The sequence below is a fragment of the Lytechinus variegatus genome, chromosome 6, assembly GCF_018143015.1.
Source record: "Lytechinus variegatus isolate NC3 chromosome 6, Lvar_3.0, whole genome shotgun sequence".
NCBI lineage: Eukaryota > Metazoa > Echinodermata > Echinoidea > Temnopleuroida > Toxopneustidae > Lytechinus > Lytechinus variegatus.
The window spans coordinates 45,724,587-46,010,177 of record NC_054745.1 but is presented as its reverse complement, the minus strand read 5'-3'; the positions used below and the strand labels follow the sequence as shown (position 1 = coordinate 46,010,177).

General features: G+C 35.8%; 14 protein-coding genes across 18 annotated transcripts; 8 read left to right on the top strand and 6 right to left on the bottom strand.

Annotated features, from left to right (window-relative positions):
• Positions 1–6,595: 6,595 nt before the first annotated feature.
• LOC121417536 (60S ribosomal protein L15-like) lies at positions 6,596–13,099 on the bottom strand. Its single transcript, XM_041611262.1, has 5 exons — positions 13,000–13,099; positions 10,272–10,468; positions 9,362–9,582; positions 7,943–8,051; positions 6,596–6,996 (listed from the first exon to the last, which is right to left on the bottom strand). Exons 2-5 carry the CDS (start codon positions 10,441–10,443, stop codon positions 6,884–6,886), a joined length of 615 nt encoding a protein of 204 aa, XP_041467196.1. The 5' UTR covers positions 10,444–10,468; positions 13,000–13,099; the 3' UTR covers positions 6,596–6,883.
• Positions 13,100–13,289: 190 nt separating this feature from the next.
• LOC121417534 (molybdate-anion transporter-like) lies at positions 13,290–25,713 on the top strand. Its single transcript, XM_041611259.1, has 2 exons — positions 13,290–13,634; positions 24,223–25,713. The coding sequence occupies exon 2, from the start codon at positions 24,295–24,297 to the stop codon at positions 25,651–25,653; it is 1,359 nt and encodes a 452-aa protein (XP_041467193.1). The 5' UTR covers positions 13,290–13,634; positions 24,223–24,294; the 3' UTR covers positions 25,654–25,713.
• Positions 15,347–21,582, top strand: LOC121417907. The gene is made up of 2 exons (XM_041611641.1): positions 15,347–16,194; positions 16,576–21,582. Exon 2 carries the CDS (start codon positions 17,269–17,271, stop codon positions 21,580–21,582), a length of 4,314 nt encoding a protein of 1,437 aa, XP_041467575.1. The 5' UTR covers positions 15,347–16,194; positions 16,576–17,268.
• A 7,394-nt stretch (positions 25,714–33,107) lies between the features above and the next one.
• On the bottom strand, positions 33,108–58,906 carry LOC121417533 (ATP-dependent RNA helicase DDX51-like). Its single transcript, XM_041611258.1, has 14 exons — positions 58,784–58,906; positions 51,969–52,764; positions 49,547–49,697; positions 47,591–47,736; positions 46,656–46,834; positions 45,870–45,978; positions 44,908–45,062; positions 41,010–41,031; positions 39,826–40,053; positions 38,360–38,475; positions 37,370–37,486; positions 35,195–35,360; positions 33,739–33,873; positions 33,108–33,463 (listed from the first exon to the last, which is right to left on the bottom strand). The coding sequence occupies exons 1-14, from the start codon at positions 58,804–58,806 to the stop codon at positions 33,440–33,442; spliced, it is 2,367 nt and encodes a 788-aa protein (XP_041467192.1). The 5' UTR covers positions 58,807–58,906; the 3' UTR covers positions 33,108–33,439.
• A 4-nt stretch (positions 58,907–58,910) lies between these two features.
• Positions 58,911–62,188, top strand: LOC121417535 (protein adenylyltransferase FICD-like). Its single transcript, XM_041611260.1, has 3 exons — positions 58,911–59,275; positions 60,054–60,288; positions 60,697–62,188. The coding sequence occupies exons 1-3, from the start codon at positions 59,005–59,007 to the stop codon at positions 61,520–61,522; spliced, it is 1,332 nt and encodes a 443-aa protein (XP_041467194.1). The 5' UTR covers positions 58,911–59,004; the 3' UTR covers positions 61,523–62,188.
• Positions 62,189–72,506: 10,318 nt separating this feature from the next.
• On the top strand, positions 72,507–81,293 carry LOC121417532 (transcription initiation factor TFIID subunit 8-like). Its single transcript, XM_041611257.1, has 6 exons — positions 72,507–72,590; positions 74,018–74,167; positions 75,986–76,147; positions 77,636–77,760; positions 78,357–78,504; positions 79,818–81,293. Exons 2-6 carry the CDS (start codon positions 74,026–74,028, stop codon positions 80,099–80,101), a joined length of 861 nt encoding a protein of 286 aa, XP_041467191.1. The 5' UTR covers positions 72,507–72,590; positions 74,018–74,025; the 3' UTR covers positions 80,102–81,293.
• Positions 81,294–88,598: 7,305 nt separating this feature from the next.
• Positions 88,599–101,174, bottom strand: LOC121417531 (transmembrane emp24 domain-containing protein 5-like). Its single transcript, XM_041611256.1, has 5 exons — positions 100,942–101,174; positions 94,729–94,826; positions 92,802–92,871; positions 91,583–91,702; positions 88,599–89,020 (listed from the first exon to the last, which is right to left on the bottom strand). The coding sequence occupies exons 1-5, from the start codon at positions 101,101–101,103 to the stop codon at positions 88,802–88,804; spliced, it is 669 nt and encodes a 222-aa protein (XP_041467190.1). The 5' UTR covers positions 101,104–101,174; the 3' UTR covers positions 88,599–88,801.
• A 14,498-nt stretch (positions 101,175–115,672) lies between these two features.
• On the top strand, positions 115,673–119,817 carry LOC121416693. Its single transcript, XM_041610163.1, has 4 exons — positions 115,673–115,796; positions 117,013–117,355; positions 118,145–118,294; positions 119,571–119,817. Exons 1-4 carry the CDS (start codon positions 115,694–115,696, stop codon positions 119,635–119,637), a joined length of 663 nt encoding a protein of 220 aa, XP_041466097.1. The 5' UTR covers positions 115,673–115,693; the 3' UTR covers positions 119,638–119,817.
• Positions 119,818–127,326: 7,509 nt separating this feature from the next.
• On the bottom strand, positions 127,327–141,114 carry LOC121417530 (zinc finger protein 729-like). Of its 2 annotated transcripts, XM_041611255.1 has the most exons (7): positions 141,016–141,114; positions 139,033–139,156; positions 138,307–138,462; positions 136,700–136,816; positions 135,114–135,446; positions 134,643–135,071; positions 127,327–131,882 (listed from the first exon to the last, which is right to left on the bottom strand). In XM_041611255.1, exons 2-7 carry the CDS (start codon positions 139,148–139,150, stop codon positions 128,419–128,421), a joined length of 4,617 nt encoding a protein of 1,538 aa, XP_041467189.1. In that variant the 5' UTR covers positions 139,151–139,156; positions 141,016–141,114; the 3' UTR covers positions 127,327–128,418. The 2 variants fall into 2 exon arrangements, with proteins under 2 accessions (XP_041467189.1, XP_041467188.1); XM_041611254.1 differs by having other exon boundaries at positions 134,643–135,446.
• A 17,477-nt stretch (positions 141,115–158,591) lies between these two features.
• Positions 158,592–173,415, top strand: LOC121417529 (forkhead box protein A1-like). The gene is made up of 5 exons (XM_041611252.1): positions 158,592–159,949; positions 164,735–164,777; positions 167,276–167,474; positions 168,910–169,175; positions 170,172–173,415. The coding sequence occupies exons 1-5, from the start codon at positions 159,012–159,014 to the stop codon at positions 170,400–170,402; spliced, it is 1,677 nt and encodes a 558-aa protein (XP_041467186.1). The 5' UTR covers positions 158,592–159,011; the 3' UTR covers positions 170,403–173,415.
• A 2,957-nt stretch (positions 173,416–176,372) lies between these two features.
• LOC121417528 (leucine-rich repeat-containing protein 72-like) lies at positions 176,373–188,156 on the bottom strand. Its single transcript, XM_041611251.1, has 6 exons — positions 188,042–188,156; positions 185,492–185,698; positions 184,793–184,931; positions 180,040–180,129; positions 178,060–178,255; positions 176,373–177,300 (listed from the first exon to the last, which is right to left on the bottom strand). Exons 1-6 carry the CDS (start codon positions 188,084–188,086, stop codon positions 177,129–177,131), a joined length of 849 nt encoding a protein of 282 aa, XP_041467185.1. The 5' UTR covers positions 188,087–188,156; the 3' UTR covers positions 176,373–177,128.
• Positions 188,157–192,389: 4,233 nt separating this feature from the next.
• On the top strand, positions 192,390–227,883 carry LOC121417527 (PAX-interacting protein 1-like). 2 transcript variants are annotated; one of them, XM_041611250.1, is made up of 19 exons: positions 192,390–192,582; positions 204,698–204,835; positions 205,319–205,426; positions 206,136–206,249; positions 207,225–207,926; positions 209,735–209,852; positions 210,508–210,599; positions 211,279–211,374; positions 212,248–212,388; positions 213,552–213,673; positions 217,010–217,194; positions 218,070–218,113; positions 219,330–219,427; positions 219,994–220,111; positions 222,023–222,191; positions 222,966–223,066; positions 225,334–225,544; positions 226,315–226,375; positions 227,354–227,883. In XM_041611250.1, the coding sequence occupies exons 1-19, from the start codon at positions 192,487–192,489 to the stop codon at positions 227,376–227,378; spliced, it is 2,739 nt and encodes a 912-aa protein (XP_041467184.1). In that variant the 5' UTR covers positions 192,390–192,486; the 3' UTR covers positions 227,379–227,883. The 2 variants fall into 2 exon arrangements, with proteins under 2 accessions (XP_041467184.1, XP_041467183.1); XM_041611249.1 differs by having other exon boundaries at positions 209,732–209,852.
• Positions 227,884–240,713: 12,830 nt separating this feature from the next.
• On the top strand, positions 240,714–260,793 carry LOC121417526. Of its 3 annotated transcripts, none has more exons than XR_005970373.1 (13): positions 240,714–241,048; positions 241,947–242,101; positions 244,140–244,227; positions 248,576–248,718; positions 249,178–249,367; positions 250,696–250,914; positions 251,357–251,427; positions 252,127–252,323; positions 253,037–254,125; positions 255,018–255,304; positions 255,754–255,907; positions 257,570–257,725; positions 260,420–260,793. XR_005970373.1 is itself a non-coding variant. In XM_041611248.1 (12 exons), the coding sequence occupies exons 2-12, from the start codon at positions 241,972–241,974 to the stop codon at positions 257,669–257,671; spliced, it is 2,670 nt and encodes an 889-aa protein (XP_041467182.1). In that variant the 5' UTR covers positions 240,714–241,048; positions 241,947–241,971; the 3' UTR covers positions 257,672–257,770. The 3 variants fall into 3 exon arrangements, 1 of the variants encoding a protein (XP_041467182.1); XR_005970374.1 differs by having other exon boundaries at positions 240,714–241,075; XM_041611248.1 differs by lacking the exon at positions 260,420–260,793 and having other exon boundaries at positions 257,570–257,770.
• A 10,420-nt stretch (positions 260,794–271,213) lies between these two features.
• LOC121416692 lies at positions 271,214–273,779 on the bottom strand. Its single transcript, XM_041610162.1, has 2 exons — positions 273,693–273,779; positions 271,214–273,177 (listed from the first exon to the last, which is right to left on the bottom strand). Exon 2 carries the CDS (start codon positions 273,157–273,159, stop codon positions 271,351–271,353), a length of 1,809 nt encoding a protein of 602 aa, XP_041466096.1. The 5' UTR covers positions 273,160–273,177; positions 273,693–273,779; the 3' UTR covers positions 271,214–271,350.
• Between the last annotated feature and the right edge of the window lie 11,812 nt (positions 273,780–285,591).

Here is a 285,591-nt window from a genome sequence, read left to right as displayed (position 1 = left end):
GGCTCATTAGGGGAAAACATATTTATGTTTCTGATATGATATCATTGGGAATGGCTCATTAGGGGAAAACATATTTATGTTTCTTATATGATATCATTGGGAATGGCTCATTAGGGGAAAACATATTGATGTTTCTTATATGATATCATTGGGAATGGCTCATTAGGGGAAAACATATTGATGTTTCTGATATGATGTCATTGGGAATGGCTCATTAGGGGAAAACATATTTATGTTTCTGATATGATATCATTGGGAATGGCTCATTAGGGGAAAACATCAATATGTTTCTGATATGATATCATTGGGAATGGCTCATTAGGGGAAAACATATTGATGTTTCTTATATGATATCATTGGGAATGGCTCATTAGGGGAAAACATATTGATGTTTCTTATATGATATCATTGGGAATGGCTCATTAGGGGAAAACATATTGATGTTTCTGATATGATGTCATTGGGAATGGCTCATTAGGGGAAAACATATTGATGTTTCTTATATGATATCATTGGGAATGGCTCATTAGGGGAAAACATATTGATGTTTCTTATATGATATCATTGGGAATGGCTCATTAGGGGAAAACATATTTATGTTTCTGATATGATGTCATTGGGAATGGCTCATTAGGGGAAAACATATCGATGTTTCCGATATGATGTCATTAGGAATGGCTCATTAGGGGAAAACATATTGATGTTTCTTATATGATATCATTAGGAATGGCTCATTAGGGGAAAACATATTGATGTTTCTTATATGATATCATTGGGAATGGCTCATTAGGGGAAAACATATTGATGTTTCTGATATGATATCATTGGGAATGGCTCATTAGGGGAAAACATATTTATGTTTCTTATATGATATCATTGGGAATGGCTCATTAGGGGAAAACATATTTATGTTTCTTATATGATATCATTGGGAATGGCTCATTAGGGGAAAACATATTTATGTTTCTTATATGATATCATTGGGAATGGCTCATTAGGGGAAAACATATTTATGTTTCTTATATGATATCATTGGGAATGGCTCATTAGGGGAAAACATTTAATATTCAGGGGCTATTTTTCACTACCTACTACAACATTGGATAATCTTTAACATTGAAGTGAATGGGATTTTCCAGGGCTATTTGAAGCATTTCAGGCCCCCCAGCCACGGTGTAATTTGTTTCCCTTCATTACACACCATGTGATGAGCTCTATAAGTGAATAGAGGTTGACTACTAGCTTCAATAATGTTTACTGCACCTATGAATGTTTTGTGTGCCTATGAATGTTTTTATTAGAAATATGGCGTCTACGAATGCTGTGGATCATCATTAGCACATGTCAATAACAAAGTGGCTCTAGACCCTCAACTCATTTTTTTCCAGAAACAAGATGGCAGAAGATCAGTGAAAATGAGATAAGACAAACTTATCAGTTTATTATTTACATTATGACCAGGTATGTTTAATTGATTGCCTCAATAACTAAGAAGTTACAGGAAAATGAAATTAACATTTTAAACACACCTATCGAGGTCAAAGAAGCATAATGCATGAATGTACTCAATAGCAGTGAAGAAAAGAATTAGCATATGGTTTAATCCCATCTCATTTTCATTGGTTGTTTCTTTTGCCATTTTGTGACTTTGGATTTCAGAACCAATTTATTTGAGGGGCTACAGCCTCTTGTGATTAAACCAATCTCTTAATTATTGACATGTGCTTAGTAAAGATTGAGTGAAGCTACATGTAGCCTGTGTCAAAATTTTGTTTATTTTGACTGAGTGAAATGTGTGTAGTGTGCTTGTGAAGTTTGATAAGTTTCTTTTGTAACCCAGTTTAGTATATGCTGAAATGTCACAATTCATGCCCAAAGTTTGTGGAAAGGCCCATCATGTATATGCAGGCTTATTCACTAATTGCTAAAGTACATGTAGGCTGTAAAAATGTGTTTATCATCAAATGATCAAATACTGAAATAGTACAACTAATTCATTCAGTCCATGGGACCATGTAGTTGGGCTTGAATTCTCCTGGGGAGCATTTCATGAAAGGACTTGTCGGACGTTTTAGCCGACAAGTCCTATTTTATCCGACAGTTACCATAGTAATAGTACCTCTCAGCCAATCAACATCAGAGAAAGATGTCAGATATGACAACTTGTTGGATGAAAATGTTGATGAAACACTACCCAGATCCCCTCATCTTTCGTGAGTGAACAAAACATTTGCAAATTATTTGCTCTGATTCTTAGATGTGTCAACGAATTTCTCTCTGTTCCTGAAACTCTTCTACATCGCTACCAAAATGTCCTTTTATGGTATTGACAATATTCCAATATAACAGGAAATTTCTGATGTAATGTTTATTGATAATGTGCTCATTGATCATATTCTCAGTGAGGTCATTTATAATAGTCTTCTTTAAGGTTCAAGACTTCTTGGTCAAGTTAACTCTACATAAACAAGAAATGTCAGCCCTGATTAAAGAAGACATAGGCCATGCATGCATGTGAAGTGAATAGGGTAATTTGATATATTCTTGTTGTACCAATGTTTGATGATTTTTTGCTGTAATGTTCGGCATGGAAATATGAAATTTGCTGCAATTATCTAAATTTTTATCCTGCCAATTATGTTAACTATTGCTAAATGAGATATTGTGTGTCAGATTCAGCATTCAAAATGATGAATCATTATTTTGTTTGAAATCATGTATTTTATCAAGATGATATCATAAAATGATTTGTTTTGATGTCAATAATAAAGCAGTTGACAATACACTATTATTTAGTTCCATTTTGTTTGTTATACATGTATTCCAGTGTTTTCAGGAAAAAAAAACAAATACACCAGCCCCTATTCCCAAATTAAGTTCCAAAATGTTATTCCTTTGATTAAATTCAAATTAACAATTTATTGATCTGCATTCAATTGCAACTAAACTTTTGTGGAATGCCACTCCACACTATATCTTGAGACTTGCTTGAATGAAGGAGGGGAGAGGTAACACCTCTTAGAAACACTGCCCAGTGATTCATCATCCCCCTATATTTGTTGGGTATGCAAGGTCATTCAAGGCAAGATTTTCCAGTAGAAACAAAATATTGGGTCTACTGTAAGGATCAAATTTTAGCTGAAATTGTTCCAAAGGAGCAGTGTTTACATGCCCTAAATCTGTGAACTTATTTAGCAATAAACAAGAGTTCTTGTATAGTGTGTATCAGATTATGATTGTAACGTCTCTATGCGCTTCCAAATGACTTTGATAATATTACCCCAGTTTTAGCTTGGGGCTGTAACTATTTACAGCAAAAAAAATGTGTTTACATTTCAAGAAATCTTTTCCTTCCACCTGCTACATCACCTGGGTCAGTTTTTATTTTATTTTCCTAAAAACTTTATTGGAACATTGCATGACCTTGCATTTTTTGGTAGAAACCCATTGGCCAGTAACCCTCCCGGTATTCACAAGGGAGGTGTAGTTACAGCATGGTCTAATTTTTTTAAAACCTAATGTTAAAACTATTTGACCATCTTTTCTGAAATGATCTGAGGTTTAGACCATGGTCTAAAACTTAGCCTGGGCTAACTCAATCAAACCATGGTCCAAGTTTTATCTCAGGCTAACTAAACCTTTGTTATTACAAGCCATGGGTTGTACTGAAATAAGAATATGATGTAGGATACAAACTAGTGAAAGTCAGAGATAGGGGCGTAACTGGGACCAAGGGGGGGGGGGGGATTTCTCTGTCATATCATGGAACAGGCAATGGCATCATAAGGCAAAATTTTTGAGGTGGCGATATGGTGTATCGGGCAAATAAATGTAAATGTGAGCGAGCAAAAATGTTGATATTTTTATTGGAAAAATCATATTTTGTGATAGATTTTGACATGTTAAAAAGATATATTTCACCCTTCTCTCTCTCTTTTGTACGCCAAGGTGAACAGGATATTTGTTATGATTGTGCCCATTAGGGCAAACCTCTATATGCTCGAGGGGCCCAGTATGGCGCTTGTGGCAAGATGTAGCTTAATATAAGTTATGAGCGAGATAAAAAAAATCACCTTTTCATGAGAATCTAACATGATAGATTTTTATGTGATCTTCAGAAAATGAAATTCAAATTTTGTGACTTTTCCATCATAGCAAATATGTCATATATTTTTTTCAGTCGTCTCATTTCACTGCCTTCTTTATTTTCTTTTATTTCCCCTTGGCTGTGGAACCATCTCCCGTACACTAGTGCTTTGATGCAAAGTTTAATGCAGGATGAGTCCATATAGGGGCCCGTTATAAAGCCCTTTAACCCTAAGAAGACTAAGAAGACATTTTTCGCAATAAATCCACCTCTCAAAGTTTTTTTACCGCATCGCTCGCTGACTTTTTACTTTCAAGTCTCGCGCAACTTTTGAGACCAAAATTGCGACCTCGGGTATGCAGTTCCAAAATTATGCAACATTTCGTAAGTGCATGCAGACCCAAAATTACTCAAAAACGTGAATTGTGTACAAATCCAATGCAAATAGTATTTTTAGCCTTAATTAATAAAATGTATCATTTTTTTCCCTTTTACTGCTTAAAATAAATTTATTTTATTTTGTTTATGTGTTAAGTCCCCAACAATTTCCATTGAAAAAACAAAAAGTAAAAAAACAAAGAAATACATAAGAAATGTAGAAAAAAATAGAATGCATAAGAAAATGTGATGTTGAAATTTTCAAAAAATAAATTAAATCAGATGCCTATCTAGAGTATGTGAAACAAAAATTAGCATTCTAGGGGCATTATTTTATTAATTAGAGCAAACATGACTTTACGCATATATTAGCATAATTAATGAGCAATGAGATGTTTTGCAGAATTTGATATGGTTTTGTAGATGCCATGGGTATTACGCGCGTGCCAATTTTCGTTGCGATCGACGGCCGAGATAAGGAAATTACGCCACGGCTGGATTCGAACCCACGACCCTCTGTTTCAAAGTCAGAACACTTATCCGCTGAGCCACAACGCTCCACACATCATAAGGGGGGCTAATTCAGCCAGTCTTCTTAGGCGTTGAAATAGCCCAGTCTATTTAGGGTTAAACTTTACTGATGACGAGCCCCCACTGCACGGATCTTGACTCTTGGACAGAACCCCCAGTAGCTTTGAAGATTTAGCAAGGTTATGATAGACTTTCTCAAAACATTACCATCCATCTTTGTTCCCAATCGTTATATTCCATCCTCGTAACCTCTCATATTTTCCTTGCTCAAAACTTGATCTTCTGTTTGTTTTTAAAATGTTTTTGATATTGTGATTCATTTTCTCTGTAATTTACCTCTGTTGCCCTACAAGTAATTTTTATTAGTTTATGACCTGGGCTTATTTCCTTTTAATATTATATAGACACCTATGTTCCTTTGTTTGATTTTGAATAAAGTGATGATTAAAAAAAATAGAAATTCACTTCTTAGCAATCTCACACACACCGTTGTTCATATGTCATTCTTCTGTTGTAAATAAACAATACACATTGACTTTATATATGTGATAATAGAGTACCACCAAAGTGTGACATCAATTTTCACTTTTTGCATAACAGCAGCATTTTTATACCATAAATTTTGGAAGAGCACGTTGAAAAACCAAAATTGCTTCTCTGGGGCCTTAAATACATGTATGACCTTGTGAATTAGCCCTATTTAAGTCAATGGGTGATTTCAAGTACGGTGTTGAGAGCGTTAAGAGTCCGCTGAACCGAGCTGAGTTCAGAGGAACGATACCGGTTGCGTTTATCAATAGCACATGACGTCACGCCTCTGCGCTGCTAAATCATCTTAACTTCACACGAGAAGTCTCGACGACAAAACTGAAATCGGAGAGAAATGCATTAAATTCTCATCTACAGAATACCAATGCTTTAATTAATTCAACAGTGAACATTATTCTTCATCAAAATATGTAAAGCTCAAATAATTTGAACTCATCTTAACTGTAAAAGCTAATTTTACGGGGATGTTTCATCGTGTTCGCCGCATTTTCATGAGCTTGAGATTGCCAACACCAACACCGAACTTGAAATCATGATTTTCCCAATCCCTGGGGGTTGGTGTTGGTGAAATTGCACATAGATCGTCAACACCAGCCGCAGTGCTAGGTTTAGCAGACGATATTCAACACCATTCTTCCAACACGATCTGCCGGAAATATGTCATATTTTTCGAGGTCAATCCCAACACCAGCCTGATTTCAAGTACGGTGTTGTGGCTGGTGTTGTCATAACACCAACACCAGATTTCAACACCATACTTGAAATCACCCAATGTATTATTGGCCTGGTTCTAAATATTAGGAACCAGGCCAATAATATTTCACTTTCATATTTTTGTCAAATTTTCTAAAGAAATACTCAATATTTTTAATGATTAGCAGCTCTAGGGCTGATCTCATAAAGGGATACAACTACAATGGGCTCAGCAGCCAATCAGTCAAGGATTCCATGGAAGTTACAATAGTTAGAAGTCTTTATGACCCCTCTTCAAGTTTAATGGTATAAATTTGGCTTGATCAACACAGACAATGATGACACTAAAAGAGTATATACCATGATTCATGTATTTTATTGGGGCTGTACCAGTATGAACTTATCAAAACCAAGAGTTCTATCATTGTCAGTTTTGGTAAGTCCTCTGTTTATACCACGGGTTCTTATGATGAGCAAAGATCTCTTTGTGAGTCGCGAATCCAGTGACTGAGGTCCAGAAACAACCTGATCTGCATGATGGGTAATACATTGATGTCTTGATGTAATAATAAATCCAGGGTGTGATTGAGAGACTTGTAGACAAAGTTCAGATAACTTTTGAAATGAGTTTGAAGAGGAAGGTGTCTAACGATATCTTCTGAGACGGAGAAGGTTTCTTCGTTTCCAGGAAGCCCTCCTGGAACCACCAGATGTCTGCTTGTAGAGATGACCTTTGCCAAGACCACGACTCTTCTTGCCTGGGTGAAACAAAATGACATAGAAAATTGTAATCAGACAATGACAAAGTTTGTTCTTAGATGAGAAGGGAAAATGAAACTTGTTTTTCAATGAATTCTTAATATCACAGGGTTCCCAGCATCAAAACAGTATTCCCTGATGAAATCTGAAAATTATATAATTATTTCAACTTGTTTCCAGTTTGTTTTCTATGTTGTTGCAGAGAACTATTTGTTATATAACACTATGGATCTATCGAAACTGGGTTAAAAAACAAACTGATTAAGATTTTATAAGGACACTTTATACATTCCACTCAGTCCAAATGAACAATATATTTACACAGGCTAGCTATCATGAACTTTACTAAGCCCGTGTCAATAATTAAGTGATTGGTTCAATCACAAAGAGACCCTCACATCAGAATCCAAAGTCGCAAAATACCAATCAAAATCAGATATAATTGAACAAACCTCCCAGTTTATTACAAATGCAATTCACAGTGATTGGCTTGATCACATAGGAGCTACAGTAAGTTGAAATCAAAGTTTTAAATGACTGGAACAATCCTTTAGCCACGCACAGATCCCTTTGGTGTCCTGGTAAGCGGGCAAATAATCTGAACATGTTGCTATCTGCATGTGGCTGAGATACGCAAACGGTGTGCAGATTATCCCCCGCTTACTGGGAGATCCCCAGGGGGTTTGCGTCTGGCTGTGTGATTGTTCCTGTTGTTAATTTGATGTACCTTGTTATGTCACAGACATGATTGAAGTCTGAAATCTTAATAGTCTATGTAGCCAGTTCAAGATAAATTAAACATGAAATGTGTCAATATCCATCATGAGATGATGATCATGGCACAGTAAAGACAAGAAAGAGAGGTAAGAAGTTTGTTTACTAGAAAGCTTGTTTGAACAACCAGGCTTTTCTTTTGACAGTGCAAAGACAGTAGGTAAAACTTACTTGCAGATGTAAGTCCACGGCATTCACGATGCTTGTGAACAGACTTGGTAATCCATTGTGTGTCTGGGTTACGTCTGATAGCTTTGTGCATTGGATCAACAAGAATCACCTGTATAAATAAATGAAGATAATCAATATCATCTTAGGGTAAGCAAACTATGTATGAGTACTGTGTGTTATCTTAAAATATACATTTTGATATCAATACACAGAATAAATTACCTTACAATTCTATTTGTAAAGAGAAAGTAAATTGTATTGAAAGGACAATGTTCACTTGCTAGGTAACAGTGCTCAGAATGTAGCATTATGGGTAAGCAACCTGGCCAGATGTGCATAGTTTAAGAAGGCTGTCAAAGGGCAAACTTTAACATTTTTTCAATGTTCAACCCCTATTATTCTCCATTCTTCATACTCTTCATGATCTTATTCAAGTCATAATCATTTCAGGTACTCACTTATCAAAGCATTAAAACTTTTCATAAAAACTATAAAAACATAGACAAATAAATTCAAGATGGTCAAAAATGTTGGGGGTCGATGTACAAACCACATATTATGGTCAATAATAGAAATCAATATGAAAAGAAAATAAGGACAGCTGTCATAACTGAAATTTGCAAGTATATGATCTCTGCATCATGAAAAAAAGTTCAGTAGATTGCAATGCTATGATACACCATTATAAAGTAAATTTATTTTTTTTTTGAGGGGGGGGGACAAGGTTCAGTAAGTTAGGGACAAGGTTCAGTAAGTTTGAGAAGCATCTACAGGGGTCATTTCAGAAAAATAAAATCTAGCTTTATATAATCCTACTGAAAATAATTTATTTTCTTGGATACAAGGCGGATGCTTTGAAAATTATTCCCTACTATGATAATAAAAAGCCTGTTATCCATTCTCAGAAGTCACAACTGGTAAAGTCCAAGACGGTTCATTCCAAGTACATCAAGAAATATTGAGTTTATCCAACAAGGATTTTGTTAATGTTTTTCAGCCCTGTTTATCTTTAATGGCTTCAATATAATTTAATCAAAAGCAGCACATTTTTCTCCTTAATCATCTTGGCTTTGGTGCAACAGGCTCCGATGAAGACAGTGGGGTTCTTTTATTTGGCAACCAGTCAACTTGATCATTTTTGCAATATGTAGCCCAGCGTAGTCTCTTGACTTTGTAACTGTTAGTAGGTTGCAGGTTCAAATCCTAGCCATGGTATGTATTTCTTCAGCCAAGAACTTGGTCCATATCATGCTGAACTCAACCCATGTGAGGTACCCAGCAGGATTAATTCATTTAAAGAACCTAGCAAATTTGGCAGCTGGAGCTAAAGCCATGGTTATATTGAATAGGCAACTATGTAATTGGTGCCTTATAAATGCTTATAGTGGGTTATGTGCAAGAGGGTCCAGATAAAGATACCTCAAAGTACTTGTAGGTAGAGTCTTCACAGATCCAGTAGCTATTGAGAACTCGTAGAGCACCACATCTACGACCAACACGTTCCTCAGCAGTAGACTGAAGAGACTTCTGGTATTTGAGCTGGTTCACTCCCTGGTTGGTTGGCTTGCCATAGGTGGCGCCCTTTGGCACAGGCCTCTTGCGTCCTCCGCGACGAAGACGAATGCGATAGATCACGTAACCTACAAGGCAAGAAATTCATTAAACTTCTGAAACAAGGTAGATATCAGTGGCTCTGTAGAATGAAATAACGCTTGAGGTCAATTCAAAACATTTCAAGGTCTAAAACCTCAGTCAACATTTTCCTATGGTGCCTGTATAGCAAGTAAAAAACAGCCACCTGTATGTACAGTGGTACAAAAAATGTTAAAATTGCTGTTTTTGACTCACCATATGGTCACCATAGGAGAATTATAATAACGGAGATCTTAAATCTGAATTAGTCTTGTTCTCAAATTGGCAAGAATTAATAATGCCTTCATTCCACATTTCTAAGTAAAATAACTTAGTGATTGACAATACTAGATTATAATTAAAAGCTGTGAATTTTCATTTTCAATAAGGTTATTATTTTGCAAACTTAGAAAGTAACAATTAGTTCAATTCAGGAATGGAAAAATACTTACTGCACTACCAGAGATATAATTATATTTCATAGCTCTTTATTATTTGATATGAAAAATCTTGCAATTCATTTTGGCTCATTCATCTTGGCTTATGTAAACCCAAAGCATATAGTTCATTTTCACTTTCTAGGGCTATTCACAAACTATTGCCAAACACAGCAACATAAGACAAGCTTTATCATGACAGTCAACCTTCATTTTAGTGCTCATTTCAATGGAGAAATGAACCCTACCCCCTGACTGACCTTGTTTAGCTCTGTATCCCATACTACGAGCCTTGTCAGGTCTCATTGGTCTTGTAGCTCTGTGAATAGCAGAGAGTTGACGAAGCTGCCATGTCCTTACACGGATGAGAAACCTCATGACATCACTCTGTTTCTTGCGCCATACTTCTTGCATATACTTGTAAGCCCCCATGGTGTATTATATTCAGAGAGTGGACCTGCCAATCAAAGACAAAAAAATCAATTCACTTTGACAAAAAACACACACAAATTGTTAACAAAGTCTTAACTTCTTTGAGATTCATTTAGCACTGAGGTTAAAGGTATTTTCTAACTATACGAGCAGCCGATTTAAAAATTCTCAAACCAAGATGAAGCATGTGTACAGTGCATGTATACATTAGAAAAAATAATGGACACGGAGTGAAATATGGCCGGGTAAGAGTAAAGATTCTAAGAAGTTAAGTCATTTTTCTTTGATATGGTCTCCCAAACTGGACACTGTCTCTGAAATTGGATACCCAAATTCTTTACAAAAGTCTCTGAGTCTGATATGGAGACAGTCTCCCATTGGTTGTGTGCCTCTAGGCCTACTGGTAGTGTAGCAGCGCCAGAGATGCCAAGTAAAAAAAAATGTTATGCATGAGATTTTCATGACTCGGCGTCTCTGCGCGCGCGCGGTCAGTACTTACACTCGTACGTTGCGAAAAGGAGCATGCGCGCATGAGATATGGGCTTCAACATGATATCGATCCGTACTACAAAACCATGCGATGCACGCACGCGATTAACACACGCGATCCATCGTATCACGTACTAGCTGTGCGCTGACTGCACTCTCGATTCGTCTCACGTGCCGGGCTAGACGCGAAGGCGGTCGGCCAGTCGTATAATCTAGCGAATAATGCTACTTTTTCTCTTTTTTTCTGTTGGGTCCCGATGCGTGAGAAAAATGGGTGCCATGCGTGAGATCGTAAGACCCTGAATGCATGAGTCTCACGCACAATGCGTGAGACTTGGTAGCTCTGCTGCGCAGTAGTGAAGTGGAGTGGAGCCTGCACGAACTTCACTTGATTGATCATTGATGTTGTACAGTAGAGGCGCTGGTCAGAAAATTGGGATTGTCCCAATTTACAGGGACTGTCTCTGTTTATAAGGATTTTTTCACACAAGAAATCTAGGAATGTTCATTCACCTGTCAAGTGCCGACACCAATCAAGTGTGCTAGTCAATGTAAACATATCAGGTTTCATAACAAGATTATTGGAAGACTGTAAGTCATGAAAAATAGACGGTGAACTGGAGGGAATTGAGGTCACTGAATCTATTTTTAGCACTCTCAATTTCCGTAATTGCTGTCTTTGTCCCATAGGGGGAAGTGAAAAAAAAAACGTCCCCATAAACAAGGACAGTCTCAATTTATCAAGACATGATTTGTCTTGGTTTATGAGGATATCCTTGTTTTCTGGGACAATCCCAATTTTTGGACCAGCGCCCCTACTGTTGTAGGCCTACTAGATCTTGCTATGCCTCTTTGCCTTGGCAAATTGCAAAGCAACAAAAAAGATCAATCAATTCAAAGAACAAATGGCAAATTTTCGAAACTATAGACTGGCAAAGCGAAAGTAAAAATAGATCTGTTCAATACACCAGACGGTGGACTGTACTGTTTCCAGGGGCAGAAGTTACACAAACAATTCAATTGTTCTGCCGTGGCTCTGAGTCTGAATGAACACCCGTTTCATAATACGGTGGGGATTCCAAGGTTATTTTAGTGCAACTAGGGTCTTACGTTAGACCATTACCTCTTATTACCTCTTATTACCGGATCTACTGGAAAAATGCAATTAATTATGCAGTCGTGTTTCCAGGTCTATCACTGTTGCTATCTTCATCTAACTATTAAAATAATGTGTGCCTGTGTGCTGTGCTAGACTAGAGTTACTATTCCCATGGGTGAGCATATTGCACTGCAGACCAAAACTTGTCTAACTGTGACTTGAATCTGTTCAACGTTGATGCAGTAACTATCTCTGCCGGCAAGGAGTTCCAGTCATTTACAACTCTGGCACTGAAAGTATTTTTTCTAACATCCAGTCTGCTTCTCCTCACATACAATTTGCATAGATGTCCACGTGTCGTCTGAGTTGATGCAGATGTGAAGAACATGTCCTTGTTCAAATCATCAATGCCATTGATGATCTTGTACGTCTGTATCATATCCCCTCTTCGCATTCTGTACTGAATGGAAGGTAACTTCAAGGAACGAAGCCTTCTACTGTATTCTTGATCTTTCAATGATGGCACCAACTTGGTCGCACGTCGCTGAACTTTTTCAATGGCTTTAAGGTCACAGACATAGGCTTGGGTGCCAAATAGCATTTCCATACAGGGTTAAACCATAGTTGCACATAACTAATCTTTTAATGTTCTATTAAAACCTTGAAATGGGTGTTCATTCAGAACCACGGCAGAACAATTGTGTATGCATGGAGCACGTAGTGCACTGACGTACGGTACATTATACCTGGTACTTATAGCATGAGCACAGCACAGGCAGGCTTGAAATAAATCGAATCCAAACAGGGTTACCAAATAACATCATGTAATTCAGCTTTAAAATGCAAAATACATAAATACGATTCAGTTTATTATAATCTTGTACTATCATTATACAATCATATCGATATCTTTAGTTTTCATTGAAGGATTGCGAAAATTTATGCAGATTTCATCTCCCGTTTCTCACCGATTTTAGACCCCTCTACTGATGTTTCGAAAGAGGCCGTAAGAGGGCGTACTTAGTCTCGAAGAAAATCGCAAAAATATAAACTCCAGTGATATTTGCAAGTAGATATCTGATTTCAATGAATTTCTCTCAATAAAATTCAAATAAAAATATTTACTTATTATGATGAGTGTATATGTTAAAAATGTCCAAGATTTTTTGGTATATGGTAATGAAAAATCAAGGTTGGAATTCGAACTCTTTTCAGTGTTTTGACAAATGTCTCAAATTTTAGACTAAGGTTAGTTTAGTCTAGCTAGCAGCGCAATTAAAACTACGAATTTACGTGGCATAATTTACGTTGTTAAACTTGTTATGTTACAATTTTGTTAAGCTTTATCAAATAACAAGTTCATCTATATTGTCATTCCATAAATACAACTCTCGTAGATGTACGACTTTGGGCGTTTAGCTGTAGGATTCATTTAGGGAAGACGATTTACCAGGATCCGGATTTGACTCGAAATCACCAAGTCCAAGGCACAGCTGCAGGACTTGACCGGACCTCGAAAAGACAGGATCGGAAGACTGTCGGCGGGGCCGGGGCCGCCTCGTTGGCTTGGTGCTGCATGCTGCCGGCATAGTCCAGCTCCATGGTAGGTAGTCTGCGCACCTAACAATTTGATTGAAGATTTAACATGAATTACCATTTCTTTCACAAGTTCTCTTATATAATAATGTTCCTTATAAAGTGTGCCAAATATCTCATAAAAATTTGAAAGAAATAAGATTGTCTTTATATTCTTGCCATTTGTTGGAAAAAACCTCGAGTCAGGCTGTCATTAATTTTACTAGAGATTGGAAAAAAAATTGTACCCTATATCTGCGCACCATTCACTTTGCACACGATTTGGGGATTTTGATGAGAAAGGCTGCATTTTTAGGCCGCGCCGGCTTCACATGAAATGCCCAAAATTCATTATTTTCCACCATTTTGAGTCAGATTTTTTAATATCTGTTAAAGTGTCTGTGTTCGTTGTGTAGGCTATCTTTTAGTACATTACTATCGCGCAGATAGCATGTGGGCAGACAAGGGGGACAGATCAGACTTGGGGGAACTTTCCATACTTATTCTTGAGGACTCCATGATGATGTTTATTTAAATATTTTGACATATACTTCTTCATCATGGAGTCTTGACACTCTTCCCATTGACGCATAATGAGACTGACCAAAACAAATATGGATTTCCCTAGGAAATCCATCTTTTAAGATAAAAATCACATACATTGTAAATGGTGGTGATTTTATTTATTTTCACACCTTCCTACGCCTAATGCGTAAGAAGGTGTCAAAAATTGGTTAATAGAAATTTTAATAATTGAAGATTTCTTATACCAGATTGATCTTGTGTAGATCCCTCGATCTGTTTGTCAACAAAGCAAATACAAAAGGTCTGACAATAAGCGATGTTGCAAAATGCCATTTTGAAGAACAATCATAGATGAAAATTAGTATTTAACAAACACTAATATTTAATACGTGAATACGAATATTTTATTATTATAATAATTATTTAAAATCATGTATTATGCTGACCTAGAGGCTAGACTGTTTGAGCCTCTTTGGGGAAACATGTCACATTCATTGATAGAAAATCAACTTAGCTGCCAGAAAATGTGAAGATGTCTCTACAGTATATTGTGCTCTCAAAATATGGAAAGGAAATTTGAGGCCAACTGATCTATTTATTGACTTTTTGGACACGTCTATTTTCATCAAGATCTAAGAAATCAGACAGTATAATGAAGTGTTTGATGAGATTGAAAAATCTTTCGGTCTCCCTAATTTAAAGGTCATATCCACTCCAGAAAAGTGTTGATTTGAATCAATAGAGAAAGATCGAACAGGCATGCATTACGCTGAAAATTTCATCAAAATCTGACTGACCTCTCTTACAATACTATTTGTACAGGATCTCTCTGCTGATCTCCGAAGCTAGTGGAGGAAGATTAAAGGGGAATCCAACCCAAATAAAAACTGTTTTTATAAGGAAAAGAAAAATCAGACAAGTTGATAGGTGAAAGTTTGAACAATATTGGACAAACAACAAGAAAGTTATGAATTTTTAAAAGTTGTAAATATTGGTAATCACTATACCCATGGAGACTTCAAATTGGCCAAATATGGGATGTCATAGTGATGTAAGGCAAGGACTACTCTTCCATGTACATGTACTCCAATACATATTATGGCTAAAATGTCATTTTTCCCAAAAGTTTTATTTCAAATTATATTTTTCTTTCATGAGGACATACTACAATATACTACCTGGATTATATTTAGATTACTGCCCCAGGGGAATGTGTCAAGATATGACTGTATTTATTGTATGTATCATGTGATAATGAGTTTATAATTGTGTAATTATAACTGTGTATTAATTATAAGACTGTTCATATTATGTGTTATATGAAATGTTATTACTGCAAATGTTATGTATTTGATTATTTCTATATGTATCATCTATGTTATTGTATGTTCTATAATGTAGTAGTAAACATTCCAATGTTATGAATGAAATTCATAAGAAGGAAATAGAAAGCTTCCGGTGGAAGGTTTTCCCAGTAATTATGACGATGGTCAAACGTCATACAGGTACCACTTGTGAGTCAGGTTTTCTTAGCATTTATCCCTGAATAGGAAGCCTCATGACCATAAAAGGAGAAAGGCCCAACATCAATGGGGTAAAACGTAAACATTTACCGTTAGACGGGTCAGACACTTTCCAAGAAGAATCAGAGTTCTGTTTCTGACCATTTCCGGTGGTAGAGGGTAAATAGCTCTTAACCAATCGAATGCAAGGGACAGAATGAGTGACCCAGCATTAGCCAATGATATTTAGAGGGGCGTATACTTCAGAAAACTTTCCAAGAATATCAGAGTTCCAAACTCTTGACCATTAGGTCTATGGGATGAAATTATTATAAATTTAGCTAAAATTTGATTCTAAATCAGAAGCTGCTGTAATTCAACAGAGATACTACTTGTTAGAGATACTGCACAAAAGTATTACAAGTTTTCATCAGAATACTATATTCAGCTCTCGGTGAATACAACAAGGTGTTGTTAAGGACAACCTGATAGTCCGGGTCTTGGGATTCCACATTGGCAAAATTGGAATCGTTATAAATCAGTAAACACCAACGAGAAGTTGTGAGTACACACTATTTTAATATTATAGCATTGTTAAAGTTATGCATTGTTATTGTATAATGTAAAGGATATAATATCATTCTGAGTTTACTGTACTGAATATTGTTGTGATACCTTTCCATGTTACTACATGTGTATTACATACCTATGTTTAATTATTATGTAAAGAATATTGTGTTAGTATCATTTACAATGTTGATTAATAATTATCATCATGTACTATAAGAAAGTGATGGATGTGAGGAAACATACTTTTGGAAAAGAATATATTCTAAATAAGATGTTTAACCTGTCAAGAAGATTTAACTTGATATATCTATAAATATTTGGGGTTTTGAACAAATCACTAGAAGTGGGTTATATTTATATCTAATTTGACAGGGTGTTTAGATTTATGATCTGTAACTGGAGTTAAAGAGACGGGGACGGAATCATTGGTCTAGGTCTATATCCAGGAGACAGGAGCTGACGTCAGACAGATAGTCATCGTCAGGGAACTCAAGTGTGAAACCAAGAATCAAAGAAGAAGAAGAAGAATAAGCTAAGCATCGTCATTATCATTGAATTGTAGAAACTGTTAATATTTCATATGTTTATACTTCGTTCATAATCTGTAACCCTTGTTAGAGTAGTTTGTTGTAATAAAGGTTTTCATAAACCTAATTACTGGTGTGAATTGGTATTCTGTTTAACAAGTTTATAAGAGTCTGTGGGGTGGAATAACACTGCAGTTAAAACGATCCCATCACAAGGTGGATCAAGTTCAAATTGAAAGTAGACCCTGTGACATTTGGTGGAGAACCCGCGGGCAGTGTTTTAATCCACTAGTAATTAATTACTAAAAACAAGGAGTGTTTTGAACCTCTTTACAAATTCCCAAAACAGACTTATAACTTGTGACAGGAAACCAAAGCAAACTTTGCAAGTTCCAGCTATTATAGTGTTGACAGAATTATACCACTTCCAGCCAGACCATACTAATTCATTGAAGGTTAACAGTGGTTGCCATAACAACCGGTTTCAACTTTGTGTAGTAGTAGTATTGAGGAGGGAGTTTAACACTAGTAGGGAATCATGGAATTCTCTCAATACATGGAGCTGGGTAAGGAGGCAGGTTTGTCTGGCAAAGAATTGATAGACTTTGCCAAAGAAATGGAGAGTAAACAAAGGGATGAGAGACAAAAGGAAAGGGAGGAGAGACAAAAGGATAGGGAACATCAAATGGAACTAAAAGAATTAGAGCTAAAGCTAGCTAGTCAAAAGGTTCAAGATGTTAAAACAAGTTCTCATCCAGGTAGGGATAATTTGAATATCAAACTTCCCTTGTTCAATGAAAAGACTGATGATATGGATTCTTTTCTTAGACGATTTGAAAGGTACGCTAGAAGTTTAAATTGGGAAGAGTCCCAATGGGCTTTGCCCCTTAGTACTTTATTAACTGGCAAAGCGTTAGAGGTATATTCCAGGATGCCTGATGAAGAGGCATGTGAATATGACACTCTGAAGGCAGCATTGCTGCGACGTTATGATTTAACAGCAGAAGGTTTTAGGAGTAAATTTAGGTTTTCGCGGGTAGAATCCGGTGAAACTTATACACAGTTCGGAGACAGACTAAAAAGGTATTTGCATAGGTGGGTTGAGCTGTCAAGTATGACAGAAAACTTTGAGGGCTTAGTAGAGCTCATGACTGTAGATCAAATCTACGCAGGCTGTGGAAAAGAAATGAAACAATTTCTGAAGGAAAGGCGTCCCGAGGGATTGGGGGATTTGACAAAACTTGCCGAGCAATATTGCGAGGCCCATCCTAACATGAAAGAAAACAAGGCTAAGGACTCAAGCTCCAAGCGCCCAGTAAATGGACAGGCGACCTCTGGAGAGCAGAGGAAGGGGCATAAATCTGGGTCAAGTGGATGTTTTATATGTGGGAAAGGGGGGCACTTAGCAAAAGCTTGCCCAAGTGCAGCAAGGTCAAATTTCAAGAAAGGGGCGGCCTTAGAGGAAATACCCTCAAACTCAGAGGAGAAGGGGGGTGCCTGCAAAGAAATGAATACAGTCATGTACTCAGAAGCTCGGCAACCAGGCTCTTATGTAAAATTGTCTAGTGGGGACGAGTTGCCCTTACTAGAGGCTGGGGGAGTCTCGGGGACTGTGAAGGATGAAATGCCTGTCGTTCAAGGCAAGGTAGGGGGACACATTGTCTCTGTACTTAGGGATAGTGGATGTAGTACGACGATTGTAAAATCCAAGTATGTAAGGCCAGATCAGTACCTGAATATTAAGAAGAGGGTAGCCTTAATCGATAGGACGATAAGGGAATTCCCTGTTGCTAGGATATGGGTGGATACTCCTTACTATATTGGGCAGTTAGATGCGTTAGTACTAGAGAACCCACTATATGAGTTAATACTCGGTAACGTCACCGGGGTGAGGAAACACACCGACCCTGACCCTGATTGGACGTTAGAGTTAGACGATGATGATTTCGAAGCCGAAATCGACATCGATTCGGAAATCCCATCCGAGGGAGGCGCAGTAGAGACGCGGGGTCAAAAAGCACAGAAATTAAAGCCACTAAAGCCATTACCGACTGCCAAAGCACTTTCTCTTGCTACGAGCAAGGCTGATTTTCAGCACGCGCAAAAGGAGGACGAGACACTTGGTAAGTATTGGAAAGCGGCAGAAACAGGGGCTCTGTCTATTACTGGAAAGGGTAATGAGACGCGCTTTTTGGTAAAACGCGGACTATTGTATCGAGAATTTAGAGCTGCCAAGCAAACTCAAGGCGGGCCGATTACTCAACTTTGTGTACCCAAGGGATTTAGGGAAGGAGTTATGGCACTAGCCCATGATGGTATCATGGCTGGTCACCTTAAGGTACAAAAAACTCTTGATCGCCTACAGCAAAGTTTTTGCTGGCCGCGCATGGCAGAAGATGTGCGCTGCTATTGTATCTCGTGCGACATTTGTCAGAGGACAATAAAGAAAGGAAGTGTTAGTCGCGTGCCACTCGAGAGCACACCCCTCATTGACACTCCCTTTAAGCGCGTGGCCATTGACCTCGTAGGGCCATTGGATCCGAAGACTGACAGAGGGAATCGCTATATTTTGACATTAGTTGACTATGCGACGCGATATCCTGAGGCAATACCATTGCCTAATATTGAGACCGAGCGGATTGCCGAAGCTCTTCTCGAGATTTTCAGTAGGCTAGGCCTACCGGATGAAATTCTCACCGATAGAGGGAGCCAGTTTACGAGTGGGCTTATGAAGGAGTTAGGGCGGTTGCTGTCCGTCAAACAGTTAACCACAACTCCTTACCACCCAATGTGCAATGGGCTGGTAGAGCGCTTTAATGGGACGCTTAAGACGATGCTTAAGCGCATGTGCGCAGAGCGACCCAAAGATTGGGACCGATACATTCCAGCGCTACTATTTGCATACAGGGAGGTACCGCAAGCTAGCCTCAGCTTCAGCCCATTTGAACTTCTATATGGTAGAACCGTGCGTGGGCCTCTCTCCCTAATTAAGACTATCTGGGAAGAAGAGGATGCGTCTGAGGAAGTTAAGACAACGTATGAATATGTTGTAGATCTGCGCTCAAGAATGGAAGAAACTTGCAAGCTTGCGCAGGAAGAGCTGAAACGCGCATCAGCTCGTTATAAGAAGTATTATGATACCACAGCTAGAGATAGGAAGTTTGCCGTGGGGGATAAGGTCCTTATTCTCAGACCCACAAGCGCAAGCAAACTACTGATGCAATGGCAAGGTCCGTATGAGATCAAGCAGAAGGTAGGCCGATGCGATGTCCGTATCGAAGTTAATGGTAGGCTAAAAACCTACCATGTTAACCTCCTGAAGAAATACATTGACCGAAGCGACGTAAGCGATCTCAACCAAGCCGCATCAATCTCTGTGGTCGAAGAAGAACATGACCATGATAGGCCATGTATTGGATTTCCTGCTCTAATCCAGACCGAGGATCTCCAACATGTGGTAATCAGTGACAAGCTGACCGACACACAAGGTGCACAGGCTAGACAGGTATTAGCCCAATTTGACGCACAACTGACAGATGTGCCAGGGAGAACTAATACTATGCAGTGCACAGTCAAACTGACAAGTAATGACCCAGTGGTAAGCAAACCATACCCACTACCTCAGTCAACACGCGAAGCAGTCAAGTCTGAGATAACTGATATGCTCCGACTAGGTGTGATTGAGAAGTCGGAATCGCGTTTCGCTTCACCAATCGTCTTGGTGAAGAAGAAAGACGGCACAAACAGATTCTGCGTCGACTACAGGAAACTGAACGCAGTAACAGTTTTCGACCCGGAGCCGGTGCCTAACGCGGATGACTTATTGTCAAATCTAGCAAAAGGGCGCTACTTCTCGAAGCTAGATCTGAGCAAGGGGTATTGGCAGATACCAATGGCAGCAGAAGACAAAGAGAAGACTGCTTTTGTAACTTCTGAGGGGCTATTTCACTTCACTGTGTTACCTTTCGGAATGGTTAACGCACCAGCTACATTCTCACGTCTTATGCGACGGGTTCTATCTGGGCTAGACGGGGTAGTCAATTACATTGACGACATCTTAGTTTATTCAGAAACCTGGGAGGGTCATGTCAGGACATTGGTCCAAGTGTTCACAAGACTTGCCGAGGCTGGACTGACAGCAAAACCGAGTAAGTGTCAGATTGGATTCCAATCTTTGGACTTCCTGGGACATGTTGTCGGGGAAGGCACACTCAGGCCTGATCCAGCAAAACTGGATCAAATTTTGCATGCAACTCCTCCGACTACCAAGAAGGAGGTACGCGCATTCTTAGGTTTGGCAGGCTATTATCGGAAGTTCATCCCAAACTTTGCGACAATCGCGGCGCCACTGACCGATCTCACAAAGAAAAACGGGCCAAATAAAGTGGAATGGGGTCCAATTGAAGAGCGAGCGTTCCAAACACTAAAGTCACGTCTGACTTCATCACCGATCTTGCATCTCCCAAATCAAGATGAGCCATACATATTGGCAACGGATGCTTCAGATGTAGGCATAGGGGCCGTTCTGATGCAGCGCGTAGGGGAAGAAAAATTTCCAATCGCATACGCGAGTAGAAAACTGTCCGACACGGAAAGACGCTATGCGGTAATCGAAAGGGAATGTCTTGCGATTGCTTGGGCAGTGAAAAAATTCAATGTCTACCTCTATGGCACTGAATTTGAATTAGAAGTAGATCACAGACCACTGATGTACTTAGCACAAGCGAAATTGCAAAATAGTAGAATTCTGAGGTGGGCTCTCGCGCTTCAGTCATATCGTTACCATGTGACTGCAGTAAGGGGAATAGATAATGTAGGGGCTGATTTTCTTAGCCGTTGCCCTGAACAATAGGCAGGGGTATCCACTCATATTTTAATAGAGTAATAATTTGGTATCTAATATGTATAGATCACATATCTACATGATCATACAATGTTGTAGATAGTGCTACTATCTTAAAATGGGGGGTGGTGTCAAGATATGACTGTATTTATTGTATGTATCATGTGATAATGAGTTTATAATTGTGTAATTATAACTGTGTATTAATTATAAGACTGTTCATATTATGTGTTATATGAAATGTTATTACTGCAAATGTTATGTATTTGATTATTTCTATATGTATCATCTATGTTATTGTATGTTCTATAATGTAGTAGTAAACATTCCAATGTTATGAATGAAATTCATAAGAAGGAAATAGAAAGCTTCCGGTGGAAGGTTTTCCCAGTAATTATGACGATGGTCAAACGTCATACAGGTACCACTTGTGAGTCAGGTTTTCTTAGCATTTATCCCTGAATAGGAAGCCTCATGACCATAAAAGGAGAAAGGCCCAACATCAATGGGGTAAAACGTAAACATTTACCGTTAGACGGGTCAGACACTTTCCAAGAAGAATCAGAGTTCTGTTTCTGACCATTTCCGGTGGTAGAGGGTAAATAGCTCTTAACCAATCGAATGCAAGGGACAGAATGAGTGACCCAGCATTAGCCAATGATATTTAGAGGGGCGTATACTTCAGAAAACTTTCCAAGAATATCAGAGTTCCAAACTCTTGACCATTAGGTCTATGGGATGAAATTATTATAAATTTAGCTAAAATTTGATTCTAAATCAGAAGCTGCTGTAATTCAACAGAGATACTACTTGTTAGAGATACTGCACAAAAGTATTACAAGTTTTCATCAGAATACTATATTCAGCTCTCGGTGAATACAACAAGGTGTTGTTAAGGACAACCTGATAGTCCGGGTCTTGGGATTCCACATTGGCAAAATTGGAATCGTTATAAATCAGTAAACACCAACGAGAAGTTGTGAGTACACACTATTTTAATATTATAGCATTGTTAAAGTTATGCATTGTTATTGTATAATGTAAAGGATATAATATCATTCTGAGTTTACTGTACTGAATATTGTTGTGATACCTTTCCATGTTACTACATGTGTATTACATACCTATGTTTAATTATTATGTAAAGAATATTGTGTTAGTATCATTTACAATGTTGATTAATAATTATCATCATCTACTATAAGAAAGTGATGGATGTGAGGAAACATACTTTTGGAAAAGAATATATTCTAAATAAGATGTTTAACCTGTCAAGAAGATTTAACTTGATATATCTATAAATGTTTGGGGTTTTGAACAAATCACTAGAAGTGGGTTATATTTATATCTAATTTGACAGGGTGTTTAGATTTATGATCTGTAACTGGAGTTAAAGAGACGGGGACGGAATCATTGGTCTAGGTCTATATCCAGGAGACAGGAGCTGACGTCAGACAGATAGTCATCGTCAGGGAACTCAAGTGTGAAACCAAGAATCAAAGAAGAAGAAGAAGAATAAGCTAAGCATCGTCATTATCATTGAATTGTAGAAACTGTTAATATTTCATATGTTTATACTTCGTTCATAATCTGTAACCCTTGTTAGAGTAGTTTGTTGTAATAAAGGTTTTCATAAACCTAATTACTGGTGTGAATTGGTATTCTGTTTAACAAGTTTATAAGAGTCTGTGGGGTGGAATAACACTGCAGTTAAAACGATCCCATCACAAGGTGGATCAAGTTCAAATTGAAAGTAGACCCTGTGACAGAATGGGTACTTAGGAGAAAACCACAAATCCCTGATAATAAAGTACATGGCCTATGGGAAAGTTGTCCTTGCCCCTTATTTACTTACACAGTTGCCAATTTGAAATCTACATAGTATTAGTGATCTCAATTTTAAAGCAGCTATAACTTTCTCATTGCTTGTCCAATTTCTTTCAAACTTTCACCATTCTGTTTAATTTATTTTTCTCCTTCCCAACATAACATTTTATGGCCAAGGCTGGATTCCCCTTAAAGAAGAAAATAACAAAGATGACATTGAAAGTTTTTTGCTTATTTTTCAAAAAACAGAATGCACTGTTCAGTGACATGCAAATGAGAGAGTATATGTGTTGACAGCCTAACTCACATTTCCTTTGTTTGTTATTGTTTCAATTATAAAATATTTCATTTTTATTCAGAATTGACAATAAGGATCAATTTGACCGAACCATAAAATATTAAAACAGTGGTAATACCACATTTTCAGGGAGGAATAAAACTTAATTTCATGTACAATAGGGAGAAAATTTCACATTTCATGTGATAAAATACAAAAGAAATAGAGTGAGTGATGTCATCAGTCTTCTCATTTGCATAACAGCTAGGATGAGAATAACTGTTTTGTGAAATTATTGAAAACATTAAGATGTCATCACTTTCTGATATTGATGAAACTTTCAGTGTTAGTATGCTTGTTGGATCTTTCTCTTTTTATTCAAATCAACTTTATGTTGGAGTCGACTTGTCCTTTTAAAGTTTTTCTCTCTTTTAATTTGTACTGTATATTGTATATCTTAGAATTTTCAAACAACATAAACATCACATTGTGAATACATACCTGATACCATCACATGTTTTCTCAATTTCTTTCATCTCTCACAGTATGTTAATCGGGATAATCATCAGATGCGGAAACACAGATTCTATCATTGACTGTAAGAGCGACTGATAATCATGCCTCTGGTGGCAGGTTTGATCTACACTGTGTATGGGACCTTCGCTGGTCTTGTGACAGCATGTGTGCTGCTGACATTAATTTCCAAGAGGCTGAGCGGTCAGCAGCATAGCACTGGTAACAATCCAACATTTGTTCAATTCCAGAGGAAATATTTTTTGGCCTACTTCCTTGCCCTTGCTGCTGATTGGCTTCAAGGACCGTATCTTTATAAACTATACAGTTACTATGGTTTTCTTGAGTCACAGATTACTGTACTTTATGTCTGTGGATTTGCTGCAAGTGTAGTCTTTGGGAGTCTCACGAGCACCTTGGCTGATCGATTTGGTCGCAAGAAATTGTGTATAACCTTCTGTATAGTGTACTCTGTATCATGTTTCATGAAGCTTTCAAGAAGCTATGGACTTCTTATCATTGGTAGGATTCTTGGAGGAGTGTCAACATCTCTTCTGTTCACAGCGTTTGAGGCATGGTATGCGCATGAACACCTTGAAACGCATGACTTCCCAAAGGAGTGGCTTTCTGTTACCTTCTCAAAGGCAACTGTGTGGAATGGAGCTCTTGCTGTTGGTGCAGGAATTGTCGCAAACATCATCGCTGGGCCGTTTGGCTGGGGCCCAGTCTCGCCATTTCTTCTAGCCATCCCTCTTCTCGTTGCTTCGGGACTGATCGTGGCTACTTCATGGAAGGAGAATTACAGCGAGCAACGTGTCAACTGCTCTAAAACCTGCGGTGAAGGAATGCGACACATCGTCAGTAGCCGACGGATGATGCTAATTGGTGCAATGCAATCACTCTATGAGAGTGTCATGTATATCTTCATCTTTATTTGGACACCAGTCCTTGATCCCTATCAACTTCCGCTAGGTCTTATCTTTTCTAATTTCATGTTGTGTATCATGATCGGATCATCTCTCTATCAAATCCTCACCAGCTTCAGACATTCTCCTGTAGTTCTAGTCAATGCAGCTATCATTATAGCACTCGTATCAACTCTTATTTGTGTAGGTTCTACTAAACCTCTTCAGGAGCATCCAACAGTTTCCTACTTTGCCTTCCTCCTGCTAGAGCTGGCTTGTGGGATCTATTTCCCTGCGATGGGTTTCCTTCGAGGCAAGATCCTTCCTGAGTCCCATCGAGCTGGAATAATGAACTGGTTCCGTGTTCCACTCAACTTAATAGCATGTATTGGTCTCATGGTACTTCATGATGAACCTACTAAGGCTGGTACTAGACATATCTTTATTATCTGTTCAGCATTATTAGGTGTTGCTCTGTGTTGTGGAGTGCAGTTTGGTTCAATTACAAAGAATGACTCAACTCTTACAGAGGATGGTGAAAGTAGTGATATCGCATAGAGAGGCATTGAACTTTGTTATTCCATTTTGTGTTTTCTAAATTACTAATAAAGGGAAAACCTAAGCAAAAAGTTATTTTTATCAGAAGAAAAAAAATCAGACAAGTACATGGGTGAAACTGAAAGTGTTGACAAAATCGGACAAACTTCGAGAAAGTCATGAATCTTTAAAAGTTGTAAAAATCAGCTGCATTTGGTGATGTCATAGTGATAAAGGCAAGGACTGCTCTCCTATATACTCCATAAAATTGTTATATTGTCGGGGAGGGGGGTTAAATTTCATTTAAAAAATTAAAACTATATGTTCATTACGATATAAAGCATACTACATCAGTTATATTTGGATTACTTCCACAAGGGAATATGTACTTGAAAGAAAACCACAAATCCTTTATAAGTACATGGCCTATGACTATTGAATAGTTGTCATTCACACTTGTTGTAATTTACTTACCCAGTTGCCAATTTGAAAGTTACATAGTTTTAGGATCTCAATTTTAAAAAAGTCATAACTTTCTTTATCCAATTTTTTTTCTCAATCTTTCACCATTCTCTTTTTCCTATCCTTTTCCATAAAACATTTAATGAGATTGGATTCTCCTTTCAGTATGATATGAAGTATTTTTAAAAATTAAACATCCTAAAATCTATTTAAATAGCTAACAATAAGCATAAGTTATATCTGAGTTGGCTTTAGCATTGATATAAAAATAAATTTTAAGATTGATGAAACACTCCTTTCTCATTCCTGCACTTTAATATCATGAAATTATAAAAGGAAGTATTTATGTGTACCCATTTGTATGTAGTATTTTAAAATCTATTTTTGAAATTTGCTTGTATATTTGCAGTTTTTTGTATATATCTAAAGGTCTAAAGGAATTGTTGTTGGGCTAGTCCCATGAGTATATTTGATGCACTTAATAAGATATCACCATCATTATTATTATACCCCTGCCAAATAAAGTTTGAAGGGGTAGGAATCAGTGTACAGTTGGGCTGGCGGTGGGTCAATTGCAAATCTTGCGCATCAAACTACTTCCTCAGTTTTTAACCAATTCTCATGATATTTGGTACAGGTATTGGTGTTGCGGTAAAGATGTGCAAGGCACATTTGTCATATGTGTCAGAAATTGTGTTGCCATGGTAACAGTATATACATGTAATGGCAAAAATGAAGTAAAAATCTAGCAGTTCAACCTACATGTACTTCCTCAATCTTAACCAATTCTCATGAAATTTGGCACACACATTGTTCTTGAGGTAAAGATGTGCAAGACATATATAATGTGTGTGTCAGAAGTTATGTTGCCATGGTAATTACATTTTATATTATATGGCGAAAATCTTGTGGTATAAATTGCTTCATCAATTTCCACCAATTCTCAAGAAATTTTGCTGACGCATTGATTTCAAGGTAAAGATGTCCGAGACGCATATTTTTTGTGTGTCGGAAATCAAGTTGCCATGGTAACAACATATTGTATGCCCCAAATGAGGTAAAAATCTTGTTTTTCATACTTCATCAAACAATTCTCATGAAATTTGGTTCACACATTGGTCTCGAGGTAAAGATGTGCAGGGCATATATTTCCACATGTTCAAAATCGTGTTGCCATGGTAACAAGTATGTAAAAAAATAGGCAAAATCTTGAAGTTTGAACTACTTCATCTGTTTTTAACCAATTCTCATGATATTTTGCTCACATATTTTTCTTGGGGTAATACCAGGCAAGACATTTTTTCCATGTATTGGAAACTGTTCAAGTCAAGTTCAAGGTTTTTATTCATATCAAACATACCACATTTTCAACAATATCAACAACTCAGTACAAACTGTTATGGTAATGGCAGGGGTATTAATCACCATCAGTGATGGTTCTAGTTTCTTCTGATTCTTGTAACTGTAAAATTTGTGGAAAGAAACAGGAGTATAATATGAGTGACCTAATAAAAAAATAAACTGAATATTTGTTCTTTTTTAGTTTATTGAACTCGATAACTAACCCTAAACCTATTTTTTTTTACAAGAAGGAAGATATCATCTGGATTATTTGGTCTCTGTGATATACCTGTCCGGGGGGGGGGGGGGGGCACTCACATATATTGGTGGTACAGGGATGAGCCACTTTGATGAGCCACTTTGATGACCCTTTTCAGACCTAATTTTTAGTTCTCTAAGTACCTTACTCCTGTAAAGCGTGAGCACGGCATGCGAGAGATGTATGTACGGCTTTGCAACTCCTTACATAACTAGTAGCCACTCCATGCATGGCTAGCGCATGCACAGTACTATGGTGCAACGTACCTACAGTGCCGCGATCCTGTTCCGCCGACCGTTTTTCACACCACGCAGTAAATATTTAGTCTCTTAGACCCTCATTTCAGAGTTTTGTGAGGCACACCCCCGTCAAAATATCAATTGAGTGCCCCCCCCCCCCCCGGTACCCTTACATGTAAATGTAAAAAGTTCATAATCTGGGCAAGTTATATTTTTTTGTGTGTTCTGGTTTGTTCGTATATCTTTGTCTGATGCTTTCTTCTTGGTTTACTGTTCAAATGATGAAAGGTATACTGGTGAAATAGTAGTTATATTTTTAAGGCCTTTTGATGTACATGTAAGCTTTGATATGTGGGTTATTCTTTTGGGTTAGGGTCACAATGTGTACAAGATGTTCATGTATCATCAAGTATTTATTTCACAAAAATTGGACCGAGCCCGATGGATGAACCATGTAAATACACTGTATACAGCTGTTTTGATGTAGTCAGATCATAACTTACCATTATAATTTTTCTCTTAAAAGGTAACATATTGAAGGGATCTGGACCCCCCCCCCCCCCATGGCTACAAGTTGTTTTGCATTATAGATTGCCTTTTTCAGAGCGCTGTTTGAGACAGTGTTTTCTTGTACATGTAGACAGGATTAATTCTAAAGGATGTTGATTTGATACCTTAAGTCTTAGATTAAATAAGTCTGTCATTTAGAACAAGTAACTTTTTGCAAAGCCCTACAAGGTCAATATATTATCTCACATTATTTGTTAATGGATTAATAAAACATATAAAGTTTCCATGTATGTTTTAGATTTTTCAATACTCCATGAATATTTTTACTAATCAAATATCATGAAGCTTTTACTTCTTCAGAATTATCAGTGCTTTCAGCTGGTTTCTTACTTCAGACCACATGAATTGGTCTACATCCACAATACGTCCCCAAGTCATGAAGATCAAACCTTACAAGTCAGAAATATAGTGTGCATTATATTGCTAAACATGATTAATATATAGTATGAATAAATACAAATAACATCACATTCTTGTTTGTATGTTATTTTGTTCTCGTGTCAAAGCAGCTTTTAACTTAATACTGTACATTAGATTTCTGTAGCTCCATTTTCCATTTTGAGTAAGGGTTCATTGTAAAGATCATGGTCTGATTACTGCATTCTGTGGGAGTCTAGCCTATATTCCAGGCTGTTGGTTTATTTTCTGTTATGAGTCTGATGTGGGAAGGCCTGTTACATCAAGACTACAAAATATGCTCTGGTCTGAATCATTGATAAAACTATAATGACTTAATTATTAAGAATGGTTGCATCAGACAGTGGCGGACCCAGAGAGATAAAGCATTTGAGGAGCACAGTGTCAAGTTGTTCACAAACAACACAGTGCCCCTCCAAACATTGTCTCCTCTGGGTCACGATCCGCCAGTGGCATCAGACATAGCAGTGAAGACAAACTTAGATGCAGCCTCCATCTAGTAGGTTGTTCATGAATCACGGTTTCAAAGTCATTGGCCCATATTCTGAACTTTGGAACACTCGTGTCTAAAGTTGGGGTTTAACTTGATAACCAATTGTAACCTATGTAATAGGTGTTTCTAACAGTACACATTTAATTTGTCAGATCATTTGACACTGGAATCGTTCTGAACTGACTGGAATTCATTAGTTTTAATAAAGTAAACTAATTTTGACATGTTTGGCTTCCCGTTAACACAGAGTTAACACATAGCCTAAGTTAATCACAATACTCATTTGTATTTGAAAACATGTACCAGTATCATAGGTATCAGATTGCCCATAGAAGATAAACCCTGAGAATTATTAACAAGAAAATTATTCCTCAAATGCAATCCCCCCTCAAAAAATGAAAGAGAATATAATTCTCATTCATTTGTTTTCAACCTCAATATTTTCTGTCTCTACTTCATATCCAACAGTCGTACATTCTTCCTCATTCATTCCTTTTTAAACCTCTTGTCTCCCACTCTGTCTGTCATTCTTGTTAATCAGAAAATTGATCTATTGCTACAACTCATCACATGGTCTATTTTCATTTAGACCAATGTCATTACTTCAATCAATATTTCGTTTAACAACCAGGTGGTCCAATAATCATTTGGTCAAACAATCACTTCGTCTATGACCATTTTGTTTCATAACCAGTTGGTCTAATACCTATTTTCTTTTCGTTCATTTCCAGTCCAAGACCACATGGTATAGAACTAAAAAGCTATTGGACCAACTAGTTATAAGACGAATTGGTGATTGAACGAAATGGGAATTAGACCATGTGGATAGTGGACAAACTGATGGTAGACCAATAAATAAACGAGTTGGTAATTGGTTTTAGACCAATTGAAAACAAACCATTCACTCCATCCAACCACTGTCTTTCACTATCTCTCTTAATCCTCACTCATTCATACACTCTCACATTCAATCTTCTCTCTCTCTCTCTCTCTGCCTTCACTCAATTCTTTCTCTCTATGCCCATGCAACCTAGTCTGCTGGGCAAACCCTTCACTCGAAATAAGGGTCTGAATGTGCAGCCTACTCATGCCTTGTGTACTGAAGGCTCTACAGCAAGTTTTGTATGTGCTAGTCTTTGCGTGGAGGCACACTTGTTGATCAAAGTTCCAATCAGGGTCTGTGCCTGCAGACTACATGCAACCCTAGTCTAGTTCTAGATGATTTCACTTCTATTCTGTATTGTATTGTACTATCCCATGCATACGTCCAAGCTGAGTGAGCGCGCAAATCCAAGAACCTGTCCGCCACCAAAAAAATTTGGGCGGACCGGTTCTCGGACTTATGCGCTCACTCGACTTAAGACGTACGCACAGGATAGTATAGTGAGTGATTGTATTACCGACCGGTCTTGTATTACTGAACGCGCGCATCATATGCGTCAGAAAACAATCAAATACGCTCAAACCTTTGCAACTTCCTTCCAAAGGGAACTTAAATAGAAAAATGATGAAAAATTATCAAAAACACAATTTCGAAGTCTTTATATCCTCAAAACAATAAAATATGGTCAAAATAGCTCATGAGTGACTTTGTTGTTTTCCCAACTTTTCCCATAGAAAACACACGTTCGGTAATACGATACCTTTTCAAGTGACCAAAATATTTCACTTGCGAAGAGGGTTCCGATTGGAAGCTAATGTCGTAAAAATGAAAAACAATTTCGGCAAAATTTCTGCATATTTATATTTTGTAGGTATTTGTGTATTTATGGTGAAAGTTTGGTGAATTTTATTGGAATAATGTGTTTGATATGATCAAATTCATGAAAAGTGTTCGGTAATACGATCCACTACCATACTACATGACAGAGAATAAAGTAAATTGATATAGTCTAGAAATAGACTAATGCAAACCTGAACCAGTTCTATGCACCTTGCTTAAAGTTTTATAATCTGTATCATTCTTTTGACCGGGCGGCATTTCAGTCCTCTATAAAAAAAAACTTTTTATGTACAGTACATCATAATGGCAGCAACTGATTGGCTGAGCACAGTTTGCTCTTTATTACAAGTTTTCTGAAATACAGTCCAGTCTATTTCTCATTTGGTATAGAATCAGAACCCGTAATATAACCTGTTTCATTGGCTTTGTACATGAATTCAGACCAATCAAATACAAACAGAATATATTTACACGGATCAAGCATTCAGTCTTGAAATTAGTATGTTTTTTGCCCAAGCATCTATTTTCAGAGTATTGTGAACTTTTTTTATTGTCTGTTTAAACAAGCTAAACCCTATAGGTCCTTATACAAGAGAAGTGACCAAAATATGGAGAAGAAAAATCATACCTTTGCTTTTCTTTAATTAATCATAATATTAATCAAAATATTTTTCAGAACTGTCCAACAGTAACTTAATCTCCTTGACACGTTATAGATTAAAAGAAAAATATGACTGGGGGAATGGTGACTTATTGTAAGCTTCATTTTGTTTTTTTCTTTTAAATATATGTATTAATTTTTAAAGGTCAAGTCCACCCCAGATAAATGTTGATTTAAATCAATAGAGAAAAATCAGACAAGCACAATGCTGAAAATTTCATCAAAATCGGATGTAAAATAAGAGTTATGACATTTCAAAGTTTCGCTTATTTTCAACAAAATAGTTATATGAACGAGCCAGTTACATCCAAATGAGAGAGTCGATGATGTCACTCACTATTTATTTTGTTTATTGTTTGAATTATACAATATTTCAATTTTAAAGAATTTGACAATTAGGACCTCCTTGCCTGAAGCACAAAATGTTAAAATAATGGAATTCTATGTGTTCAGGGGGGAATGAAACTTCATTTCACATGACAATGACGAGAAAATAAAAATATTTCATATAATAAAATACAAAAGAAATAGTGAGTGATGTCATCAACTCTCTCATTTGGATGTAACTGGCTCGTTCAAGATGTTGTTGGGGTGGACTTGTCCTTTAATATACAGTCCAACCTCACTTATCTGGACATGTTGGGACAAGCACCAAACCGGACCTGGGAGACCCAATATTAAATACACAGAGCTGCCTCCCTTATGGTAGCTACATGTAATCTATTGTAGTGGGCGTACATAGACAGTATTCACTGCAGTGTAATTATAGACACTTTTTTACAGAAATTAAATCAATTGTTGCCAAAAGTCTTGGATAATTTATCTGATGAAATGATTGAGATATACATCAAGCATACCTTCAGCACTTAGAAACAATGCGTATTAAGCACTTTATAAATGTTATTATTATTATTTGAAAGAAAAAGAATGACCAGATGAAACTAAGTTTTAAAATTGGATCATCATGGCGAGCATCACAGGCTCAGTTTCGCAAAGCCAGCCATTGTTATGACTGTAGGTTCAAACATGATAGATGGCGCTGTCCGTATCAAGGCCGAGCGCTAGCCAGTGAGACGTGTTGTTTTTTCTAAAAAAAAAAAAAAAAAGAGAATGTGATAAAATGGTTGCGCTGCACCCTGGTTTACCGGATAATTATCCTGTCTATAAAGTTTGTTATATGAATGTGGTTGCAGGTAGACTATATTGGACAAAGTATGTAATCAAAGTGATTATGCGAAAGAATTTTGAGTTTAGATTGAAATCTCAATTCTACATGTACTAGATTGAAAAAAAAAAATCTTAGCAAGTGTGAGTCTGGATAATAGAGAGATCCGGATAAGGGGAGGCCGGACTGTATCTTAAAATGATTCTTCTTCTTCAATCCCATCAAATAAATACAGATGTATAATAAAGAACAGCTGAAATATTTGAGTTGACCACTTTCATGTAATTTCCTATCATTTTTGGTAATTACCAAACCTATATGGTATTTCAAACCTTCCCAATTACTTTAAAGCAGGTTTGTGTAACCTCAACTTATTGTAACCTAGTGCTAATTTAGAGGAGAAAATATCACTTTCCAGTCATTGGAAGTTATATCCTCTGCAAGATGTATTTCCATTGTCCTTTCCAAGTCTTGATATCATAGTTGATGTGCCTTTTCTTCCTGTAGAAAGAAAAAAAAAGGATAAAGGTTGAAATTGAATAATAATTATCAATACTCATACTACACCATAAGACCCAAAGTGCTGATAATGAATTAATGAAATGGAATCATACAATGTTTAAAACTACAAACTACAAATAGAGATGGATATTTCATACTTTTCTGAAAATTGCTAGTGATGGAGAAGTGGTGTTCATTCTACTTACAATGTACACTGTCAAGGGGGAAGGGGGGAGGTCAAGAATTATAAAAAATAGATGATTTTTTATACATACTCTGAGTAGGGTGGATAGCTTGGAAAGTGCTTCACTGTAAGATGGTGTGAGAGCTTCAAGATGATTGGATGATACTGTGTGTCGTTGGATGCCATCCTTCCCAGCATTCCTCAGCATGTGTTTAAATTCGTTGACCTTTAGGATAAATTACATGAGTGAAAGCAACATTGTATGTGATGATTGTGATGATAAATCATGTTGCTGTGGCAATGATTTTTCTCAAAACAGAGAAAACTCATCAGTCAGACCGCAGGTCCCTATGCTAATGAGCAAAATGGCCACATTCATCCAAATCATATCGTGGCTGAATCCTCTTCCTTAAAAAATCTTGTGATTCGTGAGATTTTCTTTCTCTAAGAATTTACCTGTTTGAACCTCAAGTTAAATGAAATATTATTGCACCATCAGATAGAGTAAATGTTATTCTTTCATATTGGTCATTTATCTTGTACACAATATTTTGATAAATAAGTAAATTTCTGGCCTGAAAAACTCAAAACTGAATTTTCTTCCTCTGTTTTGTTTTGCAAATTGTGTAAAACTTTTTATTTTGAGCCTCAATGATATATATCAACATAAAGCTGAACTTCTGTACTTTCTCACAATGCCAATCTTGATATGCGGCACCTATCGGGTCAAGATCACACTTTTCCCACCAAGGTACAAGACGAGATTTCTGAAATTTTGTACTTGCATGAAATCCAGAGTTCTGATTGGCTGGATAAGGTTCACAGAACAACAGGCGCAGGGTATTTGAGGAGATTACCACATGGTAAGTGTGACCTTCCTGTGAACCCAGGCACCGTTGGAATTTGCCATTGTGTGGTCTCTTTGACCAATCAGAGTGCAGTATTCTTGTTTTCAAGCTGCTTTATGTACTTGGCCAATGAAGTGTGATCTTGACCCGATTAAACCAATTCTTATTTTGAAACCTATACCATTTTAAAGCATACATATTCAGCTTTATCATGATCTAAAAATCATTTGGGCTCAAATAAAAATAAAGTGTGAAAATAGCAGTTTTGTCAGGTGAAAATAATTATTTTGTAGCATATTTTAGATCAACATTTTAACCTAAATTACAAAATCTTTGAACAAATTCAAACACATGACCTGAAAGAATGATTTTTCTTCTTTACAATGATACAAAATTCATGAAACTCGATGCAGAATTAGAGCAGCAATGACCGAATGAAAAGAGGCATTTTGGTCCGCATCAAGCTCATTAAATATGCAAAACATGAATATCATGAATATCACTTGGATGAAAGAAGCCACTTTCTTGGGACCTGCCATCTGACTGTCATTGTCATAAACCAAATGATGCTGCTAATATGACTATCATCACCATCAGCATAATAATCGCCATCATCGTCACCACCATCATCATCATCACCATCTTCATCATCACTATCATCTTCTTCATCATCATCATCACCATGCAACCATAACTTACTTCCTTTTTCCTGACAAATGAGAAGGCAGTGCCCCCTCTTCCAGCCCTAGCTGTTCGTCCAACCCTGTGTATGTATGTCTTAAGGTGAGGTGGCAGATCATATGAGATTACACATCTAACATTCTCAATGTCCATTCCTCGAGCCATTGCATCAGAACAGATCAGGCTGAAATGATTTAATAATGAATCATTTTTGTACAGTGCAAAATACATAGGCAAAATTGCATTCTCTAAGCGCTTTTTGTAAGTGGAGACGGAGTGGAGAACACTGGGTTCCTAATTGTTCCTCTTTTCCTGTATTCCTGGGTTGGTATTCTGGAACACTGTCATAACTTTTGTCATAAATTTTGTCATTTCTCTCCGAGATGTGACACCGCTATGATTGTCACAAATTGGTATTCTGAACATTGTCTTTTCCCTGTCATATCTTTCAAAGTTCCCGCCCATCTTTTCGAAAGCAAACCAATCAAAATCATTGTTAGTTCACAGTGGGAGCCCTTCTAGCCAATAGGAAGGCCCCGTGACAGGTAGGGCATATCCCCAATACAGTTGCTGGCATCGCGCAACTACGCGAATATTGATGTGCTCAATTACAATGAGAGACAGGGAACTGTGAAGGATTTTAGACAAGTAGAGAAAGAAGGAAAACAGAGAAAAAAAAGGAATTTATATGTAAGGCCTAACTAATTGTTAGGCCCTACATATGAAAAAATAAATTTGAAAATTGTCACGGATGATGAGTGAAACTAATACCATAATCTAATCTAAACAATATATGCTTGACATTCAGTCGGCAGGGTATCGGGATACTTGGTGATATAAGTTATGACAAAATTTATGACTGCTACCCCCCTGTCATGTCATAACTTTTGTCATATCTTTTGCTTGTATAAAAGGATTACATGCATTTAAAGCCGCGTATCTTTCGTGCATGCTAAAGACGAAATTTATGACAATGTTTGTGACAAAAGTAATGACATCCACCAGAATACCAATTTTGTCATATCTCTGAGAAAAGATAAATGGAGAAAAGACAATGTTCAGAATATCGCCCCTGGGTTCTAGAAATGCAGAGTTTTAGTCCAAAGAATATATTTGATAAGCTGGAAGATGAGTAAGAGGACATATATTTTATTTTTCAGACTTTGCATGTTAGACTGAAAGTCTAGTATAATGAAATTCATTATTAAATGTAGGTGTAGATAGGCTTTACTAAGCAAATAATTATCACCTGAAATTAAGAGGTGATTAAAGGATTTAGATTCCGCATCAAGAACCACTATAAACAAAGAAACCGATATCAATACATCTCTAAGAAGAATTTTGATTAAAAAAATTCAAGGTTTCCTTTGAAAAAAAAAAGCCCCATTATGCTTTTTTAAAGCTAAATTACAGTAGCTGCAGTTAGACACTGATTTCGTGAGAAAGTCTGTAAAACCGAGGTTAAGTAATACTATATCATCGTCGATCTATATCTGGTACAGATACATAAACTGCACTTTGTGAGATCATAAAATCTGAGCTGAATAACAATCACATTTAAGATTGCCAACACAGATAGGGACATGTGGGACAGAGTATATTATATTGCTGGAATAAAGACCTGACGGAAGTGCCCAAATCCGCGCTTAATTTGCTTATTTCTCAGCAATTACACAATTTCTTCCAGAATTCTTTGGCACATATTTCTTATTCATATAAACAGACACTTGGGTGGTCATTATATTGGATTCTGTAAAAAGTCATTTTGAGATCGTTACCACAACTGGCATTTATCTTTAAATGTAATGCATATGCAATCTGTGCACAAGTATCCAAAATCTTGCTCCTGTAAGATTTAATGTGACATCACAGTGGAATTTTACTATAACTACAAAACAAATGAGGGGCAACGCACTTTTATTTTGTGCAAAGTTTCACTGCTGGCACATATGTACACTGGGCGCGCAAATCTAGATCTTGCACGATTGTCACTGCAGGTGATGGAACAAAGAAATTGAGTGGCAATGACCTCTTCATTTTGTGTGTATTCAAACTAATTCATAACACATTATAACCCTCTGGACAAAAGTTTCATCACTGTGAGTGATGATTGATGGGAAAACTATCCTTTATCACATGACTGATTTCTGACCAATCCTATAGCAACATTCTGCGGGATATAATGATACTTACATCTGTATTTTACCAGCTTTGAATTGTTTGAGGATGTTTTGTCTTTGAGCTTGACTGAGATTAGATGAGAATTCTGCTACATCAACACCACCCATCAACTTCAAGAGAAGATATAACCTGAAAAAAATAATTAATATAATTCTTTTCTTCTTCCATCACAAAGCATAGTCAATCCTCTACCTTCTAAATATTTGTATCATCAATATCCCAACCTCCAAGCTGTACTAAACCCAATGATGCAGGTAAAGGTAAAACTGTCAACCGATGTCCAAGATACAACATTGAAATATCGCTGTACTTGTTTAGGGGTTCAATTCAGGGAATACTTGCCAAGAGTATCGTCTTGTTTCCAATTAAGGATAGGGTTTCACATGCCAATACTTGTTTAAGGGAGCATTTTCAGAATATAGAAAATACGTGTTTAGGGTGCTTTTTAAGATCTCATGGTCGCGCATGATATCCATTCGTGAATGGAAGTGCCCCCCCCCCAGATCTGTCTCCAAACTACCCCCCCCCCTCACAAATCATCCATGATCTCTATTGCTGAGTCTTTTATTACATCCAAGTTCAAGCAAACCACAAAGTGAGATACAGTCCTAAAAAAACAAAGAGGGTTAGAATGCCTAAATCAGTGGGGCAGTAAAGTCAACAGAAATTACTCTCAAGAAGTTGACATGAGGTTTCTTGTTCATTTACTATGTTGATTTAACACTAATAATCCCGGGTATTTTAGTCTCCCTACTTTCTGAACGAGGGGGGCGGGCTGGGGTGTTTTAGATATCAGTTGTAGATGTCATAGTCTCAAAAACACTAATGATGAAAGAAAAGGACAAAATATAAGTGGTTGCATAGCTACATTTTAAAGATGTATTGTCACATTATTTTCTATGAATTCTAATAATTAAATATGATAAAGCGCAATGCCCCGATGTTATAAGGTTAAAGAGTGCACCTATTTTCAGAAATATCTAAATGACATACAATGCTCACCTATGAGTTGTCTGAACACTATTTGTGAAACAGAGTACTTGCTTGAAGTAAAGATTGATGAGGAAATGCTTCAGAACCAATGGCTTCTCACCCGCTGTACACTGGACATAGTATTCCTAGTATATCAATTAAAAAATTAAACAGTTTTACTTAAGGTAATAATTTCACAAGACAAAAAAAGAAAATTGAACATTACACAACAAGCCTGCAACTAGATGACAATAAACTTTAAACCACACTGCAGGAATGATATCAAGTTTATCATTGATATATGAATGTTGATTTCAATAATTCACTTCCTTATAACAACATCAATACAGTTTACTATCACTTATACACTACTCAACAAGCCTAGGACCAGAATAAGATGTCGATTCAGCTTGGGGTGTGCTCCATTTTGATTTTTCAACAACACAATAATGATTCAAAACACAAAATTTTACAAAAAAGAGAAATAAAAATAAACAAAGGGTGTTGTCAAGGTCTTCCATTCTCAGTCATAAAACTGAACATCTTTCTGATCAAAATTTGCAGAAAATTTTCAAGATGGAAAAGGTAAGCTCTTAAGAACAATCAGCATCAAGAATGTAACAAAATACGATACTGAACACAATTAAGTTCCCAAGAATGACTGTGTTCGCAGTGGAACCCTACACAAGGTTGCGCCAGAGTTGACCTTGTGATGAGAGCGGAGAATTCAACGGCGATCAGCTTCGTGTTTTAGATCATGAACGGTGCACTGCTGGCGCGTTTGTGTTCTGTGTTTTGTAATTGCATTTTGAATCATGATTCATGTTGCTGTTTACACTTGAAAATCAAAATTAAACACACACTTATAATACTTTTTAAAAGTTTGTAGGTCAATAAAAATTTAGTTGTAGTTATCCTCTATTCAGACTGAAACTAAAATCTTTACAAAAAATGAAGATTGGTCCCTATTTCAGTCTTTATATTTTGACATTTGTATATTTTACATCTGATTTTGATAAAAATTTCCTTGGGGGTGCTGCGAGTATTATTCTCCATAGGCAGCACACCAAGGTATTCTGGAAGATGTGTAAATATGTAACCAAAATGACCTTCATTTCGTAGTGAAACTTTTTTTTTCTTGATTTCAAAATTTCTCGGGCATGATTGGATCTCCATTTTGTAGAGAAAACCTTTTTTCTTTTTTTTTTTGCTTTTCAAATTGACTTCAGCGCCCCAACTCAAAAAATCCTTCCAAGGGACCTGGAAATACAAATGTCACAAGGAAATTCTCAAATGTTTCATGAAAATGTTCATATGGAATTTTTTACAAAGTATCAGAGAAAGTGTAAACGACATCTAAAACTCTAGCATAAAAAATAGCTTTTTAGAACTTTCTGGTAACAACTGTGCTGTGGGTATTCAAGTTGTAAATATGATACAGTATTTGGTAAAATATCTATGCAAGCAAATCCTCTAGGCAATGTAGAAATACATACCGATAAACCAACAGGAGTTGTATACTTTCCAACAAAGTCACTTCTTCCTTCATCTATATCCTCTCCTTCCTCATCTAATCTATCCTTCTCTCTATCCAGATTCAATCCTGATGTGGGTGTGGCCTTACTACTGGTTGCCGTGGTGATAAGATGAGGTTGGAATAATCTTAGCTGTGTTAATTTCTCAGGGTTCTGAGAGAGAGTAGCTGAGAAAAGCAGCTTTTGAAGCTGTATAAAAAAACATTAATGACTGGATTTTAAAATGTTTTTCTACAGAATACAAAGTAAAATGATAAAATGGTGATAAAATCAAATGGTTGACTGAATCCTATCACATAACTTGTCAATAGGTTAGATTAGGAAAATCTGCTAATGACTGGTACCCATAACTAGTTCTTTTGACTGTTAATGGTTTTTGAATAACAAGGATCCCCAATATGATACTCATTATTTTGCTTGGACACTAGACTTATTACAAACGCTGAAAGTAGGAAAGTTCTTTGTAGATGGTATGAAGTAAAAAGAGCTCTCAGCCAGTGTAGCTGAATATATTCATATAAAAGCTGTGACTGTTGCGATGGGTAAGAATTTTAACAATACCATACTTCATCCTGCTACTACTCAAACCATCGCTACTCAAGCAATATTCAGCTCATCTCATCTGGTTTAGTCCTTTCCAGGACATTTATCACTTTCTTTCTGCCTGTATTTCCTTCCCTTCTTCACATTACGCATGGTTAACCATAACCCTTCTCCACATTATAAACTCCACCATGTATAACCTACAAAGATCATCTAATACCAGACTAATGACAAAAAGTTATGACTTTTTAAAAGTTGTAAAAAGATTTAATCACTATACTTATATAGACTTCAAATTGGCTGTATTAATATAGTCATATCATAGTGATGTAAGGTAGGGACTACTCTTCCATTTACTCCAATACACAAAGTTGCTATTATCACTTTAGAAATTATAATTGAACTCCTTTCAGAAGGACATAAGACAATATGTAGTCCATTTTTACATTTTGATTACTGCCCCAGGGGAATATGTATGTACGATTAAAAAGCAAAAAATATATGGTTCTTTCATGTGTACGGATCAAGTCGATTTTCTCTCAAGATTTAAAACTTGTCAAGCCTTAATTTACTGTACGAGCAAGATACTCTGTGGTACTTACCGGTAGTTGATATGCTGATGACCTGAAGGGGGAAAAAAGAGAATAGCAAAAGGACAAATTAAAACATGAAAGCTTCAACAATTGTGTTCAGCAAAATGCTGAACACTCCTCGACTAGTCAAACCTTTTATGATTATTTTTTCAGAGATTGGTGAAGAAATTAAATAAGGATATGAATTTTAAAAAATATTGTCACCAAAGACTTTGTAAATGAACCAATAAAGAAACAAACTTCTTTATTAAAGGGGAATCCAACCTTGGCCATAAAATGTTATGTTGGGAAGGAGAAAAATAAATTAAACAGAATGGTGAAAGTTTGAAAGAAATTGGCCAAGCAGTAAGAAAGTTATAGCTACTTTAAAATTGAAATCACTAATACTATGTAGATTCCAAATTGGCAACTGGGTAATTAAATTATGACAAGGGGCAAGGACAACTTTCCCATAGGCCATGTACTTTATTATCAGGGATTTGTGGTTTTCTCCTAAGTACCCATTCCCCCAGGGCAGTAATCTAAATATAACCCAGGTAGTATATTGTTTTATGTCCTCATGAAAGAAAAATATAATTTGAAATAAAACTTTTGGGAAAAATGACATTTTAGCCATAATATGTATTGGAGTCCATGGAAGAGTAGTCCTTGCCTTACATCACTATGATATCACATATGCGGCCAATTTGAAGTCTCCATGGGTAAAGTGATCACCAATATTTACAACTTTTAAAAATTCATAACTTTCTTGTTGTTTGTCCAATATTGTTCAAACCTTCACCTATCAACTTGTCTGATTTTTCTTTTTCTTATAAAAACAAGTTTTTATTTGGGTTGGATTCCCCTTTAATATCAAAATCACATACCGGTAATGTAATATACAAAACATTTAGTCCTTAAACTGGTTATGTTACATAATGACACATGAGCATGATCGGTTAAGGGTTCGCATTGAGGTGAAAATTTTTTTTTAAGGTACTTTTATCAAATTTGCTTTTAAAATGATCTTTGATATCTCAGGTTTCAAAAAACTAAGTTTCATGAAGATTGATGATTCCGAAAGTACCGGAATAGTCCATTTTATTCATGGGGGTGCTGCTACCTCTCATCACGGACGGACATTTCTACTCAAATTAAATTCACTCTAGTTTTATTGTTTTTAAAGTTACTCTAATTTGGTTTGGATGTTCTTGCACTCTGAACATTTCTCTATTATCAGACATAATATAGTAGAACAAAAATATTGGGAACTAATTTTTTTTGGTAGGTGTTAACATTTCCATTTTGAAATTTCCGTCCGTGATGGAAAAAAAGATGAAAAGTTTTTTTATTCTTTATTAGAGTAGAAATAAAAAATAAAAAGGTTTAGAGGTATCTCTCTAAACACTGTACATTATTTTATTTGAACATGGCTAAAATCCATACATTTTATCCATATCATAAACTCAGTCAAAAATGATCACGGACGGACATTAATTTGATCACGGACGGACAAAGTTAATTCACTCAAATTCATTTCACTCTAGTTTTATTGTTTTCAAAGTTACTCCAATTTTTTTTAATGGTCTTGCACTCTGAACATTAATCTATCATCAAACATAAATTAGTAGGAAAAAAATATGGAAGTAAACTTTCCTTGTAGATGTTAACATTTCCGTCCGTCCGTGATGAAATTAATGTCCGTCCGTGATCATTTTTATTAGGATAATGTCTATGGATTCAGCTTTTTATTCTTTATCAGAATAGAAACAGAAATAAAAGTGTGTAGAAGTATTTCACTGGACACTGTTCATCATTTTATTTGAACATAGCTAAAATCCATACATTTTATGCATACAATAAATCAATCAAAAATGATCACGGACGGACATTAATTTCATCATGGACGGAATAGTGAAATACTTGTGGAAAGATTCATATGCAAATGAGAAACTTTGCTGAGCAGATTATGAGTTTAATTTTAGCTTCTAATTGCAGTGAAAAATGGCTCTGAGAATTATTCAGAACTCAAATGGAATAAGCCTACAACTCTTCACAATTTTTTGTGATATCTTTGTTTGGCCGTTATTGGGGCTATATTGTTGTCAGGAAAATTGTTAAGCATTATTGGAATGCAGATAGAGTTGAAAAGCTACATGTACATGTATATGCCAAAAAAGCGGGAAACAAAGTATGGCAAGAACACGTCCAAAGCTGTAGATTTCATCAATTCAAGCTTGCAGAAAGTGATGGAGAAGAAGTAGAATGCAATGCATAATCTGATAAGCAGAAAAATCAATTTTTCCATGTACAAACTTATGGATTCACAATGCTTCTAACAGAACATAGGTTTGTGAAAATTACATGAATACCTTTTTTCGAAGTCCATTTTGGAGCTAATTTTAAGCAAATCGCTTATCTGGTAAACTGTGAAAATGCATAAAGCTTGCACTGCAGTGTTTAGAAGTTAAGCTTTGGATTTGAATATCAATTTCAATTTTGGATTCGGTCAGGGCCTAAATACATGAGGGCTGTTGATGTTATGGGGTGTCTCCGCTTTAATGCAAAAGATGGATTTAAAGAGAGCCCCTGACAAGTGTTGATCCAACAAACAAGCATAAGGATCAGTGACCTGTTAATCTTTTAGATTTAGTTTTTGGACCTTAAAAAACATCTTTGCTCTTGGAAAATTAATGCCTAAAATCATCATGATCATAAAAATACTTGTATCAACATGATCAATAATCAACTAGCTGTTGATTTTGAACCTACTTGTATTCTACACTTTAAAAAGACAATAGGGGAAGGCGGGGTAAGTTGTGACACTTTTTGCATTTTGCACGTTAGAATTGATATGACTAGTAATATTGTAGAAATAAGTACCTTACCTTTAAATTTGATTCTTGGGAAATATTTTTCACCTATATATAACTTTCTACCCCCACGCTGAATGTCATTGTGACCTTTGAAAAAAAGGATGTCAAATTGCTCAACTTGCCCCATCTGTGGGGTAAGTTGTGCCATCGTCTGGGGTAAGTTGAGCCACAAAAACTATGTAAAAAATGTATGCGGGAAGAACCAGGATGTCAATTTTTCATTTAAAGTCTTTTCACTTGCTAATTCTCTATGAATACTAACATCTTCTAAAAGTAAAAGGACTGTCATGTGAATTTGCTCCTTTCTGCCTGCATATCAATGGCTTTTTACGTTTTTTATTTTTTTTTGTTATACATGTACATCACTTATTCTTTACGTTCGATTTTGACAAGAAATGTGTTAAGAGCAATCGTATGTCTAGATTATACTGTGCGTCTAGCATAGAAATCAAGTTGCTACATCTTAAATCAAGTTGCAGCAACTTGATTGTGCAACTAATACTGTTTAATATTATTAAAATATGTACAAATCATCAAAACAATTGCATTTGTTTACCAAAAAAAGTACTAAGAACTTTTTACAGAGTACTTCCATTGTATTTTAATTGTGTCCGTCCGTGATGTCCGTCCATGATGTCCGTCCGTGATGGAAAATATTTGCAATTCTCTCGGAAGTTTGATATTGGTTAAGAATTCAATATGCTGAACATAGAAGCTAACATACCCGAGTGTTAGGTGCATTAACAATAATTGGTCCATGTAAAGCTGTTTAGATAGAAACAATAAAAATGTACAAAAATTCTAAAAACCACATTTCTATCTTGTCCGTCCGTGATATGGCACATTTAGTGGATACCTGTGTTTGTAGGTAACCATGGCAACAAACTTTTTCAATCATTCAGCATACTATGTCCTACCCTTCACTATAAAACACAAAGGAACCTTGTTCATCTTATTCCTAATTTGTTACAAGCCTTCAAAACTTTCAAAATCTATCAAATGTCCGTCCGTGATGAACCGATCATGCTCACATTGCAAATAAAAAGAGTTACCTCCTGACTGTCAATGGACCAGGCCGTTGTCTAATTGAAGTGAATGATGGTGGGGCTATTCCATTATCAGACTGAGGGGTGTAAGCTGATTTTTCAACTTGAGCAATCCAATCTTGTGAGATATGTTCCATTAACCGATCTGCTTCATCAATCACCTTTAGATATCAAAATATGCAGTCATCAATATTTCTCCACAATACAAGGTAATATATGTGATAATAAATAGTGGTGATGGGAGGGGATAGATGGAGAACCTACAAACAATGAAATTACATGTGGAGGTTATTGGTCTTTTCTATATTGTTTTTACAAATAATTAATCAATTGACTAAAAAGAGTCTTTAATTTCCATAACCATTAGAAAAGAACAATCTGGTTCCAGTAGGCAATGAGTTAACTGGAGGGAGGGGGGAGGGGCTCCAAAGCTCACTTCTTAATGCTTTACACAAGCTTTAATTGCAAAACAAATTTGCTACATGAAACGACTTTCTTCAAGAATGTACCACCCATATTTTTAGATCAAATTCAAGACACAAGTGCATGCAATTTTAATTTTGAAGTTATGCTTAATCAAATAAACACCCTGGACCCAAATGGTTTAAAAATCATTTAGTGTAAAATCATGATACAAGTTTTTTAAAGTGAAAATTCATCAATGGATGATTATATCACATAGTTTCCCCCTACTTTTATATGTATAGTGCACTGGGTTCTTAACGTGCAAAGGTGTTGACTCTCCTCTACACGGGGCCTCCATTTAACATCCTATCCGAGGAACGGAGTGTTTTCCATTGTAACATAGCCTGCATCTGTGAAACATGGGAGAGACGTTTACACACAACGCACTGGCTTCAGTCATCCGCCCGGGGTGGACTTGAACCCATGATCTTTGGGTCAACAGGCAGACACGTTACCGACTGAGCCAACAACGCTCTCAATGAAGGAGAGGAAGGGGTACTAACCAGAAAGCGAAGATGATGAAGATTGAATCCAACAGTCTTACAGAGATTATCAACAAGTCTTCCAGGTGTTGCTATGACGATATCAGCAAGGGAATGAAATTCTCCATCACTAAAAATGAACCAAACATACTGAAACATAGAACAGAGTTCAAGACTTCAACTCTCACCTTCAAAGGTAAATATGTTTAATCCTTATTGTTACAGTCTAAAATAAATGCTTTAAAATACAAAATAAATTGGCTGGAAAAAAGGAAATCATCCGATAGGCATTAGCCATAAAGGTATGTTGATTTAGTCTGCTCTTATCTTCAATTGACAGGGAGCAGAACAAAAATTTAAAATAGGTTATTATGTGACCAGATAGTACAACCAGATACCATTATATTGCTTATTTTTGTTTATCACTTTCTTAAAATGGGCAGACATGGTTTTAATAACATACATGACCTTAATATTTACTAGTCAGTTTTTAGTGCAATAAAAGTAAATGGTCCATAGTTGAAACAGTACTTTAATAATTCACTGACTCCCTACAATGCTGGGTACAGAGCAGATTCAATAAATCTCAATGTTCTCTAATAGGGTAGTGAGTTATAGAGTGCTGAAGAGTAGTGAAAGACTACATGAAAGTTTTACATTTATTTCTATTATTCATGCCTACGTTGGGTTTGTATTTGTATTTGAAATGTTGAATATTTTTTATTTATGGTTGTGTATGTTCCAGTCAAGGCTAGATTTGTGTTTAGAGATAATAAAATAATACATTGAATCTAATAATTGACATACATCTCTTTTACAAGTCCACTCTGTTCCTGAGAGAATTTCTTAATTCCTCCAATCAGAACAGGTCTAAGGGGTGTGGCCTTGCAGAGCGAGCTGACAATCTTATAAACCTGGGTGGCAAGGTCACGTGTTGGGAGAACGATGAGAGCTCGCACTTGACAAACTACTCTATCAATCAGAGCCTACATTAGAGAGAAGATTAGAAAATATCAGTGCTGAACAAGTTACCTACTAACGTGAGAAAATAACTTCTTTTTTCCCTAAACCTGTAGAATTAATTGTAAGTTTACTTTATGTTCTGATATAGACAGTTCATCTGTGTGACACAAACAAATGAAAATATATAAGGCCAAACATACATGTAATTAATCATTAATTGGATTTATTTTCCCCCTGACCCCAATGGCATAGTTTGATGGTCTAGCAAGCTTCTTTGCAAATGATTCAAATTATAATAATAATAATAATGAAACGTTTTTGTAGAGTGCAAAATACATAAGCAAAGTTGCATGTCTCTAAGCGCTTTTTACAAAAGGAGTGGAGATGGGGGGAGAACACTGGGTTCTTACATTAATTGTTTACAAAATGGTGAATACATGTGTTTTCAAGCTATTTCTAAACTTTTCGTATGGTTGTATATTTCTAAGATATTCTGGCAGATTATTCCATAAAATAGCAGCTGCATGTGAAACTGATCATTCCCCATATGACTTTGTCACAGTATGTGACAAATAGCACATGTATAAAAGCATAGACGAGACAAATTATTAGAAAAATAAATTGCACAGTGGTTCCAAAGTGTTATCATTAGTTTAATATTTTACAAAGTTTTGCCATTTACCTAACGTCTTACCAGTAGGAGTTGAGAATGTTTGATCATGTACATTTAGCATGGCTAACATGAATAAAGGTAGTCCCACAAGGATCTTACTACTCACCTGTATTATAGGAATAGCATATGCAAGCGTCTTACCGCTACCAGTAGGGGCTGATATACAGAGATCACTAGGTCTATAACCAGCATGACCGGTATGTATTCCATATTGAAGAGACTTTAGTAGAATAGGAATTACATGCTGCTGAACTGTGTACAGATACATTTTTAAAAAGAACAAAATATAATAATTATAAAAGTGATACATGTAACTTTGACACAAACATGCTTGGTCTCTTACAAATTCATCTAATAAAGAAATACATGTAATTCTGGCCTAATATTTTGTCTACTACAAACTTACCATTTTGTCTTAATTCCACTTAGTCTACTAGCCAGTTCATGTAATACTTTTTGGCAGACTGACCTAGACATGCTTGGGAAATTTCTCATCTGCTATTAATTAGACAAAATGGTATTTTGGATCAAATGATACATAAACTTTTATCAGTACATCTTACAAATTACGAGTGCTATGTAGACATAGAATCCTAACTACAAGTTCAAACTTGAACGCTTGAATGAAATAGATTGGACCATAATAATTTTGCTATCAAGTGATTGTACATTTTGACAAGTCAATGGCTGTTACATTTAAGGTTCAGTCATAAAATAATAGATCAAACATTTTATTGAGTCGTACCCATTATATTGCTTCTTTTTAAAACGTAGAAATGCACAATCAGTCTAAGCTTAAAGTATTATATAGCAGGGCCTTCGCATGTAATATATCCAAGAATCATTTGTCATTCTGTTCTTATGTTTGTGATTGTAAAAGTGCTTTAATACACAACATTCAATAAAAAGATACATGTAAAGAACAAACAAGTGGAATGCCTCTGGCCGTCTCACCTGCATCACGTGGTTCAATAAAGCAGCAGTGCTGACTTTGCATACTACTCTAACTCGCACAAGATGTTCAGTGATACATGGTTACTCTTATGTCCTCTTTTTATGAACTAGACCAATAAACTTACAGAGATATGATGGTTATTCAACAAAAAACCCCAACATGGCCAAAGTTCATTGACCTTACATGACCTGTGACCTTGATCATGTGACCTGAAACACGCACAGGATGTTCAGTGATACTTGATTACTCTAATGTCCAAGTTTAATGAACTAGACCAATAAACTTTCAAAGTTATGATGGTAATTCAACAGATACCCCCGATTCGGCCAAAGTTCATTGACCCTAAATGACCTTTGACCTTAATCATGAGACCTGAAACTTGCACAAAATGTTCAGTGATGCTTGATTACTATTATGTCCAAGTTTCATGAATCAGATCCATAAACTTTCAAAGTTATGATGGGAATTAAACAGATATCCCCAATTCGGCCAAAGTTCATTGACCCTAAATGACCTTTGACCTTGATCATGAGACCTGAAACTTGCACAAAATGTTCAGTGATGCTTGATTACTATTATGTCCAAGTTTCATGAATCAGATCCATAAACTTTCAAAGTTATGATGGGAATTCAACAGATATCCCCAATTCGGCCAAAGTTCATTGACCCTAAATGACCTTTGACCTTGGTCATGTGACATGAAACTCATGCAGGATGTTCAGTAATACTTGATTAACCTTATGGCCAAGTTTTATTAACTAGGTCCATATACTTTCTAAGTTATGATGTCATTTCAAAAACTTAACCTCAGGTTAAGATTTGATGTTGACGCCGCCGCCGTCGCCGTCGGAAAAGTGGCGCCTATAGTCTCACTTTGCTTCGCAGGTGAGACAAAAAAAGAAAGAAGGGAGGGAGGGAAAGAAAGAAAGAAAGAAAGAAAGAGAAATAATAGAAATAAATAACTGTTCTAACAAGAGTTGTTCAGGTTACTGTCATAATGTCTTTTGCAACATTAAGCTTGTATTTTTGCTGAACAAATCTTACAATCACTGTTGAGCAACATAGTTGATTATTGAATTAATTTTATTAATTCATCACTGATTTTACCTGGAAAGAGCTTATCCACTCCCATCTCTGTCAATGCTGTGACTAGTCTCTCATCCAGACCTTTGATTGAAGTGACTGATTGTAAATCATTTGTCAGACTTTGTTTGATAATAGAAGGTCTAGCCAACCAATCAGGTAGAGCCTCATAAACCTGTTCAATGAAATGTAATCAACCAATCACAGACATCCTTATAAACCTATTGTATTGTTTATCAACCAATTAGATAAGTCAGCATATTCATGTTGGCCCTCAAAGATATGAATACAAATCTAAGTACACTATTTCTTAAAGTATCATGTATTATATACCTCATATAGTAAAAGTGTTATCACAGATTGGTCAAAACTGCATCATGTGATGCGGTGCTATTCCGTCTATCATCATCTTAGTGGTTTGACTTACTTTCAATGTTTTCCATCAAACCCTCTGGATAGTGTATGTACTTGTAACCACTGAGGGAGGGGCCACAAGTTGTGTTGCTATGCGCCGCAACACGTGCATCTACATCTAGCTGTTTTGAGCTATAAAAACTGGCTATGCACGCTGCTGCTGCTTGTTCATGTATGCGTATACAACGGCGCAATGGCCATGTGGATGTATCATGCAACAGTTTCCAAGACCAGCAGCAGAACTAGCAGCTCATTTAAAATTACAAAGTGATTGAGCAATTATATCAGATTAGAGATTATATGATTAATGATAAAATATGGACTGCTATGTATGTCATCACTCCCTCCGTGCTTCTCATACCAGCCCGTCTATCACTCTTCGGCCAAGGCATCGGGGCGATAGAACAAGTGGAATGCCTCTGGCCGTCTCACCTGCATCATGCAGTTCAATATAGCAGCAGTGCTGACTTTGAAAACTACTCTAACTCGCACAAGATGTTCAGTGATACATGGTTACTCTTTATGTCCACTTTTTATGAACTAGACCAATAAACTTACAGAGATATGATGGTTATTCAACAAAAAACCCCAACATGGCCAAAGTTCATTGACCTTACATGACCTTTGACCTTGATCATGTGACCTGAAACTCGCACAGGATGTTCAGTGGTACTTGATTACTCTTATGTACAAGTTTCATGAATCAGATCCATAAACTTTCAAAGTTATGATGGTAATTCAACAGATACACCTAATTCGGCCAAAGTTCATTGACCTTTGACCTTGGTCATGTGACCTGAAATGTGCACAGGATGTTCAGTGATACTTGATTACTCTAATGTCCAAGTTTAACGAACTAGACCAATAAACTTTCAAAGTTATGATGGTAATTCAACAGATACCCCCGATTCGGCCAAAGTTCATTGACCCTAAATGACCTTTGACCTTAATCATGAGACCTGAAACTTGCACAAAATGTTCAGTGATGCTTGATTACTATTATGTCTAAGTCTCATGAATCAGATCCATAAACTTTCAAAGTTATGATGGGAATTCAACATTCGGCCAAAGTTCATTGACCCTAAATGACCTTTGACCTTGGTCATGTGACGTGAAACTCATGCAGGATGTTCAGTGATACTTGATTAACCTTATGTCCAAGTTTCATGAACTAGGTCCATATATCTTCTAAGTTATGATGACATTTCAAAAACTTAACCTCAGGAAAAGCGGCACCTATAGTCTCACTATGCTATGCAGGTGAGACAAAAACAGAGATATGATCATTCAGATATTTTCATTGTCCATTATGCAATCAGGTACAATTGGAAAATCAATTTGTTTGCACAAAATATTTTAGAATGTTATATGATACACATAAAGATTACATGATACATAGTAACATTATCTATCAAAGACAGTCATCCTCATGTACAGTCAATAATTGTATACTATCACAATTGTGGGATTCAAAGCCACCACAAAAATCATAACAATGATATTATCCATTTGGTCAATAAGGAAAAGAAAAACTTTTTAGAATCAAATCAAATATAGCAAACAATTTAACCAATATGCTTTTTTACATTTCTTTTCTTTTAAGATTGTTCTTATAATCCCTGTAAATTATGCCTATATAGCTTTTTTATGTCACGTCAAAATTGGCGAAACAGACTCCAGACTGATCAATTCTAAATACAATACTTTTAAACTTCTAAGTGGGTGCATCGTGGTCTAATGGTTCTGACTCTTGCCTTTCAAACAGAGGGTCGTGGGATCGAATCCTGGCCATAGCGTGTATTTCTTTAGCAAGAAATTTATCCACACTGTGCTGCACTCGACCCAGGTGAGGTGAATGGGTACCCGGCAGGATTAATTACTTGCATGCACTAAGTGCCAGTGATGGTAGCTCGAGCTAAAGCCGGGGTAATAATAGCAAGCGCTTTGTTCATTTGACTGTAACATTAAATTCTATGTAGGTTTAATGTGATAGACTGAGAGTGGTAAAAGAGATTGAGAATGTCAGTGTTACCTTTTTCTTGTGTTTCCTTTCAAAGTCACCGAGTACTACAAAATCATGATGTTCCTCTATTGCCTCTATCGCTCCTTCGATCATACTTCCATCATCTACTTCTTCATCATCCTTTGTAACAACTTCCATTTGTTTGTTCTCTTCATCTTCATCAGAAGTTTGATTTTCATCTTTCTTTTTGATTTCCTTTAACCTCTTTTTCTTTTTCAAGGATTTCAATGTTTCTTTCTTTCCCTTAATATGTGATGGAGAAAAAGCCTGTATTTCTCTATCTTCTTCTTTTCCTTCATCTGTAAGTCTTGCATTCTCTGATGTTTCATTGATGTCCTCCTCCTCCTCTTTTTTGTTCTCAGCGTCATGTTTCCTTTTCCCTTTCTTCTTTTTTGTTTTCTCTGAAGCCTTTCCATCATGGAGGAATGTTTTCTTTGGGATAACCATTGCATTGTTTGTAATCTCCATGGAAATAACATCATCATCCTTCCCATCATTCTTTTCACTTTCCTGTCCCACATCCCCTGTTGATACCTCACCTTGTCCATTCCTCCCACAGTCCTTTTCTATAAAAGATCTCCTCTTCTTCTTCCTTTGTACACCAGAATCTGTGCTCGGGGTTAGTTCATCTTTCTCTGTTCTCCTTTGTGTTTGACCTTTGACTTTTGACCTCTTAGAGGGAGGAGTTTCCTTACTAGGCGTCTGTTTTCTTTGTTCCTCTCTTTCCTTAGCCTTGGCATTAATCTTATCAAGAATACTTGACTTTGAACTTTGACCCAACTCCAATGGCGATTCCCCTAAATATCTGGATCGTGTCGGAAAAGAAGAAAATTTTGAAAAAGGTTACTTAGATAAAAAGATAATCAAAATCAGATTTTTCTTTGTGAAATTTCTGACCAAATATAAGAAATAACACAAGAACAATTCACAGATCCTTAAATTGTAAATGTAAGACAAATGACTCATCAACAGTGTATCATAGGGAATCTTTTTGCTTTACAAATTCGAATGGCATTTTAGTTCATAAGAGAAAAGCTCTCAACTAAGTAATGTATAATCCTATGTAAAAATATGCTATACAAGACTTAATGCATGGCAGTCTTTTAAGAATGTGGAGCAAATTGTGATGCGATACCAGGAAAATTATTCCCAGTATCAGCTACATACAGTGGTCAGGCCCAACACACACTAGACAAATTCTGATCACAGCTCATCATGATAAATATTGTTTCCATTTGCTAATAATTTCAAATGTAGTTTTTGAACATACCTCCCTGCAAAGAAGAGTTGTCTTTAATTTAAAACTTATTGTGAAATTTGTCATTATATATTGACACTGTGATATTTGTCAATGTTATACTTGTATCACATCATTTTCAACCAATTTATGAAATATTGATGGCAACATTCCTAAATTTGCTGTCTTGTCCAAACAATAGACCTGCCAGATCAGTCTACAAATTAAAACCTTGTTCAGTTAAGCATTGAAAGTTCACACTCTAAAAAATCTTTTTTGTAGAAATTGAAGTTACAAAAAGATTCAATTACATTCATAATTTTTCTTTCATAAGGATTATTCTCTCGCCAGTTATTACAATTGTAATGTTCACTATAGTCAGTCTAGTTTCAGAGCTTAACAGTGGTAATTTTGGCAATATTCTTCTTATGCCATTGAGATTATTGGTGGAAAATTGCCATTTACTTTTTTTCTAATGAGAAAAGTACTTTAAAGTTCTTTAGACCTGGCAAACTTTTCAGATATCACTGAATCTAATGCATGAAGCAAATCCTGGACCGTTAAAGGAACTGAAGATCTTGCATCCAGAATAGAGAAACTTTTAGGACTTTGGGCCTAGATTTTCAGAATGAATAGATCTAGTGTAAATAATAGATCTACATCATTTACCAAATAACATTAGAAACTGCACAATAGGGTTGCTCACCCTGACAAAAATTCTATTGTAAAAAGAGCAACAACAAAAATAATAGAAAAAACATTGGTGAAGGTTTGAGCAAAATCCAACATGGATTGAAAAGGTGATTAGAATTTTTGTTTTCATTATTTATAATTGTGGCATCATATGTGAGCAGCCTCATCACCGCTGCTCCCCACGCGACTGTAATAAACAAAAAATCAATGAAATGTCATTTTCTAAAAATTGGAAATGGCTTTAATTAGTACCTTCATGTGAGAAGAGCTAGATTATAAATATTAACATACAAATCCGCCCATGAAAGAATATTTTTGTCATCATTAATAACAAATTGAAATTTATACATTTAACTCTTAGTCGTAGCTCTATAATGACATCACAAATAAAAATTCTCATAACTTTCTTATTACCACATTTAACTTGGTAGTCGTAGATCTCTCTATAATTCATAGAGCTACAGCCTACAACTACGAGTTAAATGAGGTAATAAGAAAGTTATGAGAATTTTTTTGGTGATGTCATTAATAAGAAAGTTATGAGAATTTTGATTTGTGGTGTTATTATAGTATGACATCACAAATCAAAATTCTTATTACCCCAATACCGGTAGGCCTAAGGGCAATTCCATGTTACACAATTTAGGCACCTTTTTTATTGTAATTGCCATTTTTTGCTTACTGTGGGGTTTGACAATCTCTCTTTTCTGCACAAGGTTTATGATAACTTAATACACCTTGGTATATTGTCATAATTTAATTTGACAATTCTATCCAGAAAATATAGGCAGGCAAAAATAGTCACGTTACATTTTTGGACCACATAAGTCAAGAACATGACTTTGTTCAAAGTGTCCTTAATTAGTGGGTTTATGATTTTTATAACTGGCATAGAGGTTCACAAATTATGTAGATGGTCAGAATTTTTTAAACATTTCACATTTTTGACAAATTTACCAAAATTAGCATTACTCACGTATTCATTGTCATGCTCCTGACCATGAATCTTCGGTGTATATTTTGATGTAATTAACTATTAAAATTATTTTAGGCATAAAATGGAAGTTTTGTTAACCTCTTTTGTCAAGAATTAATGTATAGCCCATTTCATATGGCTTGACATCAACATTTAAGCAAAATTACCAATACCACACGTACACATACTATGTCAATTTTAGTTATAATACATGCATTTTGTAAGTGATGTGGAGTGAAAAATATTCTCCTTTAAAGAGAAATTCCAGTAGTTGCAGTAAACACTGATTTCATGAGAAAGTCTGTAAAACCAGGCTTATTTGTCGGTATATCATCGAGGATCTAGATGGTAGGCCTACAGTTACATTAACTGAACTTTGTGAAATCTTGAAATCTACGCTGAAAAATGTTCAGACTGACGATCCCCAACAAGGATTAGCGCACGTGGGACAGTGTATAATCATTGCTTTGAATGTCGGGCCCGACACTCTACCCGAATCCTGTGTTTATTTGCTGATTTCTCAGCAATTACGCAATTTCTTCCAAAATCCTTTGGCACATACATTTTATTTATAAAAACAGACACTTTGGTGGTCATTTCATTACATTGGATTCTGTACGAACTCATTTTGATATCGTTACCAGAACTAGCATTTACCTTTTATTTTCTATTCTCTTCAAAATTAAATTCCTTTCAAGTTTCTCTGAATCACTGACTCAGGACACTTGTTCACTGCTACCATCCTGCCTGTGGAGGATCTACAGGTAGGACTATGGTATGCCAACGCTGTATATAGCACACACTTTAAAAAATCAATTAAAATATCACTTTTGTGACCAAAATTACTAATTTCCATACAGTTGCAATTTATTTTTTATTAATAACTTGGGAACAATTTTTGCATTCATTAGAGCGCTCAAAATCTTGAATTTGGGGCATATTTTTGTGTACATCCTCTATTGGTAGAAAGTAATATGGCAAGAAAATTTTCATTTTTCTATCTCTATTCTTAAAGGACAAGTCCACCCCAACAAAAACTTGATTTGAATAAAAAAAGAAAAATTCAACAAGCATAACACTGAAAATTTCATCAAAATCGGATGTTAGATAAGAAAGTTATGACATTTCAAAGTTTCACTTCATTTCACAAAAACAGTTATTTGTTATATGAACGAGCCAGCTACATCCAAATGAAAGAGTCGATGATGTCATTCACTCACTATTTCTTTTGTTTTTTATTGTTTGAAATATGAAATATTTTGATTTTCTCATCATTGTCATGTGAAATGAAGTTTCATTCCTCCCTGAACACGTGGAATTCCATTATTTTAACATTTTGTGCTTCAGGCAAGGAGGTCCCAATCGTCAAATTCTTAAAATTTGAAATATTGTATAATTCAAACAATAAAAAAAAAAAAAATAGTGAGTGACATCAGGGTCATTCCATGCCAATTCACCCAATGAAAGTGCAATTTTGAACCCGACCCTCTCGGAATTCGTTGTAAATTGGTATACATAAAATTCACCATGGCCCAAGCACAAAACAAAAAAAATTAGTCAAATCGGTTTATCGGTTCTCGCGCTACAGCCCGCCCATTTCTCCTTGTTTTGACAAAAATGGGCGTGACCTTTAACTTTCAATGGCCATTGCGTCGTAACGTGTTGACCAATTTTCACGAAACTGGTATCATTTAATAGGAAATTCAGAGAGGAATCCAAAACATGCATCAAATAATGCATTGGAGCGATTTATAAGGTCGTGACCCTTGACCTTTACTTTGACCTTGAATTTGACCCCCGGACAAATAATTTTTTTACTTGATTTTCGTGTATGTTAATTATTTGTATGATATTGACAAAATATGTTAAAACCAATGATGATATTTTATTCCTTCACCTTTAAAAACTCTTCCAAAGATATCATGAAATTTCACTCTAGTCCCACATACTGATATTCATGTTAGTAAAGTGTTCACCAGTAACATGATTTCTTCCAATCTTTAAGTCACAGTATGCAAACACATGATAAGAAATTAAGCTCATCAGTTCACAAATGAAACATTAAACATTTATGCTCATGAATAGGTATCTGTTTAGGCATTTTATGTTCAGCAATATGTATCATATATATATATATATATTATGGGAGCCTTAAATAAGCATATACAGTGTACTCAACAATTTGATGATAAAAGTAAACACTTTACTAACAAGAATATAAATACATATATATATATATATATATATATATATATATATGATATATATTGCTGAGCATCAAAATGCCTAAACAGATACCTATTCATGAGCATAAATGTTTAATGTCTCATTTGTGAACTGATGAGCTTAATTTCTTTTAATGTGTTTGCATACTGTGACTTAAGATTAGAAGAAATCATGTAACTTTTGAACACTTTACTAACATGAATATCAGTACGTGGGACTAGAGTGAAATTTCATGGTAGCTTTGGAAGAGTTTTTCGAGGTGAAGAAATAAAATATCATCATTGGTTTTAACATACTTTGTCAATATCATACAAATAATTAACATACACGAAAATCAAGTAAAAAAATTATTTGTCCGGGGGTCAAAGTAAAGGTCAAGTGTCATTACCTTATAAATCGCTCCAAGACATTATTTGATGCATGTTTTGGATTCCTCTCTGAATTTCCTATTAAATGGTACCAGTTTCGTGAAAATTGGTCAACACGTTACGACGCAATGGCCATCGAAAGTTGAAGGTCACGCCCATTTTTGTCAAAACAAGGAGAAAAGGGCGGGCCATAGCGCGAGAACCGACCGACCGATTTGACTAATTTTTTTTGTTTTGTGCTTGGGCCATGGTGAATTTTATGTGTACCAATTTACAACGAATTCTGAGACGGTCGGGTGCAACCACTGGGTGAATCCAGATGGAATGACCCTCCATCAACTCTCTCATTTGGATGTAACTGGCTCGTTCATATAAATGTTGTGTTAAAAATAAGCGAAACTTTGAAATGTCATAACTTTCTTATTTTACATCCGATTTTGATGAAATCTTCAGCATTGTGCTTGTCTGATTTTTCTCTGTTGATTCAAATCAACATTTTTCTGAGGTGGACTTGACCTTTAATTAAGAAAAACATAATTTAAAGGATTAAATTCACATAAGGGCCAATTTATATGATTAATAGCTGTAATGAAAACTGACAGTGTAAGAAAATCAAGCATTTGTTCTATATAAAAAGAGAAAATAAGCCAAACATTGCCACCCTTATTTTACCACACATGGAGATGCAACCGAGAACAAGGTTATATCATAACCTTGTTTATTGGATGAGTGACTCAAGATCGAGAGACACTTGAATTTTAATTAGGCCTATTTAGTCTGTTTGAAGATTTCAATAATCGTTACGTAACATTAACTGGCAGAATGAGTATTAAAAAAATATTCTCCATCTACAACTACAAGTACATGATCTCGACTTCACACCACATTTATGTGCAATCAGATCCCAAGTAATCATCCACTTCCAACCTCAAACATGAGCTTACAATCATGTGAATACAATGTGTGGCTATTTTTATTTCTTTTCTGTATTCTTCTCTAAAAATCTGACTTGGGCCGGGGATAAACGCTCGATTTTTTACACTTTCTATTATTTTAACATTAGCATGGTTAGTTAAGTAAAGAAGGATACAAGAGAAAAAATGCACAAAATTATCATAGATCGTACTGTGTACCACTCAGTGTGACCTCTAGCTCCCTGACCCTGGATTAAAGTTTTTAAATGCGAGTCACACTGCACACTCAAACAGAAAAGAAGAACACGTGTTTTTACATACACTCGACAGTCTGCAGTCGATGTCATTGTGCATAAAATGAAAAAAACAGGCCTATACTTTGGTTCGTGTAATCATTGGAACTTACTCACCTATTCACTGTAAATAACGCCATTATACTCAGCTCAACATATGAATGAGATCAAAAATTCGATGAAAATACTTGTTACTTCTCAACCAAAGGCGCAGCCATCTTGTTTATGACGTCTATTACTTTCATCCAATCAGAAATTGCCAAATCTATTTTCTCGCGAGCTGTCATCGCCAGCTGATTGCATCATATTCGACATGACAATTCTGGTGGACCAAAATCATGGAAAAGGGGGACAACAGATCGCGAAATGACACTGTTCTGACGATCAACATTTCATCAAGCGTATTTAGTGCCTTGTTATTTTTATTGGGTGGAGTGGTGAGCGCGATACTCGTCTCAAACCTTGGAATATTTTTACCCACGCGAAAGTCAATTAGTGGGACCGGCACAACCGAATTGTCAACACTCCCAAACACTGAAGTTCAAAAGTTTGATTATGGCCTGCGAAATTGGCCAGTATCTGCATCGCAGAAGTCATCTGTTTCGCCAGGTATTGCATGTTAGACTCCAATATTTAGGCTTCTCAGTATGGGCCCGGCCGAGGGGGATAGATCTAAAAAGTTAGGCCACAGACACCCCAAACTCTGCTAAAAAAAGGGGAATTAAACTTTTGGAACAATAAAATTAAAAATTAGCGAGTTGTGTGTAAAGGAAATGAGAGTGCACAGACATGCGGCATCTTTTTCGTCAGACAGGCATAACCCTCGTTTCTGGGGATTTATTTTACAATTTCTGACATGAGCCAAAGGCCAATGCAGTTCAGCATGTTCAGCGGAACAACCAAAATACAGAGACTGAAGCTTTAGTTTTGGTCTACATTTTTGTGTTCAATCTGAAAGCGACTGATTAAGGTTTTTCCAAGGAAACCATATAAATTTATTTCAAATTTTTGAATGAGATTTTTGGCACTTTTGAAATTTTTATAAGAAAAAGGAAGATTATCTAAAAAAAAAATTGTGGAAAAAAGGGAATTATTTGGAAGTTGATTTCTTAGGTGCACAGACCTGCCCTCCCCCTTTCATGCATGTTTTACTGATAAGCACAAGGTCAAATGTCATCAAACTTCACAGCAATACTATTGTATTAAGTATTTTTCATACTATAATAACACAGCAAAATCCAAATGTTTTTTAAATGTTTTTCATTGGTAAATATCTCTTGGAACCTCCTGTACCTAAACTCTTGGAAAGTTTGCATATACACACTAGGGTGAGCCATCAATACCTCCCAAACAGGACTAATGAATTAACTTTTTTATTTTCTTGCAGATGTTGCTGGTGAGGTCCAGGCTGCCGTCAATCAAGCCTTAGATGCACAATCTATTGGAAGGAAAGAGAAAGCTCATAAACTCTTCCAACATGCCTTGGCATTAGATCCATCACATGCAGATACACTCAATGCTTATGGAGAATTCATTGAAGAAGAAGATATCATCAAAGCAAATCATTTCTACTCCTGTGCTCTCATCTCAAATGATTCTCATTCTAAAGCTCTTATGAATCGGTAAGTAGTGAACCAGTTTTATCTATCCATCCATCTATCCTTTAATGATCCATCTATTTGTTCATCTATCCTCCCTTTCATCCATCTTTCCATCTATTAAATCCTCCCTTCCATTCATGTTGTCTTCTTTCCACTCATCCATCTATTTATTAATAGCTTTTTTTCATCCACCCATGACCCATCTATTCAACCATTTATCCTTCTATCTATCGATCTATTTATCTATCTATCTATGTATCTATCTTTCTACAGTCTATCTATTCCCCATTTTTTATCTGTCCTTCCTACCATCAATCTATCCACCATCCATTTATCCATCCATCCGTGCATGATATATCTCAATGTCTCAAATATATCTTTCTGTCTATCCATCTATCATATTGAACTTTTATTCTCATTTGTCTGTAGAGAAAGAACATCGGCAGCAGTGGCTGAGATTGATAAGAGAATGTTTGCTAAGGTTGATGAGAAGAGAGAACAACTAGGTCTCCAGATCCCTGACAATAATGGTGCTCTTCAAAGAGCTCAAGAAGAGTTCTACTATCTTCAGATCTATCACACTACTGCTATAGAAGGCAACACCCTTTCATTGGAACAGATGAGGTCTATTATGGAGACTGGGTTAGCTGTTGGTGGGAAGAGCGTTATGGAACACAATGAGGTACTTGGTCTAAACCTTGCACTACAGTTTATAAACAACACTCTCATGCATCGCTTTGGGAAGATCACCGTTGATGACATCCTTCAAATACACAAACGCGTTCTTGGTCACGTTGACCCCTTAGGGGCAGGGAGTCTACGCACCACACAGGTGTTTGTTGGAGGTTATATCCCACCCCCTTCGGTTGAGATCAATGACCTAATGGATGATTTTGTTGAGTGGATGAATTCAGAGGAAGCATTGTCTCTACATCCTGTGGAATTTGCTGCATTAGCACATTATAAATTTGTTTACATTCATCCTTTTATGGATGGTAATGGAAGGACGTCACGTCTCTTAATGAATCTAATCCTGCTACGAACTGGTTATCCACCAGTTATTGTTAAGCTATCTCAGAGACAGCAATATTATGAAACCATAAAACAAGCTAATGCTGGTGATATCAGACCATTTATTAGGTTTATATGTAATTGCCTTGATGATATGTTGGATGCTTATCTATGGTTAACTTCAGACTCTCCAAATAGCCTTCCAGAAATAGAAGAAGGGAAACGGTTGGTCACTGATTTGTGATGAGTATTATGTTTTGATATCCACAGGGTTTGTAGTGGTCCGGAATATCGACAGTACCTGTTTCAACCTAAAGTCAGTTGAAAATCAGGGAATTAGGAATTTGCAAATTATTTATTTGAGATATTTTGAAATTATTGGTGGTATGGTCATCTGCAATCCTTATGATATTGATATTTTGAATTGTATAAAAAAAATTTATATATCTTCTGCTGTGCCATAGTAATGAAAAGTTTTAGTAACTTTTAACATTTGTGATTTTCAATTTCCTTGTAATTGTAATTCACAGATATTAAAAGACTTTGATAGCAACTTGCTAGTTATAGCCCAGCGCACACTACACCTTCTATTACAATCCAGTTTCACAGAAATCGTAATCGGATTAAATGTCGTAAAATTCCAACATACGGCTTTAACAATCAAATTTTGAATAGTGGTATCAAATACTAAACTTTAAATTCAAAGTCTACATGTATTTTTATTCTCTCAGTAGGAATGAAAGCAAAGTTGGATTGATTTCAATCGTATTGACGTTGTAGTCGGCTGTGACTTGAAGCCGATTTAGATTTGACTTTGAACACAGGGTTTGCAGAATTCTGTTTTTATTATTCCTAGTATTATGCTGAAAATCCAATGGAATAATACAATCCCTCAGAGCATATACACATGTTTCAAGGGTTTTTTTCACATGCAGCTTGAGTGCCGTGATGAGCGAGTTATTCGTTTTATCATGAAATACACTTTTGGGGAAAAAATACATTTTTTTAAATCACAGAATAAAGTTTTTCATTCCCAGAGGTTAGCAGGTGTGCGTCACAGTAAGATTGTGTAGTGTGCGTCAGGCTTTATAAGGTCTATTATACAGTACTTCCAAACCTCTCTCAAGGTTAACAAACTAGTTCTATGGAGTGGGATTTTACTCAATTAGCTGCTCATTGGCTTTCTATGGTTAAAAATGCAACATCACAAAGATACATGTAGGCTGATAGCATTTAAAAATATAATATTCATTGATTTTATCGACTGTAGTACTTTCTCCATCTCCCCTTCCCACTTTGATTTTGCCTGTCTTGTTCTCTGATTTTCTTCCCCCTTTTTTGCCTTTGAGCTTCAAATAATTTTGTTCCATATTGTTTGGTTCTGGCGTTTTTTTTTCATTCATGTTATTTTACTCTAATGAGTGCATGCTGGAAAACTTCAGTATGTCTGTTTCTATTAATGCTTTTTTTCCAATTCTGCAGTACAAAGCAATTAATCAAATGATTTCTTGTAGATAGTATGGTATTACATTATCTTGCCTTATGTCATTTGAGTGGACAAATCTGGTTTTTCTTCTCATAATTTATTCTTAAGTCCATTGAGGTCATGGTCAAGGATTCACTTGCCTGATTGACCCTATCTTTGGCCTTGGAGATTAATTCTGCCCTTCATAATTTTCTTATTTGTTCTGTAATATGTGCCCTCTAGTAATGTGGCTTTGTTTGTAAAGTAATGACATTTGAGGCATGGTGTAAATGGGGAAACTATAAGAGGAGGCTACAAGTGTTAGCGAATCAATTGTCACTGTAATAGGACAACCGGGTTTCAGACAGATAATATGTTCATTATGTAACAGGTTTCTGGGATCAATCTAAAGGTGTTGTGTATACTTTCCTAGTGTAAACCTAGCTTGTGGATGGCATTAATCACCTTTACACTACACCTTAGGTTTATGTGATCAATCTAAAGGTGTGGTGTATAAAACTCAGCTTGTGGATGGCATTAAGACAATTTTACACTACATCTGTATTCAAACAATAATATGTGTTTTATAAATATATTTGCCACCAACAGTCAGTCGGCAAGCCCTGAAAAAGTAGCTTCTTTTATCCAAGTGATATTCATGACTATAGGGTTTTTGCATAGTTAATGAGCTTGGTGCGAACCAAAACACCTCTTTTTATTCTGCCATTGCTGCTCTAAATATTAACCAAATTTCATGTTTTTGGTATCTTTGTAAAGAAGAAGAATCATTCTTTCAGGTCATGTGTTTGGAATTTAAAAAAAAATGTTGTAATATAGGGAAAACTTTTGATATAAAACATGAAACAAAATGATTTTTTCATGCAACAAATGTTGTTGTTTTCACACTTGATTTCTGTTTGAGCACAAATGATTTTTAGATCATAATAAAGCTGAAGATCTATGCTTTAATATGATATAATTTGTATAAGAAGATGTATCTTAGATGGGTCAGCAGCCAGCTTTTCATAGGCCAAGTACATTTAGCAGCTCAAAAACAAGGATACTGCACTCTGATTGGTCACAGAGACCACACACCCACGCAAATTCCAATGTTCCCCACACTGGGCCTCTGCAAGGTCACACTCACCATGTGGTAATCTCTTCAAATAACCTGCGCCTGTTGTTGTGAAAACATTATTCAGCCAATCAGAACTCTGGATTTTATGTTACTCAGAAATTTTAGAAATCTCGTCTTGCATCTTGATGGAAAAAGCTGGCTGCTGACCCATCTAAAAGATGCCACATATCAAGAGTGACATTGTAAGAAAGTATAGAATTTGAGCTTTCTGATGATATAAATAATGTTGGTACCTAAAACACAAAATGTTGCACAATTTGCAAGTGAAAACAGAGGAAGAAATTTCTGTTTGATGCATCTTTTCTGGTAAAAAATCACTTATTTATCAAAATATTTTATTCAAAAGAAATAACCAATATGAAAGAGTAACATTTACTCTTCCCAATGGTACAAAAATAATCAATTTTACTCCAGGAGAAAGTGGTTAAATTCTTTGAGAAAGAAAGTCTCACAATTCACGAGATTTTGCAGGGACATGAATTCAGCCACGAGAGGACTTGGAAAAATCTGGCCCATTTGCTCATTAACACAGGGGCTTGCCGACTGACTGCCAACATAATGAGGGGACTTGTTTTTCAATCAACTTGTTTTCTTTTTATTGACTAGTTGCCGTTCATGTGTCATAGGAAAAATACACAGAGGCTCGGGGCAATACAGCCCCCAAAATATGATCAAAAGAAACCTTGAAACTATAAAAGGCTCTCGAAAATCTCCACTCGTTGCAATGTTAAAACTTATCAAATGCTGCAAAATTAGGCTGTTTTTTTTTTTGGGGGGGGGCTGACATGTATATCACGTAATGTTTGTGATAATTGAACAGAAAAATATTTAACTAAATGATGAATCTGAAACATGAACTTTTGAGGAAAATCCAATAAAGGTTACGAAAGTTGTGAGAATTTTAAGTTTTTGATTTGTGAGGTCAAGCAGCTGCCCCATATGTAGAATGTTCATGATGACTGTTATGTTGAGAGCTGGTGTAAAATAGTTTGTCTGTTGATATACTAAAGACCTGTACAATAAAAAACATTTTCAATTTTTAAGAAATTGAAATTTCATTGATTTTTTAAATTCATGATTCTTGGAGCTGCTTGCATAGACGTCACAAATAAAAAAAAAAAATATTGAAATTCAAATAACTTTAAAATCTTTGATGGATTTCCCTTCAATCTTTACCAATATTTTTCATTATTGTTGAGATTTTTACAATAAACCTAAATGGTAATGGTAGTGATTTTTACCTGATTGCTAAGAAAGCTTCAATGCTTGTAAGGAGAAACCAGAGGACTGATGACTTAAGGTCCTCTCCGAGGGACCTGGTAATGGGGATTAATGCCTTACCAAAGAGTACTAGCGCACAAATTGGAAATCAAACCCGGTGACTGTTACCCCCGCTCTACTCACTGACTATCTCAAGCTAACATGAAAGCATGATGTCACAATTGGGGCGCAATTTGTGAGCATAAAGTAACAGGCGAGGATTCTTTATACATATCGCTCTTGTAATTGCTATGTTATAGATGGGGATCTGTGTTATTGAAAGAATTAACCTAAATTATATTTATTTTTGTATTATGTGCTATAAGTGTTGTACTTCAAATATTTTATAGATTTATTGACATATATATTTCCACATATTGAAGTATTTACATATTTATTATTTGTGATATTTGTGCATGTCTGTTCAATTTTTAAATAATAAATGTATTCAATATGTCAAAAAATATGACTTCCATATTGAATGTTAATTTATGTAGATTTGAAATCAAAATGCATGGTGCTGTGAAAAATAGAAATTGTTTGTGAATTGAATCCAACCAAAGAGAAGTGTTTGCTTTAAGATCAAGCATCTCATTGAGAAAATATTTCATTGCGATTTTCCAAGATACAGCATGTCCCCCTCCCCCCTTCCCCCCAAAATGCTAATGGCACTCTAGATGGGTATAATTTTCAAATTACAACATTATATTGTTTATATCTTTACACCTGTAAACTACAATTCATTTCCCACAAGTAGATTTTTTTCAGGGGCTGCGGAATCTGATTGTGATTTTTTTACATGTTCTGCCCCCCCCCCCCTCCTCTCCACTTTGAAAACCGTTCTGTTTTTGTGACATGGTCCAATTATCACAAAGGTATGAGCATTTATTCATCAGGAAACATCTTCAAGTTTTGTATCAAGTAGTAATTTTCAGCTAAAACGATTCTTTTAATCTTTTTAAGTGGTACAGAGTATGTCTATTCACGTCAAGCCATGGGTGTGAATCTGCTTGGATCTTTTGTTCATGACTTTGGGATGGCGTCATCCCTTCTGATAAATACATGATACCATGATGAGATCATGGATTACAAAATTTGTTTGAATTCATTTCCATGCATGTAGTTTTTCTTTTATGCCTATAATCAATCAATTTTAATGTTTGATAAAAGATATCATGTCAATTTTCTTAAACCTTCATTAAAAAATAATAAGTAAAATAGGCCCGGAAGAAAAAACAGAGTAAATGGAGATGTGATTGGACTACTGTTTTTTATATGAGTGCTTAAAGGCTCATATCTCTTTGTTCAATCATGGACCAAATCACATAAAATTTAAGCCAGTTACATATAACAAATGCTAGTTTGCAATTACAAAATTATATACATGACTTTGTAATTTTGACATAAAGTATATCTAAAGTGCCACTGATATTTTGTTGTGGGACACGATGTGTATATTGCAAGCTTGAACTTTGGCTTAGTCTGTGGTGTTATATTTGGAAACCATTAAGCTATGTAACAAGAACAGGAAAACAAAAAGATTTTTTTATGTGTGAGTTTGTCAAGAAGATATTAAGTTAACCATTGCAAGTACAAATCTGAGTTTGAGCATAGCACACTTTTTAAAATGAAAATATTGTTTTTAAAATTATATTTGGAGGTTTTTAACACGTGAAATTTGAAAATAAAATTTAGCTGCCTTTGATTTTGTTTGCATTAAAAATATATAAATGAGTGAATCTTCACTCAATTTCCATAAAAAAGAATGAAAAAACATGTAATGCCATACCAAGATGACATTTATGTATTAACATGATTTTATACCGATAGAAACTCACCCGATGCGCAAGAGAGGCAGATATGAGAGAGAAGGGGGGCAAGAGAGAGAATGGAGATGAAGAGAGGGAGAAGTCCGCATGTGCATAAAATGCTTTTCCATGAAAGAATATAACACTGTTATGCAGGGGCGAAAATCTCGTCCAAAAGGTAGGGGGACAAGGGGCTGGAGAAAAAAAGGTTATCACCTCAAATTTAAGGTCATTTCGACAAAAATAAATTTGGCATGCGACCCCCCCCCCAAAAAAAAAATCAATGTCATCTCGTCCTAAAATACATGTTTTATTTCGATATTGAATGACGTATTTCTTACCATCATATAGACCCAAAATAGTAGCGGGACATTTGATATTGTGCCCCCCTACTATTTTGAGTAGGGGGGATCGACACGTCCCCCTGGGATTTCCGCCCATGCTGTTATGACGAAAAGAGTTATTTTACATCACTTGTTTGTATAATATGGTGACATATAATGATTTATGCATTTTGGTTTGAAAAAAAACCCAAAGAAATCTTGTAGTAGACCTGAAAACGGATAGTCAAAGTAATACGTTTCAAATGAAATACTTGTTTTCATTTTTGCCTTATCTCGTCTGGGTCGACGTTATATAGCAAAAATGAATGTCCAGTGAAACAAGTGATGTCCCCTAAAACTTTGTGACATCATTAACATTTTTTTTATAAAGTCCGAAAACTGTCCTAAAAATTATCAAGTCTTCGACGTGGATTCACTTTTTATGGAGTGCCTTTTGAGCAACTCCATATTGATAAAAAGAAAAAAAAATGACAGGGAAGAAGAAAAAGTCGCTCACAAACATGATTTAGGGCAATTCATCTCCAGAAATAAATTGGCAGCCCCCCACCCCGGAAAATGTCATTAGTCAAAAATTAATTTACTCTGCATACTACAACAGTTTTAAAAACTAAGTCAAGAGCAGGCGAGAACTGAAAAAAAAAATGTATTTCGTCATTTAAGACAATATTAATTAAAAACTTGGTATATGCTACAAGAATCATCCATCACCTTATAATACTTTGTGAAGAACATTTGAGAAAGAACAAATCATTCCGAAATAGGCTTATATGAAATGCAATAGCATGAATGGAAATAAATTAAAATATGTCAAAATGGCAAACAATAGCGGAAACAAAGGTAGAATTGAATGAGTCAAAAGCTAAATTGCATGGAAAACAAAGAAGAGACAATTAAGAAAACAAAAATTAATAACACGACCGGGCTGCCGAGGATTGAAAATAAAGAGCAGGAAGAAAGATGGACTGCAAACAACATACGATAAGCTTGTTAAATTATATGCAAATAGCTACCGGGGCCTTGCCCCAAACCCCACGCAGTAGGGCCGCGCTCTTCATCTATCAACCCCCCCCCCCCCCGTTCAATCACTGGCGTACAGACGCGGGGGGGGGGGAGGGTTCCACACACACGAGCCTATAGGAGACTAGCGTATGATGAAATAAATGGAAACAATTAAATAACATTCAACTTTTATATCGCCACCCCCTTCCCCTATCGGGATCCTTATCAGCTTTACGCACTGGCATATAGGCGAGGAGGGTTGTTCTACGCCAGAGAGGAAATTATAGGAGACAAAGTATAATAAAATAAATGGAAACAATAAAATATGTTATTTGCTGAATATGATGGAAAAATCTATCACATAATTAGAATTTAATTTCAATAGGCTTTTTTTCCAGCTCGCTTTGCACGCTGGCTACTTTTAATAAATTTTCCCACATTGCTATATTTGTTTTGCCCCCTCAAAATATTTGGTTCATTACGCAACTGGGCTGAATAAATATGTTGTGTAAAAATATTCTGTATATATATAGCCGCGATTTAATTAAAATAGCGGCAATCTGCGAGGTTTAGATGGCTTTGATAGAAAAAAGTTCCGGGGGCTCCGGCCAGGACCTCAACCGCAAAGCACTGTCGTTAAGGGTGGCCACTGGCCCAAAAAAGTTCTACAAATAAGAACAAACAAAAAAGGAAGGAAAGAAAAGCAAAGGAAAAGTGTAGGATATAATTTTATTTACTGACTGTAATATCTCAAAGTTAGATTCTCCTAAAAAGGTGATTTTTATCTCGCTCACTTCGTTTGTTTGGGACTTATTTTAAGCAGGTTTTTAGCACATGTGTAATACTGCGCCCCTCATTTTCCTACTTTTAACGCTACTGCCGCAAAGAATCATTACAGTGGCATACGTACAGACCACAAAAAAAAGGAATGGAAAGAGAGAAGAGTAAAATATTAATAATTTTTTGGATATCATGTCAAAATCTATATATCGCAAAATTGTGTGGATTTTGTATTAATAATGTCAAAGTTTTTGCTCGCTCACAACTTTTTTTGTAAAAGATAAATTCTGCCCGACACGCACTGTATCGCAATATCTGGCCCTCTCAAACTACAAACGAACCAGTAGTGTCACAGCCATGCTACGGGCCTTAGAATGGGACTCATTGGAAGACAGACGGAAATACAGTAGACTGAGCCCAATGTTCCAAATAATCAAAGGTCTTCGGTTGCCATCAACCCCCAAAACTTCATCATGCAGTAAACCACCCGGCAGACTAGAGGAAATAGTATCAAGTTCTGGACAACGTCTGCAAGTCAAAAGGGACGCTCATAAATACAGCTTCTCCCTTCGAACTACCAAAGATTGGAATGAGTTAAACAAAGAGTAGACACAACATGGACTCTTTCAAATCCAAAAACACTCAAAAACCTAGCAAGTGACCTGCTTTCTTGTTTATCCCAGACACATCAATAAAGTTGGCGGAGTACAGCAAGTCTGCATATATGCCGACTTAAAGACAAGACAAGGGAATTTAGGGATATAAGCCCGGAAATTTAAGATTTTTTTTTAAACAGCATATGTTTGGCAGGCGCGGATCCAGGGGGGAGGCACAGGGGGCTCGTGCCACCCCCCCCCCCATTTTTGAAAAGCAAAATTAAAATTTGTAATATGCGCTATTATTTTAATATTAACCTAGGTGGACCCCATAGCTCTTTCGAAAGTGAAGACCTTTTTTTATTGTTACTTTTTTAGGGGACGAAATATCCATAAATTGTGGTTGAAAACCTTTTTCCTCTTAAAATATTTGCCCCCCCCCCCTGGAAAATCCTCGATCCTCCCCGGGCCTCCACTCCCCTGATGTTGGGGGGGGGTCCTCTCTCTTAGGTGATCCCTCCACTGTTCTGGAGATTCTAAGATTCAAATAGAACAATTCCCAGTCAGGTAAATCACAGGTTCAGCAACAGGTTGTAATGGTAGCCATGTATTTTATGTAGAAAAAAGAGAGATTTAAGGAGCAGACAGTTATTGACTTCGGATGGGAGACCAGGTTGATGGGTTAATAAGGTAGCACAGGTGAATTGGTGTGGGTCATCAGCAGTATACACGTCTAGATAAAGTGGGAAGTCAGTGAGACACTCCTTTACTCTGAGTATGAAGTCTAGGCGGAGGTGGTCAAGAGCGGAGCAAGATCCAACAAAATGTTCAACTGTCTCATCATATGAGTCGCAAAGGGGGCAGGTACGAGTGGAGGACTTTCCCAATGTGTGGAGGCGACAGTGAGTGAGATATGTGGATGAGAGTAGCTGGGCTCTCACAATGAGTGCGAAACGGATTACAGGAGAATGTGAGGACTTCGGATAAAGGAGATTAACTGAGGGTGGTATGTGATCAATCCAGAACTTGAGAGTTGACTTCACACGGATGCCCTGGGCAACGAGATCATTGACGGCAGTGTAGATCTTGTACTTAATCAATTTCTTAAAGGTGGAGTAAGGAAGTGGTTTCAAGATGGTACTGTGAAGATCAGGGAGGTCATAATTTCTCAACGTATCCTGGATGACTTGGATAGTTGGAGTCCATGCTCCGAGAGCTGCCAGAAATGTCCGGTATTCGAAGCGGTTGTGGTCCAGATTGGAGAGTTGGCCGAAAATGAGCAATCTATCGAGATCTATCTGGATGGAGAGAGGCAAGAGGTTGGTGAGAAGATATGCAATCTCGTCCGCCGCTGTTATTGGGACTCCAAGAACCCTCTTAAATAGATGCAATTGGGCTTTGTCGAGTTTCTGTAGCATGGATTTAGTGAGTTTAATAATAGGAGCGCCATGCAACATCCTAGGAATACAGAAAGTTCGCCAAAGGTGTGCAATCAGCAAGGGGGAGAGACCGCCAGTATATGCACCAGAGCCAGACAGGGAATAGAATGCACGAAGGCCAGTTCCGATGATGCCGTCAGTAGGATCAGACCGAGAACCGGATTTTGAAATTCCAAGGTGAGGATGACTGGTTTTTGCATCAACAATACTTCCGTTGACTGTCCAGGAAGATTTTGTGGGATGCTTAGCATTGTTGAAGACAATCACTGCACTTTTGGAAGGATTGATTTTGTAATGCCAGAACTCTGCATAGCTGAATGTGGCATCAAGCATCAGCTGAAGCTCATCTGGGGAGTTGGCTATCAGTGCGACATCATCAGCAAGAACAACAACGCCAGAGAACCGGCCGTCTATTGAGCTGCCGAGGTTCTTGTCTCGCAGCTCCTTGATCAGTCCATCAACAAACGCTGTGTAGAGTAGGGGAGACAGAACCCCCCCTTGACGTACGCCTTGGGTGATGGGGATTGGGTTACTGGCTGCACCCTTCCAGAAGACCTTGCTTTCAATCCCATGGTACATAGATTCCAACATGTCCTGAATACTGGTGTCTAGATGAGAGGACTTTAGCTTCTCAAAGAGCCCCCTATGCCACACGGTATCGAAGGCCTTCTCAGCATCTAAGAGAGCAAGATATGTTGGGAGTTTTTGCACAGTGTTTAGTTCGATGATCAACTCAAGTGACATAGATGTGAGAGCACATGAAAATCCCTTTCTGAAGCCAAACTGGAGTTCATCGGGGGTGTCACTGATGTAGAGCTGACGGATCATGTGTGGTTTAAGGCAGAGTTCTAGAAGTTTGCAAATGACGGATGTGAGAGTAATGCCTCTGTAATTCCTTGGGTCATGTGGATCCTTCCCTTTGCCCTTGTGAACAGGGAGAATAAGGCCTTGCTTAAAGATTTTTGGGCAGTAGGCATGATGTAGGAAGGTGTTGAACAGGGCAAGAAGAAGACGGCGAGCTGTGTCACCCAGATGCTTCAGATGTTCAGGGGAGACATTGTCCTCCCCAGCAGCCTTGCCCAACTTCAGGTGCTTGATAGCCTCATCCAGGTCTTGTGATGTGAGTTGAATGCTATGCCCTATCTCAGGAGCAGAGGAGTCATCTTGGGGTAAGGAGACTACCGGAGAATGACCTTGAGCGGAGCTTATGTGGGAGGCGTTCGAACCACCAGAGGAAAGGGCAGTGAAATAATGTTGCCAACCGAGAAGCATTTCATCACCCTTGTAAACGTGGTCACCATAGGAGAGATGGTCAACTTCACAGTGCAAAGAGTCCGAACTCCGTTCTTTCTTTTTCCATTTTGATCTTTCGGCGACACTATTGTCGGCACCGTACGGATATTACCGGAGGAGCGACTTTTGTTATTTGGAGTCACTTTTATTGGTCTTTATTGTCAGCTTTCAGTCTGAAAGTATTCTAAAGGTAAGCCCATTAATTCCTCCTGTAATTTTTGGCTACGTTTAAGTTTATACCCCTTCCTGCAAGGCAGAGATCCCGCTGTAAGACTGGAGTGACGCATGACGATATTCCGAATATGTTACACTGCAGTCCCATTCATTACAATTGCTGTTTGTAAAAAACCTTACACCTATGCTTACTCTCAACGACAACGGAGCCAGAGATTCCTTCCCATTCATCATCTGCGTGCAGTGCGTGTACTGCCAAAAGATGAAATCATTTTTTTTTTTGCGGTATGGACTTCTAGTATGAGAAGTATATTAATCTCAGACGTCATTGTCGTCAGCACGCAAATCGCGGCAAGACTTTCCATTAACCAGCAGGCCTAGGCTAGAGGCGCTGGTCCAAAAATTGGGATTGTCCCAGAAAACAAGGTCAAGGATATCCTCATAAACCAAGACAAATCATGTCTTGATAAATTGAGACTGTCCTTGTTTATGGGGACGTTTTTTTTTCACTTCCCCCTACGGAACAAAGACAGCAATTACGGAAATTGAGAGTGCTAAAAATAGATTCAGTGACCTCAATTCCCCCAGTTCACCGTCTATTTTTTCATGACTTACCGTCTTCCAATAATCTTGTTATGAAACCTGATATGTTTACATTGACTAGCACACTGGTGTCGGCACTTGACAGGTGAATGAACATTCCTAGATTTTTTGTGTGAAGAAATCCTTATAAACTGAGACAGTCCCTGTAAACTGGGACAATCCCAATTTTCTGACCAGCGCCTCTATTGTTATAACCCAGGGAACTCCCACCTGCATAGCGGGCGGGAGCCCAGGATCGTACGTGCAATTTGGCATACTCACCTGACAAGCGTGAAGTATGGTCAAAATAATTCTCCAAATAAATAGTTAAAACAGAAATCAAGCACTTACCACGATCATATGGATGAAGGTCTAACGAGTGGCAGTTTTTCTGACATCTGGGCACAGACTGGAACCTCAAAAAACTAAAAGTTCTCTCCTACCCCCGTCTCGATCGGCCATTTTGTTACAATTCATAACAAAAATGGCCGATCGAGACAGGGGTAGAAGGAGAGAACTACAGTTTAAACTATACAGTTTAAACTTTTGAAATTTTGTTTAATACAGTGTTTCAAAACTCACTTTTGTATTTTGTTACAATATATAATGCTAGTGGCAGTTTTGTAAGGAAATTTCTCACACCAGCAAATTATTAGTCACAAAATATAAAGTAGATTGTAGTTTATTTTGTTACCAAGTTAACTCCAATTTTTTAAAAATTATATTATATTATTGGGAGGGGGGCATATTTGGCCTACCAAGTACATGTACTAATTCTAGATGCACAGGTTGGTTAAAATGAAATGGATTTTATAATAACTGAAAAGTAATTTTTATAATGACCCTCTTTCATAATTTCAGGAGGAGACATGACGTCAACAGATAATTCACAGCTTACAGCTTCACACAGGAGGGCGCTATTTGTTTCTGTGGCAGCTACATGTAGCGAAGCAGGATTCTCAACAGGAGATAAAGAATGCTTAGAAACACTCACCGAAATCATTCAAAGCTGTAAGTTATAGCCCCTAACCCTTATCCCTAACCCTTTTCCTAACCCTGACCCTTACCACTAACCCTAACCCTTACCCCTAACCCTTGCCCTAAAACCTCTTACCACAAACCCCTACCCTTTACCCCAAACCCCTTCCCCTTGCCCCTAACTCTTACCCCTAATCCTTGCCCTATAACCTTTTACCCCAACCCCTAACTCTTACCCCAAACCCTTGCCCTATAACCCCTTACCCCTAACTCTTACCCCTAACTCTTACCCCAACCCTTGCCCTATAACCCATTACCCCTAACTCTTACCCCTAACTCTTACCCCTAACTCTTACCCCTAACCCTTGCCCTATAACCCCTTACCCCTAACTCTTACCCCTAACTCTTACTCCTAACACCCTTGCCCTATAACCCCCTTGCCCATAACCCCTACCCCTAATTCTTGCCCCCTAACCCTAAATCCCTAACCCTTACCTCTAACAATTACCCCTAACCTTTACCTTTAACCCTAACCTTAATCCTAAGTTAGGGTTAATGTAAGGGTCCTTACCCCATAACCCCTTACCCCTAACCCTTTAATAGACCCTAACCCTTCACCCCTACCCCTAACCCGTTAACCATAACCCTAGGTTGTTTTTTTGTCTCACCTGCATAGCAGAGGGAGACTATAGGCGCTGCATTGCCGACAGCTGCGTCGGCGGCATTGTCATCGTCAACATTGAAATCTTAACCAAGGTTAAACTTTTGAAATTCATCATAACTTAGAATGTCCATAAACCTAGTTCATGAAACTTAGAAAGTAGGGGAGAGTGGGGCAATTGAAGTCCCAGGGTAAACTAATTAGTTTTTAATGTACTGCTCAAATATATATACCAGTGTCAAATGGATTGGTGTTTGTTTGGTATTTGAGGGAGTTCTTTAGCACAGTTTTTTTGAGCATAGTCATAGAGAATGTATCATAGCTCAATGCACATGACCAGGAAGAGCACAAACCTAACAGCATCTCAAAATAAAAATTTTGAAAGTAGCATAGCCGCTTTAGAGAGTTGAGTACTGTTCCTACCCAGAAATCTGTATCAACTTTTTATCATAGTTTACTTTTGTAAGGCATTATTGTACTTGCTAATACTGAAGTGAGCAATTATTGATTTCTCTTAACGTGGTTTTGTACTATTTGCTTATTTGATTGTTTATCCGTTTGTTTATATTTTTTGTTTTGTTTTTATCCTTTGTTCTGTTTTGTTTTACATTGAAGTTTGTTTGAAAGTTTGTTTAATCTATCTTTTTAAGAAATTACTATTCTTATCTCTATTTATTCTTTGGTACTTGCCGCATCCATACCATATACTGAATTTTATTTTTAACGATTGATATTTCGTGGGTATGTGCGTTTTGACAAGCCTTTTTATGGCTTTTTTGTGCATAAATACTGAATTGAATTGAAAAAAGTGAAATTCGCCAGCATCCTTTTTGTTTTTTGACTGGAAGCCTATGACTACTTTACAAACATACCAGGCTTGAGAAAGTGTAGAGGAAATTATTCCTGTGAGGTTGGGTTTATTACTATTTTTACCAATTTGCTGAAGCCCCGGGAAAAAATATTAATACTGCCTGTAAAACCGAGGATTAATATTTCCCTCTACACTTAAGAAAGGAACACCTAGTTTTATCCTTCTTGTAATAAGTTTAACGATAAATAAATCTAAGGAGTGGAGGAGGAGTAAATGAAAAACAATTGGTGAGATGTGGGAGAAGGAGAATATCAATGTAATGTCAAATCTGTATTTTTCATTTCATTTGTTTAACATCCCAATGTCTGTTTTTTTCCAGTTATCACAGAATTAGGACAAAGCAGTAGGGCATACTGTGAGCTTGCTTGTCGTTCATTGCCTATGGTTACAGATATTGCCATGGCGATGTCTCAGATGGGAGTTGACTGCTCAGATCTCAAGCAATTTGCTCGTAGAAAACATAAGATAGTCATTCCTAAGCGTAAGTCTTTTTTAGTCAAGATTTTAAAATTTGATAGAATGTGTTTGCTGCTTGACAGCTGAAATTTGGCAATATAGATTATACATTGAAACTTGGATGAATAGGTTAGAAGTGTTATACAGTGTGTCCCACAGAAAACAAAATCGAGATTTATTGATGATTTATCATTACTTAATCACAAATACAATAGACAAATGACCTACCGTTGTAAAGCGTAGAATCTCCTCTTTCATCTGAAGTAACTTAGATTATTTCTCATTCACACATGAGTGAGCAAAAATAATTTGAAGAGGGGTTCTCAAAAAGTCATTTGGCGGGCTGTATCTGGGTTTTAAAAAGAAAACTATACTTTTAAAAAGTTCAATATCTGCTCTTTGATTTGATACCTCAATTACAGAAAATGGTCATGAAATAACAAAGTTCTGGTTATTTGAAATAAGGCTTGAATTTCAATAATTTCATAAAATTAAGAGGTTCTGCAGGCCAGAGTTCAAACTCACTTGACACTCCGATTTGTTGACGATCACCCATTCATTAAGTCTTTTGTTAACCATGCGATAGCTTCTGTGGGTAACCGGTGAAAACATGTTTATTTAATGAAATTATGGAAATACAAGCATTGTTTCAAGGGAACATAACTTTTTTACTTCTTGGCCATTTTTTGTCATTAAGGTATCAAATAAAAGAGTAGATATTGAACTTTTTAGGCATATGATTTTCTTTTTGAAATTCAGATACCCCCCCGCTAAATGAGTTTTTAGTATCCTTTCTTCAAATTGTTTTTGCTCACTCATGCGTGAATGGGGAATAATCTAAGTAATATCAGATGAAAGAGGAGATTCTAAGCTTTACTTTGGTAGGTCATTTGTCTATTATATTTTTGATTAAGTTATGATAAATTAATTTTGGTTTCGTTTTTTCTGGGACGCACTGTCTAATGAAGGGGGAAGAGAGAGAGATATGTGTGTGTGATGGGGGAAGTAAGGCAGATTATTTTGATACCATACAATTCAAAATGAATTGTGCATTCCAGGGAGGAAGGAAGTGTTTGGATGATCCCAGAGTGATAAAAGAAATAATACCAGCTACCTCACTGTCTTATTTAATGTATTCTTTGAATGACCCCAGCCTAGATCAAACAGTGTAATTCAAAATGAAATTCATCTCTAAATATAGAACTATGTGTGAAGATATGTATGTAGAAAGTTGCCTCAAAATCCTGGAATAATGTCCATGTATATTTTGGGAATCATAAAAAATTATAAGAAATTGAAGTGTAGTGAGAGTCATATGCACATATATATTATTGAATGGGACTAAGCACTGTTGATTCATCGAAACATTTCAGCTGTTTTTCATCGAATTTCGAATGTCAGGCCATACGTGAAACGAAATATGCAGTGGATATTTATGATACTCCACCTAAATAACAGAACTCATAATTATTGTTACTTCCCTAATACCAAGCTTAATTTGTTTGTTTTTCAGAGGACAGATTACGACCAACCACTGACCCATCTGGTTTACAAGTTGGTCAACGTAACAAACATCCATCTTATATTTATGATCATCTACCAGCCTTTCCAGATTCTCATACATACATACAAACACCAGTAAGTCCTAATTGTTCAAAGAAAATCCATCAAGCGTTTTGTACGTCCAACTAGTCTACTTTCAAACCCATTTTATTCCCATTTTTACCTCTTTTCACAAACTGCTCTGTTATAATTTGAGAGCATTTCTACCTTTTTATATGAACTATAAAACAATCATTTCAAGAAGGTTACAAAGATTTGTGAACATTGAATTGCCCTTTATCTTTCTTCACTCTATCTTGTTTCTATTTTGTGGTTATTTATTTGTATTGAATACCTTCTCATGATATTTTTTTGCTCCAACTACTATCCTTTAGCAGATGAGATCTTCCAATCTTATTTTAATGCGGTGTAATGTCAATCTTTGGATAACCAATTTTGATTCTCTCTGAAAATATTGAATAATTCAATTTTATTCTATTATGTATGTATATCAATATTTCATTTAATTTTTATTACCTGATCATGTGACTTAGGTAACATTGATTTATACATTGCAACCATTGCAATTCAGTCTCGGGACTACGAGAATGGAGATATTCACTAAAAATCTTTCAATCAATAATAGCTTTAAGCCATTTATCTTTTTATTTTTAACTTATTATTTCTACCAGACTTTCAAGCCTCAGGATAATGATTACAAGACCGTACGGGAGAAGGCTGCTTCACAAAGACGTGATGTAGAAAGAGCTTTGACTAGATTCATTGCAAAAACAGGAGATAATCAGACACTATTCCCTGGGGATAGTAATCTCTTCCCATGTAAGTATGATATTATTAACTGATGATAGTAATCTCTTCCCATGTTAAGTAGATAGTATGATACTATTAACTGATGATAGTAATCTCTTCCCATGTTAAGTAGATAGTATGATATTATTAACTGATGATAGTAATCTCTTCCCATGTAAGTAGATAGTATGATATTATTAACTGATGATAGTAATCTCTTCCCATGTAAGTAGATAGTATGATATTATTAACTGATGATAGTAATCTCTTCCTATGTAAGTATAATATTATTAACTGATGATAGTAATCTCTTCCCATGTTAAGTAGATAGTATGATATTATTAACTGATGATAGTAATCTCTTCCCATGTAAGTAGATAGTATGATATTATTAACTGATGATAGTAATCTCTTCCTATGTAAGTATAATATTATTAACTGATGATAGTAATCTCTTCCCATGTTAAGTAGATAGTATGATATTATTAACTGATGATAGTAATCTCTTCCCATGTAAGTAGATAGTATGATATTATTAACTGATGATAGTAATCTCTTCCCATGTAAGTATAATATCATTAACTGATGATAGTAATCTCTTCCCGTGTAAGTATAATATTATCAACTGATGATAGTAATCTCCTTCCATGTAAGTAAATGGTATAATATTGTTAACTAACTAACTATAGTAACTTCTTCCCATTCAAATCAATGGCATGACAATATTGACTGGGATGTACTATTAACTGGTCATAGTAACCTCTGTCCATGTACATAGATGTGTGATGTTATTGACTGGTATGTACTATTAACCGGGGATAGTAAACTAGAAAATACAAAACTCATGATGATCTTTTATTGATATTTGTCAAACATTTATTAAACATGATAAAAATACCAGAATTTTCCCAGAGTGAATTTCTCCTTTAATGCTGTAGGAAAGTATTTGCCTCAAACAATGACTACATTAGAAAGTCTTTGAAATTGTCACCATAGATCTGAGTCTTGTTTATTTCCATAAATCTATCTCTGTAAAATCAAGAAATCTAAGCTGGAAACATTCAAACTGAAGATAACCAACACAGATATACACATGTGGGACAGTATATTTCTATTCCATAGAAAAGGGAATGCCATGCTTCTTTTGCTAATTTCACAGCAATTCCACAATCTTCCGTAATCCTTGGCACATATACTTTTATTTATACATACAGATTGGTAGTCATTAGATACAGTACAAACCTCATCTTGAAATCATTACAACTGGCATTTAACTTTAAGTCCAATATATTAAAAACAAAATTATATTCTTATTTGTTACCGGTACTTGTTTTTTGCTGCAGTGATAGCTTGTACCCCTTCACCTGTACCGTACCTAGATGCCCTTATACCACAGGAACATGATATCCTACAAGAAAGTGATGATGAACAAGCACAAGAGGGCGACATTAAATCAGCGGATGAGAGCGAGGAGAAGAGGGATTCTCAAGATACGGAAGGGAAGGTGAAAGGAACGGAAGATGAGGGCGCTCAGTCCACACCGGCAAAGAGACGACACGATCCTGAGATCATTGATAATCCGTTCTTAAGACAACCGAAACGGCCACGGTACAAGAAGAAGAAGTGATTGAGGAAAACTCTATTCCTGTATTTATTATAATATTCTGTTGTGCAGTCACGTAGTAGACTGAACGCTATATAAGCCAACCTAACTCAGAAATTTATTTCAGCTACTCGTAGTTGTACGATTGATTTTATCTTTGGTAATCCTTTCCTATTACAACCACAGCTTTCTGGATCAAGAGAAAGTGACATGAGAAGAAGTTAGGTAATGCATTTGAGGATTAGCTGTTCACTTATCGATGTAGCTAGTTCTTCTACATGGATATACACTATACATTATTGTGGGGGGTTGTGGTCTAGTGGTTATGACTCTCGTCTCTCAATCTGAGGGATGTGGGTTCCAGCTATGGCATGGTTTCCTTCAGCAAGAAATTAATCCACATTGTGCTGCACTCAACCCAGGTGAGGTGAATGGATACCCAGTAGGAAGACATTCCTCATTTGCTTGAGTGTCTAAATGGGCAGTGCAGCTAAAGCCGGGGTAATGATAACGGCGCTTTGTATCCTTGGGCAAAAAGCGTTTTATAAATCCAGCTGTTATTATTATAATTAGGCTTGTTATCCATGTAAAACCCAGGAACTGAAAAACATGGTCATGTGCTAAAGCATTCTTATATGAATATCAAAAGTATGGGATCTAACGGTATCCATTGGTCCAAACTTTGCATATACGAAAGAAAAAGTAGAATTTGAGAAAGTTTGTCCTGTTTTATCTGTTGATTGTAGATCTGTTAACGGCAGGGGATGCTAGGGACTTTGGGATAGTGGATTGATCGTAAGAATGGGTCTTGCTGATTAAGGTCTGTGTTCTATCAAGTTCTGGCCTGGGGCCTGTTTCATAAAGATCAATTAATGTACTGTATATGTTAAGTATTTGAAATAAACTGTGGGAGTCCTATTAATTCAAAACAATAGGCTGCAACAAGTCATTTCAATGCCGGTGATAAAAGCGCAAATCTATCTTTGGATGCTTTCTTTGTGAATTGGGGCTACTAAGAATGTGACCATATTGTGGTTGATCATGTGTCATGTGAGAATTTGAACACTGATTATTAAGTAATAAATGAAACTTTGATGTCAGTAACAACAATGCCTTATGATCTGTAGGAATCTGAATCCAGTAGAGAGATTTGAATGCAATAGAGACATGTATGTCAGAGTGTACCATGAAATGTATTTACATCAGTAACAATTGATTACAATTTTTTTTATTTTTTCATTTTGCAATTTCATATTTAGCTGATAAATTTTGTTGATAGAAGAAGCAGACTAGCAATCATTGGTTAGTTTGCAATTAATAACTTATTGGTTGGTTGGTCGATTGGTTGACTGATTTGTTGGTTGATTGGTTGACTGATTGGTTGATTGACTGATTGATTGGTTGACTAATTGATTAGTTGATTGATTGGTTGACTGATTGGTTGGTTGATTGACTGATTGATTGGTTGGCTGATTGATTGACTGATTGATTGGTTGACTGATTGGTTGATTGATTGGTTGACTGACTGGTTGGTTGATTGATGGATGGTTGGTTGGATGGGTGGATGGATTATTGGATGGTTGGTTGGTTGGATGGATGAATGGATGGTTGCATTGGATGGATGGTTGGTTGGATGGATGGTTGGATAGATGGTTGGTTGGATGGATGGATTGTTGGGTGGATGGTTGGATGGATGGTTAGTTGGGTGGATGGATGGTTGGATGGATGGTTGGTTGGATGGTTGGTTGGTTGGTTGGTTGGAAGGTTGGATGGATGGTTGGGTGGATGGATGGGTAAATGGTTGGTTGGATGGATGGTTGATTGGATGGTTGGATGGATGGATGGGTGGATGGTTGGTTGGATGGAGGAATGATTGGTTGGATGGATGGTTGGATGGTTGGTTGGATGGATTGATGGATGGATGTTGCCCGCCGCCGCCGCATTGACGAAAATCTCGCGTTTGAGAGCTGTATACCCCATTTTTCCTTATCATCAAATCTCTTCTCCCAGTAATACAAATCCTATTGCCCTCAAGCATGAAATTTAAGTATAGAAACACCTGTTTCTTGACCTCGGTCCGAAGATAATTCACCCCAGCATCTACGGTCACAGCAGGGGGCCACACACGATGGATTGCAATGGAACTCCATGCGAGCGCATGGAGTTCCATGTATACACGCGTTGATAGAAAGTTTTTTCTTCTTTCCTTTATTTATTTCTTTCCTTCCTTCCTTCCTTCTTTCTTTCTTTCTTTCTCTCTCTCTCTCTCTTCCTTCCTTTCTTTCTTTCTTTCTTTCTTTCTTCCTTTCTTTCTCTCTGTCTGGCTGTCTAATTTTTTCTTTCTAGACTTATTTTTCTTCATCCACCCCCTTTCTACACCTCTAAAGAACGTGCATTTGCCAATCATATCTGTAGTGAGGCCTATAAATGTCCTTTTCTCAAAGTTGAGGTGTAGGCCTATACATAGATAATACGTTTGCGATTTAAAAAATAGTTACAGGCATAGTTTGTATTTAAATTATGAATAAGACTTTAGGGTAAAAAAAATAATGATTTCATATTTTTGTACATATCAGCAGCATGATTATTATACTTTGTATGTTGGTATGCCATTACTTCTATTTTTCGAACGTTAAGACTGTATCATTGCGCGAGTGAACCCATTTTCTTGATGGACGGACAGAAAGTATGCATGCATCGCGGTCCTTGCATGCTAAGCATACCGTAATTTTTATTCGCTTACTTTCCTTATTTCAAGGTCGATTTTCTTCGTTCGAAATTGAAAATGGACTAGTATTGGATGTATGAATGTAATATGCCTTTGAAAACGTGATTAATATCGAATACAATAATTTCATTCCGAAGATCCTTCTACAGGCAGACAAGTCTTACGTAATAGCACAGCTGTTGTTCATCATTTCGTCCTTGGCTCAACGCTCATTTAGCTGGCCCGTGGTGGTGAAATCGAGACAAGGGGATTACCTGGCCAAGATGGGTTTATCGGGGTTGGAAAAGTTGTTTGAGATATCCCAAACGCAAATCGGGTATGAAACCGCAGTTTGCAGTCCGAAGTGAGGTCGAGAATCAAATGGGAAATTTTCGTAATCCGGGATGGATGGTTGGATGGATTGGTGGATGGATGGGTGGTTGGATGGATTGATGGGTGGATGGTTGGTTGGATGGTTTGATGGATGGGTGGTTGGATGGATTGATGGGTGGATGGTTGGATTGATGGATGGATGGTTGGATGGATGGTTGGACGGATGGATGGATGGTTTGATGGATGGATGGTTGGATGGATGGTTGGATGGATGGTTGATTGGTTGGATTGATGGGTGGATGGATGGTTGGATGGGTGGGTGGATGGTTGGATTGGTGGTTGGTTGGATTGATGGATGGTTGGATGGTTTGATGGATGGATGGTTGGATTGATGGATGGATGGTTGGACGGATGGATGGTTGATTGGTTGGATTGATGGATGGATGGTTGGATGGATGGGTGGATGGTTGGATTGATGGATGGGTGGATGGATGGTTGGATTGATGGATGGGTGGATGGTTGGTTGGATTGATGGATGTTGGACGGATGGATGGTTGGATAGATGGATGGTTGGGTGGATGGATGGTTGGATAGATGGTTGGTTGGATGGGTGGATGGTTGGGTGGATGGATGGTTGGATAGATGGTTGGTTGGATGGGTGGATGGTTGGGTGGATGGATGGTTGGATGGAGATGATAGTGGACAATAAAGAAGAGGGAATAGAGAAAGATGACTGAGAATAACCAAATACAAGAGGAAGGTGCAAGGAGATGCAGGGAAAATGAGATGGAATGGGAATGTATACAATAGAGAGAGAAATAAAAGTGCAGAGTGTGAGACAGTGGTGGGGCAGAGAAGAGAGTGAGAGAAAAAAAGAATAACTGAGAACACAGTTGTGTTCAAATGGGAGCTGAAATTTGAAGAGATTGAGTTAAAGAGGGATCATTAATAAATGTCAGTTTGAGATAAGGTACAATATAAGGTGTGAAGCTTCATATGTTAAAATATCAAAGTCAAATGATGTGAAAAGGAATTTGTTCATGACTTGATGTGATGAAACAACTTGTAACAAAGTTATAACCTCTCATCTCATTCTCTTCTTTGAACTTTCTAACATCTAGCTCTCTCAATATCCAAGCCCCTTTATTTTCTAACTTATCTATACCTTTTATTTCCTTCAAAAGGAAAAGAAAAAGAAAAGTATTACTGGCAGGCTGTCATAAACCTCAAAGTTTCAAAGATAGCTTAGAATTTGGTGTTTAGATTTCTGTTCTCAAAACTTTTCAGTTTTTAGATAGAACTTTAACAGCAAATCGAAAACATGTACATGTAGATCATACGTGTAAAGTGTGTTGCAAATGGAATATATTGCTTTCAATAAACTTTCCTGAAACACACTGGGATAAGAAATCATGCATAAAAAAATGCTAAGCATCTTTTGCTTTGAGTTATCCATGGAATTTCAAATACAAAATACTCATACCAATGAGAGAAACACATACATATAATTTATTCTTAATTTATTGAACATTTGAAAAAAAATTAAAAGAAATGTCAAACACATGTTGTAACATTCATTTCTACAAAGAGTTAATTATCTTTGAATATGAAGTCATACAATCAATTAAGCATATCAGTACATCTATCTATGGCAATACATGTAAGAAAAGTTATAGTCAATTGCAATATTAATCATATCTTTTTCAGTTACCCCCCCCCCCCCCCCCCACCTACTTTAAGACTTGAATAAACACTTTTCAAATAGGCATGCATGCATGTTCAAACCATCAGAAACATTTCAAATATACAAAATAAAGAGATTAGAATTACATAAGAATCAATAGCAAAATGGCATTGGTTAACTATATAAGAATGCAATCTATACAGGCATGGATCCAGAGTTTGATTTTCATATACAGGGTGCTAATTGGCACAAAGATTTGACAAACACAATACATTTAAAAAAGTATTTAAAGGTCAAGTCCACCCAAGAAAATTGTTGATTTGAATTGATAGAGAAAAATCAAACAAACATAACACTGCAAATTTCATCAGAATCGGATGTAAAATAATTTAGGACATTTCTAATTATTGCTTATTTTTCGTAAAACAGTTAAATGCACAACTCAGCGATATGCAAATGAGAGAGTCGATGAAGTCCATCACTCACTATTTCTTTTGTGTTTTATTGTTTGAATAATACAATATTTTGATTTTTACATATTTGACAATAAGGATAAACTTAACGTAACCATAAACTGTTAAAATAATGGTAATTTGACATGTTCAGGGAGAAATAAAACTTTGTTTCACTTGACAAGGAGAAAATTAGAATATTTCATATTTCATTTGATAAAATACAAAAGAAATAGTGTGTGGGTGACGTCATCAGTCTGCCAGTTTCCATACTGACCAGGATGTGCATATAACTATTTTGTGAAATTAAACAAAACTTTCAAATGTCATAACTTTCTTATTTTACATCCGATTTTGATGAAATTTTCAGTGTTTTGCTTGTTGGATTTTTCTCCCTTTTTTCAAATCAACTTTTTGTTGGGGTGGACTTGTCCTTTAAAAAGATAATCGCTCCCAAATGAACATATTTTACAGCGACCGCCCTCTTTACAAAATTTTGCAGGCTAGGTGCCCACCTTCTGCACAAACCTGGATCAGCACATGCTACAAAAACATACCAAATAATTACTATTGATTTATCAAAAAGGAATAGAAAAATTAGAAAAATAAACAAATGTACTATGAAATAAATTAACATAACTAATATTCAAACTGAACTTCAATATAAATTTCATGAAGTGTGGTAGCTGTCAATGATGTAATTGCCAGTGAGCTATAACCCTGTGAAATTCAATTTTGTGATCGTCTGATTTAAAAGGACACATGACACAAATGAAGGAAGCACTAAATTTACTACAAATAATATGTCCATTTATATAGCGCAGTTACTATGTGCATATACTCAACTGCGCTTTGATACTTGGTATCGTATTATTACCCCGGCTGTAGCTAAGCCGCCATATCAATAGGCGCTAAAGCGTTCAAGGAATAAATCCTACCGGGTACCCATTCACCTCACCTGGGTCGAGTGCAGCACAATGTGGATAAATTTCTTGCTGAAGGAAATTACGCCATGGCTGGGATTCGAACCCACGACCTCTGTTTCAAAGTCCGGAGACTAATCCACTGGGCCACAACGCTCCACGAAGAAAGAAGAACTTCTCTACAAGAAAGAAGACCAACCATCTTTTCACAAAGCTGACCTTCAAACAGGACTACTGTCCCATTGTTTGTGATTCTCAAATTCTTAACATAATGCGAGTGCTCTGCTGTAATCAAACTTTGAACATGCAGATTCAGATGATTTTTAAAGATCTTCATTGGTCTGATTTCATTTGAAGAGAATCAAAGAATTCTCCATTTATTTGTATGGCTTAATGATCAGGGCTCCGTAACACAAATGTTGTGATGAATTGCAAATATGAAAGAACAGCACTGATTGGTTCCTGGTCAGAATTTTAAACCTAAAACATTGATATTGATTGGTCAGTTCATTTAGCAATTGATAGCTAATCGTTGTGTTACGGAGTCCTGAATGACCAAACACACATGACTCCAGAATCAATGATACTCTTAATAGCACTGTTAATAACAAAGAAACTACAAGGGAAAGACTGACAGTGGATGAAACGCTTGGGAAGAGCGCCCGACAGGGTTCGTTAAGTATACATGTACATATCGTCATTTTTCTTTAAAAACGCTAACAAAGTTAAAATGCATACATGTACATGTCTATCTCAGAGATTTCCAAATAAGCGGCCCCTGTGCCCTCTCCCTCATACCTTCTATCATTTTCCCTATAGATGCGGTTTATACACAACCTGCATGCCAATAAAGCAAGTTCAATGCCCTTCCCCATGAATGAAATAAAGCGCGTCAAAAAAATCACCAAAGTGCCCCGTCTCCGCCTTATAGTGTCTTTGAATCTAATACAATCTCCGTTATCATGTATCTTAGCAGGAATCCAATTCAGCATCATTCACCATTGATTTGTATAGGCCTACATGCTGAAAATTAGCCAGAAAAGGCACTGAGTTTTTCATCAAACAGTTATAACAGGTATTAGGTTGAAGTCATATTCATCTAAACAAAACATAAAGCATTAATACAATCCAATTGCAATGATTTGAGATATATTCATTCATACATGTATGAATGTCATAATGAACATAATATAAGGCACTATTTGGTTTTAAAAATACAATAAAATAATCAATTACAACACTACCACACAAGCATATTATTCAGTATAAAGTCTGAATTGCCCCAGTAGTAGAGGGTAGTTTGTCAAATTGATTTCTCTGAATAATTGCAATGGTCAATGTATAATAACTCACACAAATTAACTCTACAATCCATTACTGTTAGAGGGGCCATATTCTGAAAATTTTCTCTCAAATTCTGTTTTAACTTCTGTGCAAAATCTGTATTCTCTTTAATATCTAGTATCTTTCTTACACTTGTACATGTGCGAGCTTCATGCCTTGAGCTGCAAAATGGCACAACGATTGATTCTGTCCATTCACATATCTTGAGATACTGTACATAGATATTCTGAAAATTGTGAATCTTTTTTTTTTCTTAACTTATCAGAAATTCAAACAAAATTTACAGAAGTATGTTTGTCACTGTGATATATTCCTTACTTGATTCTGTAAGAAGTATTTTATTTGAGGAGACACTTCAAAATGTACATGTAAGATTTTTCAGCCATTTATGATTAAATGTAAAGTGATGAATTCTCTTTTCTTTTAGATGTCAGCATAAGTGTATAAAGGGAGTAATGTATATTTTGCTACTTCTCAATAATGCATGGGCATTTTAAAAGAGATGCCTCTATAAATTGATCTAGGCAAAACATTTAAAGAGCGTAAGAGAAAAATAGAGATAAAATTTGGGCAGTCTTTAAAGAGAAAGATAATTTCACAATACTGATTTAATCTAATAATAGCAAGATAATAGAAGAATAGGACAATTTTCAGAATACTACTCCCTATACCTGAACGTTAAAAAATCTTGTAAAGTCTGTAGTACATCTGTACATGTATATCTCCCAATGGGACATATTGCTGGGAGGGTGGATGTAATATTACATTGATCGCAGGTCAGTAATCTGTTTGGTACTGACTGACAACAACTAACTGGTCTAATAGCATTCTAATACTATGTGTATATCTGATATATCTGATTGCTAAACCTGATATGATCATAGTTAGGACCATTGTCGCTAAACATGATAATCATAATAATGAAAATAGTTTAATTATCAATACAGCAATAATTATGATAAAAATATTGAAATAATATAAAAAATAACATGATACTGCTACTACTACTACTACTACTACTACTACTTGTAATAATAAGAATAATAATAGCATTGAAAATAAATATTAGTTATAATAAAATAATAAAAATAATTATCAATAATAATAAAAGTAAGTTTTACTTATTAGCAAAACCAAATGAACTATACAAATCAATACTGCGTATGTCCATACACGATTTAATCTTATGAAATAAAAATCTGCATCTAACATATCACTCAAAAAATATAAACGTATGAACAGAGCTTATATTCTCTACTTAATTTGAGCATACAATACCAATCATGTTCTCACTTTGGTATTATTAGCAAACAAACTCCTAATCATAACGACCTGTATGATTAATGTTACCAACATAACTATGGTGTTGACAGCTGACCAGAAATTCACACGTTCAAAGTTACGTTCTGTTAGATAACGGTCCCGGAACTCTATGTTGCGCCATTGTCGTTGGTGAGTCTGCGACTTACGTAGGTTGTCGCTCACAATATCTAATGATGTCTGCAAAAAATAAAAAAATATATAATTTTATACCATGCAGGTTGTTTAACTCACATATCTTTAAAATCCTTCTTTCTACCCTTAAATTGGCAACAGCTATATTTCTCAAATATGGTTTTCAAACAATATGGATATAGTATCGTTTAAATGAACCAAAGATGAAAATTCAATTGAAGTTGCCAATATGCATGTTAAAACAAAGATTTTATTGTATCATTGCATTTTCGGAAGTGCAAATGATTGATAAGCTTTTTTTTAACAAGTGCACACCTATTAACCAATAATGCATATAGCATTTCCATTCTATATTTGAAAGCATGATAAAAGAGCATTGTAGATTAAATGCCTTGCTCACGGGCATAGGTGCCGGGATCGAACCCTGGACTTTACATGTAAAGCCAGGCGCTTTAGACCACTCGGCCACGGCACCTCCACTTTACCTAATAAAGCTTTACCTAAATAAACCTTTTCCTAAGCCAGGAATGGCATCACACACACTAGATATGGTATCATCTTCTTTCCTTCTCATCAAATGCAACCTTTCCTTTCTTGCTTAACCCTCTCATATTCAGTCCAATGTTTATCTGTTTTTCTTTGTCAAAATGACTCTTTGTACAATTAGGATAAAAACCAAATGCAAAAGGAGCTACCACATATGTACAGACATCCCCTTAAAAGATATCACTCATTTGTATCAAGGCAAATTTGGTAGCAAATATCCCCCAGGTCTAAGAATTTGAATATTCCATATTCTGGAACTCTGAAACCTGGGAGAAATTTCCAGAAAGTAATATGATTTGAACTATAAATATCTGACAAAGAAATAACTGAAAATTTCATTAATTCAGACAAAGAATGAATTTTAAGTTTATGACATCTTGAAGTTTTGCATTATTTTGGTAAAAAGTTACATGTAGCTGTATGCACATATTCAAGAATATGCAATGAGGTTCAAGCTGATGTCATATACCCACTTATTCTTTTGTATTTTATAATATGAAATTCTATTTATTCAAACTTTGTCCACCAAAAAAATAGGATTGAAAACTGATTTAATGTGTAAGGTAATCATCGATGCAACTTTATTAACATTGTTATTTTTTTATCAAATTTCAGCATTCTGCTCAGTGACTTTTACTCTTTATTATCAGCCTGGAGCACCCCTAAAATTCTGGTCTAAGGCTGTGGTGTGTGTGGAAAGCCAACTGTGACAAACATCTCTAACAATACATGATCAATTTAACAGCTCATTTAACACTAAATTCATTCACATAACTGCTTGGGAATAACCCTCTTTCATGCACTATTAAGGTAGATGAAAAAGCACAGCAAACAGAAACACAACAATGTAAACAATAAAATGAGGTTTCCCATAGTTTTAGCATGGAGTAAAGACCATGGTCTGTTAAATTCAACTTCAGAAAATAGTTCTTATTGAATTAGGTTAACTGACTATGGAAGATTGACTTAACGCATAGTGACAAATTCATAATAACCTTGGATACCAGCATAATTCCATGGCAGTTAGAGATGTATTGTAGAAAAATCATAAAATGTACAGGTAATTACTAACTTTTATGATCATTATTTATGTATGTACAGTACAAATACAGTCCGACCTCTCTTATCCGGCCTCCCCTTATCCGGATCTCTCTATTATCCGGACGCACACTTGCCGAGATTATTATTTTTTTTTCAATTAGTACGTGAGGAGATGAGATTGCAATCTAAACTCAATCCTATACACAAACTCACTTTGATTACATATATTTTACAATATAGTCTACCTAAAACAACATTATTTTTCATGAAAATATCTCACCCAAATCACCGAAAGGCAGGATAATTTTCCAGTAAATCGGGGCGCAGTACAAACATTTCATCACGTTCTCTTTTTGTTTTCCCGGGAAAAACAACGCATGTCTCGCTAGCTAACGCTAGGCCTCAATATGGACAGCACCATCTATCATGTTTGAGCCTACAGTCAGTTTAACAATGGCTGACATTGCGAAGCTGTGATAGCCGCCGTGATGATCTAATTGTGAAACTTACTTTCATCGAGTCATTCATTCTCTTTCTTTCGAGGTATGCTCGATTTATACCTCAATCATTTTAGCAGGTAAATTATCCAAAAGTTTTGGCCATCGTTCGATTTCATTTCCGTTAAAATACCGCCTATAATTTGCACTGACACTGCAGTGAATACCGGCACTGTCTGTACGGCCACTACAATAGATAACGTGTACTGTAGCTACCGCCGTTGTGGGGATCGAGGCCGCAGCTGCGTGTATTTAATATTGGGTCTCCCAGATCCGGATAAATCCCTTATCCGGATTGGTGCTGGTCCCAACGTGTCCGGATAAGATAGGTCGGACTGTATTGGAATATGGAGAATTTTCAGATTTTGTGCAATTAATAGAACAGGTAAATTATTCATACCAAAATGAAGCACTAAAAGCTGTGTCTAGAAGAATTATTGTACACTTTATATTAACAGCACTGCAAAAGATGAAGTATTCTGGAAATTAAAAATAATGTTATTTTTTATGCCTGATATCTTACTTGAATCTCCTCCATGGTAATCTCTACCTCTTCGTTTCTATTAGCAACCGCATCCATCCATTTAGGAACATCAGATTCTCCTTCATCCTCATAGTCTAATGCTAAGTCAAAATAAACAATCTGTGAAGGATAAAAAGAATTTATACACTCAAATAATGATAGGGTATGATTACAAGATAAGATGAGATGATGATAATTATGATGGTGATGATGTTGACAATGATGATGATGTTTATGAAGACGATGATGATCATCAAGATGCCACTGCTGATGATGCTGAAGATGGTGGTGATGATTAAGATGATGATGATGATAAATAATATATTTTCATGAAGTAATTTTTTTAAAGGCTACAGTTGCCTCATAAAAAATACCATGTAAATCAAAGATGAAATGTATATTTTCTCTCAAACACTTTTCTTTGTTATTACACCAGAGATCACTGAAGGTTTCATGACAGTAAGATCAATTCAGAGTAATCCCTGGCTATGATTTGTAACTATATCCATTTCTATCAGTTTCAAAGCTCTATGCATTATTTTAAATCATTTTAATATCTATCGTTTCACATACATAGTTTCAAAGCTCTATACATTATTTTAAATCATTTTAATATCTATCGTTTCACATACATAGTTTCAAAGCTCTATACATTATTTTAAATCATTTTAGTAGATCTTTTCATAGCAAAGGTATCTCATATGAGAATTCTTTTATGCCACGTGTGAAATCAGCAGCTGATGATGTTTACACAGCTCTGATTCATCAATATTGACAGAAGTCAAACAAGATTAATTAATGCATGGAGCGATGCATTGAGAAATCAACCTATAGGTTGTACCATGTAATACAAATCTTAACCAAACAAGTTCAAACAAAATCCTAAGAAATTATCATAAATGATGCAGTTTTACAAAATTGCTATCTTAAAAGTTAAATTTAGATAAAACCTGTCAGCCCTGATTTACATTGACATGGCATAGGCAACATGTTCAGATTATTAGGAGCAAGCTGAAATATTCTGGCAATATCATAAAGCAGAATACATGTAGTTCATCATCTAGGGAGCAGTTGAACTAATCTCACATGTCAATATCATAACTTCTAAAATTTGTATCTCTGGCATTCTTTGTATTTTTATCCCTTTAAAGTTTTGTTATTCATGAGACTAACTTGACATACATGTAGTAGGTCAGATAAGAAGAAAAGAATGACAAACCTTTTCTGACATTCGACTGAAGGAATTATCAAAACACATGAGGTAGTCCCCTGTCTCTTGTAAATTAAATCTGAAAAAAAGGAATGATAAGATCCAGTTCTTGTTTAGTGCATACATGTATCAATGCCACTATGTATATCAAAAGGGACTTGAATTTATCACCCTGGCTTTAATGCACAGCAAGCCTTTTACAGCACAAAAGCATTTTACAGTCCAAAAAGGAATTATTACAAATTACATTGTATTTGTGCCTTATTACATACTACTTTAAATACTACTACTACTACTACTACTACTACTACTACTACTACTACTACTACTACTACTACTACTACTACTACTACTACTACTACTATTACTACTACTGCTGCTGCTGCTGCTGCTGCTACTTCTACTACTACTACTACTACTACTACTACTACTACTACTACTACTACTACTACTACTACTACTACTACTACTACTACTACTACTACTACTACTACTACTACTACTACTACTACTACTACTACTACTACTACTACTTATACTACATGTACATGTACTACTACTACTACTACATGTACTACTACTACTACTACTACTACTACTACTACTACTACTACTTCTACTACTATTAAGTAGGGGACGGCAGGGCAAGTTGTGACACATTTTGCATGTTAGAATCGACATGACTAATAATTGTAGAAATAAGTACCTACACTAAAGCCATTATATTTGATTCTTGGGAAATCTTTTCACCTAAATATGTATATTTCTATCCCAACACTGAAAGTCATTGTGACCTTTGAAAAAAAAAAACTGTCAAAATGCTCAACTTGCCTCTTCAGGGTAAGTTGTGCCACCTTCTTGGGTATAAAAGTTGAGCCACAAATACTATGTACAAAATGTATGCGGGAAGAACTAGCATGTAAATTTTTTAATTAAAGTATTTCCACTTGATCATTCTCTATTAATACTAACATCCTCTAAAAGTAAAAGAACTGTCATGTGAACTTGCTCCTTTCTGCCTGCTTATTGCTCAAATATACACAGTCCTAACTTTATGTAATATTTTCACATCCACACATTTCTTATGCATCCATCACGTAAAAGACTCTGACAAGAATGAGAATCCATACCTAGACTAACAAAGACGTGTGCGGGTAAAAAGACCTTTAATATCTATTACTTTTTTGGCTGAAATTTTTTTTTTCCTCTAAAAATGGCTTTTAGTTCAAAGTTGAAAACAATGTGGTGGGGTTAAGTGTTATGTAATTGGTCATCAATACATGACACCAGCACAATGCCTGACTCATTCATTATTGGCCTGAGGGTAGTGGCTCAACTTGCCCCTATGCTCAACTTACCCTGCCTTCCCCTACTACTACTACTACATGTAATAACAATAATCTTATTCCTGCCAGGTACCTAATGACCTAAGCTGCGTTGAGTGCAGACTGCAGAACAATTTCTGTGGATTTTAGTGGATCAATTTCTTGAAGGAAATTAAACCATTGAGTTACTATCCAATTAATTGAAGGAAATATCATTTGCAAATAGCTAATTTTCATCAATTTGTTGGGGTAGACTTCCCCTTTCAATACTCCTTAATACAATGGCCTGTATTCTGAAGTCGGGTTTAACTTAAACTCGGGTTTAAAGTTGTGGTTTATGTTTGGATAGCCAACTGTTACATAAATCACTAACGGTAGAGATATCATTTTTCAGCTCATTGGCACTCAAATCATTCATAATTGTCTAGGAAGTATAAATGGATGATTGTCTTCACCATCGATAAATCAGGAAAGAGCACAGTAAACATAAAAAACATACAACTTAATAAAAATTTTGAGACTTTTGGCTTGCCATGATTTTAGCACAGAGTTAGACCATGGTCTATGTAAACCGGAACTTCAGAATACGGGCTAATGACATCATTACTCACGAATAAATTCCATCTTGTTTTCTTGCTTCTGTTGCTAAAGCTTTGTTCGTTGGTGAACGTAAAATAAAATTAATGTCTAAATCTCCTCCTTCCAATACCTGAAATAAAAAATCACAGATAATTTAATTTAGGTAGTTCTCTCAAAAAACATAAACAAAAAAGGCTGACTTGATTAAGAAGTGAAGGGAATCCCACCTTACTTATAAATGAGAAGAGCAGAAGAAGTGAAACAGTATGGTCAAAATTTGAGAGACATGAGACAAATAATAACAAAGTTAAAGATGTCATTATTTCACAAATACTAAAATTCAATATGTGATTATAAATGATTAATAGTATTATACTTATTATTTATAATCACATAGGGGCCTATTAAATTTTAATGTTTCTGTAATAATAATTTTCATCATAAATTGTTCTTCAAAATGGCATAGCTATCCAGATGTACGTCATACATAAACGGTTAATGAGTCGACCAAATTGTGTTTGTGTTGTGTACATGTGGATCGAGGGATCTACACGAGATCCACTCATTCTATGAACGTAATTATATAAACTAGCTGCTACACCTCCCTGTGTGGTGAAATAAGGTTGGCAATGTTTGGCTGATTTTCTCTTTTTCATTGGGACAAATGCTTGATTTTTTGACACTGCAGTGTCAGGTTCCAATCAGCGTTCTCGCTACCACGCGTCACGGTTGTCGGGCGCCGACAACCCTGAAAATTTTCAGGGGAAATCCGACAACCGTGAACTTCCCCGACAACCGTGGCCGACAACTGTAAAACAGGCCTAGATCTCTACAAAAAAATGAATATATTAATCTGCTTTTCAGATCCTAAAATAAACTTGACGATTATTTCGTCCAAGATTTCTTCCCGGGATTTCTTTGACTCACTCACTAGTCACTACGCTACACTATACGATACGACCTCGACTCGAGGCCCAATCTCTTTTGTGGGAAGCGCGAAGATGCTTACCTCGCTTGCGTATCGCATTGCTCACATTATTTACGTCTTTAAAATGGTAAATACGCTAAAAAATAAAGTGAGTTGAGAGGGGTACCGTATAGGTTACTGGGTTAGGCAATGTAATTATTAATATTAGATTATTACGAATTTCAGTTTTCAGTTGATATTATCACTTCTCTTTTTCAAAAGTAAAGTGTCAAAAATAATATCAAAATTCGATCGGATTTTAATTTTATCTCGTCCCAGCCTTTGCTACATCGGGGCTACATCGACTACATGAATTCATTGAATGCTTTTCTGATGACACTCCCGTAGATCGAGCGAATTGAGAAAATTATTCAAAGATCACGTTGATAATGACAAAGCCAAAGGAATGGATTGACATAATGTCCAACTCATTTACTTACAGCATAATGATTTATTCATTCACATTTATATTCCGATTTTACTCCATAATTTCCAAAGTCTTGATCTCTACATCGATCTTTTGAAAGTGTTGATTAATTTCGCGACGGTGTGTCTACCAAGTTCTGTATCACCGCACGAGCGCTCGCAACGACCACATTCAGGAAACAAATCGCACATGGCATCAAAATCCTTGATCTGGGGATCCGAGTCTTCCAGAATTAGATGGGATCCAAAACTAATTCAGTTTGAATGTTTTTTTTTCAGATATTCAATGAATTTCATAAGTAATTATCTTTATTAATATCATTCACATTTGTTATCATTACAACTCATCTTTTTAATGTGAATTATACGTATATACAGTGTATTTTTCATTTGTATTGTTCTTTATTGCTAATGGCCTGCCAATTGAATAATGAGCGCACCTGTCACGGTCCTGAGAAATGTTTTTAATCATCACGGTGAATGCTTTATGAATTTGTTGCACAATTGCTTAACTACGATCTAAAATAAAATATTATTTGAAAAATTGATTTGTTTGAAGGAGAATAAAGGGGGGAGGGGTGGTCGTGGGCAATGTAGATGAAAATTATGGGATGTTTGTGACTTTATGATGGGGGTCGGAGGGGATTGGCGAAAAGAAGTCAATGTTCGGAGCGAATGAAATTAATATTCATTTCCGGATGTGTCTACTGTGATTGATCATTGTGGCTGCATAGTCTTTATGGCGATTGATAAATCCACCTTGGGTCGGGAGGGTTACGTGATTCAGTAGATTTCGATAGAAGTACACACATTAAAAAAATAAGAGGATTGACAATTCATTCACAGATATTCATTTTAAGTACGGATTGTGTGAACGTTTTAGAGGATATGTATTTCGTTGTTTACGCCCACAATGAGTTGCTAGTATAATTTGAATATCGTTGGATGAATTTTTCAATTTCACTGATGTTATGTTTTCTATCGGCATTGTGCTTTTATACAGTTAGCTTTACAACGTCGTTAGCCTAATTACTGCGAGTGAATGATATTCATGAAATGAGTTGGAATGTGAACGAGACGCCCCAAAAGCGATGGCACATGATCTAATTAGTATTCATTATCTTGGGCTTGAGCCAATCATTGTGCTTGAACGGGTTTCCCCGATCCCCCCCTGGAATGTGTGCCACCGTGTGTGACCTTTTAACCTGTTGTTTGAGTGCGAACCAGCTGATTTCGTGACCTCAAATATTCTTCATGAATATTCCTCTACTATTTTTCTGTTCTAACAAGTTGTACTTCTTTTATTAATAGAGTTTGGAACAGGATACTATATAATTGAATAATATATTTAGCATGACATATTTTGCCACTTTTGATCTTATTTCTTTAAATCTGTTTTCTTTACATCACATGCTATATATTTTTTAATTTCATATCCTTGTTTACACTTTATTTCAGAGTTACCCCCCCCCCTCCGAGTTGTTTATCTCTTCCATATTGAGAAAATAACGTTCCAGCTTTCCTCATTCTTTTGGAAGAGTACTAATAAAGAAGTTTGTTTGCTAGTCTTAAATTGGAGGCTTGCCTTATTGGCAAGAAATCAATGATAGCACGATATGATTAATAAAAGTACCAGTCGTGGTTAAAATTCAGTTATGGACATTTTCCAGTCATAATTAATGCAAACGTTTTTAGTTTCATCCAACTATTCCTTATTTCAAATACATGTATAGTTTACTGAAGAATATGCATTTTGGTAGTTTGACATTTTAGAACCGACTGAAAACGTAGACTAGCCCCTTTCACGAACCCTCCTCCCATCCATTTTGTTTACGGAAAAGTACAAATTGCGCAATCTTGATCGAGAACCATGCACATGGTCATCAGAAATCTGATACTTGTGTTGTCTGGGGTTTTCATTCTAGATCTATGGGAGTGTGGGGGGGGGGGGGGGGGAGTGGAAAATACCGTCAGATCAAATACGCAAAGGCGAGACAAAGCTTATTTGACTTTGAAGGAATATTGCTTAGATATCGAGGTTTCTTGAGCATTCATGATGATGTATTTTGGGATTAATTCAATGTTGGCCCGTTTTATACGCTGCTGAGTGCTATACAATTAAGGAAATCTTTTTATTTTAATACTGTTAAAACGTGAATTTCTGTAAATTTAAAACTACACCTAAAGTGATATTGTGATGCAATTTATTGAATCACGTACCTCGATCTTCCCACTCATGATGCAAGAAAATATTTGTAGAATTTAAAATCACCAAAATATACATGTAAAGAAAGATTATTCAGCCATCATCATCAGTAGAATTCTAAAAAAATATATTCGCTTTGAATATTGACTTCTTCACCAATCCCACACACACGATCTCAACATCCTCTTGTCATTGTCCACGCCACGACCCCTCCCCTATCGCTCTCTCCCGTCGAACATCTACAACCCCCCCCCCCCCTCTTCCCCTCTCTTTCACATACGCTGTATTTGTAGGCCTACATATTGTATTACCTAAAAATATTTTTCCTATCAATTAACCTATACTTTCAAAACATTATAAATCGCAATTGATAACAAAATCGTAATATTAAAGTTTTATGAATGACTAAAAATATTCCTCACGCTCTTGATGAGCACATTCATTATTTTATAGGTGAGTAACGAACAAACACAACAATAATTGACAGTGATAAAAGAATCTTGATAAAAGATTATAAGAGTAAACATCATCAACAGAAATCTTATGAGAGTTAGTTTCAGTGAGTATCTGAATAAAAAAAACAAACATTCATGCAAATTATATTAGTTAATTGGGGACCCCGTCTCATGAATACCGATGTCCATTATTTGGAATCTTCCGAGGCATCCAAATAAAGTTGGAACAATCTTTGGATTTCGTAAGGGCGTGACGCGGTGCAAGCTCAAAGGGCTACTCATGCATGCGGTCCGTAGATTTAGTCGGTCATTGACATAATAAGCAACACGCATTCACAAAATTAATCGCACTTTTACAATGATGAAGCGATCTAAACATTGAAATAATGGACTTAATTTATCGATGCCATCAATGTGAATAAATCAATTAACTGTAAGTATAAAATGAGATTGACATTTCCTTTCACCTTTTTAAGATATCAGTACCGGTAATTGCCTTTCTGCTTCAATCGCAATTCGCGCAACTGTTACGGCTGTGTGGCCGGAGAAGCATTAAACAGACATAAAATGTGGTGCATTTAGCAGCAATCTAAGCTCGTCGATATTGATATTTTCGATAGCTACCGCGCTTTCGCGCGGGAGGGGGGACACCCCCCTCCCGAACCCTCCCCCCGTGCGTGCTTCGCACGCACCGAGGCCCCTGCGCGGCTTTCGTCGCTTCGCGCCGACAACCGTCAGAGTGAACCTGGCGAGAACGTTGGTTCCAATACAGCTATTCATCATATAACTTGGTTCTTAAGTAAATTAGATTCTTTAAATTATTTTTTTCTTAATTAAAAATAGAGATTGAAAAACTACGATTGTCTTGCCATATTATTTTCCACCAATACACATGATAGAGGGTTTACACAAAAATCTAATCGAATCGACTCGGGCTTTATAATTCATAATTGAGACTGACTTATTTAATTGAATAATTAAACTCTTGACGTTATACCAACGGCGACGGGTTGGCCTAGCCAGGAGGCGTTCTGGGGTAAAAATCATAGTACTATTCGTGGTAAAAGGTAGTCTTGAGGACGCAATGATGATGATTTTTTTAAATAAGTCATATATTTCTTCATCATTGACGTCTTGACACTCTCTCCATAGAGCCTTCAGCGAACGACCAAAACAAAGATGGATTCCCCCCAAAAATCCATCCTTTTAAACCGAATTAAAGAGCATTCATTTAATTTTATTAATTCTTACACCTTCCTACGCCTAATGCGTAGGAAGGTTTTAAATATTACTATTTAAAAATGTAAAAAAATGAAGATTTCTTACCTAACTGATGCCGCGTAGACCCCTCGTTCCACATGTAAACAACGGAAATACAATAGCGTCGACCCTTGAACCGCTTATGTATGACGTACTTCCGGAAAGCAATGCCGTCTTAACGGACAATTTAGAGATAAAAAATCTTATTTAACAAATATAAAAATTTATTTTGTGATCATAAATAATTTATATATATTGATATGAATTATTTATGATCACAAAATAAATTTTTATATTTGTTAAATAAGATTTTTTATCTCTAAATTGTCCGTTAAGACGGCATTGCTTTCCGGAAGTACGTCATACATAAGCGGTTCAAGGGTCGACGCTATTGTATTTCCGTTGTTTACATGTGGAACGAGGGGTCTACGCGGCATCAGTTAGGTAAGAAATCTTCATTTTTTTACATTTTTAAATAGTAATATTTAAAACCTTCCTACGCATTAGGCGTAGGAAGGTGTAAGAATTAATAAAATTAAATGAATGCTCTTTAATTCGGTTTAAAAGGATGGATTTTTGGGGGGAATCCATCTTTGTTTTGGTCGTTCGCTGAAGGCTCTATGGAGAGAGTGTCAAGACGTCAATGATGAAGAAATATATGACTTATTTAAAAAAATCATCATCATTGCGTCCTCAAGACTAGGTAAAAGGTACGAATAGTACTATGATTTTTACCCCAGAACGCCTCCTGGCTAGGTTGGCCTACGCGATTCTTGATCGCACACCACGCAGGTCGGCATAATTCAACGCCTAATTCAACGGCAGCAAAGGCTCCCTCGCTCTCCAAGTCGAGTCTGTGTCATGTTGCGTGCACATCATGAAATCGCACTAACAAAACATTTAATATATGGGGCCGAAGCGTAAAACTTGCCTGAAACTCGAACTCCAAATTGCTGCCGGAATTCATCGTTTGATGGAAACATTCTCTCCTTCCTGGAGGAACTATTACTGTAAGGTCATGCATTATCCCTGATGACAATTCTGCCACAATTAATAGAATGAAATATCCCAGAATTAATCGCAAATTCTCCATTTTGCGTGAGACTTTCAACTGCTCTACTCCCCACCAATGATCGCTTTCCACGCTCGAACTCAAATGATATGGGCGCCGCAGGCTAGGCATGGCGGGGGGCTAGGAAGAAATAGAGTTGATATGATTATCATTTTCCTGAGAGTTATGCATGCATGAGTCATAATGAGTATTTTTCACTAAAACAATTTTTCTTACTTGTTTTTTCTATAAAAGATGCTGTTCTATCTTATCTTATATAGCGTCCATTCATTTGTTTTCTTTCATATAATTTCCTTAATATTTTTTTCTGTTCTTTCTTTCATTTTTTCGTTTATTTTCTTTCTTTCTTTCCTTTCCTTTTCTTTTCTTTCTATCTTTTTTCCTTTCCTTTTTTTTTCTTTTCTTTTGTCTTGTTTTCTTTGTCTTTTCTTTTTTGTCTTTTCTTTTTTTTTCTCTTAATTCTCATCGGATCTCTTATTTTTTTCTTTTACATTTTCTTTTCTTTGCATTTATTTGTTTTCTTTCCTATTCTTTTATTGATTTTATTTCTTTTTTTTCCTTCCCTTCACTTTCATTCCATATAATGGAAATTATATAAAGTTAAGCGAGAATATAAAAACGTCTACAGGAATAAGGAAAGAAAAGAAAGCCGTAAGAGGAATTAAAAAGAAAAAGGAGAGAGCGGGTACAATTAAGGAATTGCCTCCTCTCGATCATAATAAAAGGAAACTGAAAAAAGTGGCGGCAGGCTGATCCAGAGGCGGCGATCCTGGGGGGGGGGGGGGGTGCCTGATTGCCCCCCACTTTTTGAAGCCACTGAAAGAGTGCATGCCCTATACGCCAGACCAGGGGCGGAAATCTCTCCCAAAAGGTAGGGGGGACATGGGGCTGGAATATTTGACTTGTCCAAGGTTAGTATCACCCCAAATTTAAGGTCATTTCGACAAAAATGAATTTGACAAGCAAAAAAAGGGTTATCATCCCAAAATTAAAGCCATATCTCGTTCTACAGGAGCGGATCCAGCCTTCGCCAATGGGGGGGGGGGAGGGTGAAATTATTTTGCCATATCCCCGATCGGTCGCTCGAACATGATCTTTTGTTTCTTTGAAGTGGTAGTTTTTATAATTACTTCTTATCTTTACTCTTATAAATCAACATAAACATTTAATATCATAATCATCATTTATAAAATGCGAGCGCGAAGCGCGAGCAAACTTTTTTTGAGAATGTTATGTACAGTTTCCATAATAATTGGGACATGCTAGGCAATGCTTGTTATCCTGGAAAGGATGCCTATGCAACTATACTATGAACGCAAAGCGCGAGAGGAAATTTTTGACACACGTTTTGAACTGATCAAAAAGGTAGGCCTACCTACATCTTGCAATTAGCCATGAAGAATTGAAGACGTTATTATTTCAACACACAAATAATGCGAGCGTCATGCGCGAGCTGAAATTTTTTACACTTTACCTAAAGATTGGAAATTCTATGCACTTTTTGTGACTTAAACATAATAGGTATATAACTTAACAGTTGATGCAAGCGCGAAGAGCGAGCCGAAAATTTCGAGATTTAGACCTAAAAACGAGACACTCTATTCATGTTTTGTAAATAATGAAAAGGATGAGTAATTGGGGATCTTCCTTACATTAATAATGCGAGCGCAAAGCGTGAGCAGAAAATTTATTCGTACGTTTTGAGCTGATTAAAAAGGTAGGCCCTACCTGTAAAGGACTACTTGCACTTAGCCATGAAGACCTTAAATATTTCAACAGTCAAATAATGCGAGCGCCAAGCGCGAGCTGAAAATTTTTGACATTTCTAGTACATAAAAAATTGAAAATTTCAATCAATATTTGTAATCGTGAAAACTAAACAATTGATTTTGCGCTCGCAAAAAAATCCAGATTTAGACACTGTATTCATGTTTTGTAAATCATGAAAATGATGAGTAATAAGGGGATCCATCTACATTAAAGGTATGATCCGGACTGAAAATATTTATATCTTAATAAATAGAGTAGAATTCACTGAGCAAAATGCCGAAAATTTCATTAAAAAATAACAAAGTTATTGAAGTTTAAATTCAGCAATATTTTAAAAAAAAAGTTGTCATGAATATTCATTAGGTGGGCTGATGATGTCACATCTCCACGTTCCGTTTTCTCATATTATTACACAAAATCATAATTTTCATTATTTGTTACTTGTGTGAATAATTATGTCTCCCTTATAATGAAATAAGTTGCAGCAATAAATATCTAATGCACTAAATCAGTTGTCAATCCAATTTTTGTAGTTCTTGGAAGAAAAAATTTGAATAAACCTAATTTCATGTAATAAAATACAAAAGAACAAGTGGAGATGTGACGTCATCAGCCCACCTAATAAATATTCATGACGACCGTTTTCACAAAATATTGCTAAGCTTTAAAATTTGATAACTTTGTTATTTGTTATTCGATTTTGATGAAATTTCCGCCGTTTGCTTAGTGAATTCTACTCTATTTATCAAGCTATACATACTTTCAGCCCAAAGCGCGAGCAGTGTTTCAGATTTAATCCAAGAATCTAGGCATTCTAAATACATCTTTTATCATGGAAATCAAAATGAGCGCGAAGCACGAGCATAAAAAAAATGATATTCCGAACTAAAAAGGGTCAAATTTAGTTCAGTATATTTCAAGCACTTTGTAGGAAAATGGTGAGGTGGATATGGATTGCACTTAATAAAGAGCTGATATTTTTCGTAATTATTACTTTGAGTTTTGACATAGGACCGGGGAATCCATAGGAACATGATTACTATCTTTCTATTCCTCTTGATATGCGCGAGATGAAACAGAAGGGACAATTTAATTATTGAATCGATATCTTATTTATAACTGTATAATGCGGGCGCGGAATTAACGTGAGTGCAAATTGCGAGCCGAAAATTTGTGATAAACAGTCATGAACAAAGGATTTTAAGTAGTTTGTTGCGTGATCAATATTGACACACACCACATACATAACTTGGCAATCAAAGGCGAGCGTGCAGCGCTAGCTGATACGTTTTGACAATCAGGCCTGAAACATGTGAAAAGGGATATTTTTGAAAACTTTATGGCATACACGAAAATAATAAGTACCCGATAAATCAAAATTTGCGAGCGCGTAGCGCGAGCAGATAATGTTAATATTTAGACCATAAAACTGACATTTGAACAGAGCACTTTATAAAAATCTATTTGTAAATCACACAAACTAATGAAAGTTTGATTTCCGAGGTGAAATATGTTTTGAATATTGACTTCCAAACTTGATATTTTAAGCTCAATATTGAACAAGTTATGTAAATCACCTAACAGTGCGACCGAGATCGCGAGCGAAAATTTTATATAGTGGCATGAAAGATTCTTTTTATTTTCCGAGTCTTCCCCTCATTTTATCTTTTTTAATTAGTCACACGTCTTCCTCCTTTTCTTTTATCTCCTCTCTCTTCCTTTTTTTTCTTTCTTTCCCTTTTTTCCTTTTTTTTGCTCGGCCAATAGTTCCCCCTGGATCCGCCTATGTTATGTATGTACAAATAGTAGGGGGACATTTGATATTGTGTCCCCCCTACTATTTTGAGTAGGGGGATACGTCCCCCTGTCCCCCCTGTGATTTCCGCCCATGCGCCAGACAATTGTCCCCCCCCCCCCTCACGAACGTGACTGTGCCCTTTCACCTGAGGAAGACCCGTCTAGGAGTTGTCCAAGTGCCCTGTATTATTAGTGCCAATTCTCACCCGGCCCGCCCCATCTCGAACGTGCCCCTTTATCTGAAGGACGTTTTATGTGGTGTTAGCAAGTGCAATTTCTCGTATCGGTGCCAATCTTTAACAAAATATGCCCCTCACGAATGTGTTTTATGCCCCTTTCACCTCAGAAGGACCAGTTTTATGTTTGAGCAAGTGCCCCGGCCTTGCCTTTTTATAAGTGCCCCTTCTCGAATATAGTGCCCCGTACCCTACCCACGAAAGGTGCCCCTCACGAACGTGTTCTGTGCTACTTTCATACCCGTTTTATGCAGTTAGCAAGTGTCCTGGTTTTTTTTAAATGGATGCCCTTAATTTCTCGTATCAGTGCCCCTCACGAAAGTGTTATATGTCCGCTTTTCATGCACCTGTTATACGGACACTTTTTAAGCGAGTGCCCTTTGAAACAAGAAAACAATATTCTCATTTCAGATGTTGCTATATTATGAAGGAAAAAAAATGTAAGAATAATTCTACGTGCCCGAGGCTTGGGGGCTTTCCCCCTCCAATTTTTTTTTTCACGACCAAGGGAAAAAATGAAACGGAAAGCGAGAAGGGTAAAATACGATATAATCATCTGAATATTTATCAAAATCTATCCAAAAATGTGATTTTCGTTTTAAAAATGTCGAAATTTGTGCTCGCTCGCAGCTTATGAAATTTGATACGACATATCTAGTCCCCTCAAAAATTTTGGCGCATTACATTACTGTAGATAAGTCATTTTTATTCTTTATTTTAAGATAGATGATCTTCTCCCTTTGCCCCCACTTTCAACTTCGCTCCACCGCGGTGCACCGCCCCTTGGCTGATCCTTATGGAGTCAAGTGACCACTCTTAAAGGGATGATCTGTGTTGAAAATATTTATATCGAAAACAGTCGTCATGAATATGCATTAGGTGGGCTGATGATGTCACATCCATAAGTTGCAGCAGTAAATATCTAATGCACTAAATCAGTTGCCAATCCAGTTTTTGTAGTTCTTGGGGGAAAAAATTGAATAACCTAATTTCATATAATAAAATACAAAAGAACAAGTAGGGATGTGACATCATTAGCCCACCTAATGAATATTCATGGCATGGCAAAATATTGCCAAAACTTAAAAATAACTTTGCTATTTGTTATCCTATTTGATGAAATTTTTGGCATTTCCTACGTGAATTCTACTCTATTGATTAAATACTTTCAGCCTGGACCATCCCTTTAATAATTATTGAAATAGGCTTCTTATAAGGGTTCGGGGAAAAGAAAAAGACACTAGGCCTACTAAAAAAGACACTACAGTCCTACTAAAAAAGAGGGAAAACAAAGACAACTATGAAGATGAGAAAAAAAGATGAAGATAAGTGAAGAAAGCCTTGACAGAGTTAACTGATAATTTCGCTTGCACTTGGCAGTAGCATTGCCGATGAAATACCTTTTTTTCAAAATCAAAAGGATTGGTAAAATGTAGTGCTGCTTTATTGAAAAAAAAAATGTTTTTATTTTTGAATAAAATCCATCTCAATTCAATATAAATATTCAATAGAAATACAAGTGATCCATAATCTGCTTATAATGACAATCCTTCTCCTGCAAACAGTAAATGCTATAATTTTTGCTGGTAGTAGATCATATTTGTTTAGAATGACTTTTTTATTTATTTTTTTCTTTATGATTCATACCAAAATCAATTACCAATATATTATGTTTGTTACGTAACGTAAATTTTATTGTATAAGAATAATTATGAATGCAGAAGAAAAAAATCAATCAAATTAAATCAATTGGAAATAATTATGAAAAAATATCATGCTGATTAACTACGTATCTTCTCATATCGACCCCATGCAGATAAATCTTGATTATTATATAGGGCTAGGTTTTCACCACACTCTCAACTACAATTTCAAAACTGCACATGCATACCAGCTATCGATCCATTACTAATCTTTTACCGATAATTATTTCATAGTATGAATATTAACTTTGACTTGTAATTCTGTATTTTAAATTTTGCGTGAATCATACCTGAGGTTAACACAATTTCCTTATGTTGACATGTTATCACCATTTTTTGTTTTGTTCTGTTCTGTTTAATATACATTGTACACTCTATCTACATGTGTTATCAACCAGCGAAAATAAATTCCTTTATGGACAATAAAGTTATTCAATTGATTATTTTCTATTCAATGAATAAGCCTATTTCAGCCCACACTTCACACTTAATTATAATAAATAAATATATTTTTTGAAAGATACGCATCATGATTTAAAAAAATGTGCTTAAAATGTCCCGTTTTTTGGGAAAATTTGGCGTATAACAAAACGGACTGGGGGCACACGTGCTCGCCAATCGGCTGCCCCGCCCCCCAAAAAACATTCCCTAAAATAAATTAACAAACACATTGGGGAGGGAGAGAAAGGAGTATATAGGGGAAGATAAAAAAAATAATAAAAGAAAGGGAAATATTAAAAACATATTTCCATCATTTTGCGTATATACTGTGCAGCAAGGGGCCTGAGGACGTGTCACTGAATAAAAAAAAATGAAGTGAATAAAAAAATGAAGTGAACTAAGAAAAACTTGACAAGCAAGCAAAAAAGTTTCATTCGCAAATGAAACCTCTACATTACTAAATGCATCAACCGCATTAAGGAATGAATAAGCACTCCCACTTCCCGACGCAATGATTTGCTTTGAGTTGCTCGCTATGGCAAACTAAATTGTATGCCGATTTCAAGCCAAACACTTTCATTTATAATAAAGCACATGCGGCATTGATTATAAACGTGCTACAAATCAATAAAATCATTTTCTTTGTGTAATGTATTGATGAAAATTGTAAGGTTCCATTCTTCGGGGGAGGGGGGGGGGGTCAATTTGCCCTTGCACCCCTGCCCCCAACACCTTGTGTATCTGACTACGGTTCATACCCGCACCATCATTACTTATTTAGTCAAATAATTGCCCTCCACCTAAAACTATTAAACTTACATCATTCGTTTCTGGATCAGAAAATAATTTAATTTGCACTTCACGCATGCATAATTTTCTGTTAATGATAAGTTTCCGAACATGTTGAGCGTCTTATGGGGCGGTCATGTCTGAGGGGTTGTAATATTAATGTGGTTAGGTTTAGATGGTTTTGTTGTTTCAGGTCATCAGATTAAGTTCCAATATTCATATTTTGTATAACATACATAAAAAAGGTCTACATACATGTACAAATATATCACTGCACTCAATTGTCATCCAACCACAAATCTATAAATAGATTATGATCCTTATCACAAATTATGTTAATCGAATAAATCTCACTTGAGGCGGATATGAAAATTGTTTAATATGCAATAAGAAAAATTCCTACCATTTATTATTTTATCTAGTTTTGTGGTCTTCTAGTTTCTATTGATGATAAAAACTAAATTGTGAATGAACCGTTGTAATATTTGTTTGAATAGGATAATACAAACCTCATTCAATGAATCAATTATCTTGAGGGAAAGAGAAAATAAAAAAAAACGGTAAGAAAGAAAGGAAGAAAGAAGAAGAAGGAGAGAGAAAGAGTGATTATGAAAGAATAAGAGTTATATAGGAAAAGTTTCACTTGACGAATAGTATGAATGAATTAGTCTCGAGGAAAAGAGAAAGAGAAGGAAAACGGAGGGGAAAAGGAAGGAAGGAAGAAAGAAAGAAGGAAGTGAAGAAAAAAGGAAGGAAGGAAAGAAATAATTACAAATATAAAACAAATACATTGAATTTCAATTACATTGAAACACATTACATAACAGCATTTGAATAATACTTAGCCAAACAAGCAATTTGAGAGTACATAAAAACAATATGTATAAAGATCATTAAATCTAAAATTTGATTGATATAAAAATTACCAAAAATAAACAGGATAAAAGAAAGATCAACAACTAAGAAATATCAAGTAATGGAAATACATACAAGAAAGGAAATTTAAAGGGAGATGGTATGAAGGTGGTCACGTGGTGGGGGGAGGGGCGCAGAAAGGAGGAGAGTAAAGGAAAATGAAGAAAGACAAATGATATTTATTACAGAATTATGGGCACATCCTGAAAAAGAAAGCAGACTATCTAAAATAAATATACATCATAAAATGTGTTATTATATTGACAAAACTTGCTTAAATTAGAAAGAATGCTTTTATATTCAGAATTGAATAATTCGTTCATCTTCAAAGTGTTTGAATGCTTCGAGTAATATTTTTTATTAATTTTTTTTTCAAGTTTTATTTTCCATTTCCATTATCAACATTACAAGCAAATACAAATCAAACATACATTATAGATATAAACAAAAACAAATGAAATGTGATAACAATGATTACAAATCAATTACAAGTTACAAAATATTTGTAGAATAGTTTTAACAGAATCTGATATGGAAATGAGGGGATCCAATAAAGAGCATTGCTTGTAGAGCGTGGATCCCCTAAGAAAATATATTAAACATTTGAGAAATGGGACTCATTCACAGGTGTAAATACAATAAGTTAAAATAGAATATTGGAAATAATAAAAAGATGGTGAGTGATAGCGAGAAATGATAAAAAGTTGACAGAGATACGGGACGATACTTGATATTGATTTTAGGTGATTCGTTGGTTATGTCAAGAGGCTGCACTTTAAAAAGGTAGTAGAATTCATTAATAATTTTACCTTCATTGTAACGAGTACAAAATCTCTCATTTCTTGGAATTGCATTCTTCAAGAAAAAAAAACTAGTAATTTGTGATTAACACAACGAAATCTACACAATTATGTTCACCTCCTTCTCACCCAAAACAGCAAAAAGTGAAAGTTATTTTAAAATTGAAGCGTCTGCTTGAAAATTCGGAAATTCAAACCAGGGGCGGATCCAGGATTTTCAAAGGGGGCGGGGGCACATTTTTACAAGGAAAAATTTGACAAGCAAAAAAAAAAGGTCTTCACTTCCAAGGGGGGGCGGAGCACTCTTTTGTTTTAATGGCATTTTCACATTACAAATTTTAATTTTGCTTCTCAAAGGGGGAGGGGCACGGGCCGACTACGCCCCCCTAGAACAGCCAGTATTTTAAAGATTGAATTTCTTTCTAAATCAAATTGCCATTTTTAAAAAATAAATGTAACTCAATCTGATACTAACTAAATATTTGAAGCAAGAGAGTTTTAGATTTTATACTTTCACTCTATATGTTAGGCCAATCTCTGAGAGCTTTTTATTAAATAGGCAGTTTGAAATATCAGAGAGGAATTTTAAAGTGCGCTTCTTTGTATATATATTTTTTTTCATGCCCCCAAGACGCTCTGAAAATAAAATCACCGTTCGGTTTATAATTTATGGAAGGTGTGGGAGGGGATGGAAAAGGGAAATTCGGGATAAATCTGATTAACTTTAGGAAATCGAAAATCCGATTATATGTGAGTACACATAATTATTGCGTGGTTGTTAAGAGAAGAAACTGAAAGAGAAAGTTTTCTTTGTCCAAGGTTCATTGAAACATTGCCGACTTTAATTGCTGGTTCTGGAACGTCAACAAGCTTGTACTGAAATCAATAAAATGTAGATACGTAGCGAGAGGTTATTGGTGATTGCAGATGTATCCCCATAAAAAAACAAATATCTTCCCACACCATTCCCCCGACTCTGTCCCCGTCCTTTGTCACACCTAATTTATTTATCTTACCGAGATCAATTTGATTAATATTGATTAATATACATTTTACTTATCTATTAATTCATGAATAATGAATAATGCCTTCTTATTGATTTATTATTCCGAGATTTATCAATTCATATTTTAAATAGTATTCATTCATGGATTTTTCTATTTTGAATGTAGTTGTTATTACCTCATTTCAATGCAATTAAAGACTTATTTTCTTCAGATTGACATTTTATCCGTTTTCAAATAAAATATACAAATCAATAATATTTATTGATTATCAATATCACCATCATCTGTCTCATTATGATGGTAATACTAGTAATAATACTATTAATGATAATAGACCTAATAATAATAAAAAAATAGAAATAATAACGATAATATATTACTAGTATTATCATCATCATTACTATTACTATCATTATAATCATCATCAATCGGACAAAAACATTTATTCACCAGGACCGTAGAAAATGAATACCCCAAACTAGCGAAATCTCGACTGTTTTATGTAGTTAAAACAAACATTTCTCTCAATGTCAAATTCTCAATGAGGAAAATAAAGCACTATGAAATCAACCTTTTATTTTTATGTTTTAACTGTAAATTTTTTTGCCAACTTGATTTGTCATCCAATTTACCATCATGGGCGATTTTGTGGACAAGAAATGAAGACTATATAAAAATACATGTAAATCTATTTCCAAAAAGCAAGTACGATCTTGCTTAAAGCCAGGAAGTGAAATATTTCAATTAATAGTTTTTGATTATTTCATAAACTTAAGTAATCCAAATATAGATTGTATACCTCAAATAGATGAGGATCCCCAATTTCCCTTGACCTAGTTTACCACTTAATATTATTCCTCTAATAAGATCATTATATCAGTAATACTTTCGAAACTATACCATCATTGATACAATGAGTTATTTCATTTTCCCTTGATTTCATGATATTACTTGCCTCGATACGAAAGTAACCGGGTATACCCATTGACTTTCAAAATGTCAAAAGCATTTCAGAAGCTTTTGTTGATTTAGTAAAAGAAGATTTAGATTTCAGATGTATTAATTTTGCCGTTTAACAAAATACAAGATGATACAATCATATAGCATCACATTCAGTAACAAATCAATGTAATTTTCATCGAGTTGTTTAGCGTACATCCTTTCCTGTCAAACATATCGAGGCATATCAAATTTATCTGCCCCAAAAAATGTTTCCAAGGTCTTACTTTTATTTGGAAGTGCGCGTTATTAGACCCAAATTGTAGACACCACTAGGATTATTCAATTTCAATTCAGAAGGATGTGTGTGTGTCTGTGTGGCCGAGTGGTCTAAGGCGCCTGGCTATAGATAAAGTCCGGGGTTCGATCCCCGGTACCTATACCCGTGAGCAAGGCATTTGATGTAAAATGCCCTTTTATCCTGCTTTCAAATAAATGGAAATGCTATGTGCATTATTGGTAATTTGGCGTGCACTTGTTTGAAAAAAGTGTGTGTGTGTGTGTGCGCGCGCGTGCATTGATGAGGTATTGATCCTTTTCTTAAAGGTCAAGTCCACCTCAGAAAAATGCTGATTTGAATCAATAGAGAAAAATCAGACAAGCACAATGCTGAAGATTTCTTCAAAATCGGATATAAAATAAGATAGTTTTTTATTGTTTGAATTATACGATATTTCAATTTTTACGAATTTGACGATAAGGACCTCCCTGCCTGAAGCACAAAATGTTAAAATAATGGAATTCCTCGTGTTCAGGCAGGAATGAAACTTCATTTCACATGACAATGACGAGAAAATCAAAATATTTCATATTTCAAACAATAAAAAACAAAAGAAATAGTGAGTGACATCATCGACTCTCTCATTTGGATGTAACTGGCTCGTTCATATAACTGTTTTGTGAAATAAAGCGAAACTTTAAAATGTCATAACTTTCTTATATTAAATCCGATTTTGATGAAATTTTCATTGTTATGCTTGTTGAATTTTTCTCTTTTTATTCAAATCAAGTTTTTGTTGGGTGGACTTGTCCTTTAAACTGGTAGACAAAATTATTTTGCCCTTACAACTGTTGACTGAAATTAACTATTGTCTGTTTAATTTGCCAACCTTAATCGAAATCATTATTGGGCGAACTCGAAACAATAAGTTCAATAATGACAATAGGCAGGAAGCTGCCAGTAACAATGCTGCCTCTTTAATTCATATTTTTCGTTTGGTTTCGTTTCTGAATAGCAGCTACACAATTTTTTTTCAGTCAAGCAATGACACGGCAAAATTCCAATCAATATCATAAATTTCATCAATGTTATCGGCATATCATTTAATTCAAATAGATTGGGAAAGCTATTTATACTGACAATAATGAAATAATATCAGTGTAATAGCTAGCGTTCATGTATACCTTAGCCTATATCTAACACTATCATAATTGGCAATATGACACAGTTCATTCTAATCTTCTACAGATATTGGGAGCAAAATATATTTTGAAACAGACGGCGTTCAGGGACCAACCCGGCCACTCTGATTTTTCAAGTAATCAAAAAGGGAAATAGGTCCACCCCCAAAAAAATAATAAAATAAAAGATAAAAGAAGTATCGGGAGAACGAATGAAAATGGAGGAGCCGTTACCTAATACTCCTGAAATTAAAATAAGAGAAAATATGCCGTAACCATTTTGGTCTCATCCCTATTATTATTGTTTCATCCCGACGCCATACGCGTTATCATTGGGGATAGAAAAAGATTGAATTTCGGAAGACGTATAAATCTGATAGAGTCAAGGGGTGCAACATTGAAAATAAGTAGTCTACCTATTTTCAATGTTGCACCTCTTCAACAAAGAAGAAGAAGGAGAATAAGAAGATAATAAAGTCAAATAGATTAATATCAGATAAATGAGAATGTTTGGAGGGGTACAAATGAAATGAAGGAATAGCCCTGCCTGGGAAGCGGGGGGGGGGGGGGGGGCTGGGTGCTGAATCACCCTCAAGATTTTATTTAGAGTTCTGCGTGTTGGCAACAACCCCTAGAATTCTGGTAGGTATTTAAAAAAATTGTGAAATGAAAGCGAAATGACCCATATTTTGTACTGACCCCCCCCCCTCCCCCTGCCTTATGCTTGTCAAATTTCTCTGTCCCCAAATAGCCTTCCTTTTGTAATGAAACCTTTTTTTTTCTTGTCAAATTTATTTCAGCATCCCAAGTTAAACAAAAATCGTTCCCAGGGAACAGGAATAAAGAGAAGGGTGACAATTGTTTCCTAGGTTACATACCAGCTTGACATTTACCAGCAAAATGCTGCCCTGCCGAGTTCCTACGGGAGTTATCGTAAGCAGATTTTTTTTTGGCACTAAAACGATCTTCATTTTGAGGTGAAACCTTTGTTTTATTGCTTGTCAAATTTAAATAGGCGGATCCAGGGGGCCGAGGGGTCCTGGGCGGCTGGGCCCCCTATTGGCGGAGCAAAAATAAAGAAAAAAAATGGAAATGAAGGGGGGAAAGAAGAGAAAAGAGAGGATGAAGATGTGTGAATGAAAAAAAGGTGAGGGGAAGACTTGAAAAATAGAATTAAAAAATATCTCAATTCATAAACGCTTCGCGCTCGCTTTATTTGATTGTTGAAATATGAATCGTCTTACTACAAGTAAGAGGAAGGTACCGTTACGCAATTAGGATCACAAACATTGCCGAAAACGTTTAATTTTAAAGACTAAATATATGAAATTTCAAAAATAAATAGGCCCTAAATAAAATAGCTCGCGTTTCGCGCTTGCACTATTTAAATAGAGCTTATAAGATTGATATATCATGAATGTTATTTTATAAGACAGCTAATAAGTGACTGATACGAATGCCCCTTCAAAGAAACAAACAAAAATCAACTTTGAGTGGCCGATCGGGGAAATTATAGGTGAATCCTCCCCCCCCCCCCCCCCTATTGATGAAAGCTGGATCCGCCTCTGAATTTAGGCCTACTTCAGCACCTCAGCCAAAAGAATCGTTCCCAGGGCACTGCCTAAGGCCCGATCACTTTCTTGAATCAGCTATTGCTTTGCAAAGCGCTGCGAGAAATTGAACACATCCTCGTTTCGGAATTGGTTCAATTCAATTGCAATCCATTTTACATAATTATAAAACCTTGATATCCGCATTCACACAGATATCGTTATCCGTTTATTTTTAGATCCTAAAAACAAAAGCGGGTCCGGAAAAATTCAGAGGTTTAATCCCCAAACAAATTAAAGACTAAGGGAAAGTTATGGATCCTTATTTTTATGTACACTGGGATGATTAATAACCAAATGGCAATTATCATGAGTTTACTATAAATTGGTAAAAGATGGTTTGACCATCAATCATTAGAAATACGACAGTGATTGATATATCACGTTTATTGGTCTGTCTGCCTCACATATCTTGAATTCTTGGCATAATTTCTGGTAGGAGTATATAGGCTCTAGAGTGAATATTGTAAAAAGGACATTAAAAGGCAATACTTTCTTTCATGACAAAAAGATGACATATTTTACAGTGATGGTGAGTTTGAACAATTTAAAAAAAATTATTTTCTTTTTCATACTTTCTGTGATAATCTAATCATAATAGCTGTATTTATAAATCGCTTTTTTCCTGAGGATAAAAAGCGCTGCTATTATTACCCCGGCTTTAGCTCGAGCTACCATCACCGGCGCTCAGTGCATGCAAGGAATAAATCCTGCCGGGGCCCATTTACCTCACCTGGGTCGCGTGCAGCACAGTGCGAATAAATTTCTTGCTGAAAGAAAACACGCCATGGTTAGGATTCGAACCCACGACCCTCTGTTTGAAAGGCGAGAGTCAGAACCACTACGCGCCCGACGCGCCCTATATATTATGATAACGAAGACGATTATTTTGGGGGTAATTATAGCAAGTATTTTACTAATTAAAATGACTGGATTGCTGATGATAATGATATCAATAACGACGATGTTACTAGACATAATAATAATTCTAATGATTGCTGATAATAACATAAATAGCATCATATAAATCTGCCAAATTCAACTGACATCTATAAAGGTGTCGATGTTTGTTTCTTATCAAATTTTATCACTTTTTTGTTAATTTTTGATCAAAAGAATGCAGTTATCATAACGGTTATCGTGATGCTCTCATCTCCGATGACGTCAAATATTTCTGGACACGTGATTGGTTGGAAGAATATACCGTCAGAAAAAGAGAGCAACAGTGACATGCTACAGAGAAACGGTAAGATCTATACTCACTAATTATAAGACTCAAAACATTGTTCCTTATTACATGAAAGTTAGCATGGATATTATCATTTTTGTTTTGCCATTCAGTTGTATCTGCCAATTAGAATCAAGGATTTCATTGGATGATATAAATTTACATGATATCAACATGTATGCAAATATGCAGGACCATGTGTCTAGGCCTAGTTCTTCGTTATTTTTGCATGGATTTATGAACGATGAAGGTCGTATTCTTAATTCTGAATCAAAAATATAATCAGCTGATCAGATGAGTAGGGAAATGTGAAAAAAAAGATTTAGGGAGCTTGTATTGGACAAAATTTGAATAAAATTTGCGGGCGACATTTTTATCAAAAATCTAGTTTTGTGATAGATTTGGTCATAATATTCAGAAACCAATACTTCATCATTCTCTCTTTGATTATATCATTACAATAATTTTTTTTTTTTTTTTTGGGGGGGGAATTAAGCCCCCCATCTGCACGCCACTATTGAATGATTATTAGTAAAGGCTTACAAAGAATTTCAGTCCTATACTACATGTACTTAAAAAAAACTTCCCCAAATGAGAGAGACAGGAAGGGGTTTGTGTTTGTTTTCAACTAGCTCAATTAATATTTTGATAGATATTTCTATTTTCATTATTTTTTCACCTATAGTCTATTATGTTTATGACTCGAAAACCCCCTTTCTGCTGTAAAACGGAGATTGTATTCTTGGTTTCGCAAACATATTTTGAGTTGAAATTTTCATTTTCATCTTTTCTATAATCTATGAAAACAAAGTGATATCTCCTTTAATTTGAAACTAATTTCAATATCAATTAGCATAAATAGAAAAATTGGTGAAGATCAAATGATTTTATATAAAATCGATACTTCGCTTCTGCAATGTATAATGATAATACTATAACCTGCCCCTAAAAGCTGAAAAAATGTCCTCTGTCACTCTGCCATTTCCACAAAAAAAAATATCCGGTGCCTGTCTCATTAAACTTGTTATAATAACAAAAATTGAAATAAGATTTGAAAACCATCCTTCAATCCGATTGGCTGATCGGATCTTAATGAAACGGGTCACAGATCTTCACATTTTCCAACGTTGTGAATGTAAACAAAGATTGCATTTGTCATCATTAATGTCATCAATTGCAAAACTCCATTGAAGATATCATCTTATGCAAAACTTCATTTGTTTTATTCAAATAGAACGAGCTGTTGGATATGACTATGTAACTGAGTTATATAGTAGTTATGACAGTATGGGTGGCCTTGAGAGTCTTGTTGATATAGAAGAGATTCCAGACACACAATCGTGTATTGATCCACCAATCGAAGATCTTCAACGGTGTATCAACACTGTACCAAGTGAACAAGTCATCGAGTTAGAATCGAATCTAGAATATGATTTAGAAAATCGGTTCAACTTCTCCGTCTATGCAACCGAACCGACATCAACACCGGTCCCGGTTAATCTGGGTGAGGGAAAACACGCCCTCAACGAGAGAACCCTTTGTCCATGGAAATACAAGACGAATTCTAATCTCAACAGGTATGGATTAATTCAGTTTGCTTTAAAAGTTAAGCCCATCAAAACAGAATGTTAATATGAATCAAATTTTCATCAACTTTGGACGTAAAATAAAAGAAGTCATGACCAGAGAGCTGTTCTCTCAGACACAGAATGTCTACATTTTTGTTGTTAACTATGTGACTCATTCTTCTGCCTGATATGAACCAATGTCAATGTCGCCATCTCGAGTCATCATCTACTCATACCTGGCCAGAAGTGATATAGACCCACTGGAATGATAATACATGCTAATTAATTACTCAATATATATCTATACCACAATGATTATGTTACCAAGTAGCAAAACAATTACTTTTCCTCTCAAAATAGTTTAGTTTCTCTATACAAAAACAATTATAGGTAAATTTATTCTTTTTTTTGCTTTCTATTTATATTCTGACAATATATGTGTGTCTTTTGATAGATTTAATGTATCTTTATTTCTATTTCACATTATGATACATGGAATAAATAATGAGACTCTAAGTTTAGATATCCTTATACTGGATATATTATATTGATCTATTTTCCAGCCCAATAAAACAAAACAACAATAACACACTCCTATTGATATATCAAATTTCAGAAGGGCAATTCAATAGTACTTTTTTTTGGGGGGGGGGATAAGAAGTCAGATCTTTTTCCAAATTATAATGATAAGACTTTAAACATAGAAAATCTATTAGGACTAAATCCCGTCTAATAAGTTATCAATTTCACTATTATTACGTCGGATTTGCCCTTTTCATAATTTTTTTTTTGTTTCAGATTCCCCATAGACATCCAGTACGCCCAATGTGAATGTCGCAACTGCATCGATCCTGACATCCATTCGTTATCGATCATGAATCTATGTCGGCCAGTCGTTTCTTGGAGAGTAGTGTTAATCAGAGGACCCTGTGTCAATGGAACTTACCAGTAAGATAACATTTTCACTATTTATAAGTCTAGTAATTCATTTTGTATGTAACGAAATAATTCGTTTGAGAATTTACGCAGAAAATTTAATTTGAGATAAAGGAATTTTCAAATTTTGATGATTCGATTTATATTCATTTAAAAATATTTTTATCACATATACTATCCACGGATAAGCAACAAAGTGTAATTTATAATGTTTGGTATTTGACACCAACATCCGATGTGTGAAGAAAGAAGAAAATGTTTCTAAATTTGTTTACTGACGTACTATAGTTACTCGGACACACTTTCATTTCTTATAAATTAAATGCTTTGTCAGAGCATGGACCTACTAGGTCCATGGTCAGAGGAAGCTGCGGCAAAATCTTCATTTAGAAAGAGTTAGTGCTTACATGCGAATTGTAACATGGGGAAGTTCATTCGAGAACATCGAGTTTCTCATGAGTGAACTACTATGAATTGGCAGGCAAAGGTATCGAAGGAAATTCCCTGCAAAAATCATAAACCCTAACCATGACCAATTTTCAATAGAAAATGATATCTTAATACATGTATATGAAAAATACCGAAAGTCATTTTACTTCGTATAAATGGAAGCACGGACCTTTAAAATGAAAATGTATATTCGGTCAAAATTAATTGACTAAATGCCTCAGCAACAACCATCATAACATAATCCCTATTCTCAAGTTAAAAAAAGAGATCATGCTAACTTCTTCTACTACTACTACTACTACTACTACTATACTACTACTACTACTACTACTACTACTACTACTACTACTACTACTACTACTACTACTACTACTTCTACTACTACTACTATACTACTACTACTACTACTACTACTGCTACTACTACTACTACTACTACTACTACTACTACTACTACTGCTGCTACTACTACTACTACTACTACTACTACTCCTACTACTACTACTCCTCCTCCTCCTCCTCCTCCTACTACTACTACTACTACTACTACTACTACTACTACTACTACTACTACTACTACTACTACTACTACTACTACTACTACTACTACTACTACTACTACCACTACTACTACTACCACCACCACTACTACTATTACTCTAGTACTACACAACATGGTACCACAACTAAAATAATATGAATAATAGTTACAGTTGTGGTGATATTGGTAATTATTAGTACAATAAGTGATAATGAATAGATAAAACGAAGAAATAATGTGAAAATAAAAAGATGTGCTCAAATGAATGACTTCTACTTTTTTTTGTCTTTTCCCCCAGATATATTGAGGAGAATCTTCCTGTTCCAGTTGCATGTGTATGTGATCGTCGAAACCATTTAGTATGATAATAGAATGGTTTGGATCCATTGTAATTAGTTGTTAACTTATTTATTACTTTTGAAGATACTCATAGACTATACCTTGCTCGTTTGAAATGATTTATTTAAAATATTTTTGGGGCCAGAGTCCGGGGCCATAGTAGTGTATCTATGGTCGTTTTGGGGGTACGGTGACTGAAATAGTTATTATGATGTGACTTTTTAACATCATGGGATTTATCTACCCAACCGAACACATGTTTTCAATGTTTTTTCCTCCTTTTCCTTTTTCTTCTCCTGCTCTTTTGCTCTCTGCCATTATATTTTCGTTTGCATTTGGTTTTTCAAATGTTTAAAAATTAATTTTCTTTAAAAATATAGGTGCTCCCTGGTGGTGCCGCTCCCATAACATGTGTTTAGGTAACTCTGTAAGATACTTCATGAGAATTACAGTGTTCGATCTTTTTTTAAACCTTCATCTTTGATAACAATTATTTATTCAAGAAATTGCCCCTTTCGAGGTCTATCAGTCGCTTAAGATATATTTCAAAGGGGGAAGCTGGATCACTTCAAAATTAGGTTGGTATTAACGGTATAATGGAAAGTGAATATAAGTCTATTAATGGAGATTTTGCGAAAATTTATATCTTATATTTTTAAAGTGAATTTAGTTACGTCACCTGCAAGCAGCTTGCCATATGTCATGATATCATATCAATTCAATTGTCACTGAAAATGAATATCATTTTCATACCAGCATCTCATATTTTCGGTCATCATGAAGCAACATATTAGAATTTGTGTAATTTATCATTGACTTGGGCTGTTGCTGCATCATGTTGCCTCCCCCCCCAAAAAAAATGCTTTTGTTAATTTAAACTTGGGGAAGGTGGAATTTCCTTTGAATGCATTTTCTAAGAAACGTCAAAGATTGATTTAGGTCGAACTCTTCAACAAATTAGTCAAAGTGACTATATGCAGTTGGGTCAGATGGTGCAAATGATATACATTTCTGACGTATTTAGTACTCAGAAATGACTCCGTTCTAGTAAAATACCACTAGAATATAGTCAAATATCACTAGAATAAGTTGCATCCTGCTGACTCGATTAACTAGTCATTTTGACTAGTGATTTGAGAAGGTATAGGGAGTAATTTTTTCACGTACAAATTTGTCGCCTCTTTCTGAATTCCTAATCAACATTTTTTATCTCACTATATAGAATTGATTTTTTTTACGCTTCGGTTGACAATACCTTGAAATAATCATATTATGCTACATATTGAAAACAAGTTGGCTTGTGCCCCCTCCCCCTACCCCCGCCAATGACAAAAAATATTTATACCGGATTAATTAATTCAACAAATACAGCTCACTTCGTTTTTTACAAAAAAAGTTCGAAAAAATAATTTAGCTACTGAATTTAACTATAAGTAAAACAAAATAAAAACTCTTTCTAATTCAAAATTTTCAGTGAGCAAATTTCAAGATCAGTTGATCATCAATACCTTAAATTGTTGTATACCGTAACAATTCAGACGGGTTGATCCACTGATATGAACAGACCTATAGACTCACATTAATTCAACTTTGAAACGCTTGCCCAACTCCCTATTTCACATCTAAACTGCACAAATCTGTTTGATAACACTGCCCTTAACTTCTTGATTCATGAAACTTGCAAATGCTCTTAATTATCAAAAGAAATATTTGTATTAACACCTTGATATCTTCTCCTATTTTAGTGAAATTAAGAGGAAATATTGATGTAAGAGATTTATAGAGAATTTTTGAAAAGGTGATGAAGATTGACAACTTAATGGGTGGGAAGGAGAAGAAAAAAAAGAAGACGAAGGAGACAAACAAATATGAAAGAAATAACTAGTAGTAGCTCGTACAGCATACTTAATAAATGCAGGAATGTAATTGATGTAAGATATCCCCTTACACTGCATGCATTTGTATTTCGTAAAGTTCAAGTTAAATTGTGCTTTCAGTAAGAAAGGAATATTATTGTCTGTAAACCATTACGTACTCTGTATCAGAGATAAAATAAAGTATCATGTTGTCATGGTGACATTTCTCTCTCAGACAAATGTTGTTCTTGTTTTTCTGTAATGCTGATAAAGGATCTAAATTTCTTTCTGATTTTTAGGATCACACAAATTATTCTATTGATGTTGATTTTGGATTCTCAAATGAATACAATGATGGTGGTGGTGATAATGATGGTGATGATGATGGCCATGTTAGTGATGGTGATGATTATGGTGGTGACGGTGGTTGATTATGACGATGACGTTGATGGTGGTCATGACTAATGATGATGATGATGATGATAGTGATGATAGTGATGATGATGATAATAGTGATGATGATGATGATAGCGATGATGATGATAGCGATGATGATAATAGTGATGATGATGATAGCGATGATGATGATAGTAATGATGATGATAATAGTGATGATGATGATAGCGATGATGATGATAGCGATGATGATAATAGTGATGATGATGATAGCGATGATGATGATAGCGATGATGATGATAGTAATGATGATGATGATAGCGATGATGATAATAGTGATGATGATGATAGCGATGATGATAATAGTGATGATGATGATAGTGATGACGAAGGTGATGGCCATATAGTGATGATGACGGTGGTTGATTATGACGATGACGTTTGTGGTGGTCATGACTAATGACGATGATGATGAGGGTGACGATGGTGACGGCGGTCGATGATGGTGAAGATGATAACAATGGTCGATCCAACCAATATCTCATGTGATGATGGTAATAATGGCGAGATGATTATGATGACGGAGGTGTTGGTGATGATTAACATGATAGCGGTGGTGACGATTGTTTCGGATACGTGCTTCTTTAATGTTTGATGTTGATATATGATCAGTGATGACGATGCCAATTAATAGTACCCCTATTTTGAAAAGAATGAATAGTGGTGCTATAGTGATCGAATGTGATGGTGGTGCCGTAGGTCTATTTGTCACAAGTGTGACTTCGACCATGGACCTATTCCGTAATAGGTCCATGCTTCGACCCTGACAATATTGCATATATACCGATAACTGCGTTGTGAAATCGAACAACTACTAGCTACGGGGGGGGGGGGGTGGGTCATTGAGAGAGAGAGGGAGATAATAGAAAAGAAACGAGAATTGAGGAAGAGAGAGAGAGAGAGAGAGGAGGGGAAGTTATGGGACCAACGGATGCAATGAAAATGGGAGACGTTTTTACTTGGGTTATCTGTAGCACGTCCGTGACAATTAAATATCAAGTCCACTGATTTGAATCGATAGAAAAAAGTCAAACAAGCATAGTGCTGAAAATTTCATCAAATTCCAATGTTAAATAAGAAAGTTATGACACTTAAAAAATTTCGCTTATTTTTTTTACAAAATGGTTATATGCACAATTAAGTAACAAATGGGAGAAGCGATGACGTCCCTCACTACTTCTTTTGTTTTTTTTCTTGTTTGAATTATATAATATTCCAATTTTTACAGATTTCACAATAAGGACCAACTTGACTGAACCATAAAATGCTAAACAATGGTAATTTCACATGTTTAGGGAGAAATAAAGCTTTGTTTCACAGGACGAGGAGGAAATTATAATATTTCATATCGCATATATAAAATACAGAAGAAACAGTGAGTGATGTCATCAGCACCCCCATGTGCCTCACGACCGAGATGTGCATATAACTGTTTTGTGAAATTAAGTGAAACTTTAAAATGTCATAACTTTCTTGACTTATTTTACATCCCATTTCGATGAAATTTTCAGTGTTATGCTTGACTGTTAGACTTTTCTCTTTTTATTCAAATCATTTTTTGGGGGTAGGCTTGTCCTTTAAATGGTTTTGTGTTCTTACTGCTTAGGTGTCTAAAAACAAATTTAGCCTGTGTGCCAATTTTCTAAATGTGAGCAGAATTTATGAGATTCAAAAATTCAAAATGACATATGTTCGATCATGGATGTGTTCCAGTTAAAGGGATGGTCCGGGCTGAAAATATTTATACCTAAATAAATAGAGTAAAATTTACAGAGCAAGTAACATTTCGTGAAGAAAATTATGTGCACATCGTCATGAATATTCATTAGGTTGGCTGATGATGCCACATCCCCACTTTCCTTTTTCCTATGTTATTACATGAAATCATAAATGTTTCATTTTTTTCAAACATGTGTAAATGATGTGTCTCTATTATGATGAAATAATTTGCGGCAATAAACAACTAATGCACTTAATCAGTTGTCAATCCAGTTTTTCAAGTTCTTGGTAAAAAATTTTGAATAAAAATTTTCATATAATAAAATACAAAAAAGTAGAGATATGACATCAGCCCACCTAATGAATACTCATAAAGAAATTCCTATAACTGTTTCATAATGCAAATCTTTATAATTCAATAACTTTATTATTTGTCATCCGATTTTGATCAAACTTTCAGCATTTTACTCTGTGAATTTTTTATTCTGTTTATTAAGATATGAATATCTTCAGCCTTGAGCATTCCTTTAATCCATCTGTGGTCTGATCTGTTTCAGCGGAATAATGCAAGTCTTTAAAATGCCATAACTTTGTTTTCCTTGTCTAATGTTAATTTTCAGTGTTATGTTTGTCTGATTTTAGCGTGCGCTTAAAGGGAGTATTCCAGGATTAAAATAATATATGACAGATGAATCAAACAAAACACAGACATTTTGATCAATATTGGAAAGGAATTACTTATGACATTCTAAACATTTGCATTATTTCAGATTTTGGAGAAAACTCTATGCATAATCTTCATGAATATAGCATACTGATGATTGTAACATCCCCACTTGTTATTTTGTAATGTTAAAGGTCAAGTCCACCCCAGAAATGGTTGATTTGAATCAATAGAAAAAATATAATGAGCATAATGCTGAAAATTTCATCAAAATCGGATGTAAAATAAGAAAGTTATTTTTCTTTTTTTATTCAAATCAACTTTTTGTTGGGATGGACTTGTCCATGATTTATGAAAACATGAAATAATTATGATTTCATATAATTACATAAGGAAAGTTGGTGAAATGACATCAGATTACCTTATGTGCATTCCTGACAATGTCAGAATTAAACATCTTCAATTTACAAATATTTCCCTCCACCTTGCTCGGTGAATCTAGCTCTATTTCCTTAGATATAATTAGATTCAGCATGGAGTACCCATTTATAGATCAAGTCTATCCCAGGAAAAAGTTACACGAATCCTTAGAGAAAAACAAACAAGCTTAATGCTGAAAATTTCATCAAAATTTGATGTATATTAAGAAAGTTTTGCATGCAGTTGTATCCATAATTCAATGATATGCAAATTAGAGTCAATGACGCCACTCATATGCATTCAACATTTTTTTTCTAAATTATGTAATTTTTATAGATGAGAAAATAGACCATCTTGATTGAATCACAAACAATGATAATTCCAAATAATTCAGAGATTAATGTAATATGAGTGTGCAATGTCATTAGTCCACTTATTTGCATAATGACCAGTGCAACTGTTCCACAAAAACATTTGTCATAACTTTCCTATTTTACATCATCTAAATGTGATGGAAATTCCAGTGTTTTTCTTGTTCACTTTTTCTCTATTAGAATTCATGTTTTTCTAATGAATTCAATCCTTAATTATTCATGAAATCATAAATATGCTTTTCTTAATTTCAAGCTCACATACCAATATGTGAGGTCCATATATTTTGCAAATGGATTCTGACAAAATGTATTTTGGTCTAACATACAAGATGGACATGTCGCTTGGGACCTGGTTTCATAAGATGCATGAAACTTGAAAACAATCAAACTATCACCACCTATATTAAATCAACAACTGATGAAACTTAAAACTTTGCAGTAATAAATCAATTTATTATATTACAATGTGGATGACAACAGTCAAATAACTTATACTTATGGTGTGTTATAAAGATTTAAGTCATACTTCATACATAAATGCCTGTTCTTTAAGATTTCAATTAGAGCTCATACAGAATCCAATGAAATTACCACCAAGTGCCCATTTGCATATAATATATATACCAAAGGATTCTGGAATACAAGGTGTAATTGCTGTGAAATAATTATAAGCATGGGATTCAAGTCAAATGTTGGGTATTTTCCAAGCAATGGAAATAAGTAAATTTGTAGTTCCACTCTGCGCATGATCAGAGGAAGGTCATTTGTACTTAAGTGACATGGTGGTTTAAAACTTAATGAGATAAGCACCAACTTTAATGCTTTGATTATTCATATATTCTTTTGAATTGTGTTTTTCATTTATATCCACAAAAACAACAATGCGTCAACGAATGACTAGTATTTCACAGTTTGCCAAGTACATTGTCCAACAAGCTATAATATGCATTCAAAGTAGGAATGCAACAAATACCTTAGAGTGTTCATTTGTGTGCTATTCTAGTCACCTGATCTATTCAATTTCTTCACCCTGCTATGTAAGGCAAGCTTACGTAATATCTTACTTTGAAATCTGCCTATCATGATGAAAGAAATGAAAGGTCATTAGACCAAAATTGTCCATGAAGTACCTATTATTCTCCCACGTGGGTTTATTTGTGTTGTTCATGTACACACAGTCCTTTCTTTTTTTACAAAGTTCAGTTGATGTAATTGTACCAGCTCTAGTTCCACAATGATATAGAGACAGTCAAGTTTGGTTTTACAGACATTCTTGTGAAATCCGTGTTTACTATTTTGATTTATCTTTATATTCTCAGTTATGTGTAATGGTTTACTATATCAGGTAGAAAATGGGAGGCACTACAGAGAACCAAAGTGTGACGTCAGTTGCCATGTTGGGCTGGTTCTTAACACAGTCATAGCTGACAATCGTCTATACACATTTGCAGACCTGCCAAACTCTGGGAGTGAAAAATTGTATTCTGTGATAAAAAACTGTAATTTTCCCCAAACAATGAGTGGCGCACTGGCTCATCACAGCACTCAAGCTAAAAAACATTAAAACATATATCTCTCCCTGGTTTTAAACAAAATGATTGAAAAAAAAACATGTTACCTGAAATTACATTGATCTAATAACCATATTTGTGTAAGTTTTATGAAATAGAGACATATAGAGATGATTTTTCTCAATAAATTACAATTTTGTAAAAACGTACTAAATACGCCAAAAAATGTACTGGTTGGCAGGTCTGCATTTGTATGAAAAATATGTTGCAACCGATCAAATTCAGATAGCAGCTATTTTCTCCTATGAGAAACACAGGTTCATGTGTTACCAAGCCACCATGACACCATGGCAACTGACGTCATCTATACCTCATATCTATCAGTGAGATTTTAAACACTAGTATACTAGTAGCAGAAAACAAGACTACATACAATGTATTACACATTGATGGGTTCAGGGTACTATACTCTTTCAGATTCAAAAGATAATAACTGATCTTTACACTATAGTCAATTGTAGAGATGCCGTGGCCGAAGGTGCCTGGCTATACATAGAAAGTCAGGGGTTCGATCCCTGGCCGCGGGCCTTTACCCGTGAGCAAGGCATTTAATGTACAATGCCCTTTTTTCCTGCTTTCAAATAAATGGAAATGCTATATGCATTATCGGTAACTTGGTGTGCACTTGTTAAAAAAAAATTGGTTTCATTGTGTGATGCAAGCTAGTGAGAAAGAACCTCATCAATCAATATTCAATAAATTAGAAACATAAGATACATCAAATCTATAAAAAAAATCAATCATTTAAAATCAACTAGCAAAAGAATTATGTATGTACACTCTCAATATTATATCTAAATACTATCAATAAGAGAAGATATTTTGCTTCATTCACAATACCATTACCCAAACAAAACAAAACAAAAACCCCAAACAAACTAAGATGGGATTAGGATTGGAATTGAAGAAAAGAATTAAACCAGGGGGTGTTTCATGAAACTGTTAAAAGCAACTTTAAGAACAAGCGAACCATCGCCAATGAACATTTTGATGTATACCATTTACCACAAGAAAGGATCAATGGTAACCTGCATGAAATCCTTGTTTCTCATTGGCTGTTGATCAGCGTTACCGTGGCAGTAACCATGATAGTAACTTTTATGCAATAGGTCCAAGGTGGGTGTTTCATAAAGCTGGTCAGAAGTACAAGTGACTTTATGACCAATTGATGACCTTTCTTAGGAATGTGATCAATATAAGAAAACAAGACATTTACAAGGTAAGATAGGCCAACAGTTGTAAGTTCATCATAACTTAGGAATAGATTTATCAAAAACCCACCTGGTGATGAAGAAAAAAAATCACTAAAAATATGTACTTTTTTAATAGACATGAGAAGTCATATCTATCTCAACCTGGTAAGTATACAGGGAGACCACTGTCAATGAATTGATAGAAATAGGAGATAATAATCCAACATAGTTTATATACAAAAAAGGTATTTTCAATGGCCAAAAAATAATACAGATAAGCTGCATATTAAAACGAACTCTCGACAATTGGAATAATCACCATGGTCAAATCAATACAAGACTACAGGTTAGAATGCCTTAATTGACATTTCATTAGCTGAACATTCATCCATATTTGCCCAAGTCAGAGCAAACTTGTTTAAGCTGACAGAAGTCATAAGTCTCACCTAAGTCAAACAAATTTTTGCAGTACCAAAATATTCAAATTGGGTAAGGTTACCTGCATTTCTATTTGATTTCCCATTAATTTGAACTACTATGTGATAAGACAATCATCAATGATTTTTGATCATATGATCTACAAGATGACCACTTTGTGTAAAACACATCTTACATTCATAACATTCATAAGGTTTTTCACCAGTATGGATCCTAAGATGAATATTAGCAGCACTCTTATCAGTGAATTGTTTTTGACATACATTACATTCATAACGCTTTATTCCTCTATGTGTATTCATATGCCGCTTCATAGAGCTACGATCCCTGAATTGTCTTCCGCAATCCTCACAGGTATATGGCTTCTCACCGGTATGGATCGTAGAATGGCTAACTAAATAAGATTTCCTGGCAAAGCGTTTATGACAGACCTCGCACTCAAAGCGCTTCTCTTCATCGTGTATGACCTTATGTTTCTGAAGAGTTTTCTTAGTCTTGAAGAACTTTTCACAGATTTCACACTGGAATTCTGTGTTTTCAGTCGTGACAACATCTTCCTGGATAACAACCTCTGTGACATTGTCCATCATAACCTGTGCAGCCATCATGGTTTCAGCTAAAGCCTGAGATGCGACACGCTGTTCAGCTTCATGCTCAACCAAGTGAGCTGTCAAGTTCTCTTGTCCAAGGATTTGTTTCTGACAAACGCCGCATTCAAATAGAGTCTTCTTCCGATGTGTCTTAGCATGCGCTCTCATATTAGTAGCAGTCCAGAACATCTTCCCGCATACTTCACAAGAGTGTGATTTCTCACCTGTATGCATTCTAACATGAGAGTTAAGGGCACTTTTGTCTGCAAATGCTCGATCACATGTTCCACATTTGTAAGGTTTCAACCCAGTATGGATGATCTTATGCCTTCTGAGTGTTCCAGGTTCTGTGAAGGCTTTATTGCAGACATCACACACGTAAGGTTTCTCTCCTGTATGCACACGTACATGGTTGACAAGACGAGGTTTGGTTGGGAAGGCCTTGCCACAAAAAGTACACAAGAATGGCTTCACACCTGTGTGTATTCTCAAGTGTGTATAATAACTTGATTTAGACCTTAAGACTCTGTTGCAGATATCACAAGTGAATATTTTCTGCGGAGGCTTTTTTGGTTTGATACCTTGATGAAGTTTCATGTGAGCATTGAGGAAGTTCTGCCGTACAAACTTACGAGAACAAATGTTACATTCATATGGTCTGTCTCCTAAATGCATCCGCTTGTGAAGATTCAGGTATGATTTGTCTCGAAAAGACTTGCCACAAAGATCGCATAAGAATGGCTTTGCTCCCGTATGGATGGATTTATGGCGACGTTGGGAGGTCTTATCAGAAAACCTTTTATCGCAGAGGGAACAACCGTATGGTTTCTCACCAGTGTGTACCCTTTGATGACGCACTAGGTAACTCTTTTGGGCAAATGTATGGTCACATATATCACACTTGAATGTCTGCACCTCTTTCTTTGCTTTAGCTACCTTAGCTGGCATAGGGATCATCTCTTCTTCTTCATTATTCAGTTCTTCATGGGTTTCTTTATGTTTAATCAGCTCTTCCTTCTCCTCAAACTCTTTTTTACAGATACGGCATCTATACACCATCTTGAGACCAGTGTCTTCAGAGCTTGGAATCTCTCCATTCATCTTGCCATCATCTTCCATTCCTTTCCGATGGACCTTCTTCTCATGCATTGTCCGTTGTCCTTTCTGACGAAACCCTTTATCACAGTAGGAACATTTGAAGGGTTTCTCTGCAGAGTGCACTCTCATATGTGACGCACACGCACTCTGGTCACTGAAAGACTTTTCGCAAAAACCACATTTGAAAGGTTTTTGGCCGGTGTGTATGCGTTCATGCCTCCTGAGTGATTTGGCATTGTAGAACGTTTTGTTACACACAGAGCACTTGGGACCTTGACCGGTATGTAGCTTCATGTGATACTTAAGACTGACAGATGTAGAGAATATCTTATTACACACCTCACATGCATAGACTTTCCCTTGTTTACTATGTTTCTTGTTATGCATTGTGAAGGTACGAAGATTAGGAAAATCCTGCTTGCATGTAGGGCACTTGAAGATCTTGTTAGATTTCTTATTGTTATCTGTTGATTTGCCTTCTTTGGTGACATACTCGGTATGGGTCTCCATGTGTTTTTCTCTCTCTTTCTTGTAAAGGAATTTTTCAGAGCAGAAAGGACAGGAGAACTGCTTTCCACATTTACCTGATATTTTGTGTTTTTCCAAACTGCTCGGGCTAAGGAATGCTTTTGGGCACCCATCGCATCGCAGGAGCTTCTCTTCTTTGTGGTCCTGTCCTCCGTGTGTCAGTCGATGGGTTCTCATCTGAAACCCAGTGTAAAACTTCATCTGACAAACATCGCATTCCACCTGCTTGTCACCTGCATGGCGTTTCTTATGGCTTTTCAACGATGAGGCATCACTGAATCTCATATCACACAGATCACATTTGTATGGCTTGGTACCTTTGTGGATGATCTTGTGTCGTCTCAGACCTCCATAGCTCTTGAAGGTTTTTTCACACTGGGTACATTTGTAAGGGCGTTCTCCTGTGTGCGTGTTGAGATGTTCCTTGAGAATCCAGGATGTCCGGAAACTCTTTGAGCAGTGTGGACAATCCCAACTTGCATGTGTGGATTCATGCCGAGTCAACTGGCGCACACTCACAAAGGTCTTCTTGCACACTGGACACTCGGCTCTTTCACCCTTTCCTTCCTTCGTTTTCTTCTTGACTATCTCTTCGTCCTCACTGCTTGATAGCTCTTTTTGAATGTCTACATGAACCAATCTCTGATGCATCTTCAAACCTTTCTGTGAGGTGAAGGATTTCTCACATTCATCACATTTAAACTTCTTTGAGGCAGGTTCTTCCCAATTACTGTCATCGTCATCAACCTCTTCACCATCTACATCATTCTCTGCTTCATCTACTGTCTCCTTCACTCCTTCTTGTCTTTCATCTAAAGTCTCTGTCACCTCTTCCTGTCCTTCATCTACAGTCTGGCCCATCTGAGTTTGGCCTATTGATCTCACATGGCTGATGTCTTTATTGTTTGCTGTCTCATCTACTGCTGCATCCATGGTCTCCCCTAGCTCTTCTTCTTCTTCATGGACAACCTTATGGCAGATGAGATAACTCTCCTTGGTAAACATTGACCCACAGATATTACACATAAACATCTTAGGCCGACTATGCAACATCATATGCTTTGCAAGAAGTGCCTCATTATCAAAGCAAGCCTCACATTCTTCACATTTAGAGAGAGAATGTTTTTGTTTCATATGTTTCATCCTCTGTCCATCTGTGTCAAATAACTTACTGCAGTAGCGACAAAGGTAAGGTGATTCTTCCTTGGCATGAGATTTCTCATGGGCACGGTGTTGCCTTTCTGTTCGGAACTCTTTCCAGCAGTAATGACAGACTTTATGGGATGGTTCTGGAGTCTTTGCTGGAGCTTGTTTCCTGGGGGTACCCCTTGACACAGACTTCATGTTGGAATCACGTTTGGTTCCTGCAAAGCAATACAATACATAAAATTATTATTCATACAGACAATTTTAGAGCCCAAATACAAGTGTTATTTTGTTGATGCACTCGACCCACTTAAAAAGTTTGTTGAACTTGCCTAATATTTTTTTCCAAGGTGACACAATATTGAAAATATTGGACGACTAGAAGGGGAATCCCCGAAGTTTGTATGTAGGGGGTCCTAAAGATACGCACCACTCATCGCGCGCGCATGCAGTTTTCAATGGCAAATGCGCACTCTGATCTGTGTGTGGAACTGTGACTGCAGAGTGATGAACAATTCCTATTAAATTTTTTCTACAGAGGCTGCAGTAAATCTCTAAATGCAGAGAAAACCAACAACTGTTAGGAAGTTTGGAGTTATATTCGCTTTAATTTCTTTTTATCCTATAATGATTTGAATATATTTTAGAAATTGAGGCACAGGAAATACTATTTTTTTGCATGATAAATCGAGTGCGTAGCTTTAGGACCCCTTCTACATTGGACGGCGAAATCAAGAGGTGTTCGAAAAACACGACGGGATTTTGTGATATTTTCTACTTGGTTAATGATCTTTAGAATGTTTGCCACAAATTAGTGAAATATAATTTGTTGAAATATCAAAATTGGGACAGTTTCTATTGTTTGAAAACAAAGTGCGTAGCTTTAGGTCCCCCCATCATACAGCAGAGTCAGAGTCTCAGGGCGGGAGGGTAAGTTAAAAATTATTTGCTAAAATTCTTTGTATGAATAATAATCATAATACTGGATGTCCCATTTTTCGGTCAATACAAGGAAATATAGGACTCGCTTTGCAAAATATTGGACTCGTCTTCGACTCGTCCAATATTTATGCAAAGCTTGTCTAATATTTCCTTGTATTTACCTCAAGGCCATCCAATATTATATAAATATTACTCAATAAAGAAATCTGCTTTCATGCCAACATAATATTTTCTATATCATAGTTTTTGTTATACTAGTAATGATTCACTAAATCTGTATACACGTCTCAATATCTACCTTCAACCCTAAATAGACTGGGCTATTTCAACGTCTAAAGACGGGGGGGGGGGGGGGTGATTCAGCCCCCATTATGATTTCGCCCATCGATCGCGATGAAAATTGGCCCGTGCATTACCCATTGCACAATCTACAGAACTATAAACAGCTGCTGTGAAAAATCTCATTACTAATTAATTATGCTAATTTAGGGGTAAAATAAAAAGTTTGCTTTAACTATTCTCCTAAAATGCTAAATTTTGGTTCACAGACTCTTTATAATAATCTGATCAAATAAACTTTTTTTTTACTGTTTTGTCAATGGAAATTGTCGGGAACTTTATTTGACCATAAACAAGATGAAAATAATTGATATTAATCAGTAAAAGGATAAATAGTGACGCTTTTATGAATTTTGGCTAAAAACACTATTTGGATTGGATTTGCACACAAATTCACATTTTTTATAGCAATTTGTGGTCAACATGCACTAACAAAATGTGGCATAATTTCAGAACTGCGTATTGCAATTTTGGTCTAAAAAGTTGTGCGAGACTTGTAAGTAAAAATTCAGCAAGTGACGCAGTAAAAAAAAAATTGTGTGGCGGATTAATAGCGAACAATGTCAAGGGTTGGCTGATTCGGCTCCTAGGCCCCCCCTGAGATCTTGGCCGTCGATCGCGCCGAAAATTGGCACGCAGGTTGTCTGAGATATAATCTACAAAATTGTATAGTAATTTATTTCATAGAAATCTTTATTATGTAATTATGCTAATTTATGCGTAATTAATATGCGAAATCATACTTTTTCCTCCAACTCCATAAATAAGGCTCCAAATGTTCTAATTTTTGGCATAGAACCTCTTTGTGATGTTCTTAGCAAGTGTACATGACAAAAATTGTGATATCAGATCAATTTCTTATGTATTATATTGTTTTTGCAATTTCTTATGTATTTCTTTGTTTTTGGACCTTTTGTTTTTCATTGTTTTTTCAATGAAATTTGTTGGGGACTCTTCTAAGATTATAAACAGCATAAAAAACATACATTTAGGCCAGAAAAAACTAAAAATAATCATACATTTATAATTTTGGTTGAAAACACAATTTACATTGATTTTGTACACGAAATCATGTTTTTGAGCAATTTTTGGTCTGACATGCACTTACATAACATTGCGTAATTTCGGAACCGCATACCCGGGTGAAGCAAAATTGGTCTCAAAAGGTGCGCAAGACTTTTGCGCGGCGAAAATATCGCGCAACTCATTGAGGGGGGGGGGGGCCCCCGAGGCCCCCCCTGGCCTACATGTAGATAGGGTTAATATCATTGTGTTTATACATATAATATGGATGAAATGAATCAAATTAAATTGAAAACATTTCCTTTGATACTGTGCTTATTCAAAGGTCTCATCCATTATAATACAAATCTGACTTTAATAACCAAATGAAATTAAAACAAACTTCATACACAAGACTCAAAATACCAATGAAAAGGAAATAAAATAAATTAGTCCCCCCCCCCCCCCCCCCGTCTTCTTAGGCATCGAAATAGCCCAGTCTATTTAGGGTTAAGAGTGATAACATGGGTAGCAACCTTCTTTTCCTCAGAAGAGTTCTTCACACTTATCAGAAGACTGTTTTGAGACAATATGAGACTGCCACAGCCTGTTCTAAGCTGCCCTCAGATGTTTTGAGATACAAGTTTTTATAAGCCAAGCCACAACATAACACACACAAATGTTTTTATACTAACCTTGGGTTTTATTAGAGGATTGCACTAGCTCTGCATTATTTGACTGTTTTGTTTCTGATGTAGCATTCTGATTGTTGATCTCAGCTTCTCTTATCACAGTATCTGCATTCTCATTGGTCAACTCAGCCTCCTCACCTGTACTAACATTGGTCACCTCTGTTTCTGGGTTCATGGTATTTGTGCTCTGATTGGTCAATCCAACTTGAGGTGTGATAGTATCTGTGCTCTGATTGGTCGATCCAACTTGTGGTGTGATAGTATCTGTGCTCTGATTGGTCGATCCAACTTGAGGTGTGACAGTATCCGTGCTCTGATTGGTCGATCCAACTTGTGGTGTGATAGTATCTGTGCTCTGATTGGCCAGTCCAACTTGTGGTGTGATAGTATCTGTGCTCTGATTGGCCAATCCAACTTGTGGTGTGATAGTATCTGTGCTCTGATTGGCCAATCCAACTTGTGGTGTGATAGTATCTGCGCTCTGATTGGTCAATTCTGACTCCAACATGACAGGTTCTGCAGTCTCATTTGTCAAACAAGATTCTGGTCTCAAGATAACTGAACACTGGTTGGTCACTTCAGATTCAGGTAAGGCAGGAGTAGAGTTCTCATTGGTCAAACTAGCTTCTTGGTTTATATTATCAGCGCTCTGATTGGTCAATCCATCTGGTATTTGTATAACAGTATCTATCCTATGATTGGTTGATAGTCTATCTCTGCCTATGGTTTCTAAATTGATTTCTAATGACTCTACTTGATTAGGTAACTTGTCGACCTCACCGCTCTCAACAATCTCAAGCAAACTCTCTGTATCGTGGAGAAAAAAATATTTAGAGAAATAATTCAAATAATGTTTTCGCCAGTTTTACAATGTATGCTGTTTGCCCTAAATGCTCAAAATTTTCAAATATGAGTTTTACTCTGAATTAAACTGTTGTTTGTGGTATCTCTGACTTCACAAAGTTTGAAAACTTAATTTGTTAATGATGATACTGTTGGGTATAAATAACCGCACACTATAGGTTAATGTAAATATTCATGCATAGTTTGTGAAAATATGAAAATTAATGAGAACATTACTTTTAAATACAGAGCATATTGTCTGCGGTAATCCGACCATCATTTCACGACTCAACAGAGTGTAACCCATTTCAGAGAAAATCAACTTCATAGTTTACTATAATTTCCACGCTTTGTCCTTAGCTTTACAAGATTTTCATTGCTATTAAAATACATGGTAGGAAAGACCAAAACAACTGATTAACATTGATATCTTTATTTTACAGAGTACCAAGAATCAGAGGAATTAATATCATGAAAGAGCTAAATGAATGTAATTTTGGTATGAGTGGTTTAGATTGTAGATTTTCCCTGTAAAAAATATCATTGGAAATAAAACTCCAACCACATTTTCAATACACGCAATCAACAAATCATTGTATCCCTCTTTCAAATGCAAAGTCAATGCATGACTGCTAAGTGTGAGCAGGGTTGTTTTCAATCATTTTTTATAGAAAATTTGTATGGCAATACCTTGAGAATTCCCACACATCTGAGAAACTAAAATATTGCTGCTTGGAAATTTAATCATACATACAGAGTAGCACTTGTACTTTTTTTCTGCAAAAAAATTCTCAAAATCAATGTTTTTGGCAAAAATCACTGGTTTATTTTCAAAGTCTTTGACATAATGTGTGATTCTCAAAATCAATGTTTTTCATCTGTCCATTGGTCTTGAGAACACATGTGAGTCACTGATCAGACATTATTTAAAATAAAAACAAAAAAGCAGAATCTGGAATTTATCAATGATTAATTTCTTTCCAACTGTTCCAGATGCATTTAATAACTTAAAATATTCTTTTGTTTGTCATACTGAGATTCAGCTTGCTGCATATTGTTTATTCTTTACGCAATTATACCAAATAAAGCACATTCATACATTATCATTCCATTTGTATTATTACAATTTTCAAATTGTAACAAAAAGCCAAAAATAAAATTGGCTCTTTGGAGAGCTCATGTATCTTTGTTTCCATAGTGATTTTTATGATTCTAACCTTGAGTATGGTTGCTTTGGTGATGACTGTCTTCCACAATCATCTCAGAGGTCTGTTCTGCTACCGGTAACTCAACATAAATGCTTTCTGTTAAACCAAGTTGTTGGAGATCCTGACCTATAGACCAATGGCATGTGACAGGGAATAACAATGATCATAATAAAAACAACAACAATGATAATTTCATTTATGTCATTTTCAACAAAATATAAATCAAATAAATACAATCATAACAAGTCAACATCATAAAAAAATATACCAATGATGATGATGAGGATAATGATGATGATGATAATTATGATGATGATGATAATAATAATAACAATAATAATAAACAACCATGGACTCAACGTAGATTTTCAAAACCACCTTTGTGATTCGGGCCATAAAGTTTATTTTAAAACCGAGGTCTGTACATGTATTTCTGAAACCATGGTTTACAGAAATTTCATTCATTTATTAGGCCTGGTTTAATGCCTACATTGAGAGAGAGAGAGAGCGAGACTATAACAAAACATTATACACAAGGACATTGGTTGTATATGAGTAAGGCCAAGCAGACACTGTTCTGACTTCTGAATATTGAGCATACTGTTTATGTTAAACTAATTAAGAGATAAATAGTTGGCTCATTAGATGTTGTAAGTTCAACATTAGCCTCAACGTATGTAAACTGATTTGAATCCTCAGAACCACCACATCAAACGCACTCTCTTGCATGATTGTACTTTTATGCAAAATGATTCTTTTGTAAAAACTTAATTTAATAAGGTTTTATACAATGTGAGTTATAAGATAATCTATACAGTGTGAGAGTTCTAGATATATATACCACTGTATGCCCCAGGGCCCAGGGGCCACTTTCAATGAAAAGTGGATAACATGCGCGGGGATAACATGGGGTCTCAATAAGCAATTTCCATTTTCTGAAAACTCACCCCTTAACAAGTATTGGGGTGTGAAACCCTACCCTTCACCTTGGCAAGTATTCCCTGAATTGAACCCCTAGAAACAAGTACAATGATATTTTAATTGTTATAGTATTTCATGGACGACATCGTTTTTACCTTTACCTACATTTACATCATTGGGTTTAGTATGGCCCCACCTCCCACACCTTGAGCAAATCAGACTCTAACACGTAGTGTTGACTGTTTGGGCAAAAAGAACATCCTTAATAAAACATTTGTCTTTTTTATAAACCTTGCAAATTGACCCTAAAAATGTAGCTATCCTAGCAAAATATAGATACCCTTTTTTTCATTATTTTAGTGTTTTGGACACCCTTATTACATTACGTACGTAATGTGCCCTATCTTGAAAAAGACATCCTTTTACGTTTCTTTGGTCGCGTATGGTATCAATTCGTCAATGTAAGTGCCCCCCCTGGGACTGTATGATAATTCATATGTGAGTGAGAGTTCAAGATATATAATTAGCATTTATTACAAAGATCTCTAATGATGAATTCATAACTTTAATAACTCAAATTTTCATATTTTTAACCCCTTGGAGACATGTACAAAATAACTTGTGTTGAAGTCTACAGAAATTTATTGAAGTGAAGTCAAATGGTGTCCCACAGATTAATAAAGGAGCTGTCTTACCTTCCTGTGCAAAAGCCAGATTAACAGCGATGATTGGTTGTCCATTGTGATCAAGATGTTGGGTCACATGACCACTATGTTGGGTCACATGACCACTATCTTCTGATGTTATATGAACCTGGCCATCATGGCTTATAATCTGAAATGTTGTATTTCCTGTTAAATTAGAATAGGTGGATAGGATTACTATAATTGTATCTGACAATCACAGTTACTACAGATCTACATACATGTAATACTAGTATATTCTTTGTGACACATTCATGTGTTGTTTAAATTATTGTTATGTATCATACATGTATGTTATAGTTATTTTTTTCATTTGTAAGAGTGGTACTTCAATTCTTTGCATTTAATAAATTTATCATAAATTTTATTACCATTATTATGAGGGCTAGTGGTTAGACTAAATGGACTCATGATTGTAAGGTTGTGAGTTCAAATCTCCACTCATTCATTATCTCCAATTCAACCCAAAAAACCCAGAGAAATTTATATTGTCTGTAAGATTATCAAGTTGGATATGAAATGTCTATGTAATTTGTTATATACCAACATGGAGTTCATGTGGAGGGGAAGCTGCACTACTAGGTTCTTAGATTTACTTTAATAGAAACAGAAGCATTTATCATTTTCTATTATCATTAAGTAATTTATTATTTCCATTATTATTTGTAGTCATATGGGGGGGGGGGAATCCAATTCTTTAACCAGTAGTAATCTTACCATGAGCTTCACCAGCTAAGGCATTCATAATAATCACTGCCTCTCTATCAACCTGTTCATCCAACTCAATGTGACCTTGACCTTCAACAACCATCATTTCTTCTTCCTCCTCCATCATTCAAATCTAAACAAAAAACAAAGATCACTGGTCTAACATAAATCCCATATTAAGATTTGAAATTTAGAGAGCGCATATACAGACCTGGCAACCTCTGGGAATAAAAGTGTATTCTGTGACAAAAAAAGTGTATTTTTCCCCAAAAAAGTGTATTCCATAATAAAATGCGTGGCGCACTAGCTCATCGCGGCGCTCAAGCTGCAAGCTAAAATGTGCACTGCTCTTGCACATGAAAAAAAACAACATTTAAACGTACAAATATCTCACCCTGATTTTAACACAAGTGGAATGCCTCTGGCCGTCTCACCTGCATCATGCGGTTCAATATAGCAGCAGTACTGACTTTGAATACTACTCTAACTCGCACAAGATGTTCAGTGATACATGGTTAGTCTTATGTCCACTTTTTATGAACTAGACCAATAAACTTACAGAGAACTATATGATGGTTATTGAACAAAAAACCCCAACATGGCCAAAGTTCATTGACCTTACATGACCGTTGACCTTGATCAGGTGACCTGAAACTCGCACAGGATGTTCAGTGATACTTGATTACTCTTATGTACAAGTTTAATGAACTAGACCAATAAACTTTCAAAGTTATGATGGTAATTCAACAGATACCCCGATTCGGCCAAAGTTCATTGACCCTAAATGACCTTTGACCTTAATCATGAGACCTGAAACTTGCACAACATGTTCAGTGATGCTTGATTACTATTATGTCCAAGTTTCATGAATCAGATCCATAAACTTTCAAAGTTATGATGGGAATTCAACAGATATCTCTAATTCGGCCAAAGTTCATTGACCCTAAATGACCTTTGACCTTGGTCATGTGACGTGAAACTCATGCAGGATGTTCAGTGATACTTGATTAACCTTATGTCCAAGTTTCATGAACTAGGTCCATATATTTTCTAAGTTATGATGACATTTCAAAAACTTAACCTCAGGTTAAGATTTCGATGTTGATTCCTCCAACATGGTCTAAGTTCATTGACCCTAAATGACCTTTGACCTTGGTCATGTGACATGAAACTCTAATAGGATGTTCAGTAATACTTGATTAACCTTATGGCCAAGTTTTATTAAAGAGGTCCATATACTTTCTAAGTTATGACGTCATTTCAAAAACTTAACCTCAGGACGATGTTGACGCCGCCGCCGTCGGAAAAGCGGCGCCTATAACTTAGGCTATAGTCTCACTCTGCTTTGCAGGTGAGACAAAAAATGAAATTAGTTTATAGCAAACACAAATTTATTACAAAGATCTGCTCAGAATCGATATAAGAAACTGAAAGCAGACAAAAACTTAGAATTTACTCATATCATATCATGATATATGATATATCATGAAAAAATCACATGCAATTCTTTCTTACATCATCATAATCAAGAATATTTTGACCCATCCGGCGCGCGTCCGGAAATATGATGTAATTTGTCGCGCAAGAAAATAATTGTTTTTCGCGAAGGGGTATTCGGCAAATGCGGTGCAAAGCATGCATGCAAAGATTGAAAGAAAACGGTTGGAAAACAAAATTATTTCATCATAAAAATATTTGGAATAGCAAGTGATAATTTTTTCTTGATTGTATTTCCTCTAGTTGTCATTTTTAAAGCACTAAAATAAAAGTGTCCGGCAATAGGATACACTGCCATACTTGAATGTGAAATCACAGTTTCATACACTTGTCCCACACGGAGCCTTTTGTGTTGTTTCATCAGACCTAAAAACCTATGAATTCTTAAATTTTTTGTGTGCGCTTTTTTTTAATTACTTGCGACCCATACTAGCAATTTTCAAATCTTTTCTAGCTCATAAATATCAGTAAAATAAATAAATCAATAGTGGTTACCTTTTTACTGAATTTTGGTGACAGCGACAGAAATTATTGATGCAAAACAGCGAAATTTTTCAGTTGTGAATTGACGATAACGGACTCTTCAAAGTTCAATCAGACTCGAAATAATACCGGTCATCAGACAATAGAGGGCGAAAATAGCATTCGAGATTTTAGAGAGATCGATGATAAGGATTTAAGAAATTGATGACAATCTACACGTATGTTGTTGAACAATAATGTCTATCTCATTAATAATTGATGAGAACACGGAGTGAGAGCTGATATTCTATTTTCAACTGAAAAGTGGGCATTCTATGGATTTTTTTTAACCATGAAGAAAGGTATCTGTTTGAGGACAAGTCCACCCCAACAAAAAGTAAAAAAGAAAAGAAAAAATCCAACACTGGCATTACACTAAACATTTCATCAAAATCGGATGTATAAGAAAGTTATGACATTTTAAAATTTCGCTTAATTTCACAAAACAGTTATATGCACATCCTGGCTGGTATGCAAAAGAGGGAACTGATGACATCACTCACTCCCCGAGTCCCCGGGACTCACCCCGGGGGACTCACTCACTCATTTTCTTTTGTATTTTATTATACATGTATTATAATACATATGGAATATTTTAATCACTTCATTGTAAAGTGATACAACGATTAATTCCTTCATGAACATGTGGAATTTGCATTTTTTTTAATACTACATATCGTTCAGTCAAGTTGGTCCTTATTGTCAAATCTAAAAAAAAAAAATCTAACAATAAAGAACAAAAGAAATAGTTAGTGATGGACATCACTTACGTAAATAAGCCGTCCTTACAAATGTGTGCCCCCCCCCCTTGAAAGTCACAGCATATATCTTTAAGGGGAATTTGTCTCTCATACGAAAACCAAAATCTTATTTACTGAACAACCTTTATGGAAGTAAGGCCAATTTTTCGTGTGTTATTTATTAGTTAATGCTAAATTATCAATGTTTCATCCCCAACCCTTTCCCGGGCCTGGCTGGTCTTTATTCTCATGTCCCCTTTTTGTCCCTTTTGTACATAAATATGTCCCTCTTCTCTCCCGCCTCTCTCTTTAGTTATCATATTATATTATATTGCCATTTCTGTATTGTTTATCTTATGTTCGGCGTAATGAGGAACCTTGCTTCACTTAGGTCTCCTCGTCTTCCTTTAAAATAATTTCTTTTCTGTCTTTAGCTGTATAATGTTTTCTGAATACTCTGTTTTTATGTATAATTGTATGTTTTATCATGTACTCTGAAGTCTGATTATTGTTTCATACACACTTGTATGTTTGTCATGTATTCAAACTCAAAGCTGGAAGACAAATAAAATGAACTTATGAGTACCTTTCACGAAATGACCTTCAATTTTGAGTGAAAACCTTTTATTATTCTTTTTATGTCAAATTTTCCTCGGGGACGATATGCGCCATTAATTTTTTTTTAAATCCTGGATCCGCCCGCCCCGAATATATCCTTTGGTAGGGCCGATGAACATCATATGGGTATCTAATCAAACAATCTGAGTTATTAGACGCAGCACGGTTTACGTAAAGAATAAGAATGTTATGACAATTTCGAGTGCGGAGCGAAGTGATTTTATTCAAAGATTTCGACCTAAAAAAAAAAACCACTGGACATGCCAGGCCGAGGGGCCGATCGATGCATTTGATAATGAATAAAAAAATTTCTTTGGCATGGCCGATGTTAGAGCTGTACGGTATCTCAGTACATTATGAGTAAATAATGCGCTGTATGCCTCGAATAGCATGCCTTCATTGGCGTAGAGCAGTATTATAGTCAGTAAGCAAATTTGTTAATATATAGTATACAATAATTAAGTGAGCAAAAAAAAAGACGTTCAATTTAAAAATTGCATAATTTTGATCCAGGTTTATATGGTATTAATTCAACAGATATACGTTAACATCTCCTTTCTGTTTCTTTAATTCCCCTTTGTTCTCTGGTCATGGAAATGAGGCTAGCATATATGCCAAGCAAACCCCGGCATAGGAGAATATTTTGACGAACAAAATAAAGAATGGACCGGAGAATGGTTATACAATCAGCTTCCCATTAAAGGAGAATGAAACCATTGGAACAAGATAGCTTGTGTGAAAACAGAAAAATCAAAGAAACAGATCAACAAAAGTTTGAGAAAAGTCGGACAAATAATGAGAAAGTTATGAGCATTTGAATATTGCGATCACTAATGCTATGGAGATAGCAAATTGGCAATGCGACAAAGATGTGTGATGTCACTTGTGAACAACTCTCCCCATTACTTTAGTATATATTTCACTTGAATTGCCTCTTTTATCACATCTATCCATAGATCATGTGTTCTTTCTACATGAGGGCATGTAATACATATTTTTTAAGAATACATCTTGGATAAAGAGTTTGTATCATCATCAGAAAAAGTATAACAAGAGACATTTTGAGGGTATTAGTCCACGTACCAAAGGGAAAGTTGTTCATCAGTGACATCACACATCCTTGTCGCATTGCCAATAGGAGGATCTCCATAGCATTAGTGATTGCATATTCAAATGCTCATAACTTTCTCATTATTTGTCCGATTTTCTCAAACTTTCTTTATTTTTATTCTTTGATTTTTCTGTTTCTACACAAGCCTATTTGTTCCAAAGGTTTTATTCCCCTTTAATGTCAAGCCAATATGAGTCTGCATAGGGACTGATTCAACCCACTCCGCCCATGCATGCACACTGTTAAAAACAACTCGCAGTAATTAAAAAAAAGTGTTTAAAATCTTAAACAACCATGTTTAAATTATTGATTAAATATTTGAATTCAAACTTTGTTGTTTAAGAAAACACTTGCTTAAAATGTTTCAACAACTACTACTGTGCGAATCACATAGTTATTAATTCAACAGTGCAATCTTTTCAGAGTATCTGTATATTATTAGACGCCATCAAACAGAAGCCCAAACAACCTTCAAGTTTGTCAAATGTGATTGTTATCTGTTAGCCCGTCGTCTGTTGGGAGGGCATTTTATTAGAAATTATTTGTGTCACCTTTTGACCATGGGCCAATTGCACGAAAGGGTCTTTGCAAGGACCGTCTTTCGTGTCGCCCATCTTTTATGATAGTGTATGCGGGGTATTTCCGAAATGTATCATAAACAAATAAAATTCAATAGCTAGCATTTAAATCGATTTGTATACGATTTCATGATATATCACATCATTTTATGAACAAATATTTTGTTTACTTCAACGGATGAAGAAAATATGTTTGCAGGTAGTTTATTTAAAATGCGTTATACTTTGCGCATCATAATAAATGGGCGACATGAAAGACGGTTCTTGCAAAGACCCTTTCGTGCAATTATTGTAGATAATGTATACATTAGGTTATGTTAAAATATAATCTTGTTTCACATATTAGGAGGATTGTTGTTTGCTTCAGATGTTTGCACATGACTGATGGATTATGTATGTATTTTATTATTATTTTTTTAACCATATTCCAGTTTTGTTACAATATGATAATGTTTTATACTAACTATAGGACCCCATTTGAAATAAGCCTTTCGGCTTTCATGGGCTATTCTGTCACGGTATTCTTCAATTTCATTGTAATCTCTTGTGATATTCTTGACGAATAAAATCAATCAATCGGCCCTCTGGTCTTTACGAGCTGTGGAATAAATAACATTCTCGTTTGGATTAGTCTAGCGCCTTCTATTGAGCATGTAAATCGTTTAAAGTGGAGACCATCTTCTCCCTTCAAACCAGCATCGGTTCACACCACTGATCTCTCTCCACTAGAGGAGAGAGATCAGTGGTTCACACTCTCAGCCAAAACAAACAAAGCGGTGCCAAGGTATCATGGGGGTGGGCGACCCCAACTGAATATTGGCGGCGCAAATAAATAAAAACAGAGAAAAGGAATAAAAAAATATATAAATATAAAGGATGCCAACCTCATGAGAAAGATATTAATATATAGGCGGATAACATGGGGCTTAAAGTATCCCGTTTTCAAATCAATATGCACAAATAATTATGCTCACAATTCGAGGCTCCCATTGCTTTAAACTGTTCATGATTGAAAAAAATGGCCGAAAATTACGTTATTAGTGTCTCAGTAACAATATCCTCTTCATGAATTCCCTGAAATAGCTCTTTAAACGTTTCCTTTTCAGGTTGGTATTCACTAGGCCTAGTATTCATCTCGCGCTGCTCTCTTATTGATAATTATGTTAACTAAAATACACATTTTTGTCATGTACGTGATTAAAAATGTTCTTATCCCGCTTGGGGGCCGGGGGGGTTAAGTCGGCAAAATTTTCAGCTTACATCATATTATATTTCAGATCTCTACATTTGCAATTTCCTTCATGTTAAACATTGCTTCCTTTTTTTGGACAGTATGACAAAATTGTCTGCTCGCGCTTCGCGCTCGCATTTATTGTTATTATAATACACAGATTTTCATTTATTAAAGACGAAATTAAAATGTCCACTTTTCGGATGGAATATTTGATTTGATTTATTGTTTTCTTCTGCATCCATAACATTCGTATAATACTGACATTTTTAATAACTTAACATAATATGTTAGCATTTTTGGCATAAATTATAGGTAAAGAGTACTAAAAAGATAATTCCAGACAAAAACGATTAACTATTATAATGTTCACAATTTGCAGGAGAAGGATTGTCATCACAAGCAGATTGCTTGAAAAAATGACAATCCCAAACTTATACTAATTGAATTAATACATTTATAAAGCAGAATGGGCATATTCTTTCAAATAGCTGAGGGTGACGGTGATATGATGATGATATTGATGATGATGATGAAGGCCATGGAGATGATGATTTTCATGATGAAGATATTGGTAATGACTAAATCGAAGGAGGAATAAATTCACGATAAAAAGGATACGACACAGAAATTTTACTTCAAGTATTCTGATAATAACATAGATTTAACGTTTGCCTTAAATGAGTGAAGAGACGAACATTGTTCAACAGGCTCTGGTAGAGAGTTCCACAAATCTGGACCATGGTGTCTTATGGATCTCTGCGCAATAAGCAATTTGGGGTTAATTAAATGGAAATTTGAAGAGTTACGGGTAGGGTATGAATGAATAGATGTATTCAGAGTATAAAATTGTGGAATGAAGGTGGGAGCATGTTATTTACGTACTTAAACATAAGCAGTAAGCTTTGAAATGAATTTATGTCAAAAATAGTTAGAGTCTTTAGTTTATGGAATAATGGATTTGTGTGTGATAAATATTGCAAATTAGTACAAATTCGAATTGATTTTTTCTGCAATAAGTATATTGTATTAATTTCAGTTTTTGCACACGTTGCCCAAACTATATTGCAGTACGATGTAACTCACGGTTAATTATATCTACTAAAGTTTCTAAGCTTTTATGTGAACAAAAAATGTTGGTGTCATCTGCAAATAATACATATGATAATAAAGGTGTTACAGAAGTCAAATCATTAATATATATTAAAAAAAGCAAGGGACCTAGGATTGATCCTTGTGGAACTCCGCATTGTATTAACTGAAAATCAGAAGGAATATTATTGTGAATTACATATTGTTTTCTATTGGACAAATAACTCTTAAACCAAGATAGTGTAATTCCGCGAATTCCACAATTTTCAAGTTTTTTAAGTAATATCTGGTGGTCAAGAGTGTCAAAGGCTTTGCTTAAGTCCATGAATACGCCTATTATATGTTCTTTATTTGCCATTGCATTTGTAATTTTATCATATATTTGTATTAACGCCTGATCAGTCGAATGTCCTTTCCTGAATCCATATTGGTTAGAATTTAGAAAATGAAAAGTATCTAGAAACTTATGAAGTCTATATCAAAACTTTCAGCTCATAACTCTTCACGCTCACCATTAATTAAAAAAAATCCATTATTTTCATTGCAAAAGTGCATAATGTCACTTTTTTAAGTCAAAAACTTTTAAAGAGGAGGGGAGGGGGGGGGGGGCTTGTGCGCTCGTAATAATTACAGGGGCCGCGGACCCGGGGTGGGTTTGCTTCAGCACCCACTTTTTTCCCCAAAACCGTGTTCAAAAACGTAAAAATAACTATATACAGATATAATTGTGATTTTTAGCATGGCCGGTCTCCCCACACTTTTTGCTCAGCCCCCCCCCCACTTTCAAAACCTTTTTTTAGCGGCCCTTGAATATATTTGTTCAAAGATAAATATATTTCAATTTCAATTTCAATTTTATTTATTTCACTTCCATCAAACAAAAACAAATTGTATACCATATATATAAAAAATAAGTATTTGTATCCATTGCAAAGAAACAAAAATAATAATACATATGTTGTGAAAAAAAAAACTTACATGATTTGGGCAACACATTGGAGGTTTTAAATAAGTATACTATTTTTCAATAGAAATTAAATTAAGATGGAAATGGAGGGACCCACTAAAAAGCAATGCTTGTACAATGTGGGCCCCTCAAAAATAGATAACAAAACCATTTACAGAGTACAAATACAGACATATGTAATCAAATGAGAAAAAAAAATAAATGAGAGAGAAATACTCACAAAATATAAAATACGAAGATATCAAAAAATATAGTTTGTATAGGACAAAACAAACCGTCCTAAAATAAATCCAAAAATATATCCACCCTTCCCACCCCCCCAAAAAAAAAATGAGAGCGTGCTTATAAAATTGTCCACCTTTTAGGTCAGAGTATCAAGTTTTCAGCGTGCGCTTCGCGCTCGCATCAGCGATTAGGAGAGACCGAGGAGAGATGTGACACTCAATACGCAGTCAATCAGCAAACCGGTTACATCAGTAGAAAGGAGTGCCTATAGAGCCCTAGACACGGCTCACAACAGATATATCAGCCATTACACAGTTTTACAGTTAAAACTTTTTTTACCCATTTTTGATAGGCCTATACTCTTTCGTCATTTCTTATACAGATCCGGTAGATCCTCTGTTATTATGAATATGCTAGCTGGTAACTTTTATTAAGTGTGCAAACTTCTGATATCAAACTTGATTGATAGCAGACCATATAGAGGGCACCATTTTTATTTTTACTTGTTTATTTTTATTTTTCATTATTTTTTTTGCCAAGGTTGGGGGTGATGATGAGACACATTATTTCCTCCCTATGCTGTTCCATTTCTCCTTAGCACGTATTAATTTTCTTGTGAAATTAAAATTTCATGATTTCTTAATGTCTCATTTCACCCCAGGGAGACCCATATGTTACTTTAATTTTTTTTTCTAAAAAAATCATGGATTACACGAAATAGCAGAATGTCTTATGCATCACCAAAATACTACATTATAAACTTTAGTATCTGTAGTACATACATTATCTAATGATTATGATCTACAGTAAGCCTAAATGAATGAATAAATGAAAAAAATGAATATATAGCCTGGCAAAAATATTGAAAAAAAAAGGTAACAAGACGTCTTTCTCGATAAAAAGTGTCCAGCATATGCCCTGTCCGAGTTCAGAGTGCTTAGAATGTCCCGTGTTAAATCTATACATGTATCTCAAAAAAAATAAAATAATAAAATAATAAGCTCGCACTGCGTACTCGTATACATGTACTTTGTTCATGTATGTTTGTATCAATGAGAGTCTAAAATCTCTGACAAAGCCTCTGCGCCATTGAAAAATACTTTTTAGGACCTTGTGACCAAATGGCGGATTCAGGATTAGGTCCCCAAAATTTTGACAGGCCGAAAATTATAACAGGCGTACATCTAGTAGTTTTATTGGGGTAAAACACACACCACTTTTCCAACTTTCCCGTTTAATATTATAGTAGGCGTATTTTTTTTTTTTTTTGGGGGGGTTACAAAACAATAAAAATATTCAGACCATAAAACTGACATTTTACAGAGCATTTTTTAATGAATTTTCAAATCATACAAATTAATGAAAGCTCGATGTCGCAGCTGAAATATGTTGGCTTCAAAACTTGATAAGCTCCATATCAGCCTACTGAGCAAGATATGTACTTCGAGCGAAAATTTCATGTGATGCCGAGGTTTTTTACCTGAGTGCTAAGAAAGCATGAATGTCTGTTAGCAAGCAACCAGGGGATCAACGGCTTAGGGTCCTCTCCGAGAGACCTGATAATGAGAATAAATGCCTTACCAAAGGGCACTAGCGCACCACTTAGGAATCGAACCCGGGTCACCGGAATCCCCCCGCTCTACCGACTGAGCTATCGCGCCTGAAATATTTTTTTTTTCTAAGTCTTCCCTTTAGGGCCTACCTCATTCTATTCACTCGTCTCCCTCCTCTTATTTTTCCTCTCCTTTTCCCCCCTCCTCTCTTTCCCCTTCTTTTTCTTTTTCCCTTTTTTCTTTTCTCTTTTTTTTTGCTCCGCCAATAGGGGAAGGGCCCGTGCCCCTCGCCTCCCCCGGATCGGCCGCGCATTTGATGAGTCAAGGTTGACCCTCACCAGGAATCCTCAACCTAGCTAGCTTTAGCAGAGGTAGTCAATCACCAACTCCCCAATAAAAACCCTCGTTAATCTCATTCATGAAACAGGTTGTTACATCTCCTATAAACCCTCGGCATTTACAACCTGAGTGTAGGTCTAAACAAGAATTTCCCGCCAATTTCCCGTCAATGAACTGACTATGGGCGCGTGTTGGAGGCGGGGTTCGATCGTCCATGATCTCAGCTGATTCTTACTCGCCACGCGTGCGAGCGGCGAGACTCTCCATTCATTCATTCATTCAGCACAGAACAATCACATGTCTAGCCGTCACACAACCACCCCGTCAAAACAAACCCTGGACGGATTGTTAGTCTACAACAGAAACCTTCTTTTAAAGAAACATCACTTCATTTGTCCAGTCTAATAAGGTAAAACTCATATCCCTGTCATGTTAAACTTTGGGTTTAGATGAATTATCGTATTCAATAGATTCTTTGTTTTATTTTCGATAGATGAGATTTGAGGATGACTGAAATTGAATCGATAGAAAGTTTTGTGCACCTAGCTCCGGGACCTAGCTGAATGTCAAGCATTGTTCGTCTTGAAGAGAACTCCTCTTAGCATAATCTATTAATTTTGTTTAAGTTAGCAAATTGCATGCATTGGCGCAAAAAAGTTTCTTTACCGGAAATCGGCAATCGTCGGATTTTTATTGTAACTGCTTGAAATATCATGTGAAAATATCCCAGCATCGGTCGCATGAAGTGGGAGACGCAGTTGCCATATAAACTAACTAACTTAGTGGTAATGGGGTGCATATAGAGCTATTTATAGGCTGATCCAAGGCGGGGAGGGGGGACAGCGGTCCCCTATTGGCGGGAAAAGATTAAAAAAAGAAAGAACAGAAAAGAAGAGGGAAATCAAAGGAGGAAGAAAGTCAATAAAATAAGGAGACGGGTAGGTGGTGAATTGAGCAAAAAACCCCTCTTATCTTGCTTCCAACCTGGATTAGTATTTACCAAGGACGGATACAAAATTTTAAAATAGGCCTACTAGCCTGTAATGGACATTCTAGGCACTTTTTGTATTCATGCACAGGATTGATATGTAACGATAAAGAGTTGATGCAAGCGCGAAGCGCGAGTGTAAAATTCTTGAGATTTAGACATTAAAACCGGACCGAACCGGACACTATATTCATATTTTGTAATCATGAAAAGGATTGGTATCTTTCTACATGATATTCTGCTCTGCAACTAGATCATTTATGCACGTTTTAGATAAGAACATTTGGCATAGCTCAATAAACATTTCTTTTATTTTCCATTTCCAACAATCATTTACAATAAGTTTTTTTACATACATCTTGATATAATTATAATAAATAAAACAAAGAAACTTATTATAATAATAATAGGCATTTATATAGCGCAATCTATCTAGAAATATTCTATTCCGAGGCGCACAAGAAAAGAAAGAATGAGAAAGTTGTGTAATTCAATTCAATTCAAAGTCTTCTTTATTCGCATAAAAATGCACATATACATAAAAACGTGTTTTCCAATTTACAAAACAAACATATTCAGTATTATGCACTTTAAAACATCCATTCAACAACAAACAAAACAAAACCAAGGTAATAATTAAGATAACAGGTCGGAAACGGAGGAAGCTGCTAAAAAAGTGAAGCTTGTAGAATGCAGCCTCCTATTTATATTCGTACGAACAAGGTAAACAAAACACATAAAACAACATAGTAGAAATTTGAGCTTAAATTTATTTGAATGAATAGTTTAAAGAAAACATGCGTGCGCAAGCTTTTTGTCTGTTTTTCTTTTATACCTGTAGACCGAGAATCTGAGCATTTAAACACATTTTGTAATAGTAAAAGGAAGGGTATCTTCTTAAAATAATATTGCGAGCGCGAAGCGCGATCTGAAATTTTTTGATATTCCCATCTGAAAAAGGGGTAAGTTTAAACACTTTATTTATGCCAAGCACAATTTAGGAAACAAATGTGAAGAGGATATGGATCACACTTAATAAATGATGCAAACGCGATGTTTTCTTTTAACCTCGGAACGGGACATAAGCACATTTTATGATCATATGATAAGGACAACCATCTCCCTATTCCTCTTCCTATGCCCGAGCTAAAATTGTTGATATTCCGATCTGAAAAAGAGACATTTTAAGGATTAGGAATTTATGAAAATGATATCATCTCATTAAATATTCTAACAGGCCTTAATGGGTGCGAGAAATTAGTTGATATATGGCCTGACAACTGGGTATTTTATTTTTAGCGCAAAGCACGAAATTTTTGATGAATTGTTTTTTTTAAAAGGTGATTTCAAGCAGTTTGTTAAAATGCGAGCGCGAGCACTAGCTGATAAGTTTTGACAATCAGACCTGAAAAGGGATATTATGAGAACTTTATGGAATACACGAAAAGAATAGATATAGGCCTACCAAAAAAAATTATGCGAGCTGAAAAATAATATTCAGACAATAAAACGAGAAATTTTACAGTGAAGACTTTTTAATTATATCAATTTGTAAATCAAACAGAATAATGGAAGCTCAGGGGCGTCGATCCATTTTTCTGATGGGGGGGGGGGGGCAAAATCATAAATCAGCGTTCCAAAGGCGTTCGATAACACAAAACAAACAAACTCGACCACACACACATATAGGCCTCTCTCTCTGTATATATTTATATATATGATTCATGAGAAAAAGACACTTAATCTCACCAACAAATTAATGCGCGTGCGAAGCGCGAGCTGAAATATTTTGTATAAGGACCTGAAAACAGGAAAAAGGTACCTGTTTACATATATATCATTACACAAATTTAATTTTTCATTCATTTAGGTTTTATTTCCACAAACCCGTTATGTTACAAAACTTTGACAACTTAACTTACATAATAAGCTGAGCAACCACTGCACACGTAGATTACATAAATAGCAAGCATTTTTAATCAATACATATTAATACATGTTTAAGTACATAAAACGGAAAAGGGGAGGAAACCTTAGAAGCAGAATGCTTGTAGATAAGGTTCCTTTTTTATACATTACTTTTGATATAACTATACTTAATAATGCGAGTGCCAAGAGCGAGCTGAAATTTCTTAATATTCTGACCTGAAAGCTTGATATTCTAAACATTTTTAGTACCAATGATTCAGATGGGCATCTCAAAGAACATTAGATGCGAGCGCGAAGCTCGAGCTGAAAATTGTGATATTTCGATCTGAAATAAACATGATAAATGACAATTTAATGGATATTTTAAATCAAGAATAAGACATTATATCGAACAAAAGATTATTGCAAATTGAAGCGGGAGTTCTGAAAACAGGACATTCTATTCACCTATTTAATCATGAAAGTATGGGTTTTTGCTACATAAATGATGCGAGCGCGAAGCGCGAGCTGAAAATTTTTATATTCCAATCTGAAAAGCAGACATTTTGATCACGATTTTAAATAAGAACGACTTGTGTAGTTCGATCTCGCATGCTGATTTATATGTGTAATATTACAATCTTATTTCATTTTTGCAAATGCGGAATTATGGGGGGGGGGGGGGGGGCAAAACGATACGTTTGCCCCCTAATATTTTTATTGGTTGTGCGATCGCCCCCTGCCCCCCAGGATTGACGCCTCTGTGAAAGCTCGATGTACCCGTTGCAATTTGTATTGTATATCGACTTCAAAATTTTATATTTTTAGCGCCATTCCTGCCTATTTGGGTATATAAGATGTGTATTAATCCAACAGGTAATGCGAGCGAATATTTATTTTTCAAGTCTTCCCTTCAACCTTATTTTATTCACTCGTCTTCCTTCTTTAATTTTCCTCTTTTTTCTCCTCTCTTTTCCTTTCTTTTTCTTTTTTTCCCTTCCCGTTCCCCATTTCTTTTGCGCTGCCAATAAGGGGGGGGGGGGGGGGTTGGGGTCGCGGCCTCCTTGCGCCTGGGGTTAAGAAATTGTCCTATTTTCAGCTCAGTAGGAATAAAAAAAAACCATCGCGCTCTGCGATTGCATTATTCATCCACATGCACTGTGAAACCATTAGCCTGGTATTTATATCGGTCCACACAATAGAGGTGTTGTAATAATACCGGTGTGGCATGTTTGGAGTTTAGTTAGGCTAACACCAATTTGGTATATTTAAGAAACACCAATTAGTGTTGAACCAATGTCAGATTGATTCTTAAAATAACTGGTGTTTTTCAACACCTCTCTGGAGTAGACCGATATTATACCAGGATGGTGTTAAATTCACATCGGCGTTTTTGCAGCAGCCGATAAAACTAAATATACAGTTTATATCTCAAACTAACTTTCATGTGGGATTAATAATACTGTCAGATATGGATAAAGCGCAGATACTATACTGTACAATATAAGGTTGTGCAACATATATTATTTACAAATGATTTGCTTTTCAAATTGACATTAGTTTCAGTAAACAAATGCACATATTGTCGAAAAGAAATTGAAACGGTTTTGCATCTATACTCGGAGTGCAGGTATTATCACATTTGGGAAGAGTTAGAGGACTGGATTAGGACCAAAACCAGTGAGACTATATACATTTTTTAGATGAAAATAAAATATTCGGATTTACTGGAAAAAACAACTATGCTGCACTTAATTGTATTTTCATTATAGTAAGAAAAACTGTATTATGATTGTAAAATAAACAATACAATTCCTCTTTTCAGTATCATTAAATCGGCAATAAACAATTATTACTAAAATGTAAAATGCATTGCCCAACTTAATTTCACAGAACGCAGATTTGAAAAATGATGGTTTCGATTGAAAAAATGTCTTTAATGATTGACTTTCGAATGTAAAATTATTTTGTTACACTTGTCAGTTCATTTTTTGTATAAGTCAAAAGTGTTACTAATTGTACTCTGTATCCATTGATTTTTGATTGCCAATTAAATCCCTGAGGGGAAAAAAGAAAAAAAAGTACTCTATTTACTCATTCTACCGCGCTCTACATTTTGATAACATAATATTTTTCCCGGCTTTTTAACCGAGCCGCCATAATATGCGCTCAAGCATTTGAGGAATTTCGACCTAGCAGGTACCCATTCACCTCACCTGGATTGAGTGCAGCACAATGTTGGTAAATATCTTGCTGAAGGAAAACACGCCGCACTAGACCACGACGCTCCCACGTTAAATTAAAGGATTAAACTTTATTGTTACGCATATGTTGGATCGGTTACACTTCGTAATTCCGAAACACGTTATGCCGCTTACACTTCGTAATTTAATAATAATAATAATAATAGCCAATTTTTATAAAGCGCTTTTCCCAGAATGGCCCAAAGCGCGTTACAGCATATTATTACCCCGGTCATTGGATTCATTTCAATCCCGCACGATTTAATTTAACACATAAATTGCCTATACCTCGATGTTCGTTAATCCGAAAACGTAAAAGGTTTCGTTAATCCGAACATTTGTGGCGTTATCCCGAAGGTTCGTTATTTCGAAGGTTCGATAATCCGAAAACGAAATAAGGTTCGATGTTCCGAAGGTTCGTTAGTCCGAAAACGAAATAAGATTCGCTAATCATTACGTTTTCGGATTAACGAACCTTCGGAATTACGAACCTCACTTTTTTTTCGGACTTACGAACCTTCGGAATTACGAACCTTCGGAAATACGAACCTTCGGAATAACGAACCTTCGGAATAACGAAGCTTCGGAATTACGAATATATGCGAAATTGCCTATACCTCGATGTTCAAGGGTTCGTAATTCCGAAGGTTCGTTAATCCGAAAAGAAAATGAGAGGCGTAATTCCGAAGGTTCGTTAGTCCGAAAACGAAATAAGGTTCGTAATTCGGAAGGTTCCTTAATCCGAAACGAAATGATGTTCGTAATTCCGATGGTTCGTTAGTCCGAAAACGAAATGAACAACGAACCTCATTTCGTTTTTGGATAAACAAACCTTCGGAACAACGAACCTTATTTCGTTTTCGGATTAATGAACCTTCGGAACAACGAACCTCATTTCGTATTCGGATTGTCGAACCTTCGGAACAATGAACCTTATTTCGCTTTCGGATTAAGGAACCTTCGGAATATCCGAACCTTCGGAATAACGAAGCTTTGGAATTACGAATGTATACGATTGGGGTTCATCTCAATAGCTACATCTCGCGATGGGACATTGTCCTCCATCGGAAAAAATGAAAAGTTTGGTTAAAACTAGCACTTAAAAAATAATGAAATCCTCTGAGATTCACCCAAATTAGGTAGTGAATTCCTTTATTTTCTAATAAGCTCGATTTCTTTGGTCCCTCGCTTCCATGTTTCCTTTAAAGATATGATCCATACGTCGGTTCAAGAAGTTTGTGACGTGGTGGGATGATACCCCTCACCATGCAGGGGTGGCAGAACGTATTTTTCGGGGGGGGGGGGCAAAGCTAAAAAGGGCACTTATATGCCAAAAATGGCATTTTGATGTAAACAGGTATTTTCAACATGAGATTATCATCTAAAGAAGGTATGTATTTTATAGTAATTAACTTCAGCAAAGTTTTTTTTTTCTTTGGAAGTGATTTCTGATTGATCGGAAATTCAAATCTGAAGTTGTAAAACTCGTTTTTTTGTCAATTATGGACTTAATTATTGTAAAAAGGTCATCATTCCGAGAGGTTGCGAGCGCATCAATTCTCGACCTCAAACTTTGGGAAATTTGATTTTATAAAAAATGAAAAGTAAACATTCTCAGCAGTTTCTGCATGAAAAAAAGACGTGAATCTAACTAAAGAATTAAGCGCGAAGCGCAAGCTGACATCTTTAATATAATGACCAGAAAAGGAACATTTTAAAGAATGCATTTAGTGACTTACGAATAGGATACGGGCTACCTATCTCACCAATCTAATAATGCGAGCGCGAACTGCGAGCTGAAAATTTATTTTTCTAACCAGAAAACTGGACATTCTATGCATTTTATTTAACCAAGAACAGACTCTGAATACATTGATAAACAATAATTGGTGCGAGCGCAAAAACAAGAGCCAAAAGTGTGTGATATTCCAACCTGAAAAGTGGAAATTCCAAGCATTTTTGTATAAAAAGCAAAGGGGATGGGGAGATTCCCCCTCCCGCCCGAATTTTGGTGTTTCATAAATTAAAATGAAAAGGAGCCGTCTTTCTTGTCTCTAGTACCTATATTAGCTAAAATTAAGTTGACTATTTTGTGATTTTGAACCTTGCTTTCATGAACCTTTATTTGTTTTCAAAAGTGATTGTGAACGCACAAAATGGAATACAATGGAATAAATTAAAATAATAGTAACCCCGCGCGAAGCGCGGAAGCTAAAGCGTTTTGTCAATTTGTTTTGCCATGAAGTGTCCCGAGAAAGGGTATTCTCAAAGATATATTGAATAATTCCCTTAGAAAGATCAGATTTTATCACAACAATTTAGCGACAGTGCATATCTTTAACTCGCAAAACAGCGGAAGAAATGTATAGTGCGCAAAACTTCTGTGATTTACATTATATAAAAGGAATGCCTAATTTCTTTGACTTATCCTGAAGCGCTTCATTTTGAATTATAAAAAAAACTTAAGTGTCATTCATAATTTCAAACTGAGGGCGCAAAACAGGACAGGAGGTGAATGTGCAGGGAAATGACATGAAGTTTAATAGAATTTGATTAAAAATATTGTACTTTTTTATTTAATACGACACACATTTTATACCTTCCTCTTGTTTCGGGGACTTTTTTTGGGGGGGGGGGGTGGCGACCGCCCCCACCGCCCATCTCCCCTGGCTACGCGCCTGCATGGACACAAACCATTTTTTTTGTCAAATTTTTTAAAAAATTGAGGATTTTTTTGGGGGGTGGGGGGCCTTCTGAAATCCTGTCATTATAATTACCATAATTCAGATAAAAATTCCTAGTATTTAAAAAATAAGAGCATATTCAACGGTTTTCACGATCCATTCTTTCGATCTACCTGTTCTTTAAAGTCCCTAGCGAGCAAAGAGAGTGAGCAGGTAATTTGACCCAAGTATTTGTCATGATAGATCTGACTTCACACCATTTCTCCCCATAATCCTTCCCCCTTTTCTTGGTTGTTGAATTACGGGGGGCTTTAAGATAGTACCGCAAGTTGTCCACACGCACGTCGTTTTATGAAAGGTCATTAACGATCCCTGGGCCAGGGACCACTGGATAATAATTGTCTAAGGGCATAACAGTTATAACTGTATATGAAGTATCTATTCTCCGGGCCGAGGCACTATCCCTTGGGTTCGATCTGTCCTCCTTTTATTAATCTTTTCAATGCGGCAATTATTTTCCTAGTTCTACTTGGTTCGGAAAACGAACTAAAACTACCCCGGATCTTTAAGGTTTCGAAAAGAGGTCTGAGGTCGCTAGCTTGCTCTGTCACTCAATGTTTTCATCTATCAGCTGATAAACCCGTCAATGAAATTGTAGTTTTCTACGAGAGCTTGCCTTCGACGTGCTTTGGACGATTGCTGCCAAACGTACATACATGTAGTGCTACTGCTAGTGCAATACAACGATAAAATAAGTAACCCCGTACTCTACTTCACTCACGTACTCACACAAGTTCCAACTACACACGAATTAACATACAGACACTTACGGGTACACACAATCCTCATTATACCACAAATATGCAAATGACCACACCCAAATAAAGACGAACAAAGAGCTATGTACAAAGAGGGGACATATCTCTCCAGACCCGTTTTTCAAAATTTCCAACAGTCATTTTACGAATTTATGTTGTTTAACATGGATCTATTCCAGATATAACAAGAAATAAATATACATGTTTGTATAAGTATACAATTTTGCTTTAGATTTTAGAGGAAACGGGAGTTGTTTACGTTGAAAATGGCAAATGTCCAAGATACACCTGCTACGTGAATTTATCGGCAAGCATAATGGCTTGCTTTGACGACGACTAACAACGACCAATCAGAGGCAGCCATTTATGCGGCAAGTCATGTGGGGCGCAAGCGACCAATCCACGACGGGTTATTTAAATTGCCATTCGTCTTTGTTCATTGCATGCACACACTCAACGGGATTTTTTTACTACGAGATTTGTACAGAGGTTCGTAATAGAAAGATTGTGTGTACTACTATGTTATGACTTCGTATTCTTTCTTATTGCATAAAATTTCCGAACAGTGAGACCTGAAACTCTACATATCTACGTGAAAAATATATTTTCCCTTGGATTGGTTAGAATTTTGGAGCTGACAGACGCCTACAATTTTCTTGCAAAGCTGTTTTCTACAGGTGAAATTCGATTTTACCGTGTGGGACTACAACCACAACGGCCAGTGCGCACGTAAGGCATACCCCGTTTCGAAATTGTTATTGTATGAATTTCTAAATAGGTCGGACTACACCGAAGTGAAGTCACTCGTGCACTCGTTTGGCGTAAACAACTCTCTTGTTTTTCATGTAGCTCGTGATTTTAACTTAATTTCATCATGGATTTCTACGGAGATGGATCAGTAACTGAATTATCGGTGAATGATGTTTTTGAGAATGAAGTGCAGAGCGAAGTGAATGAGATTTTGAGATCAGATTCTGCTCAATTTTCACCCGCACCCCAGTCGACGGATCTCTCCGCGCTGCAGACGACAACCTTGGATTTAGATTCCACTGAATTTACGTTGCTGCCGAGTTATTTTCACGAGCAAGCCGTCCAAACCACAGCCCAAGATGCGAATCCAACTTCAGTTTTAACAACGACAGCCAATACTGTGGATTTGAGCCAGATTACTGGGATGGATGGAGTGGAAAATAATATTCATAGTCTGCTTGTGGACCCTCAAACAGGCATGCCTGTTTCTACCAGCACGCTGCAGTTGGACCCCAACTCTGCCCAGGCCAGTCTTCAAATGATCGTCAACAGCCTCCCTGAGCTTCAGGCACAGATAGCTGCCTCTGCCTCGTCCACTGAAACCCTTGGTCTGAGTAGCATTGGAAACATCATTTCTCAGTCCCCCATCCTTTCTCTCAACACACAGCAGCAACAAGAGTCACCACTCATTCTCTCAACGATGTCAACCGGCTCGCAAAGTGGGAACCAGAACTTGACTTTTCAAAATGGCACACTGCAGGCAACTGATCTCTCTCAAATCAACCTATCAAACTTTAATGAACTTGCAGCACAGACTCTCATCTCACAAATCCAACAGCAGCAGTTACACTTGGCCAATGGAAATGTGCAAAATGGTTCAGATCTGAACTCGGCTCTCAAACTTCAGCAACAAAAGGGGAGTGTTCATCCAGCGAGTCCAAAGGCAAAGGCTGAGAAAGTCTACCCGAAGCCGGCTTACTCGTACAGTTGTCTCATTACAATGGCGTTGAAGAATAGTCAAGCTGGCTGTTTGCCCGTCAGTGAGATTTATCAGTTTATGTGGTGAGTATTTTTTAATCATGGGATTTAATCTCCCTGTTTATATAGGGGAAGTCTACTTCCTGACAAAAACTGAAAAATTCCAGAAAAATAGACTATTGTAGGAAAACCAGTTGAAGAATGAGAATGTTGTTAGAAATTAGAATTACACTCTACATGTAGTACCAGTAGCAGTAAGATCTTGATGTCGTCTTCTGCGTCGGGTGTCCTACAAAATGCTTGAATGTTTTATTTTGATTATGGTTCATGATAACTATTTTTCTTGCAGGAGCATACTGTGTGAAACATTTTTGTTGGTGATATTCTATAGACTAACTTTAGGCCTAACTGAATGTAAAACCATTTTCAATAAAGAGATGAGATGTGTACAGTGCAGGACTGTTTTGGTATAGTGCACCGGGTAAATCATCAATCATTTCAACAAGATAAAATGATAAAAGCTTTTTTAATCTGTTAATGGATTTTCCTTAAGTCTTTACCAATGTTTTGAATTATTTCTTCTAGTTTTTTTTGAAATACTTAAGTTTTCATTAGGGTGAACTTCAACTTGGAAGCTTTATTGACTGGAATCAATTTGTCGGTTCTTGACTAGTCTGAACCTAGAAGTAAAGGGATGAGAAGAGAGTTCATTTATCAGAGCTCTAGAAAAAAATTGTTTGGTTATTCACATAGGATTTAGAATATAAGTTACATGTACACCAAAAAACTATATAACACAGATGGCTTTATAGTGCTTGTATGAATGATACAAGGTTAGTCTGAATCATTTGCATTGCAAATATATATACATGTATTTGTATTTGTATTAATCTATTAATAATGTTATTAACATAACTTCATCTTTATAATGCCTGTAATGATATTGGAAATTGAATTTGGGTAAAACCTTGGATAAAAACTGAAAAAAATTGTGATTGGACCGTCAAGTCTAACCTTACCAGTTGTGCGTATAGTGAAATCATTGACCTTTTTGTGACACACCCTACATTAATAGGGTACCATGTAATGAAGCTTGTTTCTTATTTTGACCTGATATAACATGATTGGTGAACATGAATTGATTAAAAATTTGAACTCTTGGAAGCTCTAAATTTTGTCAGTTGATGTGCTGGAAAAATGTAGCCCAGTTTTGAGGTCCTTCAATCTGGCATCTTATACTGTATTCCTCATTTTTTAACAAGCCCAAGACCATTATTCATTAATTGGATATTCTTTTATCATTTTCAATGGTTGACACTACTAAAAAAAATTTCATGTACACTAGCTTATGTCATGTAATTTCATTAGAGTCAAGACTGGCTTTACATACATGTATACACTGTAGTTCATAGATTGGGTTGATTCAACTTCAGCTGAGGTCACATTTCTACTTTTTTTCAAGATCTTGATGAATCTTATTTTGTAGTTGTGGAAATTGGAAAATATTTTAGTGACCTTTGTGTTTTCAATGTTTTGATGAAGCCTGATTTCTCAAATGTTGTCTTATTAGGTATTCAGGGATAATGTACATGAACTCATTAATTTATGTACATTTGATGATTTATCATTGTTCACAAAAAGATGCAATTTAATGAAAATACAGTCTGTGCTTTCTCCGCTACTTTAAATACATGTAGGCTGATTTCTCATATGTAGTGTAGTACTAATTGTTGGCATTTGATTTGAACTCTTGTTTCCACCAGGTCAGGTCCATTTTGAACACTTAGCTCTGATTGCTCATTGTTGTGATTTGTCTTGTAAAGGTACACAGGCATAATATTCTGAACAAAAAAAAATAAAAATAAGATCCAGATTACACCATGTTTTAATCATGAAGATGGGACCTTTTCAGATCCTGCTTTGTCTTCCAACATCTTTGTCATGATCTTGGAATCCAGCTGTCATCACATGTTCTTTGTCCTACATTGTACTGAAGGCATTTAAACTGGGTTACATAATAATACAATGGTCCCCTCAGTACACTTTGGCCCCCTGCATTGTACCAGTAGATCAATAGTGTGTACAGTCAATGGAGGTATTGGGTGGGTGTACCTAGAAATCTGAATAGTCTTGCTGACAAGACCCTTGTCCAGGCTTTCTTTAAATCCTATAATTTATTTATTTATTTATTTATTTATTTATTTATTTGTTTCTGCATGTCATGATAATTTACATAGTGTAACCATCACAAAATTGATTACATTGAATTTTACATAATAATAATGTATAATTATGATGATTAACATAACATTAACATAACTGATTATAACAAGGTTAATTTTTGCAGACATGCAGTGGTATGACAAAATAAGCAGATGCTTGAGCTGTTGTCAGACCTTTGAATATATGAAATGCATACATAAATATAAAAACAATACTGAAAAGTCAAAACTAATGATTACTCAAAGAAGGGAAAGAATAAGAAAAACAAAACAAAGAAAACTAAATAAACAAATTATTATGTTCCACAACTATTTACAAATATTTACAAGGAGTGTATGAGGCGTAATAATACTTGAAATTATATCAATCCTTAAGTTTAAAATGTAGAGTACAACAAGATTTGTCTTGCTAAAGAAATTACATCTTAGAGACAAGTATGCGTTTTACCGCATTTTTGAAGGAATGCACTGATAATATATTCCTAATACTAGTAGGTATCGAATTCCAAACATCAGGTCCATAATGTCTGACAGATTTGTGAGCCAACAGTGTGCGAGGGTTATACAAATGCATATTAGATGGTGCATTGACTCTATTTAAAGCCTTTATGAATCACACTGATTGCCTCATAGTGGCTGTTTCATGCACTTGTCATGTGATGTAGAATTTACTGAATGTCAGTGATGTACTGGTTGTAACTGGCTAGTTACTAACTTGTTTTACATTATACTTTAGTACCCTGTTTGAATCATTTTGATATTATGAAGTACAAATTATTACATGTATAATCTAGAAGTAGAACTACTTTTATTGATTTTTTGGGGCAATCCAGGGGGGCATTTCATCAGCATTTTCGTCCGACAAGTTGTCAGATCTGATATCTTTCCTCGATTCTGATTGGCTGAGAAGCACTGTTACTATGGTAACTGTCGGATAAAACAGGACTTGTTGGATAAAACGTCTCGACAAGTCCTTTCATGAAACGCTTCCCTGATGAGCCTTTCATCAACATTTTTGTCTGACTTTTATTGAATTTGCTGTAGTTGAGAAGTTTCAATGAAAGGACTTGTCAGACAAATTTTTCTGACAGTTGCCATGGTAACAGATTGTTACCATGGCAACTGTCGGATAAGACGGGGCTTGTAAGTTCACTAAGTTGTTTCCATAGTAACTGTCAGATACAACAGTTATTGTTACAAATGATAGAATAATTTGTCTGACAAGTCCTTTCATAAAATGCTTCAATGGTGCTGTTTTGAACTCATCCAGGCAATCACTAAATACATGTTCATTTAGTTATCATTTCAGACAGCTTGTAACTTATTCTTTTTCCAATTGATGTTAAAAAACTTTCACTGATTTGTTTCTGATACACGTTTCATTACAAGGTTTGATTCAACCATTGAATTGTTTTTAAAACTTTTGATCAATATGGGGTCTGCTGATAAAGACTAGTCCATTTGTTATTGGGTTGTCCAGTTTGTAAGGTGTGAGTAAGCATGATCTTATACACAACCCATGTTACTCCACCCACACACACACACACACAGTGACACACAGTGTGTGCATCAAAACAATAGTAGTTTGCATTGGGTATGAGCCAAGGAGGTGTGGCTTGGTGACTGGTTATTATTCATAGGTTCTCAACATGTGGGTGTACTCATGCTTTGAGAACGAATGAATGAAAGTGCCTTGCCTACTTTCTTGTGAGTAAGGGCTCCTGTGCAAGTGTGCATGTGTTTTGGAACTGAACTTGTACTATTTCTGGTCAAGTTTGTCAACATTCACAGTCACATGTATCGGTACATGTATGTACAATCAGCCTTAGTACAATGTAACAATTGTTACTTTCTAACATCGTGTTCCTTCTTTCTACACTACATGTATATGCAAGCTTCTTTTAATTATCTTTACTGTTGTGTCTACAGTTGTTACACGTAATGTAGTAATTGTCATGTAATTCTTAATACCATGGAGCTATTACAGAGCTCCATGTTCTTTTACTTTACACCTTCTAAACAGACAAATGCAGTTATACCGTAGAGGTATAGCTCCACGGTTATATTTGTCAAAACATTGCAAGAAAAATAATACATTGATTTTCAATCAGTACATTTTTCAGTTCATATTTTTGTATCATAATTTTTTTTTTTTGGGGGGTGGTGGGGGGGGGGTGGAGAAGGCAGCTGTACTTTCTCTACTTTACACATACATGTATGCCAAAGTCAGTGCTGAACCAATTGATATACATGCCAGTACATCTAAATGTTTTTCATATATTCAAATGCAAAATTACTCAAATTGACTCGATTTTCTAATTCACACTCACGAATAAACTTGTTTTCATGAGTTCATTTTAGACTTGTATTTTTTTTTCAAACATTTGGTACATTCATTAATTTTTTGGGAAGGTTGTCTGAGTTTGAAGTTCATCAGGATTCATGGATATTTACATGGGGCACCATTCATGTAAGTTCTTTAGGTGTTTTACAGTGTAATACATGTAGCATAGTGATATATTTCAATGTATTAATTAAACCAATCATTACAGTGCGACATTCCCCTAGATAACTTATTCAATCTACTCTTCAACTGGTGTTTTTAAACTTGATCATTCTAATAAAAATGTTTTCTTGTTATTTACAGTGAGAACTTCCCATACTTCAAGACTGCACCAGATGGATGGAAGGTAAGCTTGGAGTTTCATATCAAATTAAAGTAAAAACTAAAACAAAGAAAAATACACTCACAAATACATGTACCCCCAAACAGAGGCAAGTGAACAAAAGCCCAGGCCAGAACTATATGACACATCCTAAGTCCATGAATCACAATTTTAAAGTCAGTCATTAAAGGTCAAGTCAACCTCAGAAAAATGTTGATTTGAATCAATAGAGGAAAATCAGACAAGCACAATTCTGAAAATTTCATCAAAATCGGATGTAAAATAAGAAAGTTATGACATTTCATAGTTTTGGTTATTTTTAACAAAATAGTTAGGCCCTATATGAATGAGCCAGTTAACATCCAAATGAGAGAGTCGATGATGTCACTCACTATTTCTTTTGTTTTTTATTGTTTGAATTATACAATATTTCAAGTTTTACGAATTTGACGATTAGGACCTCCTTGCCTGAAGCACAAAATGTGTTCAGGGAGGAATGAAACTTCATTTCACATGACAATGACGAGAAAATAAAAACATTTCATATTTCATATAATAAAATGCAAAAGAAATAGTGAGAGATGTCATCAGTTCCTCATTTGCATCCCGACCGAGATGTGCATATGGGCAATTCCACAGGTTGGTCCAAATCATGTAACGTGAGTAACCAACACATTTCAAAGATTTGCCAGGAGCATAATAGAATTTCCCAAGTTTTGTTTTTATACTTGATAGTCAGACTGTGTACTTTGTTGTGATAAGGAGATGTTTAGTTCCTATCAATAATAATGGAGTTACAGCTCCAAGTATGAGTCAAGGTGTCTCCAAATGTAACGTGAGTAACCGTGGAATAGCCCATTTAACTGTTTTGAGAAATGAAGCGAAACTTAAATGCCATAACTTTTTTTATTTTACATCCGATTTTGATGAAATGTTCAGTCTTATGCTTGTTGAATTTTTCTCTTTTTATCCAAATCAAGTTTTTGTTGGGGTGGACTTGTCCTTTAATTTTGTTCTGGTGTACAGGATTCAAAATTAAAATAACTTTTTTCTGCAATGATTTTATTCTGTGCTGTTAAACTTAAATGTCCTCTTCTCACGATGTACACCTAATAGGGGTGTGCAGCTGGACTTTAAATGGTACTTAATTGTCTTGTCAAAGTTAGATTTCATGGAAAAAATGTATTTCAAACAAGTTTAGACATTGGAACGTTGACATACAAGTTATGATCCTTGAAAAAGAGTTCTGATTTCAAAGAAAACATGCTGGGGAAGGGGGTGGGCCTCAATTGTGCAGGGCAGACCCTGTGGCACATACCGGTAGTTTGAAAAAAAAAACCCAGATATTTGCATCCTCTACAGGGGCAACCTGATGTGTGTAATGTGGTGTTGGCCTACCTGTCGAAGAGTGATTTTTGACAGACTGTTAAAGTTTGAACCATAAGTTATTTCTAATCTAGTTTGCTTAAGTACATTGAACAATGAATTATTGAGGAAAAGTGCGCTATTTAAATATTGTGTGAATCATATTAAGAGTGAAACTGATTTTACTTTCAAATGACATTGACATGGAGGACTCAATCTTCATAGCCATAGAACAGGTGCATCAATTTATTTTTAGCACACTCCTCTATTCATACACTAAAGGAATCTCCCCTTATTATTAAAGTGCACTCACCCATTGTATTGACAGACCTCTACCTGTTTGTCCTCTTCCATTCAACCAATAGGGATCCAGGAATTGACAGGTGTTTTTCTTTCTGTATTAGACTTTGATTTATGTTTACAAAGATCTTTTACATAATGTAACAAATCATTTGTACAAGTTTAGCATGAGCTGATCCCTACATGTACATGTACATTGTTCAGGAGATGAAGCTCTATTGTTTTACATAATTTATTTTTCTGAGCTTTAAGACAAAAGTTGACAATCAGCTGAAATGTGCTGTTTCCAAATATTCAAACTGAGCCAGATTTGTAAATTTTTATCATCGAAACAATCCTCCCAAATTCAGAATTTCTTGCTTGATTCAGAATCTTTATGAACTCTAGACAGCAACTGAATTTCATAGGGGTGTGAGAAATCAGATTTTTTTCAGCTTAATTTCAGCTTATTTGGGCTTCCGTCTGTAAAAAAGTATGGGAGCTCTTTCTATTCCAGATTTTTTCAGCACTCTCCAGCTTTTTTTTTTCAGATCTTGTTCTTTACTCGCTCACATCCCTGATTTAAAAATGTTTATTGAAAATGATTACAGTCAATCAAGTTTGAAGTGATTATTTTTACCGTACTTTTGAAAGCTCATTCATATTGGTGGATTCCACTCACCAAGATTTTCACATTGTAATTTTTGAAGCAAAAATGTAGGGTTTTGTAATGAATAAAATGATTACAATGAATTAATACCATCAATGTTCCCACTTCAAAAGTATTACAGCACAACATCTCTCTAAGTAACAGATGATTTAAAATATTTTACATTGTTTTATAATCTTGGTACTGATTCTCTTTGTCCATCATACAGAACTCTGTCAGACACAACCTGTCACTAAACAAATGCTTTGCTAAGATAGAGAAACCACAGGTTAACAATAGTAATGGTTCAGCTAGGAAAGGATGTCTGTGGGCAATGAATCCAGAGAAACAAGCAAAGATGGAAGAAGAAGTTTATAAATGGACTCAGAAAGATCCTTCTGGTATTAAGAGAAGCATGGCTAAACCAGGTAAGATCACAATCCATTGACTATCATGGCATTGTACATCCATCCATCGTACAATCTATGATCTCAGTATACTCTGCTCTATCAAGATTATTTACGGGATGCTGGGGAAAAATGTGTTCACTAGAGGAACAATAATTCTTTAAATTATTGATTATTTCATTTACTATGCAGTATGCATGCGCAACTGAGTCATAACAGGTTTTTTTTTCACCATTTCCTGCTGCCAGATAAAATTACTAGGATTCTTTGCTTCTCATCCCGAGATGGTGCTTAAACTACATCAGTCTAGCTGCTGTGTAAATGCAAGAATTCGAATTATTACAGGCTGATAAATTCAAAGACCTGTATGATCTTATATTTCCATTGTTGATGATGTCATGAAACTCTAGCCTGGGGTTAGTCTACAAATGTAGACCCACTTCTGCAGTGTGTGTACCTCAGCTGATTCAGACTAGGTCTCCTGAGGCTGCAGAAGCTTTGCTCGCCCTTTCAGGCTGGTTCGCTTCGCAAACCAGCAGATCCTCACGAGCCATTCAGAGTCTGCATAGCAGACTAGGCTGGGGTATGTTGGGAGATTATATGGCTAGGGTTGACATCTCAGCCGTCGATTGTGCGATCCCACCTACCTTGGCATGCAGATTGTCTGGGACATAATCTACAAATATGTGTACCGGTATTAATTTATTTCATACAAATTGCCATTAATTATTAATTGATTTAAGTTAATTTATGCATAAATAGTATGCAAAATCCTACTAAAAAAAATTATCAGATCAAGTATTTAAAATATTCATTTGTTTTTGGACCTATTGTTTTTCTTTGTTTTTTTATCAACTTTGTTGGGGATTCTTTTGAATCCTAGACAGCATAAAATAAATCCATTTTGACCAGCAAAACTAAATTATCATTTTTTATGATTTCTGGTTGAAAACACAATTTTGCTTTGACTTCATACACAAAATCATGATTTTGAGCAATTTTTGGTATATGATGTGCACTTAGAAAATATTGTGTAATTTTGAAACCGTGTACCCAGGTGTCACAAATTTGGTCTCAAAAGATGGCAAAGTCAGCTAGTGGCGCAGTAAAGAAAAATTGCATCGCATGGCAAATATATTGCATGAGTAATTGTTGAGGCCCCCCCCTCTCAGGCCTACATAGGGTTATGCTGGATAATTATCGGAGTCTTTTACTATGTCAATTTCTTCAATGATCAGTCAGTCTGCAGGACATTGTAACTGATGTCATTGATTGGGCACCACTGGACCAGACAAGTTCAGTTCAGGCCTTGTTGTGAAGTTAAACCTTTGGTAGGGAATAGCAGTGGCAAGAAATGTTGATTTAAATTTCTTTTCTCTGTTCATTATTCCGTTTCATACGATTACTTTGAGAATACATGTCTTAACATTTCACTCCCAACCTTGATATTTTTCAGAGGAATTCTCAAGAATTGAAGCCCTATCCCGGATCACGACAGCCTCATCGCCAAAACCTTCACAGAGAGAATCCACCCCACCCATAGCAACGGTTCCTCCTCCTCTTCAGAGCATCATCTCAACGGCAACCACTACAACAGTGACAGCATCAGACACCAAACATGAGACTACACACAATACTGTCTTTGCTGAACAGTTCTTCAACCCTAGTCTTAATCTACTAGACCCTACATTAACTCAACTCGATGGTGATCTTGGTTTACAGGTGAGCTATATGTAGCATTACAGCTAATGAAGATAGATTGTCATTCAAAAACATGCACACATGTGCATGTGCGTGTACTAAAAAAGACATATTTACAGAAACATGATCGAGGTACACAATGTACTTCCAAGTTCCGATGAATGCGAACCTGAATGATTAATGTGTTTGATACTTCATAGCTTAAACTCTGCCATTGTAACTTCCATGGAATTTGTGATAGTTATTGGCTGTGTATCATTTTCTGTATAAAATAGGCATCTGAACTACAATCTGTTTTATATGGTGTTGTATTTGGTTTCACCACAAAGCACTTTACATACAACTTTCTGGTGATATGAGGCAGGAAGGAGGTGAATATTATCTCGGTTACAAGAAAAAAAAAGGGTTAGGGCTTATAATTCTTTTCTAGAGTTATCTTTTACAAAGTCATCTGTGGGGTGTTGCAAGAAAGTTGCAATCGATCGCAAGTTGCAACTGATTGTCACTGGCCAATCAAAATCATTGTTGCATGCATGTTTTCCTAAAAGGGCAGACCCTGAGCCAATCAGAATGGTTGTTTCAAAATTAACATTTATTTGCAATTGATTGCAACTTTCTTGCAACACCCCACTGGGTTGATACACAGATCATCCAGAAGATAATAATTCGCTTTTATAAAGCGTGGTATCAATCTACGACTATTCAAAGCATCTCACACTTATTGTTACCCAGTCACTGGATTCATAGCTTTTTAGCATCTTGTTATAGGTGCATACTTGCCAAACCAAACACAAAGATAGTTGTTTCCTACCGGTATCCAGTTAGCACCTGGGTGAGAGTGGCAAAGTGTGGATTGACACCTTGCCAAAGGACGCAAGGCCATGGTGGGATTTGAACACACGAACCTGATTACAAGATGAGAATCAGAACCGCTACACCAAGGTGCTTCCGCAGATCCTGTTTCTATATTTTCCAAGATTCTCATTCAATTATTCTTATTGTTTTTTTCATCTCTAGGACAATTTGCTGGACACCTTCAACGACATCAGTAGTTTAGATGTGCCTATGACAACATCACCATTCACAGCCTTCAGTTTTAGTGGTCCAATTCTTGACAGCTCACCATTAAAGGATTCCACGCACACAGTATCATCAGCATACCTACTAGACTCACCACAGTCACACACTGCATCATCACTACAATTCTGCAGCCCAACGAGGGCGCCCCAGGTCACAGCTTTTATGTGACAATCACAGAGACTCAAAGCAGATGATAGTGAAGTTTCTAAGAGTTTTATATGAGAGAGAGAATTCAGGGGCTTGTTTCATCAATGCATTACAACTGTTGTAACTTCACCATTGTGGAAGTTACCATGGTAACGGGTCTCATCAGCCAATCACCATCAAGGTTTCCATGGTAGTCGCCATACTTAAGAAATTACTAGAATTGTAACCTTTTGTGAAACAGGCCCCAGTTTGTTTTCATATTGATATGTATACTAAAACTATCTTTACAAATATTTTGTTGTTTTTATTAGAATGGGATGCAGGATGTAGCATGCAGTCACCATAGTTGTATATTTTGTTTGGAAGGGATTTAAAAAAAAAGTTGACTTGCCATTCGTAGAGTTTAATACTGTATGGTTTGCTAGAGCTTGATAGGGTTTTTCAATGTCCATTAATTATCTTGGACCACCCATTGTTCCTATACTGTAGAAAATTCTTACCCCAAAAAATAACAACATTGAAATTTCAAATAAGATATTTTTTTAAAGAGAATATTCTTAGAATGGGGATAAAGACAAATTATAATTGAGTAATCTGAACACACTGAAAGATGATTTAGTCAGTGTTTTACTACACCCATGATTATCAGGCCATAGAATGAGATTGTTTTTAAAGAAATTAGTCAAGTGTTGGAAATTCCAATTGTAATTGTAATTTGACAAGTGGCACAAGACATAGCTAATTGGGAGAGGATAAACCAAAGTCAATCTAATGAGAATTTTTCTATCCTGTATTGTAGTAGTAGGATTTATTTACTCATCATAAATGAATTACATTCAGTTTACAATCCAAGGTAAACTTGTATTGTATACCTGGTGGCGTGATAACTCAGTCAGTAGAGCGGGGGTTTCAGATTCTGGCGACCCAGGCTTGATTTCCATTTGTCCTTTGGTAAGGCATTAATCCTCATTACTAGGTCCCTCTGAGAGGATCTTAAACCTTCTGTCCTCTTGTTGTTTGCTTACAAGCATTCATGCTTTCTTAGTACTCAGGTAAAAAATCATCACCATTCCTTCATTCAATGTTAACTGATTTGTTACCCTATTAACTCCTGGATAGTGGATACTAAATTCATGACTTTACAGATTTAGAAAGTTCTTGCTCTTATAACCATACAAACTTACATTGTAGTACTTTACGCAAGATGTCTTTGTACATATAGATTTTTTTTATCTTTATAACTCCTAGGAAAAAAAAATTGTACAGAAGTTTATATGAATATTTCTTATTTAGCCTAAAAAAAAATTTGAACTTGTTTGAAAATTCATATTTGGAAAGAAAAGCTTGTATTTCTTGTCTGATGTCAGACCTGTTGTGGCATGTATGCAATTTGCTCTATTTTAATGGCTTAGCAATTCTCATTATTGTTTGTTGGTTTGTTTTGCAGTCTTCTCTCTGGTTTAAGCTAAACTATTTTTTTTTCACAGGCATTTCATGTCTACACACATTTACCTATTCTGTGAGTCATCCTTCCATTAGTCAAATGATACCCTAACTTCAAGCATTATTTCAACCCTGAATATAAAAAACATGCGTTAATTACATCCAAGTTTAATTTCACCTTTAAAAAAGTCAAGCAGATTTCTGTGGTCTCACAGCTATCTGCTTGACTTAAAAGGTGAAAGTAAACTCAGCTGTGCTACCCCCCCCCCTCTTTCCGGGTCAAACTCATCCTTAAAAAGGTCACTTCATGAAATTACAATATTTCATGTGAAATTTTGATTTGTCTGATAGACTCTGGTTTATAGAAAAGGGTAAAATTGATATTAAAAAAAGAAGTGCCTTCGACTGAAAGCTCAGGATAGAAAGAAACTTATTTTTACAGGTTTTCATTTAAACAAGAGAAAATATTTTGCTCAAGATGAATCTATTTAGAATCATGCGGACAGATTAATCCTAATCCTTATTGATTAGCAGATAGAGAAAACTTGGTTTATCATGCAAAGTGTCTGTTCATAAAATTCATTTTTCATATCAGAAATTTAGAATTAAAGAAATCTTGTATGAGAGATTATTCTTGGCATGGTTTTCTTAGAATTTGAGGATTATGATTTTAACACGATTTTTATTTCTAAATGTAGGCCAATGATAGAGGCTGACTTATTAATTGCAATATAAATCATGTCAGTTGTTTTTGTGCATTTATTCAAGTAATTTTGAGTGAGAAAAATCAAGCTTTGCATTATGTAATTTGTATCAAGCAGGATATGATTTTAGAAACTTCTTGGGTTACTGATTATGTTTTACAGGAAAATGCTCTCATAGTTTGATCTGGTTAATTTCATCTATGAAATGTTCTTGTGTGTCCATGGTTAGATCTTGGAAATGACACCCGTATATTGGTTGTTCTAAAACTTGTTCTTACTTCTAAACTTGGTATGTTGTCAATGTCTCAAGCATTTAAAGTATGTACCAAAGGAATCTACAGGGAATACTCGGATGTGGTATCATGAAACTATAAGTTATGAATGTCTTTACAATTGATTGGAATATGTTCTTAGGAGTTTGCAAATTTAGATACTTACTATTTTGCACCAGAACAGAGTCCCCAGTCATGGATCAAGGTCACAAGTAACTTATAAAGAACTATATGAAATGACATTCTGGTTTGTTTATTGGTGGTTTTGTGATGTCTGACTACGAGTGTTACAAAGTGCCTATCAAGTCATTGTACTATGCTGAATTGAAATAAGGCAGTATTATCAATGTTTTGCATGGTAAATCAAAAGCAATAAACAAAGGTGATATTTTGTTTAAAAAAATACTTTAAATAGTTTGTAAAGCTACGCATTCTGCGTGCAATGTGTTGAGTCAAATCATTAATATTCAAAATGTAACCGAGAATTGTAGACAATGAAGTTAATAACACAAGTCAGAGAGGATAGAGACTGGAATGCAGTCATTTGCTTCAATGAAATTATCACCAGCCTTATGCAAAATATTCTTCTTTTATAATTGATTGCATTTATGAACTTAACATCATGATTGCAATATTAAGATTTCTTTTAATTTGCTCACTGGCATTTCATTTTAAACAGAAATCAACTGACCCCCCTTTGCCCTAATATTAGATTTACACGTCATGAGAAAATTAAGAAAGTGTTTTTTTTTTAGTTCAACAGCCAAATTTTGTTTCATGGAATTACAATTGACCCATGTGTATTTTTTTCTCCTCTGGTACACATAGCTAATGAATTTTTAAAAAATGTGAAAAATTTGTAGATAAGCATGGATTTCTTTACGTGCAGAAATGAAATATTTTATTTGTATTTAGAATATTTTCTAAAAACAAGAGAAACCCGTACAAGGTTTTCCTCTAATAATTTGGTATATATTATACTTTTGTATATTGTAATATTGTAGATTGATTGTGTGTATGTATTATGAAGGCCTTGATAAGAGTGGAATTATGTGTTTTTTGTAATTATACATAAACAGTAAAGAAATCAAGCTTTGATATAAGAAGAAATATAACAGTTGTGTTTTGTGCTTTTAATCCAGATGGTTAAAAATGGAAGGGCTTTGAATATTGGAGAGAGAGAAGGTTAAAAAGAGAGGAGAGGGGAAGAAACAATTTGAGATGGAGAAAGAAAAAGAGAAGAAAGGAAAGAAGGGGGGGGGGGGGGGCAGAGAATAATTTTTCCAAAGAATTTAAAGTTTTGTTTTGTGTGTTTCATCTACAGATGGTTGCAAATCGAAGGACATTGAATATTGGAAAGAGAGAAGGTGGAAGTGAAAAAAGGGGAGAAGAAAACAGGAGAGAGAAGGTTAAAAAGAGAAGAGAGGGAAGAAAAGAAGGAACAATTATAGAATGAGAAAGGAAAAGAGGAAGAAATGGTAGGGGGGAATGGGAAGAGTAAATTCCTATCCAAAGAGTCAGTGAACACCATTGGCAAACTCGAGCTTTCTCTAAACGGAAAAATGGTGAGACTATCAAATAGTATTTTCAAACTTGTTACGGGGGTTATCAAGAAAAGATAGGAGCAAGCTTGAAGGGTTCCATGCCCTACTGTGCTATAAACTTCATGCACAATTCGTGATAAATTTTCCTCCGTACTAATTTTTTTTCCCTAAATGCGTGTTCACTGATATCGTTTGTCTTTCTCAGTACCTCTGTCTGTGCGTCTCTCTCTTTAAAATAAAAAAATCTCTGTCCGTATCTCTATTCATAGCGATTTGTAATTATATCATTTGAATTATCTTTATTGATCCTGTGGTTTTACATCCCATTCTCTCTGATTCTTTCACTCTCGTGAAAAGATTTGCAGTCTTTAAAAGTAACTCTCATCTTTTTTCCATTGCATAATAGTTATCATTAATTATGGTAACTTTGTCATCCAATGGTATCCTGCATGGAATCCTTGATTTTGATTGGCCGATGAGCATCGTTTTCAGTTACCATTGGATGTCAAATTTACAACATAAACTTTTCTTCAACAGGGCCAAGGTCTAAGGACTAGATATCTAGAGCCTAGGATAGTTCCCAGTTTTGTGCAATATGGAAAACAGAAAGAACACATATTTCACTGAAAACATGATTTGTCTATCAATACTTGTTTGCAGTGTTTAGCATGGGTGAAAATCCGAGGGGGGAACGTGTCCCGTACCAAAAAATAGTAGGGGGGGGGGTGTCCCCCATATACATCACTTCACAATCTAAATAATATGTATTTTGGACTAAATGACCTTACAGTTTGGGTGGAAACCTTTTTTTTTTGCTTGTCAAATTTTCCAGGCCCTGGTCCCCACCCCTACCTTTGGGGACAGATTTCCACCCATGGGCCCGTATTCTGAAGTCGGGTTTAACTTGAACTCAGGTTTAAAGCTGTGGTTTAAGTATGGATAGCCAATTGTTACATAAAACTACTTACAGTAGAGATATCATACTTCAGCTCATTTGGCTATCAAATCATTCATAATTGGCTAGGAAGTAAATAGATGATTGTCTTCACCATCGATGAATCAGGAAAGATGCAGTAAACATAAACATACAACTTTATAAAAATTTTGATACTTTTGGCTTCCCATACTTAAACCACAACTTTAAACCTGAGTTTCAGTTAAACCCAACTTCAGAATACGGGCCATGGTGTTTAGCATTTGTTTTCTAAGCTTCATCTGCATGGAAAATTACTATTGCTTGATGACATGTTTTGTGACAAAAGAACATGGAATGTGATGTTTAGAACAATGAAGAAAAAAGAACAGACATTTTATAAAACAGAAAACTATGATCTCTAGCCTTAGCCTAAGAAAAGGCCACATATTTTGCATGGGTTATTCCAGATATTCCTAGATAAGGATAGAAGGTTCTCATGTAATACACTCTTTAAACTGAGAGAGAGAGAGGGAGGAAATAATACGTAGATGGCATGTCAAGAATGTAATGTAATGCAACAAAATGAATTCTCAAAATAGGTTTTCACTTCCAAATGTATAATTTTCGATTATGTACACATCTATCATTTATACATGCATTCAATCTTTAATACAGTTTATTTACAATTCTTACAGTTTATTAAAATAAAACTGATCGTATAAATCTTCAAAAATCTGATTTAAAGTTTATTTACATTTAAGATATACATAATAAAACTTTTTCACACATTTAAACTAGATGAGATTCTTTACTTTGTCAAGGTGAAATTCATGTCACAGACTTCAAATGCATTTGAAATATAGTTACTTTTGATTTGTTCAATAATCTTTTAAAAAACTTTTCATAACCTCATGGAATTTGTGAACCACTTTACATGCCAGCAGGCAAGATTCCCCCCCCCCAAACTGCCTCAGTAAGAGAGTTCACAATAATTCATTTAAAGGTACTCTTCATAGGAGCAGATACATTGTAACTCGCCAAATTTACACAACTAAACAAAATGCAGCAATAACAAGAGTGCCTTTGGAAGTCTTGCCTGCATTACGTGATTCAATATAGCAGCAGTTCTGACTTTGAAACAATTATAGAGTAATCATTCCCCAAAAACACCATTCATATGATCATAAAATACTATATTCATTGACTCTAAAAGACATTTGACCTTGATCATGTGACCTAAGACTTGTGCAGGACGATCTGTGATACTTGATTACCCCAATTTCCACATTTCATGAACTATATCCATAATTTATGATGGCCAAAGTTCATTGATCTTTAATGACCTATCAACTTGGTCACGTGACCTAAAAGTCATACAGGATGTCTACTGATACCGGTACTTGATCACTCTTATGTCCAAGTTTCATGCACTAGATCCATATACTTTCCAAGTTTTGACATTTCAAAAAATGAACCTCAGTTAAGATTTTGTATTTATTCCCCAACATAAGCTAAATTCATTGACTCTAAATGACACAAGTGTGTTCTTGTCGTCCTCAGGAGAATTCTCCTGAGGACGACAAGAAAACACTTGTCGAAACGTCGAGATTGGGTGGTCCTTTTCAGGACCAACACTTGCCCAACAAAGATACATGGTGTACCGTGAAACCTCCTACACTATACTTTAGTTTTACTTCCTTAGATTTGGATGACAGATACTGATGAAATAATTTTTCACTCTTTCTTCTCATACAGCAAAATTTTGAAATGTTGTCAATATCCCAATGTACTTGGGGGAGTGATTCATCTCAATTAAAATCAATAGGAATATCAGAATAAATATACCAAGTCTGTCAAGAGTGTCTATGCTACCTAAACCTGACAGTTATAATCTCAGTCTGTTTGCTGCCCTCTATGTTCTTATTCATTCTTCTTTCCTCTGCCCTAGGTTTTTTAGACCAATCAAAGTGAGAGTATTCCATAATAGATCGTTGTACAGCTCTCTCTGCTACAGCTTCTTCAGGTGTTCCTCGTGGTGGACTGGAATGAGTACAAGTTCAAAATTCATCATAGGAAAATATGACCAGTATACAATACTTTTATGATCAGTACCAAACCAGATAAATTCTTTGTCTTTTTTATGATATTGTAAAGCATTTCTTCTGAAAATCTTTCCCTCATTTAAATTTGATCCCCATCAAATTAAAAAATATTAAACACTGATAAATGTTTGCACTTACATGTATAGACAGGATTACTAGTCTCTCAACTTTGGGGTAATTAATCATGATCCCTTTTAAGGAAATTCTTTGTAGTTTTAAATTCACCTCATAAAAGTAGACTGCTAAACTGTGATCCCTCAAATCCCACATATCTCAAGAACAACATTCTTCTCATAATTACTATTTAAAAGCTGAACACAAACTTATCAAAATAAATATTTATTAGACTGGGTTATAAAACATGGTGGGTGCGTCAGGTCTAGTGGTTCTGACTTTCGTCTTTGAAACAGAGGGTCATGGGCTCAAATGGTAGCCATGGTGTTGTTTCCTTCAGCAAGAAATTCATCCACACTGGCTAGGATTCAAACCCATGACCCTCTGTTTGAAAGGCAAGAGCGAGAACCACTAGACCATGACGCACCCACAACAAATCATATAAGATTGAGTTAAACATGATTTAAAAGCTGAAATCTTTATTATTTCTTTTGCTGAAAATTAATTTCCTGTGACTGTATTGTTGTTTTTTGGTGCATAGTATTTTACTGCCATGCCATGCACAAAATAATTGTATATTCACCTGCTAAAATGATTTGCTACTTCTTTATCAGACACCATACTAGCCAATGAGTGTCTAGATTCGCTGACCACGCCCTGGTCTTTAGCTCTCTGGGCGGGACCGTTACACCGACGCCCAAATGCAATCGTCTCTAACAGGGCCTGTCTCTCTTGCTGGTACAGCTTGGCTGCATCATCTCGCTCAGACTTCAAGATTTCTGAAATAGGGGAGGATGAAATTGATTGTGTGAATCTCTCTTGATAGCTGGTAGGTGTTTCAAGCAACTTTATGAACGACCGGAGATCCTTCCTTTGGAGCTAATTCAACACTAATGTCAATTTAGTACGCAAAATTTACGGATCACCAGTATTTTGTAAAGTTGCTCATAATTTCAAATAGTTTTAAGAAACGCACACCTGGTATGTACATCCCCAGGCATCTGATCAGACACTATAAAACAGAGCTGACTATTGCGTACAAACAATGCCACCCCTGAAATAGTAATGTATTCAAATTTCAACCCAGGCTGATCTGCCACTGCCCAAGACCCCTTATCTTTCTCTTTCCCTAGCACCACCCCACCCCCCTCTTTTTCTATGTCTCCTATAAAAAGCACAATGCTAAATCTAGCATCCTGAGTACACCTTAATTTAAAACAGCGACCATTGACCCTTACATTGATGCTTGTTAATAACAATTAAACAGGATGTGCATAATACAGTCAGGTACTTTAATAGACAGATGATCTTTAATCAATTAATTCTTAAAACTAACATTTTAAGGAAGTGAACATTCATCATTATATGTTAGGATCATTGAAATGTAATGAGATACATAATTTCAAAGATTCTTCTCTAGATTATTTGTTAATTTTGTGGTGAAATGGGCATGCTTCAGTTCTGCTTCTTGTATTATAAAGACCTTATGAATGTTTAATAATTTGAAGTGTGCTAAGATGATACACAGGGGCGGAACCAGCCTTCGCCAATAGTGGGGGCCCAGAATTTTTTGTCAGCCATATTTTCCCCGATCGGCCGCTCGAAGATGATATTTTGATTCTTTGAAGGGGTAGTCCTAATATTAACTTTTTAGCTTTATTAATCAACATAGATATATAATATCATAATCCTTATTTGTATAATGCGAGCGCAAAGCGCGAGCTAATTTTTTTGGAAATCTTAAGTATTTTTTTCCTAAAAGTTGAACATTCTGGGCAATGTTTGTTTTCCTGAAAAAGATCTGTATGAAACTAAATCATTACTACGAACGCAAAGCACGAGCAGAAATAAACTGATGGAAAAGGTACCTGTTAAAGACTACATGTAGTTAGCGATGAAGACGTTATGTATTCAAAAATCAAATAATGCGAGCGCGAAGCGCGAGCTGAATTTTTTACATTTTTACCCGAAGAATGGAAATTCTAAGCACTTTTTTGTAAATTAAACAGAAAAAATGTATATAACTAAACAATTAATGCGAGCGCGAAGCGCGAGCGGAAAATATTGAGATTTAGACCTATACTGAACGAGACACTCTCTTCATGTTTTGTAAATCATGAAAAGGATGAGTAATTGGGGATCTTCCGTACATTAATAATGCGAGGGTAAAGCGCGAGCTGAAAGTCTTCATATACGTTTTGCACTGATTGCAAAGGAACCTGTTAAGGTCTGCCAATTAGCCATGAAGACGTTATGTATTTCAACAAACAAATCATGCGAGCGCGAAGCGCGAGCTGACAAATTTTGACATTTCTACATATAGAATGGAAAATTTTAATCAATTCTTTATAATCATGAACAAGATAGCTATATAACTGAACAATTGATGCCAGCGCGAATATTAAATTGTTTCCTACTTTTGTACGCGCTATGGTACTTTTTGTTTTTAGCGCCTCTAAAGTGGACTTAATTTTTTCATTTAGTAGTTTTAATGAACTTACCTTGTCTATCTAGGAGTTTTAATGAACTTACCTTGTCTATGTAGGAGTTTCAATAAACTTACCTTGTCTATCTAGGAGTTTCAATGATGGTACGTGATGAATGATGTAATGACGGTATTCTGCTTCCTGGGCCAAAGGATTCTGGGATAGGTCTGAAAATTAGAAATCAAAATCGTCCATGTATTAACAAAACAAGTCTAGGAGGACTATAAAATTAAAATTGATCATTTAATGACTAGATGTAATTCAATTTAAAGATTTCAATTTGATTTTATTAATGATTTTCCATAGATTTGAACCATTAGTGGAGCGTTGTGGCCCAGTGGATTAGTCTCCGGACTTTGAAACAGAGGGTCGTGAGTTCGAATCCCAGTCACGGCGTAATTTCCTTCGACAAGAAATTTATCCACATTGTGCTGCACTCACCCAGGTGAGGTAAATGGGTACCTGGCAGGAATTTATTCCTTGAAATGCGTGTGAGCTGCAATCTTAGTAATTACTGCTGCCAAGCTACAGCTGGGGTAATAATATCCAAGTCCTTTGGAAGTGCATAGAGACATTATTCATAATTGTGATATGCGCTATACAAGAACTGTGTATTATTACTATCATTATTATTAAGACAAGATGAAATTTTTCATGATAAAAATCTGGCGCCATGCCACATCGTGACTTTTTTCTTTCAAGTCTGGCACAAATTTCAAGATCAAATTTGCACCACGAAGGAGTTGTGACATTACCCAAACCATTGTGTGAGATGGCGAGGATTGATAAAGAGGAGCAAATAAACATGGCTACTTGTTAATACCCTCCAGACTGACTCTACTCAATTCTTTCATATTACATGTACGTCCTCTAAGACCAAGCTCTGTATCATCAAAGTAATAGACATTATTAGACCGGGGGGGGGGGGGGGGGGGGGAGCTTATATACAGTGAGTCCCACAATAAAACAAAACCGAGATTTAGCTATGATTTATCATAACTTAATCAGAAATACAATAGACAAATGACCTACCATTTTAAAGCTTAGAATCTCCTCTTTCAGCTTAAATTTCTTTATAGATTATTTCTCATTCACGCAGGAGTGAGCAAAAACAATTTAAGGAAAGGATACAAAAAAGACATTTGGCAGGGAGTATCTGAATTTCAGAAAGAAAATCACATGCCAAAAAGTTCAATATCTGCTCTTTTATTAGATACCTTAATCGCAAAAAATGGTCAAGAAGTAAACAAGTTATATTCCCTCAAAATAATGCTTGTATTTCCATAATTTCAAAATAAACATGTTTTCACTGGTTTCCAACAGAAGCTATCGCACGGTTAACAAAGGACTTAATGCATGGCTGATTGTCAACAAAATGGAGTGTCGAGTGAGTATGAACGCGAGCCTGTAAAACCTCTTCATTTCATGAAATTATTGAAATTCAAGCTTTATTTCAAATAACCAGAACTGTGTTATTTCTTGACCATTTTCTGTCATTGAGGTATCAAATCAAAGAGCAGATATTGAACTTTCTTAGAATGTGTTTTCTTTTTGAAACCCAGATACAGCCCGCCAAATGACTTTTAAGCTTTACAATGGTAGGTCATTTGTCTATTGTATTTGTGATTAAGTTATGATAAATCATCCATAAATCTTGATTTTTTTGTGGGATGCACTGTATATTGTTCACATAGATGAACAAATTAAATTCTTGCATACACTTTCAAGACATCTGTGACTGAGTGAATCCGATAGTGGATGGGATAAGATGGTTTTTACAGTTACTTTGTATTTTACTTTTTTGACGCACTAAATGATTGACCGCGGAAGTGGTTTACAGAGCTGCTACACAACTCAAGCCTATAACCCTCCCTACTACTCAGCTTTCTTCTCCTTCTGGTTTACAGTCCTTTTAAGGACTATACTCATTTCAAAAAGAGTAGTCTACTTCCCAACATTCTCTTTCTTACCTTTCCATTTGACTTCTATTTCTATCCCTTTCCATCCCTCCAGGACGTTACACATGGTGTACCGTAAACCACTTCTACGAATGTTCATACCACCATCTATCCCTTTTCATCTCTCCAGGACGTTACACATGGTGTACCGTAAACCACTTCTACGAATGTTCATACCACCATCTATCCCTTTCCATCTCTGTCCCTCCAGGACGTTACACATGGTGTACCGTAAACCACTTCTACGAATGTTCATACCACCATCTATCCCTTTCCATCTCTGTCCCTCCAGGACGTTACACATGGTGTACCGTAAACCACTTCTACGAATGTTCATACCACCATCTATCCCTTTCCATCCCTCCAGGACGTTACACATGGTGTACCGTAAACCACTTCTACGAATGTTCATACCACCATCTATCCCTTTCCATCTCTGTCCCTCCAGGACGTTACACATGGTGTACCGTAAACCACTTCTACGAATGTTCATACCACCATCTATCCCTTTCCATCTCTGTTCCTCCAGGACGTTACACATGGTGTACCGTAAACCACTTCTACGAATGTTCATACCACCATCTATCCCTTTCCATCTCTGTCCCTCCAGGATGTTACACATGGTGTACCATAAACCACTTCTACGAATGTTCATACCACCATCTATCCCTTTCCATCTCTGTTCCTCCAGGACGTTACACATGGTGTATCGTAAACCACTTCTACGAATGTTCATACCACCATCTATCCCTTTCCATCTCTATCCCTCCAGGACGTTACACATGGTGTATCGTAAACCACTTCTATGAATGTTCATACCACCATCTATCCCTTTCCATCTCTGTTCCTCCAGGACGTTACACATGGTGTACCGTAAACCACTTTTACGAATGTTCATACCACCATCTATCCCTTTCCATCTCTGTTCCTCCAGGACGTTACACATGGTGTACCGTAAACCACTTCTACGAATGTTCATACCACCATCTATCCCTTTCCATCTCTGTTCCTCCAGGACGTTACACATGGTGTATCGTAAACCACTTCTACGAATGTTCATACCACCATCTATCCCTTTCCATCTCTGTTCCTCCAGGACGTTACACATGGTGTACCGTAAACCACTTCTACGAATGTTCATACCACCATCTATCCCTTTCTATCTCTGTTCCTCCAGGACGTTACACATGGTGTACCGTAAACCACTTCTACGAATGTTCATACCACCATCTATCCCTTTCCATCTCTGTTCCTCCAGGACGTTACACATGGTGTACCGTAAACCACTTCTACGAATGTTCATACCACCATCTATCCCTTTCCATCTCTGTTCCTCCAGGACGTTACACATGGTGTACCGTAAACCACTTCTACGAATGTTCATACCACCATCTATCCCTTTCCATCTCTGTTCCTCCAGGACGTTACACATGGTGTACCATAAACCACTTCTACGAATGTTCATACCACCATCTATCCCTTTCCATCTCTGTTCCTCCAGGACGTTACACATGGTGTACCGTAAACCACTTCTACGAATGTTCATACCACCATCTATCCCTTTCCATCTCTGTTCCTCCAGGATGTTACACATGGTGTACCATAAACCACTTCTACGAATGTTCATACCACCATCCATCCCTTTCCATCTCTGTTCCTCCAGGACGTTACACATGGTGTATCGTAAACCACTTCTACGAATGTTCATACCACCATCTATCCCTTTCCATCTCTGTTCCTCCAGGACGTTACACATGGTGTACCATAAACCACTTCTACGAATGTTCATACCACCATCTATCCCTTTCCATCTCTGTCCCTCCAGGACGTTACAAATGGTGTACCGTAAACCACTTCTACGAATGTTCATACCACCATCTATCCCTTTCCATCTCTGTTGCTCCAGGACGTTACACATGGTGTACCGTAAACCACTTCTACGAATGTTCATACCACCATCTATCCCTTTCCATCTCTGTTCCTCCAGGACGTTACACATGGTGTACCATAAACCACTTCTACGAATGTTCATACCACCATCTATCCCTTTCCATCTCTGTTCCTCCAGGATGTTACACATGGTGTACCATAAACCACTTCTACGAATGTTCATACCACCATCTATCCCTTTCCATCTCTGTCCCTCCAGGACGTTACAAATGGTGTATCGTAAACCACTTCTACGAATGTTCATACCACCATCTATCCCTTTCCATCTCTGTTGCTCCAGGACGTTACACATGGTGTACCGTAAACCACTTCTACGAATGTTCATACCACCATCTATCCCTTTCCATCTCTGTTCCTCCAGGACGTTACACATGGTGTACCATAAACCACTTCTACGAATGTTCATACCACCATCTATCCCTTTCCATCTCTGTTCCTCCAGGATGTTACACATGGTGTACCATAAACCACTTCTACGAATGTTCATACCACCATCTATCCCTTTCCATCTCTGTTGCTCCAGGACGTTACACATGGTGTACCGTAAACCACTTCTACGAATGTTCATACCACCATCTATCCCTTTCCATCTCTGTTCCTCCAGGACGTTACACATGGTGTACCGTAAACCACTTCTACGAATGTTCATACCACCATCTATCCCTTTCCATCTCTGTCCCTCCAGGACGTTACACATGGTGTACCGTAAACCACTTCTACGAATGTTCATACCACCATCTATCCCTTTCCATCTCTGTTCCTCCAGGACGTTACACATGGTGTACCGTAAACCACTTCTACGAATGTTCATACCACCATCTATCCCTTTCCATCTCTCCAGGACGTTACACATGGTGTACCGAATGTAGAATACAACTTATCAAATCTTCAAGTTATATCAAATCTTTATAACAATACTTACTGAGTGTATTTAATGCTTGCATGGCTTTCATTTCAGCTATAGTTTCTTCAAGATTGGTCAGCTGATTGTTATGTAACATCAAAACTTGAAGACTGGTTAATGGCTGAAGAAGACCTCCTACACTCACCAACTCATTGTCCTTGAAAAATCAAATATCGGTATAAAACATTACAGAAAAATATACTGTAATAATAATAACAATAATGTTGATAATAATATCATTATCAATAACAAAAACAAAACTAATAATTATTATTATTATAACAGAAATAATAATAAAATTAATAATAATACTAAAAATAACAACTTCTATTAAAATCAGCCATGAATGCTGTAGCCAAGAATACTTACGATTAGATCACCTGATTGGGCGACAATTACTAGTATTCTGATTTAGCTCACTTCTCATCTTGTAGATATAGGCCTTATTGCCGCAGGCTACATGTCATCCATTTTATTATTTTGGTTCGAAATCGAAGGTGGGGGGGGGGGGGGGGCGGTCAAAGACATCTTGTAGAGTGACTTTATCAACAACTTTGAAGTGGTATACACACATTACACATAAGAGCCTTTGATAATTCAACATTTGTAATCCTTGGCTTAAATGCTGAATGCAAATATGTGGGTGTTCAAAAATTACAAATACAAAAATGACCAAAAAATTTCTGTAAAAATCCTTGTATGAACATATAGGCCTACCTGTAAATACAATTCTGTTATTCTGTAGTTGATTGATAGACAGTTAATCCTCCTTAGTTTGTTTCCATTCAGCCATAGACGATTGAGCATCCGATACTGACCCAAATCACATAAGTCTTGATCAGTAAGACCTTGGTTGCTAAGATACAGCTCTGTTACATCTAGGTCCTTCCTGATTTCCTGACTGTTCATCTGTTCTTCAATCAGCTGAAGAAGAAAGGCAAAAAAATATTGAAAACAAATTGATAGCAATCTAAGGGAAGGGGGATGTAATCCCGAGGGACCACTTCCATTGACGAGTGGATACCATGCGTGACCATGGGGTCTCGAAAAGCACCCTAAACAAGCATTTTCAATATTCTGAAAATGCACCCCTTGAACAAGTATTGGTGTGTGAAACCCTACCCTTAACAGGCATTGGAAATAAAACGATACTCTTGGCAAGTATTCCCTGATAAATGAACCCCTAAACAAGTACAGCGATATTTTAATTGTTTCATACGGACGTCGGTTTTACCTTTACCTACATAATTGGGTTTAGTACGGCCCCACCTCCCACACCTCGCGTAAGTCAGACTCTAAGCACGTATAGTGTTAACTGTTGGGGCAAAAAGTGCATCCTTTATTTTTTAGTCTTTTTGCCCTCACAAATCTGGCCCTAAACATGTAGCTTTTCTAGCGAAATAGATACTCTTTTTTCATTTAGTGTTTTTGACACCCTTATTACGTTATGTACGTACATAGTAACATGCCCTATCTTGAAAAAGACATCCTTTTTAAGTGTTTTTTTGGTCGCGCATGGTATCCACTCATCTGTGCCACGATGAAAAAAGTTTCTACCAAAAAGTTATAACAGGTCCGGAGGTGCCATAACTTTCAGTCAGGTTGTTGTTCCAATCTAGAATGTTGCACAAAAAAGTAGTGGAAGAAGGAACTTTTTCTTCTACTAAAGTATACTATCTTGCATATTCAATGAATCAATGCGAAGAACAGCGGTGTAACAGGGGTCGGTGGCCAGAGCCAGAAATTTCCCAGTCATATCATGGTATGTACATACGTAATGGTGTAATAAGGCAACAACTTTGAGAGGGTCAGGTATTGCGTATCAGGCAGAATTTATTTCTTAAAATAAAGTTGCGAGCAAGCGAAGCGAGCGAGCAAAAATTTTGACATTCTTAATACGAAAAGTCAATTTTGTGATAGATTTTGATGTGATATCCAGAGAATAACATATTTCACTCTTGTCTCTTTCCATTCATTTGTCTGTATACCACTGTGAAAAGGATTATTTGCGGCAAATAGCCTGATCCATAGAGTATACGAGGGGGGAGTACAAATGGCGCGTGTGCTAAAAAGATGCTTGATATAAGTTCCAAGTGTGTGAGCAAAGCGAGCGAGAAAAATTCACCTTTTCATGAGATATATTCAATATCCTACACTTTTCCTTTGCTTTTCTTTCCTCCTTTTTTGTTCTTGTTTGTAGAAGTTTTGGGGACCATGGCCCAACCCTTCCATATTCAAATACAACAGTGCAATGCGGTTGGGGTCCAGGGCGGAGCCCCCAAAACTTTTTGATATCACAGCCATTCAAACCTCGAATATACAGAATATAGCTTTTACACAACACACTTATTCAACCCAGTTGAACCAAATATTTTTAATTTGTAAAAAGTCGCCAGCGAGCTGGAAAAAAAATTGCCTGGTGAAATTGAAACCTCTGATGCACTGTCACATACACACTCATTAACACACAAAGGTCACCCATTACCTATCATTAGCACTGCGAGTAGGATGACTCATGCCATCACAACATTAATACATGTACTGACGTAAAAAAATCTCACTTCATTACCCCTCCTTACTGGGTACCGTAAAACAAAGGGCAGCAAATTAATTGCTATATGAAATGGCCTAATCAGATAATTGTTGCATGTGCATTTTGCTCCATAGACCGACAAGGAATTAGAATTGTTCTTTCAAATTAGCGATTAATCTCTAACCTTCGTGTTACTTACAGAGCCCCGGTCCACTGCACTGGTCCATCAATCTAGAATAAAATTGCTTTCACTTTTTTTCAGCTTGGTTTTGAATTAAAATTATAAATTACAAGCTAATGACAAATGTTACTTCAGTTTGCAGAGTCAATAATTTAAATTAAAAAGGAGAACTTGTCTTTGGCATGGCAGGCCTGGACATACCGGTAGTTCATTATACTCAGTCTCAGTTAGCTTTGCCTTATAAGTTATACCGGTACGTTATTTTAGAATTCTATCTAATTCTAAACTCCATAAACACGCTAAACTCGTCAAGCCAGGCGTGGATTGGATTGTGATCTTCCCCCATTCACGCCCGGCCCGTTGCTAACGGGCCGGGCGTGAATGGGGTAAGATCGGGTAGGTTTAGGCCCACGCTACCGGCTAGCAACTGCTTTAGTATTCCACATGCATCGCGGCCGATAAACGATATTATGAGGCACGCGATTTCTCAACTGTGGTTATTTGATTCGTTATTCACTTGTGTAATGCTTATAAAATGAAAAAGAAATAATACCTCTTTGGTCTTCGATTTAGTAGCGTCCACCATTTCCTTCGTCATTACAGGTAGTAGCAGAATAAACTTAAGGTTCGTCAACTATCTCGAACCGGGAATTTGTTGTTTGTTGACAAGCTAAAGAATTGAATGGAAAAGATATCCTACTTGCCTATGTCATGCTCATTTACGCACTGTGCACAAAGCACGGGTTGTGGTGTCTCTCGCATACCATATCCTTCAATTTAGTGCCCCCATCCCCATGTCACGGTGATAATTGAAAACGGTCCCCGCCCGCCCCTTTATAGTAATTAATTATTACAAAGGTAAGTGCACATACTTGCCAAAAAAAGAAGCAATAATCATTCAGACAATCGCACTGATAGCTCACCAGAGTGGGTTTAAGTTAAATCAATCACACCCATATTATTTAAAACAGCTGGGCCCCGATCGAGCTGGTTTTTTTTTTTTATAGATAGTATGATAATCATTTTGTTTGGATATATGATTGCCATTCAGAACTAAATTATCTAAGTCATCCTTTCCTCTCAGAATTCCGCTTATGAGAGGGATTCAGGGTATGTCAATTAACTCTTAACATGCCACACCTCATTTACATGTATATCAAAAACTTGTAGATTTTCTTTTTACTGAAAAATCCTTGCTTGTGCCAGAAGTTGACCCACAGACACATTCAAGGAAAATTGATGTTTTCCAAAGCCTTAATAATTATAATGACATATGAATTATTACGACTGACCACGTACGCTGTAAGGGTTGTGTTAATTTCCCAACCCTAACCTCAATGTCATGGAAAAAACTATTCTTAGTGCGTTTCGGGTCTGCAATATAATCGACCCCGACTCGGACCCCCTACAAATTATTTAAGGAAACTATCTTTGAGATTGTAAAATGATAATTACAAAGCACGAAAGAGTCGATGTTTTTTTTAGAATACAACCAGGAGCGGATCCAAGACTTTCCAAGGGGGAGGGCAATTTTTTGAGAAGCAAAAAACAAGGTCTTCAGCCACAAATAAAGGATATTTCGTACCAGAAAAAAATTACAAGCCAAAAAATGGAAAAAAATGCATTTTTACATTACAATTTTTCTTTTTAATTTTGCTTCTCAAGGGGGGGGGGGCACATGCCGCCTGTGCCCCCCTGGATCCGTGCCTGAATACAACTAAAAATGATAACAATTAAATATTAAGTAAACTAAGTTCAGCTTTGTTGGAGATTACATGCCACGTTAGGCCTACTTTGGCAATACAGCAATTCTAGTCTCTGTAATTTCCAAAGAAATTTCCCCCTTAATTAACCCATCAAATCTTCTAGCAGTATTATTTTCAAATTATTCAAACGAAGCATGGGAAGTTAGGAAGCAGCCTTTTAAAATATAAGTGGCATTCAAGACCTAACGGCTGAATAAAGTTAAGCACAAAAAAGAGAGAACATTTTTCAAATACAGCAGGAGGAATAAGGCTTGCCCTAACAGCTTAAAGTCACTGGATCATAAATCTTGTCATCATTATGAAAATTAATGTTTCAGTGGGATTTTTTTTACCAGACGGGGTAAGGTGTTGCTTGGCACTGCTGCATAGCCCACCACCAAGGGGGGGGGGTATATGTTTGAGGGTACCATGCAGGGGCGGATCCCGAGGAAAATTTGACAAGCAAAAAAATATCAATAATAAAATAAACGTCATCGCTTAAAAAGGGGGGACAAAGGGCGATTGCCGGGCCCCAAATTTTATCTTTTAACTAAAAATTTCCTCCAAATTCACCAAAAGTATATGCATCAAATTCTTCAAATTGATGACAAGATGAAAAATAGTTTAATCTCAATAAAATTAATTACAGTTTTGCACTTGAACAGCAATATCATTGATGAAATCCGAGATAACATTATTTTTGATAATGATATCCAAAGCAGTGGCGTACCGTGGGTCACGGCATGCTGGGAGGGGGGGGAGCACTAGATTTATTTTAGTGATTATACATTTTAAGGACTTTCCCATTAAACGGAAATGTATCTTATTAAATCAAATAATGCGAGCGCGAAGCGCGAGCTGAAAAAAAAATTGAGATTCAGACCTAAAAGAGGGATATTATGAGCAAATGTTTGCAACCATGATAGTACCTGACTCACTAAACAAACAATGCGAGCCAGAGCTAATTTTTTTATATATTGGCCCGACTCAAAAGGGAAATTTTAAGGGCTATTTCTTAAAGGAATTCATGAAGGGCATATAATTTATGTCTCATCATAGTCATCTAATGCGAGCGCCAAGCGCATGCTGAATTTGTTAAAATAACACATAAACACATGTAGCACTTATTGTATAGTCATCGTTGGCGAATCATGCTGAACTTTGGTATTATATTGCAGGGGGTGTTTGTGCTGATTTTCATTATATTGAATAGACTTTTACTTTCTCATTATCGGGCACACACGAATGGTCTTGTTTGTTTGTTTTATTTCCGTAATCAGATTAAGAAAACAAGAGAGATACATACAATAACGGAGGATCACCCAATTCAGCTGTATTTGCAAAATACTGCTGTTCTTCCTTGGGGTCCTAGTCTTGTCATAATAGCTCTATATCAAAGCTTTTGCTATAATAATGATCTTCACCATTATCATGATTATAATCTCGGATCTTTCATATACAACCTTAATAAAAATGAACTACCAGGCCTATATGTTTACAAGAAATTCATCACTACCCTACAAGATCTGCTGGACTTTTACTACAAGAACAATATTTACCAACAGTCTTTTCATATCCTCTGTCATCAAACTTGGAACTCACTTTCACAAGCTTTACGAAATAAGCCTATTTGCAATTCAAAGTTTCAATAGAGCGTTTGGAAAAAAATCTCACTAATAATTATACAGCCTACTTATATTTTTTTCTGCTCTTTCATATTCTCCCACTCTCAATTTATTCCACTTCTTTTTCCCGTTTGTGTCTCTTTTCCTTCTATAGCATGCTTTATTTTTTGTTCCTTCGTTTGTTTGTTTCCTTTTCTGTTACTCGTTTTTATCCTTTGTTTTATTGTTTTGCTTTGTTTTGTCCGTTCCATTTTCTACACTGTAAAACCTATGGTGTTAAAACTGACACCAATTGGTGTTAATAAAGGACCACACCCTAAGGAGTTAAAATAACACCCTAGAGATTGAACATAACACCAAAGAGTTTAAATGTAACAACCATAGGTGTTTTAATGACACGGTGTGAAACTAACACCATTAATTTATCACCGGTGTATTAAAATAACTGGTGTGGTCCTCTATGTACACCGATTAACACCACAGTTTTTGCTGTGAATGTCGGCTTGTTCTTGTATAGTAATTAACTTGTTTCTTATACACTTTTGTTATATATGTTTTTGTGTAAAGTTACGTATCGTGTTTCCTTTTCATTTTTGTCATATCTAAGATACTTGTAATATCATCCATCCTTGTTTATCTTTTACTTGGGAAAGCATATTTCAAAAGGATCTGGATCATATTTGATTTCTACAAGAAAGATATGCTGATTTGTTATTTTTAATTGTTGTATTTATTAAAATAAGAACTTCATTAGTGACAAACTTTGCTTTTCTAAAGGTTTCTACTTCATTTCATTATGATTCACTTTACTGTGTAATTCTGTTGAAATTTTAAAATTATCAATCAAAGGCTCAAATGACAAGCTCGGTCACGCCGCTCCATCTCTTTTGAGTATTTTCCAATAAAGTTTAGATCAGCGAAAAATTTCTGGGCATGGGCACTCACATATTTATGTCATAAATGGGCATTTTGGTGCAATTTCACTATATGGAGATTGTATTTAATCAGCGAGAAGCAGAAGTTGCACGAAACCCTTTTTTGAAGTGATTTCTACGGGAATTTCTGATTGATAGTTAAGATGTATATTTAGGCTTTTTATGCGAGCGAGTGGTTTGGAAAATAAAAATCAAATCGAAAGTTGTAAAGCTCTTTTTTATGTTTTTTTAATTATAATTTGAAAAAAAAGCTAATGGAAAAAAAACGCTATCATTGCTAAAAAGGCATCTTTGCGAGATTTTGCGAGTACGAATGCGACGTACTTCACACATTTGAACATTTTATATATTCGACGCAAAGAAAGGGAAAATGAGAAAGAGGGAAAAAGAAAGAAGCCAATTTTCTGTAAATAACTCAGGTGTATTTTGAAAATGGAAATCTGTACCAAAAATTGATTTTTTTTTTGGGGGGGAGGAATACTTGACAAAAAGAGAGCGAGAGAGAGGGAAAGAAAAAAAAAGAAGATTTCTCACCACACACAATAATAGTTTGCGATTTCGATTGATTATGTCCGACCGTCGACCTCGCCTTCCATAATCATCGGCGCGCCATCTTCATTCCGCGCGAACAAAAACCTGACTATGTGAGAGTAAGAATGACGATTTCTTCTTGAAAATTGAGCTATTTTAGTCATGGAAAATGCGATGGTGGATCCAGAAAATGCTCTTGTGCATTTGGAATTCTTCAAAGATGTCCATTACTACCTAATTGGAACAATTTCAGAAGAGGTAATTTTTACATTATTTCAATTTTTCATTCCAGTCCCGTATGTGTCTATTCCCGTTATTTTTTAGGCAGTGTATACCGTACAGCCACACGCGTGTGTCTTTACCATCCAGCCACACGCGTGTGGTTATATCCAGAACACCTATCTGTGGATACCGCCACACGCCGCCAGTAATAACAGTAAAACACGTATGTAGGTCTGACCGTCTATATCACGATCAAAATAACCTCATTTCTTCATTAAATTCTTACATTCTAAACCCCTTTGATAGGCAGGACAACAAGAATTTCAAAATGTGTTTGTTGTCCCCAAGAATGATATCAAAAAATTTCTTAATATCTAATTTGTCATGTGAAACCACTTAAAACTTACGTAAAATTCATTTAAACTGCAAAAAAGAGCAGTTTCATAGCACCAACATGGGTCGAAAAAGTCATAGACATCGCGGGTCCCTGTTAATACACTGTCCTTACTATCGATAGTTTAAACGATCACGATGTGCTCGCTAAATGCGCGCCCGTCGGCGTCTGCTAGCCGTCCTCTGCTGTGACTCTCAAATAGCCCCGCATGTGCGATTTTAAGTCAGATCGTCCCATATGCTGTTTTTCATGTTAGTACATAGATGCGTGCGCGTTTTTTGCGGACGCAGATCATGCACCCATCTCCGTCGTCTGCTACGGCTCTCTATATCAGTCCCAACTTGTGAAATGTGTTTTCTGGTGTATTTTCATTTGGTCTACATGCAGTTTGCCCACTTGTCATTTGGTCTAATGCCAAATGGGCTAAACCCATTTGGTCAACTAAATTGCCATTTGGTCTACACTTGGTCTAATTCTCATTTAGTGAAATGTCCAGTTGGTCTAATTTCAGCATAACCTACATAATTATATATTTTTTTTACTTTGTCAAATACTGGTACATAAAATTGGCTTTATATCATGCAGTTCCACATTGTAAATATGTATATTCATTTGGTTCACATGCAATTTGCCCACTTCTCATTTAGTCTAATGCCGAATGGGCTAAACCCATTTGGTCTACACTTGGTCTAATTCTCATTTTGTGAAATGTCCAGTTGGTCTAATTTCAGCACAACCTAGGCTACTTAATTATATTTTTTTTAACTTATATACATATATTTAGTCTTTATACATATACCAAATGGGCTTGACCCATTTGGTTTAAAAAAAATCTAATTGCCATTTGGTCTACACTTTGTCTAATTTACATTTGGTCTACACTACACTTGATCTAATTTTGAGTCCAGTCCAGGGTCTAATGTCAACATGACCTACATCATTATGATTTTATACTTTGTGAAATATATATTTTTTTCTTTATATAATTTCATTTCACCTTATAGTTTTAGCATTGGTTTCCAAATAAATAATACTTGAACAGTGGCATAATCATGATAATGGAGCCAAAAGTTTTGAAAGGTGTATCGGGTAAATTTATAAAATTTATAAATTTTTTAAAAATGATATGTTCTGTTCTATCTACAATTTTTACTAATGATCCTTTTTTTACTTTTTTTTCAGACACATTCGCACCCGAACCGACTCTACAAGGGAAGAGAAGGAATTATTGAACCCCTTGAGAATATACAGGTCAAGGGCTGTAATAGTATACAGGGGCACTTCCTGGGAGTTTAATTTCATTTTAATTATGTGTTTTCAGGATTTTTTAGGATATCTAACATTGCAGTGAAAATTATTGCCCCTGCTGATAGTTTTTCAGCTGTGCATGCCCCTCCTTAATTTCAGTGAATAAGGTGTGGCACTGCCCTCTATGATTCATTTTGAATTTTAATGGGCTCCAAAATGCAGTAATTTGTAAATGATAGCATAATCTTATTTTGATAAAGCATTTTACTTAACAGGGGGGGGGGGTGAATTTGACTACTAAACCAGCCCCCCATGTCAAGGATTAAATTTTTGGAAAAAAAGCATATATAAAATAGATATAGTTATTGCATATCAGAATATTATTTTTTCTTGATGTTATCTCAATAACTCTAAGCTGTTATTGATGAATTCTTTCTTGAAACAAAAATAAGCAATTTATCCAAACATGTCAGTTTCATTTTGTAGACATATGCATTGAATTTACCAATTCAGAATATAAGGTATGCAATCTTTCATAAATGTTGATTTTTATCACTGGTGGATCTGGGGGAGGGCACATCTAGCTCAACCCCCCCCCCTTTGAGAGCTAGAGTCAAGATGTAATGAAAATATGCAATTTTCATCAAAGAATGCCCCCCCCCCCTAAGGCCCTTTTTTGCTTGACAAATTTTCATCCTGAAAATGTGCCCCCCAGGATAAATCCTGGATCCACCACCCCTGGTTTTGATTAAGTTTACATGTATTTTCATTTTGAAAAAAAAAAATTCCTAGAGATTTATAAACAGCATGATTTACACTGAGCATTTCATACAATTTGTGCAGAAGAAATATTATCTTAAGAAATTTGGTTATTAAATTATGGAAGATATCTTTTGGAAATGAAATTACTTTATTGCAGTTATGTCTTACATTGTATTGTCATTTTACTTGATAGAAATTCATTATTTTTTATAACCATGACAGTGTTATAAATTCATATTTGCTAAATTGTAATAATCATTTTGATGTTCCTTCATCTTCATGAAAGTATGAATTCTAGTCATCTGCTTCAGTCTGCCCAATGAAATGGTTACAAAGGGCCTAAGCATCCTTGTCATTTTTCAATAATTAGTTAAGTCAATAGTCAAGTAAGGGGTCAGACAGTTTGGCTGTATTATATTTGTTTAATTGTCTTACTAGTGTCAATTTACTAAACTTTTTCTGCTTGTGATTGAACCACCAAATTGCCAGATAGTACCATTTTGTTGGGCAGACATTAATATTGACTAGAGGACTTACTTTCCAAACCAACCTAAAGATAATATGATACTTCATGTATTACAGGGGTATATTGCCTCCATTCCATTGTTGGGATGTATGCTATGGGCTGGGTAATATCATCTAACTTGTCCTGGAATAATCATTCTCTATAACAAGTTCACAGACAAACAGAGATTCCACTTCAGCAACTCTCAGTTGAACATCAACATTCCTGGCATTGGTGGGGGAAGCCAAAAATTTTAGGGGGGAACCGCCAAAATCTTTTGACCCCCCCCCCCCCCCCCCCCCCCCGAAGAAAAAAAGATAGTGACCAAATAATATCTTGGGGGGACACAGGAAACAAAATTGAAAATTGACAAGCCAAAAAAAAATAAAAAATAAGGTTATCAACAAAAAATCGAGGGGGATGGAATCGTCCCCTCCCCACCTCAAATTTAGGGGGATACCCCCCCCACTTCCGCCGCCTATGATTCCTGGTGCTTGGAGATCTGCGAAAGGCATGCTATAACATCCACTTAAGTTCCATTTCCTTTCATGTTTTTTCCTCTTCTTAGTGAGCATCTCCAAGTGTTCATATTTTTTCAGTGTCCTTTTTTAGATTTATCAAACTCAGTTTTATTACCTGATAAAATTCTATCCCAAGAATTGAACACTTTGATCAAATTTGGAAGTTCAACTTAATGTAACTGACAATATATAACTGAAAATATATAATAAAAGGCAAAATAATAATTATGAGAAAAATAATAAAGAAAAACAGTTACTCAAATCAAATTCACTCAAAACCATACACTAATGTACTCTCCTCAAAAATCAGTTCTCACTTTTAGGTATTGATCATTCATTCAGTCAATAAAATAATAAAAACAGAGTCAGGAGGTCCTCCTCAAAATAAACACAAACATACACACTAGGTCACTCTGACTTGAACTTAAAACTTCCAATCTCAAGAAGGCAAGATATCTCAGTAGATAGTCATTGTCAAGATGTTTAGGAGTTCAATCTGGAGGTGAGGTTATTCATGATGGCATCTGATATTCTGGCAGAAAGAATGAGAAATAAAAAAGTGCATAAATACAATTATTTATTTTTTCAATGCAAATTAAATAAACGAGTCATTCAAGATAGTGTGTATTTTTTAGGGGGGGGGGGGGGTGATGGCATATTTTAGTCCAAATTATTTTTATCTTCATTTTTTTCCACTTTGTATTACCATTTATTCAAAAATTGCAATAAACATATTAATAAATGAGTTTTAATCTAGTTGGCAAAAGAAAAACCAGTGGCGGCGGCAGTGCAAAGAAAATGCCAGTAAAAGGCAGCACTGTGTCTGAGTGACTGACACCACGGCACTGACAGTGAGGTGAATGTACTTCATTTTCCAGTGCATGCACATTATTGCCCCATCATATTCACTCGTTTTCAGAAAATATTTAGTTATTCCTCATATGACCATGATTATCTCCTTCATGTCATTACTCTGGTGTTTATTCATGATTTTAAATTCAGGAAATCATTTAGCAAACAAAGAAAACAGAGCATTTCTTGACTGTGATTCGGTGTGATTCAAGTTCTATTTCATTTCTGTGTATCACACGTACGCACGTACGTGACGTAATCTTGATCTCTAATCTGCTAATTGTTATGTTAATTAATCATCCCGTGCGCGCGATTAAAATGGCTCGAAATTCGACCAAATTCAAGGGCAGCTCAGCTTGTAAACCTCACTGAGAAGGGCTTCCACAGCCCTTGCGATTCCCCGCGCTGCAATTTAACTGCAAGACACAGAAAGGAAATCAATTCAAGTTTCACAATCAACGGAAAATCCAGAACCCTTCGAGACCCATTTTGCAAGAAATACAACTAAATAAGGTAAGAATTGAGAGCAACTCACGACACTTTTGACTTACCGACACTTTCATGGTTATTTTTGGAAGATTTCATGGAATTTGGGGCACGAAAATGACTTCGGTAGCTCGCGAAAGTCCTATGCATTACGATGACATATTTTTCATCGCACGGGAGGACAATCACAAAGAGAAAATATCATATTCATCCGCGCTGACAGGGGCTTAATTTTGACGATATCGCATCGCTATGCGATTTCACTCATTGACAAGCGGACGAAGCTTACGTACAAATTTTGAGCACTTCCGCGACAGCGCCATCTAGTGACTACGGCCGTGCCTACCTTTGACATTTTTCTTTGATATCCTTAGATCGTTTCAATTTCATTCTCACTGTCTTCTCTCCTTGCTTTTCTTGCCTTGTTACAAACGGTCGTCTGTTTAACAGCAAATTCTCTTTTTCTACTTGTGTCGATTCTGGCTTCCTTCGCGGTGGCAGACCCATACAGCGTTAGCGCAGCGCAGTAGTAGACATACACAGTTTGGGTTTACGTTTGGTACGAATTATGTACCAAGCGTTAAGCATGCACGAATCCCGAGTTTCGTACATACGCACGTACGCGCACATAGCCTAGAGTCAGTAGAGAATCGACACAAGTAGAAAAAGTGTGGAAATTTGCTATTTAACAGGCGGCCTTTTGTAACAAGACAAGAAAAGCAAGGAGAGAGAAGACGGTGAGAATGAAATTGAAACGATCTAAGGATATCAAAGGGGTTTAGAATGTAAGAATTTAATGAAGAAATGAGGTTATTTTGATCGTGATATAGACGGTCAGACCTACATACGTGTTTTACTGTTATTACTGGCGGCGTGTGGCGGTATCCACAGATAGGTGTTCTGGATATAACCACACGCGTGTGGCTGGATGGTAAAGACACACGCGTGTGGCTGTATACACTGCCTATTTTTTATACCTTTATACCGCATCTAGGCCTACTGGAAAAAATACAGTTGTGTCTGCAGTCTAGTTTCCAGGTCTATCTTGTACTGTACGTTGTCTTCCTAGCTTGGATAAATCGCTATCTGTGCTATTTGTCCTTTGCTGTGCCAATGCAGTGACTAGTACTAATCCCATGCATGAGCATAATGCCATGCAGACCAAAACTTGTCTAGTTTTGTTTTGAAGTGATTGACTGTTGATGCTGTGACTACTTCACTTCAGCAGGCAAATAATTCCAGTCGCTCACCACTCTAACACTGAAGTAGACCAAAAGCTTCGGTCTCTGTTATGTTGGTTGTTTAGCTGAACTGCGTTGGCTTCACTCACCAAATACAGAGACCGAAGTTTTAGCGTGATCTGTACAGGGGACTCAATGGCCATATGTAGCTATGTGCGAATACGGGGCATCGCGAGCGCTGGTTTTGGTGGCACGGTTTTCGCGCGGGTTTTGCTACGAGTGGCATCGCCTCTGGGTGGCTCATTGAAAATGGGGTTTAATGTGCATGCGCACATAGTAGGTGCAATCTCGTGCCTTTTAACAGACAGCTGAAGATGTGCTCTTTCTGTACATATAAATTTCAATGTGGATACTCGCCTGTAAAGTGTGGATATCGGAGCTTGAAAGTTCATCAAATTTTTGGACGCGTAAATGTTCGAAATTTTTTAATGGTAAGTAAAACAAGAATCCGATTAGGTATACAATTTGACTGGAAATATATCTGAATTATCAAAAAATCCAAACTTACGCGATTCTGACGTTGCGCAGTCCAGATATAAGAGATGCCAGCTACCCCTGTCACAGCCAGTCTCTCGGCAGTCGAGCTGCCCGATGCGCCTGCCGTTGGCAGGGCGATGCTACCCTTGTCACAGCCGGTCTCTCGTCAGTCGAGCTGCCCGATGCGCCTGCGGTTGGCAGGGTGATGGGAGCGGTCGATAGTGAGTCGTTCATGCTGGATTGAACTAGATCGTAAATTGCTTACTTGATGATTATGTTGTGCCTTTTTTGGGAAATCTCTGTCATTATACCGTAGATAATTATTCTGATATTGATTTTAATACATTCATTTGTCACAGAAAGATTTTATCATCCCAAGGTTATGTGACTCAAGAGTCTAGGTGGTTGATAATCGTTTCATTTGGAAACTGGATTTGCTTTTGACAGTGGATCTTGGAATATCAATGTTGACTTTTCTAAAATTAAATTCATGGGTGGAAATCCCAGGGGGACACGTCCCCCTACCCAAAATAATAGGGGGACATGTAACAATAATACATTTTTTTTTTTTTCTTTTTTGGTCAAACTTTTTGGGGTGAAAATGACCTTACAACAGTTTGGGGATAAACTTTTTTTTTTTAACTTGTCAGAGTTGCCAGCATCCATAGGCGGCGAAAGCTGGGGGAAGTGTACCCCCCCCGCCCATAATTTTTTTTTTTTTTTTTGATAACCTTTTTTTTTCTTTTCTTTTTTTTTTTTGCTTGTCAAATCTAGTTTTCTGCGTCCCCCTATAATTTTTGGTTGATAACCTTTGGTGTATTTTTTTGATTATCAAAATAATTTGGTGGTCCCCCTAAAACTGTTGGCTTTTGCCGCCGATGCCAGCGTCCCCCTACCTTTGGGGCCAATTTCCGCCCATGATTAAAATGCAAAAAATTTGTTTAATTTTTCACTCTCAGAGGAAATATTTCACTTCCACATGGCTCTATTGTCTATTTTTTTTTATGTTATTCATTTTTTTTCTATTTTATTATAATTATTTTTTTTTTCAAGAAGGGTGCAGGGGGGGGGGGGAGGGTTGTGTTCATAAGTTGAAATGGGGATGGGATTTGTATAAGTTTTTGTGTCACTTTTGTTCTCTTGTTTTGAGTGTTGGAGCTTTGATGCCTGTTTTTGTTGCTGTTCAGAGCTTTATTTATGTGCAGTGATTTCACGCTAGAATATGAACTTATTTTTCATTAAAAAAGGAGTGCTCGAACATGGCCTTTGTTGTAATCATACATATCCAAGAAATGCATATATTAAAGCTTAATTTTTATGTTTCCTTCTTGATACTTGAATTACATGCAATGCTACATCTTTACACCCTCAGACTCTGCTGCTCATCCTTCCTAAAAAAAATTGTAATCAAATGCCCACGGTCTCCAAAATGAAAGGTACATTATCCATCTATAAACAAATTGTTGAAACAATAAAATACATAAAGAATTGGTGAAACAATCAAATACATCAGAAAAGCACACTTGTATTTTTATACCATACAAAGTACATGTACAAAAGGAATTATATTTTTCATTTGTAAAAAAAAGACCCCATACATACATGTACACAATACTAAAGTTGAAAAAGAGCTAATTGTAATTTATATCAGAAAAACAAAGAAATACATTAGAAATTACAAAAACAATACTTTAAACAAATTCATTTAGGAAATTATCTACATGATGCTGTTTTGATGCCAACTAAATTATATACAAATTATCTCTCATTATCACTTTCATTTGGCAAAAAAAAGAGGCGAGTAATTGTAATTTGCATAATTAATTAGAATTAATTAAAAGAAATTATTTTACACATAAGAAGAAAAATTACCAAGTGAAATGATTACACATCAATTGAGTTTTCTTTCACCTTTCCATTGATACCTAAATTACTTCAAAGGGCTCAAAAACAAAGAAGTTAGAGCCCGTTGAAGACTTGGGTTCAAAATGGTCACAAAATGGTCACAAAAATCGGTTATGCACTCCATTGACTTTACATTAAGACAGTGACCACAAATTTGGATAAATATGCGCGACTTAAACTGGAATAACTTTATAATTTCTTGATGAAAATTTGAGTTCTTGGTATCATTTGAAAGGTCTTTTTAAGGGCTTTCAAATGATACCAAATTCATTGAGATTTGAGGATTTTCATTTTTTTTGTCACATACCTACCATATGTTTATGTACTTAAGATCGGATAAAACGGGGAAGTGAATTTGAGCGACAGCCGAGGTAAGTCACTGTTTTTGTTCCTTTTTAACTTGATTTTTCTCCGTTTTTTGGCAATTAATGCCAAGAGGGAATATTAATTTGCATTTTGTTTGTGTTAACTTTCGAAATTTTTATTCATTAAAGACAAAAATTGAAGAGCCCCGACGGGGGGATTTTGCATTGCAAGTCCCCTAATGGTGGCTGCACGATAGCGAGCCGTCTGTGTACGAGGAGAAATAACAAAAATGTTATTAAAAAACTCCTCGAAACAGACGGCTGCCAGCTGTCTAACACTGAAGGTGTTTTGCCTCACACTCAACCTACTCCTTTGCAGAAAAAGCTTGTAAGGATGACCACGGGTTGCTTGAGTGGAAGCTGATGTGAAGAACAGGTCTCTATTCACATCATCAACATGATCAATGCCGTGGATTATCTTATAGACTTGAATCATGTCACCTCTTCGTAGTCTGTACTTGATGGAAGGTAATTTCATTGCACGTAGCCTTCTGCCATAGTCCATTTCCTTCAGGGTTGGTACTAGCCTGGATGCTCGTCGCTGGACTTTCTCAACAGCCTTCAGGTCAGAGGTATATCTTGGGTACCATATCCCATTTGCATATTCCAGAATTGGTCTCACATGTGACTTGTATGACCTCTTGATGTTGTCTTTGTCTCTATTAGTGTAGGTATGTGACAAAAAAACCCCAAAAATCCTCAAATCTCAATGAATTTGGTATCATTTGAAAGCCCTTCAAAAGACCTTTCAAGTGATACCAAGAACTCAAATTTTCATCAAGAAATTATAAAGTTATTCCAGTTTAAGTCACGCATATTTATCCAAATTTGTGGTCATTTTCTTAATGAAATTGTAAAGTCAATGGAGTGCTAGACCAAAAGCTTCAGTCTCTGTATTTTGGTTGTTCCGCTGAACTGCGTTGGCTCACTCATAGACATAGACTGAAAAGCTTGGAGGCCCGTACGTACAGACAACGTATTTTAGCAGTAACGTTAGATCTAACAGCGGAAACCCGATTTTCCGATCGTTTTTTTGTACATAAAATGTCATATTATGAAGAAGAAATCACATCCATATTTACGAAAAAATGTTTAAAATTCAGAAATATCGTACCTTAGACCGCAGTTATCGCTAATTCTTTTGAAATGATCATCAAAACATCGTCATCTTCGATCCTTTCGTTGGTAAACGTAAGTTGCCATCTTGGATGACGTCATCATCATTACAGACGTATTTACCAGTCGCTACCTATCGCGATTTGTGCCGCTAGGCCGCTGCTTTGCGCTTGGACATATTGATGTGCGTGCGTTTGGAACTTGTCGCTCGCATTGATTGGCCAAGATATCGAAAATTTAATCGGAAAGCCTTGATAAAAGCACAACTCGTTGACGGCTGCCATATTTTCCTCTCCGGCAGAAAGTAAAAAAATAAGGAATAACCCGGGGAATAACTCATCGGTAACGTATATTTTCGAAATATTATAAAATGTATATAGTATCAATAGAAAGATTAGAGTCTAACGAAAATAGTGGACCTTCGTCCAAGATAATATAATGTCATTTAGAATCTAAAAGAAGTAAAAAATCTGGACAAAACCCGTCCGCCGAATTGTCGGACCAGATTACACATGCAGGCTCGTACTGACACATTACCGTCGGTGAATGGGGATTGTAGTAAAATGTCAGAAATTGTTGAATAAATCCCCAGAAACGACGGTTATTCCTGTCTAATGGAGTGCATAACCGATTTTTGTGACCATTTTGTGACCATTTTGAACCCAAGTCATCAAAGGGCTCTAACTTTTTTGTTTTTTAGCCCTTTGAAGTAATTTAGGTATCAATGGAAAGGTGAAAGAAAACTCAGTCTAAATATTGGTGATTAGGAGCCAACATGGAGTTCCTCACACGTATAAATATTTTGAACACCATTTTTTACTCTTATGTACATTAGCATACCAACGGCGAATAGTCGTATGTGGAAATGAGGTTTTCTGGCAGGTCATTGATCAGGAAAAGGCAGGGACCAAGGACGGAGCCCTGGGGAACACCTGAGTGCACCTGGCCAGTGTAGGATGCTGTTCCCTCTAATACAACTTATTGAGTGGGATTGGAGAGGAAGCTCTTGATCCATTTCACAGTACACCCTCTAATGCCATAGTACTGCAGTTTCTTGGCAAGGCGATAATGTCCAACCTTATCAAATGCTTTACTCAAGTCCAGTACAATAATGTCTGTCTGTTTTCCTTGTTGCATATTGTTCTGAAGATCTTTAATGAACCCAGCAAGTTGCGTTTCACATGACATTCTTGAGCTGAAGCCAAATTGCAAAGGATACAATATGTCATTGGTTGCTGCATGATGTTACTGGTTAAGATGTGTTCCATTACCCTGCAGCGTACACATGTGAGGAAAATTGGTCTGCCGTTGGCTGGGTCTGACTGTTTGCCCTCTTTGAACACAGGGACCACGTTTGCCTGTCGCCACTTGTCTGGTAAGACTCCAGTGACTTGTTGTAGATACAGGCTAGAATGGGAGCCAACACAGGAGCTGTGCTTTGATAAGGTTTTGAAGAATCCTTGGAGTAATTCCATCTGGACCAGCAGCTTTGTGGACCTTAAGCTTGTCCAGCAGTTTTGAACACCTGATGTGGTTATCAAAACATCTTCCATATCTAGATATGGCAAGACTTCTGGAAGAAGATCGTTGGGTACCTCGGTTTCTTGAGTAAACACCGATTCAAACTTTTGGTTTAACATGTCAGCAATTTCCTTCACATCATGTATGTGTCTACCATCCTTTGTCAGCTGCGTGATGCCAGCATGGTCTGTCCTGTTGTGTTTGATAAACTTCTTCATTCCATTGTACTCATCCTGTTCGTCTGGTGTGATCATATCCTCAATATAGGCCCAATATGCACTTCTCAATTCGCTCTGGATACGATGTTTAAGATTCCAGAATTTAAGAAGTAGTTCTGTGCTGGGTTGGATGTTTCTCTGGTTACAGCATCTGCTCAGTCTATTCTGTCTGCTCAGACATTTCGTTGAACCGCTTGAACCACTTGAACCACTTATAGAGCAAAATTATTATTAAACAAATAATAAAATTTGAATTATGATTATTAATAAATATTATTGTAATAAGAAAATTCATAAGTAATATGGATGGAAAGGTCATGTCCTGTTATTCACCGATATGTCACGAAAAAGTCTTTTAGATTTTAGATCGATGGAAAAGCAAGAAATGCGATTATAAGAGACCCTTCTCAGTCCCCAAATACAGAAAAAACGTGATCAGATACGGTCTCTATGTTGACGTCAAACTACATGCAGCTGACGGACTGTAGACATATGCATGCATGCTTTTTCCTTTAGAATTTTCTTTTTTTTCTATCCTAGGTGACAGATCTTTTAATTCAAGGAGGAGGAAAAGAGGAGTCATATTTGACTGATCGAGTGACTCACGTCATCTCAGAAGATGAGGATCATCCTGAAGTCACAGAGGCTAGGGATCTCTTTGAACTCCCGGTCGTATCGGTAAGTATCAAATTGGCAACACCATTTATACTCCTCTACTAGGATATTGCAAAGTATTTCAAGTAATTCTAAATTTACAATCGATTGAACGCTGGTCCACATCTTGCATCAGCAAGAATGAGTTTATTTGAAATTGTCAACCGTTTTTATACTAAGTGATGAGGCCATACGTTATCTGCTTTAAAGACCCTGACCAGATCCAAAAGTGAAATTGACAAATAAAAAATCGAAAGCTTATAACAAATTCACTGCTTCGAGACTTAGGGATCCAAATGCCGTACGTCCGTCACAAACCTAATGACACATAAATAAGACAGAATCAGCTAAATGACAATTAGACCAAATGGATTAGACTAAGTAGGATTTGTGACTAGTTAGCGAATTATGTGGGGATCACCTTTATAGCTTCTAAGGAATCAATGACTGATTGATTTATCTTGCTGTACAATCCATTCTTCATTTTATTTTCATTCTTTTATCCAGTCTAAATGGGTGTCTATGTCTGTTCGATGTAAGACTCTATTACCCGGCAAGGCGTTTGCACCTGAGTCAGTACGGCTCTTCACAAACTCCATTGTTTGTTTTTCAAAGGTGAGACAAGGTTTATCATTTTTCTTTTCTTTGTTATTATAATTACATATTTAAACAAAAGCCTATCAACAATATTATAGTTGGGCCCTGTAACATCATAGATATCAAAACATGACGACCAGAGGCATAAACTTATAAACAATCAAGTTGCTAAGGTTGCAATAATATAAAAAGATACCATAAGAATGAATTATGTTAAAAGCATAGCAAATAATATAGAATCCCTGAGACTTACATTATTTCAAGTAGAATAGAAATTTATGCTAGGGAGCAGAAGAAAAAAAATCTTTGATGAATCTTTGAAAAAAAGGTGATCATGTGTTATGGTTAAACTGAGTCTTGCAATCAATGCCAAAGCTCAAACAACAGTTTTCAAAAGAAATACAATTATCTTGATTGGTCTTTATGATTTGTGATTCCGGCCCCTGAAAGAAACCTGTAAATATGGTAAAGTGGTTTCATTTTGTGTGTATTTACTTGTGATATTGCTTTGATAATTCTTTTGGGATAATCAGAGATTACTATCATAGAACCTCTTTGTTTTTTAGTGATGATAAAGTCAATTTTCTATTGCTTTAATTTTGTTCCAAAAATGGTATGTTTTTTTTCCGGGTCATTCATGTGATAATAGCTGGCGATTATCTAGTCTTATTGCTAGCTTCACTCTTTTATCTATATTCTATAATATTCTCTCTGATTTTATTTTAAGGTGTCAACTACGGACCGCAATGCATTATGGGCCCTAATAACATTCCATGGTGGAACTTGTAGGGCTAATCTGAGTAAAGGATGTACGCATCTAGTTACATCAAAATGTGAAGGGGTAAGTGATTTCTCAATGTCATTCAGGGGGTAATTAGGCCAAGGTTATTAGACCAAAGTTATTGGTTGATAATTATGTGAGAGTTCAAGGTAAGGGGTAGCTGCATATGTGTTTATGTGGCATCAAAATAATTCAGAGTTGCATATTGATGTAGATTGTACCATGTCAATGTTACAATTAATCAGTTCAAAAGTTCAAAGTTACTGTCAGACACAAATAATGGGTCAAGGTGTGTAGATGTTTGACCATGTTGTTTTTAGCAGAATATATATTGAAAAACTATGATCAAATTTTCATGGCATTTTGTTTGTCGGTCCAATATATGGTTGATACCTGATCTGTTTAGGGTTTGGTTCCTAGGTAAGGTTAGTATGAATTCAATGATCACAAAGATCTATAAGAGTGAGTCAAACTCAAAGATTGTAAACATTTAATATGTGAGAATGAAAGGGACATATATTATTTATGGTTAAGATTGTTGAGATGTGATCCTCTTTAATGAACAATATATCATCAAACCATTAGCATTCATCATCATCATCCTCATTATCATCACCATCATCATCATCACCATCATCATCATCGTCATCATCATCGTCAACTTCATCATCATCATCATCATCATCATCATCATCATCATCATCGTCATCATCATCATCAACATCATCATCATCAACGTCAACATCATCATCATCATCATCATCATCAACATCATCATCATCATCATCATGATCATCAACATCATCATCATCAACATCATCACCATCACCATCATCATCATTGTCATCATCATCATCATCATCATCATCATCATCATCGTCAACGTCATCATCATCATCATCATCAACATCATCATCATCATTATCATCTTCATCAAAGTCAAAACGATAATCTTAGCCATAATCATTATCAGTTTTTACATGTAAGTTTGGTTCCTATGGTCATCTTATATTTTTGTTCATTTTATTATTTCAGGCAAAGTATGAGTGTGCGTCCCAGCATGAGACGGAGGTTAAGATTGTGTGTCCTGATTGGATCCTCTCCTCAGTCCTCGCAAAGAAACTACAAGATGAAAAAACATTCCATCCAAAATACCTCACTTTCCAAAGTCCACCCACAGAGGGAGCCCTTTGCCAGGATATTGAAATGAAAACGGAAGAGGTAGACAAGGTCGAGCCGGCTGAAGAGGGCGATGATAAAACGGCAAAAGAGAAGAAAGAGAAAGTTGCAAGGCCAAAACTGAAACTTCCATGGGCAGATGATTTAATGCCTTTGCCTGACATATCAGCTCTACCAGAACCATTACGTGATGCCCCACCATCAGGTAGTACAGCTACATCATCTGCTATGAGCTCATCACCAGCATTGGGAGCTTCTTATAACACCTCCAGTACAGGTTATAGTACGCCATCATCAAAAACAAAAGACAAAAAACATAAGAAAGATAAGAAGAAAAAGAAGAAGCACAAAAAGGAGAAGAAAAAGAAGGACAAGAAAAAGCACAAGCATGCAAATGAAAGTGGTGCCACTGGTTTAGGACTGCCTAAAGAGGGTGCTGGTGGTTCTAACCTCGACCAAGGGATGAAGAATAGAAACATGCTGAGGAACATAACAAACAAGACTGATTACTTGCCAGCAGTGATCGGTGTGACCGGTGATAAAACACACGTATCACAGGTAAGATAATTTCAATATCAAATCAATTAAAATGGTTTGGTTTAATATGAACTCCTCATTTAATGTTTTTAAACTGTTGTTGGGAAGAATAAAATAGAGCAGTTTACAATATTTTAGTTCTATGTCCTATCTTAGAAAGAGTTTTGATTGATCCAATCAACCACAACTATGAAAAACCAGCACTGTCAACATATTTGTTTGTTCAAAATATTTTCTAGATCTGATATATATTCATACATTGTTTTCTTGAAAATTCAGTGTTCTTCTCTTTGTTTACAAAGGACATTGTGCCACATTCCTCTAGAAAAAAATGTGGCATTGATGAATTTCTGTAGAGTTGAGATTGTAATTGGTTTGCATATGAATTTGTTGCTCTACATCATAATATCTACATATACAATCAATGATATCACATTCTTTAGTTCTTAGAAAGATGTATACAAATCTAAAATTGATTTTTTGTGTCATGATACATGTAAATAAAGGTTTTCTTCTTATTTTTTTAAATCTTAAAAGAGTTCAGTGAAACCTGTCTTATATTGCCACCCTAGGGAAACAGTGGCCTATGGAGACAGATGGCCTTTATATCTGTCATAAAAATAATCTAGTCAGATGATTGGTCTAAACCATGTCATGTGACCAATGATTGTTCCAACCAATGTCACGAAATCGGCAAAAATGCCACGAATCCCAGCATCTGATGTCACACCCAAGGAATAGTACCCCGAGCCATGACGTCAGACGTAAATACTTCAAAACCTATTCACGGGATGGCAGGGCTTATCTCATGTGCACATACAATGCGCGTGTGGGATCAAGCCAGGCTCCTAGCCAATGCTACTGAAAAGAATTAATTCTCTCTCAAAGATTGTTATCCATTCAGTTATATCTACATTCCCATCTGATTTAATTTCGATGACGGATATAAATCAAGAATATACGGCCTCTGATTAGAGGTATGATGAAACTATGATCCCCTCAGTGATGCTGGAATGCGACCATTTTTCTGCGCCCCTCAGGAAAACAGTCACATTTCAGTGTCACTTCAGGAACCATACCTGTAGTTCCAACCACCTCCTCTGGCAGCCTTACATATTCTTCATTATATATTTGATTTATATCCGTTTGACTTATTGGTAGGGGTCCTAAAAGCTTTCTCAGACTTTTGTTTGAAAAAAGGAAATGATTTTGATGGCCACTAAAGACAGGTTTTCACTATACACAGGTTTGACAGTATAAAGGTGTCTTAAAGCTACATTTACTCACTAACTATTGCATATCAATTTCAATGGCCAAATACTCTGTATGGTCTGTGACAACAATTCCTTTTCAGAGTTTCTACAAAGGTTTCAATATCAAACTAGAACTACAATGGGCAGTTTTACGCACCTAATTTTCCTAATTAATATGAACATAATTTAGAAATGGAAGCACAGGAATACAATGTTTTGGATGGTATGATTGCGTAGCTTTAGGACCCCTTCAAAATCAGGTGGCGTAATCAAGGAGTGTTTCAAAAGACAGCCATGATTTTCCTTTTAATGGATTTTGTGATATTTTTTTTGATCGATAGAATATTTTCCACAAATTTGACTAAAAAATCTGTTCAAATATTCAAATTGACACAATTTTTTTTTTATTTGCAAATAAAATTTTGTTGCTTTAGAATTAGATTCCCAATTTATACTCATCTTTTCTCTTTTCCAACAGGTTTTAAATAATGTAGGATGGTGACTGAATGTCTTAAGGGTTTTTCATTCTCAATTTGTTCAATTGTTTGATATTTTTTTTCTTCTGCTCTTCAGCAGGTTTTGAATGCGGTAGGTGGTCGACCAGGGGGTCATAAAGGACGTTTAGATCAAAGTTATGGAAGTTTACAAGTCATACCTGAGATACATTACTATGGACATGATGCATCAGCAGGAGGTATCAACCATTCTCAATTTCAAGGAAATCATTATCAACATATTTTGGTTACGATTTTTATAGTTTTCTTTATTTATCTTTTCGCACATTCCTGAGGGACGTACAGTTTTCTTAATTTCTTGAAAAGCAAAATCATCTCTCTTTTACAGTGACATTAATTTGGAGGTCTGGGTTTAGATTTTTCATCTTGGAACCAAGTAATAATGTACGTCTTCAATTTTTAACGTTGAATAACCTAATTGAATTCAAGTAATTTTACCCCCAAACCAGTAATATTATCTTCTGCTCTTTGAATTTTGGAATATTACTCCATTTCTTCATAGGCCTCTTTACAGGCTCAATTTCAGTTTGTATAATGTTTTTTTTTCTTCCCGGGAACCATATTCCTTTCACCTTTTAATAATGAATGAGGCACATTAGTCTGAATCAAGGCTGAATATGCACTTGTTATTCATTCTGGCAAATGTTTGGCAAGTTTTTAGCTTGTCAAGTGTAACAATTGTTCCATCATTTTCAGAGTTCTGCATTTCAAAATGTAAGAATAGGTTGTATTGTGTTTTTGCCGACTAATGGATTTAAGCTGGGATATCTTTGTCTTTTTTTCTCCTCTCCACAAAATCCGTCTCCATCTTTGTTTGTTTTCTCCTTTCCACAGTGACCCCAGACTCATGTTTACTTGGATGTATTTTCCTCATCATTGAATATCCTCATCTAGTTGGTTTGGATTACATTGATACATGGAGGAAGGTGAGAATTATAAGAGGGTGATGAGGAGGAGTAGGAGGAGATGGATGATGTTTAGGATGATGATGGTGATGATGATGGTGATGGTGATGATGATGATGATGATGATGATGATGGTGATGATGATGATGATATGATGGTGGTGATGATGATATGATGATGGTGATGATGATATGATGAAGATGGTGATGATGGTGATGATGATGATGGTGATGATGATGGTGATGATGATGGTGATGATGATGATGATATGATGGTGGTGATGATGATGATGATGATATGATGGTGGTGATGTTGATGATGCTGATGATGATGATATGATGATGATATGATGATGGTGATGATGATATGATGATGATGGTGATGTGATGTTGATGATGATGATATGATGCTGGTGATGATGATATGATGATGGTGATGATGATATGATGAAGATGGTGATGATGATGATGATGATACGATGATGGTGATGATGATGGTGATGAAGATGTTATGATGGTGATGATGATGATGATGATGAAGGCAATGACGATGATGAGGAGCAGGATGATGAGGATCATTATTAGGTTAATGATGCTATTGATGATGATGATGATGGGGGTTAGTTATGAGCCAGGAAGCTTACAAATCAAAACTTTATTTGTCTAAATATCATAAATGAATTTCTTTTGTATTTTTACAGGTTATTGTTGAACATGGTGGTATCGTTGATGATTGCTACTCTGATCGTATTACACATATCATGTGTGATACGCAGCGGACAGATATCTTTAGACTGGTAAGTTACCTTGAAGATAGGACAAGAAAAAGAAGGAAAAGAAGGAGGAGGAGGTCAATATTGTGTAAAAATTATCTACTTAAGCCTCTTGGATTGTCGTTGGACTGAGAGAAGATCAACTTATCTTGCCTTGAACAACAATTAGCATGATAAAATGTGCTATATTACATATCTTTTGGGATGAATTCTCGTCAAGCCTGAAGTGGATATATTGTTGACTTCAGCCATGTTGTCATCATTACTTATTTTGAAACATACAGTGTGATCTTTTGACTCAGATCTTGTGGCCTTATGATCATCCTTGATCATCTATATCATCTTTGATCCAAGAATCTATATTTTCACTAAGGCTTTAGCTGTCAGATTGAGCCACCTTTAGAATGATTAGGAGCCCATTTCAGAAAGTGGTGCATCTTGATATTTAATCAATTAAAAACACATATTAGGGGCTCGATTGACTGATGAATTGCAGTTAATCTCCACTGTTTAATGCCACATTGTATTGTCCCAGGTGGGTGTTTCATTAAGCTGTTCGTAAGATAAGGACTGGTGATCCTTTCTTTTGGCAAATAGTATACACCATAGGCGATGGTTAAGTGCGTACAAAAGGATCACCAGTTCTTAAAGTCGCTCTTAACTTACGAACAGCCCCCTGGTACGTGTTTCACAAAGCTGATTAAAATTTCTTAAAAATAAAGTTTCATAAATTTACGAATGACTGTGTGCATGACTTGTGATCCCTTTTCCTATGCTGCTGACTTTAGACCGGTAAGTTCATATAGTGACCTAAGATTGTGTTCCAGTTGAGCGTAAAGCCTTGCGTCACTTTATGAAAACACTCGCCTGATTAGCTATTTACTTTTCTCCATGCAGGCAATGAAAGATGGGAAGCGATGCGTAACAGCAAGCTGGTTGAATGATTGTTTGAAGAAGAAAGCTATGCTACCACCATGGAGGGCGCTACATTTCCCAGCCCCGTCCTACCCTCTTCAACCACCCCCTTGTAAAGACCAGGTTTGTAGATACTATTTAATCATCATTATTGATATTAAAATTTATCTTTTAGTGTACTGCATTTCTCATGAACTGTGTTGTGTGATTGGTCGATTTGTTTTTGAGACAAACCCGTATCTTCCTATTGTACAAGATCACAAAGATTAAGTGGGGAATATGAGCCTGTATGACCTATTTGGTATGTAGCTTTTGTTGTTTCCATTGTTACACGCATGCCCAGTGCTGATTTCAACAGCAAATTCAATGGCAAAATGTACATTCTTTATACTGTGATTGTTGTGATGTTATGAATGACTTCCTATAAAAAATCACTCTCAAATGCAGGATTTTGCATTTTTTTAGTTCTATTCTATTGATTTCCCCTATTCTGCAATGATATAAGGATACATAGTTAGGGAGGCAGTCGGTGAGAGCGCCTGTTCCAGATAAGATCCTAGATCTCAACGTGTGTAGGTTCGACTCCCGCAGCATGCCGTAAGACATCTGATGCTAGTGTTGTGTGTTAGTGTGACTCACCGCTGTGTTTAGTGCGGGTGTGGATGGAGTTTGAAAACACTCCGTCCATCAGAAAAGACGCGAATGTTGGCCCCGTGTATAGGAGAGTCACAGTCTGCACGTTAAAACCAATACACTATTCGTCAAAGAGTGTGTATTGCACCTGCCGGTCCCCGGTACTACAATACTGCAAGAATCTTCAGGATACGAAGGAGGCAGTCAGTGTAGCTTGAAACCTTGAACCTTGAAACCTAGAGATACCATTTACACCCTGCTTACAGGAAATATCTAAGTTCTGGTTCCACATTCCATTCGGCCTCATTAAATGTGGAACCAGAACTTAGATATTTCCTTTATCTCATAAGAACAAGCAGGGTGTAACTAACAGTATTTTGAAAAATAATTACAAATTCAATTGTAGATGAAAATTGAAAGAATAGATTAATCTTTGGAGTGTCAAGGACATAAAAAGTCAACTAAATAATGTATGACCATTGTCTTCTGTTCCAATTACAACAGAATGGAAACATGACTTGTCAAAATACATGATTATTAAATGATGGTGGGATTGTTTTAATTTATATTTCAGATCATTGCTGTAACTGGTTTTGAATGCAGAGAGAGAAATGATGTGAAGATGATATTTTACTTGTATAATTATATTTCAGATCATTGCGGTGACTGGTTTTGAAGGTGGAGAAAGAAACGATGTGAAGACTATGATTGAGATGACGGGAGCTAAATACACAGGATTCTTTAGCAGAGGGAATACTCTACTCATATGTAAAAGGTAATAAACCATTACCAATTAACATAATTCAATCAATAAATTTTTTTTTATTTTTTGTAATTAGGTTATCATGGATGGATATTTGTTTGAAAATCCGACTATAGAGGCTTATAATTATTAACCTAGCTTCCTGTCATCAGCTTCAAATATTGTGTTATAAACGGTATAAATTGGGTTTCACAGAGGGACATTTTAGACAAAAAATGTCAATTTTCATGATATTTTTGTTGAAATTGTGATAGTCCTAATATGATCCAAATACATGTCCTTATTTTTTTCTTTCAACAAACCATACCTAAATTTCATTATCAAAGGTTTTGGGTCAAGTTTTTAAGCACACATTGCTATAGTTGTCATAGAAGGACAACATGTGCTTTCTTACCTAACTAAAAGGTGAAGTCCACCTCAGAAAAATGTTGATTTGGATCAATAGAGAAAAATCAGACAAGCACAATGCTGAAAATTTCATCAAAATCGAATGTAAAATAAGAAAGTTATGGCATTTCAAAATTTCGCCTATTTTTAACAAAATAGTTATATGAATGAGCCAGTTTTATCCAACTCAGAGAGTCGATGATGTCACTCACTCATATTTCTTTTATTCTTTATTGTTTGAATTATACAATATTTTAATTTTTACGAATTTGATGATTAGGACCTCCTTGCCTGAAGCACAAAATGTTAAAATAATGGAATTCTACGTGTTAAGGGGGGGGGGAATGAAACTTTATTTGACATGACAATGTTGAGAAAATAAAAATATTTCATATAATAAAATACAAAAGAAATAGTGTGTGGATGACGTCATCAGTTCCCTCATTTTCATACCGACCGAGATGTGCATATAACTGTTTTGTGAAATGAAGCAAAAATTTAAAATGTCATAACTGTCTTATTTTACATCCGATTTTGATGAAATTTTCAGTGTTATGCTTGTTGAATTTTTCTCTTTTTATTCAATTCAAGTTTTTGGGGTTGGGGTGCACTTGTCCTTTAAAGACTTCAACAAATATGTACTTAAAACATATCTTTTTTAAGAAGCACAGGTTTTAGCTGTAGTGAAAAATTGAAACAAAACCTTCACATGCACAGATACAATTCATTTGGTATAAGCAGTGGCGTAACTACGGGGGGGGCATGGGGGGGCACGTGCCCCCCAATCGGCTGGCCAAAAAAAAAAAAAAAAACGGGGAAAAGGAGAAAAAGAAGGAAAAAGGAAGAGAAACGTAGTGGGGGAAAGAAGAAATTGTTGTTTATCATAGTGTTATATTATGTTATATAACATAAGAAGCATTTTTCACAACTTTATGAAACATTATTTGCTTAATTGTGTCTTCATTGTTCCTGGTGCTCGCATAGACTTTTTAACGAGACATATAAAACTGCTGTACTAAAGCCTCCCGTTTTCAAATCAATATACAACAAAATAATATATTTCCTCGCAATTAGAGTTATTATTGTTTTAAGTAGTGATATATTCTTCTTTTTCATGACTACTGAAAGTTATTGCCCTATTTTAAGGTCTTAATATAAAACATTTCCTGTCCGTGCTAACGTTCACATTAGTGGATTGGTGAGATTTTTGCTCTTCATGAACTCCTAAAATCAGTCCTTAAAATGTCAATTTTTCTGATCTGAATATCAAAAAATTTTAGCTTGCGCTTCGCGCTCGCATCATTTGGTTAGTGAAATACGTGGGGTCTTAGTGAATTCTTACAAACAAGCCTTGGAATGCCCTCTTCATGTCTGAATTTCCTAGATTTTCAGCTCGCGCTCGCAGTATTTCATTAGTGAGATGCGTATGATAATCATGATTACAATGACTTCAAAAAGTGCTCCATGTGTTTAGATGTAATTCTAACAAAATCAGCAAGCGCTTGGCACTCGCATTAGATGACTATGGTGAGATATGTATACTCTGACTTCATGGATTCGTAATTATAGTCCTTAAAATATCCATGTTTTGGGGTCAATATATACAAAAATTTCAGCTCGCGCTCGCATCATTTGGTTAGTCAAATACGTAGGGTCTTAGAGAATTCATACAGGCAACCTTTAGAATGCCCCTCTTCGGGTCTATATTTCCTAAATGTTCAGCTCGCTTTTGCGCTTGCAGAATTTGGTTAGTAAGATACGTATGATAATCATAATTACATGACTACAAAAGGTGCTTCATGACTGTGTTTAGATGTAATTCTAACAAAATCAGCAAAGGATGGCACTAGCATTAGATGACTATGGTGAGATATTTATACTCTATGGATTCTAAAATATAATCCTTAAAATTTCCTTGTTTAGGGTCAATTTATACAAAAATTTTAGCTCGCGCTTCGCACTCAATTGTTTCTTTAACGAGACAGTTAAGTATCATGATTACAAAACAATTTGCTTATAATGTCAATTTTTAGCCCTCAATATCAAAAATTTTCAGCTCGCGCTTCGCGCTCGCATTATTTAATCAGTGAGATACATATCGTTTGATGGCACTGCATGTCCTTAAAATATCTCTATTAGGTCAGTATACCTGACAACTGAGCGCGCTTCGCGCGCTCCCTAAGTGACCCGAAATTTTTCCTGGTGCCCCCCCAATGCCGTGACCCACGGTATGCCACTGCGTATAAGCCATTTTATATATCCATTCTGCGCATGATCAGAGAAAGGTCATTAGTACTAAAGTGACATGATAGTTTTATATCTAATGAGATAAGCATCAATGTTGATGGCCTGATTATTCAGATATTCTTTTAAATTGTTTTTTCATTAGATCCACATAAGACAATGCGTCCAGTAGCGACTGGTATTTCAGTTGGCCAAGTACACATTGATATAACAACATGCTAATGGGCTATTCCACGGTTACTCATGTTACATTTGGAGACACCTTGACTCATACTTGGAGCTGTAACTCCTTTATTATTGATAGGAACTAAACATCTCCATATCACAACAAAGTACACAGTCTGACTATCCTTTGTATAAAAACAAAACTTGGGAAATTCTATTATGCTCCTGGCAAATCTTTGGAATGTGTCGGTTACTCACGTTACAGATTTGTCCCAACCTGTGGAATTGCCCTAATGCATTCATAGCAGAAATGCAACAAATACCTTCATAGAGTGTTCATTGTGTGCTATGTAGTCACCTGGTCTATGCAATTTCTTCATCCTGCTATGTACGACCAGCTTACATAATATCTAGCTTTGAAATCTGCCTATCATAGTGAAAAAAATGAAAGGTCATTTGACCAAAATTGCCCATGAAGTAACTATGTACTGGACTATTATACAGCTCTAAGAACTGACCATTATTATTATTTGTTTTGTTGACCATTAACAGACTTGAAGGTGCTAAGTATGAGAAAGCCCAGGAATGGAGGACGCCGGTCACTAATGTCCAGTGGTTGAGTGAGGTTATACTAGGAAACTATGATGCTCTTCATAACTTTGTTATGCCTCGTTACCAAGTCTTTGATGTAGATGATCCTTTCAAGCTTGAATTACTCAGACCACTCAAGCTTATGGGTAAGAGGAAAGATTATTCACACTGATGATTGGAAAATGTTAATGAGTTAGATTGATATTGGCACGTTAGGATGGGGGGAAATGTCTAAGTTTCTAGAAGGATTTTTAGTTTGTGGTGGATGGGTCATTTCAGAAGCATTGTTTGTAGTGCTAAGTATGTTAGTAATTGTTAAAAAATCAAACTCTTCTGATACTTTGATTCATAAATAATAATAAAAATGATAATAAGATTTGTTTAGCACACCTATCTACCTGTGCTAGGTGCTCAAGGCACTCCTATATTACCCCGGCTAAGCTAGTCCTCTGATTCTGGTGCTCACAGCTTTGTGAGGAATTACTTCCTGGCAGTACCTGCCTACCTCACCTCCATCGAGTGCAGCTCAATGCGCGTAAATTTCTTGCTAAAAGAGAGCGCCATGGCTTGGAATAAAACCCGTATCTTTCAGATTGAATGACGAGAGCCTTAACCACTAGACCACAATGCCCCAAAATCGTGAAGACAATAAGTCCTCAAATGCAAAACGGCAGTTTCAAGCTAGAATTTCTACGACCACTAAAGCTTACTTTTATAAAAATAAATGTACACAAAAGGCATGATGATGTTTCTATGTACAATTAATGAACATCAAATGCTAGGTAGAAAATGATAACATTACGGCAATACTTTGACTACAAGTACTATTACAATGTTACTGCTGCTACATATCGCTACTACATGTAGCAATTCTGATAATAGTATTTTTGATATTATTAGAGAATTCATTACTACTTCTACTATTAATGATGTGACTAACACTACTCCATCCTAAATTGTTGTTAAATTAATTAATGATAAAACAATATCAATCTTTGACATTTCTGTTTTATTTCCACAGAACCATGGACTATTCCAATTAAAATATCACAGTCTATTCGACGGGTAAGCTTAATGTTATGTTTTTCCACAACTCAAAAAGCACTGATCAACAGTTCTAAGAATTATCATCTAAAAGATTATCCAATAGTCCTTTTTAAGACCATCTTGCATGGTTAAACTGGAAACCTTATCTACTTAAACTGTGTTTTTGATAAAAATGATAATTGTTGTGTGGATTTTTACAGTACATATACTGCCCAAAGATGTTTGTGGCACTATCCTATCAACAATTCTGTTGTATAAACCCCCCAAATTCACAAATTATGCTAGGCAAATTTACATTTTTTCTAATGTAGACAACTTTGCATTGTTCATCGGGTTCCAAACTACATTGTTAGATTCACTATAAAGAAACTTTGTCAGTCCGTGATATAACTGATTGGCAACCTGTATTAACTTTTTTATCAAATGTTCAGAATCATGTGACATATTTGCTATTCTTCATATCTATCTTTATTTTTTAAATGCATTTTTTTTGCATTTATTTGTTTCTTTTTTTGGCACTTGATGCAAGATTTTCCCCAATCCTAAACCACCCCCTCCCCTACAATCAAGGAGATGCTTAGAATTTACATGTATCACTCATATAATCTGTAGAATGGAATAGGCATATAGACTGTGTCATAGTTATTTATATGCTTATGGTGTGGTCGCACGGATGGTCCATCGTGGCACTATAGAGGTCTCGACCCAACGTACCATGCGTGCGCCCACGATCCAGCCACGATCTCCATAGTGTTTTCATCGGATAGGGTATTGTTATTAAAGGATAATGTGGTTATATCACTGCCTGAATATATGCATGTTCTAGTGATGTATAATTTAGTCAACTTGTACATTGGAATGAATACTCTTTTACTCTTACAGTTGCACTAATATGTGTATTTGATACTCTATCATAGACTGAAAGCATGAATATGGTATGAGGGATGTTTAACTTGTTCTTCTCTTGTAGAGTTACATTACTAGTATTGCTCAGAAGACAGCTAACCTTGCTAATGGGCTTGTTCTTCTCTTGTAGAGTTACATTACTAGTATTGCTCAGAAGACAGCTAACCTTGCTAATGGGCTTGTTCTTCTCTTGTAGAGTTACATTACTAGTATTGCTCAGAAGACAGCTAACCTTGCTAATGGGCTTGTTCTTCTCTTTCAGAGTTACATTACTAGTATTGCTCAGAAGACAGCTAACCTTGCTAATGGGCTTGTTCTTCTCTTTCAGAGTTACATTACTAGTATTGCTCAGAAGACAGCTAACCTTGCTAATGGGAAACGGAAGGGAGATCCACAGTCTCCTGGCAATGCTTCTAAAAAGATAAGGTAAGAAGACCAGGGCACTGTCTTACAAAGAGTTACAATTGATCCGATCAATCGCAACTATGGAAAGCCAGCAAAGACAACATATGAAATGCATGTTTGTTTAAAAAAAATCTATATATGAATCCATATCCATAAAATTCATTGATTTCTTGACAATTTGGAGTGTTCTCCTTTGATTACAAAGAACATTTTGCAAATTTCGTGTAGAAAAATTATGGCACTGATGGATTTCCATAGAGTGACGATTGATCGGATCAATTACAGTAATTCTTAACTCAAATGTGTTCATTTTTGTGTTGTATGGCATCGTTTCAATTTGATGTATTATTCATTGCGGAACAAAATAATTATATTATAATACAAGAGTTTCATTCATGAACTATAGTATCTCCATCTACGACCTCTGTAATGTAATGCACATGAGAAATATTCTCTTGATTATCTCTCTCTGTCTATCTCATTTTCTACCCCCTCTCTCTCCCTTCTATATCACTCACTCTTCCCTCTCTATCCATTTCTCCTACGCTCCTTCTCTCTCTTGCTTGCTCTCTCTGTGTCTTTGATAGGAATATGATTCAAATGGATGATGACTGGGATGCTGGTACCCCTCGTATAGCTCCTGACAAAGCTCCTAGGATTCTATTCACTGGTCTAGATGCACCAAGAATGGCAGACTTATCCAAAGTAAGTAGCAATCTCAATCTGCTTTTCAAGATATTGTGAAAATGAAATACTTATATCCAAAGTAAGTAACAAACTAGAATGACTTCTTTGTGTAGAAAATATTGTTTTGGATGAGAAGAGTTCCAAGAAATCAAAATGAAAACAGACAGTGTGAAGAATACTTTTGATATTTGGCTTTCCCATATGACATAAGGCCAACATTACCTTCTTCAATTACAGAGAAAAAAATGCAGGAGAAATAAAACGTCTGGAAAAGGTTTCACAAAAAATGTGACTTGAAATCATGCAAAGATTTAGCAGGTTATTGGTGATCTTATGCTCTGTGGATACACACTAAAGTGTATTCATTTATGAGGTTATTTAAAGGAGAGCATGTGAACATCAATTCAATTTAAATTGCACATATTGAGTAAAAAAACATACAATATCAGTACATACATAGACAATTACAATATAAGTATAAATAGTTATAATATATTACATAAAAAAAGACAAAGAAGATCAAAATGTGGAGGGGACTGACAAAGGCCATATTGATCTATCAAGGTCAATCCCCTATGAAAAAAAATGGAATACATAAATTACATATGAGAAAAGAGATACTTGACCTCAAATCCCCAGACAAAGCAAAAGAAAGTAAAAGACAAATAAAGGGAAGGGAGAGGCAAATATAAAACTACCTTAAGGAGTAAGAAGGTAAAATTTATATTACTGAGTGAATATTGCCCACTCTAATTTGTTTTCCTTTCTTTCAAACACAAAATATTTAGAAGATCTGTGGTCAAATTGTAACCTCTAAACTCATCTAAGATTAAAGATGATATTGATAAAAGGGGATTGTATTTTTGTTTCATACATTAAAAATTGGGATTCTTTGTGCTACTCATATGCCAAAATGACGATATTAAAGGTCAAGTCCATCCCATGAAAATGCTGACTTGAATAAATAGAGAAAAATCAAACTAGCATAGTACTGAAAATTTCATCAAAATCAGATGTAAAATAAAGTTATGACTTTCAAATTTTCGCTTATTTTTCACAAAACAGTGATATGCACAACAAGGTGAGTCAGTTGATGATGTAATTTGTTTTTTGTTTGAATTATACAATATTTGATTTTTTATAGATTTGACAAATAAGGACCAACTTGACTGAACCATATAGTAGTATCAAAACAAGGCTAATTCCACATGTTCAGGGAGGAATGAATTGTTGTATCACTTGACAATGAGGAGAAAATTGGAATATTTCATATTTCACATAATGAAATACAAAAGAAATAATGAGTCGATGACATCATGATTCTCCTCATGTTTTGTGATATTAAGTGAAACTTAAAATGTCATAACTTTCTTATTTTACATCCGATTCTAATGAAATATTCAGTGTTATGCTTGTTGGATTTTTCTCTTTGTATTCAAATCTACTTTTTATTGGGGGGGGGGACTTATCCTTTAAAATGAAGTAATTATTCGCTATTCTCCAATTTTTTTTCATACACAGAATCTTCATGGTCAATTGACTTAATTAACCATACATTTGAATGTATTTATTTATGTCTTTTAATGTATTTCAATTTTCTTCTCATTTTCCTTTCTAAAACATGTTTTAATTCTTCAATTCTATGAATTTCTCTTATAGGATTACTGCCTCGACAAAAACTTAATGTTTTTTTTGCAGTATTCCTCAATTCCATCCTTTTCTTGATATCTCTGTATCACTTTATTTTAACATAAGCATGTTCACATGTATATCTTTATAATGTCATTTTTGTTTTCAATCTACTATGCCTACATGCATTTATCTGTATGTATTTTTTATTGGAATTGAAAATGAATTAAATTGAATAAAACAATATTAAGATTTAAATAGCACTGGACTGTAATTTGTTTCTTTTCTCTCATTACACAGAAAATTGAGAAGCTAGGTGGTAGAATTGTTGACACTATTAGCCAGTGCACTCATCTAATAGCGGTCAAGATCATGAGGACGGTCAAGTTTTTAGCCGGTGTCTCAGTTTGTAAACACATCGTTACTCCAATGTGGATTGAAGAAAGCTACAAGAGCAGATGGTTTCTAGGTAAACATCAAAGGTTTCATAATAACAATAATAATAATAATATTAGGCATTTATATAGCACCATCTATCTAGAAATATTCTATTCCGAGGCGCATTGTTATTATTATTACCCTGGCTTTGGCTCGAGCTGCCTTTCGGCACTCATGCATTCAAGGAATTATTCCTGCTGGATACCCATTCACCTCACCTGGGTCGAGTGCAGCACAATGTTGATAAATTTCTTGCTGAAGGAAATTTGCCATGGCTGGAATTTGAACTCACAACCCTCTCTTTCAAGGTCAGAAGACTTATCCACTGGTCCACAACGCTCCACTAAAAAAGCTTGGTTAAGGTTCTGTATAGCGTATATCAGTAAAAAAATCACATGAATTAGTTCATATTGGTCTAAGGTATGGCCAAGTGATAGGATTGAAATTAGTGTAGATTGACCCAGGGAAATTTTAGAATGTTTTTAAGTTACAAATGACTTAATAAAGGGCTATATAAAACCTTGCCAATTTACAATAATATCATTGGGGCCAAGAGGGTATTTATTTGGCCACACCTTGGGCTCCTTTTGACCAATAAAAGAATGTTTACCTGCAATAAGTCTTTATGAAAGAATATTCAAGAGGTGCTTAAAACTCATTAGTTCTAAGAACAGTGATCTATTATTGCCAACGTGATAGATTTGAGCACTTTGTAATATTGGAAAATCTAGTAATTTTGAGGTAAGTGATATTTACTATGAGGAATTTTCATAATCAACTTATTATTTATTTGATTGTTTTTCAGATGTGACAAACTTCTCTCTTGTGGATCAAGAGATGGAAACATTGTTTTCATTCCAGCTTAGAGAGTCTCTCATCAGAGCTAACAAACAAAAATTATTTAAGGTATAGTAGTGATGATGACGATGATGGTGATGATGGTAATAGTAGTGATAGTGATAACAATGAGAAAGGTAATGACAGTGGTGTTATATTAGTCATAATCATTAACGCTGGAAAGCCTTGAGCAGACAAGAATGAATATTTTAATGATGTAGATGGTTGTAAGGATGCGTGATGATGGTGATTCAAAAAATGATGCACTACTTAATTTTGTTTTTTTAATAGGGGGGGAAGGCTATTTCATGTAAATATAGGCTTACCCATTCATTTTTTGTGTGCTTGGATGTCTCAGGTGCCTCTGTTGATATTTATGATGGTTGTGATTGATGATGATCAGATTACTTACAGAAACTAATCAAGATATAAGTAATTATGGTGTTGATAATTATGACTATAATGATACTGGTTGTGATAATAAATTAGGATGACCAAATGCACTCTTGCAGAAGTCTTTGTATGTGTCTTTCATGCAGCAGACCTGCAGTAAGCTTTTCATTGATAATTCTCGCTTTGGTTACCCATTTTCATCTACATTTTGTTTTTTTAATTATTTTTTCGTTTTAATTATTCAATATGGGGTAGCCCATTCAACATCAGTTGATCTCCCATGGGGCCCCTATACACAAGAATGCAATAATCATATAGTATTGACTGGCCTTGAGGGGAACATCAAATATATTGCCAGCAAAAGAATCATATTGGCCCGAGTCTTTAGACGAGGGCAATATGGGTCATTTAAGGGCAATATATTTGATGTTCCCCGAAAGAAGAGCCAGTCAATATTTTTATTATCATCCAAATCAGATATCTAGATCAAAAATCATGATAATGGTGATATTTCTTTTTAAAATAGTTGTATTGTGTCTTGTTAATGTAAGGGTCTAGGCTCTGCACTTTACCATTATGACGTACTTGCAAGCGCTTGGATCCAGTGATGTCTTTATTATGACGTATATTTTTGGCGCGCAGATCCTTATGAAGCGTATCTCTTTATACTCATCCTCAAATGCCCGGATGTGAGACCAGGGAAAATACAAAGGTATATTTTGCGTCGTCTCTGCATGCAAAGTAAATATGCGCATTGAGACCGAGGAAAATACAAACCTACCGTTCCCGATATTCAGAAAATGTAGGGCAATACGGTTTAGTAAATGACCAGCTCAAATGTCTGATACGGGTGATAATAGATAATATTTACAGAACAAACATTCAAAATAACATAACATATGCTAACAATGCAATAAAAGCTGAATTGCTAACACATCAATAATAAACATTGCAAAATTAGAGATTATTTCAATGATATTCAAACATTCAAATACATAAATCTAACAAAGTAGCAAGTGCCAGCGTAAACCTTAATTGTCATTCGACCTGAGATGTTTTTTAAAGATTATATTTAAATGAATTTAAAGATGACAATTCATGTATGATGACCGGCAAGCTATTCCACAGTTTTGGACAGGCGTAAAACAACAAATGTTCGCAATAATCAGAATGACACCTTGGAACAACAAGATCGTGTCTGACTGACTGCCTCATATTTTTCGAATGGGTTTGTTTAGATCCTGAAAATAATTTGGGTAGTATTCTGGTGCGAGTCCTTGAACACAAATAAATATATATGGAAAATAAATGATTCTGTACTTGAAGGTCGTCCAATCTAGATTTGAAAACATTTGTTTAGATGGGGTATGTATGTTACATTGAAGGATCAAACGGGCTGCTCTTTTTTGGAGTTTGGTAATTGCTCAAGTGTAGAAAATTGTTACCCTGTAGTTCAAGCAATGCTTGAGCATCTGATTAGGGTAGCATGGCCTGCTAAAGATAATAAGCAATGTAGTAATATGAACAATTTGTATTAGGTGCTTTTAAATGGTTGCCCATAATAAGTTGTATTCATAGACAATGAGGGAAGGCTGCTGTGCAATAGGCATGTATTCTGGTTTAACTTGTGGTTTAACCATGGATAGCCAATTATGACACCAATCTCTAATGGTTCAGGCTCAATTCATCCTCTGGTCTGTTCCTCAGATCATTCAGAACTCTCTGGCATAATTTAATTAGATTTATTCGCTATTATAGCATGATGAAAGGGCAAAGGCGAACATAAGCAGACATTGTCCCATAATTTCAGGGCAGGGTTGTATCCTGGATTAAATTTAATTTCAGAATACCAACCATGGTGTCCTTAGGTTCATGCTATAGATGTAGCGCAGATTTTTGGTTAGGGGTTTGAATATTTTTCTATTTCTTACTTTCTTCTACAGGATGTAACAATCTACATCACACCTGGAGTCAAACCGGGAGCAAACATGTTGAGAGAGATCATAGAGTGCGCAGGGGGTAAGCTAGCCCCATCACGCCCCTCCCTCACAAAGATTAGTCACATACAGAGCGCCCTCGGGAAGGGAGCGTTTGTTGTTATTAGTTCACCCTCTGATATGCCATCATGTAGAGATTTCTTTACACACAATATTGGTAAGTATGGAATTATCATGACGACAAACGGGGGGTGGGGGGGGGGTGTTTCTCAGACAGTTTAAATCTTAACTGAATGTGATATTTAATCTTAATGTCACACTAATCCCATGACATACTACATGACGTGATTGCACCAAGTTGCCAATTCCATCTCGGCGCAAAGGCATCGCAGGCCAGCATCTCATGGTGCCTCTTTTGTTTTTTGCCTGCAGCAGCGCAGCAAACTGGCCATTACGTCATCATTTAGGTCATATCTGATTGGCTGAAATGAGCAAAATCACAGACAGATTTGACTTGTCAAATGTCTGAGATCTGCGATCCTACTGCATCAAAGCGGGTCACAGTTACAGCGCATTGTATGTTGATGCATACTCTGTGATATTGTTGCAATCAGGTCTTGGTACAATCAGGTTGCATAGGTGTGTGCTGGGCTTGATACTAAGCATGCAGTAAGCATCCAATGTGTTTACTCTGACCATTATGTCATATACCACACGGGGCTGGAAATTTAAGTGGAGTTTTTACTTTGTTGGGTGTTCCACAAAGAATTAAGTATGATTAAATGTCATACTGAAGTATAAACAAGCACATGATATTTATCCTGTAATTTAATTGAGAAGCTGTACATTTGTGATTTAAGACATGCTCCTAGGAATTTCAGTGTAATTTTCAGTCAGCAACCATGATGATTATGTTCATAGGTTATTAAGAAATTGAGTTTGTTTGCTTTAGTGTATTAACTATCATTCTATTGATTTTTTTTCTAGATGTTCACAATGCTGAGTTTGTTCTTACGGGGGTCCTTCGTCAGCAGCTGGATTACAAGTCATATCCTTTGAATATTTCTCTTTAAAGATTTGATAGTTTTCAATAAAGTGAGTAAAGATATTGAAAAAATGACAGGGGCTTGTAACTTACAATAAGATGTTGTTTTAAAGAGATATAATTACTGGAGCGACTAGACCCTATATCCAAGCATTATATTCAAAGGGAATCAGTTCTAGCCTTGTAATCAGAATGTTGTGTGTAATAATTCAATAATAGGAATCAAGTGTACACTGAACCCCTCAGAAGAACAGCCTGAAGAGGGTCATCCAGCCAATGAGTGGAAAATGAATGAATAAAATAAATAGAAAATAAAATTTTGATTCAGATTTTAATGTATTCATTTTTCTCCACTTGTTGGAGAGTTTAGCAAGAGCCTTCTTGCTAAAATCTCCAGTGAATGGAGAATAAAGTACTTTATGTATTCATAAATCAAGGGAAGATTTGAATAACATTCCTACACTGTAGACCTTGTATTGGATTATTGCTCATAGATAGTAATTCAAAGGCTGAAACCTGTTTGAGACTTGATGACTGTGCTATAACTTTTATTTCCCATTATACCAATCCCCTCGTGTATGCAGCCTCCAATCATGTATCACTCAATCTTCAATTATTATTATAGTCGTCTTTATGATAAGATTATTGTAGTTATAATGGTATAGCGTGGTGTAGTGGTTCTGACTCTTGTGTGTTCGAATCCAACTATGGCCTTGCGTCCTTTGGCAAGGTTTTATTCCACAACTTGCCACTTTCCACCCAGGTGTTATATGGGTACCCAGTAGGATGCGAAAGCCGTAGTATGCCTAGCCATTGAGTCTTGGAACTCTTGTTGGAATGCTCCTCAAGGAGTGGAGAATATGAATACATTTTGGGCATGCCAGGATTCAATGACCAGGTTAATAATATATCTGTAAAGCGCTTAGAGATGTCGTTCTGATGTGTAGTATTATGATTATATTCTCCTTGACCTAGAAATACATTTAGATTTGATCCTCGTATCTGAAGCTGGGCAACCAGAGACTACCATAACAAACCGAAAGCTAGCTTCCTGCATGTGGCTTGTGATTCCAACCACTAGGCGCATGAAGGTCTGGGACAGTATTTACTTTAAATTCTCAAACATGAGTATTTTACCTAGATGTTGTTTTATGAAGTAACATGTCAATTTGGTATTCAATGTTTAATTTAGCTGAGTTTTTCAGACAGCTAGAGTGACCAGTTTGTGTTTTCATACACAATTATCCTAAGAACTATCTTGTGGTGTATCCAAAGTAACACATTAATTTGTGCTAGCCACTTTACAGCCATTAGACTTGATTACCCAGTATTATTCTTGATACTCTGGACAATGTGTGTCCTGATTGACTTTCATGGAGTAGCCTTTGCACAACCATCTCTGACTATTTGAATTTCAGTTTAAGAGCCATTATTCACAAATGGATATTTGTGCAGATAACCCATCCTTTTGTGTTAAGAACACTGGATAGACTTGTTAATTAATCCCATTTCATCCCCCCTCTATCAGCCCTACCAATTCATTATCTGTGATGGTTCAGATCAGTGGGGGGGGGGGGCACTTCCATTGACGAGTGGATACCATGCGCGACCATGAGGTCCAAAAGCACCCTAAACACATATTTTCAATATTCTGAAAATGCACCCCTTAATAAGTATTGGCATGTAAAATCCTACCCTAACAAAACAATACACGTGGCAAGTATTCCCTGAATTGACACCCTAAACAAGTACAGCGATTTTTTTTTATTGTTATGTCATGGACTCGGTTGTTGGTTAATACATCATGGAGTTTAGTACAGCCCCACCTCCCACATCTCGCGCAAATAGATCTGTCTTTTTTCATTATTTACGGTGTTTTTTACACCCTTATTACATTATGTAAGAAACGTGCCCTATCTTGAAAAAGACATCCTTTTTACATGTTTTTTTTGGTCGTGCATGGTATCCACTTCAATATAAGTAGCACATGGGAGCTGCAGGTGATTTAGCCCCCGAAATACACATCACCATTCATCACAATATTAAAGCTTAACATGTGTTGGAGATTTCGAAAGTAAGTTTTGAAGAGTAGCCCTCGAAAATGAAATATTAATATTTTGCCTTGTAGACATCGTGCACAGACATGGCGCACAAATTATATTTTAAAGGTTTTGATATTGTACTTATCCAATCTTCGATAATGATAATGAATGTATTGATCAAGTTTATTATAACAAGGTAGTGCAAATTGTATTATTTTGAAATTATGGATTATTCTCAGTCAAATTGAATATGATCAATGCACATTTCTAGCCCCCCCCCAAAAAAAAACTTGTGCCAAATGCTTTCTAACTCCATATTCCGAAAAAAAGAAATTAGTTAATTAGTTTGTATATACAGGTCTAAGGTATGCCCCTTTTTAACTTTCTCAAAGGATAGTTGCTATCTTTGCTAATCTTCATGGTTGTTACTAAACACCTGTATCAGTGCAGAGCCTACCCCAGTACTCTGTGGATCACAAGAAGAATAACTTGGATTTTTAAAATGACCCCTGGCAGACAGCATGCACATTGATGTAAGAAATAAAATTACATAACTGAATACACTATGTTTTCATTGACCAAAAGGTAATTTATTGGACATTCTTGGAACTATGGTGACTGTATATAAGTGTCTTGTGATGTATTTTGTATATTTTTTTGTGTTTTTAATATCTAGTAGTCGCATGTATCTATGTCAGATGTAGCTAGTTCTGGAATTTCATCCAATGATGCAAAGATAGTTGAGTTTCCTCAGGTTTCATGCTTTTCGGACCAGTGAAAATAAGAAGATATGAATAAGATAATCTTTAATGCTTTTTTAAACAACTTTATAACATGTAATTTTATCTTTCATTTGTTCCTTTAATTTGGCCATCTCTTTCCGTGAACTTTTTGAAGGTTGGCCATATGAGTTAAAGGTCAAGTTCCACCCCAGAAGGTGTTGATTTGAATAGAGAAATTCAAACCAGCATACTGCTGAAAGTTTCATCAATATTGGATGTAAAATAAGAAAGTTATGACATTTTAAAGTTTGTTATTTTCACTAAACAGTTATATGCATAACTCACTGACATGCAAATGAGACAGTCGATGATGTCCCTCACTCACTATTTTTTTTTTTATAATACAATATTTAAGTTTTTACAGATTTGACAATAAATGCCAGCTTGACTGAACGATAATGCTTATTTAAAATGTTTAGGGACGAATTAATCTGTTTCATTTGGCAATGAGGAGAATTAGAATATTTCATACAATAAAATGCAAAAGAAATAGTGAGTGTATGATGTCATCAATCTCTTTATTGGGCAGAGGAGTGGGCTAAGATAAATTCTTCAAATCATTCTGCATCTATTTAGAACCATGATACATTCAACCATTAAATTATATTTACTGCATTTCTGTATGATATGTATAAAACATTTTATATGTAAAAATATTTGAAGTTTTTTTATGATTGTAATAAAATCTATATAATGAATGGAACTCTTCATGATCTTATTTAGGTGTCTCTGAGTTCTTAGTGTAGTTAACTAGTTTGATGGATATATCTTTGTCTCATGAATGGCGTTGTGTCAGATGTGTAGATGGATTATACTCTGAGTATTAAAGTCAAGTCTCTTGGAACCAGATAACTTTTTGACTTTGTTCTAAAAGAGAAATATGATGCATGTTTTGATTAACCTGGTGGGTGTTTCATAAAACTGTTCGTAAAGTTACGAACGACTTTACGCACGACTGGAACATGTTCTTAGGTCATAAATCAATGACATGAATATCACAAAGCATAAGAAAGGATCACCAGTCGTGCATAAAGTCATTCGTATCTTACGAACAGCTTTATGAAACACCCACCAGGTCTATTTGAAAAAAATTGCTTTGATTTATTTGACTCGTGGAAGATTGACTTATAGGAACAGTTACCTGTAAGGTAAATTTTTACTCAATGTGTAGGAGAATATGTAAATGCTATTTTGTCTTGTGGATGTCTTTGTAAGGAGTAATTGTGTTTCTTTCACAGTGCTAGTAAACTTGTATGTGGGTTTTTGTGTGTGTGTGTGTGTGAGAGGTATCCATATTTTTGTGTGTGTCTATGTAGAGGTGTTTAGTCTAGGTGGAGATACATGTGTGAGGTATGTATTTTCTGTATTGACTCGAGATTCTCTGAGGCATTTTCTTGATGTAGGTGCTAGCAAGTGTCTGAGGGTGGGGGGGGGGGGGGTTGCAGAAATTCAGATCCAAACTCCATTGATGTGATGAAACTCTAAAATTTCAGGAATATCAAAATTAATGACATGACAACAATTTTCATCTCTGTGACTGAAGGAGTGTAAGCATGTTTTGTTTTGGGTATCTGTTTGAATGAGGGTTGGTTATATGTGGATGTCTGTGTAAGGGGGTGGTGTGGATGTAGCCATGAGAAATGCAGACCCCCCTGTACAAGAATGTGTGTGAGAGCATTTGAGTGTATGGGTTCATGATATGGATTTATTTATATATTGTTTTTGGGTGGGGGGTGGTGGTGTTGAGGTTTTTTTGTCCAGTTATAATTGTTTTTTTTGTGTGTGGATTGTATGGATGCCCCTTTTAAAGGCACACCTATGGCATTGATGATGGTGGGTGTGTTTGTGAAGGATGAGGGTGTGTCTAGACTAAGAGTGGGGTTGTATAGAATGATGGTGGGTTTAGACTAAAGTGGGTGTGTTTGTGCAGGATGTGGTTATGTTTAGACTAGGAGCGGGTGTGCTTTCGAAGGATGAGGGTGTGTTTAGACTAGGAGCGGGTGTGTTTGTGAAGGATGAGGGTGTGTTTAGACTAGGAGTGGGTGTGTTTGTGAAGGATGAGGGTGTGTTTAGACTAGGAGTGGGTGTGTTTGTGAAGATGAGGGTGTGTTTAGACTAGGAGTGGGTGTGTTTGTGAAGGATGAGGGTGTGTTTAGACTAGGAGTGGGTGTGTTTGTGAAGGATGAGGGTGTGTTTAGACTAGGAGTGGGTGTGATTTCGAAGGATGAGGGTGTGTTTAGACTGGGAGTGGGTGTGTTTAGACTGGGAGTGGGTGTGTTTGTGAAGGATGAGGGTGTGTTTAGACTAGGAGTGGGTGCGTTTGTGAAGGATGAGGGTGTGTTTAGACTAGGAACAGGTGTGTTTGTGAAGGATGAGGGTGTGTTAAGACTAGGAGTGGGTGTGTTTGTGAAGGATGAGGGTGTGTTTAGACTAGGAGTGGGTGTGTTTGTGAAGGATGAGGGTGTGTTTAGACTAGGAGTGGGTGTGTTTGTGAAGGATGAGGGTGTGTTTAGACTAGGAGTGGGTGTGTTTGTGAAGGATGAGGGTGTGTTTAGACTAGGAAGAGGTGTGTTTGTGAAGGATGAGGGTGTGTTTAGACTAGGAGCGGGTGTGTTTGTGAAGGATGAGGGTGTGTTTAGACTAGGAGTGGGTGTGTTTGTGAAGGATGAGGGTGTGTTTAGACTAGGAATGGGTGCGTTTGTGAAGGATGAGGGTGTGTTTAGACTAGGAACAGGTGTGTTTGTGAAGGATGAGGGTGTGTTAAGACTAGGAGTGGGTGTGTTTGTGAAGGATGAGGGTGTGTTTAGACTAGGAGTGGGTGTGTTTGTGAAGGATGAGGGTGTGTTTAGACTAGGAGTGGGTGTGTTTGTGAAGGATGAGGGTGTGTTTAGACTAGGAGTGGGTGTGTTTGTGAAGGATGAGGGTGTGTTTAGACTAGGAACAGGTGTGTTTGTGAAGGATGAGGGTGTGTTTAGACTAGGAGCGGGTGTGTTTGTGAAGGATGAGGGTGTGTTTAGACTAGGAGCGGGTGTGTTTGTGAAGGATGAGGGTGTGTTTAGACTAGGAGCGGGTGTGTTTGTGAAGGATGAGGGTGTGTTTAGACTAGGAGTGGGTGTGTTTGTGAAGGATGAGGGTGTGTTTAGACTAGGAGTGGGTGTGTTTGTGAAGGATGAGGGTGTGTTTAGACTAGGAGTGGGTGTGTTTGTGAAGGATGAGGGTGTGTTTAGACTAGGAGTGGGTGTGTTTGTGAAGGATGAGGGTGTGTTTAGACTAGGAGTGGGTGTGTTTGTGAAGAATGAGGGTGTGTCTAGTCCAGGTGTGGGTGTGTTTGTGCAGGATGAGGGTGTTTTGAGACTTTGAGTGGGTGTGTTTATGAAGGTTTAAGGTGTATTTAGGTAGAGTGTCTTGATGGATGATGTGGGTGTATTTGTGAAGGAAGAGGGTGTGTTTAGACTAGCAGTGAGGGTGTTTGTGCAGGATGTGAGCATATTTAGACTCGGTAAAGGTGTGTTTATGAAGGATTTGTGTGTGTTTAGTCTAGGTGTGGGTGTGTTTGTGAAGGATTGTGGGGTATCTAGACTAGGAGTGGGTGTGTTTGTGAAGAATGAGGGTGTGTTTAGACTAAAGTGGGTGTGTTTGTGAAGAATGGTGGTGTGTTTAGACTTGGAGTGGGTGTGTTCGTGACTAGGAATTACGAGGATGAGGGTGTGTTTCGGCTAGGAGTGGATTTTGTTTGTGAAGAGTGTGTGTGTGTTCAGCATTTAGATTGAAAAGCTATAGGGAAATAATACTAGTATGCAGGGCTCGCTGCTGGAGCAGTTAATACTGAAGTGGTATGTTGGTCCCGGGGGGGGGGGCACTTCCATTCATGAGTGGATACCATGCGCGACCATGGGGTCTCGAAAAGCACCCTAAACACGTTATTTCCAAATTCTGAAAATGCACCCCTTAACAAGTATTGGTGTGTGAAACCCTACCCTTAACAAGAATTGGAAACAAAACGATACTCTTGGCAAATATTCCCTGAAATGAACCCCTAAACAAGTACATGAATGTTTTATTGTTACGGATCCTTCGGTCGTCGGCTTTACCTTATTTGGGTTAGTATGACCCCACCTTCTACATCTCGCGCAAATCGGACTCTAAACACGAAGTGAAGGGGCAAAAAGGACATCCTTTATAAAACATTTTGATTTTGTTTGATCATCCCCGCAAAATCGACCCTAAACACGTAATTTTCCTAGCGAAATAGATATCCTTTTTTCATTATTTTTGTGTTTTTGACACCCTTATCACGTTACGTACGTAACGTGCCCTGTTACAACCGATAATGTCGCACCAACGCATAATGTCGCAGCAACGCATAATGTCGCAATCTGCGACATTATGCCAAGAGCGTCCGACGCATAATGTCGCAGTCAACGCATAATGTCGTAGTTTTTCTAACGCATAATGTCACATGTCGCAACGCATAATGTCGCAGCAAATCGTTAACGCATAATGTCACATGTCGCAACGCATAATGTCACAGCGGTATTTTCTTCAGGACTTGAGCTACAGATAAGATATAAAACATGCTTTTACTTAGTATTTTGAGACACGAAAAAGAGAATGAAATTATTTTGAAATCAGGATTACTCTTTGTATGGATATTTGTCGCTTTATTGCCATTTCGTCTACTGCCTTTTCCCCACTATCGCATGGTCTGATATCATTTCGTCTACCATTAGTTAGTCAACTATCAACATAGTCCAATAACCATTTCGTCTACCATCTCGTCTAATAGCCAGTTGGTCTAATAGCCGTTGTGTTTATTATCATTTAGTCTAATTGTATTTTTTTCAGCTGGTCCAATATCCATTTTGTCCAATATCATTACGTCTATTACCTTTTGGTCTAATAGCCAATTGGTCTAATAACCACTTGGTGTATTCTCATTTTCGTCCATGTTCCATTTGGTCTAACTTCAGTTGGTTCGCTATCACTTTGTCTAAATCCATTTCGGCTAATACTCATTTGGTATCGTTGCCACGGGTCCAATCACCAATAGGTCCAATCATTGGTTCTAGGACAATTACCCCACGGACAATCACCCTTCCGGACAACTAATCCCTGACAATTTTACCCCCTGAGGACAATTACCCCCCGAGGACAATTACCCCCTGAGGACAATTACACCCCGGACAATTACCCCCTAGACAATTACTCCCGGACAACTACCCCCTGTAAAACTACCCCTCGGACGATTACCCCCTGAGGACAATTCCCCCCGGACAACTACCCCTCGGACAATTACCCCCTGGACAATTACCCCCGGACAATTACCCCCTGAACAACTACCCCCCGATGACAATTACCCCCGGACAATTACCCCTTAGGAAAATTACCCCCCCCCCGAGGACAATTACCCCGGATAATTACCCCAGAGGACAATTACCAACGGGAACAATTACCCTGCCCCGGGGACAATAACCCCCTAGACAAAGGGAGTGCACAGAGTTAGGGCCTAAATAGTAAAATTACAAGTCGTTCTTGTGTATACTATCTTTGCATATTTTTTTTTGCTTACTCTATTAAAACTAAAGCCACATCTTAATCTGGAATGTGCACCAATTGTTTCATAATTCTTAGCTTCTTGTTAGATGAATTGTTTTAAAATAACAGGTTTATAGGTTCTTCTTGTCAAAGTAGTGTTGATGGTTTGCGTTACCGACTTTCAATATTTCTACCTGTGAAGGAGTCTTTTTAATGTTTTATCTATTTTCCTGATTTTTTCCTGAAATTAAACCCCAAATTAATCAAGAAAAAAAAATCAGATCAGCTGGAATCAGAGAAATTAGGCATTTGTGATTATTACGTCTAATCGTGTCTTTTCATGAATGTTCAATTGTTCTATGAAAACTTAGTATGTGGGCCAGTTTACACATTTTCTGATGTACATATGCGTAGCTATATAGCGCAAGCCCCCACCCCAATTTTTCATGATGCAGAAGGCATTGCTAAACAAAAAAAAGAAAAAAAAGGCGGAAAAGGAAGAAAAAAAAAGAAGAAAATGAGAGAGAGGGAGCGAGAAAAAGGGAGAAAGAGCGATATAAAAGAGAAAGTTATTAACATAAGATAAAGTAGAAAATATATTGAAAACCTGTGCCACCGACCCAGACCATTATAATGGTTCACGCCCGGGGGGGGGGCACTCAGTATATAATAATGTGCAGCGGAGGGGACCCCCATTTTTACACTCAAATTTCCGTTCCAAGGCATGGCATCTTTGTCTTATTGAGAAAAAGAACAAATAAAGCCGCTCCAAGGCAAAACATTTTCTTCTTATCGAGAAAAAAGAAGAAAGAAATCCGCTCCAAAGCTTGTCACATTTTTCGTTAAGCCGTTCCGGTCGCATTGATCTGCTACAATGAGCTGCAATTTTGGTGAAATGCGGCCGCAGAGCGCTGTCCGACCATCACCTCTGCGCGAGCGCACCCGGCGGACGTGCCGCCGGGCGAGCTACATCATGCACGCATGTCTGTTCAACAGGGATGCATCAGCACTGACACGCTAGCGATCCGTTCCAAGGACCCCGTTTTTTGTCTCGCCCGCGGCACACCCCTACCACTTTTTTGGTCGAGTGCCCCCTTCCCCCCTGGGGTCACGCTTGATTCGATGCCAGAGAGAAGGTGGGGGGATTTCCAGGGGGAATTGTTTGGCGGTAACTGTCTGGAGAATCATTGTCTTAGGGGGCATTGGGTGGGGGGGGGGGGTAATTGTCTGTGAAATAATTGTCCAGGGATGATTGTCCGGGGGTAATTGTCCGGGGGGGGGGGGTGATTGTCCTCGGAGGCTAAATGTTAAGAGGTGGTTGTCCGGAAGGTGATTTTCTGGGGGGTAATTGTCCTAGAACCGGTGATAGGACCTAATGGTGATTGGACCCATGGCAATGATACTTAGCCGAAATGGGTTTAGACAAAGTGATAGCGAACCAACTGAAGTTAGACCAAATGGAACATGGACGAAAATGAGAGTACACTAAGTGGTTATTAGACCAAAAGGTAATAGACGTAATGATATTGGACAAAATGGATATTTGACCAATTGAAAAAAATACAATTATACTAAATGATGATAAACACAACGGCTATTAGACCAACTGGCTATTAGACGAGATGGTAATTAGACGAAATGGTTATTGGACTATGTTGATAGTTGACTAACTAATGGTAGACGAAATGATATCAGACCATGCAATAGTGGGGAAAAGGCAGTAGACGAAATGGCAATATAGCGACAAATATCCATACAAAGAGTAATCCTGATTTCAAAATAATTTCATTCTCTTTTCGTGTCTCAAAATACTAAGTAAAAGCATGTTTTATATCTTATCTGTAGCTCAAGTCCTGAAGAAAATACCGCTGTGACATTATGCGTTGCGACATGTGACATTATGCGTTAACGATTTGCTGCGACATTATGCGTTGCGACATGTGACATTATGCGTTAGAAAAACTACGACATTATGCGTTGACTGCGACATTATGCGTCGGACGCTCTTGGCATAATGTCGCAGATTGCGACATTATGCGTTGCTGCGACATTATCGGTTGTAACATGGCCTATCGTGAAAAAGACATCCTTTTTACGTATTTTTTGGTCGCGCATGGTATCCACTCGTCAATGTAAGTGCCCCCCCGGGATGTTGGTGTAATAATGGTGCATTACCAGCGAGGGTGTTGGGCGGGTTTGGATATGTCTTTGTCAAGACATCACGCACACTGCATACTTTATCAATGTTCTACTCCTGCTACTGGGTTTCCTGCTCTCACAGTATTATTCCTTTAAGCAGATAACATCAACCTGTATGCAGTGTATTTCTCTACTTAGTCGTTATCCAGACTGATGTTTAGTTTCCCAATCTTCACAGTAACCTTAACAACACGCGTTTTATCTCCAGTACCGTGATCAAGTAAACTCAACAGCTCGGTTGCCTAGCAACGCTCAACGCTCCGGATATCATGTGAGTGATAATAAGTTAGTAAACAACACGTTTAGAACGAAGATCATGAATTAAAAATAAGATTAAAAAACTCAGTACCAAGGTGGAGGGAAAGAGTCGGCTTATTATAGAGGTTAAATGCAGTAGCGAATTACCAATTGTTTGATATGAAAAATGGATCGAATTCAGTATTTGTAAGAAAAGAAAAATGTCCAGAAACCAAACTCTTATGACGAAGGAGACTAAGAAGTAGCAGAATGAGAAGAAGAAATAGGAAGAAAAAGAACTAGAATAAGAAGAAGTAGTAGTAGAAGAAGAAGAAGAACAAGAAGAATGAGGAAGAAAGTGAAAACAATGAAAGGAAGGAGAAAAGGAAAAATAAAGATGAGAACAAGAAGAGAAGAAAAATAACAAAATAAGACCCCCCCAAAAAAAACAAAGAAAGGCGGAAAAAGAGAAAGTGCAGAAAAAATAGTAGAAGACAAAAAAGTAATAAGAAAATTGAACAGAGATACAGGATGGAATGGTCCAAAGAGTAAAGAAAGAGATAGACGTATACATATTTTTTGGGTCTATTTTCCTAATTTAATTCGATGGGATAGAGGAAGATCGAGAGGGGGAGAAAGAGAAAAAAGAAGATAGAGAGAGATGGGTTGGGGAAGAAAGAGACAAGCACTGGCCGGGAAAGGGGGAGGGGTAGAGAGAGAGAGAGAGAGGGAGAAAGAGAATGAGAGAAAGGGAGGGAAAGAGACAAGGGGGTGGGGTTAAGATTAGAATTAGCTATTAGATAAAAAGAATCGAGACATCGAACATTAAGATTGAACGTAAGATAAATGTGGTTGTATTACACGTAATTGTCAATAACAAAATAAACAATGATGCATGAACAAGAGCTTAACAGAAATTATCAAACCAACGAACTGTTGCACGAAATTTATTTGCAATCGATTTCAAATATCGTTCACAGATTTGCGATGGATAAGCTGATTGCCACCATGTATCATATATTATTATTATTAACACGTATGAAATAAATATATATATTTTAATTTTAAGAAGCAATGATGATTTTTAAAATTGCGATTCATTGCTGGACTTATGTTGGAGATTTTCATCTGACTAATTGCAATTAGGCCCTTGGTATAAATGGCATGTAACTTACTTAAGAAACAGCTCTATGAATTATAAACCCGATTTAGCTATCGTATGGTGATGCACACAATGACACAATAACTCCTCGTTATTGTCTTCATTCAAACAACAGTTAAAGGTCAAGTCCATCTCAGAAAAATGTTGATTTGAATCAATAAAGAAAGATCAGGCAAGCACAATGCTGAAAATTTCATCAAAATTGGATAAAAAATAAGAAAGTTATGACATTTCAAAGTTTCGCTTATTTTTAACAAAATAGTAAATATGAACGAGTCAGTTACATCCAAATGAGAGAGTCGATGATGTCACTCACTCACTATTTATTTTATTTTTTTATTGTTTGTATTATACAATATTTCAATTTTTACGAATTTGACGATTAGGACCTCTTTGCCTGAAGCACAAAATGTTAAAATAGTGGAATTCCACGTATTCAGGGAGGAATGAAACTTCATTTCACATGACAATAACGAGAAAATGATTTTTTTCATATTTCATATAATAAAATACAAAAGAACTAGTGAGTGAATGATGTCATCAGTTTCTCATTTGCATACTGACCGAGATGTGCATATAACTTTTTTTGTGAAATTAAGCGAAACTTTAAAATGCCATAACCTTCTTATTTTACATCCAATTTTGATGAAATTTTCAGTGTCATGCTTGTTGAATTTTCTCTTTTTATTCAAAACAAGTTTTTGTTGGGGTGGACTTGTCCTTTAAATAGGCAACTCCTTAAAGATTAGTAATATGTACATAACTGTTCTTAACATACGTGCATGGTGGGTGGATCGGGGTATTAGTTATAAAGTATCGTGTGAGTACGCAATATTTCATTATCGGTTAAAAGAAGTTTTATCGACTTGGTATTCGACAGAACTGTATTATGTATTCAATAATTTACTGATTCATATACTCTAAAAATTGGAATGTTAAATCAACATTTGAAAGGTTGGAGGAGTGACAACCTTTTCCAAATGTTACATCCAACCTTGTATAAAGCTGAATCCAACATTTAAAGTGTTGGGTAGAACCATTTAAAGTGGTAAATGCAACATGTTAAAAATGTTGTCACTCCTCCAACCTTTCAAATGTTAAGTTAAAGTTTCTTTTTTTAGATGATATGGTCCAACCCTACAAGCATACTGCTTCAATGGGCATCCAATTTTCCTATCATATAAACAGAGTATTTTGCATTCATTTTTTTAATCATGATACGTCATGTATATATTGTCTCATTTTTATACTTTGTAATGTTTGTGTATTCTTGATTTTGCTTGTTTTAATGGAAAATAAGTGAATTCAATTCAATATCAGTTTATCCTTTTTGTTGGTATTTAGATTCAATTCTTGATATTCAGTATTGCCAGGTGTTGACACATTAAAATGAATTCTTCATTGATAAATTCTTACCCAAGAATGTATCATTAGTCGTTAAGAAATATGAGTAAATGAGGAAGCGGCATGGCACATGTTTAGTTATTTGTCCACGTTTGAGCCCCTTTATTTCAACATTACATAATATATATGTGATGACGTAACGTAACGCACGCTATACACTCTGTCTTGATATGACATTCCACAATAACGCACCCCTTCCTCTTAAAGTAGTTGGGCAAAAAATGCCCAACTTTTTATCAACCTTGGGCAATATACTGTCCACACAACTATTGGTAAAAATCTCTCCAAAATGAGTAATATTATTATAATTAATATTATAATTAATATATTATTATAATTAATATGAAATATTAATTGGGTAATAATTGCCCAGAATATATACATATATATTACCAACATACATTACCCAACACAGTGGACAGTATTTTGCCCAACATTTTAAGGGTGTATTTACATATAAATGAAATGGTGTTATATAACACAAGCAAGCTGTATTTCAGGGTTAAATCATGGACCTAGGTCCATGGCTATATGAAACTGTAAAATATATTAGCTTCTAAACGTATGGTCATTCACTTTTTACAGAAGTATACACTTGATAACAGATTTGAATAAACAATTGATGTATCCCGACTTACATTTTGAAATGAATAAAGACGTTAACATAGATGAATCAATATTTCTCTGAACAAGATTTCCCTTTTTAATTAAAATTATTCTGAATTCACGTTGTAAGACTTGTAATGCAAAATCTACATTTTCTGTCGCATACAGACTTGATTTTTTTTAATTGCAATAATCAATAAAGCTACCAAACAGAGAGATGTCTATTTCAACCCGCTGATTTTATTTTCCAGTTATGCCAAAATCCATTATTACAGTATATACAGGCCTATTTTTTTTATCTTTTAAGCCCATTCGCCTTATCTACCTTACAAGTTACAGTATTTAATCAGTCCTAGCAACGCAACGACTGCAAACAATTCTGATTTAATGACTAGTATACACAACCTCAGGTACTGGTAGATGATTACACCATACTGAGTTACGCACTGACTAATTAGCATCTCCATTTCTCTCTACCCATCATGCTTAGTGATAAGCTATATTCGCCATCTGCACTCGATCACATTGAGAACACATTTGACATAGGAGGAGAGTGTTGTTTAATTTGAGTTATAGAGACTGATTAAACATAAAGTTATTCGGATCATTTTCTTTCAGTCTCACCATGTTCTGAAATTAGATTTTTTTGTTGTTGTCAGGACTGCGTGTTATAAAAGGATACAGGACATAAAATAAACGTCATACTGAGGTAGGACAACTTTTATCTGTTGCACAGGTATATATGTTAGAAATATATGTATATATGAAATATATAAAGTAGGGCCTAATCAATAATAAGATATTTAAAAAACCATGCTTCTTGTTATTCATTTCAAGGGACTGCTTCATTCTCTTTGAAAGAGTATTGATTGATTTCATGCAATCACGGTTGATTAAATTTTAAGGATTTAAGATGAGTATTTTTTTTATCAAATCTACAATTGATTGCCAAAAAAACATCAATTGCATTCAATATGAAATAAATGTGTAAATAATTCTATAAAAATATATCTTTCTAATAAGCTAGACAAATAAATAAGAAAGACATAAAACGTAATAGATAAATATCTGCCATTCATTACAGTCACATTATTCATAACTAATAATATGTAATTCCACGTTTAAATCTGTGTTTGGCATGATGGGGTTATATCGAAGGTAACGGGTTTGGTCTTCGTTCAATTCCAGAAGTATTTTATATGTTCTTATAAATATTTTTTTGGGCCAAATTTGGCAGTAGTGAAGCAAAGCTGGCCAAAGTGTTCGAATCCACTAAACTAAGTTATCATAATTCAACCTGAGTGGTCTAAAAATATCAAAGTTGAAAGCATTCTGGCATAAAAAAATACTTCGATCCAATTCTTCAGACGTGTTTTCGAAGTTTGATCCCTGTAGAATAGGGAGTAATGCGCGACAAATGAGTTTTAGAGTATTTATGATATGAAATTCAATATACTTATGACAATCGGACAAATTCACATGTTTCTCTTCCAATATGTGGCGTCCCACAAGGATCTTTTCTAGGCCCACTATGTATTTATATAAAGCCAACGTTGATTGATCTCCCCGCTAGAGATAACAGGTATTTCTTCATTGATTCATTCCAGTGTGTGAGTGAGAGGTCATTCTAAAATGGCGGATTCTTATCATAAAGTAGTGGCTGTGATTTCACAAGCACCTGAGCTTAGAACAGATCGTGACGTCACAATGCTTTCATCATGGTTCAGGAAGAAGAGTGATCTCTTTCGAGACCTAGCAGATGGTAAGTCCATTAATAACTTTTGCTGCTAAGATCATACAGTGCTTATATTTAGAAAAAAATTATCCAAGTTTCGATGGCAATAATCAGAATGTTTATATCACGGATTATTACTAGAAGATGAAAGAGTAACTCCTTATATAGGTTTGTACTGATACCCAACATGTAAATATGAATGTCTGGCACCACTATTATGACTCATCGACTTGACTTTTACAAACATCAGGTGTGAATTCCATTTTCCTAGATCTGGTTGTAAGGCAAATATGAAATTTCACTGATGCTTCAGTTGAGTAGGGTTTTTTTTATCCAATGGACATTATCAATGTGAATTGGAGCCCTCTTTGAGGTCATATTGATGATACGAGACTAAACAGGTCGCAGTTCCTTATTGTCAGGTGCGTTTAAAAAACATAATTCATTTACCAAAACATGTAAAAATGAATGTGGACCTCACATCTTCTAAGTAAATTTATTCAGTCATGCATGATGTCAATGATACATGTTAAATTTAGAAAAACATCTTGATATTACCATTGCTTTCGAGTTGAAAAGATCATGTGTTGCATTTTTTTCAAAAAGTCAGTAAGATGACCAGTTTTCTTGGTCATGTTGGTAGACTTAGTTCTTTATTGAACAGGTCAAGTCTGACTAAATCTTGTCAGAGCATGTCGCGGAAACAGTAAAACCGTGTAGGTAGGATCCTTTTTAAATTAAAAATGCCAGATCACAGGCCATGCAGGGCATGAAATTCATTGCATTCTAGACTTGGAAACTTTACAAAAACGTACGTCTATTTTCTTCATACTTATTGTCTCTTACATAAGATATTTCACGATACTGACGCCTGTCTGTTTCATTTTTAACGTAATTGAAATCAGGTTATCTTACCAAAATCTTATACGCAGAAAGTTGTAAACATACATTTCAATATCGTTGAGAAAATCGTATAATAATTTACCTTTTTGCCCTCCAAAAAACTAATCAACTTTTCAATCTGTAAAAGAGACATTCTACAAATAACCGAACTTTAATGAAATATTTCATGTTTCGACTAATTACATGGGGGGGGGGGGGGGAGTGGGTATCTACTCTTGCACTGAAAATTCATGCATCCATACTATTGCATTTATATATTGCTTTATATTAATTGTCATAGATATTGTAATGTTGGTTAAATTTATCTATTTTTACGGACCCCAGGAATATCTGAAATGGGTTATCCGTATGATATGATATCTGTATTTTGTTATCTTAATGTCATCGTTATATGTAGATGATTTTTTATGTCTTTTTAATCATGAATAAAACCACATCAACCGCAAATACAAGTAAATTATCAATAAAAAGATGAAGAGTTGCTCTTTGACATTATTGTAAAAGATTTAATGATTAAATATTATATATTTTGACACACACTGGCAGGACTTAATTTTCGACAGGTTTGAATTTATGAAAAAGAAGTTACGCCGCTCAGCGGTTATTACCTTTTACCTCTTTGTTTAAACACGAGATATCGATAGAGTTAATATACGTCAAAATTCCTTCCAATGGCCGAATTCCTTAATAAATTGCAACTCTAAATTTTGATAAGGATTTCATTGGACTGCCAATTTAAATAATTTGACAGACGACCATTCTGTTTAGAGATTATTATACAATTGGCCTACACTGCAATTAGAATGTGGTTGGAATAATATATGTAAAGGCCAATCGTACTCACATTCATCATGCTCATCATTAAGGTATTACTCATTTTAGACAAGAACCTTCTCCATCGAATTTCGAGCTTACTCGGATTTTAGCTACTTTCAGCAAATGAAACTGAAGAAATATTTTAATGATAAAAACCCAATTTATTCATGAAAAAATGAACCAGTAGTTTTGCGAACTGATTTGACTACATTCAATAACATAAAAACGACAATTGTATTAAACATTTTTCTAGAATACATTTTATCTCAATTGAATAAAAACTACGTTATCATTTTATACCAATTGTTGTCTTTTGTCGTTTCTGTTAAATATTCTTATATCATAGCGATTCTTCATGACTTGGTAAGGCACTGTCGATTTCAAAGATTCAGAGAAAATGACGTCATCATCAGACAGGGAGACAGAGGTGACAGGTTAGTAATAAATAAGACTAGTGATTAGATACTCTCTCATGCCTTTATAATATCAGTCAGGGAGATATAGCTAGATGACAGGTTAGTAATAAATATGACTAGTGATTAGATACTTTCTCATGCCTTTATAATATCAGTCAGGGAGATATAGCTAGATGACAGGTTAGTAATAAATACGACTAGTGATTAGATACTTTCTCATGCCTTTATAATATCAGTCAGGGAGATATAGCTAGATGACAGGTTAGTAATAAATACGACTAGTGATTAGATACTTTCTCATGCCTTTATAATATCAGTCAGGGAGATATAGCTAGATGACAGGTTAGTAATAAATACGACTAGTGATTAGATACTTTCTCATGCCTTTATAATATCAGTCAGGGAGATATAGCTAGATGACAGGTTAGTAATAAATACGACGTGTGATTAGATACTTTCTCATGCCTTTATAATATCAGTCAGGGAGATATAGCTAGATGACAGGTTAGTAATAAATACGACTAGTGATTAGATACTTTCTCATGCCTTTATAATATCAGTCAGGGAGATATAGCTAGATGACAGGTTAGTAATAAATATGACTAGTGATTAGATACTTTCTCATGCCTTTATAATATCAGTCAGGGAGATATAGCTAGATGACAGGTTAGTAATAAATATGACTAGTGATTAGATACTTTCTCATGCCTTTATAATATCAGTCAGGGAGATATAGCTATATGACTGGTTAGTAATATATATGACTAGTGATTAGATACTTTCTCATGTCCTTATAATATCAGTCAGAGAGATATAGCTAGATGACAGGTTAGTAATAAATACGACTAGTGATTAGATACTTTCTCATGCCTTTATAATATCAGTCAGGGAGATATAGCTAGATGACAGGTTAGTAATAAATATGACTAGTGATTAGATACTTTCTCATGCCTTTATAATATCAGTCAGGGAGATATAGCTAGATGACAGGCTAGTAATAAATATGACTAGTGATTAGATACTTTCTCATGCCTTTATAATATCAGTCAGGGAGATATAGCTAGATGACAAGTTAGTAATAAATACGACTAGTGATTAGATACTTTCTCATGCCTTTATAATATCAGTCAGGGAGACATAGCTAGATGACAGGTTAGTAATAAATACGACGTGTGATTAGATACTTTCTCATGTCCTTATAATATCAGTCAGGGAGACATAGCTAGATGACAGGTTAGTAATAAATACGACTAGTGATTAGATACTTTCTCATGCCTTTATAATATCAGTCAGGGAGATATAGCTATATGACTGGTTAGTAATATATATGACTAGTGATTAGATACTTTCTCATGTCCTTATAATATCAGTCAGAGAGATATAGCTAGATGACAGGTTAGTAATAAATATGACTAGTGATTAGATACTTTCTCATGCCTTTATAATATCAGTCAGGGAGATATAGCTATATGACTGGTTAGTAATATATATGACTAGTGATTAGATACTTTCTCGTGCCTTTATAATATCAGTCAGGGAGATATAGCAAGATGACAGGTTAGTAATAAACACGACTAGTGATTAGATACTTTCTCATGCCTTTATAATATCAGTCAGGGAGATATAGCTAGATGACAGGTTAGTAATAAATACGACTAGTGATTAGATACTTTCTCATGCCTTTATAATATCAGTCAGGGAGATATAGCTAGATGACAGGTTAGTAATAAATATGACTAGTGATTAGATACTTTCTCATGCCTTTATAATATCAGTCAGGGAGATATAGCTAGATGACAGGTTAGTAATAAATACGACTAGTGATTAGATATTCTCGCATGTCTTTATAATATCAGTCAGAGAGATATAGCTAGATGACAGGTTAGTAATAAATATGACTAGTGATTAGATACTTTCTCATGCCTTTATAATATCAGTCAGGGAGATATAGCTAGATGACAGGTTAGTAATAAATATGACTAGTGATTAGATACTTTCTCATGCCTTTATAATATCAGTCAGGGAGATATAGCTAGATGACAGGTTAGTAATAAATACGACTAGTGATTAGATATTCTCTCATGTCTTTATAATATCAGTCAGAGAGATATAGCTAGATGACAGGTTAGTAATAAATACGACTAGTGATTAGATACTTTCTCATGCCTTTATAATATCAGACAGGGAGATATAGCTAGATGACAGGTTAGTAATAAATATGACTAGTGATTAGATACTTTCTCATGTCTTTATAATATCAGTCAGGGAGATATAGCTAGGTGACAGGTTAGTAATAAATACGACTAGTGATCAGATACTTCTCATGCCTTTATAATATCAGTCAGGGAGATATAGCTAGATGACAAGTTAGTAATAAATACGACTAGTGATTAGATACTTTCTCATGCCTTTATAATATCAGTCAGGGAGATATAGCTAGATGACAGGTTAGTAATAAATACGACTAGTGATCAGATACTTTCTCATGTCCTTATAATATCAGTCAGGGAGACATAGCTATATGACTGGTTAGTAATAAATACGACTAGTGATCAGATACTTTCTCATGTCCTTATATCAGTCAGGGAGATATAGCTAGATGACTGGTTAGTAATAAATACGACTAGTGATCAGATACTTTCTCATGCCTTTATAATATCAGTCAGGGTGATATAGCTATATGACTGGTTAGTAATAAATATGACTAGTGAATACTTTCTCATGTCCTTATAATATAAGTCAGGGAGATATAGCTAGATGACTGGTTAGTAATAAATATAACTAGTGATTAGATACTTTCTCATGCCTTTATAATATCAGTCAGGGAGATATAGCTAGATGACTGGTTAGTAATAAATATGACTAGTGATTAGATACTTTCTCATGTCCTTATAATATCAGTCAGGGAGATATAGCTAGATGACTGGTAAGTAATATATATGACTAGTGATTAGATACTTTCTCATGCCTTTATAATATTAGTCAGGGAGATATAGCTAGATGACTGGTTAGTAATAAATATGACTAGTGATTAGATACTTTCTCATGCCTTTATAATATCAGTCAGGGAGATATAGCTAGATGACTGGTTAGTAATAAATATGACTAGTGATTAGATACTTTCTCATGTCCTTATAATATCAGTCAGGGAGATATAGCTAGATGACTGGTTAGTAATAAATACGACTAGTGATTAGATACTCTCTCATGCCTTTATAATATCAGTCAGGGAGATATAGCTAGATGACAGGTTAGTAATAAATACGACTAGTGATTAGATACTTTCTCATGCCTTTATAATATCAGTCAGGGAGATATAGCTAGATGACAGGTTAGTAATAAATACGACTAGTGATTAGATACTTTCTCATGCCTTATAATATCAGTCAGGGAGATATAGCTTGATGACAGGTTAGTAATAAATATGACTAGTGATTAGATACTTTCTCATGCCTTTATAATATAACGATTGTCAAAGACTCGGCTCATCCTAACACCATTTTGATGTGAACAAATAGAAAAAAAGTATTCCACTGACTTTCTTCATCTTATCATTATTATCAAAAAGCACCTCCATTGAAATTAATCGTATAAACCAAAGTTATTAACATTAGATGAACCCATTATTTCGTTCTTATGTAGTGAAAAATATGGTAATGTAGCTATGAACATAATACCATAACACGTACATGCAATACAATATGTATAAACAAACACGATGACAGAAGCACGCATTTTTTGAACAAGAGAGAATGATGGGAAGTCAGCTATCCAGTTGCATGATGTAATATTGAATAAGTTTAAACTCTTATTAATTAAGCAAAAAATGATAAATTGAGTTTAAAATGATCAAGTAAAGCCCATCTTATTCGGTATATAAACAAGGGAGCAGATTATAAGTTTTACAAACTAAATATTCGTTTTATTTATGTATTTTATTGAATGAGATATAAAACAAGTTAAACATATTCGTCACCACATAAAAATATTACAAATTATAATGGTGATGAATATTCGTATTCAACAAGGAATCAAATCAAGCTCTCTTTATTATGAAAGAATGAGGAAATTTTATAAAATACAACGCAAACGTAGTGTTATGAAAGAGTGAGGAAATGTGAGTTTACAAAATACAAACGTAAAGTGAGCCCGATATCTCATTCGTGTAATTGCTCACCACTGCGCTCTGCAAATAAGAGGACCTTAATTTTTTTTCATAACTTGTGTGTATTTACATATGATATCGATGAAAATTTTAAACCTTAATTGAATACTTTCAAAAGAAATCATGAAATCACCAAATATATTATCACAATATATATTATCATAATGAATAGAATTTTCCCAATATTTTATTTCTTTTCAGTTTCTTCACCATACTATCAGGGTCTGTTGGAATCTACGTTGCCAATGACGACGAGGGGGAGGGGCCTAATAATCTTGATGATGATTCTCCGAGAAATAGGGATGGAGCCGACGCATCGTTGGGGGCGTACATCCGATCATTGGGTAAGGTCAAATAGATTTAAATGGGTTTCACACTCTCTTGATATATATGAGCCATAATGTGACTAAAAGAACTTACAGGGTAACAAAAAGCTTGAAGAAAAACACTTTCTAATGGATACCAAATTTATTATGAAAAAAAATTAGGTGTATGACACTTATTGCTTTCTGATCATCGAAATAAAAAATACATAGCAATTATCTTTATTGGTTACTTCTATTTAGCTATTAATCACAGATCATCCTGTTACGGCCCCCACTCCGTCCTTCATTTGTATCTGTCTGAGCATCAATTCATTAAACTGGGATATCAGAATTTTACAATGCTCATCAAAATATGTCAAAATGACATTAGAATTATATTTGAGTAATAGGAAACTTAGATTATAAATAAATTTAACATGGGACAATATCCTGCTTTCATTTCAATTACCGACCATTTCATATCTCTCTACTTGGCAGGATCGGGAAAGAGTTTTGGGGAAGTAGCTCTGATAGACTCCGCAAACCGAAGGGGAGCTTCGGTTATTGCTGAAGATGAATCGGACATGATCGTAGTTGATCGGAATCTGTACACCCGTTCGTTAAAAGCTGCTCAGAAGAGAGATTTGGAAGAAAGGATTTCTTTTGTAGAGAATCATCCATTGTTTGGGTAAGATTTCAACACTGTGTGATCTTTCATTGACTCTGTATGTTTAAATAATCTTAAAATATACATTTTGAGATTTTTTGTATTAATGATATGCCCCCAAAATTAATTACCCATTGATGTTCAATTCATTTTAAATTTCAATCCGTCTTTATTTCACAGGCCGACTGAAAGGGCTCTTTAAAAACAAAATAATACAGTATAAACAGTTTAAAGTTAACACAGTGTAGAGCAGCTCATCATAGAATAATATATACATGTTAAATAATGCATTGAGATAAAACAAAATACTTGTAAGCTTATCATTACAGCGGAAAGGAAGAACAAAAAATAGTCGTCTAGTGGTTCTGACTCTCGCCTTTCAAACAGAGGGTCGTGTGTTCGAATCTTAGCCATGGCGTGTTTTCCTTCAGCAAGAAATTTATCCACATGCACTGAGCGCCGGTGATGGTAGCTCGAGCTATAAAGCCAGTGTAATAATAGCAGCGCTTTATATCCTCTGGCAAAAAGCGCTTTATAAATCCAGCTAATATATTATTATTATTGAAAGATCTAGAGGCCTGCAGGTAAGGTAGCCTGAATAAGAAAAAAAGGAAGGAACACAGGGTTGAAGCAATAGGCTGAAAAAGGGGTCAAGTATAGAGAAGAGACAAGAGTCAGGAAAAGGGGTAAAAGGAAAGAAAAGAGAAAGTAAAAGATTAGAAAGAAGTGAAGAATAAGATAAGATCCAGAGTAGGAAAGATGAGCAAGAGAGAATACATAAAGATAAAGGAGACAATCCTTTGGGCCAGACAAACCCAACACAAAAATAACCATGATGTAATGCTATTATTCAATGTGAGCTTGTAGAAAAGAATTGTAATATTTCATAAATGTATTTAATGAAGATGAGTTATTTAGTCAGCCGTATTATTCCAAAGCTTTGAACCATTCACTGGGACCGAATTTAAAGAGAGCATGTAAGCTTGATTTCAAGAATAGGGTGCGGAGATATTCGTTACGTCTCGTAAATGAAAGGAGTCTGCTGTAGAAAACATGTAGAATTGGTTGGTGATATGTACATGAATTCGTAAAATATTCAGCTGCTAAATAGCTCAATAACACAATTTGTTTTTGCACAATATGCTTTAAAATGAGACTGACACGTGCAGGGGTGACAATTTGTGGTGCAACAGTCCATTAGTGAATTTCATGCACCAAAAATATTAATGGATTTTGATTGTTGAAATCACACTGTCATTGTAACAGGATACAATTAACACAGCAATGTAAGATTATTATTGTTAATGAGAAGAATTGACCAATAAAAAAATGTTGATTTTAACTTTCAGCAAATGGAAGCCAAAATACAAGAATTACATGGCAATGGGGATATCAAGAAAGATATATCGCTATGGCAACCACATCGCCCAACAAGGTGACGTCATCAAGAAGGTTAATTTCATTCTTTCTGGTACTGCATTAATCACTGTTGATAGAAAGATGAAAGGCGAAACTGAGCATGCGCAGTTAGACAGTCGTCCGGATGTCACGAAATCACACAAGAATAGGTGAGGATCATTGATTTTATAAATCTTTTCATCTATGAAACTAGAATTTATCTATTCTCTTTTTTTTTCTTTCCATGTCTCTTTTCATCCTTCCTTGAAACATGCTTCTTTTTGGACTTTTCATTTTTTTTTATTGAGAACTGTGTGTGGAATATCAAGGAAACAATTTTATTTATCTTGGTTACAATTTCAGCTGTTTGAAAAAGATCTATGTTTTTGGTTCTTATTTATACTGCAATGTTAAAATTGAAACGTACCTTGATTGTTTTTTATTGAAATTCGGTTGAATAAATGCAATGTAGATTTATATTACATTTTTTTCTTTTCCGTGATGATAAGTGGATGTTTGCCATTTTCACATTTTATGTATGATAAGCACAAACGTAAAAGATGAAATAAAATAGAATCGTTGTCCTTTTGTATGATTCATTTTTTTTTTCAGAAAGGATAATAAAGCATTCAAGTTTGATTCTATGGTTGAGATCTGTCTCATCGGTCAACGGGCTATCATAGGTGAGATATTAATATTCGTAAAATTGCTCTGTAGTTATTCATGAAAATGCTGAATATCCAAACTTTATTATTGTTATTATTACTATTGTTATCATTAAAGTTTGCCATCAGTTCTTTTTGTTCATTACGTCATTTATTGTATTCAACATTATGAATATGATAATTAGAAATACTTTGCTCATTCGTATTATCAATATACATTTTTAAGACCTTGTATTTTGGTTCGGCCATCATGGTCGCGTAATTTCATACCATCCTAAAAAATGCTTAGGAGATCTTAGGAGAACATATTTGTTACATGCTTCCATTATCCATGGAGGTAATAATCTTATCACAGGGCTTCGGGAATGATTTTTTTTGACTGGGAGTGCTACTTTGATTTTTAATTTTTCAATTTTTTTTTCAATCCAAAATTAAGGTTATTTTGATCCAAAAAAAATGACAACAAAAAAAAAAGGAAGAAAGAAGGGTTTCTTTTCAAAATATAGTTAATTTTGTTACATTTCTCCAGTTTATCACAACATCTTCCAGAAGTCATAAGGGTGCTTCCTATGTAGATTTATACATGCAGCACCCGCCCAGCAATTTACCCCCACCCCACGCTTCACAGGGTCATGCTTTATCATGTTTTTAGAACTAAAGCAGCTACCCTGGATACATTATTTATATTATCTATCATTCTTATTCATTTATATTTAGGTGATATCGAAGCTGTATGCGGCCTGTGTAAACACACCCATAATATCACGTGTATTGAACCTGTACACACATATGAAATGGAAATGCGCAGCTTTCACAAGCTCGTCATGCGCAGACATCCCCAAACTGTAAAGATGATCAGAGCAATGGTGGCTTTCAAGATACAAAATAGATGGGAACGCATTAGAAATGAAAAGGTATGAAACTGAATGAAACTGATTACATTGATATAAAATTATCCAAGTCTGTGATAGCTCATTTCAAGTGAAAATCAAGGAAAAATTATGATTTTTTTTTTGGATGGAAGCGTTCGGATGGAAATCTGGGATATCAATGACACAGACGATGGACCATCTATAACCACATTATCCCACGTTAAATCCAATTGGGCCATCAAAATATGGTTCTACCGATATTAATAAAGGTATGGATTAACAATTGCTGAGATACACCGAGGTTCGATTTTGGAAGTAATGACCACGTACTTGCATTGATTTGTTTTTCTTGTATTTTGTTCAATGAAACTTAAACATTAAAAAAAGAGCATGAAAACATTGTAAGAGCCATGTTAGATAGTCGGTTAGTTTTAAGGAATATTCCATAGTCTCTTCATCTGTATATAGATATGGATTGTCATATCTAACATCTATTACAAACAGATGCTAAAATGATGTAGGTCTGTAGTATTTACTTTCTATTCTCCTTACTTTGAAATCATGTAAGAACTTAATGTAGAAATAAGATTGCCAAAAAGCTCTTTGTGGAAGTCTTGTTGGCTTAGCAAATTCTTTTCAAATGAAAAAAAAAAATTAGCCAATTCAAAGTGCAGTGGCAGTGAATCGTCCTCAATAATTTTACACAAGTTTGGGAGTTTTCTGTTTATTCATAAACCACATATATGTATTTGCAGGTACCTATCTATCGGACAATACTTGAAAAGTTACTGCTCAACGATCTTCAGCAAAATGACGTCAAGGTCGCACCTGGAAGTAGAGCGCCACTTTCGGTAGGACAAAAAAGACTAACGATCAACTCACAAGGACCTGGTTCTCTCTACCGTAAACTCAAAGAAAAACGAGAAAGACATCTTCTTCTGTCGCGTCGGCATTCACAGTTGCAACTTCCCGGGCTTGGGGATGCGCATAGCAGTGGAGCGGTCATGTCATCGAGATCCTCGACACGCAGGGGTGATCGGGGCCATTCCGCTAAATTAACATCTCACAAACAACCGGACTCCGGTGCATTGCCAAGCCTCTCTGTAGGACATAATCCTCATGGTTACCACACGGTGGTAAACATCAATGGTCAAGGGAAAGAGAACTCTAAGACCGTCGAAGAAAATGGCACTAATAGTAAGATTAAGTGGATCTTACCCGATGATGGATCAATTCATATAAAAGATAACATGGATAAAGAGGGTTCCTCAAGGTTAGGTTCTAGGTCCAATCTTACAATGACTGAAATGGAGGAAGGTGCAGAAGGTATATTGGTGTCAGGATCGAGTCGGAAGTCGCCTGGAAGAGAGAGTGTAAAGATAACATTGGAACATGGTAAAGAAGGAAAAGAGAGTGAACGAAAAGTGTTTGTTACAGAGCGGATCCATAATGCAAAAGAGACAGCAACTTCTTCGAAACAAAGTGTCGAACAAGAGTCAGAACTAGCTTGGGATAATGCTTCTTCTCGTATACCACAATATGACAACGATATTAAAGAAAAGGAACGCGATTATTATTCAGAACTGTCTGACGAGTACGCAAGGGATGTATTCGAGGAGAGTGGATTTGAAAGTACTGACAAGGAACATATAGGTGACGTCACAGAGGAAGGCGAAGTTCAGTTGAGGAATGATGTCAGAACATCTTCAACAAAGATCAAAAGGTGTTCGAATACCCGTATGTCTTCAGATTCCTGCAGCGCTCTGGACCAAGAGGATTTACTTCAAATTGCATATGAAACCTATGTTTCAGTTAGCAGCGAAATCAAAAAGTTTCTTGTTAAGGTAAAGAAATAAATCATGTTATGCCACAATGTTTACCCACAGTAACTTTCAATGATATATTTTTCCGTAAATGTTCTATCAAATTTTGATGATCATATATGAATAATATTACGTTGGTGAGAAAATGTGAACTTGGGTTAGAAAGTATTATTGGTATGTTTAATAACATGTTTAGTAACAACGTGGAGCGTTGTGGCCCAGTGGATTAGTCTTCGGACTTTGAAACAGAGGGTCGTGGGTTCGAATCCCAGCCATGGCGTAATTTCCTTCAGCAAGAAATTCGTCCACGTTGTGCTGCACTCGACCCAGGTGAGGTAAGTGGGTACCTGGCAGGAATTTATTCCTTGAAATGTCACCGCGCTGTAAAAGGCTGCGGGGCTAAAACCAGGGTAATAATATCCAATGGAGCGCATAGGGACGCATTTGGCAGTGATATGCGCTATATAAGCATGTTGGTATTATTATTGTTGGGTTTGCATTCAATATAATCCAGTAGGCATGGTTTGATACAGTGGAAAATTGAATCTAAATATATTTACAATGTTTGTCTTTTATGAGGCGATTTTAATATTGTTTAGACTGATGAAGGTGTAGTTTTATCAGCTTGATTAACTTGTTTTTCAAACATTTTCAAACATTCCTTTTGCAATTGTTTCTAGGGGCGGCGCCCTAACATTTTAAAGGGTGGTTAAGACAAGCTGCAGATGATGTCATTTTTTATTAAATCAATTGTCCGTAGGCCTATACGTTCTAGGCTTCTCCATACCGCTTTTCCATTTTCAGTAATTAAAACTGTAAGGTGGCTGCAACACCCCCATCCCAAAGGAATCCCTTTTTTCTTCGCTCAAAATACACATTATAAGTTTGACATGAATATTTTTGTTTTATTCAGGTCATTGCGGATGCCAAGAGATATGAAAGCAGTCACCCAGCGGGTGTAGAATCTCGACTAAGGCCTATTAATTCAAAGCTGCCACGATTTTTAGATGAACAACGGGAAGGTATCGGTCGAGATGACACGTCAGTTTCACCAGCTAGAGGCCGTAGAGGCATTCAATCCTCTTCAAGTCAACGGAGGAGTTCAAAGGAACGACAGAAGCGACATCATGAAGCAACAACAAAGTCTACCAGAGGACAAGGGAGACAACGATCAAGGAGTGAAGGCGATACGGAGCTGAGGTATAGATACAGTTTATAAATTCATTTAAAACGATATCCAGCATTTCATGGAAGTGAAACAGCTGTATGATTAAAATATTATTTTATTTTATATAAAGATCAGATTATATTCTGTGTGAGGCAATCCTGAGCAGTCAAGATGTATAAAAATGGACTTCTTGTCCTTCGCCTCTTGAATTGCCACGTTTCACACTTTATAACCTCGTTAAGTGTTTGTTTCTTCTTTGCCGTTATATTATATTCTGAACTTATTGGAATCTCTTTTTCCTCTTTTGCGGCATCTTCGATTGCGTATTTTGGTGGATCTACCTTTCCTTGATCCTTTTTCTAATCAGTGCTCTTACTATTTCAGTGATAACTTGGTTTGTATATAAAAAAAATAATTAAATTGCTTTCATATAATACACTCCGAGTCTGGTACTGATTTTGATGCTATTAATTTCTCGCAGATCATCGGAACTCACTAAGCTTCCTTCTATCAAACAAAAAAGTTTTACATCACCCAAGACGTACTACGAGATAACTAAAGAGGAGCAAAAGGTCAGAGAAACAGCGCCCTCTACGTTAGATCTTATATATCGTCAGTTTGGTGCAGTCAAAAAGGTAAGAACGATAATTCACCTCTTGCACACACATTTTGCAAACAGTACATACTACAATATGTTTTTCGCATAAAATTTCGTCGGTTGAATTGTTTTCACATTGTCAACATAATTTTGTGAGTTTAGATAATAAGATAATGTGAGCATGGGCAGCAATTGAAGGAGGGCGCGCGGGGGGGGGGGGTGTTTCTCCTATTTGAAATGAGAAATTTACACATCCAATAAAGAGGGTCCCCTATCTCCAGGACCAAAATCGCTGCTCATGACTTTGGGTGACAGCTATTAAATACTATTATGATTTTAACATAGAAAAAATAAAGACGATGTCAATATTTCCTTCGCACGAGGGTATTTTTTCAAGTAGTAAAAGAGGATAAAAAATAGAAGAACTAAAGATAGTTTGAAAAAGAGACATTTAGATATCTTTTAATTGATTTGACACAATGACATAAAAATTAGGTCGAATCCCCGCCACCCTCCCCATACCAAGGTGGCACATCCCCGGACTAACATACCCGTCATAAACGGATAATTCATCGAAAAATAGTAAAACACTGATCTAGAAATGTTTACATGTTTCGCATACGCCAGATTGTTATAATTATACCTATTTAATGAACTGAAAAAAGAACAAAAAAAAAGAACAAGAAATGAATGTCCAGCCCCATACAGTGCGTCCCAGAATAAACGAAACCGAGATTTAGCGATCATTTATCATAACTTAATCATAAATAGAATAGACAAATGACCTACCAATTTAAAGCTTAGAATCTGCTCTTTCATCTGATATTACTTAGGTTATTTCTTATTCACGCATGAGTGAGCAAAAACAGTTTGAAGAAAGGATACCGAAAACTCATTTGGCGGGGGTTATCTGGGTTTCAAAAAGAAAACCACATTTCTGAAAAGTTCAATATCTGCTCTTTAATTTGGTACCAAAATTACAAAAAATGGTTAAGAAATAAAAAAATTCTGTACATTTGAAATAAGGCTTGTATTTCCATAATTTCATGAGATAAACGTGTTTTCACCAGTTTCCCACAGAAGCTTTCGATGGTGAACAAAAGATTTAATGCATGGCTGATCGTCAACAAAACAGAGTGTCGAGAGAGTTTGAAAGCCATCCTGGAGAACCTCTTCATTTTATGAAATTATTGAAATTCAAGCCTTATTTCAAATGACCAGAACTTTGTTATTTCGTGACCATTTTCTGTAATTTAGGTATCAAATTAAAGAGGAGATATTGAACTTTTCAAAAATGTGGGTTTCTTTTTGAAACGCAGATACCCCCCGCCAAATGAGTTTTTGATATCCTTTCTTCAAATTGTATTTGCTCACTCATGCGTGAATGAGAAATAATCTAAGTAATATCAGATGAAAGAGGAGATTCTAAGCTTTAAATTGGTAGGTCATTTGACTATTTTATTTATGATTAAGTAATGATAAATGATTGCTAAATCTCGGTTTCGTTTTTTCTGGGACGCACTGTATAGTTTCTGAATCTACGTGGAATGGCCGTAATACCGTAGTTAATGTAGACATAAATGGAATTTTTGACAATGTTCATAAATTTGTAAAAGTATAAAATTTGAAATTTTATATATTATATTTTAATTTTCATATCTAATGTAATCGTAAACTTGTTTATGTTTTCTTTCCACAGATGAAGGCCGGACGTCAATATAGTGAAGACGATTATAAGAAACTCAAAGACATGCTTAGAGCCCAACAAAAGCGATACATCAGATACCAGATAAACCTTTAAATAGAGTTTTATAGACCATGGCCCTGGGAAGCAAACTGAAAAAGCAAATAATTGGTTAGTCATACATATACATTCTGAATCTACATGACAATGGCCCTTTGAATGTCTTTTTAAAGGGATGCTCCGGGCCGAAAGTATTCATATCAAAATAAATGGAATAAAATTAGAAAAACAAAATGATGAAAAATTTATCTAATCGGATTACAAATATCAATATTATTCAATTCTAGAGATTTGCATTATTCCGGTGAAACAATTCTAGGCATGTCTTCATGAATATTCATTAGTTGGGCTGATTATGTCATATCCCCACTTTAATTTTCGCATGTTATTACATTAAATCATTTCATTTCATTCGTTTATTTCCATTTTCAACAATTACAGTTTCTTCTGTACATGTTGACATATATAAATAACAAAGCATATTTCTAATATTCCTGTACAAAATATTATATTCAAGATTATTACAAATCAGGTTGAAAATGGAGAAGGTTGCTAAAAAATATTCTTGTAGTTGTTTAGCATATAAAAAATATAATTACAACTTGAGCATAACCAGTTGAATTAAAAGGACAAATTAGAAATAAAAATAGAAAAGGAAATAAGAAAAAGAGAGATTAAAGGTTTCCAGAATCCAGTCCAAGCACTCACAGACGGACCTCGCCGATCAACAGGAAAACAAAAGAGATGTAAAATTGTACGTGACATGATAAACATGTTTGATTAAAAAAATACAAGAGTTTGAGCGATGAAGAGTTAAATTAAATGGTTATCTTGAAGAAATTTTTTGAACTTATATTTGAAAGAATTAAGGATAGGAGATTCTTTGATGTTACTATTAATAGTTCCCCAGAGTCTAGGGCCTTCAAAAGTAAAAATTGATTTTGCAAGGATGGTCCGGGGTAGTGGTAAATGAAATTCATCGGATTGACGTGTGGGATATTTGTGAAGGGTTTTGTTTTTGTTAAATGAAGAATTAAATATGGGTGGTAACATATTATTGTTTAACTGATACATGAATTGACCTAAATTATATTGGTACAGTGTTTTTATTTTTAGAATGTTATTGTTTAAAAACAACTCATCTGTGTGAGATCTCCAGGACAAGTTGAAAATAACACGCAATGCCTTCTTTTGTAAAAGCAATATTCTATCTAGGTAGGTTGAGTGTGTGTTTCCCCAAACAATTGCTCCATAATTTAGAAATGGTAAAATTAATGTTGAATAAAGCATTTTTAGGGCGGAAGAAAAAACTTAACTTTGTTGATAACACCAATATTGCGTGAAATTGTACGACATATAGAGTCAATATGCGATTTCCAAGATAATTTGTCTATTATGAGGCCAAAAAATTTGTTGTAGTATTGTCTAATTTGATACTAAATGGCAATTGTTCTAAAGAATTGCTAAAAAGCATGCATTTCGTTTTTTGAACATTTATTGACAATTTGTTAGCCTTAATCCATTGTACCAATTTATCCAGTTCAGTGTTCAGTACATTAATTAAAATATCATTAATTAAACAATCATAATTGTTTCATTTTTTAAAATAAATGTATATAAATGAATCAGTTGTCAATCCGATTGTTTTAGTTTTTGGTTAAAACATTTTTTTAGAGTAAACCTAATTTTTTGTAATGAAATACAAAAAAAAACAAGTGTGGAAATGACATCATCAGCCTACCTGATGAATAGTCATGAAGACATGCCTAGAACGGTTTCACCGTAATAATGAAAATCTTTAGAATTCAATAACTTCATTATTTGTTATCCGATTTTGATCATATTTTCAGCATTCTGCTCTGTGAATTGTATAATCAGACTATAATGAGATATAAATATCTTTAACCCTGAACATCCCTTTAAGCACTGAAAATGCTGATTATCCATTTGTTTAAATTCGTCAGGAAATTTAACGAATATCGACATAAATGGACTTTTTGAAAATGTTTATAATTTCTTTTAAGTCTCGAATATATTTTCATTTTGAAAAGCTTAGACATATCGGTGATAATATATACATAATATAGTCATGAACGTTTTCATGTGTTCATTCAGATGGGGGCCGGGCGTAAGTACAGTGAAGACTGTTAGAAACTTACGATCATGAGAAAATCAAGAATATTCTTAGAACTCAGCAAAGACCCAATTACATTGTGCGATTTGCTGTGTATCTATTGTATTTTTATAGATATAAATCACACGAATCTTACATGTACTGATGTAAGTATTATTTTGACTTATCAATTACACATGATTCAGATTGCTCCTGCAACAATTTCTCTTGGATTTATTTTGTCTTAGGTTTAGTGTTGCAATGGGTTTTGTGTTAGGTTTAGACTAAGGTTTATGATAGTGTACAGTGTTATATCCAGGGTTGAAGTTGGTAATTCCATTAGTGTGTATTATTCAGAGCGGAGAAGTTGTCGCCGGAGAAAATGTCATGGAACCGGTCAAAATAATCAGTTGGTGAACATGTATCCGACCGATTAAATCGATCAGTATCGAGCAACTTACTCTATTGTTTCTTCAAAAAGATAATACCAATTCGATCTGCAAGATAAAGTATTAACGCAACGAAAACTCAGAAGAGCATATCCAGTAACGACACTGCGTGTTTCTTTGTCAAATCATATCGTACTTTAAGATTTATGAAGTCAAGATATGAAGAGTTAACATGCAAAAATGGACTAAACCCACTTTTGCTCATTTTTCACAAATCAAATCTATTGCACACTTCCTTTCCAGCGGCAAGTGAGGGCGATATCCAAGAACTTCAAATTAGAACATCGCTTCCAGATTTCCAGGGTAGGTGATGCACCTTCAAGAAGCTGGCGAGGTCTATTTGGTCTGTCTATTTGAAGACAACGTTTTTATAAAAAAAAAACATTGTTTCCATTCAGGAGGCCTTACGCTTAAGAGCCATTAAAAAGGTACCAGAAATGACAATAACAAATTCCCCTAGATATATTCAATTTGATACGAGCTTTTGATATTTACTATAATTATTATCATATTTGTAATTTCAAGTTATTGCTCTATCAGGCAAATTTTCTACATGTAACTACGTAAGGAAAGAGAGAAGTACCATCATGTGTACGTTATACCTTGTATTCATTTGTTATCCATCGGGACTTTTCATGTAAAACATCGGACTCAATTCAATATACTTATAAAATCTTATAAAATATATTGCATTTTCATGATCTTTTTAACTGTAATTTTTGTTACCTAAGATTCTTAAACATCGTAGAAGAACTTCCAATCTATGGAAACATAGATTTATGAAGAAGAAGCGAAAGACGATTTAGTCCCTTTCGCATGAAAACGGAAATTTCATTGCCAATTTTAATGGAATTCTTGAAGCTTTTTGGTATTTAGACTTCGATGTATCAGATGCATATCGTACATGTCTATATAAAACACCCCGCACATGACACCTTTACTTTCCTTTGAGTTGTCAATAAAAGTGTCATAATCACAAGCGAGCCTGTATTGTGTCGTCTTGATATTGTCTTTTCTACCCCTTCTTGTCTGATAGCAATTACCTTTTCATAATAGGCTACATGTAGTTCAACCCGTAGAAGCTTTGTGGTATTTATTTGTCACAACAACTAACATATTCACACTAGTAGCATTAATAATTTACACCATTGCATAAAGAAATATGAAAATATGCACTTACTTTCAATATACCAAATTCCTTCCACCATAAATCAGATACAGCAACATTTGCAGTTATAAAATGGTTGTTTGAAATGTAGAAGAAATTCAGCGAGAGGTTTAAAGGAAAAGAAAGTAGAAATAAAGTTTAAATTTCGGGAGTCACTCAAAGAGTTTCCCTTTAAAATTAGCTAGTGTAATAACTTTTGCATTTTAATACCAATTTTTTTTTTAGTTATTACTTCTCTCGATTCCAATCCCGCCCGATTTGCACACACCCACACATCTTCTCTCTCCACTCTAGTAACATTCCCCCTTCTGCATCTCTGTCCTTCATCTACATCTATCTCTCTTGTGAACTCCATCCATCTTTCCTCTCTCTGTTTCTCCCACACACACACATACCCTCTTTTTTTTTTAGATAATATTTTATTTTCTTCCTCTTTCAAAACAATAGGTTGACAATCACAATTCATATAAATAAAGATTCTTTGCATGTATACAATCAATTAACAATCAAAGAAGTAAATATATCAATATCAATTAGATAACAAATATTTTAAAAATGATTACAAATGAAATGAAACCGCCAAATCTCTCTTCTATAACCATATGAAACTTTTTTGTAAGAGAAAAAAAAAATTACCTCAATATCATGTTAATATCAAAATTATGTCAAAACAAATAAGAAAATCTACAAGCCTTCAAGAGGAAGATAACATATATATGTTTCACTCACCCACGCACCCCACACTCCCTACCACACAATATACCACCCCCAAAAAAAACACATACACGCCCTCACACACACAGAAGACCCCCCCTCCCAGGCAGCAAACATACCATTGCACACTCGCATTCACACGCGGACATACCATTACACCCTCACATGCTCACACACACACACACACACACTCATCTTCTATTTCCACTCTTGTAACATTCTCTCCTTCCCCCTACTGCATCTCTGTCCTTCATCTACATCTATCTCTCTCTTGTGAACTCCATCCATCTTTCCTCTCTCTCCCTCTCCCAAACACACACACCCTCGCATGCTCACTCACACACACTCACACATCTTCTCTCTCCACTGTAGTAACATTCCCCCTTCTAGATCTATGTCCTTCATCTACATCTATTTCTCTTGTGAACTCCATCCATCTTTCCTCTCTCTCTCTTTCTCCCACACACACACACCCTCGCATGCCCACACACACACCCACACATCTCTCTCCACTCTAGTAACATTCCCCCCACTGCATATCTGTTCTTTATCTACATCTATCTCTCTTGTGAACTCCATCCATCTTTCCTCTCTCTCCCTCTCCCAAACACACACGCACTCACACATATTCTCTCTCCCTCTAGTAACATTCCCCCCTTCTGCATCTCTGTTCTTCATCTACATCTATCTCTCTTGTGAACTCCATCCATCTTTTCTCTCTCTCTTTCTCCCACACACACACACACACCCACCCTCGCATTCTCACACATCTTCTATCTCCACTCTTGTAACCTTTTCTCTCCCCCCACTGCATATTTGTTCTTCATCTACATCTATCTCTCTCTTGTAAACTCCATCCTACTTTCCTCTCTCTTATTCTCCCACACACACACACATACCCTCACATGCTCACACAACACTCACTCACTCACACATCTTCTATCTCCACTCTTGTAACCTTTTCTCTCCCCCTTTTGCATCTCTGTTCTTCATCTACATCTATCTCTCTCTTGTGAACTCCATCCATCTTTCCTCTCTCTCCTTCTCCCCCCCACACACACATACCCTCGCATGCTCATACACACACACTCACACATCTTCTATCTCCACTCTAGTAAATTCTCCCCTTACCCTCCTTGTGTCTCTGTCCTCCATCTACATCTATCTCTCTCTGTTGGACTCCCCTTCTTTTCTCACGCACCCACACACATCCACTCACACACACACACCTCTCCACTCTAGTAACCTTCTCTCCTCCCCCTCCTTGTATCTCTGTCCTCCATCTACATCTAACTCTCTCTTTTGGACTCCCATTCTTTTCTCACGCACCCACACATCCACTCACACACACACACACACACACACACCTCTCCACTCTAGTAACCTTCTCTCCTTCCCCTTCTGCATCTCTGTCCTCCATCTACATCTATCTCTCTCTTTTGGACTCCCCCTTCTTTTCTCACGCACCCACACATCCACTCACACACACACACACACCTCTCCACTCTAGTAACCTTCTCTCCTTCCCCTTCTGTATCTCTGTCCTCTATCTACATCTATATCTCTCTTTTGGACTCCCATTCTTTTCTCACACACACCCTCACACATCCACTCACACACACACACACACACACCTCTTCACTCTAGTCATTCTTCTTTCACTTATTCACACTCTCTCTCTTTCTCTCATTTTTCGCTATATAAACTGTGATATGAATGATCATAACAGTGAACCTCTCTATCTATCTCTCTCTCTCTCTCTCTCTCTCTCTCTCTCTGTATTTTAATTAATCAATAGTACTTTCTTTTAACTTAATGAATTAAATCAATCGTACTATGAATCACTTGAGGTTGCAGTATGTTGTTCGGAAATTGATTGGTTTCATAAACATATACCATAGATAACAGATACCTCAGACAAAAAAAAGCCGATCAGTGTAGTTTTATTTTTCACAAACGTTCAAAAGATTTCAGATATCATGGAACAAAGCAAACGATATTTATGTACATGTATGGCTGCGTTCAGCCATAAACATGATAAAGAAGTGATTTATCAACCGAGTCCAATGTACAACATCTACGATTAGTGGCCCGCTAACACACACATTTACGATCAATTGTTCATTGTAAATATTGATTCTGGTTGGTTCAATGTGATTATTATGAACAATTTTGTACATTCAACCATGATCTTGATTTGCCATTGCCACTTACGATTGATCGCATATATTTTTGTGAAATGATGACCGATTTGGTTCCCAAATCCCGGAGGGGCCACTTACATTGATGAGTGGATACCATGCGCGACCAAAAAAACACGTAAAAAGGATGTCTTTTTCACGATAGGGCACGTTACGTACGTAACGTGATAAGGGTGTCAAAAATACAAAAATAATGAAAAAAGGGTATCTATTTCGCTAGGAAAATTATGTGTTTAGGGTCGAATTTGCGGGGATGATAAAACAAAATTAAATTGTTTTATAAAGGATGTCGTTTTTGCCCCAACACTTCGTGTTCAGAGTCTGATTTGCGCGAGGTGTAGAAGGTGGGGTCGTATAAGGTAAAGCCGACGACCGAAGGACCCGTAACAATAAAACATTCCTGTTCTTGTTTGGGGGTTCATTTCAGAAATATTTGCCAAGAGTATCGTTTTGTTCCCAATACTTGTTAAGGGTAGGGTTTCACACGCCAATACGTGTTAAGGGGTGCATTTTCAGAATATGGAAATTACGTGTTTAGGGTGCTTTTCGAGACCCCATGGTCGCGCATGGTATCCACTCGTGAATGGAAGTGCCCCCCCCCCCGGGTTCCAAATACAATACTCGTGCTCAAAGTGTGTGAACAATTGCTCCCAATAAGCAAAGATACTACAAGGGGAAGATCGGACAGTACATAGACCGCGTAATGAAACGCTTGGGAAGAGCGCCCCACAGCGTTGAGTAAGTAACGACCTTTTTTTTATCTTTGCGTATCGCGAGATAGTTGTGTACAAAACATATGAGAGAAATGGTGAAGGGTTGAAGGGATAGACTATTTTTACATTTCGAAAAAAAAATTTCTTCCAATTTTTCCCCCTTATATTTGAGATGAGTATATTTCAGATGTTTCTTGGTAAGAAAATATGGAAACATGTTCACGAGCCACTCTCTCATTTCCCCCATATGTTTTATACACAGTCGCGTGCCGATATGCGAAGGTTTACTTACTCAACGCTATTGGGCGCCCTTCCCACAAGCATTTATCGAGCGTTTCAAAAAATCGCCGAAGTGTCTGATCTTCCCCTTGTAGTATCTTTGCAATAAGCCAGTTCGTAGTTCCTTTCTGCGCATGATAAAAAAATAATAATAATAAAAAATAAAATAATAAAATAATAATAAAAAACGCGCCTCGGAATAGAATATTTCTAGATAGATGGCGCTATATAAATGCCTATTATTATTATTATTATGATCAAAAGATTCTGCCCATGATCAGAGGAAGGTCATTTGTGCTAAAATAACATGGTGGTTTAAAATCTAATGGGATAAGCACCAACTTTGATGTCTTGATTATTCATTTATTCTTTTGAATTGTGATTTTCATTTACCTCCAAAAACAAGAACAATGCGTCCACGAACGACTGGGTATTTCACAGTTTGCCAAGTACATTGTGCAACATGCTATGATATGCATTCAAAGTAGGAATGCAACAAACACATTCATTAAGTGTTCATCGGTCTGCTATTCTAGTCACCTGGTCTATTCAATTTCTTCATCCTGCTATGTAAGGCATGCTAACGTAATATCTTGCTTTGAAATCTGCCTATCATAATGAAAGAAATGAAAGGTCATGCATGTATGACCAAAATTGTCCCTGAAGTAACTACGAACTGGTCTATTATTGTTCGAAATCAGCTTGCTCAAAAATACACATTGACAAAAAAAAAGGCAACAGACTTGATATAAAGCCAACCATTTCCAAAGGCAATAGATTACGCGCAACCGAATTAAAGTGAGAAAGAAAATAAAAGAAGTTATTAAAGTCAAAATTCTTTTGAAGCCATGTAGGTTCTCCGAAAGGCTAGAAATAAATGACAAATTTATCATTAAATGTTAGGTGGAAAGACATTAAATAAAACAATTTTTCATAGTTTGTAGCTTAAATGGCCAGCTACTAAAAACTTGCCTCATAGATAAACTGAAATGAATTTTCTAATTTTTTTAATTTACGATTCATAACGATTAAATATACAGTGGTGCTTACAAGTGAGTGAATCCCATCAGAAAGTACAATGGTGCACATGGATTGTTAACCAAACTATATTGAACGTTATATTTTGTCACCTGACTGCACAATAAAATATCTAAAAGATGGTAGAATTTGACAACTTTCAAATATATGTTCATTTTCTGGTGGATTCACAAACATTATAGCACCACTGTACTTCCTTTTATCAGATAATATATCGTATTAAGGAATAGTAATATTTACATCATGCGCTTTTCTTAAGAATGATACATTATAGGCTTCACATAAAACGTTGGACATAACATTAACACATTATATAATCATTTGATATATTTTATCAAAATTACATTGATAATTCTTTCTCATAGATACGGTATGGTGGTTTTAAAGTAGTTTTCTAAATGGGCAGCATTACTGTCGTTTGTATGCCTATTTCATCAAATATATAACGTAACAAAATTAATTCCAACCTATTGTAGATACAGTTGCTGAATATCTTATCCTTGAGGATATTTCTTTAAGGAAGACAACCAGAGGTACCAACATAAAAAAGAACATCAACGTCATTATTTTAAAAGCTAAAATTAATATCCTGGAGAGCATTACATTAAACTGGTATTTAAGAAATCAATTTTTGCTAAAAACCATAAGCATTTTTATAATTTTCAGTACTTTTCTGCACGACGCTTTACTGACCAATAGGGTTCAACGTAATTCTTACCACGTGATCTTAGCACTATGCTGAAGATGAAAGAGTTTCAAATATGCTCAGGATAAGAGAGTTATCCTTATCATTGAATTAATCTTCAAATTAAACTCACAACAAGCATTGTGATTTCTAACAAATTGATAGATTATGAGGTCATGTAACATGATTTTCATAATATCATATCACGAATACGTACAAACTAAAACCACTTGCAAGGAATGATAATCTCACCGACCAAAAGTGTTAACAGAATCAATAATGAATTAATTCAACATTTCTACTCGCATATTGTTCGTTATCGTTCACCAAAAGTTAATAAAATGCAATCGATAATAGCATTCTATGTACAATTATATGTTATCTTTTAATAACAGATTATAATTTTTATACTAGTCATTGTATTCTGGACCATCATCTACACCATTATCATTAATATTATCACCATCATCATCACCATTACCATCGTCATCATAATCATCATCATCATCATCAACATGCCAGCCATCCATGCAACATAAAATAAACATGTGTAATATCCATATCTCCCTCTTTAATATGTATCGCGTATATTTATGTTCCATATCTGTATTTGCAATTAGCAGTGGACTTTGCACGCCAAGTTCCCTTAATCTTACTACGTTATTTACTTTATGTACACCGTTGAATTCATTCAATCTTGTATTACATTTTTTCCTTTCCTTGAATAAAGAATGACACCAACGGAAAATATTTTTGAATAAGGAAAACGCACTCGGCCGGTATTGAGGCTAAAAATGTGATACTTTGTGCGACGGCCTCCCTAATGTTTGCATTGAACAGGTCAAAATTAATAAATCTACATTGAATTGTATTCCAAACAATCTTGTCAGTGTTTTGCTCTTAGTTTGTTCGCTGATATAAACCCAATTGCTATTAGTACGACAAACAAATGTGATTGAAATAGAAATGTGACACAATGTTTAAATTAAAATTCTGGCAGGTTCATTATTGTTATGGAAGGAAGCTAAACCTTGTCCATGAACAGAATGCATATTTAATTAGCTTCGTGATGATTGCCAGCCAAATTGAAGGTGAATGATTCCAATCTATAATTTTAATATGTCTTTTTGTTCAATTTTACGATAAATCTCTGTATTTTATTTTAATTCTTCACTAAATCTATTCAGCCACTGCACTCAGTAGAATCTAATCAATATCTGCGCCTTCAAATCGTGAGTATATTTGGTTATCTATCTTTCAAATACCGGAAAATATGGAAATATAAAATATGGCATTATGCCATTATGACTTTATTTGTTTCGATTTCCTTTTATTTTTGCATTCACATCGGTATCAGAATGTCAAAATACATTTTTGTTGTATAATACCTTTAAGGTATTATATAACAAAAATTGTAGTATTATTCGTAATATAAGCATTGTAAACAAACATTTAAGAATTATTACAGATTTAAATTTAAAATTGGTCAAGGAAACAATAAAAAAGACATGTGAAGTGATAAATTATGTCCTTCGCAAGTCTAGGAAAAGACTTCCTTCATATATTTCATTCAATGGTCAAGAAATTCAAGATCCCAAAACTATTTATAATCACTTATACATGTTTTTTTTCTGAATATTGGACAGGAAATAAGTAAATCATTACCCAATACTGATAATGACTTTGCCAAATTCTTGCCGATACCCTTTTCAAAATCTCTTTATTTCAAGCCGGTTACTGAGAGTGAAATTACAGATATTGTAAAAAAGTCAAAGGCTACAAATAGTTGTGGAATAGATGATATGAATCCTAGAGTATTAAAAAATGTTATTCATGTAATTTCAAAACCACTATGTCATATTTCAAATTCCTCTTTGCTATCTGGTGTTTTTCCACAGAAATTAAAAGTAGCTAAAGTAGTGCCCATACATAAAAAAAATGATATTCATAACATAGCACATTACCGACCAATATCAATTATCCCTTTCTTCTAAAAAATCTTTGAAAAAATTGTATATTCCTCTCAGTCACTATGTACTCATTGTTAATCTGGTTTCTTGAAGCATCTGTCTCCTTAAATGGCATTAACTGATTTATATGATTTTGTTGCCCATTCTATTAGTAAAAAAGAGCATACTATTGGAGTTTTCTCGGATTTAAAAAGGGCGTTTGACCCTATTGATTTTTCAACTACATTACACAAGCTTAAGTTTTATGGAATCAGAGGATTATCTTTATCTTGGTTTGATAATTATCTTTATGGTAGAAGTCAGTACATCCTGTATCAAAACACATTATCCGATTCACTAAACGTAACATGTGGCGTGCCGCAGGGCTCAATCCTCGGCGCCCTGTTGTTTTTACTATTTATTAACAATCGTCCTAATTGCTCTGATGAGTTGAAATTCATTTTGTTTGCCGATGATACCAACTTTTTTTATTAAAAAAAAATTACCTATTAATAAACAACAATTTAAATGACAAATTCATCAATGTTTCATACTGGTTTAAAGGGATGGTCCAGGCTGAAAGTATGTATAAATTAATAAATAGAGTAGAATTTACTGAGCAAATGCCGAAAATTTCATCAAAATCAAATAACAAAGTTATTGAATTTTAAACTTTAGCAATATTTTGTGAAAGTAGTCGTCATGAATATTCATTGGGTTGGCTGATGATATCACATCTCAACATGTTCTTTTGTATTTTATTATATGAAATTAGGTTTATTCAATCTTTTTCCTCTAAAAACTATGATTTCATGTAATAACATAAGAAAACGGAAAGTGGAGATGTGACATCATCAGCCCACCTAAGGAATATTCATGACGACTGTTTTCACAAAATATAGCTAAACTTTAAACTTCAATAACTTTGTTATTTGTTATCCGATTTTGATGAAATTTTCGGCTGTGAATTCTACAAATATAAATATTTTCCAGCCCGGACCATTCCTGTAATTGTAACAGATTATCATTGAATGCTGAAACGTCTAATTTAATCTACTTTCATAGTAAAATAAAATCAGTTCCATACAAATATTTCTGAACAACTGAAGGTATTAATGAACGGCAAGATTATCAGAGAGTCCACTCTGTTATTTTTTAGGTATTTTTGTAAATGAAAACATGACATGGACTGATCACATTATGTATATTGCAAATAAAGTTTCAAAGGGTGTTGGTATCATTGGTAAACTGCGAACAGTATTACCTAACATGCCTAAGAAAATATTGAGATTGCTTTACAATACATTTATTTTACCATTTTTGACTTACAGTAATGCTGTTTGGGAAAACACTTACAAATCTAAGTTGAAGTCCAATTTTCTTACAAAAATCACTCAAAATTCTTAACATTTATCAGTTGAATAGATATTGCATCTTGATTTTATTGTTCAAACATTAAATTGGGTTTTTACCTTGTTTACTTAATAATATGCTCTCATTAAATATGTCGGTAAATAACTATAATACAAGGAATACAAATAAAATATCATTTATGGGCAGTCGAAAAATCATATCTGCTTTTTTCATTCAGTCACAAAGCACCAACAGTTTGGAATGACCTGCCAAGTGATATAACATCAATAAAGAATTATAATGCATTTATAATAAGCATACAAGAACATTTAATAATTCTTCAATTTGTGTAGATTTATTTTCCACCTTTTACCTTTGTGTAGGTATTGTTTGGTTTGCTTTTTCTTTATTATTTGATCTTGTGTTTTATTGTGGGCAAATAAGTTTCTTATATCTTACTTTGTCAATTATATTTTGTCTTATTCTTTTAGGGGAGGTTAACTAGACAAATTCTATTTTGGGTTTTTATAATTTCCCTATTTCCTCGGTTGTTTAAAATCTTAACTTTTTGTATACATATACATATTTTATGTGGAAGACTTTTGTAATCCATGTACATGAATATGGTTTACATTTTCTCAATTATTTACGTTTTTAATATTGTTATATTGTGATTTTTTAATTGGAAATAAATGAATTGAACTGAACTGAACAGACATTAACAAGATGTATTATGCATTTATAAAACAAAATTTCTTAAAGGATATTCCATCGGGGGCCTGTAGGCTCGATGATGATGACGGCCTCGTCATATTATATGCAGTATGACCTTGCTAATAATATTTTCAACCAATGATGTAGAAACCTATTTCCACATGCACTATATACATGTTCTTGGATGCGGGAGTTTTTTTTAATAAATGCATATTGTTAACCGTGATGTTTAAAATGGGTCAGAGTTTTTAGGTCTTATTAGGCCTCACTGCTACAGATATTTCAATTATCGAAAAATGGTATTATTCTGGTCAGTGTGTCTCATATTCATTATAGTGAATGATCCCGACATATCATCGTTTAGAATGTGAGTCGCTTTTCGAAGACGAGAATACTATCTCCATCACAAGCAATTATCTTGCCTGATGATGAGATCATTACACGAGATAATGAAAGGTGTTTGAACCTATCATCCTTATCAGTCAGTCTAATTAATAGAGGGAATGACGTCACTCTTCTCTTTTTCACTTCACTCCCTCTCATCACCTGATCAATCACACACGTCTTACACTTATCATCTGATGTCACAACGTAGAGGTCGTCTGTTATAGGATCAACACTGACATTATAGATGACATCACTGTGGGGGATTTCCCTTTGACCACCCTGTCTGTCTATGATTAGTACCTTCTTACCAGGAGGGTAAGGTTGAACGATGATGTGACCTGATGATAGCACACCTCGCATCACTACTTTCTGTTTACATTTGATGGTATTCACGATCTTACTATCAGCTGGGTTGATGACGTATATCTTAGACTGCTTCCACTCAGCAGCGATGATCATCCCATCACGGTCAACAGCTACATCCACCCAAGAGGTATCGTCCGTTGTGTTTCTTGGTATTGTGACGTCATTGATGTGCATCCATTGTCTGTCATACACACTGATGCATCCAGTCAAACATTTCCCTGTACAACCTTTACAGGCTCTACCACATATCATCTTGTCATCATTCAGCAATGTACAGGAGATAACACGTGATGCATCAGTACCTGTTATCACTCTCTGGATGTTTTTGGTGTTCATATCTAACATATATGTGTGGCTACCTAAAGCTCTGTCAGTGATGATCACATTACATTCATCTATGCAACCAAAAATCAGTGGGACTTTGATTTCATCTTTGACATTGATTGCATCACTAAGCATCCACTCGCCATCATACCCACCAATCCTACCATCATACTTCTCTCTCTCAACACCCTTCACAAACCTCACATCTGATATTCTATGAGTGGTCTGTTTCACATCATTCTTATAAAGGGGTTTCTTTAGTTTATCACTCACTGACATGTTCACACTATGACCGTCTTTAACAATGTTTTTATCGTCTTCTACTACTGTATCTATGGTCTGTATTGCATTCTCTATTGTTTTTGTGTCATCCTGCAATGATTTCATCAACTCTCTGATCTTCCTATCCTTCTCTTTAACAATGTTATCAATGTCTCTATGAAGAACATTCATCTTATTGTCCATGTGTCTTTGTCTAATCTGTGCATTTGTATGGATTAATTCAAGTTGTTTCTCTCTCTCTTCATTGTTCTTTCGAATCTTCTCATTAATCTTCATAATCTCTTCTTGAAGTACTTGATTCTGATCATCAAATTCTTGGTTGATTTTGTCAGCATCCATCTTCTCCTTGGCTTTATCTATGGTGATCGCCTCCTTGATTATCGAATTAACTCCATCTTTCAAAGCTTGTAGATGGGTGTCTGTGTCTTTCATACATTGGTTAATGTCATCTTCACATAGACGGCCTTCTTTCAATTTTTCCTTTGCCTTTTCGTTTAGAACCGTCAGCCTGCCCTTTATTTCTTTTATCGCGTCATCTATTTTTTGCGTTACGCAAGGATACCTGTGCCTAACTAAAGTGCACAAATGACACATTGGTTCGCCATGGCTTTTACAATATAATTTTACCTTTTTATCATGTTCTTCACAATAAATATTTGGTACACCTCTTTTAACTCTTGCGATGCATCTTTCTTTAGAGGCGCAGTCATCACAGAGTCTCTTCTTCTCCTCCACGTAATACGTCACATCTGTCATTGATTGACACTCCTTTCCTTCACATTGTTGGTCTGGGGTGAAGTTAGTTGCCATGGTGATCAGAGTAGTGATCTGATGAAAATGAAAGACAAAAAATATTTCAAAAAGGGAAGATAGATTGAGAAAGAGAGAGAGAGAGACAGGGGGGGGGGGGCAGATGGCGTGGTAAAGATTTATGAAGAGGGAGAGTTAGAGTGCAGGGAGAAAGAAAGCGTTCATTTTTTAAACAGATAAATAGAGGTGATCTTAAGAAGGGGGGGGGGGGTGGTGGGGTAGAGGTGGAGGGAGGGAGACAGAGTAGCGGTTAAAGAAAAAAATAACGAACCAGAAAGAATCAAGGAGAATGAGAGTAAGAGTAGGAGAGAGAGAGAAAGATGAAAAAGTTAGAGAGAGAGAGAGAAGAGGGAGAGAGAGAAATAATAATTCATAGAAACTAATTTTCTCCTTTACTTTGCCAAATCCCTATTATTATCTTTTCTTAATCTTGAAATCTTCAAATTAACGATGACATAAATCACAAGAACAAATATTTCTGACTGTTGTGATAAAATGAGAAAAAAAAATATTTTCACAATGTGACATATTACCTGTTGTGGTAAGAGCTCTCTAAGATGCCATATTAATCAAATATTTGCCGAAGAGGGCGTGGTTTCTAATGCAGCAGAAGTTTGAAGGTGTAATCCAGGCTGAAAATGATATGATTTGAATAGAAAAAAATGACAATATCAGACAATTATTACAATGAAAATAGGGAATATTAAAACTATGAATCCCTTCTCGGCATGGCTTTGTAAATATAAACCTCCCAACCGTCTGGTTGCTATTAACTTTGTTTTAAATTAAAACATTCAGTCAAATATTCACATTCGCTATTTAATATTCTGATTTTACTCAACTGCTATACACAGCACCAGCACCTGCACTTGCAATGCACCCACTTGGTCAGTAGATATCAATCTTAGTCACGAATCTTTTATGAGGCCGCCATCAATTCAAGCCTAACCGCTCACGATGGCGGTCTCCTGCGTTCATTTATTACATTATATGTATATGTTTACACTTATTAATTTATACTCACATCCTTATTTGTATTTGATTTGATTTGATTTGATTTATTGTTTTCTTCTGCATCCATAACATTTGTATAATACATTTTTCATAACATAATAAACATAATATGTTAGCATTTTTGGCATAAAGTGTAAATAAAGATTACTAAAAAGATAATTCCAGACAAAAATGATTAGCTATATGATGTTCACAATTTGCAGGAGGATTGTCATCATAAGCAGATTGCTTGAAAAAATGACAATCCCAAACTTATACTAATTGAATTAATACATTTATAACATTGATAAAGCAGAATATTTATTATTTAATATGACATTGTTTATACTATGAATTATTTTGTATTTTGTAATTATAAATAATTTTGTATTGTGTTTTGAACGCAGAAATGAATGCAAACAAACAAACAAACAAACTTACGAAATAAATCTAAGGTGATTTACTCAAGGTTTTTTCCACAAATGAGAAAATAGGATTGACTTTTGATCAAATATGTAAGATCATCTTTTCTTAATTTGTTTCTGGGAGACATATTACCTCACGCATGTACCATCAACTGTATATATAGGCCTACCCGTTTTTACAAAATATTGTCAAATTTTGATATTCAATATCTACGTTACTTTTTAACCTATAATGTTGTTCGAGGCTTTTTGTTGTTGTGCTCGTTGAAGCTTTCTTGGTTTATATACAAGTGTAGCCTATATATCAATCATATTCTTTACGCTTCGAGTAATCATAATCAGTTTGATATGTGACTGTGCGTAAGCCTCGATGTGGATTGTTTCATACCCTTCCTACCCTGAACATTGTTCTCACGAACTGAAGTTTTGTAGCTCCGTTTTTAACGAATACTTTATTCTTTCACTTATATAGTACATATCGATAACAAGTTTACACTTTGATAAAGTTCTTGGGATTGAAAAAGAAACAACCTGGGGTAATCTAATCACATATATTCTTGAGTTTTGGTCTCATCTTTCAAATGAAAGTAAAGAATTTTGAAAGAAGGTTACACTTGAGTGAGCACTGTCCATTTAAATAAATCTCACAGAAATCGGTTTTGCGCAGAAATGTATATTATTCCCACTATGTCAATGAAAAACGGAGAAAACAATCTGACCGTGCGGTTAATTTCTCATATTTATTTATTTTTTACATGTTTAGTTAATCAAATAAAGAAAAAGATACATTTCAACGTCCTGTAACAATTTCACAACCCAAAATAACATTTTAACCCGAGGTAAGCATAATCATTTCCCTTTTTGTGGCAGCTAGATCTGAGGACATATCTGAATGTAAAAAAAAAAAATATTTGAGATATTTCCAGCATTTTGTACTAAGCTATCATTTCTAGTGCATGAGTTTTCATTTCATTTTTTTTTAGCATAATAACAGGGCCCGCTGGGAGAACAGTTTTCGGAACTGAAGTGGCTACCCTGGGTAAATATGCCGCTATTATTATTATTATTATTGTTATATTATTTTAATTCTTGTTTCTGGACACTTTTCCCGAGCATGACAATGATAAACAGAACGAAAATCATGCCAAGCCATTTCATCTGAATCACATCTCTGTGTAAAGCCAGACGCCATAATAATGACCTCGGTGTATGGGGGACAGGGGTGCATTGGGGCTCTATGAAGTATTTAGGGCAAGCCAACAAATTAGAAACGTAAAACATATTTTCAAATCACTATGTTTATAAAGTCAATGTAATCTTCTTGATTAATGTTTACCTTTATCTATTTTTAATTTAAGTGCAAATCATTTTTCACGAACTTTTCAAAGGTAAGAGGAAAGATTTTTAACAGTTATATCGTCATTCTTTTAAAGAGACCAGTAGCAAATTTTAATTGTGGAAAAAGCTTCAGAATATTATGAATGTATATATATATACTAGGATTCTCCTAAGTGCAAACTTTTTTATACACACTGTAGAGGAAAGGAAGAGATGAGCAAGAAGAAAAAGAGGTTAAAACCCTAGTCATATTATTTCAACTGATTAAAAAAAACATGCATCTGCAGACACTACGTACAAATCAGCTAGTTTGGAATTTATGCCACTAAAGTACTCATAACTACTCAAAGAGTGGTAAAAATGGTAATTTTGGTCAAAAATTGGCCAAAATGACCAAAATGGCGTGAGCACGGTCAATAAGAGTGGCATTTTGGAATCAGCGCACAATTTTACCCCGGATAAGCTTGTCAAACCTTCCCCACAAAAAATTCTGAATAAAGCACCCTATCTCCTACATGTAGACTAAATCTAATGAGATGAGAGTCTTCCTAACGATCACCAAGATGGAAATAGGAAACAAAATACTCATCTGAAAACCTAGACTACAAGAGCGTTTCCCCATATGCTATTGGAAATTCTTTACTTTTAGTCTGTTAATGTTTCAAACAAACTACGAATGGAAACTCGGCCAATATCGTTTTCTCAGAAGAACATTTAGAAAGTATAATTTTCTCAAGATCATTATCATACCGCCATCAACGGCACAGTGTGGAGAAGCCACTACTTAGAGGAGATAGTAGTGCTCCTCAGTTAGGTCCGATATCCTTTCATCAATTATGAAAACAAATATTTTTTTATGAATTTACCAATCAGCTCGATAATACTCAGGATGTTCAATCAAATCTTATTGCGGGTGAAAAACGAAAAAAAAATTATCAACATTTTATAAAGAATCGAAATAGATATTGTAGGAGTGTCTATTCTTATCACATGAATTTGGGGATCGATTAATATGGCACAAACATGATGATATGATATTCATTCTTGATTTCATTTCAATTCAAATTTAATACGAAGTCATATGTATGAGATGCAAACTTGCATATTTTTATGAAAAACAGTACAAATTACAATACATGGATATGGACCTAACCCTCAAGCAAATTTTAAGTTAGCCGCATGCTACTCGCTCGCTAGTCGCTAGCTTGCAGCTTGTTAGCGGATAGCTTGATAAGCTTGTGATAGGCATTTTTTTAAAGGATGTTTTATTATATTCTCTCAAATCAAAATACACAATCACATTCTGTAAACAATTTGTACAAACTATTTGAAACAAAATAATAAATTATACAATAAATCCATTACAAATATAATTATACAAATTATACATAAAACTTCAAAAATACTAGAATTTATATATATAATGCGTTTCAGCAATTACAAAATGAAATGTTAACAAAATGTATATGACATGATAAGAGAGAAAACAAAGATTAAAAAATGCAGACAAAAATCAACCTTTTATCGAGCATGTATCGTTTGCTAGCTTAAAATGGCTAATTAAGCAAGCCACCAGCTATTCGCTATATAGTTAGATACTCGCATGCAGTACGTTTGGATTTCTGTAGGGGAGAAACAAAAATCCATGATAAACTGATCGCTTTCAATTCTTAGATAAAATATTGTTTATTTCCTCGATATCAAATGACAGAATGACACTGTAGACAGGCGCGGATCCAGGATTTCGTAGGGAGGGGGGCCCAAATTCGACCTGATTTTGGCGCCCCTGTGTAATTTTCGTGAAAATGGCGGCCCCTCCCTCCCCCAGGCAATCATAAGTGCCTTAAATGCATGTTAAATTATCATATTTCATAGGCACATGAATCAGGGGCGGATCTAGCCTTCTGAATTTTTTTCAGCCATATTTTCCCCGATCGGCCGCTCGAAGATGTTTTTTTTTCGTTTGTTTCTTTGAAGGGGGTAGTCCTATAAGCCACTTCTTAGCTTTATTCTTTAAATCAACATAAATGTATACTATTATAATCCTTATTTTATGATGCCTGCGCGAAGCGAGAGCAATTTTTTTGAAATTGTATTTATTTTTTCTTAAAATTTGAACATTCTGAAAAAAGATGTGCCTGCAATAATTATTGCGACCGCGAAGCGCGAGTAGAAATTTTTGATAAACGTTTTGAACTGATCGGAAAGCTAGGCCTATCAGTCCTGTTAAAGATTGCATACAGTTAGCCATGAAGACGTTATATATGTGTGGCGTCGCGCGATAACCAGACTATTGGTGAGAGACAATAAATGCGCTAGGACGTCATTTAAATACGCGTGTCATCAAACTTTTGTCTGGCGCGCGTCGCGAGGAAAAACAAAACAAACAACCCGCGGGAAATAAAAAAAAATGTCAGGCGCATTTTTATTTTTCAGAACAGTGGATATTTGCTCGATATATTTGGTGGCGGGTTCGGATATATGTTGATTGGATTTAATTCCCCTGGCTCAAACTCATGAAGGTAAGTTGAATTATGTTGCAGATTGAGTTGTTTTGTTAGATTCATTGATAATTGTGATGCGAGGAATATGGCAACTTAACACTTGAATGTGAATTTTGTGTTGCGTATTTATGTGGATCGATCGAGAGAGAGCTTTTTAGGAACTTCAAATTACATGCGACTGCTGAAGCGATTCGCGGTATTTGTCCGGGCCTTTGACATGTTTGACGGCCTTTTTAAGATCTAACTTATGTCTGCCGAGGCTATCAACTAGATCTGCACCAACTTAGATAGTCCGTCGTTTCATACTTGTATGTAGCGACGGACTATCTAAGTAGGTGCGGACGGGCTATGTTACACATTTGTATGTAACATAGCCATTTAAGTTAAATCTATCACATGCAATAAGTTTGTAAAAATATATATTAAAAAAAATCAAAATTGGACAAGGAGTAAAAAAGCCATGATAATTTAAAGATATGGATTATTTCGGTGAAACAGTTCTATGCATGATTTTTTATGAATTTACTTGACAAACTTATGCAAAGATGTTCCAACTTGAATGTTATTTTGTATATCATTACATGAAATTATGTTTGTTCTATTTTCCGCCTCCAAGACTAGATATTAATGAATGCAAAAAGGGTGATTTATCATTCACACACGTATGACAAAATAAATAAGTATGATTTTATGTTTTGACATAAGAAAAAATAAAGTAGGGATGTGACATCATCAGCCCATCTAGCGAATATTTATTAAGACGTGCTTATATTGCATGAAAAACCCTTTTAGATCTAGTTATCAGATTTTGATGAAATTTGCAGCATTTGCTTGTTGTATCTTAGTACGTTTGATGAGATCATTTTAAGCTCGAAGTATCCTTTTTAATTATGGACATTTTTCAAATCCCCTTCCAAAACAAATTCTTATTTGTCGGACTTCTGATTTTAATTTTTTCAGAGGGGGTGGGGTTCATTTGTATGAGGTTTACCAAAACTGTGCAAATGATATCGAAATTATAACTAGAAAACAGATTGTCACAATTTATAAGAAATTTATTCAAAAATAACAATATATATATATATATTTTTTTTTTTTTTTTTTGGGGGGGTTATTTCTTATTTTTTCTACCATCTAGTCGAGCTACATTACATGAGGTTCGCAAACTTTCTACACAAAATCATTCAATGTTTAAAAAAGAAATATTTTTGAAAATAAAAGAAATATATCTTTTTAAAGTCTTTTTTAAAAATAAACTTCAACTCTGAAAATTTGTTAACTAATTGGCCTTTATTTCGTTATGTGAAGCATGTTAAAGGCACATCATGGATCTACAGAGCAACTGTATTAGTGCAATGAGGACAAGGCATCTCAGAACCACAATGCAGCTGACATCCGCCATTCAATTTTTCTTTTACCCAACAATAGTTTAATCTTATTATTTTTGGTAGAAAAATATGACATCAGCGAGTACTTCCACCATTATTAGAAATACAAATAACATTTACACACAGTCAAAGAGTGAAATGTTAAATATCATGTTGTTGATAAATGTCCATGAATCATGAACAAATAAGAGTGAAATGTGACTGTTTTTATAACACATTAATATCGGTGAACTTTTCAATTGCATTCATCAAACATGCAGATTCGAGTCAACGGAACGTGGCATTTTTAAAACCGGGACATGAAGAAAGCAAACAATGCAGAGGACGAAAATTATCCCTTTTGGTGACCCTGCTGACATACTCTCTCAGATACTCCCATATATATGAACTGGATTTTCCATATAGAAGGAATAGGATATATGGAAAGATCTTAGATGATGACAAGGCACCTCGGCCTCCTCGGTTGGGGAGGAAATGGAAAAATAAATACATGTTTTTCTTTGAATGAACAAACTCTATGAAATTTTTCGATTAAAAAACATTAAACTTAATTTATAACGTTTGCTGACCCTTTAGAAGGATGTCATTGTAAAAAATTGAAATGTGGTAAGTTTGCTACTGTATTAAGGAGTGTGTAATAATACTGAAGGCACACACTAAGGAGAGATTGTCGTGTTTAATATCCTTTTTAGTGCAAATTTGGACAGTGGAGAGCGATGCACATCCCTGAGTTTTGCTAATACTGCTGCATAGAAAAGAGTAAATGTATGTAGTCTCTTCCATATCAAGAATTAACCTCTGAAATTATATTTTTATTCAAGCATTAGATGTTTACAACGCATTTCATTCACACGTGTACAGAGTGTAGCATAGAAAAGAAGATTATGTATTTGTGATTATTTGTTAGTTATAATACCTGTCGTTTTAATATGTGGAGACAAGTTTTTATGCAATTTTTTTTTCTTTTTAAACGAAGTGCCAAAAAATCATAATCCTTCAGTGATCCATATAATTTGGCACTAATTTGTGAAATATATTTCCATGACTGCCCCATCCCTAAAAAGAAACCAACTGTGGCCCATTTCAAGAAATGTTGGTAATTATGATCCCTTGCTCGAATGAAAACTACCATGAAAACAGTGAAACTTCTGCTTCCTGATTCGCTCGTTCAATGAAAGTTGATATTTCGTCAAGAGTTGCTGTCATATTAAACCTTTATGAAATGTAGCTCGCATCAGCTTTATTGCCACATAAAAAAACTTGGTTTTGCAAAATTGAATTTTGTTTGTGTTTATTTTCCAAAGCTTAAGCATGATTTTTTTAGATTTTACTTTGCGAGAAAGTAAAGTATGGACAAACAGCAAGGTAGTGTCTTTTTTTTTGGGGGGGGGGGGTGGGGCTTATGGGCAGGGACGAATCTAGTAGGGTAGAGGTGGGCTGGGGCTTTGGCCCCACTTTTTTTTACCTAGAACGCATGTATAAACATGTAAAAAAATACCAAATTCGTTTGCATGGACAGCCCCCTCCCATTTTCGAAAATATTCTGCGGCGTATGTGGGGGTGGGCACCCCCAAAAATAATGATAAGCTGTCCCCCCCCCAAAAAAAAGAATTCAGATAAATAATCCAACCCCATCTGCCCCTGGTCATTGGATCTGGTGATCTCCTCCCATGTTAAAACTACGCGCTATGACGAATGTAGTATGACAAATGGTCTCCATAAGGGTTTTTTGCATATAATGTGAGTGTGTGGGTGTGGGTTCTAGTGTGGGTGAATATGCATAATAATTTGTTTTATTGTATTCGCCTCGGTGTGTATGTATGAAATTATGTCTTCACTACAAAGATCACCTCGCCTAGGCCAGGTATGTTGGGCGTTACAAGAGAACCAATATTTCCCTATCATGAAAAGATGAATAATATGCCAGACTACCATGACTACCCTTACAGCCAGGCAGGGGGGGTACCCCTGATTCAATTGGCCATATCTCTAATTTAAACATGAATTATACTCTAATATTTTGTATACACATTGTACATGTGTCCAGGTACCAGAAAACATAAAAACACCGAAATCCAAAATTTCACCTATAATACCCATTTTCCCAGGATGGCTCACATATTTCAATAATCAAATAATGCGAGCGCGAAGCGCGAGCTGAAAATTTTTGACATTTCTACATAAAGAATGGAAAACTTTAATCAGTTTTTGTAATCATGAACAGGATAGCTATACAGTATAACTAAACAATTTTATGCGAGCGGAAAAATTCTAGATTTAGATCTAGAACGGGACACTCTATATATCCATGTTTCCTAAATCATGAAAAAGAGGGGATCTTCCCACATTAATAATGCGAGCGCAAAGCGCGAACAGAAAATGTTTGTATACGTTTTAACTGATCGAAAAGTGCCTTTTAAGGACTGCTTGCATTTAGCCATGAAGACATGACATATTTCATCAATCAAATAATGCGAGCGCGAAGCGCGAGCTGAAAATTTTTGACATTTCTACATTAAGAATGGAAAAATTTAATCAGTTTTTGTAATCATGAACAGGGTAGCTGTACAGTATAACTACACAATTTTATGCGAGCGCAAAGTGCGAGCGGAAAAAATTCTAGATTTAGACCTAGAACGGGACACAATTCATGTTTCCTAAATCATGAAAAAGAGGGGATCTTCCTACATTACTAATGCGAGCGCAAAGCGCGAGCAAAAAATGTTTGTATACGTTTTGAACTGATCGAAAAGTGCCTTTTAAGGACTGCTTGCATTTAGCCATGAAGACATTACATATTTCATCAATTAAATAATGCGAGCGCGAAGCGCGAGCTGAAAATTTTTGACATTTCTACATAAAGAATGGAAAACTTGAATACAATTTGCGTAATTACAGAAAAAACAATTCGAATTTGTACTGATTCCCAATATTTTTCACACACAAATCCATTATTCCATAAACTAAAGACTCTAACAGTATTTGACATAAATACACTTCAATGTTTACTACTTATGTTTAAGTACGTAAATAACATGCTCCCACCTACCTTCATTCCACAATTTTTATTCTCTGAATACATCTATTCATTCATACCCTACTTGTAACTCTTCAAATTTCCATTTAATCAACCCAAAACTGCTTATTGCACAGAGATCCATAAGACACCATGGTCCAGATTTGTGGAACTCTCTACCAGCAGAGTCTATAAAACAATCTTCGTCTCTTCACTCATTAAAGGCAAACGTTAAATCTATGTTATCAGAATATTTGAAGTAAAATTTCTGTGTCGTATCCTTTTTATCGTGAATTTATTCCTCCTTCGATTTAGTCATTACCAATATCTTCATCTTGACCACCATCATCTCCATGGTCTTCATCATCATCATAATCATCATCATCGTCATCAACATCATCATATCACCGTCACCCTCAGATTTATCATCTTCATCTTCATACTATACTTCTCTCAAATTGGAGAAAAACTTGCTGAAAATATTCCGACAACTGGCAGTAAATTTGATAATTTTCTGGGGAATAATAACCAATCTTCTTTGTTTTTTGTCCCTACTGACCGTGAGGAAATTATCGGTATAGTGAATAGGTTAGAAGGAAAGAAAAGCTCAGGACACGACGAAATTGATAACTGTCTCCTCAAATCCATAATCTTAACAATAGCGACTCCACTGGCCCACATTTTTAACCTATCACTCACTAGTGGCATTGTACCAAATAACATTAAAATTGCGAAAGTAATCCCGATATTCAAAAAATGAGACACATCTGAAACAAAAAACTACAGACCACAATATCACTGTTACCATCCTTATCCAAAGTTTTGGAAAGGATCGTATTTATTAGAGTAACAGACTTCTTAAACAAACATAATATTTTTTGCGAATCACAGTTTGGCTTTCGAGCAAATCACAATACAACTCAAGCGGTATTGAAATGCATCGATACATTATCACATGCCGTTGATCAACATTTACATACAATTGCAATATTCCTGGACTTTTCCAAGGCTTTCGATACAATTAACCATGATATCCTATTAGTAAAGTTGTCACACTATGGTGTTAGAGGGAAAGCCTTGGAATGGTTCAGGAATTATTTATCGAATAGAAAACAATTTGTACAAATATAGATAATCACAGTTCTGCATTGCGACCAATAAATTGTGGAGTTCCACAGGGTAGTATACTAGGTCCCTTGTTATTTTTAATATACATAAATGACTTTTATAAATCTTCAGATGTTCTATCTTTCATTTTATTTGCAGACGATTCGACCTTATTTTATTCCCATGCGAACCAAAATACACTATTGTCTACTATAAATCGTGAACTGAGACATGTAGTTGAATGGGTTAAAGCAAACAAATTATCCCTTAACATCCTGAAGACAAACTTTATGTTATTTAGTAACACTTTGCAAAATCTACTTGGAGACATCCTTTTGGACGATACTGCTCTAAATAGGGTCTCTTCAACTAAATTTTTAGGTCTCATGATTGACGATAAATTGAAATGGAACATTCATATTCAAAATATATCCAAAACTATATCAAGGAACATTGGTATAATGAATAAAATAAGACACTTTTTTCCAAAATCAACACTTTTTACACTATATTCCTCCCTAATACTTCCCTATCTGAATTATGGAATAATGACATGGGGTAACGCCAACAAATATCTTACAGACAAAATTCTCATCTTACAAAAGAACATTATAAGAATTATACATAATGCTCCTCCTCGTTCTCATACTAACAATTTATTTTACAAGTCCAATATTTTAAAACTTCCAGATCTATTTCTTTTTCAAGCAGGGCAATTTATGTACAAATTGAATTCAAACGAACTCCCAAACATATTAGTTAACATGTTTACAAAAAATAACGCCATTCACAATTACCCAACAAGACAATCACTCCGTTTTCACCTTCCCCGTACCCGCACTCAACTCGCACAAAAAACAATTTCCTTTTACGGTCCTAAATACTGGAATACACTCAGTCACGACATCATTAACTCCGTTAGTCTGAACTGTTTTAAAATCAAGCTAAAAAAGCACATTCTCGAATCTTATAGAGTAAGTCCAAATTGAGCCGCTGCGCTCAGGACCCAGCTTCTCTCTTTCTCACTCTTCTTTCCTCTATGTCCTTCCCTTTCATCTGCCATCACCCTTATTTCCCCCCCCCCCTTCATTCTCTTTCATCCACACAGGTGCACCAGTCTTTCTTCTCGGTTATCTATCTTTTCACTTTCATCCATCATTTCCGTACTCCATCCATCACAATAGCTTTCTTACGATTTTTTTTTTCTCGTTCTTGCATTTATACGTATACCTACAAACCTGTCTTTTAACTTATTCTTTGAGGAATCCACACTCAACAAGCCCTGCTTTTTAGTGGATCCCTCCATTTCCTCAACATTTATTTAAATAGTAAAGATGAATAAAATAAATCATATGCAAAACTCTTTAACATGAATAGTCTGCAGTTATTATGATTGTCTAGTTCATCGTAAATATCATTATTATTATGATTATATTGTTTCGTGTCTATTGTATATATTTACTTATATATGCCACATTGTCATACTGTATATACTTGCATATTCATTTATATCTTTGTAATGATTTCTTTTGCTGTTAAAATTGATTTGATTTGAGTTGAAATGAAATAAACCAAACTGAACTGAACTGAACTATAATATTGCATGAATTTATGTTTCGTATTTGAAAATATATGCCGATTCTGCTTCTAGTTTTAGACCT

Excerpts from the sequence above, each read along its gene's own strand:
- LOC121417529 (XM_041611252.1), top strand. The coding sequence starts at position 159,012 with ATGGATTTCTACGGAGATGGATCAGTAACTGAATTATCGGTGAATGAT. Across the intron at positions 167,475-168,909 it reads GAGAAGCATGGCTAAACCAG|AGGAATTCTCAAGAATTGAA; the intron begins GTAAGATCACAA and ends GATATTTTTCAG. Across the intron at positions 169,176-170,171 it reads ATGGTGATCTTGGTTTACAG|GACAATTTGCTGGACACCTT; the intron begins GTGAGCTATATG and ends TTTCATCTCTAG.
- LOC121417532 (XM_041611257.1), top strand. The coding sequence starts at position 74,026 with ATGACGTCAACAGATAATTCACAGCTTACAGCTTCACACAGGAGGGCG. Across the intron at positions 74,168-75,985 it reads CACCGAAATCATTCAAAGCT|TTATCACAGAATTAGGACAA; the intron begins GTAAGTTATAGC and ends GTTTTTTTCCAG. Across the intron at positions 78,505-79,817 it reads GGATAGTAATCTCTTCCCAT|TGATAGCTTGTACCCCTTCA; the intron begins GTAAGTATGATA and ends TTTTTGCTGCAG.
- LOC121417907 (XM_041611641.1), top strand. The coding sequence starts at position 17,269 with ATGGAATTCTCTCAATACATGGAGCTGGGTAAGGAGGCAGGTTTGTCT.
- LOC121417536 (XM_041611262.1), bottom strand. The coding sequence starts at position 10,443 with ATGGGGGCTTACAAGTATATGCAAGAAGTATGGCGCAAGAAACAGAGT. Across the intron at positions 9,583-10,271 it reads GGGATACAGAGCTAAACAAG|GTTACGTGATCTATCGCATT; the intron begins GTCAGTCAGGGG and ends CTTGCCTTGTAG. Across the intron at positions 6,997-7,942 it reads CCGTGGACTTACATCTGCAA|GCAAGAAGAGTCGTGGTCTT; the intron begins GTAAGTTTTACC and ends TGTTTCACCCAG.
- LOC121417530 (XM_041611254.1), bottom strand. The coding sequence starts at position 139,150 with ATGATGGAGGAGGAAGAAGAAATGATGGTTGTTGAAGGTCAAGGTCAC. Across the intron at positions 138,463-139,032 it reads CTTAGCTGGTGAAGCTCATG|GAAATACAACATTTCAGATT; the intron begins GTAAGATTACTA and ends CTAATTTAACAG. Across the intron at positions 131,883-134,642 it reads ATCCTCTAATAAAACCCAAG|GAACCAAACGTGATTCCAAC; the intron begins GTTAGTATAAAA and ends ATTGCTTTGCAG.
- LOC121417526 (XM_041611248.1), top strand. The coding sequence starts at position 241,972 with ATGGCGGATTCTTATCATAAAGTAGTGGCTGTGATTTCACAAGCACCT. Across the intron at positions 244,228-248,575 it reads CAGGGAGACAGAGGTGACAG|TTTCTTCACCATACTATCAG; the intron begins GTTAGTAATAAA and ends ATTTCTTTTCAG. Across the intron at positions 250,915-251,356 it reads ACGAAATCACACAAGAATAG|AAAGGATAATAAAGCATTCA; the intron begins GTGAGGATCATT and ends TTTTTTTTTCAG.
- LOC121417528 (XM_041611251.1), bottom strand. The coding sequence starts at position 188,086 with ATGACGAAGGAAATGGTGGACGCTACTAAATCGAAGACCAAAGAG. Across the intron at positions 184,932-185,491 it reads TAACAGAATTGTATTTACAG|GACAATGAGTTGGTGAGTGT; the intron begins GTAGGCCTATAT and ends TGATTTTTCAAG. Across the intron at positions 177,301-178,059 it reads GTAGCAAATCATTTTAGCAG|TCCACCACGAGGAACACCTG; the intron begins GTGAATATACAA and ends TACTCATTCCAG.
- LOC121417531 (XM_041611256.1), bottom strand. The coding sequence starts at position 101,103 with ATGGAGAATTTGCGATTAATTCTGGGATATTTCATTCTATTAATTGTG. Across the intron at positions 94,827-100,941 it reads ATTTGGAGTTCGAGTTTCAG|GTATTGGAAGGAGGAGATTT; the intron begins GCAAGTTTTACG and ends TTTTTATTTCAG. Across the intron at positions 92,872-94,728 it reads AAACAAGATGGAATTTATTC|ATTTAATTTACAAGAGACAG; the intron begins GTGAGTAATGAT and ends CCTTTTTTTCAG.
- LOC121416693 (XM_041610163.1), top strand. The coding sequence starts at position 115,694 with ATGCTCTCATCTCCGATGACGTCAAATATTTCTGGACACGTGATTGGT. Across the intron at positions 117,356-118,144 it reads ACGAATTCTAATCTCAACAG|ATTCCCCATAGACATCCAGT; the intron begins GTATGGATTAAT and ends TTTTTGTTTCAG. Across the intron at positions 118,295-119,570 it reads TGTGTCAATGGAACTTACCA|ATATATTGAGGAGAATCTTC; the intron begins GTAAGATAACAT and ends CTTTTCCCCCAG.
- LOC121416692 (XM_041610162.1), bottom strand. The coding sequence starts at position 273,159 with ATGGCAACTAACTTCACCCCAGACCAACAATGTGAAGGAAAGGAGTGT.
- LOC121417527 (XM_041611249.1), top strand. The coding sequence starts at position 192,487 with ATGGAAAATGCGATGGTGGATCCAGAAAATGCTCTTGTGCATTTGGAA. Across the intron at positions 212,389-213,551 it reads CACCCCCTTGTAAAGACCAG|ATCATTGCGGTGACTGGTTT; the intron begins GTTTGTAGATAC and ends ATTATATTTCAG. Across the intron at positions 218,114-219,329 it reads TATCACAGTCTATTCGACGG|AGTTACATTACTAGTATTGC; the intron begins GTAAGCTTAATG and ends CTTCTCTTTCAG.
- LOC121417535 (XM_041611260.1), top strand. The coding sequence starts at position 59,005 with ATGGAAAAGGGGGACAACAGATCGCGAAATGACACTGTTCTGACGATC. Across the intron at positions 59,276-60,053 it reads GAAGTCATCTGTTTCGCCAG|ATGTTGCTGGTGAGGTCCAG; the intron begins GTATTGCATGTT and ends ATTTTCTTGCAG. Across the intron at positions 60,289-60,696 it reads TCTAAAGCTCTTATGAATCG|AGAAAGAACATCGGCAGCAG; the intron begins GTAAGTAGTGAA and ends ATTTGTCTGTAG.
- LOC121417533 (XM_041611258.1), bottom strand. The coding sequence starts at position 58,806 with ATGGCGTTATTTACAGTGAATAG. Across the intron at positions 49,698-51,968 it reads AAAGGAAACACAAGAAAAAG|GTTTATGAGGCTCTACCTGA; the intron begins GTAACACTGACA and ends TTCATTGAACAG. Across the intron at positions 46,835-47,590 it reads ATGCTATTCCTATAATACAG|GCTCTGATTGATAGAGTAGT; the intron begins GTGAGTAGTAAG and ends TCTCTAATGTAG.
- LOC121417534 (XM_041611259.1), top strand. The coding sequence starts at position 24,295 with ATGCCTCTGGTGGCAGGTTTGATCTACACTGTGTATGGGACCTTCGCT.